We start from the raw sequence: 288,358 nt of genomic DNA, 5'->3' as shown, positions 1-288,358 counted from the left end.
TACCGCCAACCTGGAAAAGCCATGCATGCACACGTTTTCAAAATCAGTTATGCTGTGTGCAAGATCCATATGCAACATGAACAGGCACAAAAATGCCAAATATGCAAGAACATGATTGCAGTAATAACCTTACAGCATTACAAATTAAGCTAACAGCAGTTTTTAAAAATAAGAAAAGTTTGATGTAAAAAAATGAATTTTGATCTGATATTTCTTGTCATGGTCACATTGCCATGCACCAGATATGTATCTAATGAATGACATCTAAAAATGACTCAGATCTGTTTTGAAGGGATTTTTGTGTTCACACAACTCAGATCAGAGTCACATTGAGACAAAAAGGATTTGTTCTACTTCAAGCCTGTAATGTGAATATAGCCTTCATGGCAGCATCAGGACCACCATGTGATAGTACACACTGCAAATGTGAAATCATTGGAATCATTTGAAGTCAGCAGATTTGCTCTGATTGATCACAGAATCTCATTGATACCTGGACAGTCCTGCAAAGATACAGACTAGTGTTGGACAGTGAGTCACAGTGTGCAGACCCTCAGTGTTTTTTCAGACAGGAGAGGAAAAGTAATCAAGGCTAATTACCAAGTTGGAGAATTAAGAGTAATTGAATCTTGTCACCCAACTCCTAATTAGGTGAAAGGACATAACGAATTAAGGAGTGATTACGTGCTAATAAGCCACAAATTTTGCCCTACATGTGACCTCATTACCAAGAAATGTCCCATTATAGTGCCATGATTTAAACCATGAAAGTTTTTAAATTGTCTATTATTTTACTTATTATTATACTTCTTGTTCTTTGTAGTCACTCTCCCTGTTATTTATTTAGATAAAGCTTTCTGACTTTGGCTTCTGTGCCCAAGTCTCAAAAGAAGTTCCAAAGAGAAAGTCCTTGGTTGGCACACCGTACTGGATGGCACCTGAGGTCATCTCCAGATTGCCCTACGGCACAGAGGTAAGCAGAAGTACGACTGTTGGTAAAAGTGGATGTTTGTATTGTTTGTCTCGTTGTCTATGTTACATTCCACCCCAGCTTTTATGCACTGTGGTTTATGTAATGCCCCAGATTATAACAGATACCCATGACTGAAAATGAATGTCCTGAACATAAAATGAGCAGATGTTTGACATACTTTTCTAGGTGGATATTTGGTCTCTGGGGATCATGGTGATTGAAATGGTAGATGGGGAGCCACCCTACTTCAACGAGCCTCCACTGCAGGCCATGAGGAGAATACGGGACAACCTCCCCTCCTCGGCTAAAAGAATCGCACAAGGTGAGGGCTTAGTGGCTTTAAAGGGGTGCAAAGGACTGTGGAGCTTTAAGTGAATATTCATATTTACAGAACTCTCCCCATGCCCTAAATGTCGATCAGCCAAGATGTTTGGTGTCTAAAGGTTTGCTTCTTTAGTTGTAACATGCAAATTGCCTAACTAAATAGTCACACACTCAAATCAAACTACACTGAGCAGTAGCCAACATGAGGACCGAATTTTTCTGTGCTTTTTTCCGTTTCTATAGGTAAAAGTATTTTAAATAGAAATCTGTAATTTGTTAAAACGTCAAATAATTTAACACCATTAATTTTTTTTGTTGTGCTGCTAAGGCATTTTCATAGTTTGACCCTTCAGACCATCTACAGTAGGGCAGGCTGAAGCCCAGCTGCTCGTGTGATGACCCTGAAACTGTAGCTTATTCAAATACAGCTTTTAAATGGCACGTTCTGTTGACAGCTCCCCTGACTTCATTTCAAGCTACTACAGTGGTGAATTTGTTTATCAGTGATGTACAGCAAGTCTGAAGTGTCATTTACAAGCAAAACACAGCACTGATGCTGAGAATACCAGTAATTCAGCAGACTATGCTGAACAGTACTGAACAAAGAAGACTGATAAATCAACCAGAAAGAGAATGAGAGTGAGAGTGAGAGGCTGCAATCATGAAGGAGTTGGACCCTTTGACTGTATACATGATAAATATGATACATACTAGGGGTGGGAATCTCTAGGCACCTCACGATTCGATTCGATTACGATTCAGAGGGCTGCGATGCGATTATAAAACAATTATCGATGCATCTCGATGCATCTTTTTTTTCTATATAGCATTTATATTTTCTCACTGTGTGAGCTCAAGTTTCGAGTTCAAGTTTCAAGTTTATTTGCCATTTGCACAACGTCAGGACATTTATGCATTGAAATGCTTGTGGTGAGGCTCAGATCACTCTACAGAAAGTAAATAAGTAAAAATAAAAATACAAGAAAAACCAACTGAAATATATTAAATATACACAAAATATACACAGAATATACACAGAATATAGAGACAATATACATTTTAAAGTGACTAAGTAACTCGGTGTTATTGTTATTTAAAGTGACTTGGTACTTTTAAAGCAAAGTATTTGTAATGATCCATAATGAATTTACTTCCAATATCTTTTAAAATAAATCAAAAGGAAGTGATGTGGCAAGTGAACTAGAAGGCTCTCATTCAGTGCTCTTGTTTGGAGCACGAGAAGCTGCTGCTACTCATCTGCGATAAAATGCGCAGTTACGGTGAAATAAGATCCAGTGGCAGTGGACGTCCACGCAGCACATGTTACAGCTATTCTACCCGTTTTCTTTAGTGATTTTATAACTTCGGTTTTGGTCTCGTTGTAGAGACGGGGGGGGGGGGGCGCGAAACATAGTGCGAAAGCCCTGTTTCGCTACGACTGAGAACTGCAGGTCACATAGCAGCGATGCGTTATTCACATTTATAAGCAGCGCAGTTGGTTTCCTGGTACGTTAAATCTGCAATGAGAGACTGTGAAACGCTAAAAGTGGCAAAGCTGAAGTCGCTTCTCTTTTGAATTCTCCCGTTCCACCTTAAATGGTGCCACATTTACATTTGGCGCCTCAGTTAGAATTTAAGGTGGAACAGGTAAATTCGAACAAGAAGCTGGAGAATAAGAAGCGACTTCAGCCTCGTAAAACAGTCGAACGTTGAGAGACATTTAACTGATCAACTTCTGAGGAAAAGTTTTCTGGCGGAGATGGGAGGAAAGCGGCTATAGGCTAAAGCTTAAAGCAGAGCGAAGTAAATCTGCATTTTCGTTTATATTGTTTAGTCTATACTAGGACGTTAGCACATACTGAGACATACTGGACATTAAATGTTGTGGCTCCCAAGGTGGTTTGACTTTTTTGAAAGGACAAAATGTTAATATTTGTGTTGTGACTCCTGACCTGACCCGGCTTTTAATGCAGAGGGAGCCGGTCGGATTTCTCGCTCTTCCAGTTGTGTTTTTGTTATGTGCCGCCACAGACTGTCCGGGCGCTGCACTTCCGCACTTCCAAGTTCCGCCTTTTGCGTTTCGTCAACATTACGTTATAATGTAATTAAATATTTAGAAAATCAATTTTTGACATTTGTGAATTGATTCAGAATCGTTCACGTCCGCATCGCGATGCATCTAAGAATCGATTTTTTTCCACACCCCAAATACATACACTCATTGGTTGGAACATGCAATTGCTGTTACACTCACTGGAAGTCACTGATGAAAATGATTGAAGTTTAATATTGAATTTATTCTTTCTACTCCTGTAGCTGTAACAAAATTCACATTCAATTTAAATTGTTTTTAAATGTAAAAAATCTTTCGGGTCTAACTGAAGCAATTAAATCAAACGTGATTAATTGCATTAAACTGCACAAGAGAACTTGATTACTCTGGATTAATTATTGTAATCATTTGCCAGCGCTACTATATAGCTATATAACTATTTGGGGTTTAAGGTTTAAGGCAGGTGTGCAATAATTAAGCATACGGCTTGCATTATTCCAGTTAATATGGTATATGCTCCTGTTATTTGTTAGCTAAATTAGCCTCCATTGCAAAACTAAAGATGCAATATTGGAGACCAAACATGTCTTAGCTGAAAGGCTAAATTTGGGGTAATGGGGGAGTTATGTATTTTTTGGTGCCAAACTATTCTTCTAATACTGCATTTAACTTTCTATAGAAATCAAGTCTTCTTGTATGTTCAACAATTCCTGATGTTTGTTTTCACATCTGCTCTCCTTCCTCAGGTTTCATCAGTGCTCAGAGCATTTTTGGACCTGATGTTGGTGAGGGAACCTTCACAGCGCGCTACGGCACAAGAACTCCTCCAGCACCCCTTCCTCAAGCTCTCAGGCCCCCCATCCTGCATAGTGCCTCTGATGAGGCACTACCGGCACCGCTGAGCTCCAACCAGCAGGGCAGCGACAAACCTCACCTAGTGCAACATACTGAGATACCCGATCATATGTAACTTGTGGATAAAAGACACTGACACCTGTAACCGTACGTAGTTTAGATGAAACAAAAGCAAACAAGAAAGCATCTATTAATACAAAACAAATAAATAAATAAAGAAAACCACAGTGAGGTGGATATATTATGGGCCTCTAGTAGAGCCGCTGGGTGTTCGACTCTAAGTCTTTATTAGACAGCTAGTGAAAACTCTGTGGGGGTGACGTGTCTGGTGCAGTTTTTTTTCTCTCTCTAGGCTGTGCGTCCTGACTCCCTGTCTAGAGTCGTGCTGTAGTAGCCGCAGACTAGAGCTTAGGGCAGCGCGAAGCAGCGGTCAGCAGGCCAGGCTGAGGAGCTGACAGGCCGCGGGTGATCGATGGCCACAAGCCCCAGCCGGAGGAACACTAGAGATGGTGTATTCAGGAGAGATAACAGGCTGGGGGAGGAGGAGGGGAGGGCCGAGCGCCAGATTTTTACGTTCGATAGAGGACACGAGGCTGTTACACTACTGAGGGACAAACGTCTTTCTTTTTTTTCACTTTTCTCTTCTTCTCACACTAACAATGAAAATGTATTTTAGAGGAATTGTAAGTTTTTCTGTACAGTTTTGATAATCGGCAGTATTTTGTTGTGATGTAACCATTGTGATATGGGCAGTATTAAATAGAATCGAAGAGTTTCTGCGAGAGATCTTTCCTACTGTTTATAATCCATTTTTTGACTAAGAAATGAAAATATCCTCACTAAACACAACCCTTAACTGTTGGAGAAACCTGAATATATTTATTTATCCTACATTTGTAGACAGAACTTCCAGTCAGTGCAAAGAGAGGTGTTGCCAGAATTTTGTATGCTGTTTTAAAGTATTATTTATTTTTGAACTGAAGGTTTATTTTTCAGTAGTGTGGCCTTTTTTGTTTCATTATTGTTCTCGTTTTGAATAACTACAAAAAGAGCGATGTTGGCTGTATCATCCAAGCAGGCTGTATCAGACAAGCAATAATCCAACTGCTATTTATTATCGTGATATCAAACGCTTGCGCACTGGTGATGGCACAATTTTCTTGTGATTCAAGGGAAGACGCCTAAAGGTCTTTCATTTTTAAACCACTGACACATGGCTACTACCTTTAAGAATTCATACTCATTCAAGAAGCACTCACCTTAAAACCTAGCAATATTGACAATGTTTTTGACGACGCATTTTCCTTTCAGTACTGAGCTCCCTGTAAGTGGCACCACATGTGTGACTCAGCCTCTGGTCCGGTTTTTCTCCCATTAGTCACTGTGATCTGTAAATACCAACATCAACGTGTCTGCTTCTGGCAAAACCTGATGAACGGTCGGGCTCGAATGAGTATACCTAACTGTAGTGTCGCTTGTACAGTGATCTTGCATGTGTGTCATCAGTAAAACTGGTTTCAATAAAAAAAGAGGAAACAGAAATGGCTGCAGCTTTCTTTTGAGCACCATTTGAAGCGTGTTATTTAATTTGTGTGTAGGTCTAGCGTGTAAACCTCTTATGTGCACCCAGCTTGCAGGTTAAGAATAGCAGCATCATTTGCACCGTGCCAATTAGAAATATAATTAAGTAGGTGCACAGCACATGATTCACATTCAAACATTAGCATTTAGAAAAGGTGGAAATGAATGGTAACTGTACTTTTGAAACGATTTGCTGCATGACTCATTTAGCTGGTTTATTATCTCATTACATTTAACACAAAAACTATGGTAGGATTGCACTTTATATTAACTGTGTATTTTATATTACAATTTAGTTGTACAAATCGGTTTTATAAGTATTGTAGTTACTTAAGGCTGGCAGTACAGTCCAAATACAGAACTGTGCAGTCAGAGACCACCCTTCATTTATTAAATTTCTAGTCAAAACAGCTATTAACAAGTTTTTTGTTAAGATATTTCTAAGTAGAATACATTCACTTGTGTACGGAAGGAGCAAGTCAAAGGAAAATAAGTGGGGAAAAAACAGGAGTTCCCAAAACTAGAGTTATATATTATAGAGTTATAAAAATATATTAAAAGATATTAAGAAAAAGAGACCCATAACTACTATATAAGACCACCAGCACTGTCACCATCACTTAAACAGTATTTAAAGCTTTCATCTTTGAGAGGAGAAAATCAATCTCTTGCTTCAGATCTGAAAAAATCCACAGATGTGTCTGTCCATCCTTTCACTGTGAGAAGACAACTCAACACTGAGTTTGAAAGGTTGTATATAGTCAAGAAGCCCTTACTGAGAAGAGAAAAAAAAATTAATCAAACAAAGAAGCTGCTGGTGGAACAATGGACTGACCACCTCAGAGCCCAGACCTCAACATCATTAAATGTGTTTGGGATTATCTGGATCATGAAAAGAAGACTGAACTTCAGAGGTGTGGAAAAATATCCCTGCAGATGTTTTGGAAAAACATGTCTTTCGACAAGAATAAAGGCAAAAGGAGGACATACTAAACTGTAAAAAAAAAAAATTGTTGTTGAGGCTTCTGTTTAATTTTCTGGTAAATATGTTCTTTTTTTCTAATATTGAAAAATGAATAACTGGAAATGAAATAAATGGTCTTCAGCACAGTATTGTGTTTTTCAATAGCACTATTTTTGCTCCAGCCTTGAGGAGTTTTTTTTTGTTCAATGTTAATGATAATACAGGCGCTTCATGGACTTGGTATGAATGATAGTGTCATAGTTCATGATGCCAACACCAACACAGGCGTAGCAGGCCATCTACTTTCAGTTAAGCCACTTCAGCTCACATTTCCAATACAAGCTTGGAGTTGGATCGATACTCCATCTCACCCAGCCTCGGAAACAGCGCACAGCGTGTGAGCATTAATTACTCCTCTCATCCTCTACTATTGATTGTCACTTTGTTTTCCACTGTGTACTCTGTGTGATGTGCTTGGGAAATATTTAATAGTGAGTTACTTTAGTTGTTTTGCTGACAGCCCAACATTGATTTTTCATTTATTCACGTTTTTTTCTTCATTTATACCACTGTATGTGTTCAAAAGAAAGAACAAAAGAAGAAATTTAAAGAAAATCTCAACATATGAAGTAATAAAATATAGGACTTTGTGACAAGCCATTAAAACAAAACCAACAAAAACTACTGAAGTGTATGAAACGTGTCTAGACTGTAAAGGATCTGTACTAGAGAAATGGACACACATAAAATTATTTATTATTGAATATCTTTTGCACACAAAATGTTGCATGTTGTTTAACTCTTCATTGCATCAGCCATATGGCATGGTAAATCTTAAAATAGCTTCATTGTATAGCCTCTGTATCTTCATAATAGAACTGTAATATCTTTAGTTTGGCACACTTCACACTGATTGACATTGGTATGGCACACTATGAAATATTCAATCTATGTGTCAAATATAGCAATGATTTGTTTGGTACATATTTTTCATTACACATGTGCAAAACCGTAAATAAACCTACTAACAGAAACCGAGGAATGGACCCAAACGTGGGATGCAGGGATCAGAACGTCGGGCAGTAGACGTAAAAGCTGGGGAAGCTCATAAGGTCTTGGGACAGCGAGGTGTAGTGTTTGCAGGTACTGGCCCGTTCCCCTGATGGCAGGCGTGGACCACGGTGCATAGAGAGTCTTTACATGTTCTTGTAGAGGGAGCGGTCCCGGGGCAGCTGGGGCTGGTTCGCGGTCAGTTTGAGGTGGAAGTGGTAGACGGTGATGGTGATCACAATGATGAGGCCCAGGATGAGACCCAACACCAGTGGCAGAGTCTCCTCCAGCCGCTCCCGCTGGTCCGTGATGCACTTATACGCTGCATTAGGACAGGACAGGACTCGTTAATGCACTGCCATTCGTATATATGAACAGCTACAGTACTATAAACACACTAAGCTACAGTCTGAGGTTTCATTTATGTACTGCTCCAAAGGACACAAGCTTTTCCACACATCATTACTGGACATAACATACAGGCTCTTTAAGGCTTCAGAGTTGTTCCAACATTTTAGAAATGGGTCTTACAATAACCAGTAACACTTTATTTAAAGGCTACCTACATTGGGACTTCATTACATACGCATAAGCACTGAATAGCATATTTATGAAGCAATACTTAAATATTTTTGAACAGCATATGTCAATATTCACAAGATGGCAAGATATTTGATGAATTAAATGACATTATATTGGCCTCAAACTGAAGTGACATTCCATTTATAACACTGTTATTAAGCATCATTCTCAGGTAATGGAACTTTTCCTGTCAGAGGTCTAATTTATAGACCTCTGACTTGAACTGCTTTATAACAGTGTTATAAATGCAAGAGCTGTCCATCACTTTAGCTTAAACTGACATAAGCTGTTTATAAATACTCATTCTTTCTTTTTCAGTACCTCTCTCCCCTATGTTCTATCCTATGTACTCTCTCATTGTATACAAATGGCTCCAGTGTACTGGGAGCCAATGCTTTCTCAGGGCCTTTGTATCATCTGTCACACCTTCATCCTCCAGTGGAGTTCAGTAACCCACTCCTCCACACACCCTGCCATTTGAGGCCAGTTCCAGGACGTTCTCCCACTGTTAGACCACTCATACAGCTGCAGTAAGAGGATTACCTTTACAGCAGCTCTACCGATACACTCAGAGGATTAGAGCGCCACCGCTGTAAACAATTAGACGTCTAATTGAAATGCCTCATTGAGCTCAGAATTAATAATGGACGTGTGTGCTTCTGCGTGAGAGGTGTCACACTCACACGCTACTGACCTAATACAGAAATATCAAGGGAGGAGACATCAATTAGCTTTGCATTACACAACAGCCTGTCCATTCCAAACATGCACTATCAGCACTTGTTACTTTCTCACAAACAAAGAGGGTGGACGATAAGGGTCAAACGTGGCATGTTGTTTTGGTGGGCGTGGTGGAAACGAGCTTGTAAATCTCGTAGGTTTAAAGGGGACAAAGCCGACAGCCTCATTAACTGGAGGAGACAGGCCCGCCAATAAATTCATAATGACCCCACGCTGCGGCCCCTGCTCTTCACACACCGATAATCTCCCCTCGCCACTACACTGCAAGGTGAAGAGAGGCGGTTTTATTGGACTACTACAGTTCATCAGGTCACAGAGAGGCAGAGGACACAATGACTTTTAGAGAGATGTTAGGCAAATTCCTAATCTAGGTACAAGCTGTTATATATCAGGGCCATTTATTTTCTTTTTACATTTTCAAAGGAACATTCAAAAAGATTCATTTGAATTTCTTCTTAAATAAATGTATAAGATCTAAAAAAGGTCATTCAGAGTGGTTTGTTGTGAAATGTGGTTTGTTGAGAAATGCATCCAGTCAGAATTTTTCACAATGGGGGTGATAGGAACCAGACGTCTGAAGAATTACCTCTTAAAGCTCCCTCACAGACAAGAAATTGCTACAAATACATTGCTGGATGCAGGAGACATTGTTTTATGATAGTTCTGAGATAAGCTGTTGCCCTAAAATATATTTTTGAAGAGCTATTCATAGTGGAGAGTTACATGCAGGGCATTGTTAGGCAAAAATAGTCCCAAGAGATAGATTTTTTTAGGATCTATCAATATTTTAGTATTAAGAACATTACATATTTAAACTCAGAAATGTAGGTGTACTGGCCATTTTGTATAGTAAATAAAAAGGCCATTTTTGCACTGCAGTCATCGCAACCCCTGCTTCCATTGTAAAGAGATGTGAGTTGGTAAGATTCTCCGCAATGCACCATTTCACATCCAACCACTCTAACTGACAAAATTTCCCTTTAACATTACTAACACTGAAAAAACTGATGCATTGAATTTACTTTCCAATTTCCACATGAATTGAATATATTGCATCAACAGTATTATTATTGCAAATGAAAATACAATTTGTAATACATGTGTTGATGTAATTTATTTTATTGATGTATGCATTTAAAGAAGTAGTGCATGCTGAGTAGTGAATATTGGGGTCAGAGTACAAGAGAGATAAAATGACAACGTCCATTAGGCCAGGGTGTCAAAACTTATGACGTGAATACTGACGTTCAGATATTCTAGATATTTTAGTTTACCGGCCTAATATTCAACTGAGTTGACACATACCTATTTTGCATGAGTGTGTATTAGAATGCTCGACAGTGTGAGTTTTCCATGCGCATGCTCGGGGATACTGCAGTGGTGTTAGTTGGGGGGTGGGGGGGTGGGATTGCAGGGGTGCAGCTATCTCTTACGTTCACTGAAAACAAAGTCGCTTTTGATGTCAAAAGGCTGGATCTGGAGGTCAGACATGTAGACTGTAATGCCTTTCTGGTGGTCACTGGAGATGAGAGTAAGGGTCTGCTGAGCCGCGCACACATAGGACCGACCCGCTGGAGTCACCAGCGCTGAAAGACGGTGGGTGCCGGCTGTGTGTTTCCCCGCTGCAGACATAAATAAGACACACACAGGTCACCTAAAAGGAGCTACATTCATCTTTGTTATTATTTCCAAGCATTGAAGAAAGGAATGACTGATAATGAATAAAAAAAGAAACAAACAGACAATCAATGAAAACACCATGAAAAACAATGAGCTTCCTTGCTCTCTAATGATCTTGCACTGCTACACAAAGATAATGATTTAAAAACAGCGAGAGTCAAACATGACAAAGATATGAAAAAGGAGTAAAAGTAAATGCAAGTGCTGACTCTGCATGACTTCTGCAGTTCTCAGTTTTTAAAGAGGAAGAATACAGCATTAACAGTAGATCACACACTGTGCAGTGCAGTGAAGTAGAAGAGCTTATTCATTTTTTGAGAAAAGGACTGTAAATGCTCTAATTTATCCAAAGATAAAGGTGATTTTGATAAAAAATAATATTAAATATCTTGTTAGCTATAAGTTTTTGGACACGGCACTGTCTCCATTGTGATCTTTGCTTTTGTGTAAATGGCTGCACTCACCACTGCAGAGCAGCACATACAGCCCCACTAAGAACAAAAGATTTTGTGGATCAGGAGAAACAACGAGGATGGAAAGCGTTTAAACAACAACAACAATAATAACAATAATAATGTACTGCAGTGCACACAATTGCTTTGTTTGAGGTCTATCATTAATTTCCTATTTGTTAAACAGCAGCAAATCACATAGAGTCAGCAAAATTCAGCACATTTTTAGCTTTTACCTTTTTATTAATTCATATCTTAGTGTATTTAATAATAGGGATAAATGTACTGCTACTCCTTTAAGATTCTTCAGTAAAAGCAATGGTTATTTATCAAACTGTGAACATTCAAAAGAACTTCTTTGGGTGCATAAACAGTTCTTCTGTATGATGTAAGACCTGTAATATACGCCTCTTTCAAGAATCTTTATCAAAATGGTTCATTATAGCACCAACAAGGGTTATTTTATTGTTGCAAATCAAATAACCTTTTTCGGTGTTATACAAAACCCCAATTATTATTATTATTATTATTATTATTATTATTATTATAGTACTACTATCAAGGCTACTACTGCTATTATATTTTAATGAAAGATGAGTCACTGGACTATAAGTGATCAGACAGAGGGATGATGTTAAAAGTGTAGTAAAAGCAGGACTCACGGTTGTACGCGTTAATGAAGTGTGATGTGTCCGAGGTGTCGTACACCAACTGGACCTTATTGATCTTCCACACTTCAGTTTCCTTCGCCTTTCCATCACTGCCCATAGTACGCTTCTCCTAAACACACATACACACACACGCACACACACACACACACACACACACGAATCAGTAGGGAGAGTGTGTGGGCGTGTATAATCTGCTCTGTAATGTGTGGCTCGCGCCCACCTTGCTGAAGTAGATGCGGAATGTGTAGGCGCCGTTTAACCAGGAGATGTGAAGCTCGGCCTCAGTGCTGCCGCACGCGCCCTCAATGCGCGCGCCGCGGGGGAGCGCGAGAGAAGCCTGCTCCGTGATGAGCTGCGCGCGCACACACATACATATACCGTCAGTCACGAGACAAGAGTGTACGAGGATTGTAGAATAGTCAACAGAGTTTAATAGAGCTTAATAGAAAACTGTACAGAGGTTAATAGTGTAGAGTTTAATAGGAGTCTATAGAGTTTGAAATAATAGTGTAGAGTTTAATAGAAGAGTCTATAGAGTTAAATCAAAGTTTAATCGAATAGAGTTTAACAGAATAGTGTACAGACTATGATAGAGTTTAATAGAATAAAGTTCAATACAATGGAATTTATTAGAAGAATTTATAGAATTTAATAGGATAGTGTAGTTTAACAGAATAGTGTACAGAATTTAATAGAATATAGTGTATTAAGTTTAATAGAATAGTGTTTAGTTTAATAGAATACTGTAGAGCTTAATAGAAGAGTCTATAGTTTACAAGAATAGTGTAGAATTTAACGGAATAGTGTAGTTTAAAAGAATAGTGTAGAGTTTAATGGAAGAATCTACAGAGTTTGAAAGAATAGTGTAGTGTAAATAATAGTGTTTTAATTGAATAGAGTTTAACAGAAAAGTGTATAGTTTAACAGTCTACACATTTTAGTAGTGTAGTGTGTAGAGTTTAATAGAATACTGTACAGTTTAATAGTGTGTAGAGTTTAAAATGGATGTGTTTTAAAGGAGACTGTACGGGTTTTACAGCGCGTGCATTAACACTATCTGAGTCCAGGTCTTTTGATTATGCAGCAGATCAGAGTTACATACAGAGATCAGACTCTGAGCTGTGTGAGCTGTGAATGTCCTCACTGGTGCGCGGTGACAGTAAGAAGAGAGAACTCACGTCTATGCCGTTGAGCGCGAGCACGTCGTACGGGATGAGAAATTTAACGGCGAATTCGGCCATCAGGCACGTGGTTCCGTTCTCCCGCACCACGAAAATGTCTCTGTCCGGGTTCGGGGAGAGTCCGGACAGGTTCTCCACCTCCTGCTCCGCCAGCACCGCGGGGGCCAGCAGCACCCACCCTGCACCCATTTACACTGAGCTTCAGAAACTGACCGCAGACCAGCCAGCGCAGCTCTGTCCTACCTTACTGCACCTTCCTCTATCCTTCAGCACCACTCACTTTCTCACTCACTCCTCCTTTTCTTTCTTTTACTTTCATATCCCCTTTCTTTCTTCCTTTTTTCTCGTCTTTTCTTTATCTTATATCTTTCTCTCATCTTCTTTTTCCCTTTTTTGTCCTTTAACTTTCTTCGTGTTCTTTCTTTTATTCTTTCTTTCACTTTGTTTTTCGTTCTTCCTCCTTCTTTCATATCCTCTTTGTTTCTTTCTTTCTCTCATCTTTCATTTTACTTTCTACATTTCTTTCTTTCTCTTTCATTATCCGTCTTTTTCTTATCCTTTTGATTCTTTCTCGTTCGTTCTTCTTCCTTTTTCTCTTCTTTTCATTTACTATTTTTCTATATTTCTTTCCTTTTCTCATTATCCTTTTTTCTTTTTATCCATCTTTCATTCTTTCTCGTTCGCTCTTTTCTTTTTCTCATTACTTTTTCTTTCAATTCGTTCAGTTTTTCTTTTTCTTCAACGTTTTTTTCTTGCTTGCTTTATCTTTTCTTTCCTTTCTTCTTCATGTCTTTCTTTCTAGTTTCCCTTTCTTTATTCTGTCCTCTTTTTTAATCTCATTACCCTTCTTTCTTTCTCATATCCTTTCTTTAAGTTCTTTCAATTAGTCTTTCTTTTCTTTTAACATTTCTTTCTTTCCTTCCTTTCTTGCTGTCGTTTCCTCTTTATCCCTCATTTCTTTCTTTTCTTGCTTTCTTTTTTACTTTCCTTTTCTTTATTCCATCCTTTCTTTCCTGCACGCTGTCTCCTTTTCTCTTTCTTCTTTCAACAGTTCAAGTTTCAAAGCAGGCTGAAATAACGTAATAAGTTGTAATGCTGATTCGCTTTTGAAGTATTCATGCTGTATGTGTGTATGTGTGTGTGTGTGTGTGTATGTACGTGTGTGTGTGTGTGTGTGTGTGTGTGTATGTGTTTGTATGTATATGTGAAGCTGTTGACTGACTCTGTGCTGTATGCGCTCGTGCTCTACTCACCCAGCACGCAGAGGGCCACCGCGCTGTCCATGGTGCTCTCCCTCTCTCTCTCTATTTCCCTCTCTCTCTCCTTCTCACACACGCACACTCCTCACGCGCGGGGTGTGTGGAATGGGTGCGCGCGCGCTGACGGCGCCGGCGCTCTGCTGCGCTGTAAAACGAGTCACGCGCCGATCATCGCGGGCGCAGCAGGTGCAGGTGAGGCGGCATCCGGGCACTCCGCGCGCGTCAACCCCTCTACGGAGCCGCCGCTCCGCCTCCAAAGAAGGTAAAAACTATGAAAAAAGAAAACTGCGCGCGAGAGTCCGGTGGAGTGTCAGAAGGGCAGCTTCATGTCCAGTTGGCCCGGTGAGCGCGCGCAGCAAGAGTCCCGCACTGCTGCTCAGCTCATAGCCGTGCTCTGAACGGGACGATGGAGGCAAGAGCTGCACCCCCCGCCCCCCACACACACCGCCCCCCTACCACCTCCTCCTCCTCCCGCGAGGCTGCAGCTGCTCTCGCGCGCGCGTATGTGGCCTCCGTTGCAGCGCTGTAACGTGTGAGCTCAGCCGTGCGAGGACGAAGCTGCGTCCTTAATAACCCTGTTCTCTCTCTCTCTCTCTCTCTCACACACACACACACTACTCTGATAAAAACACTCCCCTCTCAAACTGAGAAGGTGCTGAAAGTCTAATGGAGTCTCACATTCACTGCATGTACACATTGTAAAGAGTAGCACAGGACTCTTCCTTTCAATCAATGACCATCCAAAACTCCCAAACAAGTGCAGTGTGTATAAAGTGCTATAACCTCACTCATGATGGCCAGAGGTGGACAGGAACTAGTTCAATTTGCTCAGTTATACATACACAAAGTTTTGATTCGTGATTTTCTCAAATATACACTATGTTCAAAAGTATAAAGGCGCCCCATCTAACCATCTAACCATTATACGTAGCTTGTATAATCTCCATAGAAAGAGGCAATCATGAGCAGCCACATGAGCCTAAGGTCACTGGACCCAATGCCAAGCATCAGCTGGAGGAGTATAAAGTGCCCACAGCACTGGGCTGTGATGAAACTCCATCCAATTTGAGATGAGCTGGAGTGGCCTTGGTGATCTAGAACTAGTCATCCAACATGAAAGGTGAGTAGTAGGCTGAAAACAATCAAATCCTCACAGCAATGTTCCAACACCTAGTGTTAAGGCTTCCCAGAAGAGTAGAGGCAGCAAAGGGGGGCAAACTCCCTACTAATACCTTTGATTTCTCACTTTTGAACTATGGCATATTATATTTGACCAATGGTCCACAGCTTCATGCACACAGCCATTTTGGTGCCTGCATGTCTTGAGTTTGTACATCATTAGGTGCCTCACCCGGTGCCATTCTAAGTAAAAGCGTGCATAGGACAAAATTCAGGGTCATTTCTGACTGCTGGGGGCACCACACCTCAACACATACTACTCATATTCTTTTGTATGTAATATAGAACAAGAATTAATAAATTTTAACAGAACAATATAAGAAACATTGGACATCTGGACACAATACACTTTTTGACAAATAACATTAGATCCTTTTTTAAAAAAACATACACATGGCCCCCTGGTGGCTTGTTGGCCTTAAAAGAGAGCTTATCGCTTATAGCTAGAAATGGCCCTGACAAAACGTATTGGCTTTGGAGTATTTTTGTTTAATATTTGGCATGATAGTTGTAGTAATTTGAAATCCCATAAATTTTTTTTCCATAAAGAAAAACAGCTTAGACTTCCACATTTGGGCCCGTCCCCAACTACAAAAACAAAACGACATCATGTCCTCAGAAGTCTATGCTTGCCATGCCTATGGAATCTAATCAAAAGTAATGTATAATCTTAATTGTACTTTTTAAAAATAAAACACAAATTAAATTAATATTCTAAATAAAAACAAATCATGGAACCCAGAAAATAACTGGATGTTGCTTGATCAGATAACATGCACATTTTACATCAGGTGTCTGGAAAGTTTTGTAGTCACATGTAAGACAAGCCTTAAGAAATCCGTTTCCACTTTGAGACTGAAGCAGAGCCAGGCTGATGCTATCCAGAAAACAGTGGTTAGGTTAGCCCGATCAGGCTAGTTATAGTAGCCTGATACATGATAGCTTTGCTAATTAAACAGTAAACATCAACACTAATGCTTAAAATAATGCAATGTTCGACATGAATATAGGCTGTAGGTAATATAAATTAATGCTAAACAAAATCGTACTCAAGAAAAGTCAAGGACTTTACACTGTATTTTGCATCTAGTGGCCCAACTTTGCTCTGTGAAGTTAAACACAGGAAAGAAAGGAACAGTACCCTTTAATTATCATTGCCACACATCATGTAACGAAACGTAAAGTGTATAAAAAATGATTTTCATGTCACTACAACGCCACAAAATGGTGGATTCAGGTATTATGGAACATCAGGTATGAGGATGTTAGGTTGTAAGTCATACTTTGTAAAAACACGTCTTTTTATATTTGTATGAATTTCACTGTAATTGCATTTACATAAGTACACATTATTCATAGTGTAGACCTTCAATGATAAAGCCATGCTTTTATATAATTACCCACTGAAAATGATGTAATTTAGTGAGACTAAATTTTGTCATTAATTAGACCTACAGCTTTTTTTTAAGCTCACTAGAAATAGAAATAAACAAGAGTTTCTTTAAGTGTCCCCGATTAACTGTTATGCAAGAATACCTAAACACTGCCTGTTCAGTCCTTCCTCTCTTGCTCCTCATCTGCAAACGGCAGCACATGCTCAGTGGCTCGAGGCAGTCTATGCCACTTTGGGCTGAAAGTCAAACTCGCACTTTACCGCACTGATGCTGTCTACGCTCGGCTTGCTGCCCACCTGGGGGTGCTTCTGCTCCAAGGGAAAAGTCTCTGACCTGGGCATCCCCCGCACACCTGTTCCACACTGTCTGTGTCCATGTGGGTCCTGTGACCCACCGACCCCACGAACAGCCTCCTTGCCACTCCTCTTCAGCTCCGGGAATGTGAAGCGCCTGAGCAGCCTGCTGCCCAGGACAGAAAAGGCAGGGAGTGCGTGCCTGCAGGGCCGTTGGGATGTCCTGGAGTTCAGTCTCATTTAGCTTCAAGCCAGTCCTGCTCTTGTGCAGTGGTTTGGGGGCATGCTCCAGGCGTGCTGGACCCAGAGCGCTTGTGGGCAGGCTGCACCGCTTCTGGTAATAGCTGTCATCAAACCGCCTCATGCTAAAATCGCAGGGGGGATTTTTTGACCCGTCTCCATCATGCTCTTCTTTGTTGGCCTTCCCGATGGGAGTCAGCAGGATACCAAGTGGACCGGACAGGGGACCATCTGGAGGAATCTGGGGTGCCAAGCTTCTGGACATGTCCTTTGCCACTCTTGGCGAATGTAACAGCGAAGGATGATGCTCCGCACCCCTGGATAATGGCGGCAGGTGCTCACTTGTGCAGGTGTCCATTCCTTGCTTTGGCAAAAGGACGACTCGGGACCTCTGAGGGGGTTTTGGGGTGAGGACCCTGGAGAATAAGAAGCCTCGTGGAGAAGGTGGTAGACTGTCAATTTCCCTCTCCAGCTCCTCAATTGAGTCCATAGACTTCATTCTGCCCTGTAAAATTAAAGATCTCTTTGGGCCCAAGCCCAGCGGGAGCTGCGTCGAATCCTTGACCAAGCTTTTGCTGCGTAGGGTCACTTGACCAGCATCCCTTCGTTCAGATGTTTCCTTGCTTTCCTCACTATCTTCACTGGTATTTTCCAATCTTTCACTCAGGGTGTTACTACGTTCATATATTTTTCTGGAGCTGCACATGAGTGCGGAAAGACACTTTGTGTGGCCAAGATATTTGGCTACCTCCACTGCTGAGTTGCCTACCTTGTTGGGCCGGTCTATTTGGAGACCTAGCCTCTTAAAAGCCCTGACCAAAAACTCCACAACGAGGGAATGGCCTGCGACGGCTGCATACATCAGGGCCGTGTTTCCCCAGGCATCCGCCATCTCAGGGTCAGCATTGTTCCTCACCAGCATCTTCACAGCATCCAGGTAGCCCTTCTCGCAAGCATAGCTGAGTGCCGTGCGCCCACTCTCGTCCTGCTGGTTCACGTTGGCACCCCTTTGCAAAAGGAGGTTCATGAACTTAGACCTGGCATGTGAGTCCGGTAGGAACACCGAGGAGATGAGAGGGGTGTGAGCACCCTCAGTCTTTGAGTCGACGATTTTTCCATCCAGAGCATCCAGGATAAATCTAGCTAGGTGGATCTTGTCCTTGGAAATGGCATCCAAAAGGATTTTCGTATCTGTCTTAGAGTCCGTCTTCTCTGAGAGCTTCAGCATAGTGCGGAAAAGGACTCACAGCTTGCTGCAAACACAGGGAAGGAGTCCAAGGAGCTGAGGAGCAGGACAGAGAAGCCTCTCTCTTCACCTGACGCTCCTGGCTTTTTATGCCGCGGCTCTGGAGTTGCCACGACAACCCAAACATGATTAGCAGACTTTGATGTTTGTAAAAGGAGTCATTAATGGGGTAATTATCAAAGGTACTTCAGAGACAACACTGTCCATGATAGGAACTGCTGAATGTGTTTATAAACTGGAAAACATTGGTATCTCAGAAAAAACAATGAAGACTTAGCTAATGCTAAAGAGGGTAGAAACAATTTTGTACTTAAATACAGTTTCGATTTTTTACTCAGTTCCATTTTAATGATTAACATCACAAGTTTTGTTTGGCACTTTGACTGGTTTGGACACCTTTTGAATTTTAACATTTTATCATAGACTAAACCAGAAAAAAGCACCTAACAAACTTCCATTTCTATGCTGATATTGTGTTAAGAATTTTGACACTGGATGTATTAAGAGGTTCCACTGCGATTCTACAGCAAGGTCAGTACTTCATATGTTTTTGGACTCTTAATTTTTTTGTTTTTACTTCTACTTGAGTCACTATTTATTTAAAGTAACAATACTTTTATATGATTGTGGCTTTTACTCAATTGTGGATTGAGGCTACTGTGCCCATAACTAAATTCATGCAGCACGAACGCATAATAGCATGCATCATTTAAATTCATGCTAAACATATTACAATTACTTGCCCTTACAAACCATAATGAGATGAATTTTTCATTTCAACATCTGCCTCTTATGAATAGAATATGTTATATGCTGTGAGGTTACACAACATACAAGAGAATCATCTGTCACAAAGGGTTTCATGTAACACCTGGATAGTTTATTGGTACACATACTATAAAACGGTATTAAAGTAGCAGGATAACAACAGTATTTTTTAGTATTTTTCTTTGCTAGAAGTTTGACAAATACAATATAAATACAAAAACACTCACAGAATGGTACATTGACTAGCTGCAGATAGCTCAGAAAACAAAAAACGATACAAACAGATGAAATTCAAAGCAACATTGTTCTGCAAAAATAATCTGCTTTTTCTGCAACCTATATAGCAAAAAAGTCTACATGAAAGTCGCGCAACATTCAACTAGTGCAAAAAGCCTCTAACTAACGAAATATAGTCTTAAACTACACACTATATTTAATAATATATGTATATTTATATATTTATATATTTATATATATATCTGTATATAAATAAACCCTTATTTTGGCATTTTCCGTTTGTAAAATAATTTAAACGTCCTACCAGACATTGAGTGGCACATTTGTAAGCAATGGATTTAAGTTAAAAGCACTTTGCTTATTATTTCGTAGTAGATATGTGGTGAAAGCATAATACAGGTACCAGTCTTGATGTCAAGGATTGGAAAAAAAATTTATAGGAAAGAAAATAACTTAGTGGATGATAGGTGGCATTCCCATTACAAACATGTACACACTATCCCAGAGCCCTTGGAGAATAAGCATACTGTTCAATCATTTGGTTAAATTAACTACATACATTCCAGTATATACAATATACTTTCTCTTTCCTATTTAGTACGTTTCAACAGGAGATATCATTTAGTAAGAGGAAAACAAAGTGGTGCCATATTTCAGTGTAATGGGCTTTCTGTACAAAATGAAAACACATGTTCTTATGTTTCTGTAAATGAAGACTGATGTGTTGTCTGCTTTAAAAAACCCACAAGAGGAGCTGCCTGTTTGACTGCCTCGTTCTCTCCAAGAAAAAAGGTCTCTGGACTACAAATGAACCTCAAGCACTCAAAGTGTGAGACTAAAGCACCTATTCCTTTACACCCCTTAACCGTTACTACACCCAGGTCATTTTAATGATTGTTTCTTCAAATCCCGATACATGGTGGTTGGGGTTAAGGGGAATTTTTTTTGATTGTTGAGTACAAGCAACCAATGGATGATTGCCAAAGGTCCTACTGAATTTCAAACAGTGCTGGAAAACCTCGCAGATGTTGTCTCACATATGTCTGAGTGGTATTTGGTTTGGGTCCATCAACATGGAATGTCAACACCATGGCTGTCGTAACATCAAAACGTGTGAACACACAAACAGCGTAACAGCAGGTACAGTACAGTGTCAGTAAATACACGCAAAAACAAAAGAAAGTGCCATTTAAAAAAGGAATTACTGAAGGAAACAAAATCTTTACCTGATGATTTAAAATGATAAATCAGGGTAAAGCAGTTCATTTATTATATCTATGTCTTTAAAAAAAATAAGTAAAAGGAAAACCAAATGCATTTTGTTTGGAAAAAGGAACAGCAGTGTGAGCACTACAATGACTACTGGTTTCATTCACACCAGACCTTTGCAAACCTCAATACAGTGTCCGGACATTCAACACATTGTACCACAGGGAAAACCAAGTGCACTGCTACAAATTTGAAAATAATCCTTTGACGGCCTACCAGGTATAAAGTGCTCAGGATATTTTACGCAACTTCTTTTGTAGCGTATCATTCACAAAGTTGTGCTCACATAAACTAAAAATCTTTTTTTCAGTTATACCTCTATTTGCCTGGTGCTGCTACTATAAACTAGGACCATCGAGACAGAAGTTAAAAGGTTTACAAAGAACACTTCGAGTTCCGTCCATCTCAGGCCACCACGATGGGAGGATTAGAGAAGTGCCGATGACCAATGTGGGCTTCCGTAAGTATGGTTTGTCCGCAGATGTTATGATGACAGAGGCAGTGGCAGAAAAACATCGCTGGGAGTGTCCGTCCCAACAGGTGCCTGGCCGTTCCAGAAGGACCTGTGGCTGCTGTCACACAGCTCTGTCTCAGCAGCGAGGCCGGGCTACAGACAGAGGTCAAAGTCAGGGGTTGGTCTGACATAGGTGAGGGGGAGGAGTTGAGTAAAAAAAGCAGGAGGGGTCAGCAAGCAGTGAGGTTTATAAAGGTCGGGGCGGGGTTATTTTTTTTTGTTCCATGCTTGATGGAGCTTTTAAGGATTCAGAAATGTTGCCTGGTGGCTCAGAGTGGTCAAAAAAGAGAAGGAGGGTTGCTTCAGGGGGTTTCTGGATTCGGAGCTGGGGTGGTGGCGTACAGGAAGAAGTCTCTCTGTTTCTTAGTTTACTGATGGGGCAGTTACACCACTGTGGCTGGTCTGCGGTCCATCTCCGCTTCCAGCTTCACCATCTGCTGCATGTCCTTGGCCTGGAGTGATCACATGGGCACACATATTCAGCTTTAAAGGTCAACTTTGACCATCCTAGGCCTCCCATGACACCTTCAAATGCCTCTTCTAACAGCTTGTTTAATTAATTTTCATTTGTAGTTCATTGAGAGAAAGAAAAATGTTTTTTACAGTTTTGCGTAATGAAAAAATATTCTTTACACTTTTGCCATTTATTGTTGATTCTTCGAACACTGATGTTTGGGTGCCTTACCACCACAATATGCAATGCCACAATCAGAAGCAACATGACTTGTTAAAGGAATTGTTTCTGAGGTGCTTTTGTTTTAATACCAGTTGCGATTAACAAATGCTGCGGGAGTACTGAGTACATGCCTCTAGTGGCATGCTGCTCATGGCAAGTGCCAAAAAAACAGACTTGAAACTTAAAACTGTATTTTGTGTGATACTGCTGCATAAAATGCCACACTAAGAACAGGGCTGGACTGCAGGCAATGTGGTGTAGAAATGACACAGTTAACATTTAAAGGTTTGCAGACAACCCTTCAAATTAGTGGATTCAGGTACTTTAAGGTGCACCTAGTTTTGTCACAGCCAGTCAAATGCATGCACACAGCTTGTACAATCTCCATAGAAAAGCACTGCCAATAAAATAGGACACTCTGCAGCCACAGCACATGAGCCTAAGGTCACCATGCCCAATGCCAAGTGTTAGCTAGAAAGGTATACAGCCCTCAGCATTGGCTCTGCGTTCTCTGGAGTGATGGAGCTTCATCCAATACCAAAATCCAATACACACTTTCACTGAGGCACTCCTCCATAATTCCTTGAACATCTCACAAGAAAATCTGAAAGAAACTACTGGGCTGTGTAGTGTGCTTTGCCCATCATCTCTGGAAGACGTTATTTTTGATGATGATGGCATTAAACATCATCTTCATGGAATCTTGTCAAAGTGAATTATTATTGTAAGCACTAAATCATATATATGTTCTGCAAAAAAGATGTCCAGTTCTGGTTGTATCCAGCAAAGTTTGCTGATTTCAGAATCACGGTGAAACATCTGTTACAAGGAAGTTATTTTCCAGCTAAAACACACGAAATAAGCTTGGCAACAAACTTAGTTGAAGCATGTTTCAGTAGTCTATTCACCAAACTGTGCTGAGTTAAGGCCTTTCAGGTCTGAAGCTGGACACCTATGGTCTACTCAGAGCTTCACACTCCCGGTGACATTTGCTAACCTCAAACAAGGTGTGTTATAGCACTGTAATATTCCACACAAATCTGCATATTAGGAAATGCAGAGGAGTTTTTTCCTATCAAATGACAGGTGCTGAAAAAACCTCTCTAGGTATTTGCTTAGTAATACTGTATGAGTCAGGGTAGTGAATGACTCACTGTTCACCAGGACTGCTGACACTCCAGTGGCTGACAATGTTGAGTCCAGTACCTGTAAAGTGTTTCATAACACTGCAGAGCGCTCCCACTCAAACAATGAAGGACCAGCTTTTGCTGTTTCCCTTTAAAACTACCGAAATGATTCCAAAGCAGTGAGGACTCTTAACAGTGACTCACAGTAGTAGTGAGTTTTGTGATTGAAATTTAAGTCATGTTCAAGCCAAACTGTATCTTAATTATTAAAGCTCAAGTCTTCAATGTTTCTTATAGAGGAGACATCTACTACAGACCTTGAGTCAAATTTCTGGTGAGGGTTAGGATACAACTGATTCTTTTTTAAACATGTTGCTTCTGTTGTGTGTAACCTTAAGCTTTAACCTACAAATGTGTTTGTTAGCTTATGTAACAGTTAGCTTATGTAGTTAGTCCAATGACCAAAAATCTGCAAACTACCAATGTTGATTGTTGTTTAACCCTTTAAATGGCCAGGGCCCACCAGCTGGCCCAAAGTTTAATTACATACTTCTATAACGTAAGAATAGCTCAGCCAGTCTGCACTGAAGTCCCTGTACTATGTAATAAGCCTGGGATTATAAAGGGTTAAATTATGCATATAAACATCAAGCTAGGCCAAATAGGCTTGTTAACCTGAGCTAATAATATGCTAAATATAAATAAGTAGAGTACATTACGTTACTGTCATGTATGTTAGGTTAGGCTATGTTTTTTCATGAGTTGTGTCTAACTAATTACAGACGGTTGTGGTCAAAAGAATTTAGCAAAATTCACATCCCTAGTTTCTACATTAAACATCAGCAAGTACTGACATGCACAACTGGTAGATCTTTATGATTTTATAACCGTACCTGGTTCTCAGTTTAAAAGTTAAGTTTACTAACGTTTATGAATTAAGATAGTTTTACTGGGCAGATCTGCTCTAGAAAAATACACTGCAGTTCAGCGGCAGCAGCAGGAATCATCTAGCGCAGTGGTTCTAATTCCCAGTCCCCAGGCGCCTCTGCATTGTACACTTTATCCTACTTCGAAATGCCTTCTTCAACTTATCAGCTAATTTTTAAGCCATTCAGAGATTCTAGACAGACAGACTAGACAGAGAAAAGACAACGAAGTGCAGCATGGCGTCCCTCAGCAAAGCTAATCTCAGTCAATTCTATCCATAAAAACGAATAAATAAATAACCTATATCCATCAGTATAGGCAACAAAATGATTTGGGTACACAGGTAAGACTGAGAAGACAGAATAAGACAAGATTGTTTTCAGCAGAATGGGGGAATGAGTGAGCCTACCTTGACACTGAGAGTTTGCATGATGTGATTTCAAAAGCTGTGCAAAAAAAAGCAAATCATATGTAAACAGATGAGCTCAGTGAATACATGTACAATGTGTGAGTAATGGAAGACAAACACAAACCAAAAGAAATGAAACAATGAGAGTTGTTAAATTCTATGTCATAGCACCCCTCCATGCCTTCCAAATCTATCTAGGTCGTCCCACTGTATTGAACTCCTGAACTTGGTGAGATCACTGCCTAAACACATACCTGCTCGTTGAATTTCTCCAGTTTTTCCAACTGCTCGCGCTGGGATTTCTGTAACTGCTCTAGCTCTTTTGATTGCTTCATAGCCAACTGTGGGGTCAGAAACAGTTTACATTTTAATGGACAGTATATTCAAAGACACAAAATACCTTCAGTTTTCTACTGACTGTTTTTTTTGTTTTATTTCATTATTTTTGCAAAGTTTTTTTCTCAACTTAGTTAAGTCAAAAGTTCTCTTTAAAAACTCACATTTTCAAGTAGTACTGAATATTTATTTCTGAATTTACTCAATATGGCCATTCTGCTGTATTAGTTCAAACTGAAGTCCTTAATTAGCATTAACTGGGATAGTAATAAGATACATACAAAATCATCACTTACAGGGTACTTTCTTCCTAAGCCTTTCAAAAAATGCTGTCCCACATTTCCATTCAACGAAACACAATGGGCCAGATTCATAAAACTTGGAGGTGACGGTGCTACACTGCTCAAAATGTGCAGCACGGTAAATAAGAGCGGTTCATAAAGTCACTGTGGCGATGATTAGCACACTAATGTCTTTTAACGTGGTGGTACTTTCACCAGTGTCCTAGGCAAGAGTCAGTCAAAATCCACATAAGAAACAAAAAAACAAAATTCTCAGCAAGAGAGCTATGAATTGTAGGAGAAGTGCTGACAAATAAATGTACACCATTTAAAAAACTTTTATCATAACATCTTAAAATTCAACTTCTAATTGTAGGAATTATATTTTAGAATGTAAGAATGAAATTTTCAATTATATAATAATAATAATAATAATAATTATAAAAATAATGATAGTCATCATCATCATCGTTGCAGCCTTTTTCCAATTCTTATTTAACATAAATTAAAGTTTAAAATTTAGAATTTGTTATTACAATTAAAAATTAACTTGACATGCTAAAATTCTAATTACTATGGCAAACTGTTTAGTTTTTCTTTTCTATTTGCTCTTGGAATTTCAACTAATACATATATAATCCTTGACAGCAGGGATTTGATTTGCACATGTGAAAATTAAAGATTTTCTTTAAAGATTTTACTTTTGAGAAATACATTTTTAGTAGTAAGTTGAATTCTTCTATAAAAACTTTTATAAACTGAACAGTAATATTAAAAGTTAAAACTGCTTGCAATAAAATTAATTCAAATATATAGTTAGCATCTCAACATGTCAAATTACTCTCCACTTATTTGCATTACAACCTACTTTCCATACATAGAGGGGATTCACACATAGAAGAGGTCGTTTTGAGCACAGTGCCAGTTAAATCTGCTGACCTGAAATCCAAAGCAAGTCTTATTTCACCTCTGTTGTCCTACAATAGTAGTTAGTTGGTTAATCATCTGAGTGTGTGTATGTGTGATTTGTTGTACGTGGGACCAAACATGTTTGGAAACATTGTAGAAAATACCTTTTCACCCACATCAGCTTCGTACCGGATGAATTAACGCCAGAGTGGTTGAGATGTTATTTTTCACATTGTGCAAGCAGTAAAACATGCTGGTAATTCTCGTTTATGTATGATCAAACGCGTTACCTGCCACAATATTTGCTCTTAATGTCACAGTAAATCTGCCGCTGCTTATTATGAATCTGACCCAAAGCTGTTTTGATGGAAACTGTCCCAAAGTCTGAAAATCACTATGTAACACCAAGAAATGTCACTGCTGAAACATATTTTCTGCAATTAAGTAAACTTTTTTATGTTTTATGTTTTAATGAAAAACACTGGCTGATGTTTTTGAGTTATGCTTAAAATTAGCTAAAATTATCACTAGTGTGATTATCATGACTGAAACATTTTGCTGTTGTCTATCTCCAAAATGATAACTTTACAGGAGGAGGAAAAAATCTTCTTTACTTTTAAAGTCAGTGGAACCAGAATTTTTTCCATGTCATTTTGGGTCATTTCTGTTGGTCCATTCATCATTTGGTCCATTCATCAATTTACAATTTAAGGCCAACAGGACTTTTCAAATTATGTAAAAATGTGGACATACAAGGTTGTGTCCCGACAGCAGCGATTTGGTGCTTTCAATAATGTTTTCATTGTTTTGTTAGTGACAAAATGGAATGTTCAATCATTTATTTGAATAAAATAAACATAATTATTGTATTGGGTCACTCAAGGCAAAAGGATTTTAGTCTAAATTTCAAGTCAGTTTAAAGTCCAAAATGGTATATGGATCAGTTTGCCTAATTGGTTCATATCTGTGTTATAACACCATTTCTGCTATACCAAAATTTTATTCATGTGTGTTGAAATCTACTTCCTCCCAAGACAGTTTTGTTTATTATTTTTAATAACTAATGTAACAAAAGAGAACTTACCCTTTTTCGCTCCTCAAGGAACTTTTTTGTGTTACTGCTGTTTAACTCCCGCACCCTCCTATAAAATAAATAACAAGCAGCTAATGTTACGCAAATGAATACAGCACTTAATGTCATAAATTCTGCAGCAGAGTCTGGAAAGTGTCCATGTACCTCTCTCTTTCGGCCTTGTTTTTGATGCTCTTATCCTGGCTGATGGCCTTGCTGTTCTCCATGGACGTCTTGGCCTGGTTAGCTTTCATTTCTTTGCTTTGCCTGTGCAAACAATTTAAAAAAAAGCCTCGATATTCTCTTCCAAACGTGGTTGAACTAATTTTTGTTCACAGAAAATGATGCATGATAAATGTCACGACTCAATTTACAACTCTCAAGTCACTTCACATAATTTGCAGCACTTGAGTGTGTTTAGTTTATAAATGATGGTAATATAATCAAGTGTCATTTTATCCTTTGAAATGTTTCAAAACAGCCACAGATACGTGGCACTGTTGGCTGTGAGGCAGGAGCATAATAAACAATGACACAGGGGTTTAAGACAGATTTCAGAAAGAGCTTTAGGAGGTTTCTCTGCAGGTATCCTCCCACAGTTAAAAGGATTCATGCAATGTTAATGGTGTACAAAGAAATGATACAGAAGCTGCCAGGGAGTTCAATGTATCACCAAAGAGAATAATAATTCTTTGTAAGAGGTAGTAAGGAGATTATGAAACTACTGATAATAACTGAAAGGAGAATTGCATTAGGCCAACAGAATCTAGTGTTCAAATACTGCTGTAAGAATAGATAAAATGGTAATCACACACGCATTCACTCACCGTTCATGCACAAGTTTGAGCTGCAGGGTCTGTTGCTCCTGGACGCTGGACAACAGTTTCTTTAGATGCTCACACTGCTGCATTACATGGGCATCCTTCATCTCCTGCTCTTCCGTACTGTGAGAGTTAATCATTTCGGACCACTCCTTTGTGTGCTGGGCTACGATATCCTTCACCTGCAGGAAGACATACTTGTTACATTGACAATCTAATTCTGCCAAAAAAGTCAGCTACCAACAAAGTCTGTATCTATAAAATGGACCGCTACTAATGGACGCTTTTGTCCAATTTTATAGATAACAATACAGTCAAAAACCACATAGCCAAATCTATGTGAGATTACTGAACAACTTGAGGCAAATGTGATGATTTAGGTATGCAATTTGAACAATGCTGGTAAGGTACAGTTGAATGCAAACAATGTAATACACCCAATCAAATGACATGTTTTGCTGTTTTTTTAGGTGAAAATAAGTTAACACATTTTATACAGAAAATAACCCAAATATGGCATTTTCTGCCAATTTCAGTGCATGATTTCTATTTATTTGCTGAATTTAACATAAAATATAAAAAAAATAAAATATAAAATGTCTCATAATTTTGTATAGGTCACATTCAGCAAATAAACTCTTAACTGTACATTCAAATGAGGACGTGTATTTATTTTCACTTAGAATATCAACAAAACATAAAATTTGACTAGAGGGTGCTGAAACTTTTGCATACAACTATAAGCTTCCATCACTTGGTAGCGATATTAGCCACGTAGTTCAAGGGAAAGTATGTGCTTAATGATGGTTAACAATGTTACCAAGCTAACAGCTCCCAGTGACGGTAAAAACTCATTTACACCAGTTTAAAAAATGTCACTCATTTATTCTTGTCAAAAGATAAAGTCTCCAAAAAACTCGATTTGAGTGCTTAGTGCTATTATTTCCCACACTGTTAGCCAAATAAGAGGATTCTCTTACTAACACAGCTAAAACTAAACAAGCAAACTTCAGACACAAACATGTCTTGGCTAATCAACTATATTTGACGTAAGAACTGTGTGGCATTTATCTAGTGTGATTTTAATCTTTAAACTTCTGACTGAAATAATTATGCTTGTCCAAATATAAGTGGAACTGTGAAGTAAATTCCAACAAGAGTAGGTGGAGGGCATTTACTTCTAACAAGAGTAACGATCCGGTGTGTTCATTTTCAAATATATAACTTTGCATGTAGAACATTTAGTGACGTCTTCTTTGAAGGTGATATATTCTTAGTATTCAGCATTTACAGTCGAACAAATCACTAAGCATCTATGTGATGGCTCAATTGCTTTGTAACACAATTTTCTATTCTGATCATTCAGCACATGTGAATAAGATTTGGGGCAGTCTACCTTTGCCTTGTGGTCTGATGTGAGGTTCTCCACTTTTACTGCAGTCTCCTTCTTTAAATCAGAACAGTTGTTTTCTCTGCATTGAAGGAAATCAGTGAAAAAGCAAATCGTTTTTATTTAAATGCATAATACTATCCATCTTTAACTTCTTTCATTTAGCAAGTTTAATTACCCCCTTTTCTTGATTGCTTTCTCTAACAGCTTCTCCAGTGTAAATTTCTCTTTGTCATGCTGAGCCACCATCTTGTCCACTTGAGTGCAATGGGACTTCTGCATGGCATTGTGGTCCTGAAAACAGATAGTCAGTACAAACTATTAGCATCTAATTTAAAGGCTAGTTGGTAGTCCTCACTTTTTGTTTTTTTAGTCAAGCATGAAAAAGAAACACTTATTTACAAGAGTTTGAAAGCAGACATCTTCTGAACACACCACTGCATCCTATTTATCAGAAAGAGATTTCTAATACCATAAAAAGGTGAACTTCTCTGAGGGATCCAGCCATCTTAGCAATTCTAATAAGCGTCTGCTGTTGGGCCCAGGATCAAAGATGAGCAAAATGGCCTTTGATAACATCAGGTGACAGGATGCACTTACTAAGAATCAGGCATCATGAAGAGGGAAGATAAAAAAAAAATCAAGAGTACAGAGTCATAGACTGTGTCTTAAAGAATACCAACCTTTGCATGCTTCTTCTTCAATGCATTCAGCTCTTTCTGCTGCTTCTTGATCAGTTTAACATATGACTAAGGAGAGAAGATGAGGATTAGTGAGTCTTTCTCTAAGTTACAACTGCCTCATTAATGAATCAGGTCAATTAAGCATGGTTTCATATTGTGATGACATATTCATATACCCTATTAAGAATGAGAAATGGATAATAAATAATAAGCAGTAAGACTTACTTTCATTTGTTTCAAGTCCTCAATCGTCACTTGGTTAACCAGTGCAGAATCTGTGAGGATGGGACATAAAGTACAGCATGTCAGGCAAAAGTCATGGAGCTAATAATTTAATCAATTCATCAATGATTTTTAATTAAGTAATCCAGTGTAATATATTAACGAAACGGAGACATATTATAGAGCAGATTTACTAAAACAATGTTGAATTATTTGAATGCTAAATTACCGACAGTCTACTGACACGTGTGACAATAGGTTTGGGCAGTTTAAATCTACTAGGAACATGCAAATGACCACAGATGGCTGGAGAGATGAGCTGAAGTTGAGTTCCATGCTGAGTGTATTTGGAAATGTGTGTGATTCTTTAAATTCCTTGTTTAAATTTTACTCAGTGCACCCTGGTCATTTAGAAACTGTTTCTGAACTTGCGATGAGCACCACATCTCAGCTACATGCAGTGCATTAAAAGCTGTGATATTTCTGGCAAACATCTGAAAAACTGTTAAATCAATATTTAGGTCAAACATTTGACATGTGTTTTATAATTATCCAAAGTATAAAGAAATAGCAGTTTAAAATATTGCTTTTCTACAACTCTTTTGGTTTCATCAAATTAAGAATAATAATAATTTTCATAGAAAATAAATAAGTGTGTTCAAAAAGTCTCTCTGCCTCTGACTCAACTCAAAGGTATTGCATGAGGCTCCATCCAATACTCCAAAGAATGTAGTTTCACTGCTCCACAGCTTTATGGCCCTCTACAGCTTTAGTGCCCTTGGGCTGACACTTCAGATTGGGCATGGTGCCCTTAAGCTCATGTGCGGCTGCTCCAGAGTGTCCTATTCTAATTGATAATGCCTTTCTATGAAGACTACACAAGCTTTGTGTGCACAATGGAACACCTGTGTCAACAATGGTTCACCTCAAAGCAGCTCAATTCACTTACAAGAAGTGTCTACAAACATCTGGACTGTATGACAATGATCTAGGAGCTGTTTTTTGGGTCAGTATGAAAGCTATACCGGTACTCACCTTTCTTGGTTTCGTTGCTGTTGTTCTGAGTGCCAGTAGAGGTCTGGGCCATGTCTGAGCTGGTCTGAGGAGTCACACTGGCCTTCACCTGATTCACCTTGCCCTTCTTATCATTTTTTGAGCTCTCGTTTGGCACGTCTGCAATGTCGCTCTACATTAAGAGAACACATTTGCTTAGCTCAGGAGGGGGCCTCAATGAATAAAGAGCAGCAATATTCACAAATAAAGACAGGGATTAGTCTTGTTAAATTTGCTTACCGTTTCAATACCAAGCGCTCTCATTTGGTCTGCTCTCTTCTCAGCTATGGAGAGGAACTTCTTTGGGTCAGAGAGAGCATCCACGATTGCTGAAAAAGGGACAGTGGCAGAGAATACACTAAAGATGGGCACCAATAGAGAAGTAACAAAAACACAGCAAATATGTATTTGAAGGAAAATGTGCCTAACCGTTGGGACCAAATTGTGGAAAAACAACAACAAAAAACATTCTAAATACAAAATGCAAATCGAAAAAAAAAACTGCATAAATTCATGAGCTAAAAACGAATAAAACAAAGGCAAGACTGTCCCCATTTGGTTCATGTTTATTGTTGTGTCCACTTCTCTCCTCAGCCAGCACCTTCATGAATAAACCGTGATCTTCATTAGAGCATCCAAGCTGGACATAGACCGGTGCTATGGACTGAGCAGTAGTACAAAAGGGGCCAGGTGAAAGAAGGACAATGACCATGGCCATACGCACTCCGCACACTCAGTCTCAACAGCCCCTTCACAACACACAGCAGCGAAAGAGGGCTCACTCACCATTCAGAGCATGCTGATCAAACCCAAATATTCATGCATGTTATTATAACCTCTGAAAGGTGAGATTATGAAACTCCATGACCCAACCTACTGCCAGCTCTGGTCTGTTAGCCAAAACAACAAAGGGTAACCTGGGTACACACAATAGTTTATAACCTCTTAGGGCTTTTAAAAAAGCTTTTTATTTCAGAATTTTGTTGTTGTAGTGTTTTTAATCAAAATTCAAATGTTAATTCAACATGTTTTTTTTACAGTGTAATGTTCTGTGCACTATGCACACAGAGCATTAGGAGCATTTATGGGTTTGGCTCAACAGTGGCACATTATTGCTTTTCCACTTGCCACATGGCTGTCAGTGGACGACACCAAAATAAAAAGTGACCTGCACCTGGCCTCCAGGGATCCTTCATTGCCTCCTTACAGCTCTTATAAAAATTAATTGTTCTTAAATGTCAAGTTTACATAAAGTTGTTGGTTACTTATTCTCTTTTCTGTGTTCAAGTTCACTACATTTCCTTGATGACAGCACCTGTTCTGCTTTGTGATTGGTCACACTTCTCACTTTTGCGTTTTTTCATTTATTTTATGAAGAATGCTCCAAAATGACACGAATGGCTCTTAACAAACAGTTCCGGTGCTGATACCCTATCAGAAAAAGGGTACACTGTAAAGGATTTCTGTAATTTCAACAATAATGCATTATGTTCAAGCCAGTATAACACTTTAAATGTGTTTTATACAGCACACAGGGTTGAATTCTGGGAAAACTTTCAGAGTACAGGCAGATTATACTGTATCAAATACCTAATTGCATGGCTACTGTAATATATTTGTAAGAATACTGTAATAATACATTAAAATGTATAGTATTATAAGTTTTACTGTAAAACTGGACACCAAAAGTACTTCTTGAAGTGGCAAGAGTCAATCATCTTCACTGAAATTTAACTTAAATGTTAAAAGTGCTTGCTGAGCTGCATTAATATCTGTGAACCTGAACCTAATGCACAAACCTTTACTTTGTAAATATCCTTTTTTCTTTATAAGCATCTTACTACTTAATGTTAAACAACTCCAGCTTAAACACTGACTTTTGAAGCTTATAAGCCATGCATGTAATATATGCAAATACTTCAATATATAATATATGTAAATACTTCAACTTGTATCGTTACTATGAGTATTATTAGAGGAGCCTGTTAGTCTGTTAGCTTTTGTGTGTTGAATGTCTTGACTCTTCTACCAGTAAGTTACTGTAAATTTACAGAGTATTTTTTTACAGTGCAAATACATGTTTGTTACCCAATGTTACCCAACAAACAATGCAAATGTACCTTCAAAGTACCTTATGCAACCGTAACTACGATTCTGGACTAATGCTTGGAAGGGCTCTATGTTCATTCCCATTCATTCTCTATACCACCTAATCATTTGAACATCCAGCCTGTTTGTCCTGTTATAACAACAAATCTCAGAGTAGGTGTTTTAAGAACAAAAGGGCAACAGAAGGTGAACAGGAGTCTGCAGAGGCCACTGGTATAGCCACACACATACACATCATCTGGACAAATCTGGGCCATAGCTGTAGGGCAGAGATGTACTCTGAATACATTGGATGACTGGGGACATGAGACGTTTCAGTGCCAGAGGTGGTCTCTAGATATAAGAGTAAAATCTTTACCTGAACCTTGAGAGACTCGTATGCAACACAGAGTTACATCCAGTGGTCTAAAAGTCTGTAAGGTGCAGTACTATTGTTGATAGCTGTAGGCTAAGAAACTGTTACCTACTCTAAAATACAAATGTGGGCATAATAAAAAAATGCAGTGTTCAAATTCATCGACTTAGCCTCACGCAGCCTGCTGTGTTAGTGAGTATTATGGTGTGTGTCTGCAGCATGTGTGTGGTTGGAAAGTGGGTGGATGCAGTCACTTTTAGGTTTTATTCAGCTCTCCAGCAGAACCCTTAACACAAGCCCACACAACCTGCCACATAAGGTTAGGACCAAAAAACCCATGAAAGCAGCCCATGCGTGAGGCAGAACTGTAAAAATTAAAAGTCAGGTCAGCTTGAAATTCAGCCTTCTGCACAGCTTTAGTTATTTTTCTTTACTTAGTCTAGTCAAAGGTTGTCCTAATTTACAGCTTTAGTACTGCATTTATGTTACCTCTACAAAATAAGATATTAGTTTACTAATGAAAAACAGAATTGTTGTTCATTTCCTCCACTCAGTTTTTTCATTGCCTGTTCCCACCCACAGGCTATGACTCCCTTTAACATTCAGTGCTCCAACCGTGCGGTGGTGGTGGTAAATTCTTCTTTGTCTCAGACTTCTGACTGTAGAGACCTAAAGCAATACTGGGATTAGAACTTATGACCTCTTGTCTCCTGATGACCAGGCAGTTATACTGCATATACTGTATGCAAATGGCCAAAACTGTAATGTTTGTTGCTTTCCAAAAGGGTTGCATCTCATCTGCCAAAGCAAAGCTCTATAATCAACAGTTTAATCAAAAACTAAAATCTCCATAAACATGCTCATTTTTCCAGCTATAGTCTATGAAATTTAATCAGATCTGAACCCATTTTCTACTTTGCATTCACTTTCAAGTTAACCTTTACAGTTCACTGGCTGAGAGAACATGACATTCTAACATAAAACAGAGAGAGTGTTGCACTTGATTTGACTTGGGCTTTTCTTTTAAAAGCTCCATCATAGCATTTTCTTCCTTTCCATTAACCTCCAGCATATCTTGATTACCTATTTTTATCTCCAAATAACTGTGTGATATAGACTACTGTCTTCTACAAATTTGCTGTTCCTATTTTTGAGAGACTGTATGTTGTGGGGGGTTTCTTCATCTGAATTGAAAATAAAATTCTTATTCTTCTTACAGACCATCACCAGGCTAAACCACTCAATGTTTCAACAGGGGGTCGCTGGATAGGTGAAAGAATGGAAGATGATTTGCTGTTGGCTCTGTTTCTAAAACGAGTCTTTATTAATAATTTAATGAGTGAATTGTTTTAATTAAGAATCTTTCAGTAAGCCTAAAAAGTACTTCCAAAAAAACAAAGACACAAGCTTTGTGGGCCTCGTCTTTTTGGGGCCCTTGAAATTGTCCTAATCTCACCCCATTACGTTGCTCCTGGTGTGTGTGTTTGTGCTCACTCACCCCCAAAGCCGTCTGGTACGTAGGTCTTAAGGACGATGTTGCAGAAGACAGTGGGGAGAGAAAGGGGCTTGTTGCCCTCGTTCCTCAGAGAGATGTGTCTGTAACCAGCCTGCAGGCCGTCCAGCGGCAGGATCCTCTGACCAATCAGCTTATTATTATCATCATAGACAGCGATCCTCAAAACAGCCAAGTCTGGCAGGATGACCTGTGTTCAGACAGATGATGAAGAAGTGTTATAACTCACACATCACTGGAAAGTATGATGCTAATTCTCATAGTTTGCAGTGTTTCTTAAACATTATTTTTAATTCTCATGATTTCAACACTATTTCTATTTCTGACACTTTGCTTTAAAAAGGACAAAGCATAACATTCTGGTCATAAAATTTCTGTCATAAAACTGTCATTCTTACTTTTCTGGTTCATTTGTAAATTTCAGTGCATCCTTATGGCAGACACAAGAATATCATTCATTTTGCTGGAAGCGAATCAAGTTTGATTATCAAAATTGCAATAAAAACATCTGCAGAAAATTATTTCTGCAAATATGTAATATGTAAAATTATAATATGTGAATGTGTAGAAGTGTAAAAATACTGCTAACAGCACTGCAAAGTATTATAAAACATTAAACCTGCTGCAGCCTCATACAGAAAAATTACATGGATTTCACATGTAAATAAACGTTTTTTGCACATTTCACGTTAAAAAATGTGTGATCACATGAAAAAATGCACTCACGTGAAAATGTGTTTACATATGAAGAAGTATAAGATAACATGAAAACGTATTCACAGTAGAAAAAACACGATTACTTGTAAACGTGGTTTTTGCTCACTTCATATAAATATTTTTTTTCTCTAAGAGGCGCTTGTCTGCAACATCTACACTTTGTCACTGTGCATTCTTCCACTTGAGAACCACAGAGCTACAGAAACATCAAGTAAAATTCCCTTCAAGAATTTCCATCACTGGAGTGAAGTGTTATGACATATGTCAGTCAGTTTAAACACTGCTAAAGATGTGCAAGAACAGCTCAGCTCAAGTTATGCAGCACCCTCAGCAAATGCAGACAGCATCTAATAGTAAAACCTTGGATTTCGCCGCATGAAAACGTTTACAGCCCTAAAATATATGCTCTGTTTGATGAGGCTTGGATATCTGTAGCTATTAAGAAGTAGCTGCAGGCAAGAACCCATATTATGGGCTCTCCAGATGCAGGGTTTTTTTCCCGTCGGGTAACTTTAAAAGGACCTGCTGACAAATCTAACTGACATAATATTGCCCTTATGAAGTCCTCAAATGTAGTTCATCAAAAAAATATATGTTTGGTGTCCAAAAATATATAGAAAAGTATATAGCATATTGAAAAACAGTAGCAGGGGCCATCTTGAAGCCTACTGTTGGCAGTAGACAGATGATGGTAAACGTGACATTCCATCATTTCTAACAGAGCTTTTTTCAATGGAGAATAGAAAACAATCAGTACCAATGGTCCACTGATCGCAGGGGTAAATGGAACGTTCTGTCAAAACTTCAATTTACCAAACTTTTGCCATTGACCATGGCAATGGAATAAACCGGATGCTGATTTTTTGGGACCCATGATTGCTGAATGTCTCCTTGTGGAACTCCAGGCAAACTTCGTATTATATAACAAAAAAGCGTCCTCCTAACTACAGAGCATCCTCTTACCTTGTTTACGTTAAATAAAAACTTGACATTGCTAAAGCTCTCCTTTGATAATAATTCACTTTCGCTGGTGTTACTGTCACCACGGCAATGTTTCCATTTCAACATCCATACGTGAACACAGCACTAATATAGTCTGTTCAACATTTTTAAACAAACAGTACATCATAGTGTCAAATCCTCACAGGCAAGTCTATCTGAGATTACTTAACAACTCGACATAGCTTGCAGCTCTCAAGATGCTAGTTAGTGACATACATGCTACTACAATATAATTATTTGATAGCTACTGCATTTGGGATGAGGGGAAAACAGAGTAATTCAGATTTTCGCCTATTACTATGATCTAGACAGTAATGTTTACAACATCATAGATCACAGACCCATATCTGAGGACGCACTGCTGAATGTACGCTCTCTACCATAACCTGTAACCTGAAGGCCAAGGACACATGCAGTGAGCCTGCCTCTGCAGATACACGCTGTACCTGAACAGCAGATAAAAGAAAGATGGGAGGAGAGTAATGAGAGGGAAAGATTAGGAGCAACAGAAAGATAGAATAAGAGAGAAAAGGGAAGACTGATTTAATCTGGAAATTGAGAAGAATGTCAAAAGGTACTTTACCAGAGCAATGGGCATAAAAAATGCAAATTGCAGTGAAACGATAAGAGAATGTAAGCCAGGGATAGAAAGAGAGAGACAAAGAGAAAGATGATGATGCCCCAAGAATGAGTTTAAGATACAGACTATGATAATGCCTGTTAGTTGTGAGTGTTTATATATCTCTGTGTACTATGCAGCGTTAATGTGATTTATGTGTTTGTTCTTCCGTTTGTATCCGCAGGTTTGGTTTTGCTGAGTATGTACGGCTGTGTTGTGGTAGTAACTGAGTAACAGCAGCACTAATGTGTGTGTGAGACAGTGAGTAGAAGAGAAAGGGTTTGTTACAGCAGCACTGGGCTTAACAGCCTTGGCGGCGATTTGAACATGCGTGTATGTCTGTGCGTGTACGTTAAAGAGAAAGCAAAGGACAGTGAGAATGATACCTGCACTATATTTAATAACATAACAATTACATAGTTATATAATGGATTACATTTACAATCAATCAAATTCTATATCTACAGGTCTGCTTCTTTTCTGTTTCTGCTACAATTAACCATTTTACATCAAACCACTGTGGATGTCTTTGTTTATATCACAATGAATTAATTGTGCTGAAACTTTGAAAAACTGGTGGCATTCCTCTTCAATATAAATAATTTAATATAATAATTTGTAGTATGGTGAATGTTTGCGGAGTGAATTCAGGTCTTTATGTCGAAAGCACAGTTTGTGTTTAACGTCTGCGTGTGTTAGTAACAGCAATGCAGGCTGTGTGAGTGTGTGTAAACGCAGTGGTAATGGCTGTGCTTGTGTGTGTGTGTGTATGTGTAAGTGATGCGGTTACAGCAGATTTGTCAGCTGTGTGTGTGCGTGGGTGTAAGCTGGGAGTGTGGGGGCTAACAGCAGTGCTGATGACTATGTGTTTGTAAAGGTGTGTGTGTGAGAGGGGGTTAACAGCAGTTAATGTGTGTGTGTGTGTGTGTGTACGTGGAGCAGGCAGCACTGCGGCAGCTGTGATTTATGGCCTGCGCCGGAGTCTCAGTGTCATGGCTGAGAGACTCCACCATTCTGCTGGCCTCAGCATAATAGCCCTGTTCTCTCTCTTTCTCTCTCTCATTCCCTGTCCCTCTCTCGGCCAGTGGAAAAGCTTAAAATACAGCCATTGAGCAAAACACTACATGAAAGTGGTAATAGTTATTCTATTGTATTATAAATATATATATAAAAAAAAAAAACACAGCAAAACTTTTAACTCAACTTAAAGGGCCCACACCCTACTTTGTCTTGCATTTATTTTTACCTCGCACGTCCACTTATCAGGTTTGTGTGTTTTTATGTACCAAAACAGTCATAATCACTTTTTTGACATTTTACAACCTCTCTTTATCCCTTTGAATTGATCCCTGTTTTTGGTACTGTGTCTCTAAGAAATGTATATGTAAGTGTGACTTTATATGTGCAAATAAACTCTGTTCTGATTGATTGGCTTGTATTGTACCTCATTCAAAAAGCACTCAGAGCTGAAATACTCCTTATAACTTCAGTGCGAATGCATGGAGCTAAACTGCTGTAGGCTGTATGTAAATGTCTTGGCGTTTGTGACATCACAGAAATAGTGAATTTAAAACAGGCTGCTTTTGCAGCTTATTGTCCATGTATGTTCTGGATGGCCTGCTGCTTTGAAACTTAAATAATACTTACATGCTACATCAAAATCTTCCTTTTTCATACAATTGAGGAAAATTCAATTTTCCACAATATGGGCCCTTTAAATGTGAGAAATATGTTTCATATTTTTCATTGTAATTATAAGAATATTATATGATTCTATTTATTTACAACTGATTTTTGTACTTTTTAAAAGTTTTATGTAGTTATATCACTTGCAGATCATTTTAAGTGTTTCAAGCATTGTTTCTTGAAAAAAGCTAAAAAGTGGTCAATTGACTATAGATTTCATTAAATAAAATTACTTGAAGCACATAAAAACAAATAAGGTAAATAACATACAGTATTCATTTAACCGTCTCAAATAGAGAGAAATTATAGATATATTTACTGTGTTTAAAATAATTTTACACACACACACACAAAAGAAAGAAGCAACACCTACAGAGCAGCCAATATACTAAATAGTATTTCTGCATAGCAGTGCAGGTTACAACACTCTCTCTCTCTGTCTCTCTTCCTCTGGTTCTCCTGCTGTTTCATTGCCTTTCTTTTCCCCGTTTCCTCTCCATTTCGGATCTTTAGTCAGCTCTCCTTTGTTCTCTGTTTTGTTCTCGCTTACAGCGCTCTGGCTCTGCTCCTCTTATGATAAATGGCAGCGTCACATTCATCTGCTTCATCTTGCTCATTGGCACTAACTCCATGAACTTCACTTTTATTTCTCATCATTTTCCTTTATCACTCCTTTGAAAGGTCCTGCTACCTCCCTCTCCCCGTTCTTCTTTAAAGCAGCCTCTCTCCTTTGCTTGTCATTGGCTTTCAATTTCTCTCTGCGGCTGTTCTCTCTTTCCTCTCATTTAGATCTTGTTTCCTTTTCCTGCAGTCCTGCTCTCCTCAAAAGCTTGTGTTGTTCCACACATCAGCTCTACTGGGACACGCCAATCCAGTCAGACAAAATAAAAATGCTTAACAGCATTGTGCAAAAGTCAGAGACCAGCCTTCATTCACTTAATTTTCCGGAAATTAAATAAACGAAGGGTGGTCTCTGTACAAACTGTACAAATGTTGACCAATACATTAAAAAAACTTAACTGTAATGCTAATAAAACAGCCACTGCTGATTACATTCACATTTTGCAAACATTTGAGAGGTCAAGCAAGTCGATTTACTCTTTAAAAAGAATGTATTGATCTGATGATGACATCTGCAAACATTTTGTGTATATGAGATTACTGTAGCACTGTAAAATGAAATGAGGCAGACATCGATTTGAAGTGTTTGTGAGTTCTGGATGAAAGAAAAATGAAGCTGTTCATCTAAACTATTTTGCTTTGCCTTGTTTTTTTAATCTTCGAATAGTTTACCTAACAGTAACAAAACTGATTACGCTTGTTAACAGACGAGGTGCATTTTCTAGGTTGAACTGACAATATTTTGTTGCACTGAGTGTGCAATACATACAGATCCTTGTCATATATGTAATTCAACTCTGAACATATGGGTGTCATATGATGCATCTGTGCTGCACACTATGAAGTATATACAGAATTGTGTAGTGTACAGCATGCAATGCTAACATGTTTGGAAGGTGAGAAGCGTGTGGTGGGACAGCAGCTGATAAGGCAGCAACAGTCCGATGTCTACTTATTCACAGCAGAGAAGGCGGTTTTAAATAAGAATAGTCCACTGTAATGAAAGTATTTAGTGAAAAAAAAAAAACAATGAATATATTATGAATACTCTTTTTTATTTGTTTAACCTTTTGTAGTAACAACTATCACCAGCAAATACTTCTCAGTCGCAGCTCATTGAACCAAGCTCTGTCTAATGTGCAAATTGTAAGCTTTCAATAAACCACGTTTGTGTTTGTAAATTGTAGGGTATATTTTATTATGATAAGAATTTAATTAAAAAAGTTGCTGTGTGTGGTGGCATTTTCTGGCCTTTTTTTCAAATTCAAATGCAAATTTTAAAACGTGAATTAAATGATGTATCTACAATTGCATTTTCCATGTGAATGTGCATTGTTTAAGACATAATTCAAATTCAAAGCAAAATGTAAAAATTCCTTCAAAGTCCTTCATTTTTATTGTCTTAGCAGTTTAACTCTGACATATTAAAATTGGAATACCAATCACCCGTTGCAATTGCACTTATTCACTGTGGCACTCCAGCCCTACCAGAATTAAAATATATCTGCAACCCTGCTTGCGATTGCATTTTCACTTTCAACTATATGCTCCTTTAAATCAAAAGCTGACATCAGGATGGACTTTTAAAGAGCAGGGTGTGATGAAAAAGTCTAAACTTTGGCGGGACTGGAGCATTAGCAACCACTGCTAATGACATTTTAACACTCACCAACTATCCTGAGGACAATTCTGTCCAAAATGACTTTCTGTTCTTTTTTGTGAAAGTGATTCTTGACCTCCTAGCAGAGTTTGTGGCTGCACAAGAATCAATGTTAGTGACACTGTCTGGTTTCAGGCAGAGGCTCATAGGACTGTTGGAGGACCTGGAGGCCAATGATGGACATTCATATTTCAGAGATGCTGAGTGAGCCCAGTGCTTCCCAACCCTGGTCCCAAAGGAACAATGCCCTGCACATTTCAATGTTTTCACTGCTCCCAACACACCTGATTCAGCTGATCAGGACTGACTTTCCTGAAAGCATCTTAGCACAAAGATTATTCTTAAATGGTAGTCCAAGCATCACAATGAACACTTTCTCTACCAGTACTGTTAAGACGATCTTAACAATACAAAGATTTTGGAAAACTGGGTCCAGCTCGTTAACAACCGCTGATTGTTTGTAGTAAGTTCGTTAAAGCAGGGAAAGCGCTAAAACGCGCAGGGCTGTGCTTCCCCAACAGTACTGCGAGCCCCCCGTCACAACGTCACATACGCTGATGCTTGACACATACACTCCACAAGCTTTCCTAGTCGGTTTGGAATTATTTCCACACAAAACATCAGCAAATGACTTGACAGAATTGTCCTCAGCCTGGTTAGTCACTAGCGGTGGCTGCTAATGCTATGTGACCAAAGTTTAGATATTTTTGTCACTTCCTCTTAAAACATGCGCTGCAATAAAAAATCCCCTCCCAACATCCCACCCACAATTGATAATTGACAGGAGTGCCTTGTTGAAAGTGAAAATGTAATTTTAAACAGGGTAATGAATACATTGTAATTTTGGCAGAGCTAGAGTGTAACGATGAGGAAATGCAACTGCAAAAGGGCGATTGTTATCCTGTTTTTAATGTCAGTCATACCACTAAGACAATTAAAATTAAATGTCAAAAGGACTTTGCTTTTCCATGCTACATCTAGCTGTTATACACAGAAATGGAAATGCAAATACACATTTTGCATTTGAATTTGAATTGTCTTAAATAATGCACAATCACATGAGAAATGCCATCATAAAAAACAATTTAATTAGCATTTTCAAAATTGCATTTAAATTTGAAAAAAGTCCAGAATATGCTGCCATACGTCTTGTTTTGTACAACGAAAATAACCAGAGGTACTGCAGAGTGATATTTTGCAGTAGCGTTGTGAAGATGGTCTTTGTGAGATCAATCTCCAACCCATTTATACAGACAAAAGAGCAGCCTAATAGGATTATGTAATGCTAACGGAACCTCAGTATTATTACTAATTACTGTACCCATCTTCTGTCTCACTGTGGTGTTTGTAAAGGCCACCCACCTTTCTGAAGACAAACGGTTCCTCATTGTAGGCTGGGTTCAGGCCATTGTTCATCACCATGCGTGTGCGGAACTCTTTGCGGATTGTGTCAGTGGGAAGGCCGTACATGTCCACCTCCACGTAAGTGCCAATCTTCTTATCTGATAAAAACTGACCTGAGAACACCTGAAGTTGGCAGACACATACAATAGTCAGCCATCTCCTTACAGAGAAGATGAAGAGGTGAACCTAACTGAGATATCATACATGTACACTACCACAAGGTGAAGACAAATCTACTCATGAAGCGTTTTCCCTCTTACTATTTTCAATGTTAGAACAACATTGAAGGCATCAAAACAGACATTATCTGTAGTGCTGACTAAACAGCCTATTGTGAATATGGAGGTGTATGTGTGTGCACCAAACAGTCTAACCTGAACACTGCAAGTGGCAGCAATGACCCCATCCACCGGCGTCTCAGAGAATGGGTCAAACATTCTGTCGGAGCGTCGCATGAAATCTGGCTTCAGCAGATACCTGCAGATGACATGTAGAGACCAAACTCTCACCTTTCTCCACACATTATGACTTTTGAACTTTGAACTAATACAAATAGTCTAGTCACTACATATATGCAAATTGTTAAATGAAACATTGTCCCTATTTCTACGTCTCCCTCTGAATACTCTAGGCTATTTTCTGCTTGAAATGGTTTACCAAAAAATGTACAATACAACCACCTGTCTTTCTAAATGCTGCTTAAACAACCAAATCCAATGTCTAGTACTAATACTGTGTGGATAACATAAGGGAATAAATCTATCATGAATATAATATTCAATCTTGATTTTAAGGACTTTCCTGAAAGCTGTTCAGAGTGGAAATCAAACCTAACGTGTTTACAGTCGCATCAGGCAGCGCTATGCCTTTAAGGCAGGTGTTAATTATTTTTCTGATTAATTGTTCGGAAGAAGATTAATGACCTGAGCTTTTCCCATTACAAAAACCCACGAATCGTCAAACACAAGAACACACACGCACTCACACACACAGCAATCAAGTTGACAGCGCCTGCTTTCTAATGACGGGCCTCTACTCCTCTGCATTTCTCCAGTGCAGAGTAAAGTTAGGCCCAGTAGAATAGCAGAGATACAACTCACAGGGGGCTGTAATCCTCAGAGAGTTTGTTCCCTCAGGCCAAGCCTTTAGATGGGTGATCTCCATGCAGCAGACAGCCGTGTGTGTGAGAGGGCCGATATTTAGTGAGTGCTCATTTGTGCTAATGCAGATCGTGGATATGGGCTGCCCCTGGCTATGTCTAATGAGATGTGACACACTTTAATTGATGAATTCTGCTATGACGAGACTCCCACACTCACCCACATGCGCCGTTATACTCAAACTTCCCCTGGTTCAGCTGCATGGCCAAGTCTGCAGATACAAAGAGATGAGAGAATCTTAATAAGCTTTCTTTTTTTCTTTTACTAATCTTAAGTACAGTTCGGACTGGATTAGTTTTACATGGTGAGGCACTGTAACTTAAGTGATTACTGACAAGATCTGTGATTTTAATCCAGTAAGAATCTGCAATGTCTTTACAAGCTTGAGAAGTAGTAATTCTTCTGTATTTCATCAAACTTGGAATTCCCTCAGTAAAAGAAGTTACTGACCTTCATGGTAAAGTTATAGCAAAACCTGCAACAGCTGTGCACATGTTGTTTTTTAAGATGCATACCACTAATGTGAGCATGAGTTTCCTTTTTTTTGTAAGAATTTAAGAGAATTTCAGGGAAAGTAAACGGATACTTTAGGACATAGAAATCAAAATCACTTACAAACTGCATTACAGGAGAGTGAAACCAGCTCAAACAGGGCTTTAGTTTACTTCAGACTAATTTTAGAACTGTCAAATCAGCTGAAACACAGTAGTCTGGAACTGTAATAAGACGTCATTGATCGCTGGTTATCTCTCTGTAAAAATGTTAAACAACGCTAAACACAATTCTGTACGGCAGATACCAATAAAACTTTGCCATATTGCCTTAAAGCTTCAGTTTTGCCTTTTTAGAATGAAGGGATACTACATTACCAACCTCTGAGTAATACAGTGATAACATTTTGAGTATTATTGTAATCATGTGAATGAGGCTGCCTGCTCTCTGGAGGTTAAACAGAGGGTGACGATCCTCTTCATCATTATACAAAGCCCCTATTTCTCCTGTTTCTTTCTTTCATTCACCCTTTCTTTGCCTGACTTTCCTGCCAGTTCACCCCTGAGTAGCTCTGCAGGAGCCATATGTTCTAAACTTAGAGCCGGGAGCCAACGGGGCGGCATCTGTTAAACAACATGCTCCTTTGTGTATGAGAGAGTGCATGAGGCCATTTGACATGCAATGGACTAACTGTGTATTTAGCCTCGTGGTGACACTCTTGGCCTATTTGAACAGCTATCCTCATAGTCGAAGGAGCATTTTTTGGAGACAGTCGGCCTATTTTATGCATGAGGTGCAACATTTGAGTGCTGGATTTTTTAGCAGTAAAACCGCCCTAAAACACTGCAAGTACTTATGCGATGCCTGTATATAAAAAATAAGATGAAGATCCAGAGAAAGAGATAGAAAAATAGACCTGTCGTAATTATTATGCAACTGTCTGCTCACGATAATATATGCTAACTGCAATTATATTCCACAACTGTTAGCTTTCACAATCATGTTATGTCGCAACAAACAGAACATGAACAGTGCGTTTTCACAGGTTGGTCTGCGGCAAATGCATTTAAATAAAAGAAGGTGATGGGTCTTATAAGAACAACCAACTTTAGACACACTTTAGAAAGCAGCATTGAGTAATTTTGCAACCAGCCTATGTATTGCTTTAACATGATGCATCTATGCAAAGATGATGATTCAACTGCATCAGTTTTAAAGATATTATAAAAATATATAATAAATTATGTGTTGATTTTTTTGTTTTTATTAAAATATAGATTTATATATCCATAAAAATTTCATATTGCACAACTGTTAACATAGGTTATCGTTTACAGTACATAGTCACTTGATCCATTTACTGGTACATGCACCACTGCATTGTCGACTGCATAGTATTTATTTTACTACTGTTTTGTACTGCACATTATATTTTTATTATTGTTCTAGTATATTTTATTACATATCTTTACTTCTTCTATTTATGCATCTGTAAATAGTGTATAGCAGTACATTTGCTCCTGGTTTGCTTTTTACTGTACTTTGTACTGCTGCAATAGAAGACTTTCTATCTATCTATCTATCTATCTATCTAGAGTTGAAATTTCAGTGCATTTCCAAAAAATTATTCTGAATTGAACCAATATAATCTAATCAAAATTCTAACGATGAGCAGGAGATAATGATTTGTGTATACTGATACTGATTTGATCTTAAAGAATCGAATCAAATCATTGAGAGAGCCAGTGATTTACATCCCTGCTTGTAAGTAAAAGGGTTTCCAGTACAGATACTAGGTTTAGTTTCTCAAACATGTACTGTGCACAGAGAATGATGCACATTCATTGGACATGCAGTCCCTTGTGTTGTGTCCATGTACGATGCACTTCATTCCGTGTCAGAAACATGTTCATTTGGTGTTTACTCAGTAGTAGGGTTGCTGGGGCTCTGACAGTGCCCCAGGGCAGAGCTGTACCTGGGGTTTGGAAGTTCAGAGACACCATCTGGCAGCCAGCGTTCCAGAAGATCTGAGGCATGTAATTACTGGAGTCCACGCGGCCTCCTTTGGGGTAGATTCGGCTCATCTGCCGCTTGTTGTAGCTGTGCGTTGGCCGATGAGGAAAAGGCACACAGGGAGGGGCATGCAAATGGACAGCGCAGTTATTTATAACTCGCAACAGCAGGGGTCCAAGCTGCATTCCCAAGAGAGGGACTGGCAGCTATGATGGAGCTAAAGAAGTCAGTTTTAAAAAAGCACACAGGCACTTATGGGTTTTAAAAGTGCGAATGAAATAGCCCTTTTGACTTTCCTCACAGGGAAAAGGACTTGCAGGACAGAAATGGCTGTAATGATTAAGAACTGATCATATAAAAAGGGGTGCAATGGATCTTACCACTTTATTGTCCACCCCCTTTTTACTTATTTCCTTGCAGTTAATTAAATTAAGTGTACTGTTCTATTGCACAACAGTGCCACCACCTGGACAAAGCCTGCATAACCTGTTTCAAGTTCTGCAGCAGAATTACACAATTTAAAAAGTGAGGCTGTTGTGAAAAGCTGCCCATAGAACCAATAACAATAATAACTGATCTAAACACATGGTGGATAAATGCAGAGTAATTTCCTTACATGTAGCATTAAACATACTTTCCATCCATGCCAAAAAGGATACTTTACAAACTCAATAGCGTTGGTTTTCAGGTAACCTAAGCCAACAGACTCATTGAAGGAGGACATGTTGTGATGGATATTTTTCTCTGAAAAGACAAAACAGCAGGGAAATTAACAAGACGGCATTAGTACAGTCATTATGTTTACAGTATTGCCTCAAACTAACCAACATTTAAAGCCTTTTTTTGTCCATTAGTAAAACAACAAGTATTAACTTGTACCCTCTGCGACTTCAAAGCTCTGAAACTTGACAGGCTGGGCGTAGTTGACCATGGCAGAGAGGTAAGGGTGGATGTTGGTGGTGGCTCCTTCATACTTATATGAAGCAATCAGCTGCTGCTCAGCATCTGCTTCCTCAGTGGCATCCACACTCTAAAGCAGGACACCAGCACAACAGCTCAGCTATTTCACCATTCAAAAGCTATTCATATTTGACAACAGTCATATGCAAAAGTTTATTTTCTGAAAATAAGGTAACACATCTAGAGAACAAACTTTTTTTTGGTTTGCAAACACTACTGCTCTCTTTCTATTCATTTGCTGATTGCAACATATTGAGAAAAAATAAAACATACAATATATTGACCAAGGGCACCCACACTTTTGCATATGAAAGTATAGTACAAACAGGCTGGACACACCTGATTCTATTGATATCATTTTTAGACATTCTGATCCAAAGTACACATGCAAATAGTAAAGTTTATGCCTATGTACAATATGAATTTATCACCAAAAAAAATTCTTTTAATTATTTCTTTGTCCCTCTCAAACAAGTAGTTTTTAGCGGCCTGCAGAATTTAAAGATCATAGTTTTGATGTGCTCACTAGCATTACAAAACGTAGATAACAGTATAAATGAGAAAAAAAAACTTCGATGAGAAGGAATGTTCAAATTTCAACTGGTCCTGTATATATAAATTTAGTCATTTAGTAAGTGTGTGGAGGAATTCATATCTTCAAATGTCTTAATATCTGAAACCAAATACATTTCTTAGCAGTGAAAATGCTGAAATACTGGACCTTCTTTTTGTTATCGAGATCTGAAGCCTCTGACACATCAGTTGTGTCTGCTTCTGTCGTCTCAGAAATCTCTGTGATCTCGTCATCAGGAATCTGAGCGGATGGCGTCAAAAGGAAAAGCAGGGTTTAAACAAGTTACATTAGCACAAGACACTTACTGGGCTGTGGTGGGATGAGGATTTTGAGAGAAAGGCCCACCTTCTCCTTCTTGACGCTGTTTTCTTGTGTGTCTTGTTCACTGGGCTCTTCTGATATGTTGCGAGGTTTCGTATCTGAGTTGACTTCCTTGCCATCAGCTGTAAACAAAGCAGTGTACAAGTTGAAAATCAAAGTACTGATCGTTAACCACTTTCATTGTGAAAGAGCTGTTTTCTTCCAGTGAAACTAGAGATACTTGGCTAACTAGAAAGCCAGAGTTTGTCAACACATATGTAAAGGTGTTTAATTTTGTGACATCACAACCATGAAATGTATGTAAGTGTAATGTGACAATAAACATGATTTGATTTGACTGATTTGATTTTGATTTGTATAGCACTGCTGACTGATATATTTCATTAACTGAGCATGTGCTGAATAGGTACAGTGCCCTCCACAAATATTGGCACCCCTGGTAAACATGAGCAAAAACAACCTGTAAAAAAATTCTTCATTGCTTATCCTCTTGATCTTTCATTCAAAATAATAACAAAAATGCAACCTTTTTTGAAGTTCAATGGTTAAAAAAAAACAAATCTGATCAGGAAATGAATATTTTTTACTCATATCTGTGTGCGCCATAACTATTGGAACTCCTTCATTTAATACTTTGTGCACCCTCCGTATGAACAGATGACAGCTCTTGAGTCTTCTCCTTCTCCTCTCCTAATGCTTAATGAGACTGCAGAACACATGGCAAAGGATCTGTGACCACTACTCCACACAGAACCTCTCCAGATCCTTCAGATTCCTCTTAAGCTCATCCCACAGGTTTTTTAAGGGGTTTAGATCAGTGGACTGGGGTAGCCATGGCAAAACCATGAATCATTTTTGTGTTGATTTTGAGGCGTGCTTTGGATCTAAACTATCTTTGTGTGTACACCAATCTTACCTCTGGTTATTGTTAACAAAAACCTCTATTTTGGTCGCATCTGACCATAAAACATGGTCCCGCAGAAAGTTAGAGTAACATCTGGCAAACTGTAGAAGCTTGGAGTTTGTTGGTCCTTGACAGCAGAGGCTTTCTTCTGGCAACCTCCCCAAACGACTTGTGATTTTATAGGTGGCATTTGATTGTAGTTTGGGAGACGTTGTGACCCCAAAACCTAACTAATGTCTGCAATTGCCCACCTGTGATTGTTGGGAGACCATCAAACCATCCTCCTCACCAAGCATGGGGTCAGTATAGACATATGTCCTCTTTCAAACAGATTCCAGAAAACGGCAGAAATGGGCATTTCAACTGTTTAACTGTTTTCTTGTAGCCAGTATTTGTGGAGGGTGCTGTATATAAAAAATGACATTATGCAAAACACATGAGTCTGCAAAAGCAGAAAGGCCTTAAAGTAAGTTAAAAAGAGTTAAAGTTAGGGCTGCACTATAAATCGCATTTTTATCATTATCATGATGTGAGTTTCCATGATAGACAGATCATTAAAGGCGGCAATAACCGAAACAGATCAAATTAAATTACACATGCAATGTAATAAGATTGCGGGGAATGTAGCATTAGGAGCTGTGTCTAATATCAGAGCAATGGTTCCCTCAGGGAGTTTGAACCTCGGTGCAAAGCCAATGACTTTAAATGTGATGATTATTCTCACTCCCAGAATGGGGTGTGAAATGTGTCAAACAGTAATTGCTAGTGTCACAACAAACTTGCATCACCATAAAAGGGCAGATTAAGGCATTAAATATATTGTATTGTATATATTGGACAAAACTTTGTATCTCCCTTCTTGTTGTCTTTTAATTTTTTACATAACTTGAAAATGGCAACTGCTATTTACAATGAGTTTAAATGTCCTAATGAATGGACCCATAGAAATACATTAACAATACTTCGGAGATGTTTTCCATTTTCAGTAAAATTACCATTTTGGAGATTCAAGGATTTGTTCCAACAGCATCAATGTATTTTATTGTTTTTGTAGACCTTTGCAGAAATAAAGATAATATTTAAAAATACTTTTCTTTGTAAAAAATGCAACATGCCTATTCACATCATGTTTTATTTTGAGTAAAAATAAGTTAACACATCTTTCACACAACAGTATGGCATTTATCTGCAAATGTTAATGCACAATTTCTATTTTAACAAGTTTCTATTTTAACGGGTTTAACATATTGGAAAGAAATAAAACATAGAATATAATAAAACATAAAACACAAAATGTGCCAGAATGTTTGCATTTTATGTTTTATTTTCCTTCCCTATATGTTAAATTATGCAATTATGCTATGTTAAACAGTAAGTAAGTATTAAAATGTGCAGTGGTTTCTGTATGTTCTCTGTAGAGGATCAAGAGCAATCAACAAAACATGTCATTTGACTAGGGGTGGCCAAATTTTTGCATTCGACTTTACACTTTATTTATTTGTTTCTGTAGGCTTCTCATGGGATGCTTACTGAAAATGGAAAACATCTCCTTTCTTCTTACAGTGCATAAAAATGTGCTTGCAGTTGCAGTTATTTTGCACTTTTTTACTTATTATTTTTGCACAATAAAGAATGGGGCTTATCTAATTGACTTCTGGTATTTGCCTAAAGGAGAGATTTGTTGGATTTGTTTTTAATGAAAAAAATGTGTCTGTACTTGTTGCACACCCAGCATAATATTATATTTTAATTATAATTTATCACTTCTCACATTGTCATTGCCTTTCCCAACAGCTTTATAGAACTTTGCATTGTGCATGTCAAACAGCTAAGCAAAGGTAAACAAAGAGTTAAATAATTCTATATTCATGAAAAGCATGAAGACAAAGCACAGAAAAAGCCCAGATTGAGCAAATACATACAGTGGCAACCTAAATTGACTATAACAGAAAAACTAGTGGATTACTTCATTCAATAAAAGCAGAGTTCAACTGTGTGATTCCCAGAATGATAGACAGCTGATTAAAGAGCAGTAGCTGACCGTTGTCCATGTCGTCTTCATTCTCATCCTCTCCTGCCTGCACACTCATCTCTCCCGCCTCCATGTGTCTCTTAAACGACTCCAGTTGCTCTGCACAAATACACACATGCACACCATACAGCAAGGTCAATCAACAAGCAACAATTTTTTTCTTTGCTGTTGGCAATAACATTAATGCATGCATATGGTAGGATTCTAAAAGTGGGAGTAGTTTCACTAGAGACATCTTGAAGTGATTCAAGTGTGTCCAAGAGCACAGATGAATAGAGTCTCCAGCCAAATCATCAGAGTTAATGCATTCAGAAGGAAAGACTAGCTTTATAAGTATCAAGATGCACAACGCGAAGACATGATGGTACGTACTCTGCTCAACTTCAGGTTTTAAGCGTTTGTTTTTTATGAGGATCTTTCTCTTGAGGTCAGTTGGAGAAGGGAGGGGACGACCAGGCTCAATCTAAAAAGAAAAAAAATATATATTACAAATATTGAAGTGTTTTAATGTGGACATGACCTCATCTTACCTTCTTACACCCTGATATCCAGATGTCAAAATTCTATTCTACAGTAAAACAGAAAATGCCTTGTGTCTATGAAGGGCAAATTCTTCCATGTAGCCTAGTATTAAAAAATGCTGATGCATCTAAATGTTCCATAAATGTTCCATGATGTATAAACATGGTCTTGCATAGATGCAGTGTGTGAAGAGTGAGTTAGAAGATCACATACGGGGAAGCCCTCCAGTGGCTGTTTGAGTAACAGATCTCCAAAGATGTCCTCACAGTACTTGGCCATCTTATACTGCTGAGGTTTACTACACATGAACAGAACACACGATAAAACAGAGAACAAAAAAGTTACAGAAATTCAATAAAAATTTTGAGGAATCGCATCATCACCCAAAAAAAGAGGGTAACCCTTAATTCTTACGGTTCACCGTAGATGCTTTGGATCAGCCATGTCAAACTGGGGACCTTCCAGGCCAAAGTTCTGCGGAGATTAGTGATTACCCTCTTCTAATCTTTTGAATTCAGCTCATGAAGGCCTTACTAATTAGGTGATGAGCTGAATCAGGTGTGTTTAATAAGGTAGTGTGCTAAAGTCTGCAGTGTTTTGGCCTGCGAGGACTGGAGCCTGACACATCTGATTTAGATGCTCAGTTTGTCTTTAACAAACATTCAACTAAATATTTATTAAATGTAACTAACTGAAGTAAAAAATGCTACTTCACAAAAAGTTGTTACACAAAATGTGCTGCCTACAAATATGCTGCCTGAGACATTATTTTACAACAGTTCTGAAACCAACTTCCACCCTAAAACTTTTTTTAAGTATATGCAGGGTGGAGAGCTACATGCAGGGCAGTGTAAGGCGAAATAGTCCCCAATAAAAATGATTACTTTATGTATTTTTTTAAATTGACCATAATTTTACCAATATCAACCCAATGAATTAAAATTTAAAAGTGATGTGTGGATCCACTGGTCATTTTAGACAGTAAATAAAATGGCTATATTTGCATTGTACACATTGTGACCAATGATTCCCATCACTACCACTGTGAATAAAATATTATTAAGTTTCTCTACAAGGCATCATTTCAGGACTGAATTAAGCAAGAATTTTGAAATTCAGTGGAAATCCCCTTCAGCTTTAATCTAAATCCTAAATCTAATTCTAAACCTAACAATGTTGATTACCAACTGTATTTCACTATATGTTAAAAAATTTGAGCATCTGTTGAAAATCTATAGGGTTATTTAAAAACAGCTTTTTCCAACAGCATGTCTGTAATGAGGATGTCAGAAAAAACAAAATCGTACTAGGAAAAAAAAAAACAGAAAATACAACAGTGTTTGTTTACTCTGTCTGCAGGCAGCTGAGCTCAGCTTACCTGCAGTGGTTTTCAAACGACAGAATAACAGGATATTCCGACGTCACAAAAGCTGTCTCTTTGATAGCTTGTATTACATCCTGTAAAAGCAAGCAGTTGATTAATTACCCAATTTTTCATTATCCTTTTTTCATTCAAGCAGAATCCGATTATTCCACCCACTGATGGCATAAAGCTTGGATAAACAGTAAGAACTCTGACACAATGCAGTATTACTACACTTCAGTATTTTCAGTTTCAATTGCTTGTATTTTATGACTCAACTGCCTCATCTCTTAATATCTGTTATCCCTAATTGTGACTGATTACTTGCAATATAGGTAAAATGGGCAATCTAGGTAGCTATTACGTTTTTGAATACGTATCAATTTCTAGAGACAGGAAACCTAATAATCACAACCTCAAAATTGTATAAATTCACTAAAAACACTATAGTATATCTTTGCTAATGCACATTAAGTATGTTACACCGCAGAAGTGACTACTGTAATACTTTTTTCACAATCAGATTGAACAACAATTTGATTATTACAGTGCAATAATCAGGATAGTGTGGCTCTGATATTTTGGCCTGTTTTTTACATGAGGTGACTGCTGTTTTGTCAATGTACAGAGTGCACACAACAAAATTTCACATAAATGAGAATACTTTTGCTTATATCTCACCACATGCAGCCTGATCACATTACTGTTTAGACTAGTAAGCCACAAAAAAAAGAAGGTGAAGAACAAATTTGAGCACAACAAAATTATTGGCAAGAGTTTAGCGGGAAACAGAGTAACAGTTTTTGTGTATCTTAGCCTCATACCTCCAAAACCATGATAACACTGTATTTTATAAGAGTAACTAACATAAAAACCTGTGGTTTTATGTGTAAAGAACTGAGTGTAAACTTAGAGTGTGTGTGCTCACTTTGAAGAGAATATCTGTGCACATGGCCTTCCCATGGGTGATAATGGGCTCCTGATCCTCACCCTTTCCGTCCCAACAGTCCAGCTCCACACACCTGAACCCACACACACACACACACACACACCACACACACACACACACACACACAAAGATTAAACAGCCATTAAAAAAATGAACAGTGAAGTGATTTGCCTACCTGCTACTACACACTACACATAGTTTTTTCTAAAACTAAATTTTTCTTATGCAAATGTTTGGTATTGTTCTCAACATGCTTATCTAATTAAATGGAAAGATCCACCAATTTTCAAAATCTCTGCATAATTCAGTCACTGTGAAATTGTTCATTATAATAAAATTACTGACTGATATTTCTTTATCTTCTTTAGTGGTGTTGAGAGGAACCAGGGATCGCAACGTCAACGAAACAAATATAGTCATTTTATTTACTAACCAATGACCAGTGAATCTACACGTCTTGTGAATTTTGTTTGTCATGTTGCTCACAGTAAAAATCTAAAAAATTTGTTTTCCTTGAGGACAATTTTTCCTTATAATGCCGTGAATGTACCACTATGAATGTATTTTAAAAATAGATTTCTCAAAACAATGTCTCAGGCTTGTGTCACGCTCAGACAATCTAACCATACTCATTTTGTGTAATAAGCTTCTGTGAAGTAGCTTTTAGAGGCATAAAACCCTTTAAAAACTTTTAGAGGCATAAAACCTTTTGTGTGTTTCTGTCAGCACCACTATGAACAATTCTGAGTCTGTTTCTCTAGAACAGATCATTTCAAATCACTTGACTATTTTAATTAGGTATTCTAATTCTTCTAACAATTGTAAGAGTGATGTACCTGCAGGTCACACCATGTAAGATTTACATCTGTCTAGGTTACATGGTGTATCATTTTAATTATTTGACAGGTTTTGTGTTGTTTATTAGTTAAGGTGGCTTTAACTTGGTTGGAGAAGAAGGTAGCATGATTATATTAAGCCTTGTTCTTTTTCTTTAACATTGTCTCTGCAGAATGATACTTGAAAACCTCTGCTGTGGTCACTTCTTTGTTCATTCCCCTGCTTCACCAGCTCATTTTTTTCTTAGGGCCACATTATTGACCTGTAAGCATCCAAGAAGTAAACCACAGTCTCACAGTTTTTCAAAATCACACACAGAGAAACAGAGCAGTGCTTACCTGCATCCAGAGAGCAACACCTGTCGGTACATTTCCACAGAGGATTTGCCTCCAAACTGTCTGCCTGTCAGGTATGTATTGTGTGATGAGCTGATGAAGTAGTGAGCCAATGACTGGTCCATGTCTTGGCACACGTCCAGGCGGTCCAGAAACACGGGTGCATTCTCATCTGACATCAAGTACCGGCAGAACCCATCACTGGACATGCGGCCTGCAGTGGGAAAGCACCAGGTGAAATGTAAGAGCATTATTACTGAGGTGTTGTATGCCTTTGTTGGGCAACAATTTGCCCAACAAAATTTCAGATTTCAGGCTGGAGCTTAGCCATTTTTTTCACATGCAAGATTGGGCTCGGTTTGTTTTCTAATGAGGGCAGTAGAACAGAACAGTTTGCAATACTTCAATTCTGCCACAAGATGGCAGTATATTATCAGTTAATCTGGTCAATGAGTGCAAGCATATCATGCTGTACGTTTTCCTATATTTCCTCTTAATCTCTCAACCTTTCTGATCTCTTTCAGGCTCCTTTAAAGAATAAGCTGAGTGTGGCTCTCTGGCTGACACTCCAAAAGAATTCACCTTTCTTCTTCAGGTCCTCATCTCTCTCGTACTTCTCAATGATCTGCATGACTCGTTTGGGATCGTAGAAAGGAAAGAGGATCTCATTCAGCCGGGGGTCCCGCTGATTCTACACACAGCAAACGGCAGTCTTATTAGCGTGGCCCTTTCAAGCATGAGGTCAAAGACAGAACATAATCATCACCTGCCTTCACGAATCATTAAGCTCCTCTATGACTTTTAAGACACTGCATGAATGGCATATATGTTCTCCATCTGAGTGGAGTGCATTTGTTAGCTGCTTTTTTAAACCAAACTGCCAGTGCAGTGCACAAAATGGGCCAATGCACAAACACACAGCTAGCTAGGTGGTGTCTGACAGGAGAAAGCAAACCCAACACTTACAGCAATAATTTGGCAAAAAATCTGATGAGTATTGAATAAAACATTACTGGAATGCAAAGTTTGCTGGAGCTATAAGGACTAATTGAAATAATGGAAGTTTGTACCTGCAATTAGCATTGTGCAAACTGCATACCTAAATAGTCACATACTTCAAACAACGTCTGAAGTTCTTAGGTAATCTTTGGTGGAATTGTTAAGTAATCCCAAATGAGGCTTGCTTTTGATATACAGTGGCCCCAAAGAATGTCTGGACATTTGCACCACACTTTGCAGTGTTTTCATTTCACTGAGTTAGAAAACAAAATGTCAAACCAAGAGGCATTTATTTTAAACAGACTCATACTATAATCTTTTTAATCTTAAAGTTTTTTAGTGAAAATTATCATTCGAATATTTTCTTTGCAGACTTCAGTAGATTTGCATCCATAATGCCATTTTATCCATCAATGAACACAAGCTCACCGTTACCAGAAAAACTTTTTTGTTTCCATTTCTATCTGTCCACTCAACAGCTATCTTGGCAACACAACTGGTCAGTTATTTCCAGTCATTCAAGACCAGGCTCCTGTCTCTTTGAGTGGGGAGAGACCTAAACCCCCAAAACTAAAATTCACACCAGTGTTTCACAAAACGGATTTGAAATAACTAGGAAAATGTGGTAAAAACAGCAAAAAGTAGTTTTATTGTTTGAATCAAACTACTGTGCGCGCATACCTCCACAATAAGAGGGAGCTTTAACATTATTCTTCAGACTGTTGAGTTTGTTTTTTCAACAAATATCACTTTGTTGAACACTTTATGAAGTAACCTAAAGAAGCAAAAGGTTACATGGTTAAAGTGTCCAAATACTTCTTGGGCCTATTATATGTTATATTATTATGGTAACATATAGTTATTTTAAAAACTGGACAAATGTACATTGTCATAGCTCAAACAGCAGCAGCAATTATCTCGTAGCAGAGGTGCGTGATATGGCAAAAATATATCATGATACTTTAAGACATTTTCATATACACAATTTGTATCACTATAAATTTTGTTTTTTTGATGTTTGATAAGACAAAAAAAGTGCCACAATTAAAAATATCATTAAAGCCTCAGTAAATTTCCTTTGGTTCAATGTTTTACATGCTGCTCTGCTGTGAATCCAATTACATCCAGTTATGTTCTCTTTGTATGAAAACATGTAGAACTGATGATATACATGATATGCTCAAAAATAACTTATCATTAAAAAAATATTATTTATCATGATAATGCAAAATATTTTAATATTGTTCACCTCCATCTTGTAGCTAAACTTTGTCTGTACTTGGGAACATTTTTAGGTAACAGAGGCAAGTGTGTGATGAATTAGACTTGCAGTTTGCATGATGCTCTCTGGTATTTGCTTCCACTATTAGTTAGCTACATTAGCCTCATAGCTCCAGTACAAAACTAAAGAAATAAACCTGGAACACCAAACACATCTTAGCCAATCAACTACATTTGTGCTAAGGAGAAAAGTTGTGTAAATTAGATTCTTGGCCAAACTGTCACTTACACAGAGAGTAAATGTAGAAAGGGAGGAAAGCAAGATGGCTGGGCTTAAAGATGTGGAGTGAAGTGGACACACGCTGCCAGTGACCCGTACCTAGGGTAACTAATTTCAGCCACATTCAGGGGTAAAAGGACTAGTGCACTTGCAGCGACACAAATGCGAAAGCACATACACACACAGCCGGAGAGAAAGCAAACACACATGCACACAATGCACAAAAAGCGAGGAGCATCTGGAACAATGGGCCAGCAAGACCCTAACAGTAGCCATGGTTACATAACATGGGACAGCGAGATTGGCTGGGAGGTAATGAAGGAGCGGGGCATGCAGACACAAGGGAAGCTGAGTAAGCAGTCACACAGAGAAGTTAATGAATGATAAAGAGCTTACTTCATTCAGAAAGCTGACTAACTGGTCTACAGTTAAATAATCAGTTTTGTCCCCATTGCTGCAAAGAAATTAATTAGGAGAAATCTGTTACATTAAAATTAACAAAATAATTAATGCTGAAGAATGACAAGCGGATTAGATATCACAAAGCATCTCCTTGTACACTGTGCACTGTGGCTGTTCAGAGTCAAAATACATGTTCTTAAACCTCTTTTTTTAATGTTAGTTGAAATATTAAAGGTTAATGTTGAACAGTTGAAGCAGGTTAGGTTCCTTCAAGGGCGTTAGCATAGCCATTTAATGCTAAATACAAAAATATGCAACTGGATTTCAACCTCGCAAGCATCAATTCAAGCTGTCACAGTAAACCAAAATAAGGCTGCTGAATGTTTAACACCACCATAGTGCATCACAGAGCAGGGAAGGAATTCTACTTGGCAGTCAAAGTGTACACAAATCACTACAAGTGCTCTGTTTTCCTCACACTTTCATTCAGACGTACATCTTTTTGAAGAGTTCTTCGATATCTGTGCGTGGGCAGATTTTCTGAGTGAGAGCATAGAAGACATCGAAGGTGAACATGGAATGATCAATTTCGTCATTCTGGAAAAAACAAAACAAAAAAAGAGGCATTAAATTTTTTCACCATCTATACAAAACTTCAAGGCTACTTAATGTTCAGACCTACAGTGTAACAGCTGAAAACCATACACTCTGAAAAATGCATTGAATTTACTTGAATTCTGAATTTTACTTTTGGTGGTCTACTAGGTCTTGAAAAGTTGTTAGGAGTCACATTTTCTCTGTATATCTTTTAATAATATTCTGAGCTTCAGTGTTGGTAGCTCCTGTTTTTTCACTTATTTTCCTTTGATGCTCCCCTCTCTTATGCAAGTGGATTATCTTATAACTAATCTCCTCAAAACTATCTCCTGAAAACTGATTAACTTAATGGGTGGAAAACAAATAAATGAAGAGTGGTCTCTGATTTTTGCACAGTATTGCATATCGAATCAACATAATTACTAACAGTAAATAAACTGAAAGACAAAATTGTGTTGATGTACTCAATTTTATCCATTTGCATAGGATGTACATACTTAAATCAAGTAAACTGAATGTATCACTTTTTGTAGCTCAACAGTAATGAAGCAGAATAACCTCTCACCTTCCCACTGGGCAGGCCGAGCTCTTTAAGGGCCTGGAATATCCCCTTCTCTGTTTTGCCAGAACCAAAAGTCCTTGTGATGCTGCAGCAAAGAACAGGAACACGTGTACCACCAGATCATCTTTAATACAGACCTGCTTCATTCAATTTGTCCAATAATTTCAGTGACCTCACTAAAGCTCTTATAACACAAGATCAGCGGAGCTGAACGAGCCGGCTCAGAATGAACAGATGTCTGTGTGGAACTCACCCTCTCACTGGGATTTTTCCATTGACATTGGTCAGAAAGGACAGTCTCATCCAACTAAAAAAAGGATTAAAAACACAATGTCACAGTTCAGCAGACATGTCTTGTGTCACTTATGCATTTAGGTCGTCATCTAAAACCTAAAAGCTTTCATTATGCTCTGCTATCTAAATAACAAAGGAATAATGGTTTTCACATTTGTCTTATATTTTAGACAAGACGATCTGATTAGAGCATGTCTGAAGGCTGAGGACAGCTGGCCTTCCTTTCCAGCACAACCATGAAAAGGTCAAAAATATATTTCTAACCAGGACTATATTAGTGAGAGGTAGACACCACAAACTACAGGGAAGACGAAGGTTATTCTTTACAGCTTCCAAGTCTATTTAATAAAAATACTGTTTGATTAAATGTTAACATTAAGCCACTCATTGCATACACGTGTTTAATGAATACTGATGTTAAATGTTAACAGAGGTGAGAGAGCAAAAATAAGTAGCCATAACAATGCAGTCTGAGTTGGACAGCCATATTTAATGATTTTTTTTTTCCTCATAAATACAAAATGCGTAAACATTGACTAAACTGGCTCTGACTGAAGATCTCCTCTACAGTGCTGTACAAAAGAACTTCAGCAGTGGTTGGGGGGGAGGGTTGTCTGCTTATATTGAACGCAGAGCTGCTCAATTTCTTCATATGTGTTTATCTCTTCTTGTCCAATTTATATGACTTGATCTTGCATTTATTTTGGCAAAATTTAATTTCATGGATAATTTCAAATAAAGATTTCATTTCAATGCAACATCTAAAACCGTTTCAATACAACATCTAAAAATAAAGGTGTGACACAGTGTATTGAAATTTAAAACTGCATGCTATAACTTTCAATCTCTTCTAAGGGGCTCTCATCTGCTGTGTTTTGTGGAAAACACTGTCATCAAAACTAGAGCTTTTTCGTTAGGTGGCGTGGCATAGCTAAACCTGAGTCAAACCGGCCAGTGTAGTATATAATTAAAGTTCTATAGAATGAAACTTAAACACATAAAATACCAAAAATCAAATCAATTTTGACCTTGATTTGTAAGGAACCTGAAAATATGTGTATTAGATGAAAAATAACAGATTCTATGACATGTTGCGATTCTGTCTTGAAACCTTCCAAATCTATAAACAAAAACACACAATCTTATTTTTAGTCAGGCTTCGCGTTTGCCATAAAATAAACTCAAGTGGACCCAAAGACATTAGATACTTTGACACAGGCCAGCTTGTAGGTAGTAAGATGCAGGATCTCATTAATGCATCCATGTTTGCAGTTAAAAAATGGTCACAAATGTCATGTATATGAAGTAAAAAGCCAGAAACCATGGTAAACATATCCTAAATCAAATGTGGCTTTATTTAACAACCAGTTCAGGAGACGCCGAACTGGCTAACAGATTAATCCAGTAACAATAAGAGTTGTACATAAGCAGTACATGATTTTAATCCAAAACACATTTTGTCAAATTTGGCAAATGTCTCCTCATAGTCCGCTAGCTCTCCATATTGTTTGTGCGCTGTACAAAAAATGAGGTGTACATACACAGTCCTTGCTCTGTCGATGGGAAACAAAGCTTCCCAAGCCGAAGGACACAACACTAAGGAGAGATGGCTCAGTAGTTGCTAGATCAGCAGTTACATTCAGGCACCTGCTGCACCATTTACAGTGGAATGGGAAAATTTGAACAAGAAGCTGGTGAAAAAGAAGCTGACTGCAGCTTCATTGAGAGTTAAAAAGGCTTAAAAACGCATGAGGAGGTTGCTCCTGCATGACAGGTGGGTTACACGTGGGTTAACTTATTTTTGCTGTTTCACAGAACAAGTAGGTCAGTTTTGTTTTGTTCTGTCTGCTAATGTTTGTGATAGCAACAGGTTAACAACGGTCAGCAGCAACTGTAGCAACAGTCTGCTACTCCACATCCTAGCTAATGTTACGTTTCCGAAAGGTTTTATGGCTGTAAAGATCTAAAAAAAGTTTACCAGACCAGTATCATTCTCTGAATTTGGGGGTGGAGCTTCTGAAGTAGCACTGCATGGGAGGGGTGTATTTGTTGATAGTTCAACTATCAACAATTGTCTTCAGAATTTTATACTACGCCTACGCTTATTTTTTTATATTTTATATTTTTTATATTTACTGAAAGATACTATAGAGCTTCCTGCTGTCCAGATGGTTCAGATGAGTTGTAAAATAATGAAAACATAATACTTGATGCTTCCCCACAGGCATCTAAAGCTGAATTCCAGAGCGACCTCACCATAACAATGCAATACACATTGTATTTTTAGGATGTAAAGCACATGGACATGGCTTGAGAACTCACTCATTTACCGAAGTTGAGCCTGTCTATAGCAGTGTGAAGCAGGGGCAGCTTATGAGCATCATTTAAAGAAACAGCCACATATGGTATTTGCAGAACTTACTTTCAAAACAAGAAGTTAAATAGTTTAAAAATAATATAATAATGTGATTTAATTAAAGAATATAATATAAACATTCAAAGTAATATAATACGATATAATACAAATAAAAGTGTTAAAAAGCATATCTATCTACAGCCTACATTAAGCTTTAAAAATCAAAATGTACGCTGTAGAAATAAAAAAACAGAAAACACAAAGATGCATCGAGAGTCGTTTTATTATCGCATCATGGCACCCTGAATTGAAAATGACTGAATTGTAAGGTGCCTAGAAATTTCCCACCCCTAATCGTTGCACCCCTGCAAGCTGTACAGTTTTCTTGCAACATAATGGGACCACAAGTGGCTACTTACTGCTTCTTAAGACATGTCATCGGACACACGTTGTTTGCCTTGAAGTTGTGAATGACTGATTTCAACCCCTCCATCCATTTCTGTGAGCAAGCAAACACAACCACAAATTAGACAAGACAGCGGCTGTCATGACATAAACACCGCTTAGCCGCTGTCAACGAAAAAACAAACACTTCAAGACGGGATATTCTGCGAGAAAGAGGGAAAATAAACTATGACCATGAGGTTGATGTTTACAGAAGCTTTCTCAGATGCCCTTGAGAAAGGTTCCTGCCTGTGGAGTAGCACAGTAACCAACAAACAGTTTTTTTGTAAGTCACTTGAAAGCAAATGATGTGGTTAATGCGTTACTCTCTCCAAATAATAGTGCTCCAAATAACAGTGCTGTTCAATATTGCGTAATACATAATATTGAACAGCACTTGTTCTCCCGATATGATCGCTGTACAAAGACGTGATGAATGACACAAGCTGCACTTGACTGTATAATTTATGATGACAAACGAATCATATTATTTTCAGCAGAGATGTGTATTCACTGTCCTTTATAGCTCGCTTATGACCTTAGGGTACATGTGTGTTTTTTGCACTGACACTATTACTGCACTTCCGAATGAAACCAATGTCACATGATCTAAAATGACTGGCCATAAACAAGAGATGTCATCTCATCATACATCTGTCAGTCTATCCCTACTATTCTTCTCCATTGTCCACCAGATGGCACTGTGCTTTGGACCCCGTCAGACATCAATCGGTGTGCCACAAACGGGTTGAGATTACACTGAAAGAGGTATTCCTCCTGTATGAGCTGTGCTAACCCCAGGCTGCCTTCGTAAAAACCCCTCTTTGCACTCACACACTGCCTGTGGCTCCAAGCCAGGCATGTCAGTGTAAGCCTGCTCCACACAGGATCTGCAGCCAGAGCACAATATAAGTGCAAAAAGCAGGAACAAAGGCTCTGCCAGAATCCTTCCATCCTGCTACTGTGCAGGTGTCTGTTTGAGTGCGACTACAAAACAGGCCACAAAATATGGAAGCAAATGATTTTTCAGAGTTTTTCAGAGAAGTGATTTTTCAGAGTTTCAAAAATAATTGACAATTTGCCAAGAAACAATGTAACACAGCATGTTTTCCCTAAGAAGTTTGTTTCCAAAATATTCCATTGGTATGCAGTGATGTGGTCTTACTCAAAGCCTTCATGATTTCTGGTGACAGCAGTACCTTATGCTGAGCACTGTTTCAATTATTTACAAACTACTGATTGTTAATCAAGGCTTCAGAAACATCTAAACTTCAGAATTAGAACTAGCACAGTTAATCATATTTTTATTATGAGTTTCCACAATGAACACATCATTAAAGGCTGCAATGATGGAACGGATCAAATTATATTACTCGCTTGCAGCGCTAGAAAGATGTAATTAGAATGCTGAGAATGTAGCGTTTGAAATCTGCACTCCCCTGAAAGGGAGGGGGGTGCTTGAACCAATCTTCCACATGTAGAGAAAGTGACTTAACCACTCTTCCATACAGCCAGTTACAAAGCGCCCCCACATACAGCTCAAAAACTACTCTTTAACACTAGCCTGCTTTAAATACAATATGTTAAAATGGCTACTGTCACAACAGACCTGTGTTACCATAAGAAGCATTTAAAGGAATTACACGTGTGTGTGTGTATATATGTATATATATATATATTTATATACAAATATAAGTATATATGTTTGTTTACAAAGCTAATGCTGTTTTAATGTTATTTCCAGACTTTTGTCCTGTAATATGTGTGTGTGTATGTGTGTATGAGAAATGGGCTTCTTGAAATGCTAGCCTAATTCAAGCTCTGGTTGTCTGTGCAGTGCATCCTGTTCGAGAATTAGGCATGGAATAAACTCAGCATCAACTTGCTGCATAAAAGGCGGTGCTTACCGCGTAGTAGACTTATCCTTCATTGTTTTATTACTTCATCTAATGCTCCTAAATCACCCTCTGTTTACACATCTGTCACGCTGGCTAGTCAAAGCATAGATTTCCATAGTGATATTCTGTGGTAACGGTTACCTTGGCAGTGTCTGCGCTGTCAGCCACCATGTACATAAAGCTGAGGTTGACCAGGTCAGGGCCACTGCACATGCAGATGATGCAGCCCTCTAGATCTGCTTCGTTCTTCCCCGCCGCCTCCAGACATGCCAGGATCTTTGGGTCCTGAGCCAACCGAGAGAGATTTAATAACAAACAAGGGACCACAGATGTTCGACACAATGCATTCAACGTTGTCTGTTATATAGGCAGCGTCTCACCATTTTCATCAAATTCACTGTACACCTCTTGAGAGGTTTAAAGCTAGCTTGAGATGACCTCAAGTTCAAAAGCAATAAAACTCATCAGCCCTCCTCCATGCCCATCTTTACTGTGCCAGACCATGTTGCCCCTCGGGCTTTTATCTCTCTAATAACAAGCCACAGGTTATTACTTAAGCAAAGAACAGAGCAGAATTCTACAGTTAACTCTTACAGTGTTCATCTGTGCCCAGCAGGTTTTAAATAAACAAAATGACTATTACAGTATGAGTTATTCATTTTTCAGCATCAGGAAAAAGCAAAAACATATTTCACAGAAAATAACAGAGAAGCTTCAGCAATTAAATATAATAACAAATGTTTCAGTATTTAGTTTGTCCACCTTTAGCATTTATTACAGCTTCCATTCTTTTTGGGAGACTTTCGGTTTTTCCACACCTGCAAAGTTCAGTCTTAGGAGCTGGTTGCATTTTCTGCTTCTTAGCTCTGTGGGGGATCTTGACTATTGAAAAACAGGGTAAAAGTGGCTAACAAATAATGCAGAGAAAAAGCTGGACTACAGCCTGTAGACATGCACCCATATAGTGTCCCAAACGCATTCAGTGATGCTGAGGTTTGGACTTTGGGGTGGTCAGTTCATTGTTCTGAGAACACCAGCAGCTCTTCTGTTTGATATGCAAATTTTCTTCTTTGTTGTCTATTTCCTTCACTCAGTAAAGGCTTCTTGGCAGCAATACATATTTTCAGACCCTTAGTGTTGAGTTGTCTTCTCACACAGTGAACAAAAACACCTGTGGATTTTTTCAGATCTGAACCAAGAATGGAGTTTGATTTTCTCCTCTCTCTCTGAGATGAAAACTTTTAAAGCTACCGTTTCTCTGATGGTGACAGTTTTGTGCACCTGCAAGGTCTCACATGGTTGCAACATTTTCTCTATATCTTTTAATAATTTTTTGAATAGTTTTGTTAAACTCCTGTATTGTCACTTATTTTCCTTTGACTTTTCTTTTACTTATGCAAGTATATGTTATACCTCATCTCCTCAGAAATCTCTCCTAAAAATGAATAACATGCACTTGATGACCGTTTTGACTGGAAATAACATACTTGACGGGTGGTCTCTGACTTTTGCACAATACTGCAGGTACTAATTTAACCCCTTAAACTCTAAAGGTCAGACAAAAACTAAGCCTAATCTTGGACTGCAACATTTTAAATGGAGACTGACCATTGAAAGGAAACTATAGTCCAAGTCTCTGTCTATGAAATTAACTCTTATAACTACACAATAACTAAGCATTAGTTTCATATGTGTTACTGAGAATTCAAGTGGGTATTAAATAACAAGTGTTAAAATTAATAACTGAACATTACTTACATTGGGAATTTCACTGTCAGAATTAATACGCACATCAGTACATTTTTAGATGCAAACTCAACATCACATTTTGTTTGATAGATCAAAATCTCTTTCACTGTAATTATACCAAGGAAACATTATGAAATCTTACACAACATAGACTAAATCATCTACTTTAAATGACCTTGTTATTTGCTCAACTGGAAATATTGCATTAAACTTGCATCAAAACCTTTGCTGAAACAGACTATTTTTACAAGGTTATCTTTAAATTCCTGCTCATGAGGCTACAGGACAACAAAGGCACACTTTTAGCTTAACATCAAAATGTCCTCACAGTTACATTTTAACAGCACATACTGCACATATTAAGCCGGTGTACTGAATCAGCAGATCAAATCAACTGCGACGCTTGTTTGTCAATTTAATACTGTAGCATCTCCTGAGACATTGCGCTCCCACAGTCTGTCACGACCAAATAATGAAATAACTTACTGGTGTCAAATTCATTTAATGACATGTTTGAAAACGTACAGGACTGAACTGCCAAGGAAACAACGTGCGTTTCCAATTTGTTGAGCGTCTGAGAATGTGACTGAAAAATTGAAGCGCTCAACTCTATTAATTCTTTTTTAACGCTTTTTGTTTGAAATAGCAAAACAAAAGAGAGCTCTATAATTGTGTAATCTACTTAGGACTACAATAGTGATGTGCCACGCACTTAAGTCACGTACAGTGACAGACAATGGCTCATGATCTGCCTTTGTTCTGTTGTTTATGGGGTGCATACTGGCAGAATGACAGCACAACAGAACGCCTCTCTCTCTGCAAACACCACAAACATCACCTCCTGATCTATTCCTGCAACCACATCCCCCCACATACAGAAATACATACAAATATACAAATATGCACCCACACACACAAAAAAATGTTTCTAAGACAGATCTACATCTGACATTATTTCAGTAGAGAGAGACTTTCCATTATTCAGGTCCTTCTAAAGAAAGGCAAATATTAGAAAGGAGCAGGAAGAGCCAGTGACTGGGATGGGTCAATATTTGATGCTCAGAGTATATACACTGACCTGCCACTTCACTAAGTACACCTCCCTGTATCTACACTCTTTGTCCATTTTATCAGCTCCACTTACCATATAGGTGTACTACAATTACAAACTGGAGTCCCTCTGTTTCTGTGCACACTTTGTTAGCCTCCTGTTCTTCACACAGACCCCCAGAGGACCATCACAGAGCAGGTATTATCTGGGTGATGTATCATTCTCAGCACTGCAGTAACACTGACATGGTGGTGGTGTATTAGTGAGTGTTGAGCTGGATGAGTGGATCAGACACAGCAGTGCTGCTGGAGTTTTTAAACACTGTGTCCACTCACTGTCCACTCTATTAGACATATCTACCCTTTTGGTCCACCTTGTAGACATAAAGTCAGAGGCAATAGCTCATCTGATGTTGACCATTAAAGAACAGGCTGAGTGAGGGCTAACAAAGTCTGCAGAGAAACAGATGGACTACAGTCTGTAATTGTAGAACTATGAAGTCCACCTACATGGTGAGTGGAGCTGATAAAATGAAGAGAAAACTTCATCTGTCCCTTCAGATGAGTTAACGCTAACACTAGAGCTAACTATTGCATCAGGAGATGGTGATGATTTTTTTGTCTTCTACAGTTTTTTTCTCCTCAGTGAATGATGTGCCAACATACTAGTTTGCTGAGGTAACATCTTTTCACTGTTAAGTACCTATGCTCATCCCTGAAGGGGATGTTTTATTATTGCACTATTGTATTGATGCTTGCAATTACGACAGTATGTTAAACATCTGAACAACTTGAAATAGAACTCCAACAGTCAAAAAATTCTTCTACATAGACTCATCATTACTCATAGTAAGTAAAAAGGAAATCCAGCGTGTGTTAAACTGCCAATTTGAGGTTACATCAAAAGGAGTTCTGATACATCTCCAGTAGTACACAACGACACATTTTAGAAAGTTCATAGGGACTCTTTGGGGAAGATCCACAGTGAAATGACTTTGTTTAGGCCTCACCTTTGGCACTGCTCCAGCACGGACACTGTTTATCAGGGAACATTCTAGAACTTGGCCCTCCTGCAAGAAAAGACAAATGAAGACAGCAATGTCCACATTGCATTTTGAGATGTGGAACAGCTAAGAGTGTGGGAGCAATTTGATTAGTGGGGAGCTATATCCTGTTACACATTAGATAGATTACTCAGATTGTAATGGTGCTACCAGTTGTGAACACAGACATTTCTCTTGGGCTACACATATTGTGTTGTTAGCAAAATAATATTTCTAATCAGTACATGCCTGAATATTCAGTGTAAATATAGTTTATAAATATTAACCCTTAGAAAATGCAATTATGAGGGCATATTGTCATTTTACATCAATTCTTCCTCACCTAGCTAGAGTTAATAGAGCAAATCCAGCTACAGTGGTTGAATGAAATTGAAGATGTGAACACTTTGTTTTTATCATGGGATTTCATGAGTGTATGTATATATGTATGTGGTGGCTGGGATGGGTGTGGGTGGAGGGTAAAAGGGGTTGTATAATATGTTTGTTGATTGCCATTTTATGTACGTTTTCCCTAAAAACTCAAATAAAAATCTGATTACAAAAACAAAATCTTGCTCACTCAGCTCTATGAAACAAGTGAAGAAATGCTGTCAAGAATGTGGATTCTAAACATTCTATTGATACAACTTTTGTGTTTGTGCGGAAAAGATTTAAATTCAAATGATATAGCAAAATGACAGTAATAACTTCAGCAATAAGTTATGAATGATATATAATAGATGGTTGTTGGCTATTAAAGGACAGAACACTTGAATGTGCAGCCTAACATCTCTTTAAATGACAGAAAAAAAGGCATGGTTTAAAAAAACACAATTGTTGTACCTTTCCGTCGCTCTTCCATGTGAGAAAGAAGCCAAACTCGTCGACTTTAAAAAGGCAGTTGGATTCAAAGACAAATGGATCCTGTGGAACAGCAGAGTTGTTTTTAATGGCTGGATGCCCATCAGTTCTAATTTACATGCCACATGCACACTGGCATAATACTTAGCACAGTGCAAAGTCGGCACACCAGAATTTCAGCTTTTCTCAATGCACACTTTATGCACCTCCAACACATTCAAAGAGGTAATCACAAAAAATGGCCTGTGGGGAACAGAACAAACACACACATGTAAAGATAATCGTGAATGTCATTAGCTCCTGGATGCAAACACAGGGTTCCTTAGTGACTACAGTCAAGCCTCCTATCACTTCATATCTGGGCATACCGCCATAACACTTCTGCAATACTCCGGGAACAAATGCTTGCCTCAAACCAGATAATAATCAGAACTAATGATTTGATTACATTGCTTGAGCCAATATGTTGTTTTCTGGAAGAAGGTCATGTCTTAATGTTATTTGTGACTGTGTAGAAGCTCAGGCTACAGTAGCAGTACTGGCACCAGTCAATTTACAGCAGCAATCCAGGTTGAATGGAGGATGGATGGTGCATTGTGGTCAGCAGAGTGAGGAAAACAAAACAAAACATGTGTCACAATACAACAAATCTGAATGAGAATTAGAAAAGGTGGTTAAAAAGATGATGTTCCTCTCCTGCTTGAGTCATCACTAATGTTCAAATAGCACCAAAAAAACTAACTTTCATCATCTTGTGGTTTTTCAATTAGGCCCTTGAAACACAGGCTTATTATCCAGAAACACTATGAATTATTCAGTAACTAATAGAAAACTAATGTGTAAGTTATGTAGCTATGAGAGTGAGGAAGAGATCCACATTTAAGAGGTTAACAAGCAAAATACAATGTGTAGTGGTGTCAAAGGTAACAGGCCAAAACGTGTTAATATATTTTTTTTTTGTTTGTTTACACATATTTTTCTAGTTTGATGCTCTGAACCATCCATAGTTCCACCCTAAAGCCCAGCTGCTCGCATGCTGTATTTTGTTATGAAGCTGTGACTGCAGCTCCCTTGGTCAAATACAGCTTTTAAATGGCACAATGTTCCATTGATGGCTTTCATGATAAAAGTTATTTCTAACCATTGCAATGCCATGAATTACACTGAGTACACTGAGTCTGAAGTAAACACGCAGCTGAAGCTGGAAATATCAGTAATGTTAGCACCAAAGGATACCTTCAGCAGACAACACCGGACAGCACTCATAGGAAAAGAATGGATAAAACAACGAGCAGCAAATTGACAAAAGCGACATCAAACTGTACAGCTACAGCTTTAATCCAATTATGTCTCACATTTTCATTCAGTCAAACTCAGTATAGTCAGTATGCGCAGACTTTGTTATCTCATCATTAAGGTTAATAGTTAATGGAGCAAAATTGAAACATTTCAGTGCAATTTTTTTGGGTTTCAATGGAATGCAATTCTCTTGTAATGATCAATGTAAACAGCTTTCATTCACTGAAATGCACTTTTATTAATTTTTGTCTAATTTACGTAACCAGTTACTCAAAGACAACACAATTTTATTTATTTTTGTTGAAATATTTTAAGTTCGTAAGTCAAGCAACCTTGTTGGTTCATTTTTTTGGTGTGTAGCGGTATGAGAGGGAGAGGGCCACAATCGTAGAGGAGTCCGACTACAGTGCATACCATTGACTGTTTATGACATACACACTCAGTTATACAAACATGTGGCCCACATGATAAAAACTAAAAACTATATTAATGTTTACTCTGCATTCATGTGATTTAAAGTTAACATTTTCTTTTTTGTTTTTTTGGGGGAGGAGATTTTTTTCCAATTTTCCAATATGAGCAAATAAGACAAATAATCATGATTAGCTAAACTCATGCGATTAATTGTGACTAATTATTTTAATTGTTTAATAGGCTTAAAAGGCACAGTTGTTTCAGTTGCATCACTAGAGGAACCCTCATTGTCCTCCGTAGGTGACGTAGCCCTTACCACCTCACACTCTCCTTTGTGCCTGTGGACTGATTCCCACAGAGCGGGCTGTCTCTGGTAGAGCTTTTGGCTGCTTGGCTGGTCCAGCAGCAGCTGAATGACTGAGTATGTGTGATGAGTGGTACTGAACAGAGCCCAGGCCATGTCGGCCCAGCGGGTGTTCCCTGCCTCCTAACAACATCCAGCCGGGTCTGACGCCACACTCCTGGCCTGTAAAAGCACAGTGCTCAAGTGCTCAGACTACTAGGGTGGTAGTGCTCATCACTGTGTGTATTTGCAGATATCGCCATTGTGACCCACTGTAGGCTGTCGCTTATCCCAGTGGCACCGTGCACATTTGGTTTTTGGGGCTGCAGAAGTGGGCCACCTTTGATTTCAGCTTGGCTAGAGTTGATAAATGTATTACTATTTTAAAGCAGTGCTACAGTGGACAAGCATGGATCTAAATGCAGCACTCGCTCCCCACTTTCAGGCTCAGAAATTAAGAACGTTCTGAACTTTTAGAAACAGGCTCCCTCTGTTCAAAACTGTTTTTAACATGCCCTCCTGACTAGTGACTTGTGTCACCACTCAGAGGACAGCGAAGGAGGTAGTTTCAGCCTCAGATGCTCCACTCACATGTAAATGGGGCATCAGACTTTTTCTGCATGCTAAGATGGCTAAAGTACTGGGCCTTTGTCAGTTCCATTCTGACTGTCTATCCACACGTCTGTGTGAATGCACTTCCACGCACCAGGTTTTGTCATGCCTGCTTTGCATGCCACGACTGAGCCTTTCAGATCAATACTGTTTCTGGATTAAAGAAAGTTTATAAGGTTCATGCCATCGTATCTGTAAAAGTGAATTAAATGAATTTCTTTAAAGAATTTACTTAGTAAATGAAATATTCTTGCAAATTTGCGACTCTGATGTATGTTTTTTTTGTCCTGTAGCACCGTTTGTAAAACCACCTGCCCATACATGTCACACAAAATTCAAATTTGATTTTGTTAAATGTCAGTTAAACAGCCCTTTCCTGTCAAAGTAGGCAGTTATTGACCACTTAAGGAATGAAAATCAGACTCTCTGATGATATGCAATTTGGCCTGTGAGACTGCGAGTAGGGGACAATGAGGAGCAGACATTTCAATCGTATTGAGCTGTCTTCGGCCAGGCTAACCTCAAAAAGCTAGTAGGCCATTTTTGATAAATCTAAGCATAATGCACATTAACTTTATGATTAATTGCAATGAGAACCGTGGTGCAGTGCTCTTTTTTATTTTTGTTGTTGTTGCTAGTGAGGTTGTCCTTAGAGTTGTAACTAGCAGGATGGCAGAATAAAGTAACCTAAATGCAGTCACATCACACTAATAAAGTCACATCAGCAGTCATGTATAACAGATAGAGTAGTTTGTTACATGAAGCCCAGTTTGATTGTAGCAAATCAAAATGCTTCAATGCATCTTAAAGTATTTTATTGATATGGCCTACAAATATTTTCATCTGTCATTTTATTTTAGGGGGGTGGGGGTTGAAAAGAAAACTGTGTCAAAACTGTAATGATTTGTGGCTATGTTTTGTTGTGGAAGTCTACTTTCATACTGTCTCAATCTTCTACCCCTCCACTACACTTATAATACAGTAATGAAACACCCCTTAAATGGAGCTGACTTTGCAAGATCAACTGAACAAGGAATGCTAAAAACAATCCTGAAATGGAGTGACCATTCTCTTCTTTTACTGAAGCGTTGTTTAGATTGAAACAGAATACCGATGCAATTCTTCAAACCTTTTAAGGTGCTAATGAAAAATAGGGTCTGTTCAGTAGTTTAATCTACAGAAAAGTAGTCGGTGAGTCGGTTAAGAAACGGCAATGACCAGTTTAATTAAATTAAATGCTAAAAAGCAAGGGCTCAATTTTCACAAGCCATTATCAAAATTAGTACTTCAATGTGCATGTAAATGCTTGCTTGTGTTACTTGACCGTACTCTCCAATCTCTGTGAAAACCTCCAGAGTTACGAGTTTCCTTTCTTATAAGAGCAGACAGGTAATGTAGGAACATAAAATGTCATGTGAAGTGAGCTCTCTGCAGATGAATGCCTAAGGCTTTAGGGCACAAATTAAAGGAGAAAGGAGAAAGTAGTCCTGGATTTGCCATTAGAGAGGGAACATTGCCCAATACAATGCTTTCTACATTCTCATACTGCACATTTAGCTCGGACAGAGCTAGAACTGCCATTTGGAAGCTGATAAGGATTTAATGCATAGTAAATTAGCATGACCCAAGAGGGCATAATCATGCAGAGGCCATTAAAATCATGAAATTTGAAGATGTAGGTCCATTTAGATCAAGCTCGAGCCTTGTCATGGACTAAATTACACAATCAGTGGTGATTCTCTGCTGAAAACTATTTCTTGTGCTAATTTGTTTCAAAAAGTACTATTTCAAAAGTAGTAACATTCCTTAAGCGTCCAAGACACGATTAAAATAGCTGGTACAGTACTACATACTATGTAGTACTTATTTAATACTTATTTAATATTACAATAAAATAGTACAAACACTTTAGACTGAATCCACATCATAAAATTCGGAATATAGCAAATTAAATTGACTGTAAGGTACTAAAAAAGTTTGCAACCATGTAGAAAACCCTTTCATTTGACAATTATTTTACTCTTTGTAACAAATAACTGTGTATGAGGTTTTGAATCCCTGAAAAAAGAAGCTAACTAGAAGCTAGAAGTCAGATTTTTTGTTGTTTTCATTAGACTCATGACGTGTCTAGATAAATGCAACAATTTCACATTTTGTTGGTTGCGATGTAAACTATGATGGTGAAAGCTAACTAAAAAACTGTGGAAAACAACTGCAGTGAGCTTAAATACTTGTGATCAGACGATTAAGTAATAAACGTGTCAGGCCAACTCACAAAACAGACATCTCTCTCTCACAAATACACACATATACACAGTTCTGTTTAAAAGTCAGAAACCACCTTTTCATTTATGCAAGTAATTCATTTTTTCAGTGTCAGAAAAAGCTGAATACATATATGTTCACATAAAACTACACAGAAGCTAAGTCAATACAGGACCCCTTAGGTTATACTTTTTACAACTCCTATTCTTTTTGGGAGACTTGCTTTCAGTTTTTCAAAGAAATCTGCAAGGATATTTTTCCATGTTTGTTGAAACCATTTCCAAAGTTCAGTCTTAGAAGTTGGTTGCTTCTCATTGTCCAAGTAATCCTAAACATATCCAACAATGCTGAGATCTATTGTTCTGAGAACACTTCTTCAAATGCTTCTTTTTTAATAAACACATCTTGGTATTGTCACCAGTGTGTTTGGGGTTGTTATCTTGCTGTAGAATGAATTTCTTCCCAGCCAAACGTTTTCCAGAGGGTATTGCATGATGCATTAAACTTTGTTTGTACTTATCAGCACTCAAAATGACTTCAATCAAAAACAAATCTCCCACTCATGTTGTTATACATTCCCAAACTTGCACTATGCTTGACTGATGATTGTAGATATTTCTTTTAGAGTCTTTCATTGCTTTGGTTGCATACGTACTGCCTATTACATCCAAAGATCTCAAATTTAGACTCATCAGTCCAGAAAACCTTACTCTACATACCAGATGTCCAGTTTTGGTATTCTAGTGCAATTTTCTTCCTATCTGTCTATTGACTTTTCTCCATTATGGCTTCTTAATGGCTCCGCATCCTTTCAGGCCCACAGAGTTGAATTGTCTTTACAGTGGAAGGATGGACAGAAACACCTGTGGATTTTTTCAGATCTAAAGCAAAAGTGGAGCTTGATTGTCTCCTCTCTCTTAAAGATGAAAGCTTTAAGTACTGTTTATCTGATATTGTCTCTGTATCTTTTCATTATTAATATTATCAGACTAGAAGGATGGAACAGTTACAGTGGCAGTGGGGTAAACAAAAGCAAAGGGCGGACAAATTAAATACTGATAGATTTGATATTACTCAGTGTTAAAGGCTTTTGTGTAATTTTCTGTTTAATATATATTTACCGCATTTTCACACTGAAAAAATGAACAGCTTGTACTTGGCTGTTTTGAATGGAAATTAAATACACAAAACCGTGGTCTCTGAGTTTTGTACAGTACTGCATACAAATGCTGTAATTCAATAAGTGAAATTTTAAGATTCCAAGTCTGTCCCAGACCGAATTTTCGCATTTTGTTCTCTTTTATGAAGTGTTTACTTTCTATTTGTCCCCATCTCCACAGACTTGCAGAAGAAAGTGGATTTTCTGAGTGTAAACAACAAAAAAGGCTTTGGAGACTGGGAAACAGACGGGGCTTAAACCAAGCGGTGTATGTGCGGTTGCACTGAACACCTCATGCTGGCAGTCCTGCAAGGGAACCCCTAAGGCTGAGTGAGAGATGGATCTGAACAGCAAGCACTTTTTTTTTCTTCTGCATGGCGCCAGTGAGAAAGGATGGATTGTGCAGCTGACAGATATTACCCTTTTAATTACTTCAGTAAAAAGAAAAGACAGAGGGAAGAGGGAGGAGGGGATGTTTCCTTTTTCTTCTCTCTAAGGTATACAGCGAGTGAGTCAGAGGAAAAAAAAAATGGATGGCCCCTGCGCCCACGCTCCGGAATACTCCTCCAGAAGTAAAGCCAATTAGATGAGCCTGCGCCAGCAGTGGTCTACTGGTGCTGGAGAGCCGGACAGAAAATGAATCCAGCGCTCCGTTCATGTCCTCTTCCTCAGTGTACAGCCACTTCACAGGCTCCGGGCCCCTTTGTAATTCCACTCCTGCTAATGCTCTCGCTGCTCTGAGGACGCCAGGCAGTCCTCTGTGTCATGGCTCTAGGTGAACCCATTTGCTTTGGAGATAAAAACAGCAGCGTGTATAACGCACAAGGATTACTTGAAAATGTTAATGGCCGAAGTGCTAATAAACTTGAGTGTCATTAATGCGAGTGGCCACCCATGAGCAGGGGTAATGAGCACGCGGCGAACGGCCTTTAAGGCAGCAGCTGGAGCCATGATGGAGTCCAGCTCCATGGTTTCACCGTCTGCTGCTCTGTGGGCACAGGATAAGCCGTAACTGTTCTCCATGAGGTCCTCTTTTTATTTACCTCCTCATTCCTGGGCTAGGCATCTGTGGCGTTAATCAAGAGATCAGTACCCTGCAGGGCAATTTAGTTACTGAGATTGCACAATGTTCATTATTCTCCTACAATTCACTCAGATTTCATTCATTTTAATAAAGGTCAAAAAAAAAAAAACTTCCCATTCTTTCTTTTTTTTGTATCATTTGGAAACACAAGCTGGTCTTTATATTGTGTAAAACATTCAGGACAAATGCACCAACACAAATTCTGAGAAGGTTTTTGATTTTATTTTGTGGGGAGCAAGCAAGAAAGCAAGGAGAGGTTAGTGACCTCTAGCCTACTTTAGTGTACCTTCCAAAACTAGAGAGAAATTTTAAACACAAAGCATGATTGATAATCTTGTATTTAACTTCCTAGTTACGGTAACACAAATACCACAGTGGGTAATGGCTAACTACCTTTCACAGCTCTAGGCACAGATGTTTTGTCACATTACTAAACTTCTTCTTTACTACGGTCACTTATTCACTTCTTTCAAAGCTTGTCATTTGAATTTTAGCTAGTTAGGTAAGTGGTAGCCTATGCTAGGAATTGGCATAGCTCAGACAAGCTCCCACAGCTGCAGAAAGAGTTGAGCAAAGTAATGCTGTGTTGTTTATATGCTTACATGTACAATACAGTAAGACCCCCTATAGCTATGTTGCTGCCGAATAGTTGCCGATCCATTCAGAAACTTAAGTATTATCCTGAATAAATTATTAAAATTTTCCATCAAAGTACTGACAAAATGTGCATGTCCATGTTTGCCATGGTAAAATGTATCAGCATGTGGAATTGGAGCTTTCTGTGTGCTACTATGTTTTCAACTAGGGCTGACCAATGTACTGAATATATAAGATATATTTTCTATGATTTTCTGTAGATTGAGAAAATTAGGCAATATTGTGAATATTTGAGTGATCTTGATGCACATTTTATGCTGACACTGTTTCTTAGTTCATGAGCATGAGTGATTTACTCCTCATTAGCAAAATTAAAATCTCAAGCAATAACTAAACACCTAAAGCAGTAGAACAGTTCAGCAGTTGGAAAAATCATCACCTTGCATACAGAAGAGGTGGATCTGATTCCTTGTTCAGGTTCATATTTGTAAAACTCATAACACTGCACTGATCTACCGTAAATGAAATTTATGGATATGCATGTATTTATTTGGATAAGAGTGTCTGCTAAAAATTCACAGATACTGAGTCAGAGGATTGGAGGGTAAAGGTTTAGTACTTAAAAACTAAACTAGAAAAGAAATGTGATTGGGAAACATTTTTCTGTATTTAGTGAAAACTAAATATTGCTAAACAAATATTTGTTACTGTACTTCATTTGTTATTGCGGTAACATTTCCAATTTGCTTGCCAAAGGTTTGGTGACTTCTACATTTGCATTTAAGGAAGGCCATGTAGTCCAAATTACAGTTCTTCTGATTGGAAAATCACTCTTTTAAGCCACAATACTGCTTATCACTAAAAGGCTGAACATATCAAAATATACATTTTTAACCATATCGCCCAGCCCCATTTTAATCTCTGTAGTGCCTTTAATGTTGGATAGACAGTAGTTATTTCACAACAGAATTCAGATCTCTAAGGGCTTATTGTTGTTTTGTTGTAAAATGTGACCTAAGTGTGAAATAAATTTACATAGCGCAGAAACAGTAGCTTTGTGCCACAGCATTAGAGAGTTAAATAATTTTTTTTCCTGCTTCTATAAAGTTATCATTTGGAGATAAGGTTTTCTTATGATATCAAAAATATTGTGCTTGTAATCTCTGTACGGCAGGGTTGCCGTTCGCCTGCATGATCACTGCAGTTGAACCGTGCACTCTCCGATCTGTGTCGGCTCTGCTCGAGGTGCCACTTAACTCAGCATGTAATTATGCACCTGTAAAAGATGGGTGTCTGAGCTTATATGCTTGCAGATCAAGCATGGAGCATGTGTGGCTGGCCTCCTGAGCAACAGAAGTGGCCTATGTTATAACGCGGCCTTGGATTTCAAAAGCATCGCACAGGGTTAATGATAGTTTTAATGCTGTACATGATTCTGAAATGAAACAACATTTCTGTTCAGCACTACACTGCCTCAGATGTAGCTAAACAAGTTTTTTTTTTTTTCACAGATATGCAACAAGAGACGCAATCTTGCTCTTGAAGCTATATCAAAAATTCACTTTGATTATGCTGCCCCAGCCAAAGGCCTGCCTGGCTGAATCACATTATTCAAGAGAGGCCTCCTCGGCTATAAAGAGGACATGAAAAGGTTGAGCTGGAACCTCTCGCCCATCAGATAAGTGTCTATCTCTGGATGTTTACACTGCTCTTGTCCTTTGGGTAGCACAAAGCACCGCCCATTCCCATTTCAGCCCATTTAAGTGGGCTGATTGAGTTAGGCGGGGAAATGAAGAAAGGCCGCAGGACGGGAGGGGAAGGGGGACACGAGCGCCACTCGTCTCCAGGGACGCTCGCCTCATGTCTGGATGCTTCTGAGAGTGACAGAGAGGTTCGCCGCCGCTGAGGCTTTTAATGCCCCAGAGTGCAAATGATCGATGCAGAGCCCTTCACTCCATAATAACTAAGAGAATGGCTTTGGCTTATGCTACAGAATAACAAGATTTGAAATAGGATTTGCAGGATGTGTGATAAAGGCAGTGATCAGCTTCAGGCAATCCAAACAAACAAACAAACTGTTTGTTTCACAGCAGCAAAGAGAAACCATTCACCTTTAGAATGGCTGTGTGAGAACTATGGGGGTTATTTTGTGTGTGCTTTCACAAAAGAAGACTAAAAGGGGAAGTCTACATTCAGTACTGTGCAAAAGTCAGAGACCATTTATTTAATTTCCAGTCAAAACAGCCAGTCAAAAAAGTATTTGCCTTTTTTCAGCATCTGAAAAAAGAAAAAAAAAACAACAGAAGAACGTACAAGCAAACATACAACAGTAGAAAACATACAATTACGTTTTCAGAAGCCTCAAAAACTAATATATCAATTTCAGTATTTACATTGTCCACTCTTGCTTTCAGTTTTTGAGAAATAAGCAGGGATATTTTTCCACACCTCCAAAGTTCAGTCTTAGAAGTTGGTTGCATTTTTTGCTTCTCATGATCCAAATAATCACACATACATTCAATGATGTTGAGGTCTGGACTTTGGGGTGGTCAGTCCATTGTTCACAGAACATCAACAGCTTCTTTGTTTGATTAACAATTTTTCTCCTTTTCTTTCTTTTTCATTTTATAGTCGACCAGGTCTTGCACAATTGTGAGAACTCCTATTTTCTCTTCAACTTTTAATATATTTTTAACTCCAGTTCAAGAGACTCTCATATTTGTACTTATTCTTATTTGACTTTTTCCTACTTTATGCAAATGGATTATCTTACAACTAATCACCTCAGAAATAATGGCAATTTTGATTGGTAATAAAATAAATGAAGGCAGTCACTGACTTTTGCACAGTGCTGTATTTCTGCATAATTCAAGTGTTGAGACAGAATGTCACTGAGTAGGTAAATGTAAATATAGCACAAATATAGCACTTTTGTTTTTTCACTGCTCATTTTGGATAGCAAATAGATATTTTATATCACAGATAAAAACCTCTAAGTTTTTTACATCTTTGAGTTTTGTAATCTTGAAAATGGTAAAATAGTGGTAAATGTTTAAAAAAATTGAGTACTAATTTGTCTTACAAAGCCCTGCATGCACCTCTCTGCCATGACTGTATTAAAAAAAATAATAATTAAATGGTGTATGCCAAAACCTTATCTCAAAACTATTGTAAACAATGTCTCAGGATTCAGAAACATACTCATAACCATTTTACGCTATAGTCTTCTGTGACTTAGCTCATAGAGGCATTGGTTTGGACATCTGGTTCCTGTCAACACCACTGTAAACAATGGGCCTCATTTGCCAATATCTTCCTAGGTTTTTTCTTAAATTTGTTTTTGAGAAAGGTCCTGAGAAAAAGTCTGTCAGATTTATGACGTGTTCTTAAACCACAGAATTATTCATACTTCTGTGCTCTTCAGTGTGTGTATATTCTGTTCAAATGCCAAAAAAAGAAAACATTGGTGAATGTCAGAGGTTTCGTGAAAACTGCATAAGTGGGTTTTAAGAAGAAATTCTTCTTAAGAATGTTTGAATGAGGCCAATTGACTCTGTAATGATTTACTTATGCATTTTCCTTTAAGCACTATGCTTAGTCACTTGAGCATGAGTGACTTACCTCATCGAATCTGTCAAAGACGGCACCTTCCTGCAAGAAATCAGGGACATGCTTCTGCCAGTTGAATTCATACGACTTCGTCATGGCTGCTCACAGACCTGCGGTACAAAAAGACAGTTAGCATTACAGATCTGAAGTTTATGCAAATCCAACTTATCTAGAATGGGCATTGATTAGTAGAGCACAATAATCAAACCATGACCTGCTAATTGAATGGACAAAGATAAAACAGAGTAAGTAAACAGATGAAAAGTGCATGAGTTTGTGAGGTTATCTACGAGCATCTTGCTCTCTCTTTCTCTGTGCACAGATCATCTGCAAGGTGTTCTCTTCAAGATTTCTGATGCACTTCTGCAGTATTTATCCACTTTTAGCATTGCTATAGCAATCAGAATGTTTTTGACTCAACCCTATCATACCTAACTAGGGCTGGCCTGAACAGCATTTTACAGATTTTACAAACACGGTATTCCGAATGAGTACTCAAATATTCATTTTCAAAATTACCATTGAAAACAATAATGACTACATTTCATAATTAACCATAATTTTAGATATGTTCATTACTACCGTTCAAAATAAATCAAGTGCACCATATACAGCTATTAAAGCCGCAATTGTAGCCCTCTCATTCCAATACAGCTTTCATGAATCACAGACACTACAGGTGTAATGAATTAGAATTTATCATCATCATGGATATTTTGTGTGGTTTGTTTGCTGAGGACCTCAATGGAAGAAGCTCAGCAGATGCAGCTCATCCTCCTAGACCTGGTATCAAGCTCACAAGACACACTGCAAGGTAACGAGACCACTAAAACTGATCATTTCCATCCCAGAAGTTCTCGGTCCATGGTCTAAAAACGTTACTGGCTAGGGTAAACCTGGCATGTGCATATCCACATTGGGCATAGTAAAATGAATCAGCATGTGGTTTCTGTGTTACATATCCAGCTAGATGTGACAATGGCTTTGAGAAGTATACTGTATGTCCAAAAGATTGCAGACCTCTACTCACCCAATATTTCATTTGAAATTAAGAATATCAATAGGTAGTTTGTCTCCATCAGTGGCAGCAACAGCTTCTACTCTTCTGGGAAGACTTTACACTAGATGTGAGGATTTGATTGCATTCAGTCATAAGAGCATTAGTGAGGTGAGGTACTGATGTTGGATGACTAGTTGTGGATCCACAAACGTCACTCCAACTCATCCTCAAAATACTGGATGATCATTCCAGACAACACAGTTCCACTGCTCCACAGCCCCATACCGGGAGGCTTTATACCCTTCTAGCTGATTCTTGGCATTATGTATGGTAACCTTAGGTTCATGTTCAGCTGCTCCAAAGCGTATCATTCCATTGGCAATGCTTTTCCATGGAGATTATACAAGTTGTGTGTGCTCAACTGAGAATCTGTCTCAGCAGTGGTTGTATCTTAAAGTAGCTAAATTTCCTAACATAAAGGAGTGTCACAATACTTACTGAATACTCTGGATACCTTTTACTTTTTTGAAAAACAGTTTCACTGACTGTAATATAGACAATTGAGGGTCCAAAATAAGAAAGACCAGAATAATTCAAATAATGAATACAGTGTGATAGAACTTGGCAGATGGTTGGCAGCCAACATTCAAAGGTTTGAAGCTAAATTATTATGCATATTTGGGTAGTGCATTTTTTACATTACATTTTTGCATGGCATCTACAGTTTCTGAGCACCTGTAGGAACCTTTTCAAGACATTTCTGCATTAACCATCACACAGAATAAACGGCTTTTCAACTCTATAGCAAGAAATCACTTTGCCCACTGCATTGCAATACCTTTTATACTGCGCCCGTGTGGAACTCAAAACTAAACACATCCTTATAAGTACTTTGCCTGAAAGCTCTGTGACTACAACATCATAAACTCATAGAAAGAAGCCAATGTTAGACCTGAACGCTTTATTTTATGGCAGCAGATGTTCTTCTGTGTTTTAAATTCCCACCTGAAAAATCTTGATTTGCTTCCTTGAGTCTCATAATCATCACTGATGGAACCAAACAGGCTCTTGGTTACTTCAACTGTTTGCCTTTGGGCATTACATGGCAACAGAGCCTTTCCTTTAATGGATGGCAAGGCAGCACAGGTAGAAGTGACGCACTGGGACGAAGGCGATACATCTCGCATCTGATTCAGGGCTTAGTAGCAGGGAGGCTGCTCTGGATCAATAGATTCTCATTGATGAGCACAAAACAGCAGTCTGAAGAGAATCCTCACAGATTTCATCCAGAGAGAGAGAGAGAGAGAAAATAGAAACAGAGTGTGAGAGAGAAAAGGAGAGACTCAGAAAGGGCGGGAGTGGGAAAGAGAGAGTGAGTGTGTGAAACCGAGAGAATAGAGAAAGGAGAGAGAAAGTGAGGCAGAGGGAGTGAGAGACAGAGAGAGCACGAGAAATAGGGTGAAGAAGAGAGAGAAGAGAGAAAGAGATAAGAAGAAAGAGACAGGAAGCGAAAGAGAGAGGGTAAAACAGAGAGAGGAGAGAGAGAGAGAGAGAGAGAGAGAGAGGGAGTTAAACAGAGACACAGAGAGAACAAATAAGAGAGAGCAAAAAAGAGAGGGAAAGAGAGAGACAGGGAGAAAGAGGGAGGAAGGGCTGCGACAATTATTTATTTATTATCGCCCACCCCTAATTCTTTGGTGATATGAAGCTGAAGCCTGTGAGGTGTCAGAATATAACTGCTGCACCATTTAAAGTAGAACAGCAAATTTAGCTAGCTAGCTTCTGTATGCTTGTTCTTAATACAATGGTTATAATAATTTAATGGAGAAAATAATTACGTTTGTGGGTTTCTTTGGTTGCTTTCACAGCAAACTTAGCATTTTTTTTCTTTTTTTCTCATAAAAACCTTTTGGAGGGACGTGTAGCCCTAACACTTCGCCTTACCCCTCTCAACAAAAATCGGGACACCCTACCCCTAGACATGAAAGCGCAAAACTGAGGGCTAAGTGGTAGAGTTGAGGGGTGAAATGGGATTGGGCCAAAAAGACAGGATGAAATAGAGTGAGAGAGGGAAAGTCAGAGAAGGAGAGATAAAGAAAGACTGGGAAAAAGAGAGACAGGGAGACAGACAGACAGAAAGAGTTAAAGAGAGAGAGTGAGTTAAATAGAGACAAGTGAAAGAGAAAGAAAATTAGAAAAGGAGAAAGAAAGAGTGAAAAAGAAACCGAGAAATACCCAAAGGCAAACTGCTGAAGTAACCAAGAGCCTGTCTGTTTCCATCAGCGATGATTATAAGACTTAAGGAAGCAAATCAAGATTTTTCAGTGACAAGAGAGTGTATGAGAGAGAAAGAGAGAGAGAAATAGAAAGTGTGAGTAAAAGAGAGACAGAGGGTGTCAGAAACAGATAGAAAGTGAGAGTGAGAGAGATAAACTGAGTGTGAAAGTGCAAGAGAGAACAGAGAGACAGAGAGAGAGAGCTAGAGAGAGCAAAAAAATGGCCTTTACCACACACTGCCATTAGTATCTGCAGCACCCCACGGGGGAACACTGGGAAAAGCTTCTTGTGGCTCTCAGAGAGACAGGCATGCAGCAATGTACCAAATGTTCCAAAGAACATACTGAATATTCCCCACAGCTGATAATATTCAGTCAAAGACACTTATTGTTATGAAGAAGCTGAACGTTTACGCTGAGAAGTTCAATACATTCTGCTTAATATTCAACAGAAAAAGGCTCAGGGGGAAGCATCCGCTACGTGAGTAATCTAATCTCTCGGCCTATGACAATAAAATGAAATAACACAAGACAATGCACATTTAGGCTGAAATCCAAGAATAGTCTACGGTTTGAGTACAACAGACTAACCTTTTCATTCTGAGGGTCCTATTTTCTTCAGTGCAGCTTGGTAAAAACAAGCAGTGTAGTCCCCTGGTACTCGCCATTTAAGAAACAGCCACTAGGGTAATAGCCATTCCTCCCTGGCTTCATCATCATATCTCTCAAACGAATGAGTGAAAGGCTCAGCTGCAGAGGGGACGCACAGGGACTTCAGACCAGATCCTAACAGGCAAAAATGCAGCTCCCCTCCACAACTAGCATGTCTGAAACACTTGAGAATTACATCCTCATATCCTGGAGGAAATGAAGCGGGTTTCTGGATCCTATTGTAGCTCAGAAGTCACACGAAATATAAATAGATGGATGACAAAAAAAGAAGCTTGGATTCCTGTAAAGCTGCATTGTGACAACGTCTGATGTAAAGCGTGCTATGAAGTTTAAGTGAATTTCATATTGTCGTTGTCCAAAGAAAAGCATAGATCTCATTTTTGTCTATTTTTATATTTCTAGATCATTTCAACACACAAGCTGTCCTTTATGTTATGTGAAAATTTCATGATGAATGGACCAACAGACATGCTCTAAAATCACTTGGAATAAAACCTCCTTACATTAACTTACATTAAAAAGTAAAAGTGTTTTTGCCTTTTCCTGTAAAGTTACTATTTCGCAGATACTTGTTTTTCTTTGGACAGTGACGATATTCAAAATGCTCTGCATGAAAGAATGAAAGAAGTAATCCAGTATAAACTGTAGACAGTATTCTGAATCAAACTTTTGTGTTTAGATGAACCAAGTAGACCTCTAGCAATCAAAAGAGGTTGAAGAGGGAGCAAAAGATACTTTTCAAACTAAAAAGAACTTGACCTGCTATTCAAGTCTATTAGTCCAACAACTAAAAGCATGACTCAGCTAGCACACATCAGCAACTCTTAAAGCTTCACATTATGGTTTTTCATAACCTTTTATTTCATTATGCAAAAAAATCCCAGTCCTTAAAGCATTTGCTTAAATGCAGTAGGGCACATCCGCCATATTATACACTCTTCAGGTAAGGGAAGAGTATAGACTATGATAAGTTGAAATGAAATGAAATGAACATTAAAAGAGGTGATCAACAGATAAACAAACAAAAGTGTTACATTATCATACCAAGAAACTACACTGTAAAACCTAATTGCACATCTTAATGAAACAACAAATTTAACACAAATACTACAGAAAGTTGGAGTAACTTCACCTAAAAAATGAATTACTGAGACAGTAACTCAGTCATTTTAAGTAAAATCATTTTTAGCATATTTTGAGTTAAGGTAACTTTATTTAAATGTATTATATTCACTATTTTTATTTACGTTGACTTCACATGCAAATACAAAGAGGCCAGTAATGGGTTATTTTTAAAGACTGTTGAAAATTTAGTGTGGCTGGATTATTTTGCCTTCTTCTAACTAAATATGCACATTTGTAATAAATAACAGACTGCACATGTTTAGTCCTAGTTTTAGCCTTATTCAGAATTACCTACGGTAAAAGTGATGGTTGCCAAGCACATGAAATAGTCTTGATGCCTATCAGGAGTAGCTGGTCACCTCAGCTCAAACTAAATATGTTCTAATGTTTTGGCTAAAACATCAATTAATTCAGTGGTTGAGCTGACATAGTGCTGTGTATCAGTGATAGACTGCATAAATGTTTATATTTAAATTATTTGGACTTTTATGCTTTTCTCCTAACTTTATTTTGACAATTTCAGACATTCAAACGGGATCTTTGAGTTGAATCAACGTGTGTGGTCAAACGCGTGACCGAAGTGTTTGGTCAAAGCAACCACCTTGAGTAAAATTCACATCATTCCGATTGGCTCTTTCCACCTTGTTTACCCTACCATCTGTGTGTTGTCATTCTCCTCAGCCTACCTTCCCTTGGGTGTCTACATGGTTTTCTAAATTATGATAACTCATCTCAGTCAGTATTGACTGAAAAACTGTGACTTACAAAGATCCCACATACTGAGTGTGGTTCTGTGGTGGCTAACTCACAATTTCAACACTCTGAGCTAAACTGAAAGCATTTGGCAAGATGGTCCAGAGTAACATTAAGTTGGTTATCAATGTACACCATTATCAAGTTTCTGCAAAACAGTATGAATTTGTTACAATGACAGCTTAGATTAGTCTAGCAGTTAATTTAATTTACAATTACTTCATTGTATTACATTAGTACAACTATTACATGTACATCCAAAATACTCAAACATTATACTATCAACAAAATGAATGGAGTTAGTACAATTTACTCAGCTTACGTAAGAGTATATAACAATAATGATGTTTTGTTGATACTCATCAGGGAATTATTTATGGTCAAATGATTTGAGTGTCTTAAACTCCTGGGCTTCTAAACCACATTTTTCTTCCTCCTCAGTGGATGACGTGACAACATGTTTGTCGAGGTGATACTGAGAACACAGAAATATCTTTGAATTGTTTTTGGTTCTGGCTAATTTCAGCTAGTAGTAGCCTAGTGACAGCTACCCAGTCTCTGTCTTCTCATGCACATTTCTAACATCTTTAACAACTAGCAACATCCATTAAGACACTCATGTTCTTAGTAGAAAGTATAACATAATATCCTTTCTTTATCGCTAGGGGTGTAATGATACATTCAGCATACAGTCTGATTTGTTTTGATTCACAATACTGGGTTTGCGATTCTGTATCGTCATGATACTTTTAACACAATTTGAATGATGAAAAATGATAACTACAATCATGTTGTTGCACAACTTACTAATGACACTAGGGCTGGGAGGCAGGAGGAGTGTTCCAGTGAGCTGTTGATTAGTGCTCATAATTTGCTAACTTTGATGTCCAAACAATGAGTTTGCATTAGATGGCATAATTAACAGAACAACCATTCTCTAGTACACATTCTGACATCTCCTTGATGCACAACATCACTACAATATCATCATGTCACGATGCATTGTCAAAGTCATATAAATCACAAAAATGAGCTGAATTTCTGCACTAAAATATCATATCTCTAGCAAAGCACTTTATTCATTTTACTGCATTTTTACACATAAATGTTACATTTGTCTGTAATGATAGTCCAGAGGATTCAGTCCCAATTCCTACATTTTATAAATATTTATATATCTGCATCAGCATCGACAGATATTACCTTAAAAATAGCAAATACTGGCTCACAATCCCTACAGTGAATCCCTAAAACTTTCCATATATAGAAATATATAAAACTCCATATATAGAACTGTTTAACTGAAAAAAGTGAGGACATTTCTGTTCTCCATGATATGCCTTTTACCATCAATATCATGTGAAATGCAAAATTTTACCCATTTGTCCAGCAAACTGAATCATTCATGACATGGATACATTGACTGGCATCAAAACTCTGCTTGACACAGACATTTTTCTGTCGATATAAACAGCCATGCACAGACACAATGGAAGCTTTTGGAGGTTTTTAGACACCCTCGCTGCAAACTTTAACATGAAAGAAGCTATTCAACACATTTGTGTTACTGTACAAGCCATTCAGCACTACTGCAATAGCACCTTAATCTTGCTGTTGAGTGTCTCCAGGCTGAGGCATGCTGTGCTTGACTCTGTGGTGTTGCTTTGGGTGGCAGAACGTGAATCAACAGTGCTAGTATTCCTCTAGCTCTTTGCTCATGAGAGGTCATTTGCTGTTACATTGACAGCTACGTGTGTGTGCGTGTGTGTGTGTTATGGGTCTCTGAACACTGCAAACAAAACACACCTCAAGCTTCCTTGTCTGCAAGGTTAAACATCCTTGCTTTTACAGCTGTAACCTGTTCTACAACACACAAACACCTAAATACACATGCACATGCCTCTTAAACCCAGATTAGGTTGATGTGAATGGTGAGAAGGTCACAGATGTGAAGAGCAAAAAGGTCTACATATGAAAATGTAATTTTATTATGGTTTACTCTACTGGTAAAACAAGCAAATCTAATTCACTTATAATCCCACTGACTTCCAAATACTAGCTAGAAGGTAATGTTATAACAAAAAAAAAATCAATCTCCAAATAACAGTATGATTGAGACCTTGTGCTGTTTTCTTTGTGGCCTTGTGATCTAAGTAGGACGTACCTGTGCACACAAAGCGCAGGCAAACACAAACCCCCCCTGTGTTTGAAGTGAAACCAAAGCAGTAATGAGTCATGCAGCAAGATGTACAGTATGATGAATTAATTCAGTTAGGCCACTGTTTGAAATTACATTGTTAAATGACATTAGAGCTAAATCGCATTAGCTTCAACCACATTAACTTAAGGTTAATGTTTTCCTACAATATCACGGTGGCGTCCCTGGGGGGAAAAAAAAAAAACAAAGCCATGATATCATGAAACCTGTGACCGGTCCAGTGGCAAAGTGCACGGCCATTAAAGCAAACCGCAACTGGAAGGCAGCACAGCAGCGTTCAAAACGTTTCACACTTCAAACTCGCTTTGTGAAACAAAAAACGGCCTTTAGCATTGCCTGCATAAATGTCTCACCAATCAATGCCCCAATTACTGGCTTCTGCTCAATGAAAGCGAGCGAGAGAGAGACTGGGAGAGCGTGCAAGAGAAAAATAGATAAAGAAAGATGGCTGCCAGCAGCATGGGGGAAGGCAGCTCCAGAGTAAACATTGTTTTGCATGGACAGAGATCCGGGCTCTACTGTATTAGCTTCAGAGCTTCCACGAACCATGTGTGTAGCAGCCATCAGCACTGGCATCGCTAAGCCAGTTTTATAGCCGCGCAAAGCATGTGAGGAAAGCCAGGAGCCGGCAAGTACACAAAACGCTTCTGCAAATCAAACAGAAGGGAAGGGAGCGGTCAAAATCCCCTCTTCAACCATTAGTCCTCATTCCAGCTGTCCACTGTTTAACTTTGTCATGTGAGGTTTCGCTCGTCCGTCTCTCAGGCTAACAGATTCCCTCATTACCTAGAGGGGGCATCTTCAGACTGAACACACTGAAGAAACGAATGGAGCGATGGGAATTATAAACGAGACAGGGCTGTGTAAACAGTGCTAACGCATGATGAACACATGGTACTTCATGTGCTATATGCTGTCTCATTCCATTGTTCAGTGGTGTCATGTCTCTTTAGTAAGAGTTTTGAAACACAAGCTTGTTCTGTGATATACTGAAGTCACTCAGGGGGCACCATACACAGGCTGAACAAACTGACAGAATGTCATACTTACACTGGCTGTCAACGGTTTGGGCTGTCAGTCTTTGTAATTTTTTTAATAGAAACAAAAATGTTTTCTGTCATAACTTACAGGGCCCACATCACTGAAGATCTTTTTTTCCTCTCAATTTGAAATAAAAGAGTTTGATGTGGTATGTAAACATTGGTAAAGTTTTAAAACTTACTGTTCACTTAGTCCATACAGTCCACATATAGAAACTAACCTGCTAAAACAGCCAGTTTAGCAGTTTAGCCCAAGTTTATTATAGTTTTGAAATTTTCTTTAGTTTCTCATTTTGGTTTTTAAGGGTGCATTAATAGTTTAAGTTTAGTTTTTATTTTCTGAAAACAAATAGTTTTAGTTTGTTTATTATTTAGTTTCAGTTTTTGATATTATGATGAACGCTGTGATAGCAGGCATTTGATAAGAGTAGAATAAAATTAGCATAACAGTAGACTGCGCTAGGCTCCAATTTTCCTTAGACACCAACTTCTAAACTCCCATTTATGCACTGAAAACACTAAAACTAAAGTTTTTTTTTCACAGTAATTCTACTTAGTTTTAGTTTGTTTGTCAGGATATTATAGTTTTGAATCAGTTTTTGTGTTTTTACAAATCTTTCTGCTTCTATTACAGTTGAGGAGCTATTTTTTTCACCACTAGTTTTTGTTCTAGTGATAGTTTTAGTTGTCTGTAATAACCTTGGTTTAGCCCTACCTACTCAACTCATTTGAAGTTATAAGGAATGTTTCAGCCTTGCTTTTGGAATGAAGCACAATACAGAGCAGCCGATCAGAACAATGATAATTTCCATACCGTCTTAACGACACAGTAACAAAAACAGCCTATGTTAATCTAAGAGATAAAAAGAGGTTGGAAAACAGTCGTGTAAAAATGGTACATAAACCTAGAAAAATGTCTTAAGGGAATGTCATGTTAAAATAAAACACAAGAAAAATATTTTCAGGTGTGAAAATATTTTGGTTCTAAGGTCAAGATCTGATCAGTTTTTAATGAGATTCCAAAGATTTTTCAAAGTTTCTGCTTAATTAAATCATTAAGATGTAAAGAAAGTCATTCAGAATGGTTTGATGTGAAATGCTCGGCCAGAACTGTTCACAGCAACAGATGTGTTGAGTTTAATGTATCTACAGCATTAAGTGCCTCATAGGAAGTTCTTACAAAAAATGGGTATTAATACACTGCTTGATTTTTGAAATAAGGTTTTGGCCTAAAATGTAGTTGTTTAATATTTTCATAGTGCAGATGTACATGCAGGCTATTGAGGCAAAATAGTCCCAAAAAAACAACATTTACAGTTTTTTTTTCAGATTTACCATATGTTTCTATTAACATCATTACCTATAAAAACTCAAAAGACGTGAAGATTCACTGGTGGTTTTGGATAGTAAATAAAATTGGCTCTATTTGTGTTGTGGACATCACAATCCTTGGTTACACAATCCTTGGATGGATCACCATCATTTCAAAGAAATTACAGCCAGTAGGCTCCAATAAACTGTTTAGATTTTTTTGCCTTTTTACGTGTATTAAAACAGCATATAAAATGTGCAAGCACCTGTGACAGTATTAGCTAGACATTTATGTCAACCCACAAGCGTATCAGCACTCACCAACATTCAAATCTTTCAGATGTTTAAACAAGCCACATGTGCTTTTAACAAAAGAAAACTGAAGAACCATTATGTAGGCAAAGACCTTCATACCAAGGAAGGGAATTTGATGAATATGTTAGGTTAGCATTGTAAAATATATTCAAAGCATTGTAAATAGCTATTTTATGTCTTTTCAGATAATAATCCAAAAAGTACTTAACAGTAACAGTGAAATATTATGTAACATCAAAAGAAGGCAAGATGTTCTCAAAATTTTGATGGGCAGTGTAGCTCCAAATGAAATGCACACATTTGGTATACAGCTGAAAACAGCTGATTAAACAATGACCTCTCAGGTCATTTCAGCTGAAAACTAGATTTGTTTTCATTCAAAGTTTTTCATCACAAGCCAAAGCATCTATCTTTGTGTATGACCCTTTGTAAGTGTTTGTTTTCGCTTGTTTGTGTGAGCGTGTGCATGGAGGAGTATGCATGAAGATCAGCTAATAGGGTTAAAGCTTCACCTTTCACACTGGGCCAGCAGGCCTGCAAGGGACTGGCTTTCTGGCTTTTCTGCCTTTTGTCCACAGTCAAGTGGAGAGAGGACAGAAAGAGAGAGTGAGGGCAGCATGAGCGGGGGTGGGTACAGCCCTGACGGCCCTATAATCTGTAGTATTTGGTAAGCACAGCAGCGAGCAGGCAGCAGGGGAGACTCCTGCTTAAGATGACACAGAGGTCAGGGCACATTTTTGAAGGCCTTTGAGGATTACTTTTGCATAACCTTTAGTAACCTCCTTATGTAACAATAACCAGGGATTGGTGAGGTTTTGAAGGACAAGACAGACTCTTTTGGTGTGTCAACAGTAGGTTGCTACAGGTGAAAACATAATAGAACATCAGAAAATGTTACATGCTCTAGAGGTTGTAACAAAACCTTCTATCACAGAAATACTAATTTCATAGAATTTCATAAGGGCAGCTGGTGTTTTGTTGTAAAAACTGAAAAAAATGGAAGTACAAGAAGATTTTAATTCAGGAAAGGCTTGTTAATACCACTATGCCTGGGCACCATGGCAACATAAACTCATTTGCTGCCGGTTAAAGACTTTATTGATTTATTGATTTATTTCATGCAAACCAAAAAAAAGACATGAGTATTCCCACTTCTAAACATGTTAGGTGATGTGAAATCCTACATTTATTACACGTTTATTATCCCATAATATAGACAACATAAACAGATACAGACACAACTTTCACTGAAGGATATTTTTATTATGTTCTTTTATTTGAGAAAGATTAAGCTTAATCTCACATGCTATCACTGTGTTTGCTCCTGTGTCCATTTTAGTGTTAGGAACTGGAAAAAAAGTGTTGCTATTATAACTAGCAGTAGTAGTATTGCAGGAAGTACATCTGCTGATGCTTCTGGACACATCAGCAGTAATGTTATTTTAGCATCACTGGATTTACTTACAGACAGCATACTTACAGAGTTGAAGCTTAATCTTAGTCACAAAAGATACAGAAAAAAAAACTCACCAAAACTCAATTTAACCATTTACCACCATTATTTTCCACACAGGTTACCTGAACACGAGGATTCTGTTACCGGTACAGACCTGCTTGTTAATTAGCTGATTAGTTGTACCAGGTGTGTCCAAGCAGGGCTCCACAATATGCAGGGCAGAGGTCGTCCATGATCAGGATTTGGAGTCGTAACGAATATCATAATGAAATTATGATTATAGCTAGTGACCTCCAGCACTAATTGGCAAGTCTGAGCAGGGCCTGAATGTGGGACTGTACTAGAAGTGCGATGTTTATTTATTGAACCAGTTGCCAGAAATATGTATTTCTGTAGATTAGCAGGGCAAAGGATCACCTCAGCCTACTTCACACACGCAACCTCGGGTTCTACCAGTCCAGGTTTGCCCAAACATGGTCAAAACTTGAAAGAGAGAGAGCAGGGACAACTGTCAGATCTCCCTACTCGCCCCCAATCTGCAGAGAAAGCTCAGCAAAATAAGAATTCCAGCTGAGGGGATTAAATATGGAAGAGATAGTCTCTGGGCCAACTACCCTTTGGCTACAACATTAGGAGACAGCAATATTGGGACTGAATATTATTGTGGCAGCTAATAATAGCATGGAATGTTACAGCCTGTTGCAGGTTTATCCCATTTCTTTCCCTCGTTTTCCGGGTTGAATGTGAGCATTCATGAAGAAGACGGGAGCTAGATGGATAGATAGAGAGATACAGAGAGAGACAGCAGAAGGGTAGGGGGGTGAGAGAGGCACAAGCGAAACTAAGGCAGAGAGAAAGCTCCACAACCCCCTGAATTATCTCTCTGCCCAAATATGTACCTATAAGAAACGCTTCACCAAATTATAGCTTCTGCCCCTCTAACCCCCTCTACAGATAAGGCAACAGGAGAATAAGGGAGCATTTTTTCCAGATTCACCGAAATAGAACACTGCCTTATACAGAGGCAGGCAGGCAGGAGAGGGCAGCAGGGGTTAAATAATTCCCCAACTGTACAGAGAGCAAGCTGACGCACAATCACATGCTTGGCCAAAACACAGCTTGAATAAAGATTACATAATGCTCTCATAAAGGTGACAACCATAGGTATCTGAGGATATTACTGCTTTGAGTTAGTCCATCAGATTTTGTATCTCAAGGGGTAAAACTTGCCTTTTCGGCATAATTAGTCAAGGTCTTTTGAGGTGAACTATTTAAAAGCGAGCCGCAATTAATATGATGTATAGCCGCACAAGTCCATGAAAGCCGTTTACAGGGGAACGAGAACGAGCAGTCATTTCCCAATACATGCAGTTGTTTCAAAAGCCTTAAAGCAAAAGAAAATTCTCCTTGATTCTTCATCAGCGTTGAGCTGTGATCCCTACCATTCGACTGCCCCTCCTACTTCGCTTTTATCTTACTAGAGGGAGAAAACCTTTCTTGACAAACAAACACCACACAGATGTTGCTCCGCTCTGACACCATACATCTCCATGGCAACCCTATTCCAGGGGACCGCCGGGCCGTAATAGCCACTGCTCTGCTGCGCTGAGGCAGGATGACTTACTGTGCATGTCTCCTGATAGCACTTTACACTCCAAATGGGATCCCAGTGTATATAGAGGCCTATTCACTTGAGAGTTTTTTCCCCAGAAGAAAAAACATATCAAAACAATGCACATCTCCCAGGAGCTACAATTATCCAATTTATCAGTGTCTGGGTAAAATACAGTAACTGATGCCTAGTAAACATGGGCAGAAAGTGTTTCATGACTACATGCAAATATAATTCTACGACAAACGTGCCACTCAATAACATCAATATCAACTTCAGCATGTTGGCACACCACGCACCCAATCGTCATCACTAACCATAAAGCAACTTTGCATATCTTTGTGAATAAATGCTTGTTCTTTGCTTATTAAACTCCTTAATATCACAGTAGTAGGTAATCCTAGAAATTCCATACACATCAGCAAACACAAGTATTTTTATAATCCTCTGTTCAACAAATATATTATTATACCAGTTTCAGTCATAAAATCATATATGCACTACTGTTCAAATGTTTGGAACCCTGTATTATATTAAAATTCCTGTTATTTTATTTAATAACAACAAACAGCATAGATTGAAATATTAATAAATATTACTGGTAAAACAGTGATTCCAAAGTTTTGAACAGCAGTGTTTGATTCACACCAAAAACTCTGCAGCTAAAGGATAGCTATATTCATAGTGGTGGGAAAATAATACACTGACTACAGACTATACTGACCAGACAACATTCTTTTAAAACTTTTTGTTAGTCACCTTATTTTCTCCACTCGCTAGCTTCCACAACCACAATGTTAAATAACCTGAAACTGTACACATTCAAACTGATTCTGGGCCTGTGGCAGCGTGTTGTAAGTACAAAGCTGTCTTTCACTTACATGATGGTAATAACTGCGATGTAATTTATTGTATTCATGTGGAAATGATGTACACATTTAAATCAAGGAAATTCAATGCACACTTTTTCAATGAACAGTATTCTGTGTAACTGGACATCTGTTTTTTTTTGCAGTTTAACTTTAATGTTCTACATGCTACATTAGTGTCAGTACTGTGATTCTACAAAACGCTGGACAGTATCTACAAAAAAGCTGAGTCTGGACGTAAGGTGACAAATCACACAGTGGACAGACACCAGCGACGCTGGACAAGTTATTTACGCTCACTATCGCAGACACTTCCTCCTAAAATCACATTGTGTTGGTGTAAGACTGTCAGTGATTGTGGGGCTCATGATTAATGCTCTATTAATTTAAATACACACTGAGTCTAACCTTATCAGACAGATGTTAGAGTTGCGTCAGGGACAGCTAGACAGCTGAGAACAGCAGTTGGATGACGTTCTGCAAACAAACACAGAAACAATAACGTTAGGAAGAAACTATTACACAGATGAAAAAAAATTCAGTGAGGGGGCCTTTATGGGTCTTTGGAAAAGAACAAAAGAAATAGAGATAAAAAAAAGGATTATAACATTAATAGTTACACTTTATTTTGATGGTCCGCTGTTCACTTTCAAATCAAAACAAAAATGATGTATAACTTTAAGTATATCATCACTGAAGACAAAGCCTTGTATCTCCAAAATGGTAACTCTACAGGAGAAAAAAATTATCAGATTTTTTAATTATAGTAAAAAAAGGAAATATTTTTTTTGTTTTTGAATCTTGGCCCATTTATCATGACATTTTCACACAATGTAAATTTAAGATGGCATTTTCCAATTATGGGGGAAAAAATTGGAGCAATGATACACAGACTTTGTTATCTCATATACAATGCAATTGCAATTAATGTAAATTTATTTTACATTTTTAAGACAAGATACTTTGTCGATGCTCACCTTGTATTTAACTTATAGTCAATTAAACCTCTTAAATTGGGCTTAACTCTGCATCTACCATTAACTGTAAGTCCAAGTAACTTCAACCTCAACCCAAAGCTTAAACCCAAGTCTCAACCTCAGACACTCTGATATGTACACGTTAAGCCGGCCACAGCTGTCAGGATTTTGTCAGCTGCATTCTGACTGTGTAGGTACTTTGGTGCCCTGCTATTAAGCTGTCTGATGGGAAACACATTTATGCAAACAGGTGCCCACACTGCATACCATGACGAGTCTATTAAAGCAAGATATAGCAGCTGGACTTTAAAAGTTTATAGTATCACATCTTTATAACTTTCCTTTTAAGAATTTATAGTTTGTAAATGAGATATAGTTGTATGCAAAACACAGCTGATCGAATTACATGTTTTGTTGAGTGTCTAAGTGAAAACAAATGAACACATCCACTATGGAGAACACGTTTTAATTATTTTAGTGCATAATATCTATTTATTTCATAATTGTAACATATTAAAACTTTTGCATATGACTGTATGCTGACATGCTCAACAAATACCACTTCATGGGTGTTTCTGTTGTGGCCAAATGTCACCTACCCCTACACAACACACAAAAACAACAGCCCTAACTCTCTGGATTATCAAGTTTCACCAGATAGATTGTAAAAATTTGAGCATTTGTTGATAAAATTGAAAATAAAAATAACGTTTGATTAAAATTAAATATTTAGAAACAAAAGTGAATGCTGTAAAATAGCAGCACCCATCCACTGAGAGGCATTCTGGCATGTCACTCATATGCTTTCTTAATATACTGGAAGGAACTGAGTCACTGAATTTACAGCATCATCTTTCAACATCAATATTATCTTGATATCTTGAATATTTTCTTTATTTTGGTAATAATTGTGCTGATGTGATTCATTCACCTGCTAATGATGTACACATTTGAATCACATGAATTCAAGACATCACCTTTTTCAGTCTATCCAGTTTCCACATTTCAGAACCTACTAAACTTGTATCAGTTTCTGACACTTATTACTACAGTAAAAACAGTAATGTGAAACTAAAAATACAGCCGTGTCAATGGAACACTCACTCTCAACAACCTGCTCTTCACCTCTTATCCCCCTCTACTTTATGGCCAACAGAAGAGACAGGCAGAGCTGCAGAAACTTCAACATATCAAGCGGTTTCATATAGTGAAGTAGTCCTCTGAAAGCTCTCCAAATACTTGAGCTTCAGGCCATAAAAGTTAACAGTCATTACTACATGATGTAGGCATGATGGGGGCCATTCATATTCTTTAGTGTCGCTGGAGGGACATCGATTTGTGTCGGTCTGGAAATGAAGATCTTGATTTTTTTTTTGTTGTTGTTGAGAATCTCAAGTGAATGCATCACCTATAATGATTTATGTTACAAATACATCCATTCTAAATATCCCAAGCAGTAAGCAGCCACAACCAGCTTTCCAATTTGTCACTGCAATCAAATAGGAAAACTGATCTCCTGTTCAAAACCCCTGTCTCTCCTTATAGTAGGTAAATCCATGTAATGAGAGGTGTATTTTTAGAAGCGAACGCTGTGATGTCAGGTAACGTCAAGTGTGGCTACAAATATTCTCTTGATTAGATCAGCCGATAAAATGGCTATAATCCCAAAACCCATGGAGAATCTCAATTGTTTACAGCATCGACAGGCTCTGTTATGGAAAAATACAACACCTTTGACTCCTAAGACTGCTGCACTGGGATTTCAGTTAGCAGAAACAGCACTGTATGTTTCTCTGACAGAGTTTGGGTATTACCACGGCTATAAAAAGGACTGCTGCGAAAAGAGGTATTGCATTCAAATATCAAACGTCACCCTTTAAAATAGTGTGGGATGCAGGAATCAGCAGGAACAAGGCAGCTTTAAGATGCTGTAATTACAGAAGGAGTGGTGGGAGTAATTAGAGAGTGAATGGCGTTTCCTGAACACAGCAGAGGTGTTGACATAGCACAGACAGCCCGCCTTCATATTCCTCACAGTTGCTTCACAGGGTTCTGGTGAGATTACGGAGAGGGCCTCATATAACTCCCTTCTCCATTCACTAGTGGAGGGGGCTGACATGCATTGCTGAAAAGTTGTGAAACCTGTGATGCGCTTACTTTGAGTTCCGCTCACATAATTCACCTCTGGAGTCCAAGAGTAATTAGCGTTTGACCTTCACACTGTCATCAAAGTGGACAAGGTGTATGTGAGGGATGAACAGCACACCTCCTCAGCCACAGGTGCGCAAGTATGTACAGTAACTTTCATGTGTTTAAAATCATTTGTTGTAAAAATCAATAATGATCAGTAGCAGAATTAACTACTATAAAGCAATACATCAGCAGGTTTTTCAAGACATTTTATTCAAAATAGCACATTTTTTGCATCTATCTTTTTGCATTCATTCCTTTGTACGTTCTCTGTCTGAAGACTTCATTACCAATTTTTTCAATACAAAGCATTCTGGATGTTAATTTTATCATTTAATTTATATTAAACAGCTTTCAAAAATTCCAAACACATTCAGTGACGCCCATGGTCAGTCCACTGTGAACGCAAGCATTTTCTTTGTTTAATGTGCAAATTTTTCTCTTCATTGTCAATTGTCTGAGTAACGGCTTCTTGAAAGCTACACATCCTTTCAGACACTGTGAGAGTTGTATTCTCACAGTGGAAGGATAGACAGAAACAGCTGGGGATTTTTTTCAGATCTGAAGCAAGAGTGGAGCTTCATGTTCTTTCTCTCCCTCAAAGATAAAAACTTAAAGTAATGTTCACGAGTTTCGGTGTTTTTTCAGGTTCGCATGGTTTTGGAGTTCCGTTGTTTCTATGAATATCTCTCAATTTCAACTCTATAATCATTTTTTGAATACAGTTTTGAAAATTTCACTTTTTTTTCACTTATTCCCATTTGACTTTCCCTTTCCTTATGCAGTGCATTATCTTATATCTTATCTTCTCAGAAATACCTACTAAAAATGAATTTATTATACTTTCAGTGAAAATTAAATAAATGAATGGTGCTCTCTAACTTTTGCACAGTAAATTATGAATCTCAAAACTTTGCAATGACAAGAAAACAAGCTCTCTAACACAGTGTCCTTGAGAGCAGCGCCTCAAGGCTAAACTTTAGCATTTGCTATAAAACAGTTGCTAGGTTAGCCTAATTAGCCATGGCAGGCAGCCTTAACCATGCTAAATAAAACAGTGCTGAATAAGAGCAACATGCCCTTTGGTCAGATAAAATAGAGAGGTTTTTTTTTTACTTTGATTATTTTTTCTCAGAAGTAGATATAAATTGTTCACTTGTAAAAATGAGAAATGTAGGCTCAATGATTACGTTTGGAAACGCTAGGGAGATCCTCTTGGCAGACATGTACAAACATTTAAAATGTAACATTAGATAAAAATAACAGACTTTAACCTATTGCAGACGATGCTAGTTAATGATAAAAAGCCTTCTGCCCATCAGCCTGTTGTAAAAATATCAAGCAGACTAATGGTATACAGTTTATCAGAGAATAAAACTGCACAATTGCCAGAGCAAGTGAAAGCATAAGAGGGTGCTCTAGCAGTGGTCCCAGTTGTGCCTCAAGGGGATGGGGGGGTCTGCGGAGACCTCCAGGAGCCGTCGTCACATTGTCCATCCTAACGGCACGCTGTCTGTCCCTCAAGCAGTAGAAATGAGACCTGTCACTCACTGTCTACTTCTATGCCAATACCTTCTCCAGTCTCACCACACCAGACCTCCATCTCCCCTCCCATTGCCTAATTAGCAAATTCCATTAGCTTGGTGGTAGCTTGGTGTCCAGGGCCTGCTTTATAGGCACCTGTTCCTGCCAGTTGCTCACACACACGACTGCCTGCTTAAACGTGACAGAGCTCCGTCAGGACCACCATCAATTACTCTGCATGTGCGTGTGGAAGGTGGGGATCTGGCGCTCTTTGTGTTGGTCTGGAGGAGGAATTATGATGAGCTGAAGTGTGCATGTGTGAGTGAAAAACTGTAAAATGTAAAGCAATTAATGTGTCTAATCCACTGCCCAGTCACAAATCTCAATTTCAGCAAAAACAATCCAATAGCAATTGCTATACAATAGGGAAAGCATGTGTGTCACAATTCTTATCATACTGAGGCCTGTAACAAATTCCTCTTGTTCAGGTAACCATGTGGAAAATAACAGTGGTAAATGGTTAAAAAGCTTTTTAAGGGCGAGTATGTTTTTCCTTTGCTTCACCTTTTATCTGACAACAGTGAAGCTCCAGCTCATATGCTCTTTCTGTGTTTGCTCCTGCGTCTGCTTCAGAGTTAAGAAGTGTCCAAAAATAACCAGAGGAAAAAGTGTTACTATTATTATTATTATCTTTGTAAGTACATCTGCTGATGCTTCCAGGAACATCACTGATGGTTTGTCCAGAAGCATTAGCAGATGCACTTACAGATATACTTTTACTACCACCACTACTACTTAGAATAACAGAAACAAAGTTTCATCTTCCAGTAATTTTCAGATTATTCGTAACTCTGAAGAAAGAAAGAATGAAATTACAAATGACACATGAACTTTACCGTCCATTGCTGTGGTGTCTGTTGCCACTTATGTTTAGCCCGATTATGTAAGAGGTGAGACATGAAAGTGTTTATCCAACATTTTTTGTATTGAACACAGATGCCTTTTTGTATAGGCATGATCCTGGCCTGCAGCTAGAGTGTGTTCAACCAGTGCAGCTCAACAGCTGCATTACTTCAACAAGCTCATTTATTCTTGACAATAATTGTAGTGTATCCCATCACACTACACGTTTGAAAGTTCAATTATGTTTAACTGTGGGAATCTCAGCGTCGTACTATGTTTCGCATTAAATAAAGCAGTAAATAATTGCAAAATAAGTCAATAAATAAATCAGCAAAACAAAAACATTTTTTTAACCTAAGGTAAATAAGCGTCACTCGGGTAAGTGAGTATGGTAACACGGTTAACCGTAAATGGGCACAAACCTGTTTTTTGGGAAACTATACTTCAAAACATCACACACTAAATTTTCTTGAATAAAATGAATACATCGACATGATTATTTCCAAAGATAAAAATGTGCTGTTGTAATAAATACTATGAGGTCAAAAGTATCCAGACATCCCTTCTAATTAGTGAATTCACCTACTACAAAGTGCACCTGTTTCTGACTCTGCATTCAACTGTACACTCACAGCATGTTTAATCTCCACAGAAAAGCACTGCCAATAGAAAGGAGCACCGGTATAAAACTACTGGACATCTAGTGTATTTTGTTCATGTGGAAATTATGAACATATTTCAATCCAGTGAATTCACCACATCACTTTTTTCACTGTGCTCTCATGAAGCCCAGAATTATTAAAAAGCGTAGTGACTGGCACGTCTGATTGGTCCTGCAGAGACTCTCTTTCCACGCCTCTTAACCAATCAAGCTGATGGAGTTCAGTAAGAGCCAATTAGCAACTACCTTGTGCAGATGCTATGGCAACCGGTTTTGCGGAAGTTGTAGGCTTAATTTGATGTCCCTTGGGCTGTGGAGAATGCAGCTTGCTGAGGCTTGTGTCTCTGCATGTCTGTGTAGTGAATTTTGATTTAATGTTTTAAAGCTTAACAGTTAGATGTCACAGTCATCACGAATGCTAACAAATCATAGTATAATTTTATATTAACAAAATTACATTCATTACATTTAAACAGTAGAGCAAAATGACAGCAGTATCTCGAGAGATCTAATAACTAGAGATGCACCGATATGAGAATTCTGGGCTGATGCCAGTAGCTGACACTTTTCATGTACGTGTCTGCTGATGTCAATGCTGATGCCGATGATGAAAATACAAACAATTGTAGAAATAAGCCCACCAGGAATAGCACTGCTGAGAAATACAACATTTATTTGTAGAGAGTTACAAATGCAGTAAAATAAATAAAATGTAGATATTTCAGAGCAGTAGCCCAGTGTGCCTAAATGTTCTGCTCTTCCAGAGTACAATAAACACATCATCACATATCTGTTTGAAGTATCATGAGGCCTGTTGCACTCAGAGGTTAACACTGCCCATTGCTCAGGGCCCATGACCAGAACATTCCATATTTTGGCCAATTAAAACGCAGAGCCTGTGGTCCGAGTTGCCATTGACTTTTTCCCCTTTGACCAGTTTCCACACATTCACAATATCCACCATTAATAACAACTTTTCATCCTCCAGCGCAGGCTGCAGTTAGTTTTGGACACAAAACTAACTGCACCAAATCAGATTTTGTCTGAATTTGCCACAAGGCAAACAATATATATATATATATATATATATATATATATATATATTATATATATATATATATATATATTTTTTTTTGCTTAAAGAAAGAATTCATAAGAAATCTGTCAAGACAAATCTAATAATAGAGTCTAATAGACTCTAAATAACTCCAGACTCCTTCAGACTTCTTTTTTCTAGAAATGTGTCACCCCACACTTACAGTCTGAGAAGGTGAGCTTCACCTAAAATATAGGTTGAATGTGAATACTGGATTCTGGGATAAGACTGTGAGGAAGCCTTCACAAACTGCTAAGTTCTCTCCTTGCCTATGTGACTGTTTATTCTAACCACACACAAAATCCTCATAACACCATGTTAATTCTAACTAAATCTTAATATTGAAATGTTGAAACAGTGGAAATGTTCCAGCCATATCAAGTCATACCATTCCCACTCTAAGTAAATGAAAGAATAAATGGTTTTAAATAGGGTTTTTATGTACAGAAATGAAGACTTGCTGTTTAAATATTGAACCAAACAGTGTTTGATAAATGTGCATTAAAAATAAAACTCAGTTATAAGACTCTATGCACGCAAGGTTAAGTTTGAAAAGCCAGTAATTTGTCTAGGCAGTAGTGATACTGACAAGGGCTTAGGTAAAGTTTATGAAAGTTTCTTTTTTCACACATGGTTGTTTGACAGGTAGGCCTTCTCTTCACACTGTAACACAGTCACAAGTGTCTTGCTCTATATTAAATAGTGTGATAGCAAACTACCAAAATAGCCTAGTCTTTGAAGTGAGCCGTGAATTTTCCAGCATTCAGCAGCAAAATTAATGAGCAGTGTGATTAGCCCACAGGTAATCTGTCACTGTCAGCTGGTCTTCTGACCGTTACGTATGCTTTCCTTATCTATAAATTTTACATTCCCCTTTGGTCTACATCTAAATCTGTAGTATCTATGACCATTACCAAAATTCGTAGTTACACTGGTGCTAATGACCAGTGCTAATGACACCAACTGCCAGAGCCTGATGATTTTTTTTTAATCAAACCACACAGTGGTCCTGCAAACATGGGTAACTCTTTTTAATAGATACTTTACACAGAATCATTACATCATGTTTTCCGCAACTAGTGTAATAACTTCAGTATTCCGATCGTTTTGGTTATGTCAGTTCCGTAGCTGATTACTGTTCTATATATTTTGGCCATTTTTGCTTTTAACCGGAGAGATCAATACGACACTGTGCTTATGGATAATTCATGTGAAAGTTAGCAAGTGTTTGTGGAATACCAGCCAAACTGTAAAATCTTCAGTGTTAAAGGGGAATTCCGGTGATTCTTTTTATAAGTTTCTTCATATTTCAATTGTTAAGATGTAAACAAAGTCATTAAGAGGGCTTTGATGTCAAATAGTACACTATAAAAAACTTCAGTGACATTATTTTATACAATTCTGGTGATAGGAACCATGGTTTGCAATGTACATAATGCAAATATAGACATTTGGAGTTTTTACATGTAACATTGATAATCATAAAATAGTGGTAAATACAAAATAAAACATTTTCTTTCGGTGTAAATGGCTTTTACTGAAAGTACATTATTCATAGTATTTGATTATGTCATTAAGAAGACCACATCATCATGTTAGTGGGTGAGCTGTAACTCTGACTGTACTCTGATAGAGCTCATCTCATCGCCGTTACTGCAGCTACAACCCTGCAGGTGGATAATATCCAAGCAAAATACACCAGAATGAGCATGAAAAAGATGAAAAGATATGTGGACACTTTAGATGCAGTCTTAAGAAAACGCTATGAGGAGAAGATTAGCTAGATTGGTGGACTGGATCTGTATAACATGCATTTCTCCAGAGTCCAGAACATTCCAGTGCATGATACTTTACAAAAAATAATAAAAGTGGCTACCAAAAGTGCCAAAGCTCTTAAGTAATAAACTCACACACATACATATCAAGCTAAAGTCAGCTTCTTATTTTCCAGCTTCACATTTGAGTTTTCTGTTCCACCTTAAATGGTGCTGCAGTTACACTGAGGTGCCTTAAACGTAGAATGAACTTCCAAAGTTGGTGGATATGAAGCCAACATCACCCCCATAAATGTATTAATTTACCTCATAAAATGCATCCTTAAACAACAAATACCCCAAACTTTCGCTTGGAGATGTTTACTGAGCAGCTAACGAGCAGCTCAGAACAGCAAAGCTATAATTCAGCCATTGGGACTGTTGAACGCGTTTCACTGGACAATCTAATGCTGCATCCCAAACCACACACTTCTTTCTTTAAGTGCACTTCTAATGGTACATCTGCTATTTTCAGACACTATTTTGTGTGCTATTATGTGGTTTGGTGCATGAAAATAATAATGAAGCAGGAAATCTCAGCCATTTAGATTTCAGCTTTCATTTGTTATCACTACAACAACAAATCAAATGAAATCAAGTCAATACACTGAAATACACTGGTTAATACGCCTTAAAAATGAGATTTAAAAAATGGTTAAAAAAAAACAAAAAAAACATTTTACTGCCTCTGCTGGATCAGTTACAGCTTTGTTGCTAAACAGCCCCAGCTCTGCTGAATGAACTTGAACTTGCCTACCAATAGGGTGGCAATAGGCTAAACCCTTATTATCTATTATCTTAACAATGTCTCGGGTATCAGGCAATATATTCACAAGCATTATATGTAATAGCTTTCTGTTAGGCAGCTTTTAGAAGCATTAACTGCTTCAGATGTCTGACTCCTAACACCACCACTGTAATTCTGACTGGTAAGTTTTGTCTAAAACAGACTGTTTCATATCAAACCACTCTCAATGACTTTATTTACATCTTACCAATGCAGGATGGTAAATATTAGCGTATAGAAAAAAATATTTCATTGTTATAGAATCTTTACATCTTTACAAAGTTTGAAAAGGTTCCTCACACTCAAAAATCTTTTTTATAAAAACAGTTTTCTCATTGAAAGGCTCTTTAGGGAGCCAGAAGTTGTCACTCCAAAGAATCCATTTTGCCACTATGATGTTTATTGGTGTGCATCCAACACTGGAGATTTTGCTGTGTTCAGAGCCATGTGAATACCTAGTTTTGCACTTTTAGTTCGGAACTAAGGGTTGGATGGATATTAAACAAAGAGCACTTTTCCTCTGGCTGAAAAGGGTGACTATGAACGCTTTATCTATGAGTGTTCAAGGGCATCATTTTCTAGAGTGGTAAGACAGTGACGGCATCTGAGGATCTCTGATAGGTAACCAACGGAACATCAGTGGAAGAAAAGCTAGTTAGCCATGTATCATGCTAATAACAACACTTGTTTTCACCATGGATTTTGGTATTTTCCGGGTGTAGTCAAATTCTCATAGTGACTTGCAGTAATTAATTATATAATACATCTATGAATCTATTTGTATTTTACCAATAGCAAGTAGCACATAGCATTTAGTGGAATTCTTACTTTTAAATAAATATTCATTCATGTATTTATTTTAATATTATTTCATCTCAGCTATTTCATCTCATCTCAACACACTGCTCACAATATAAGGTATGAGTGCACGTCCACAATTTTGTGCTTTCCTTGCCACAACACACCAGAAAATCAACTCATGAAAAGCTTGATAATTAGATGATGAATTGAATTAAGTGTGCCAGAGCACAGAAAATGTTTAACAGTATTATGGCCATGCAGTTACAGCTGAGGGTGTCACCAAAATAAAACTAGATCAGATTGCTTCTGCCTTAATCAGTAGAGCATGTTTCACTTTATGAAAAAATGAATATAAAATCTGAATTTCTTGTATTGGGTTTGTAGGCACCTGTGTTGAGATGAACCACCTTGAATACTGAAAATCTGGAGTCATGAGTAGTTAATTTCTTATTTAACAAAGCCTTTCTCAGCAATATAAGCTTGTTTATCCTACCTTTACCACAGGACTGTGACAATATCATCAGCACTGTAAAATCTCAGTATTTCACAAGGATCCGTCTTCAGCAGGCTAGGTAATAATAGATCCTGGAGTGAGGATGTTCAGTCACGTTCTGCGTTATGGAACAAAGGTCGACAGTTTAATTGGAAGTGCAAATTACGTTCACATGTAGCACTCCCACCAGTGGTTTGAGGCATGGGTTGAGTGAATGTGAACAGGGGGATGTGTTTCCAGTGGGGGGATGGAATTAGAAAGTGCAGATAATAGCTTTTGGTTTGCACTGTTCCTAAGTATTTTTAGACTCACATATGCAGTCCAGGAACGACGGGATTCGTTTAGCAGATTTCTAGGTTCCCGGCTAGAGATGCCTCGTGGCCAGCACGTGACAGTATGATGTAGAGGATATTCCAGGTCATTGTTATAAAAGAAAACGTGCTCTCAACTAACTTATCTGATTAGGTAATAGTAATGAATGAACAAATTAATGAATGAAATCTACTGCTTCTTAAGCAATTAGATATACAGACTACCATGTATCTTTAAAAATACTTGTGCTGGAGCTCAAATTATAAACAGAACCTACCACAACTACAGTATATGGCCAAAAATATGTGGACACGCCTCCTAATTATTGAGCTCGGTTGTTTCAGTAGGACAAACTGCTAACAGGTGCATACAATCAAGCACATAGCCATGCAGTCTTCCTAGACAAACACTGGCAGTAGCATTGAGCGTAGTGACTTTAAACATAGCAGTGTCATAGGATGGCACATTGCCACAAGTCAGAAATTACTGCTCTGCTAGATCTGCCCAAATCAACTGTAAGTACTATTATTGTGAAACGGAAGCATCTAGGAACAACAACAGCTTAGCCAAGAAGCAACAGACCATGCAAACGCAAAGAGCAGAAGAACCACCCACTTGAAAGTTCTGGAGCAGTGAAAACGTGTTCTCTGGAGCAGTATTTGGCAGTCTGATAGATGAATCTGGGCTTGGAGGATTTTAGAGGAACGCTACCTCCCAGAATGCACAGTGCTGACAGTAAAGTTTGATGGAGGAGGCCACAGTGTGTTACCCTTAAGTTGTTATGTTCTTAATTTCACAGAAGCACTAGGTAGACAGGGTAAAGGTAACACTGAGCTTATTGTCTTGGGTTTATCTTCTAGAAACTGCACAATTATTCTAAAGTAAATAAAAAAGGGAATAAATAAATGTGAATAAATGAATAATTATTCAGAGTACAGTGCTACATGCTGCACTTCTAAAACATTAACTCAAGCAATTATTGTGCTCACAATCATAAGGGATCTGTGGTGTCCAGAGGAAACAAAACACCAAAACTTTAAGTGGTCCACAATCTGATTCAAAAGCCTCTACAAGTGAGTTTCTATAGTAACTACAAATGATGAGTAAAAACATCCACTCTTGCCAGCCATAATGTAATACATTTGGCTTACAGAAGAGTAAGAGAAGTGGCCTTCAACTCAGCATTGCATGACTGTAAATCTCAGGCAGTAAAACATGAGCCGATTTGTCTTAGTGACTAACAAGGCCTCATACGACACAAAAGGCCATACATCACAGTCAGCATCGTTGCAGCTGACAAATTTTACGGCAGCGTTTTAAAATCAGAGAACCCGCAGACGACAGAGACCTCGCTATTGGTATGCAACACCAAGCTTTCAACAGGGCATTAGAATAGAGCTTCCGTTCAGTCCTACAGAAACAGCAGAGCAGGAGACATCTGCACACAATCTACTGCCAGCTTTTTAGTGCCACAGTCTTACCCAAATCCCAAAAAGGCTATAAATAATACCAACAATGAGCTGCTGTAAAATTAGTAAAACAGATAAAAATGAGTGTTGGACAGATTAAAAGCTGTGTCACCTTGCATAACACGGAGGATTAAATCCCTCACGCTGCTTTGACAACCACCTATGCAGGCTCTATTTTTAGTTAGTCCATATGCAACAGTGGCAGTGCTCCACACCCCTAAGGATCACAAAGTCCTCAGCCACCAGGAACATATAGGTGCAACTGCTGGATCTAAAATTACTCAGTTATACTTACTGATGAGGATGCAGGACTGTGTACTGCACACTAATAGTAGGTGCTGGTGTTTTAACTTGACAATTACAAAAACAGAATAGGATGTTTTACTTCTTAAAGGGGAATTCCATCAAAACATTTGCATAATTAAATGGTTACGCAGTAAACAAAGTCATTCAGAGTGGTTTGCTGTGAAAGGCTTTGTAGAGAAACTTACAGAGAATTGTTCACAGACGTCTGAAGCAGTTAATGCCTCTAAAAGCTTCCTCACAAGGAGCTATTACATGAAATGGTTATGCGTACATCGCCTGATGCCTGAGACATTATTTTATGATAGTTTTGAGCATAAAAAAAAATGCTATGTAGGGCATTCTAAAGCAAATTAGTCCCTTAAGAAAACATATTTTTTTTAGATTTACCCCTATTTCACCATTATTAACATTACATATACAAACAAAGATGGTACGTGAAGGTTCAGACATCGCAAACCGTCAAGTCGGGTTGGTAAGCTCCTCTACAATGCACTCCTTCACATCAAACCACTTTTAATGACTTTGTTTACATCTTGATGCAGAATGATGCAGAAATGCAAAAAAATCACTAGAACTCCCCCCTAATAAGAAGCACCAAACGACTCCACCTGATGATCACAATTTAAGTCCAATCAGCCTCGCTTTGCATGTGTTGATTACCACTCAAGATAAGCACAGGAACCTGTTGCACTCGATCTAATATGATAACAGGTAGATGCACATGGGAATCGTTTGAATAAAATTCTGAATCTTTCTCTCTGTCATAAAGCACTCTCTTTTCCTCCACAAAATCAAGCCTAAGAATGTGTCAGCCATGACTGGCATGTAATCTGAACATTACCTAAAACATTCACTGACTTATTAGAAATGACTTAAACCACCTCAGTAGATCACCTCTGTACTTTTACTCACTTCATGACCATTTCTGTCTTTTGAAGGATATAAAAACGCATGAGACCTTGGAGGAAGGACTTCAAGAGATAAGAGACCCTGAAAAGATGTAAAAAAAAATGGAGTAGCTCACTCACTCACCAGTGCTGCATCGAGTGTTTCAGAGGGAGAGCAGCATCTCTTTTTCTGTGAATAAAAAAAGAAAGCTCTGAATAAAGCAAGAATGTATTTGAAACTTAATACTGAGCAAAGTTGAAGGTCTTATCCTTTACACCGACCAGTTCCAGACTACAGCGTGTTTTAGTTGCTTTACAGCCAAGGACAACACGCATGAAATTACAGTATCAAGAGACTTTTTCATAAAAGGCAAAGTGAGCTTGTCTCGCTCAAACAATTACAGTCAGAAATGCTATGAGTCACTGTGTTTTCATCTCTCTAATGAAAAAATAATATACTTCTTCTTAGAGAGTTCATCAAGGCACTGATTCAAGGATTCGGTGCTTAGTGTTATCAGTTCTACGCCTCTCCAAAAAATAAAAACCATAAAAAATAACGTAGCTATGTTAAAAAATAACATTCCTGAGCACTGTTAATACTAGGAACATACAGCATGTTATACAGCAACACTGTTTATCATATGATCGATTTCTTTTCTCAAACGTTCTGTTGGAATAAGAAGTGCTCTCGATTTTCGTAGCAGAATCAAACTGTTACGAGGAATACTGAATCATTTTGAATCTTTCAAATATCCTGAATTACTCTGACAGAGCAAAAATCTAAATGTTCAATCAAATCGTAGGTCAGCTCAAGGACAAAAGAGCCTTGTACTATAACATAAAGAGCTGTGACTTAAAAACAACTATTACAAATCTAGCAACAAGAGATTATCTAGCTTTTAACTGCCTCTGTTCAGTAAGACTGCATGGAGCTGCAAATCTAATCATCAAATCTATATTCTTGCTGGAAATTTGCATCATCTAAATCATAGCTGCATGATCTCCTAGACTCATTTATTCCATACACTCCAAAGCAACTCTTACTTACTGTCCTTTGTTGTGAGAATATATAGCTACATCAAAGAATATCAACTAAAATGGCTGTTTATCCAAGTTTACTCACGTAAAAACACACGCTCAGTGATCACGGCTACCTGCAGGGCTACAGTCCACACAGCAGGGCAAGGAGGGAAAACGAGAAGGGCGGTTAAGCGAATAAAGTGCCACCTGTTATTTGTTTAAGCGTTTAAACGTACTGCATGCTCCTGTTCCAGCTAGCCACGTCTGCTTACTGTAGAATACAGCCAGATACTGCATAACTGTTTTTGTAGCTAAGAACTGCACATTTCTTAGCAAACAGGTGGCTCATGATCTCCAAATTCCACAACAAAATTGTCCAAATGTGCGACTACATTCAATCACACTGTACTGAAGTCCAACACAGACTTCTCAGCTAACTTATGGGAAGACTAGCAGTAGCCTAACCTACGTCCCTTACAACTGCGCTTCATTCATTTAATGCTTTGTTTCTTACGTAAGGAGCTCCAGCATCACCGCCAGCTCCATGCAGCGCCCATCCGGACACAACACTGGCAGAGTGAGGCCACAAAACAGCAGAGCCAGCGGCTACGCTAACATATTTAAAGCACAACGACTCGTTTAGTTAGATGTTAGATCTTCAGGACACATGAGATATATTTCTCACATCTGCCCCTTTTTAAATTTGCATCTGTAGAATATATACACATATTTTTTATTGTTCTCGACCTCAAATTGGACAACGTCAACCGTGTAAACAGTTACAAACAATAATATTTTAAATAATAATAATAACCAGGCCTAGTGCAACAACAGTGAGTTGTTTTGGACGTTATGCTAGCTAACCGTAACCTTTCTGTTGTCGCCGCTCTGCTCTGCTCTCTGCTCTGTCTGCTAGCGGGCTCTGCTCTGCTTACTGGCAGGGTGGTGAGTGCTAGCGAGCTAGCTGAGAGGCTAACGGTCAGTATTTTCCTCAGTAATAACAGGCTGGGTGCTAAAAGCAGTTTTAAAAATTGGAGAGGGGTGCGGGAACGTGCGAACAGCACGTGCGCGGCTCGTTCCCTCCATCTCCCCGCTGTGTGTGTGCATGCCCGGCTAACAGTCCCAGCTGCAGCCGCGGCTAGCCATCCCTAACGCTGCAAAACAACAGGAGTAAAGCGCTTTCAGCCTGACCTCTGCCGAGGATGGTGATGGGGATGGAGCTTCCTCGCCGCTTTGTCCAAGCCTCTCTCTCTAGCGCGCTCTCTCTCTCTCTCTCTCTCTCTCCGCCCCGCGTGCGTGTGCCTCGCGCGCTGCCGATTTTGTCTCTCTCTGTCCCTCTTTCAGTCTTCGGACCTCCCGAGTGAAACGCGACACACACCCCTCCTCTCCCTCCTCCTCCTCCTCCTCCTCTCCTCTGCTCTCCTCCTTCTCCTCCTCCAAAACTGCAGGGCGTCCGAGCCGAGTCGCTGAAATCACGCGCAGCAGCGACACATTACCGTCGCGCTTCGAGGGTTTTTTCTTTTCTCGGTCGTTGCAGGGCGGTGTGTGGTGGGGGAGTGGAGAAGGGGGTGACACCGGGATTTTCCCTCTTTCTCTCTCGAATGTTTTCCAGCTGCTGCTGCTGCTGCCCCCTCTCCGCTCCTCTCCTCTGCTCTCCTCTCTGCACCGATTTGCCCCGCTTCTGCGCGCCTCGCCCTCCAGTGGTGCGCACGCGGAAAGACCCGGGGCCGGCGCGCGTGTTTGTATGTGTGTGTGCGCGCCGCAACCGCGCGCTGAGTGGCTGGTGAGGGGGTGGGGGTTGGGGGGGGTCAGTGAGTCATCCAGAAGTCCACCTCCAGGAGCTTCTGGAGCTGAATGATCCAGGAGTGTGTATGGGTGTGAGGGGTTGAGGGGGGGCGTGGTGGTGGTGGATAGGCCCTGCCAATCAACAGTCCACTGTAATCTATGCAAAGTCTGACCTATGCAGCGCTTCCAGCTTCTCTTAACACCACATTACTGCTCCTGATCATCCTCTGAACCTCAGCACACCTTCTTAACTCTGTTGGCCTGAGCAAAATCGAACTCTAGACCCGAAAGTGTGAGTTTGTTTGTGTCATGTAGTTGTGTTACTATGAGTGCGAGTGTTGGAGTGTGTAATTTGTGCTTTAACAGTTCTGTGCAAAGGTCATACCTCCTAAATAACGAACTTCCAGGGATACGGGGAGTAGGGGTGCTGAGGGGGCTGCAGCACTCCCAGATTTCAGGATTGCAACTGCTAATAATAATAATAATAATAGTGAAACATTCTGAAGTTTATATTAATTTGAGTGTAGTAAAGATCAGTGTGTGCTTGTTTTAGAGTGGAGTTTGCATTTTATATTTTATGCTTATATTTTCAAAGCCCGCACTAGCTGTGCACTGCTCAAGTTAGCAATGCATTTTCATTAAAGTGAGCCAAATCACCTCCCTCTACAGCAGTTGGCCTATTTGGGGGTGTGTCGCTAAAACATAAACAGGCCATGGTGCAAAAGTCAATGCAGAGTTATAGGCTAGTTGTGAGCAGGGCTTTAAAAGTTTCTGAATTTCCATTAGTTTTTATTTTTATTTAATTTTTCATTTTTTAAGGGTGCACCTATAGTTCCAGTTTAGTTTCTATTTTCTGGAAAGTAAGTTTTGTTACTTGCGAGAAGCTTGCGAGGCCAGGAGGATCATGGAAGACGCACACTCTCGGGAAAAGGAACCTTCTGTTGTTGTTAATGTTGCTGCTTGTTAGTTTAAAATTATGCATAGGTGCTGTTTGTGTTCTGTGTTGGGGGATGGGTTTTTCAAGGGTTCTTTAGGAAAGGCAATAGTTCTATTTAGAACGATGAACACTCAAAGAACAATTTGTATGCTTATATGGTTCTTTGCATGGTGAGATCTTTCTTCAGATTAATGGAGAAAGAGTTGTATATTGTTCTAAATAGAACCTTTCTGAAAATGGTTGCACCATAAAGGGTTCTTCTGTTGTTACAAGCTTGACATCATAACAATAGTGGAACGCTTTTTGGTGCAATATATACTTACTTAAGCTTCCATTCGTTTGAGGAGACTTGCTTTCAGGTTTTAAAAGAAATCTGCAGGGATATTTTTCCACACCTCCAAAATTCAGTCTTAGAAGTTGGTGGTATTTTCTGCTTCTCACGATTCAAGTAATGACAAACATGTTCAGTGACTTGAGATCTGGACTCTGGTCTGTCTATTGTTCAGGAAACACCAGTAGCTTCTTTGTTTAATTTGCAAATTTTCTTCTTCTGTTTCCTTTTCTCAGTAACAGTTTCTTGACAGCTTCACATCCTTTCAAACTTTTTTTCAGACATGTTGAGCATCTTCTCACAGTGGAAGGATGGACAGAAACACCTGTGGATTTTTACAGATCTAAAGCAAGATTGGATTCATTGTATTTCATTCATCAAATATACATAAATTCCGATTACCCTAGTTGTAGGTGATAAGGCAAGACATTTTTGGTGTCCAAATGTCGCTTCTTTAATTTAGCACTGGAGCTGCGAGGTTAAAATTGCTAACAAATACTCAAAGTCAATAGTCACCCAATGTAAAAAACAGAATGGAAAAAAAAAGCCTCAGAACTTCATTCAACTCACTTAAACCACATCCACATCTTCATTAAAGTCATATTGACCTGTTTATGTGGTTTAGGACACAGTATGACTTAACATGAACCATAAAAATAAACAAAACTTCACTGTGTAGCTGAACGCAGTGGGTAGCCACTTTAGACAGTAGATGTTGCGCCAAATTCTGACCATAGTTCGCGTACACAAATGTCATGTAGCTATGTGGATGCTACAAATTCTGTTTACATTTTCTGTTGTTTTGTTTTAGAAATAACTGTTAATTTTTACATTTCAAATTGAAATATACAAATAGAAATCACAATTGCAAATGTGCGCGTGAAGGGGATACGGAATCCCCTTCACACGCACGTTTGCAATTGTGATTTCTATTTGTATATTTCAATATTTCTATTTGTATATTTCTATTTGTATATTTCAATTTGAAATGGTTTACATGCAATACAGCGGCAGCACTCTTTTGCATAAATTTGAAACCTGCTGAACTTTTTTGTCACACCACAACCAACCATTCACCATGTGATGCAGTTGGGATGTGGTGAGGCGAAGTTACAAGTGAATGTATATCATTAAAAAGGTGTACTCAAGCTTAGAGAATGATCAGACCTAGTAATGCATAGCATATAGTTGCAAAGATAACGTTGTTAACACCAAACGTCATCAAATGTCACCAAAGTCTTTTCTGTAAATACATATTCAAATCATATTCAAATTGTTGATAGGGTTTATGGCACAGGACGACTTACTATGCACTATACAAATGACCAAAACCTCACCATTGTTAAATGTAGCAGGCAGCTATTTTAGAATGATGTTGTGCTGAGTTGTGCATCACATGGTGAATGGTTGGTTGTGGTGTGACAAAAAAGTTCAGCAGGTTTCAAATTTATGCAAAAGAGTGCTGCTGCTGCATTGCATGTATACCATCACCTGTTGGCAGTTTTGTTGGCTGTCCTTTACATTGTGTGAAAATGTCATGATGAAAGAACCAATAAAAAAACTACTTTTGAAAAAGTAAAATCTCTTTATATTAACAACTTAAATGGCCTGATGTTTCACTACACACTTCTATAACATAAGAGCAGCTCAGCTACTTAGCATTGTAGTTACTGAATAATAAGCCTTAGTATGTATTAAGCCTATGATTTTAAGAGGTCAACTTCCATTAAAAGTTAAGAATGTCTTCACCTTTTCCTGCAAAGTTACAATTTTGGAGATACGTGTTTTTCTTTGGACAGCGACGATATAACTGTGACGATCTGGAGGGAAGATGTTTGTTTGGGTCAGGGGAGTCGAGTCATGTTTGGTTGCAGGTGGCTGCAGATTTTCATTTCAAACAAGCTGGAGAACTTTTGATTCCACTTCAAACAGCTGACCATGTGTGCTCTTGCTTCACTGGCATGAAAACCTCCAGCCACACTAGCATTTTTTGGATAAGATTGGACACCGCTGGTTTGGAAGGTCAGGATGGGAAGGCACATTTTAAATCACTCGGAACTCGTAGGTTACTTGCTAAGGTAGATAACTTGTTAGTGAGATAAACCTAGCTAACTTTCTAGTATGTGTGGATGTGCATTCTGAAAATTATAAAAGCATAAGAATGTATTTTGGTGTCTTTATAGTCTATCATATGCAAGCAGCATATTTGATTCTTTACTGCATCAGAGAGATCTGGCATGGTGGAATGTGGTGAGAACAAGTGCAAGTTGACATAAAAAAATAGCCCTAAAGGTGCACATGTGTAGTGTGTATATAGTATGTGTTCCTATATCTGACCTTGCAATTTTATCTTTAACAGCTTTACCTTTCCCAGTGAATACTAATGTTACATTGATGTTTCTCTCTGATGCATGCTCTCTTGAGTGAGAGACTGCAGCCAACAGAGCAGATGTGATTACAACATGGTGGGCGTAAAAGTGCCAATATGTAATTAGTTGTAGGCAAACTGAGAAATCAAACAAATAAAAACAAACAAAAATAAAATAGTTTTGTGCTCGTGATACTGTAAAATAATCACGGCAGTGAAATCTTTAGCCTATGTGAGCAGTGACTAAATATAGGCCTGTCAGAGCTTCCACTGTTTAAAATGTGCTTTCTAATTAATGAACTCTCGGAACCTTGCTGAGATATCTTAGAATTCAGCTGGCTATTATCAAGTAATATGGAAATTGGACCACTAGTAGATTTTGTCTTTGCAACTATTAGCACAACTTTCTCCCACCATCAACCCCCTGAAGATAGGTCTCATTAAAGTGTAGTTATCTGACACCTCCCTTGCTTTCTGAGCCAATGGAAGTCAGAGCATATTCTTTGTAGTTTAGAAGGAACCTTACTGTTTGCTTCTCCATCCTGCAGGATGATGTTAAATGCATATCTGCTCAGGCCCTGAGCTCAGCTGAGGGTTAATTAACTGCCTTCTTGTTTGCCTGAATATGACAGAAGGCTCTTGCTGAGCTCGGACATGGTCAGAGGAGACGCAGTGCTGCTGTTCATTTGCATCTCTTCATAGCTTCATCTAACTGTGACAGGGAGAGGCACTGGATTGAAAGGAAAGGATACCCATGGGGCCACAGCCTTGCATGCACGTGTACAGGCAAGATAGAAGCACACACAGACAGATACCCTCACGCACACAAACATGCGGGTCTGGACAAGGAATTAAAAATCAAAATTAACACAAAAAAGCTTCATAAGCTGTATGATCACAGTTTACTACTATGCTGCGGGGCAACTTAATCCTCACATTGAATCTTCCACTTAAAGCCCTATACTACATTTTACTTAATACTTAATGTATTTCTGCCCTAGAAGTCCACTTATGCCAAAAAAGCAGTCCTGCATTAATGAATTTCTGTCATTACTGGCACAACTAACCTGAAAAATATGTAGAACATGATATTTTTTTAGTAATGACATCAGCACAAGTGTATTATGTGACTGAGAAACCCCTCTTGGAAAATTGCCGGGCGGAGTGGAGGCCTTGTCTGTGTTTACACTGATGTCCTGTCAGCAGTTTTATAAGACAGTCCCCAACGCTAAATCACTCCTCCTCCATATCCCTCTGTTTGGCTAAGAAAACACGGTGGTTAGTGACTTGCTTTCTAGTACCATGGGGGGAAAAACACACTGTGCTGCCAAAAAAATTAACAACAAGGAAAAACACTGGGAGCGCTTTTCAGAGACATGAAAAGATTGAAGTTGGACACAATTCTAGGCAGGTATGTAAAGGCAATAATATAAATATAAAATGTTGAACTGTTTTATGGCTAAATCTACATAAAGAATCAAGTTAGATAAATCTGTCACTCAGAGAGAATGGTAAAGTAATGCTTTAGGTTGGCTTCTTAGTCAAACTTTTCGTTCCACCTTAAATGCTGGTGTAGGGGTGATATTTACCACTTTACAACTCATTACAAAGAAAAACAGGACAACAGAGACATTTGTGATTATTTCCAAGCAGCAAATTGGTATGAAATGAATGCTGAGCGTTTATATGCTTGTAATGTCATGATCCCTCTGGACAAAAGACACACTGGAGTTTGATGCTCACTCTGGCCAAATGCCACTGCTATACGAAGAAGTATTTGAGGATTACTTAGATAGCATGATGAGACGAAAAGTCTTTTTGAACGAGTGAAATGTAATAGTATAACATCATAATTTAGCAGACAGAATAAATTAACACTTTGTTGGGGGAAAAGGTGTATTGTAGCCCTCTGTTGATGCTTTTATCTTTTAGCTAGATTCTAAAAAGCAACCACAACCATCCTGAGATTTTTAGACATTCAAAGACATTTTCTGTTTTAGCCATGAAAAGGGCTCCAGTTCCATGCTATCTATATCTAACGGACACAGTAGGGCAATACCCTTAATAAAGAGCCTACCTTGAGCGAAGTCATGACCATGCCTGGTAATGCTAGCAAACTCTAAATGAACTCCGCTGGGCGTCGTTGATTCTACAGGCATGCTTCACGTTGGATGCGGAAATGGGAGGCGGATCCAAAGAATAAAAAAAGTTGTTTATGTTGCTGTAGTTCACCTATTTAACCGCTAAAGTAACCAGGTATCTCAAAGTTTGACTTTGATATGTAAATGACCTCAGGTCTGATTGGCTGACCTCTTTATAAATAAAATAAGTGCACCCTTTCTGTGGCTGTATGGAACAAAGTGTAAAATTTACACTAGAATACTGAGGGGGACTTCAGAGAAAACAAACTTTAGTCACTTTTTTCAAAAGTCTGGACACTTTTTAAGGCTGCAATCATACATTTACTCCCCAACAGCCATGAACAGAACATGCTTTAATCATTTTCCATCGCATCTTCCATTACAATGAATCAGCTACAGATTGTCTGCAGTAACAACACTCCTTATCACTTAGGTGGAATGAATGGTCATATATAAATTAGGGCTGTCAAATGATTGAAATAGTTAACTGTGATTAATTGCTTTCTTTTACAGAGTAATCACAACGAACTGCTAAATTTAATTTACTTAAATTTTGTTTCAGCTATGTGAGCTATACAATGCATCAAACAGCTGTATGATTGACGAAAGGTTCATCAGAATGAATTTACTACTTTTAATAATTCAACAACATTATTTTCATCATGCCTTGCGATAGACTGGCGACCTGTCCAGGGTGTATCCTGCCTTCTGCTCAATGACCACTGGGATAGGCTCCAGCTGTGTGTGTGTGTGTGTGTATTTTCATCATGTGAATGCAGGGTTGACATGAACTGAACATGTAAATCATGTGACTTCCACAGTGTGAAGGCAGTTTCCAGTTTTCGTCACTGACTCCTACTCCTCTGTGAACGTTGCCTCTCACTCATATCACTATGTTACATCTTGTTTTGAGGGAGCTTTTCACTTTGCTGTTGCTTTTGTTAGTTTTCTGCTTGTTGGTTTATCAATGATTCTCCTGCAAGCACTGCCCAGCGTTGAATGACTGAAATTGCCAGCATCAGTAGTGTCCTTTACTTGTAAATAATACTTTAGTCTTTTGGTGATGAATTCACAGCACGGCAGTAGCTAGAAGAAAAGTGTTGGTTTTTATCAAAAAAGGCATCAATTTAACTTTCCATTGAAAAGTTGTATTTGAATGGTTCTAAGGATCAAACTAGTAAAATGTGTTGATGGTATTTAAAAATGAGTGCCGTTAATAATTTATTGTGTTAACACATACAAATTCACATTAACTGTGATGTCACTAAAGTAAATGTGTGGATGAATTCAAAATAAGCTGTTTTTGGAGCTTGGTTGTCTAGGAACTGTATGGGCTGGGAAGTAAAAGGTCTTTTTTAAAACTTTAATAATGTTTAAATATTACAAAATTCTTTTTATCTGAAAAATAATTGATATGGGCTCTTTAAATCTCTCCCTACGCTACACCCTAAACAGAATTGTAGCGTCTTCACAGTCATTTTCCAAGAAATCATAGGTCATAATTTGCGATACTGGATTAACCATATGTAATGTCCTGTCGAAAGCATCCTGATTATTCTTACATAAAAACAGACAGGGGCAAGGGTTGCCACGGAGATGACAGGAAGTAGGCTATAGAAAATTCCCACCTAGTGGATGAGCACATGTGGTTCCTGCTTTGATAGATACCAGAGCAAAGGGCTACAGCTGTACAGCGATCACAGCGCCTTTGCTTTGAATAATTCTCTTTCATGTGCACTGTCTCTCTCCACATCCATTTGCTCTATCTCCCCATATTGGGTGATCTAGATTGTTGCTCCGCTTTCCAGCCATCATTTTTTATCTTTCTTGCTCTCTTTGTCAGCCTGCTCCTAAATCAGCAGTGTCAGGTTCTTGGATTAGGAGTTCAGGATGTGATAATTACATATTACATAAAAGCCTCAGTGCAGCCCCTGACATGTTTCTAATTGCTGGGATAAAAGTTCTTGGCCATTATATGTAAGGTGCACCCATTGCTGACCCGGACATTCAATCTCACACATGCACCCATACCTTTGGGAGGAGTTGGACTGTTTGTAAAGCTGTTTATCTGAGCAGTACTTATTTGCTAAAAAAAACACAAACATTAGAATACATACAAATAATCACAATGCAATTTGATTTGTGTCAGTGTGTTAGTTTAACAATTTCTAAACTGCAGTGTGCTTTTATAATAAGCATTCCCTTATTAAGGGTTTATGAATGGTCACAATTAGTTTATATATAGTTATAAATTAGGTCATAAACACCTTACAATCATTAATAATTATAAAACAAATAAAAAGCGGCAACAGTGACTTGTTATATTTGATAATATATGATTATTTGTATTATGTTCTAACGTTACATACATTCACTGGCCACTTTATCAGTTGACATGAGTCATGATTACATTACATAATTGCTGCATGTTCGTCAGCTGCACATTCATGCTGTGAATCTCCTGCTCCCAAAGGTGCTGTACTGGATTCGAATCTAATGACTGGGGAGGCCTTGACGTACACTGAACTCATTGTCATGTTCATGGAACCACTTTGAGATGACTTGTGTTTATGCTTTGTGACGGGCCTCATTAACATGCTGGAAGTAGCCATTAGAAATGGGCTGTCCAATCTTATCCACAAGGTTTTCATTCCAACAAATCCAACATGATCAGTTGTTTAAAGACTTGAGACCAACTGCTTTAATGAGTAGAATCATGTGTTCTCCTGCTTGTTTGGAATGAAAACCTGCAGCCACACCAGCCCTGTGCAAATGAGACTGAACACCCCCACATTAAAAATGGCTAAATTATGGCCATAAAGAAATAGCTATTGTTAGCAACAGTACTCAGATAGGCTGTGTCATTCAAACAATGCTTAGTTGGTACTGGGAGTCCAACGTGTGCTGAGAAAACATTCCCCACATCACTACAATGCTGCAACCACCAGCTTGAACTGTTGCCAGAAAGAAAAGTTGGGTCCATGAATTTATGCTGTTTACTCCACATTTAAACACTGAGATCTGCATGTTGAACAGACATAGAGATTCATCAGACCAGGTGACATATTTCGAATCTTCAACTGTCTAGTTTTGGTGAATCTGTGCCCACTGTAGACTCAGATTCCGGGCTGACAGGAGTGGAGCCCTGGCATGGTCTTCTGCTGTTGTAGCCCATCCACCTCATGTTTTGACGTGTTGTGCATACAGAGACTTTTCTGATCATCGCTGTTGTAAAGTGTTTATTTGAGTTTCTGTAGACTTCCTGGAAGCTTGAAAAAATCTGTTCATTCTCCTTTGACCTCTCTCATCAAGAAGACATTTCCACCTACAGAACTGCTGCTCACTATTTTCCCGCACCATTCTGTGTGAACTCCAGAGACTGTTGTGCACAATCCCAGATGATCAGCAGTTTCTGAAATACTCAAACCACTGGCACCAACAATTATGCCATGGTCAGAGTCATTATGATGATGTTTGCCCCCCTATTCTGATGTTGAGATATACATTACATAAAGCTATCAACTCATGTTTGCATAATTATTTGCATTGAGCTGCCACATGGCAGAGTAGGTTGACAGGTGTTCCTAATAAGGTGGCCACTGAACATTCATTATACAGCGTATGAGTAGAATCATTAAACCAAGCCACTGAAATGACTTCGGAAAATTACCTCTTCCTCTTGGAGATGTAAATATTCCAAACAAAGTTAAATAATACTTGAGATTAAAAGCAATGAGCCGTGGAGGATGTGTTTACAGGCCACACACACACACACCAGATAAGCTTTTCTCACTTTAAAGCTGACAGAGCAAAGTGAAATATGGCTGTGTTATTTACTGCTAATGGGAAGTCCTCCTCTAGCTTCACTAACCTATCAAGGTCAGTTGGTAGGGCTCCAGCACTTTCTTATTAAAACTTGGTATATATATCTGATTCCCAAACAAAGGCATTAGCTCTGGCCCATCTCATCTTCAGATTTACAGCCCACAGGACTGTCCAGCCAAGCAAAACTTTCAAAACGATCTGAGCAAACAAGGTCCTTCGGAGATACTCTAGTTGTCTTCAATATTAAACTGTGTGGTAAAGTGAAAAAGGACCTAATTAGTGATTGAAAAATAGAAAAAAGCACCAAACGTGAAATCATCTGTCTTTAGCTGTACTTACTGTCAATATTATATCCCATTTTTAAGTACAGTGCCAAAAATCACACAACCTAAGTGTGGAATCAACATTTATTTTATTCACAAGCATTTTTCCCTTTCCTCTTGGTCCATTTTTCAATATAGTATTTTTTTCTGCTCACATATTCTTTGACTTTCTCTTAAGAATGCATATATCCAGTACCCTTACACTGAAACAAGAAGCACAGGGAAAATTGTCCACTACAGAATATAGAAAACATTTTTCTGAAATACTGCTACTCACAAACTTTACTCAGTAGTGTTATTTTACTAAAAGTGCACACCATCTATTCAAGAAAATACATACAGACATACAACTAAACATACTCCTTATATTACAATGACAGTTTTACACAGTGATGCATTTCACTCACATACCACAAGGCAAACATATTGAAAGGCACAGGACTCACAGAATGGCAATAATCTCTGAAAAACTACAAATCAGTTTGTATGTAAGTTACATCCTATTTCAAGTTTATTAAACTTTACAAACTGAATTCATGGCACAAAAGCCTGTAACTGTTGGATAGCAGTCTGAGCAAATGATCTGGACTTCCATTGGGCCAATGTCATGGCAAACAGCTGTCTGCTATAATATTTGAATGGTTGACTGTCCAGCAACAGTACTGGTCTGAGTTTTTTATGAATGTTGAATGTTGAGGTTTGTAGAAACCTTAAAAAATGCAACATTGGTTCTTAGTGGTAAAGAATGGATTTGAGTTCTTTTGTTAGTATTTTAAATCAATAAAGTGACTTAAAATATCATGTACTTCTGGAATCTACAGTGAAAACCTTTTTTTTAAAATATCCAGTCTGAGTGTTCAAAAACATCCAAAAGACTTCATCATCCATTACAGAGAACTTTAAAGCAAAGTTTTTTGAAATACAAACAAAACTGACCTCTCAAAAGTTTTCACAGCTCATAGAACCGCATCCAATTTCAGATTTAAAAGTTAATGCATTATAACTGAATATTTTGTCTTTTTCACACAAAGGAATTGAGCATGAAATAGTTTTTATCTAGTAGTTTGACAGCATTCTGGCTATAAACTATAGGTTTCAGTTACCTGCGTTTCTCACCTGCGCAGAAAGCTACATATAAAACGTACAGAAATGCATCACTATCCATGACATTCAAGCAAGCGCAGCAACAAAATAGTCACAGGCACGTTTGCTTATATGCATCCTGTTCTTCCTATTCTTATAAGATGGATCAGAATCATACGATGGAAGAAATAGCATAACTGCTGGAGAATAATGTGTTGTTGCATTAATAGTATGTTGAGAGTATTCTAAAGTTTCTAATTAATCTACTATTTTTGCTTTCTAAAAGCGATATGCCCTGCAGAAGACTATGGGAGGTCAATTTGTATCTTTCTGCAAAAAGGCAAATTTAGAAAACTGAAGAAAACAAGTTTTGGGAAAAACATTAGAATATTCATTTACTCCCACTCTGTGCTATGACTCCCACTCTGTGCTATGTGGTAGGTTACTTAGGGTAGAGTCGTATACCAAATCCATCACAGATTGCATGTCCTGAGCAAAAAGATTTTGTATAAGCTTTTATTGATATGTAACTGCCATTCATAATAAAAACCATCACTGCGATAACTGCCACTGATCCACTGCTAATATGAAAAGTATTACCACCTGTGAAAGCCACTGTTGCATTTTTGTAACATGGTGAACATGGTGTCTTTGTGAGGGGTTCTCACCGGTAAACTCAGCTCCTTCTCGTGACAAGAGAGAACAGTAAATCAGATATTGGCATAATTTGTCTTTTGTAGGATATACACAGCCTTCATTTCTATGACATTAAAACAGTGATTATATTACAGCTTAAAAAGGTAAGTGGTTTTGACAACAGTGCTTTGTAAGACACTCCACTGTAGAAGAACTGCAATTCTGCAACTATGAGGCTTGACAAAAGATTGATAAATCTTTGCAGACGCACACAGACACACACATGCACTCTACAGGTGTTTATCTTTTGTTTTTTTGTTTTTTTTTTGTTTGTTTTTTTTGCTTGGCACACTACCTTATCACAAAGGGGCAGTTATTTTATTTCTGAACCGAAAATATCTTCTAGCAATCTGTCTTTGGTTACAGATAATATCTGAACCTTTGTATTCTTTATAAATAACTGAAGAGTTTTGTTCCAAAATGCATTACAGACCACATTCAAGAACTTTCTTTTTTCACTTTTTTCATTATATACATTGTTTAGGATGGGCTTTACAAATACTAGAAATATCAATGCTTTATTATGATTAATACCACCTTTATTAGTGAAACAAAAATGTGTTTTCCATTATTTGTCAGTTGTTACTCTTTTCAAAACTTGTTATATCCATTGTTACACATGGATATACAGCATTTTGGGATGAAACTCTTCATTTATTATTTGATAAATATTTTTCTTGATTATTACATTTATTATTATTATTTGGTCACAGGTCAGCCAGTGAAAGTGTTTGTGAGTCTGAAAGTGGCTGCAAGCTCTGCTCTCTAGCACAGTGCTCCTCTACTCTCATAAAAACTGCCAATCCAGACTGTTCCAGGCCAACATCGAAACATTGGCAAGGCTAGATTTGTAACCTTGGAATTAATGTTCTGCTAAAACTAAACTGTGCCATTGCTAAGAACCATTCTACTATCATGATATTCAAATAATAAAGGTCTTTCTGTTCTTTCTTTGACATAATAACATAATATTTACATTTATGAGAATGCATATGGTCATTTTTCTCCCTCTGTGCTATGTAAGTAACATTTACAAGTGTACAAAAACATGCAGTTGCATGACTCCCCTTTTCTTGGGTTACATTACTGCTAAGTGTACATTTAGTTCCATTTAGCCAAATATAAAAAATGAAAACCAACAAAGAATCTATAAAACATTACACACATTTTAAAACAAAACACAAATCTAATCTAAAAAGGACACTCCTATATCTGAAAGTGATGTAAGCCATGTGTGAACAGGACAAAGACTTCAATGCCAGTTCATGGAAAGTCCCTACTGCTTAAATATACAGCTATTTATATAGGCCTACTTTCAAATGACTTTTATAGCTTCTCTTGCCCAGGCTAAATCTGCTGTTAAACAATGATAATATAAACAATCATCTCTAGTGGTCATCTAAACAGAAGCAGCATATTCAAACTTGTTTAAAGTGAGCTCTATAAAAGCTTTATAGAGCTGTTATAACAATGTCATAGAGAAACCATCATTATTCTCACCACTGTTCAAGTACGTAATCTCTTCACAATGCATCGGCAACAAATCCTACAGACAATGTAACAAAAGGTGCACGTTAAATTAGAGACAACACCAGGAACAAGGATATTATAAAACATATGTACATACGTTAGCATAACTACAGTTAAAATGTGAAGGCTGGAGTCTAACTCAGAGCGGCGTGTCAAACACCTTCTCTGAAGAGGCCTCCTCCAGGTCCTCCTCTGATTGGGCTGATCTGTGGTTCAGCTTCTCTGCGGCCAAGCTATTTATGCAGCTCTGTTCACACTCATTGCTCGGCTTGCCCTTAGCGGTTTCCTGTACAAACTCCTGGATCTCCACTGGGAGCCGTCGGAACTTGTCCTGGTATTCCTGGTCCAGCTCGCTTTGCAGCTGCAGAAACAACCAGAACAAGATTTGACCTTGTAGTTAGCTATCAGCAACTCTTTGGCTATGATCCAACTCTCCCAGCATAGTCTGTCATGACGCAAAAGAGGTTATACATATGTGTTTAACTCAGCCCTCTCAAGAGTGTTAACCACAGCATAAAGGAAACAGTTTCAGGCTGATAAATAGTGTCTTACAGTGGCGTCTGGGTGATTCAGCGGTCCAGGGTTAAGCCACCAGAGAAGAGCCTGAGCTCTGAGCCCAGCATAGATGTGCTAAAAGACTGAGAGGGCAATAGAAATCAATTTCCACAGAAATGATAGTTGTCTCAATTCATCTCTGCTGCCTCTCTTGGCTCTCCTAATTCAGCGCTGTAGAATGTTTTTCTCCCAGGCATAGACTCCCCTAATGATTAAAGATGACGGAATTGTATTCATTCTGACCCAATAATTGCTTTAATGCTTATTTGACTAGTTAACTACCCTGCTCAGTCTTCTGGGAGCATTGTAATTAAAGAAAAGCACCAAAGACGAATTGTGTCAGAGGCAACCGTTGAGAAACACATTCACTGTTCGTTTCTGCCCAAGCTTTTAAAAACGTCTCAGATCTTCAGCGGCTGGGTTTTGGGTTTCACTGCTTTAAAGTCAGAAAACATTTAGGTTTGTTTCAGTTCATATTCAAAGCACAGCGGAGATAGGCTGTGCTTAACTCTGTTTAAATCTTTAAATCTTTTTTAACCTGATAAACCCCAGGCTTCTTGTTCTTTTAGTAATCATAACATGTACTTTTCAGAAATTATTAAGTTGTTTGATAACCACGTAGCAGGCAGCGGTGAGTTATGTTTGTTTAGTTGATGTATGTTAATACCTTTAGATGGTATTGGTACATTATGTTTGTTTATTTGATGTTTGTTAGTAACATTTTTCAAAGGCAGTGGTTTGTAATGTTTGTTTATTTGTTGTGGTTGGCATAGTAGACTGTAGATTGGTGTTTGATTCCCCACCAGAGCAAGCTCCCCTACACTATACCAATAATGGCCCTTGGGAAAAACTCCTAACATTATGTTCACCTAAAGTAAAGTGATCAAATTGTAAGTCATTCTGGATAAGAGCATCTGCCAAATGTCATAAATGTAATTTGTTAATTGCACCTTTAGAGGGCAGTGGTGAGTAATGTTTATTTATTTGATGTTTGTTGATCACACCTTCAGAGGGAAGCAGTGCGTAAGATTTGTTCATATGATGTTTGGTCATCTCTTTCTGCAGGCCCTCTAGGTTCCATTCCACCAGCACAATGGAAATTGATTAGAACATTTTAAGTCATACAGTTAAATAAATTCTCTAAAACTTAAACCCAAAACTCGGTTATCAGATGAACTAAAACACTGTTGGCTCTCTGTGTGACTGTGTTGAGCTGCTAGTGAGCAATGAGGATGAAAGAAGAGGGATAAGAACCCCCTTCTATGAAGTCACACCTCAAATTCATACCTCTCCACAAAGAAAGCTGTAAATAGACAGCACAATTGCAGCTTTCTTCATATCAAAAAATTGTGCTCAAGTGCCACAATAAAAAAAGAAAGCTTAAACACAAACCCAAAAACCCAGTTCCCCTCTGGATTTGTAAATCACACACATTTCCATCAAATTATATTCCAGTAATGTTACCAAAGAATATAAATGCATAGTTAAAAAACTGAGGGACCTCCAAAACAGGCATCCATTGAGTTTTATGGCTCTTGTGAAAAACAGGTTAATAACACCTTTAGAGGGCAGTGGGACATAATGTTGGTTTATCTGATGTTTGTTAATAACAACTTCAGAGGGCAGCGGTGAGTGATGTTTGATTAGTGCACATTCTGTTATCAGTTGGAAGCTACTGAGTATCAAGAGCTATGAAGCAAGATAGCCAGCAATTTAATCAGTTTAGCTTTGTACTTTTAAAAGTTGCATACAGTGAACAACAAAAAAAGACAATTAAATTGTTAATCATAAGCATTTATATTAGAGATTAGTAGTTATGAGAGTGAGATATTGAAGGCTTAGTGTTTAAGACCAGATGCCACAGGCTGAAATGACAAGTTTGGTCCCACCAGTCATTCTCAGATTTCTGGATGAACTGCATCTAAAACATGCCTTCTTTTAAATGACAATCATAAATATGTCCAAACACATCAAAAAGATGTTTATATATTTACATTTTCTGAATTCATCCACTCAAGTCTAAACATATTTTTCAAAAGTTAGCAACTTTGATAAAGCGTATACCCCCCACCCACACTTAGCACAATCTTGTTACGTCATGTGCCTGGTCATATTAAGCAAGATCAAATCAAATCGTTTCATATTAAAAGACAAAATGCTTGTTTTTTTCTTCCATGAAAATATAATGTAACTTTTACCCACCTCTGAAAAAAGTTCTGATTTGTGCTACATCAGCAAGGCTCAGCAGATAAATGAGTATTAAATGATTACCAGATTAACTAGGGAAGCACTGATATGGACATTTTGGGCTGATACACAGCTCTATCATTTATAATGTACATAGTGGCCCCAAAAGTATTTGGACATTAACAATTGGTAAACTTTAGTGAACTTCTTAAGGTTCAATAAAAGGCATCAACAAAATGATTTTTATTTCTAAGTTAAACCTTTTGGTTGGCTTTTTGTGTGAAGAAGACCTGGAGAAAAACTTCAACCAGACAGCAGAGTACTGTAAACAATGAGTGGGGCTGTTTTTCTTACAATGGTGTCAGTGAGCTTGTGTTCACTGATGGGATCATGATGTGTACAAAGGCATTTTGGATGCAATCCTCCAGACACCTGTGCAGAAATGTCTTAAATGATAATAATCTGAAACACACAAGCCACATTTTGAAAGGTCTTGGAATGGTCTGTTCTAAAGACCACTTGGTTTGACATTTTGTCCCCTAAAGCATTTTTAAATGTGTTACAAATGCAAAAATACTGTTTGGAGCCATTGTATCTGTTAATATTATTGCTGATGTGGACAGAACCATTTGAAAAATGTAGAAACTGGGACTGTACCGTAGATAAACATTACAAAGAAATGTAACACCTATGTGTAGTAGGTTAAACATGCATTTAAAGGAATCCAAGGCAGAATTTCTTTGCATAGTAGCCCAGCATCACTTTAAACTGCTGTTGCAGAATACAATAAACTCTTCATCAATTATTGGTTTGCATTACTGGCCAAAAGTAAGTATCGACCCAACATCAATTACTTTCTAAAAAATAAAACTGCTGATACTAATATAATTCCATCACGCAGCCCTGATATTAACCAATAATACCATGTTTTATCTTCCCCTTCCAACACCCCCACTAATCAAACACTGTACCCCTGAGGTAGCTCAGAGGCCCTCCCAGTCAGCATGGTTGACTCTGTAATATCACATGCATTATAATTTGACATTAAGGGGTTAAAGTAAGACCTGCCTGTATCATCTACAACACTACACTGCAAGGCCTCCATAGAGGTTCCACAGGCTATGTGGTAGAGGTTTGAAGCAGTGTGTGGTCTCTCCTGCCCACAGGTGCCTCTATCGCAGAGGTCACCTTGCAGCAATTCATATTTTCACGCAGCTGACAGTGACACGGAGCAGCCAGATGGCTAAAGACGCGGCCGCCCAGCACAAAGCGCGACCTACTTAGGGGAAGGACATCTGCTGTCCCCCTGCCGGCCTGGGCACAAAGGCCATCAGATTAAAAATGCCATCTTGTCTCGAATGCCCACTCCTCAGCACGTGAGTGTGTGAGAGGTGTGTGTGTGAGAGGTGTGTGTGTGTACGGCGGGTGAAGCAGCCCGAAGCAACTGTTCGCCGGAACGCCCAACTGCGTTTGACGGTAAGCCGTGCCACCCGCAGGCCTCGCTGTCTACAGCAGGGTGTGTGTGTGTGTGTGTGTGTGTGTGTATGCCACCTCTTTATCACTCGGGGGGCTGGTGTGACAGCAGAGGTAATTAAAAGTCGAGGGGAAGGCGAAAGCTGCGTGGCTCGCGTGGGTGAGAGCAGGTTATGTTCTGTGTTCGAAACGCGGCCATGGCTAGCACCTTGTCTCTCTCCATCACTCCCTCTCGGGCCCTTGTCACTCTCTCTTTCTAACACATTCAGCTCTTTAACTCCCTTTGAGCTTTTGCCAACCTTTTACATTCAAATAACATTTCACAGTTTACAAGGTTTCTTCTATTCACTGTAGTTTAAAAAAGGTCCACATTCCACGTTTTACGTGTATATTATTTTTGTCCACTTTTTTCACATTCTTTTTTGCATTTGTGTGGTTTTATGTCGCAAATAACTTGGCATTACAATAGCAAAAAAAAACAAAACAAACACAAAACAAACAAAAACAAAAGTTTTCTCATGTAACATTAACCGTAAATCACAGTAAAATAGCTACTTTATACAGTCACCTGGAGCACAACTGTGATGGAGCTGTATTCTGCTGTATACATACTGTAAAAAGCTGTAATTAAAATAGATTTAATGAATCTCCTGTATTTTTACATAACTGTAAAGGTAATGCAAGTAGGTAAAAAAAGTAGGTAGCATTAGTAGTAGTAGTAGTAGTAAAGTAGTATAAATTTCTATATAAAAAAAAACAATATCAATAAGCAAATTTATTCACCATGTTTTGCGCTGTATATGCACAGAATACACCTTTTTAACTCACTGTTGCTGTCATATCCCTTTCTGCAAGGTCAACTGCACAGTTATTTTCTGTGTTATTACAGAAAATATCTTAAGATAATTTGATTTCATGATAAAATGATAAAATGACAGTATTTTACTGTTGAAAACTGGTAATAAATATTGCGAAATCCTGGCAATAATTAAGTGAGCATAAAAAGCTGACACAGCCAAATGTTTTATTTCAGCCAGATGGAGAAATGCACTTATAAACATGATTTTGTTTATTTCAAAATAAACTGCCTCAGTCTTTCAAAGGCCAAGGGAAAGCTTGTTGCTACCATGGGTTAAATTGACAGATGAGCTGGTGCTACAGCTAACAGTGTCTGTTCGAAGAATGACAACAGCAGGGGGGGTAAGATTGAGAACAGAGAAATATCTTTTCTAAATTCAGCCTACGCTACAGACCTCTCAGTCATGCTGATGTCATATAAAAGCATTAATTTTTCATAGTAACAATGTAAAATGATATACGAAAGTAAGACACTGCACTGATTGAGAAGCAACTGCAAACAGACGTTACTGCACTGAGTTGTTAATGGCCATCTGGTAGCCGTACGTATTGCTGACTAAAATACCCAGCTGGGAAAAAAACGTAACTATAGTAACATGCAATAAACTTTTTTTTTTTAGCGTCAACATCATTTACAGTTCTACATGTGAGAACCTGACCCTGCTTGAATTGCATGCCAACTTTTGACAGCACTGTCTATTTTCGTTACACAGGGTGTCAGTGAAAAGTGGTCTGTTGCACTTGCAGCGAGGGACAACACACAGATGCTGTGTTTTGAGGTGCGACAAGCATTTTAGAGGAGTTGTGTTTCAGGCTCAGGATCAGGCGCTCTGCTCTCTGCACACTAAAACAGAGAGGACTGATGACGTTATATACAATCTGGCTAAAATTACCACAGCAGAATCTTGCCTTTCATAGAATAGCGACTGTAATCTCTGCACTCTTATGAGTCTTTAAGTGCAATATAGTCACTGGACAGAAAAAAGTTCATGCTATCCTATTTTTTAAAAAAGTTATTCAATGCTGGTATGGTTGAATAGTCTACCAACAGTTATAACTACATAACCATTTTCCAACTTCTTCTAAGACCTTTCAGCGCAGGTTGAAATCTATAGAACGCGATGTTACGTTCAGCCATTTATGGATGTCTGGATCCTTTGGAAGGCTATAGAAAATTCAGTTTTACACAATATGGCCCCTTTAACACATTACCACCCATATGTGTGGGCTGAGCTGACGACAATAACATAGCAGAGAGCTTCAAAATCACTGGGGTTCCAATAATGCTGAGAGATTTAAACCCTTAAATGGCCAGAACACCACAGCAGGTCCGAAGTCCTATTGCACATTTCTATAATTTAAGAATAAGCCACTTTGTAGTCCTGAATAATAAGCCATAGGATGTAATAAGCATAGGGCTTTAATGGGTCTCACAATGAATATATTGAACTCTAGAGGCACACCTGTATTGACTCTGTGTCTTAGAGAAAAAACACAGTACGCCTAACCAAAATACCACAGTTATCGTGGAAGATCTAGACTATAACTGACTAGAGACCATAGCCTCTAAAGAAAAAGCTCAATTATTCAATTTTAACATGCAGCAAGTCGCTAGCTAATCCACGTATCCATGCAGTCATTATATAAACTTGAAACAGACAGGCCACCTGCTCCATATTTACAGATCATCCCAAGCTGAGCCCAGGCTTTGCCTCCAGGAACGAGCTGAATAAAAACACCTTCTGACAGGCTGATGTGACATATTTGCAAAGCATTATCATATTCATAAACTAAGGAAAATGCTTACATACAGGAAAAGATAACCCCTGCACACCAGAGTACTATACTATTACTACATTACTACAACAGCAGCAGATAAATTACAGGACATGTTCAATAAAAAAGCTCATCACTGAGGCAGACTCGGTGGTATGTTGCATGGTGGCCAAGGTGAACCAAATTAACTGGCTCACCTCAAATGACCTTGAGAGATGAAAGCGTGACACAGTCTAGTTTCCAGTCCCTCTCGAGCAGGGGATGTTAAATATGTCTTCCCTCAAAAGACTTGTCATCTGTCAACAAACCAGACTGAGATCTAATCCTCAACTCTCTTAAAATACTTTGGGAGGAAAATGACCTTCTTCAACATCTGTCCTAATTCTAAGCCACCATCAAGCGAAGTGAGGCTCTTCTGGTCTGCTCTGAACTGCAAATGAATTCGCTGCTTTCGGTCGCCCCGATGCTCTAGCAGAAGTGCTTCTACTTGCACTATAACAGGAGCCTGACATGACTCCCAAATATTTTTGCCATCAAATGTGAACTCTTACGAGCCACTTCTTGAATAGTTGTTGAAGGATGCACATATTAACCCTTAGGAGTCACAGTTTTGCCATCAATAACAAAAGCAAGGTGTAATGCTACATTAATTATTTCTCATTCATAACTCATTGAATTAACTCTGTAGGAAGTACAGATTTTACAAGGCAATTAATACTGACAGATATGACATTTGTGTTTGTAAGAGATGTTTTATGATGATTTGATTATAATGAAAAGTTACTGTTGAGAGACATACTTTACATTGTTTCTTGTTTTTGTCATTTCTTGACATTGAAACAAATGGACAAAAATGGAAGTGCAGACGCAAACTTGTCGATACTGTGAATCACTGTACAGCTCATGAAATGTAGGATGTAATAAGTAATTACTTTTGAATAGCATAGCAGAACAAATGTAATAACCTGACTTTTAAGGGTTACGGTAAGCCCTGGAAACATAATTCCAAGTCCCACCACTTTGATGGCTACTGCAAGAAGCAATGATATGTATGCCTAAAAGTCCATTAATTATGTCCATCAAACATCATCTGCCTTTTTTTTTTGCTTTCTCGCACTCTCCTTGTCTCTCACCAATCCTGCAAAGCAGGTGGAAAACACTCATATAAATCCTGCAATATTGGCCTGGCACTGTCTGAGGATGTCCAAACATAAGACTTGGGGCACAGAAATGGAACGGCTCAAGACTGTGCCGAGCTGTAAGTAGGAAAGAGCTGCAGATGAACACATCATCTCCCTCTGGAGGCCTCTGTCATTTTCCCCTTTGCTTTTCAAACAAATACCACCACTTGAGCCACGACAGAAATGTCTCTCTCAAAAAGGAAGTGATCTGGTGCTGTCTTCACCAAAGCACTTCCAGCAAAGTATTTCCATAGCTGCTCACTCTACCCACTGCGAACCCGCCGAACATCTCTGCCACAGGGGGTTTGTTTGGGCTCCTCTGGTTTCTATCGAGTGACAATGGTTTCCCCTGGCGTGAAAAGGCAGGCGGCCCGCTTGCATTATTAATGCTGACCGGCCGGGCGGCTCACATCACATAGGCCAAAAGCATGGCCGGTCCAGAGCTGGGGGTTTTAGCGACAGGCCGAGGGATCTATGTAAACCTTGTGAAGCGTCTGCCAGTCTCTCGCTCTGTTTCTGGGAGCAGGACCAAAATGCAGCAGGCCTGGTCGAGTCACAAGCTGTTCTGCTTCCATGTCTGCGTACAAACACACCACTCCATCTGTCTCTCTTTTCTGCCGTCTAGCAGTGAAAAGCCATATTCTATTCTCCCCCCTCCTTTTTGGGCCTCTACTGTTTAATAATACCTCTCATTACTGTCTCGGAGCTTTCCTCTGCCTATTCTTCATCTTCCCTCTTTATTCCCTCTTCCTCTCTCTGTTGGGTATATATCTCTTTCTGTCTCATTCAGACTAGGCTCTATCTGTGTATTGCTCCATATCAGTGTGCTGGGCTATGACGGTATACTGGGTTTTATTTGTTGTTCTGTATATCTAGCAGGTTGTGGACTGTTTAGATAAGCTACATCTGCGAGTTGCTCTGCAATGCTATATGGGGTCAGTGCTGCATTTTGGACCTCGCACCTTCATTCATTTGACATCACAGACACCATATAGGTATACTTTGGTTTACAATGACTGACTGTAGTGTATTTGTTGCTGCATAGTTTATCTACCCTGTCCATCAGTGGAAAGGATGACCTCTAAGCAGATGTTATTCAGGTGTGGATCATTTTAAGCACACTTTGTAGGTGTATAGTTGGAGAGTACTGGCTAGATATACTAAGGAACACATAAAACCTGCAGCATGTGCTGAAATCTTACAAGCAGAGATGGCTTGAGTTTGCCCCTGATTAACTATGGTCTACTGCTTAAATTACGTCATATGAATGCTTCCTCAATTGAATTACAAAGGCACAATACCAGATCTACTCAGACTGAATTTCAACTACCGGATGCCAGAGGAAAACAGAAAGAGAAAGAAGAAATTGTTTCTAGAAGAGCTGAAAGTTCTGGCAGGGGAGGAAAGGTAAGGTAGGTAACAGATGCACAGAAATCACAGTGAAGAAAATAAAAAAAAACAAAAAACAGAACATCCATGGATGAACAAAAAAAGAAAAAAAAAATCTGGGTGAGTGGTGAAAAAGGTTCGTCTCGCATCTTGCACAAACAAAACAATGTGTTTCATTTCAAAGATGATAGGGAAAACTTTAAAACAGATCTAGAGGAAATGGGGAAAAGTTAAAATATTGTATGTCTACAGTATCTTTGGATTTCTTTTTATGTCTTTAGTCTGAAAATATTATCATTTATAAATATAACCTCAAGATTACATATGTAGTACCTATAATGCCTCACTCTAATGATGATATGCACTCATCATCATCATCATCATCTTAAAACACTTAATTCAGATAGGGGCGCGGTAGCAGTCAGGAGAGTAGAGAATCTCAGATGTCCAGCTCATTCCGGTGGACCCCAATCCGCTCCCAGGCCAACTAAACCTCGACCACAAAGCGGCCAACCACATCAACTGGCTCTTCTCTATGTGGAGGAATAGCGGCTCTACTTTGAGCTCCCCCTAGATGACCGAGCTTCTCACCCTATCAAGTAGAGTGTAGCCCGCCACCCTGCGAGGTAAGCTCATTTCTGCTGCTTGTATTAGCTACCTCATTCTTTCTGTCATTACCCAAAGCTCATGACTATAGGTGAGGGTTGGGATGAAGACCGACCGGTAAACAGAGCTCTGCCTTATGGCTCAGCTCCCTCTTCACCACTACAGGCCAGTGCAGCGACCGCATTACTGATGTCTGTCCCAGCCTGTGATCATTTGTACTCCTTTACTTTAAAAAAATGCTGGCAATGAGAAAACATTATTGGCTGGGGGGAAAAAGTGGAAATATTCATGAGAATTTAGATAAAAAATCCACCTCCTTCTCCTTGGCATTAAAAACACTTTTTTTTCTGATCAGTTAATGTTACTAAATTTCTCAGCGTTGTTAATTTGCATAGTCTAAAATGCTTATTCATGTAGTGCTAAAATCTGCATCTCAGCGATGACCTTGCGTGCATATGCAAAAAGGCTTCTGCAGAGACGTTGATAAATCAGCTATAAGTGCTTTTTTAAGTGCAAAATGTATCAGCACTGCTGCAAAGATTTAGTGAATCTGGCCCTATAGCTCATCTTTTTACATGCACAGTCAGTGTTCCAGCATTCCACCCTGTTGCCCTTCATCAGTGGTCAGTTTCTTACCACATGACCTCCATTGGCTGCATATTTTTAGTTGCTGGCCTATTCTCAGCCCAGCAGTGACACTGATGTGTAAAAAAACCCAGGCAACACTGCTGCGCCAGACACTCTACAGTTAGTAACTGTATATCTACAGAGTGCACCTATATGGTAACTGTATTTATTAAACTAGCAACTCACTGTACCTCTGTGCTGGGCTGTATGCATGTGTTGGTCTACAACTCTGTGCTGACCTGTATGTGTGCATTGTCTAAATCTCTGTGCTGAGCTGTGTGCATGCACTACACTCTGTGATGGCTGTATGTTTGTGTTGGTCTATATTTCTGTGCTGGGCTTTATGCTTGTGTTGGTCTACATCTCTGTGCTGGGCTGTATACATGTATTGGCCTATATCTGTGCTGGGCTGTATACATGTGTTGGTCTATATTTCTGTGCTGGGCTGTATGCATGTATTGGCCTGTATCTGTGTTGGGGTGTATGCATGTGTTGGTCTATATTTCTGTGCTGGGACGTATGCTTGTGTTGGTCTACATCTCTGTGCTCGGCTGTATGCATGTGTTGGTCTATATTTCTGTGCTGGGCTGTATGCATGTATTGGCCTATATCTGTGTTGGGATGTATGCATGTGTTGGTCTATATTTCTGTGCTGGGCTATATGCATGTATTGGCCTATATTTGTGCTGGGCTGTATGTCTGTGTTGGTCTATATCTCTGTGCTGGGCTGTGTCTCTGTGATGGTACAGATCTCTGTCCTGGGTTGTATCTCTGTCTTGGTATATATTGTCTCTCAGTAGTCGGGCTGTTGAGAGGGTGGGGTTAGGGGCCAGGATGAGCGTTGCCATGGAGACGCATACATCTCCTGTTTGTGAAGCCATACAACCATTTTCTGCCACTCTGGCCGAGCTGCTGTCTGCCTTCAGCTGTGGGCTTGCGTAATGGGGCAGAATTCACACCGCTGTCAAAGAAAAAAAAAAAACGCTTCTGACACACTCTGAGACAGGCAAAATAACACACCCGGGAGCTCTGCAACATGACAGAAAAGAAAGCCTTTCCCTGCCATCAAAGAAATCCAACCAGCAACCGACCTAGAAGATTTACTTTCTTTGTTTTGGAAAATGTTAAAATGGAAAATGTTACAGAAGACAGAATTGCACAAACAATTTCATTATATATACATATATATATATATATATATATATACATATATATATATATATATATATATATACATATATACACACATATAAAAGAACTAAATCACACACAAAAATCACATTCCACATCAGATCCACAGCATTTTGTTAGTAAATTACCCCTGTGATGTTCATTAGCAAAGCCAGGGCATATTAAATCACTTTTCAGCAAATTCAGCTGATAAAAGGAGAAATGATATCAGCTGATGTAACTAAACCCAGAGAACAGATTCATTTGGTAGCAACATGAGGTGCACCAAAGCCTCATTTTAATGAGGATCAAAATGTTCAGCTCACTGCGATGTGTGTTTGTCACATTCTCTTTTTTTCTAAAGTGCTTCTGAAAGTTGAGGCTCATTAGATTACGCCCCGTGCTGTGCAGGTGGAAGTCCTGGGGGCCGTTTTGATTGGAACATTAGCAGGACACTGACACCTGCGCGCACACACACTGAGGTGTGACAACAATCATCTCCCATTCCTACCACTCCTCACTCGCTGTCACAGTACAATGCCTGCACTCTGAAATTAACCCCTTGAATTCCAGGTTTTCTTTTCAGCAGCCGCCTTCTGCCTTCTATGAATGGTACATCTTGTTACATTAATATGCTCTGAAGTTAAGAACATTTTTTACTCCTATAGCATGTAAAGACATAAGATTTTGCTACGATAGCTATGACATGTAGATATAAGAGTGGAGGAACTAAAGTATGAACTCATACATGAGCCCTTCAGGTTTAAGGATTAAAAGGGAGGAGACGGTTCTATTTTTCGTGAATATTAAAAGAGAAATGCTGTTGGAAATGCTTTCAAAGAGGTCTTAAAGGCAAGTGCTTGTAGAAAGGACTACAATGGATATTCGTTTGGAGGGTACAATCTCTCTCTGTCTCTTCCCTTCCTTCCTCTCTTCCTCATCTGCTTTTTTGGTGAGCTCTAAGCGAGCAGAGTCCAGAGACCGTTCTCCAGCAGGTCTCCAAAGACCCAGGGATGGTTATAGCTGTCCATTAGTGGCTGCTCCGAGGCGTGAAAATAGGTCAGGACTACTTCTCTCTCTCTCTCACTCTCTCTCTCTAGCTCTCTCTCTCTCGGATATTAGCTTTGCCCTGGTTACTTCCACTCAATCCTTTTTTTCTTCCTGCTGATGTGGGGTTCAAGCACAAATAAACAGCTGAATCTGTCTGACCTGCTTTGGATCGGGGAAGATATTTTTCACTCTGAGGTATTTGCTAAAGATATCCGACTACGTGTCTATGAGAATGAGGGGTACAAGTACAGGTTCTCATGATTTTATCCATGATACCGGCACTGTTCCTGGAGTGAATGAGGTCAGGTGGATCAAGTGTGCAGCTGGACCGCTGGCCTGCACAATATGAGATCACTGACAAGAACAACGACAATATCATATTCACTAGACTGCTGCATTAATATAAAGGCATGAAACCACCTCTGGGCCTGCAAGTGTCATCTAATGAAAACTACACGCAATGAAAGCAAGTGGGTCATGGGTACCTTTGCAACAAAATATCAAGAGGTGAGATTCAGACTGGCTGTTAAAAGCAGCAGAAATGAGATCAGAAGTAAAACCTCTAGCCAAACGATGGTCATTACAGCTGAAACTCCAGCATAGATTGACCCTGCCAAGACAGTATAGTGCTGCAACACTATAAAAAAAGTGCACTCTGTGCTGTAGTGCCCTCTTGTGTTCAGTAGCAGCTGGTCTTGCTCCCTACCTTGTTTACCATCCCTACATTGAAATAAATGATGCACTGAATTTACTTGATTCAAACGTGTGTACTTTTACCACAAGATTAAATTACATCAACACAAATTGTGCTGATATAGCAGACACAAATATTATAAAATGAAAATATACTGTTAGATTTATATCACATTTATATTATTACATATTACATTCACTTACTCTCAAAGTAAGCAAACTGAAAAACTGTTGTGGTCACGTTTTATACTGTTGCTGTTGTGCAAAAACTGTGTATGCCCATTTTTATAATTTTTTACTTTTTTACTAAATTTGGACTTAATTTTTACTTCAGTCACCCTTTTCAATGTGTTAAAATTTCAAAGATTAATGGACCAAAAGAAACGGTCCAAAATTACTTGGGAAAAATACTGTTGCATTCATTTCTATTACAAGTTAAGAATGTTTATCCTTCAGTAAAATTACTCTTTTAGGTATGTAATGTTTTGTTCCAACAGCGGCCATATGTGAAGTGGTAATGATGTACATACTGGAATGGAGTAAATGCAATGCATCACTTTTTTGAATGATATTCTGCAGTGGATCAAACATGCCTGCTTATGTACCAAGACTACAGGCTACAGCAAAGCAGAACTGCGACATGAACTGCAGCTGTCTTAGAAAACATGACTGATAACTATATTCAAAAAAGCAAAAGTACAAACAGTACTAGGCAAAATTAGAGACCACCTTTCTATTATTTAACTTCCAATAAAAAAGGGCTATTAAGCGCAAGTGATTCATTACTAGGAGATACTTCTGGGGAAACTAGATATAAAATAATCCACTTGGATAAGAAAAGAGAAAGTTAAAAGAAAATAAATGACAAAACAAGTCTCCAAACCTAAAAAACCTTAAAAAAATATTAAAGATATAGAGGAAATGGAGCTCCTAACAAGCATGCATGACATGGTCGACACTTATTACATATAACTAGCAAAGATGTCCTGACTAGATCTAGCTTTCTCTGCATAGTTTATGATCAGTGGGCAGCTACACCTTGGCAAAATACAGTTAGAAGAAATGTATCTGAATCTATCAGACGATATTAAAGGAGAAGACATTAATCAAGCTTTCACCTTTGAGAGAGAGGAGAAAAATCAAGCTCCACTCTTGCTTCAGATCTGACAAAATCCACAGGTGTTTCTGTCCATCCTTTCACTGTGAGAAGACAACTCTACTCTATGGGTCTAAAGGGATGTACAGTTGTCAAGAAGCCATTACTGAGAAAAGAAAATAGACAAAAAGGAAGAAAATTTGCACTAGAATACTAAAACTGGACATCTGGGATGTGCACTTAGGTTTCATGGACTAATTCTAAACGTGTGATCTGACTCTAAATTTGTAGTTGGGATTATTTAAATTGTGAGAAAAAGCAGAAAACAATCAACAATCAACTTCTAGGACAGAACTTTGTAGGTGCGGAAAAATATCCCTGCAGATTCTTTGAAAGACCAAAAGCAAGTCTCCTGAAAAGAATAGAAGCTGTAATAAAGGCAAAACGACTCACTAAACGTTCATATATATATATATATATATATATATATATTGTTTTGACTGGGAATTAAATAAATGAGGGGTGGTCTCTGACTTTTGCACAGTACTTTTACATTACACAGTGTCCTGCATGATTTACTACCTACAAAAACTTCAGCAAAGCAATAAGGACCAGCATAACTTTCACAGTCCCTCCAAACAAGTAATGAACAAGACATTTAGTCATCAGTGCAAGCATTTGACTGCACTCACCTTGCTTACATGAGTCTGTCTTTGCACATGCGTAATAAGATTGTACAGTGACTGTACATTGTACAATCACTTGAAACATCTGAATCATATTCAAAAGCACCATTAATTTCAGTGTAAGCCAAAGACTAGTCAATAATGATGGTGTTATGCAGTGTCTTACAGGAAACATTTTGTGTTTAAGTATGATGCCATGGGATATTATTACACAGCGCATGCACCCGGTAATGACTTGGTTTTAGCTAGAACAGAAAAAAAAATGTATTAATATGTTATATTAGTGGGAATTACCACATAAATATTTAGGTATATGTGGTTGGGACTGCAGTACATTGCGTGTTATTACTAAGGGTTCTTAAGGTGCCATCGCCAAGCATTTTAAAATAGCATTCTAACAGTGCTGAGCTTACATTATGCCGGGTTAACTTGATGCTCTTTGTAGATGTTAGGTATTTGGAGTGGCATTATGATTACTTACAGCAGAAAGAACACATCTATGTATTCATTTTCTGAGCTTAGAAAGCAATGCACAGCACAATAAGACTGCTTTCAGTATTAGAGCTTAGATTTATTCAGGGCTGGGATGCAAAAATGCTTACCTTCCCCTTCTCGCAAACAGTCCTCCTAAAATAACAGTGACAATGAGGTGACACACACGGTGTGTGTTTTGGGAAACATGCAAAGTGTTTTCATGCCATGTTTAGCGTGACTTGCTTAAACAATGGTGGTAAAATGATCTGAAGCAGAACAGATTTCTCTCATACCTTCGGCTTCTCATCCAGGATTTGCTGCCGTATGAGCTTGTGGGCCTCCAGCAACTTCTCTTGCCTTTTGCTTTGAGCATCCTCCAGCTTAAAAGAGATAGACGGAAACGTAAGACGGAGATAAGATACACAGCATCTGTTTTGTATGTCTGTGCGTGGCATGTACACATTGCATAATCCAGCTTTAACCCCTAAAAGTCACAGTTATTGCCGGTGAAAACAGAGCACGATGTAATGTGTTGGTAATTATTTCTCACTTGCTGCTAACCGAAACAAGCAGAGATGCTAAATAAAAAGTCCAAAAGTCCAGATGTGAAACTTTGTCACTATCAAATTTGTGCTCATGTTTGTGGTTAAGGTCTTCACACTTCTCTGTGATGCTAATCCAGGTAGATTCAGTCCCAATTATATAAATGTGTTACGGCATCAGTATCATCATTGGAAGATACATACATGAAAAAATACCACACATCTGCATATCAGTATCTGCCAATATTATCTCATATAATATAAAATGATATAATTCCCATATCAGTGCATCCCTAGTAATCAATTATGTAATTACCAAATTATATTTTAATAGAGTATCAAAATGACTTATAAGAGTTGATGACAGAGTGATGATTTTAGACAGTGCTGACTACACAGCAATGATTTTAGACGTGCACGTTTACTTACATGGCCGCTGTTACTTACCCTTTTAATATATTGTACAACTTCATTCACATGTGATCTGTTGATCTCCAACTTCTCTCTGTAACATACACAGTGTATTAAATTCACTGCTTGTGAATGTAATCCCTTATTCTCTAGGGTATTTTTTTATTTCCACTAGTCATTGTTCAATAACTACTATGAAACTAATGTTCAAGTTATGAAACTGAAGAATTGTCACTGGAATGAAAAGGGTTAAGCTATGTGCTATGCAGCAACTACCAAACCAATGTATAATGTCATTCTAAACATCAGTTGAATATGAAAGTATTGCATCAATTTCTTACATAGTGGCTGGAAATGCTGCTCAAAATACATACCATCAGGAAAATGTAGTAAATACAGTGCAGATGTACATACAGATGTAAACGCTCCTGAATTGAAGCTGACATTCTTCACTTTACCCTCTTTGTACAGAGCTGCCTAATGTGAGGCCTTCAGACTATCTTTGACTCACCAGGATGTTCAATGCAGTAAGCAAAAAGCTGCCCTAATTCATACTTTTAGTAACAAAATATACAATTTAATCTATATAAATAGATGTAATATATGTAAATAACAATCAAGACGTCATGCTCAACAAGGAACTCTCCATACAACTAGCACAACTTCTTTGTTTGTATACTGGTTTGTTTTCTTGGTTCTTAGTCCACTACAAACTTTTCCAAACAAATAAAATTAGTCTAAATACTTATGGACTGCATGGCATTTCTTAAGGGAGCACTGTACTGATGGTGAACAAACTCAAATGTAGTGAGCATATAGCCCAAATGACTTACTCTTCTGTTAGATTCTTCTCTATTGACTTTGCATCATTTATCTTCTCTTGTCTCTTTTTGTCCATCCTCTTCTTCAGGTCTTTCTTTTCCCTGCAGATAAAAAAATTTAAAGGTGCTGGACAAAGTTAAAAATAGTTACATATTATGAAGATACCACATGTACCAACATCACAGCATAGATCCTACTCAACCTTGCATACGGTGCATACACTGAGTCTCTTAGTAATGCAGTACTTACTTCTCGCATAGTTCCTTCATCTTCTTCAGCTGGTTACTCTGACACTCCTCAGCAACTGCAGTCAGCTTCTCAACAAGCTGGAACAGTGGACATTTCAGACAGGAAAGATACACATGCACACATGTGGTTAAAAAAAACTGATTGGTTATTCAACAACATTTCGAAGTGAGACTGCAGGCAGAAGTGACAAATTCCCCATCCAAATTTTTAATAACGTCTTCTCTTACACTGTAATCAGAAAAAAGTGTCAAAACGCAACAGAAATGGGATAATTCTGCATGTTTTTTGAGCTACTGTCTAAGTGCATTTTCAAAAGGTTGGCAACTTTGCCAAAGGTTTAGTTGACTTTAGTTCACTGAAAAGCTTGTTTCCTGTAGAAACAAACTATAATATTCATATTTTTGCTGTAAAAAAAATCTGTATATTTTTATTTTTCTGCATGATTTGAATCACTTCCTTTGTAAATGACAACAACATTTCCAAAAATATTGAGCATGTGTCTTGAGATCTCATTGGCTAATGCACATTTGTGGCTGATTAAGTTTCTCATTTGTTTTTCTACATTGAGAACCTAAACCTACATTCAAAAAATGTTCACTCCTAGGACATTACAGAATACTTTTTCAATATTTTGCTAATAGCAGGATTTATGCTGTATTTTGCAGTTGAAATAGATCCTAAAAACAGTTTTTACAACATGACAGTGTTTTCTTGGCTAAAAGGAAAAAAATATATATATTTAAAAGAAATCTAACAATTTCAACAATATGTTCTGTAAAAGTCTTCTTATTCAAAGGCTACAGTTTTTGGCTTCTTAAAGTATGCAAATCCATGTTTAAGTTGATCTCATATGCATATAGAGAGTTTTGTTCCAAAATGCTATATATACTTTTTCGATATAACTTATTTTATAGTCAGAATAACTGCTCATGTATAATTGAAAAAAATATTTCTCTAATAAAGGGTGCAGGTCTTGTGTTTCATATTCTTTCATACCCTTCATATTCTTACAAAACCTTGTGTCTGCAAAGAACTCTTACATTAGGGAAGAAAAAACAAGCATTCTTAGCTCTCAATGAAAGTTAATGTAACAAGGTTTTACTGCAAGTCATTATGGATCATTTCTACTGGTCCACTCAGCATGAAATTCCAGTTTTGACACAAAGTGCAAAAAAAATCTCTCTCTCTTACTCTATCTTTCTCTCTCTCTCTTTATTTCACATTTACAGAGAATATAAAGAATATCAGAAATCACCCAGCGTATTCACTGTGATATCTACTGTTTCAAAAAGTAACTAACTTATTCGCCTGTAATGTCTTGCATTGAAGCAATGTGATACTATGAACTACATCATGATGGGCCTTCTGTTCTTCTGAGAGTGCTTTATGGCCTCACTGACACTCAGTGGACTGGAATTCTGTCAGCACTTTAGAAGCAACGTAATTGAGCTTTCTGCTTGAGTAAGTCTCAACTAATTTTCCATGATAGGTTCTGCTGTCTGTGACAACAGGTAATCAACACACACAGCCACAGACACACACAATCATGGTGAGAGATCTGGGCAGCGCTGAGTTTGTACCGTACTGATCACAGATAGAAGAGAGAGGCAATGGGAGCTGTGTCAATCATCGTGTGTTCAGGAAGGGTTGTACACAAACGTGATGATTTAACTGGGAGTTATAGGCAGATAAACGCTGCTCCACACTGTTTGGGTTTTCTCTGTGTTATTCTATGTGTTGGTTAGCAGATGTGTAGACACAGCAAGGTAAGTGACAGTAACAAATAATGGACAGCTAACTGACAATGGAAGCCACCAATCTAGCATTCTAAGAGCTGCAGGCCCAAATAACCACAAGCTTGAGTCCAACTGTGTGAAGTTAGAAAATATAGACTATATATTAATTATTTTTATTTATTTTATTAAGTTATACTATAAAACAGACTTGCTAATGGGGTTTATAACACTAATGTCAGAGAAGCACTTTGTGGTCATTAAACTAGCTTAAACATTACACCTTGAAGTACAATTATGAGAAATGGACCTATCAAGTTGCTGATTTTGCAGATGCCCAAATCAAGGCAATATTTTTGATATTATTTTATTGCTCGTTTTCTGTTATCAACAGCAGCATAATGTTATGGGCACTTGTAAAGAGGAAAACGATGTGCCAAGTGCATTAACTTTACTTTGTGTATCAGAGTAAAAACATTTTTACCAGATTAACAAGATGCAGCTCCTCCTTTTACAAACTCATGTTTTAAGAAAAGTCTCCCAGAGCGGAAATTTTCTTTTTTAAGTAATCATCCTGAACTCAATCCAATAGTGGTGAGTGGTCGCAGTACTTCAAAAAGTAATAGGTCAAATGCTCGCTCTCCTGGTGGTTCCGGAAGCCCTGAACGCATAGCATAGTAGTATGAAGTTTTGGGCACAGCTCTTGACTAGCTGACTCAGATGCATTAGTGTTAGGTAAAGGAATATTAGATGCAGGACCAAAGAGAGGTTTGGTGACCACAGCTCAGAAGACATAAATTAGGTCTGTGTAGAAAAAAAGACTTAGTGTTATTAATATTTGTATGAAATTGACACAACAACGTAGTCTTGTAAATGAAACCCTGTGGTTATTTGTAACAGCTCAGAGCAATCGCTGTTATTTGTTTATGCTTTTGGGTCTGTGTCTTCCTCTGCCCCCTGACCACCGCCCACCTCAGAAACAAAATATATTTCAAATGTGTGGAAAACACAGAGTACTGATAAAATCCCGGTGTTAAAATGGCTGCTATTACAGATTTTCTATTTCACAAAGGTCCAGTCTATTCAGGACTACTTAACAAACTGACAGAGTCTGAGGCAAATGTGATGATTTGGGCAGGAAGTTTCCACAATGCTAACATGTGATGTATATGTATACCTACATTAGCCTTATAGTTCCAGTTCAAAACTAAAGAGGGATAAAAAGGAAACTTTGGATTAAAAGGAAACTTTGGAAGCTACTGGGCTACATTTGGGCTAAGAAAGAAATGGGATTTTTTTTTTGGAGGTTTCTGGACGCAGGGTGTACCTGTTTGATGTGTTTGCCTTTGAGGTACTGCTCGCTGTAGTACTGGTCCTGCCTGAGGGTGAGGAGCTGCTGCTGCTGCTGTTCCTTCAGCTCATTCAGTCTCTGAGCACTCTCCTGCTCCAGAGCAGCCAACTCCTGTTCTGCTGTCCACAGAGCATCTGAACCTGATCTGCCACACACACACACAAACATATAATTTTACAGTTACATTAAAAAAATATTTCTGACTTCGCCCAGAAAAACTGTGGAGAGAAAAACATTCCTTACATTTCTGTCATGTTTTTGCCAGAAAAGAGTCAAAAGTGCACAATCAAACCTGCTGATACACTGTGTTAGTCTAATATAAAAGTAATTATATGTACTAACTATGTAATTAATCATGTAATTACCTTAAAAAAATAATGTATACTAAACATGTAGAAAAACAACAAAAATTACCCAAGACTTCTATGACTTTATATGGGATCTGGCCATAAACTCTAGTATTTTAGAAAGCACACATTACCTAAAAGAGTCATTACTTAATACAACTAGCAAGCAATATAAGGATCCAATGAAAAAACGCGTAAGCCAACCAGCAGAGATAATGTACCAAGCCAGATAAAGAAACTGCAAGCGATAGAAAAGCATCCCTAAACAATAAGCTATAGCAAGGCTGGGAAGTGAGAGTGTGTATTAGGGGACCTACCTTTTCTTACCGGCTTGTTTAGCGCTTCTGTTTAGGGCCGAGCAGCGGCGGAGCTGTTCGCTGTTCAGCTCGTTCTGCCGGGCCGTGTGCTCTTTAATTAAGTCTGTGGTTTTCTTATGGTGCTTCTTCACCAGCTCCTTCAGTTCTTTATACTGCTTCCTCTGCTCCCGCACAAAAGCCTTCTGCTGCTTCAGCTCTTCCAGTGTCTGAGCCTCCACCTCTATCACACACAAATGCACACCAAACATGTTCTCGCTACATCATTAACAAAATCAGAATGTTCTGCTGGTAAGTAGAAGTACTGGCAGAAATGACCAGCAGCAAACAAAAAGATGAGGCTACAGTAGATCACAAGTTGTGGAAGCTTAACAGCCAACACAGTCAGCATTGTGCAAACTGCACACCTAAACCATTATTCACTGTCCTCAAGCTGTGTGTTAAGTAGTTTAAAATAGACTTACTTTTGTGGTTTCTGATACTGATGTACTGATGTACTGTTGTCAATGAAAATACACAAAACTTTGAACAAAGTCTTCAATATGGCTGCTATGCTTTTTATCTACGCAACTTTTGTTTAATTTTCACAGTATGTTGTACAGTGTCAGACACCATATAACGTCTATTGGGGGGATCCCCTTTTGAGCCTTGGTTCCTCTTAAGATTTCATCCTTTTACTTTTAGGGTTTTTTCTTCGCCACTGTTGCCATGGCTTGGTCTTGGGGGCTTGGACCCAGATTTTTCTGTAAAGCTGCTTTCCACACTTATTTAATATATAAATAAACTTGACTTGAATTCAGCTTGACCTAGTCTTAGGCAGGTGTGCACTGACCTACCCTAGCAAAAATGTTAGAGGACCTAAAGTTAATGTGAAGTGTATTTGAGGACTAAATTGATGTAAACTATTGCTTTTATTCATCGACAGTAAAATTTCGCTTTGCTTTGTTTCATTCAAGTCAAGCAAACCCTACAAATTAGTCTGCTTAAAATACACTAAGTATTTTTTAGGTTGAACTAAATATTTTTCCAGTGTAGATAATGCATTGAATTTATATTATTCAAATGAATGCATGATCTGCACAAGAATAAAATATGACAAACACAGGTACTGCAAAAAGTAAAATGAAAAACAAGGCTGTGTTGATATATTTCATTTACCTGCAAATTATGTAAACCATGCTGTTAAGAACAGTTGCATGCAAAGGTTTGACCACCCCTGGACAAATGATAAATTTTGCTGATTTCCTAAGTGATAAATATATAATGTGTCATAACTTTTCGACAGGCCACATTTTATGTTTAATTTTTTCCCAATATGATAAATTTAGCAAATAAACAGTAATTGTGCATTAAAATGTGCACAACTACTTTAAAGCATTACTTGTGATGATTTAGGCATACAATGTGCATGATGCTAACCTGGTGGCCATACAATCCTATTCCTTGTTAGCTAAATTAGCTCCAGTGCAAACCTAAAGAAGCAAACTTAGGACATCAAATATGTCCAATCAGCTACATCTGGGTTGAGGGGTATAAATGTAATTTTTGGCTGAATCACTGCTTTAAGTGATGTAATTTGCTGTACTGAGACTAGGCTACTGTACCTGTCAAGATGCCATGAAGCACACTGTCAGGCGGCTTCACAGATCCTGAAACGAATATTACATGAATGAATGAATGTACACACATACACACACTAACTATCTATCTATCTATATATCTATATATATCTATCTATCTATATCTATATAATATTTATTTATTTATATATTTATATGGCATTGTGCTCTGTATATTACATATTGTGACTTTAACAAGGTCCAGTACAGACCAGCATGTTTACAATGGGGACGCTATGAAAAAATGTTTTCAGTTACATATTCATATCTCTTTAAAAATGTTTTTGGAGGCCCTGAAGTGGGACTCTGTGTGCTATACCTGAGGAGGGTATGTGGTGGCTGCCCACTGAGGGCGGTTTAACAGGGATAAGGGGAGCGTGACCCACTCCGTTCTCTGCTGGGGCATGTTGGGCTTCATTCTGCTGCTTTTGTATCGACTCCACGCCCGCATCTATCTGCAAGTGCAATTGTGTTTATTAGCATCCAAAACACTGATCAAATCAAATTTTTAAAATAAGAGTTAATAATTAAGAGACAATAATCATTATTATTATTATTTAATTAATAATAATAATAATAATAATAATAATAATAATTATTATTATTATTATTGTTGTTGTTGTTATTATTGAGGAATTCACCAATTTTATGAGGTGTAATATAATTAGAGGGTTAAGATGTAAACAAAGTCAGTCAGAGCGGTATGATGTGAAATTTTCCATTCTTACCGAATCTGAATTGTTCACAGTGGTGGTGAAGGGAACCAGACGTCTGAAGCATTTAATGGATATGGATATGAACACACTGTCTGATGTCTGAGACAAAGTTTTAAGAATGTTTTGAGGGAAGGTTCACTCTAGCTTCACTGGTCATTTTGCATAGTAGATGTAATGATTATCACCACCACTGTACAAACATCAGAGTGGATTAGTTCCTCTACACCATTCACATCAAAACACTAAAGGACTGTGTTTACATTTCAAACACTGAATTATGCAGATTTAAAAAAAAACAGTGGAATTCCATTTTAAATTTTAAGGCTTATTATCCACACCTGCTATGAATTATTTGGGAACTACTATTAAAATGAAATGTAAAGTGTGTAGTTATGAGAGTGTGGAACTAGACCCATCTACAGACCATTGTAGCTTAGGGGGTCCAAAGTCAGTTAATAAAAAATAAAATCATCTATAATAAAGACCCCAGAAAGTCTGACAAGCCTTTTACGCACAGCTGCTCTAAAGCAACTAAAATATTTTATCCATCTAGCTTTATATACCCTTTATTAAGCATGTAATTGCTGAAAATTGCACAATAACAATAAATATAAAGGTATTAATATCTAAACCCAGTATAGTACCTCCACTCCAGTGCAGATTCTGTAGATGTAGCGCTGGTATCCCACTCTTATCATGGCTATCGCTAATCCTGGATCACTTTTGCCTTCTCTCTATCCTTCTCTCTTCCTCAAAGCTTAACTTTGCTCTCTCAGTGCTTACTTACATTGCAGCCAACAAAACTACAACTTTCATGAGAGCAGTTACCATAACAGCAGCTCGAGGTAAGCGTTAATTGGATCTCGCACTGCTGCATCAGCTTGATTGGTTGAGAGTGAAGGTCAAAGTGGGTTCCCAGAGGACAAGCCAATCAGCTCACACACCAGTGGGCAGGCTGCCAACTGGTTCAGAGCTATTTTGTATGGCAGTTCAAACAGAAGCACATCACTAACACAGAAACACAAACAAGCACAGAGACTTAAACCACACATTACAGACCTCTTTACTGTTGTCTTCCTGTTCCCCCTCCTCCTGCGTGAGAGCTGCAAGTTGACTGGCTCTTTGCTCCATCAGGTTGATGTAGCGAATAGGATTGGACAGTGCCTCAATCACATCTGCTCACATGGAAGGTAGTAAAGTCCAATTAGAATGTATATAGTGTTTGTGTTTAAAATTGTTTTTGTCTTTAATGTGAATACGTTATATCAACCCTACTTTCTGTTTATTTACTGTAGCAAGTATTGTTTTGATGTACCATTTTATTAACATGCAATCGATTCACAGTAAAAAAAAATCTGAAAGTCAGACCAACTTGAACATAATAACTTTTTCAAATATTTCCTTGGTTTAGTTAAATTAAGTTCTTCTAATGTTTTCAGCACTGCACCTATGTTAGGTCTACAAAATACAGTTTAGGTGGAGCTTATTTTAAGTGTAGTTGCCAATTCAGCTTATATGTCAATTTCAGCTCATAAGGTGGCAACCCAGTCACTGGCATTTATTTATTTATTTTATTTATTTATTTATTTTTGAGTAAGCTCAACTTGACCTAACATGCAGTACTAAAAAATGTGTGTTTTTTGAATAACCTTTGGCTAAACTAAATTTCTTAACCTAAAAAAATGCAAAATGTAAATGCAAATGCAAATTTCTTGTTGACCTCACTTTCATTTTTTTTCACAGTACTGACACTTTAGAATGGTGTACAGTCAAAATATCACAGTTTTTCAGTGTAAAATCCAACAGTATATTAGCCCTGTTACACTTGCCATTAAAATATATCTCACTTCTGGATGTTGTCCCTATGCCACTGTGTACATAATGTACATAACTCACAGTCTTTTCTGCCTCTGTAGCCCAAAATGCCTGAAACTCTACATTGCAACTGCAAAAAAGTGTTTTATAAAGAATTAAACATAGCAGCCTGTACCAGCTCTGCCTCCTCTGCTCTGGCACAATGCTAGCCTGATGTAAAAATGTAAATATTTCCAGGGGAAATGAGATCTGATAAACATCTGGATGGAGAAGCTACATTTAAAAGGGTAAGTGTAAATATGTCCTGATTGGATCGAGATCACAGCGATCTGGTGTTAACGCCAAGTAAAAACAGGGCCGTCCCTGCCCTGGTCTTGGAGGCCTACTGCCTTGAATGTTTAAATGCTGTTCCTGCTTTAATTCAACTTTAATTCAGTAACAGCTGAATAGTTGGACCAGATGTAGGAGCAAAGAAAGAACCAAAATGTGCAGGACAGTGGGTCTCCAGGACCAGAGTTGGAAGACACTGATTTAGCCTCAACTTTTAGTTTGTACCTGCAAAAGTGTCAGGGACATAGTCTTTGACTTCAGTGTAGACAAAAATGGCAGGCAGAGTTAGTGTCTGGTTCTTCTCATTCCTCAGCCCTATGTAATGGTAACCTGAAGCAGAAAGTAAGCGTAGAGAGGAGACACACTGTTTATCATAGCTGTTCACTATTAATAACAATACTGAGCAGTCTTAGCTTGTGAAGCAGTGATATCCTGAGATTAAATGCATATGTAATATATTGCAGATACAAGAAAGTCATTGTGTGTACAGTATAGCTGTACTAGTGTGACAGGATGTATGTATTCTATGTATTTCCATTAAACAGAGCTACTTGCCAGGACGGATGGCGTACACTGGAATGATGCGATGACCAATAATCTTCCCATTGTCCTCATAAACAGCTATTCTCAAAGAAGCAAGAGTGGGAAGAACCACCTGTGAGACACAGCCATGCACAGAATGCTCAGAGCAGCAGGGGAAAGGCCATTCAGGTATGTGAGCATGTTGTTTAATGTTTTGACCTGAAATTGGTCTTTACAGCAGAAAACCTTTGAAATTTGGTTTACCTTCTTAAAGACTATGGGCTCCTCATCCCACACAGGGTTGACCGCGTTGCCTGGGGATGTCTTGGTCCGAAAAGCTTTCCTTTTTGTGTCCACTGGTAGTCCGAACATGTCCACCTCTACATACGTGCCAACCTTTTTATCGGACAGGAACTGACCTGATATAATCTGTCAGACACAGAGTAAAACACTTGAGAATCAAACAGATGCTTCACCTTCAGATAACCTGCATACATGGGAGGTGACAGAATGATTACAATATAGCTACGCTTGCAAGGCTATCTTTGGTTTGCTAGTTTGTAAGTAGTAGTAAGGCCATATGGACATGTGGAGTGATACCTGTCAATACTTTCAAACCTGATCTTTCCTTTTAAAGGTGATATATTCGACATTTTTAACATTAACATAGCAGCAAACAACTGTTTTCTATGTAAAGACATAGTGGAGTAACAGCAGCCTGAGCAGAGAATGAAGTCTCGCCGCCTCTGTGTGCGCTGTAAGCCGGGCTTCTCTGTTTTTTGTTTTCATAGCTGGGATGGCCATGTGTGCATGTTAGTCCCACCCTGTGAACACAACAGCCCTCCCCACATTTTGTTTTGCCCTCCCCAAAAAGTGACCGCCCACACAGTATGCGCAGGAAAATTTGAACAAGAAGCTGAGGCGCTATAATGTAGTCTAGCTGCTGCACCTTTTTAAGTGGAATGGGAAAATTGCAAGAAGAAGCTGTTGAAAAAGAAGATGATGGAAAGGGATGAGGAGGTTGCTCCTGCTGGACAGATGGGTAACATTAACTCATGTTTGCTGTTTCACAAAATATTGATTGATTAGTATTGATTTTGTCTTGTTTTTGCGGATGTTTGTGACAGCAACTGGTTAGCTTCACAGAAGAAAGTGTAGTTTGACAGTTTGCTAACCCACATCCTAGCTAACGTTAGCTACATTACTTGCTGTGTCATTCTTCACTCTAATATTATATCATGGTATTTGTGAGCACAAGATCTGCGAAGGGTTTTATGGCCACAAATATATAAAAAGGTGTGTTGGCCTCGATAATGTGCATCCATGAATTTGGGGGGCGAGGTTTCTGAAGAAGCACTAAAGGGAGGGGTTGCTGTTGAGTTCAAATATTAACAATCATTTTCCAGAAATCATAGAGTGCCCCTTTAAGAATCAATTCTCACATTACTGCATTATCAAATGTTTACTGTAGACATCATACACATATGCCAAAGAAGACTTCTAAAAGGTTCAGCTTCTGTGTTGGCATCAGCCTCTGTATTAGTTGGCATTACCCGTTGTCATTATTACTTGGGGTCATAATGAAAAGAAAATCAGGGGTTACTGAGAGTGAGGATCCTCTCACTCTCTCTGATTCTGAGCCTAGATCTAGCTAAGACGTTTCGATACAAGCTATGATTTAATTGCATTCAGTCACAAGAGCAATACTGAGGTCAGGTACTGATGCTGGATTATTAGTTCCGGATCACAAACACAACTCCAACTCATCCCAAAGGTATTGAATGGAGCTCCATCACTCCAGAGAACACAGTTCAACTGCTCCACAGCCCAATGCGTGGGGACTTTAGCTTTAGCTGAATTACTAAAGGAGAATACATTGGGACATATAGTGTATATGAGAAGGATTAAATGTAGACAGTCTTTGTACAGGCAAATATTCTGTCCAAAACATCAACATTAATGTAATCAAGAGGCAATCACAGATTTAGGTTCCTTGGGGCTTTAATATGACCTTCTTTAAGTATTCATGATTGCAATATCTCTTGTGCAAAGTCATTCATTAAAAATGTGCGCAACCAGGGGCAGCTAAAATTTAATTTAAATCTTATTTAAAAAGGAAGAAACAAATCTGAGGAAACCTTTTTTGCTGTATAAAGAAAAATCTTGAGCAAACAGCAAAGGATGTCCTTAGGAAACCCGAACATAGTTGCATCAAAAACACTGACATCAGCCACCGGAAACTGGTAGGAAACTTTCTGTCAGAAATCCACTCAGCACACAAACAGCATGCCTGTTACCCACAATAGCTGGCACCCTTACCTTCACTGACAACGTGTGTGCTACAATCCCATCAACTGTGCTCTCAGTGAAGGGGTCAAAGTGTTTATCAGGCCTCCTCATAAACTCAGGCTTCAGCTTATAGCCACATTTCCCATTGTACTCATACATCCCCAGATTCAGCTGCATGGGCAGATCTGTGGGTCAGACAGGACATGAGAGGAAAAAAGAGTTAGAGTGAACTTCGCCCACTCATATTTCTAAGAGATGATACAGCAGTGATGAGAATAAATAAATCTGAGAAGATCTGCAAAACATTACATTTGGAAAACGATCAGACAAATCATTTATTAAAGCTTAGCTGAGGCCTTATGGGATATCTTTTAGTTGAGGATTTTTGGCAGACATCATTCTAAGAAAGAGCCCTTACAAGGCAATTACAAGATTAGAATGATTCCCAGCTGACAGTTCAGTTCTGTGCTTTTCAGATGTTAAAAGTGCAAAACGTGCACAAATCCATGAATTCTGAGCACATATCATAGTAACAAATTAGTTAAAGGGCCCATATCCTATATTTCTCTTTTAATTTTTTTATTTTATTAAACTAAATCATAATTTGTTTGCACATGACCACTTTCTAACTTCTCTTTATCCCTTAGCATTTCTGTTACTGTGCCTTTATAATGATATAAGTGAGCTCTGCTCTGATTAGCCGTCCTGCATTTAGCCTCATTCAAGAAGAACTCAGAGCTGAAACACTCATTATAACTTAAATATGATGTAAAGTGCTGTAGGTGGAATATATGTATAGTTGGTTCTCATGACATCACAAAAAACAATGAATTCAAAACAGGCTGCAGTAAAGTTTACATATATAAACTATATGGACTGGAGGGCGAACAGTACATTTTGAAACAAACAATGTTTACATTTTACTTCAAACTCCTTAATTTCACAAAAAATAAGAGAAGTTCAGTTTTCTGTGATACAGACCCTTTAAAATGTAGTTTAAAGAATAATTAAGTATAATTATGTAATTCAACACCATTTTAAAGCTTATAAAAACTCTTAACGCAAGCTAGCTAGGCCTAAGTACAGCTTCCGCAAGGTTAGTTTTAACAAGCCTCCCACAGAAAACAATAAGACAAGTCCATATACCTGTACAGTAATCAAAAATGTACTACAGAAGTTATGTAAATTATACATATTCCAATTTTATCATGCTGATAAAATTTTTAAACTTTGGGGTCAAAAATGAATTCTTGCCTGACACACCTTTTCACTAATCACATTTAATTTGACTTTCATATTTCTATACATTTAGGTTGGAAAGCTCATTTGGTTCACACAGCATAGAAAGGTATTGCATTACTTATGTTTGCATTGATTTACCAGACTTTAAAGCGACAACTGCCCCCCCTCTGTCTGTCACAATTAACCCTCTGAAGCTGCTGTAGGTAGGTGTAGGTGTAGTGTACTGGAAACAAAGTTTATGTTTTCATTTGTAGCAGAGATGTGTTTGTTTACTTGTATAAAAATATTAATCTTAAATGATTAAAAAAAACAAATATCTCCTCTGTGTTTAAGCTGCCACATGATTTGAATAAAATATCCACTGAATGCAGTTAAAATGACTCATTACTTTTCCACAGGAACTTTGCAAATTGAATTCTAATCCATTAGCACTCACTCCCAAATCCAATCAGGAAGAGTTTAGTCTGGAACTACATTCACAGAAATATATTAACTTCTACTCAAACTGGTCCCTTTTAATGTAAGAACAATTTCCCCTAATAATAATTTCCCAAGCATTCTTTACCCCTCCTTATAACCTTCTAAACTCTAAATGGCTTGTATATGGACCCAATTTCAGTTTCTTACTCTAATAACTACATAAAGTACATCCAAGTTTCACAGCAGCTACAGAATAATTTATGCAGTTACCGATTAATAAGTTTTAAGATTAATGACTAAATAATAAGCCTGTAGTTTAAAGGGTTTATCTCACAGTATTATGATGAAACAAATCAGACTTTCATGCAAACACTTCTTGTTGCCCCACTGACCCACAGATGGCCTACTGCTCCAACCACTGTAGAAGTCAAATCACTAAACAAACAGGAAAGACTGACCGCACAGAGTCCTTGACGAGGAATGTGCAAATGTTTTGATGTGACACAGTCTGAGACAAAGGCAGAGCGGTCACTGCTTATGTACCTATCGTCTGGAAGTTCAGTGCTACAAGCTGACATCCAGCATTCCAGAAGACCTGAGGCATGTAGTTGGAGGAGTCCACCCTGGTCCCTTTGGGGTAGATTCGGCTAAGCTGGAGTTTGTTATACCTGTGTGAAATTGGTTAAGGAACATCACAGATGGACTATTTGGGATAAAAGCTCCACTGTAACCAAACTGTGTAAAATGGATACTCCACAAATTCCACTGGGGACTTGGTCAGCAGCTCCAGTGCCTTGGTCTCCACAAATGAGGACATGTGATAACTTCTATTAGTTTCTGTAAAACAAGACATTATATTTGTGTCTGTAAAATATGACTTGTAATAAAGCAATGCATTGCAGTGATTTTACAACAGTTAAGAAATGTTGATTAAAAAGTGGTGTTAAAAATAAAAAATTAAAAAACTAAAAATTAAAAGTTGGCGACAAAATACAATATGTTAAAATACATTAGTGTTCAATAAATAATTAAAACAATAATAATAATCACACTAAAATGTGGCTCAGCCAATCAGATTTTAGATCCAGAACTATCTGTTTAATAATATGTCCTATGTACACATTAAGGTGAATCCACAATCTTTCACATTACGTGATATCATCTATGCATTACACCACAACAATTAAAAATGAAAGGGTATAGCTTACTTTTCGATGTCTCGAATGAGTTGAACTTGACTGGCTGAATGTAGTTGACTAGGTTGGACATCTCCTCGGTGGCAAACGCTTCACTTCCTGCTGTCCCCTACACATGACAGATAACACATACTCACTCAGTTTACACTGAAGTTATGCCAGCAGGACTGGTGCCAACGTAATCACTGTTACCAGCAGAAAGTATGGGAACATTGATGTGATGTGCTTTACCGAGAGCCCTACTAGAGAGCTTGCAATGGGAACAGTCCTCATTTTCTAATAAACGCTACATGTACACATGTTGTTTCACCTCATCCATGGATTTCTTGCAGTCATCATCTTCATCATCCTCATCCTCGCTTTCTGCTTCAACCTCACCTGAAGAGTTAGGATATAATTGAAGCTCAAAGCAGTAGTCTTTGATCTGAATACCATATAAATCGTTACATTATGATGCCATTTACATCCAGGTTCGAAAAAGAAACTGGAGCTACTGTAACAACTATAACAAACACATGGTGTGATTCAATGTTATTTATTTTTTAATCATTGCTCACTGAAACCAGAGGAATTCTGATGAAAGTGCGGATTCAGAATTTTCTATACACATCACATTTTTATTCATGAAGTAGGAGATGGTCCATTCAAGATTTAGTAAAAAACTTTCTTTGTCTGTGTTGTCTTGTGATGCAGAAAGAAAAATAAAACAACAAATTTTCCCAAAATTTTTTATCCATTTTTGACATTGGAACAAACATAAAATTTGTTAATAAACAAATATTTACAGTAACACTTTATTTAAAGGCTACTTTCATAGGGAATACATAATGTATAAACATAGAATAACATCATCTGATCATATCATTAAAAAATCTCAACAAAGGTTGTTCTTCTTGAGATAAAAAAATATAAAGTCAGAAAAGATCTAGTGGTTAAATTTTATTCGTCCATTGTTGAGTGTTCTCACGTCAATTATTACAGTCTGGTATTGTGATTAAAACTTCAAAAATAACTGGAATATCACTTTCTTCAGTTGATTCTGTTTACATTCAGCACACCATAAAGCGAGCCAACAGAATAATTACAGATTCTCCTCTTCCAGCGAACCATCTTTTCCAAACTCTTCCTTCTAGGAGGTGCTACTTATCCATAAAACTAATGCTATGTTCACATTACAAGCCTCTGGCCCTTGTCAAAGTCACTGGTCCTCACGCTTGCCCATTTGTCCTGAGTTCAACATGTAGACTATGACAACTGACCGCTTGCTTACTGTCTAATATATTCCATGTGCCACTAATATGAAATAATCAACAATATTTGCTTCATCTGTAAGTGGTCACAATGTTTTGTCTCATTGGTGTATATATACATGTATAAATATTCATACGTAGAGGGATATATGCATGAAAATATGACTTTAATCAAAATCTTTCATAGAACTAACATGGGTGCTCTGAACTAGACCACTGCCTTAAAAGTTTCATTGTTGGTAATGATGCTTCATAAACAGAACAGATGTCTCACTACAGTTTAAGACTGCTTATATCATTACAGTCAATACAGTATCACTTACTTCATAAAACGTCTTAGGTCATCTTGCGATTACTGGCATAACCTTTTCATAAATATTAAAGTATTGGTTAATGAATATGTTATTCAATGCTTATGCATGTGTTATGAAGCCCCTATGCAGTTAAAGAAACTAACTATATATTAATCCATGAACACCTATAATACTTATTGTAAGTATAGTCGGTGTATTTCAGATGTACTGGTTGCTATAGCACATTAAATGTGTTCTCACCAATTGACTTTCTTCCTTGAGGCTTGCTGTCATTGACCTCTGAGCTGGGCTGACTGGACTCGGGTAGCTCCTGATTCATAGAGCCTGTGAAGAGGTCCAGATTCTGTCACTTCCAAATGCACAAGCCAAAACCCTGCTAGCACCTGACACCATCCTTCGACACACAATTCCAACACTTTAGGCTGTAAATTAAGAGCCACATTGAACTAGACAGAGACTCTATTTTCCTCTCGTCTCATGTTTCTTAGGAATAACAGATCTTCACTAGCAGCAAAACACTTCACGCAAGTTTGTCACACAGATGAAACGAATTCACTGCTGGCTAAATGTGGAAAATATGAGATGCTTTTAAACTGGATGGTTTGAAAGCTGGAAGTGTTAAGATAACTGATGTTATGATGTCTGAAAAGTCTGCACACAAGATGTTCCCAACTGTGTCCTCATTCAACAGCTGCAGTCATCTGCATACTGGAAACATGAACTGGCTTTTACAGTAGAAGTTCAACAGAACTCAGCACAAAACCGACATCTAATATTAGATGAAGGAAATAGAGAGATTATATAATATCATATTCCATTAGATGTGATACACAGGAATAATGGTTCTTTGAATTTGCATGATTTAAATGTATCAAACAGTTGCATACATATGCTGTCTTTCATCTTTTTGCACAAGCATTGTGTTGGTGTAACAGAGGTTTGTCAAACTCAACCAGTAAAAGGGCCATATTGAAAAATATCATCAAATCTGTGGGCCAGAGAAAAAAAATATTTTTCTTTCATTTTTAGTTAATGTTGTGCTGTAACCCAAACTGACACTGTTTATTCAAAATATGCAAAAAACGTCAACAGTATAATACAAACACTTGTAGTAGACCTCGAAATATTATATGGACACTTGAAATATTCAAAATTTAAATGTCCCCAGGTGCTCTGTCTTTTAAACCTACCTATTTGCTTGAACTAGACACCTGGTATCCTTTTTTTGCTGCAAGTTCTTTAAGACTTGGTCTCAACGTCTGAGCTGCTGAGTTAATGTTAAGTGTTTATATTGGTTGAACAGCAGCAGAAATGCATTTTGGTGATATGACTGGACTGGAATTGTGCAGAATTGTGTAGAATTGAGGTGTAACTGCTGTCCCATACACTGTTGCTGGGGTAGGAGAGTCAGAGCACATTAGATTGCAGTGCATGCTGGGGACTGTAGTGCAGTGTTTGTGAAATGGGCTAATGTTAATAGATAATTAAAATACTTTTGTGGGCCGGATAGGATTGTGTGGTGAGCCTGATCTGGCCTGTGGACCTTATGCTGGACATATGGGATGTAACACACTTCATTCATGTACAACCCTGCAAGACACGTGTGAGTCATGTAAATTCAAAGCACAGCTTTTTCAGAAAACAATCATATGCAAAAGTTTAAATAAGTCAAATGACAAGTTTTGTTGATTTTGTAGGTAAAAATAAGTTAATACTTCCTCTACAGGATTATAAAAATTAAACACACACACACATTCTCCAAGCCTCGTATCCTTCTGGGTCACGGGGGGAGCTGGAGCCTATCCCAGCGTTCATTGGGCGGACAAAAAGTAAACAGATAAATACAAATATAACTTCTGCATTGGACAAATGTGTTATTTATGTGTAACTATGTTAAATTCAGCAAATAAACAGAAATTGTGCATTAAAATGTGCATAAGTGTGTTCTCTGTAGAGGATGTGTAAACTTTTACTTAATTTGACCAAAACATTTGACCTGGAAAGCCCAAACTTTTGCATGTGACCGTATATCACTACTGTACAAACAAATCCTTGTATCTCTATCTTTATTGTCTTTTACACTGTGTCTAATCGCATGGTGGACCGATAGAAATGGTCCAGAAATGAAATAAAATGAAATAAAACTCCTCTTACATTAAATTGAAAGCTAAGAATTGAAATACAAAGTATACATGTTTTTATTCTGATATATTAAGCAACAAACAAGGCTAAAAAACCACTGATTCAAACTTTCCAAGACATTTGCCAATTTCTTTATTGCTGCTGACAGTATAAAGCTAAACTTTTCATGTGTAAGTAATCAGGCACTGACAAAAGTGATCAACTGAAATTACATGATTCAAATGTCTACATCATTTGCAGATGAACAAAACATATTACATAAACACAATTACTGCTAAAAGTGAGCAAACTGAAAGACAAAACTGTGCTGATGTCATTGTATTCAAATGGTAATGATATACACATTTAAATGAAATTCAGTGCCTCACCACATTCAATGTGCATGCTAAAATTAATGCTTAAATCCTAAAACTATTGGACACCATCATTAATGTATTATTCGACTGCTTGAGAGACTGGTGTTAATCCATCTCAATCTTATTTGATTTGGTGTTGAAGCTGACTGGCCACCAGAGGGCAGTATCATATTTGGCTATCAGGAGGTGAGTTCTAGAGGGAGCTGCTGATGCATGTCTCTGTGATTGTGTTTGAAAGCAAGTGTTAAAAGTATCAACCAAGCTGCCCGCTATCATTCAGCCCTGGGTGTCAGCGGCACAAACAGCAACTGAATGCACTGTTTCTCAGAAGTAATTGTAGACACAGTCCACTCTAAAGCTGGAATATGACTAAACTAGTAGGAAGGCTAGGATACACAACAAATCACGTGTGTTGCATTTCACTGTGGTATCTCATTTTATAACACTACTGCTATTGTTCATTTACTATTTTTACACTCTGGTGTGGTACTGCAGTCCCACAGTGGCCAGTTCCAAAACATGAAAGAACAGTGTTCTCTACTGAAACAGAGGAGAGGACGGTAGAAGTTTGGCATATTTGTTTTTCAACAGGGCACTTGGGGAAAATCCCTTGAAATCTCAAAGTGTTTACATTCATTAATAATATATAAGAACAAAAAACTGCATGCAATCGCAAAAGGCACAGCGACAAGGAGGTAGAGAAAGAAAGAGAAAAAGAGAGACTGTGTGTGTTATTGGGAGTGGACCTAAGCAATCCTTATCCTAAACCTTCTCACTGCTGTAGGCTATGTCATAATATAACTGCTAACTATAGCTGACTACTGCTTTCCATCTTGTGTATAATGCAACTGGCAGTAATAACTACAGAACAGAGAATGAATCAAACATGTGCAAATCTCATTACCTAGACATATTTTAATGTAATACTTTCACAGTCACTCTATTCATACAGCAGATACTGTGAGATGTGCTCAATGGCTGAGTATTATACAGGTGCAATAGAATCAGGAGGCAGAATACCTGCACTGGGAGAGGACGGCTCACACATGCTGGACGTGTCGCTGTAGGTATTGGAGGTTTGCTCTGAAAGCTTCTTCTTTGTGCTGCCCTCATCCTTGTGGGAGTTCTTCTTGTTCTTGATGAGGATCTTACCCATGAGGTCCATTGGACTGGGAAGAGGAACTCCTGAATCCAGCTGAGAGGGGGAGGAAGGAGATGTGCGTCAGTTTCTGAAAAAGTGTCTTAGTTAATTTAGAACGTTATTGCTGTAATACTACTACTATTACTACTACTACTACTAATACTACTAATAATAATAATACTAGCAACCATTCTTCTTAGTCTTCTTCTTATTATTATCATTATCAATAATAAAATCTTCAAATAGTTTTGAAGTCTTTATTATTGATAATAATAATTATTATTTATTATTGATAATAATAATAATGCAATTGATGCACAGGTGCAGCACAGAAGATTGCCCTCCTTGAAACAGCCCCTGTATTGTGTAAAGATCTGAACAGTGGGCAATAAGAAGACCCAAGACCCACCGAGTGAAAACAACAACAACAACAACAACAACAACAACAACAACTTCACGTGAAAGTGATCAGGCACTGAAAATTGTGATGCATTGAATCTACCTGTTGCAAACACATAAATAGTGTTTAATAATAGATAGATACATAGATACATATGTAAATAATACATAGTTTCCACATCAATAAAATATATCAACACAATTATTGTCAAAAGTAAACTAAAAGACAAAGCTATACTGACGTAAGATATTTTATTCATGTAGGAATGAGATACACTTTTCAAGTACATTCAATATATCACATTTTCACCGTGCGCACCATCCTTTATGAGTATGTTTTGCTTTTTAAAGTTGATTTATGGCTATTATTAGTTTTAACTTCATATCATATACTTGCATCCCAGTTATTAAAGTTAACAAACCAATGAAAACTGTTCCTTAAGAGTGAGTGAAGAGAAGTTCTCACAGGTTCATTATCCTGTTTTTGCCGTGACAGTGAATAGCCATCAACTGTTTTTAACTTTGTCTAATTAATGCACTGGACATTGCAGTTTAAAAGCTATGCATTTTGTCTGCCTACTGGCTCACTGGTTTTGCTCAATTCTATATAGTTTAATAGACTGTGTCTCGTATTGATTGTTGAGTTAATGCTCTGTGTACACTTTGCTGTATTATTTCTTTGGCTGTAGCCATCACTAATTATCATTTCTAATTTATTTAAGCAGTCCCTCCAGCAAAAAGGCTTCAGGTTGAAAATGTGCACTCTTCTGGTTTGTACAGCTGGAGCTGAAGATGAAGATAAGGAAAATTCCTCCCTGCTTTTTCAGAGACCCATGGCCTCCTGATTTTGAATTATTGCATTTTTTTTTTTTTTTTAAATAAGTAGCCTATTTTTATACTCTGAAGTCGTACTGGAGTCTCAGAGCAGCTAGCTGTTAAAAGCTCCCAAACATGAAAGACTTTAAGTCTTCAAGAGTTCCCTGCTAAAAGAGAGCAAAGGACAGAAGAGGTGTGGCGTGTTTGGGTAAATGCTACATGTTTTTGAAGGGGGCAGTTTACTCATGGGGAAAATTCCTTTTAATCTCACAGTGTTTACATTTATTAATAATGTATAAGAACAAGAAGCTGCATTCAAACACAGAGGAACAGCTGTAAGAAAAGAGAGGGAGTGTTTGTGTGTGTGTGTGTGTGTGTGTGTGTGTGTGTGTGTGTGTGTATGTGTGTGTGTTGGGGGGTGGCTCAAAGCAATTATCTTTATCCTAAACCCAGATCTTTCCATTCTGATTTCCAGAAGCAGACTAATCAGGTGCGAACAGTCTGTGGCAAACCAGAGCCCTGGAACTGTTTTGCTTGGTAAACAAGTGTGTTTAACTCTTTTTCTTTAAGCATTACAGTGAAAAAGTTTTTTTTTTTCCTTATTTTGAAAATGTTGCACTTTACATTGTGCACATTACATTTACATTTCATGATAAATGAACCAAAAGAAACAGCCCAAAATGGAAAAAATTCTGGTTCCATTGACTTACATTAAAAGTAAAGTATATTTTTTCCCTTAAACTGTAAAATGCTCATTTTGGAGATACAAGTTTTTGTCCTGACAGCAGCGAAATGTACTTAATTTAAATATGTACATCATTTCCACATTAACAAAATATATTACATCAACATCATAGTTGGCACAAGTAAACAGAAAGACAAAATGTATCGATGTAATATATTTTGAGGGTTGCAACAATCAAATATCTTTATTTTTAAATATCCTATTCAATATGAAGAATAAGCCTCAAAAACCTCAAGACGTTTCACTTCAACAATAAAAAAATGAAAAAAGCCTTCATTCTTATTGTTTAATTGTTTGCACTATTACTGTTACCAAAATTTCACATTTTATTTTTATTATTATTATTATTATTATTAGTAGTAGTAGTAGTAGTAGTAATACTAGAACTAGTAGTAATAGTGCAAAAACTGTACAATAACCAGAGACTGTACCCAATCTGGCAACCCTGAACAGGTTGCTGGCTCTGTTTGAATGGCAGTGAATGGTGCAGGTAAGCAGAAGAAACAGCACTAATAATGAAACGTTTTTTTTTTTTTGTTCTCTTGTCAGTGAACAGGGGGAATGATGAAGATGTTTAGGCCATTCAAAACTGTTTTATACTGGAGCACACACTAAACTTGTTGGCTTTATCTCTGTTCATCTCAGTTCACAGCTCTCATTTATTCTCTGTAATAAATGCAAATGAGAACAGGCTAACTATGTGGCAATCCGAAGCAGTAGGGAAATTATTTGCATTGCACCTGGATTTAAAACTGTTACTGTTGCCTGAAACTGCAAGAGTCTCACAAGCTCTGCCAATTCACAAACCAGTGTGCAGAACTTCAAACTTGTGCATGCAATTGGTGACTAACTTAGGATTTGGCTTGATAAACAAACGTGTTTGTTTCCCCACAGACAGTGTGGGTTCATAAAAGGAACAAACATGTTAGTTATTTGAATGTTTTTTCCCTTTTTTATGCTTTAATTATTATACAATATTTGTTGCAGCGCTATATTTTTTATTGATGTGGAAATGATAAACTAGTTTGATTTAAGCATATTCACCGCATCACTTTGTTCAGTGCAGGAAAGCGTTGTGGAGATTACTCAGATATAAAGCACAGTTGGCCTTTCACAGTTGGACAGTTGGTCTCTCTCTCAGAGATGAAGCTGAACTTCACACACAGTCTCCCACACAGAGGCTACAGTAGTGCCCTGGTCAAGATCCTGCACATAATAAATCCAATGGCACAATAAACGTATTCCCACATGTCACTCACAATGTCAAAAACACTTTCTTAATGAGTGAAAGAGTTGGGATGAAAGGAGGAGAGAGGCACAGGGAAAGTGGTTACGTGAGGACAAGTGACAGAGGCTCAGCAAGTTCCTCTACAATAGCACAAAGCATGCTTTTGACCAGTCACTATGACAACTGGGGCAGGGGGAAGGAGATAAAGGCTTGCCAAGAGCTAGCATTTAGATTAGCTGGTGGCATATTTCCATTTAATCTGCTCCGAGAGAGCGACTCGCTGCAATTTGATAAACGCAGGGCTGATAGGGCGGTCCGATACTAAGGAACATGTGATTGGAGGGAGATGAAAAGGGACCTCGAGTAAACAGCACCATTTCTTTCATAGGGCCCCTTCAAAGGCTTCATTCAGGCTCTCAGAGAGGTGCTGGTGACGCAGGAGAACGCTTGTTTATGTACTGAACATACAGAACTACGTGTTAGAGTTATTGTTTGAGCATACAGTGCAGTGGTGACAAAGTGCCTGGCATGAATTCGTGTGAATGCCTGCTTGTATTGTACTGTGTAATAGTCAGAGATCAGCCATTATAATTTTCAGTCAAAACAGCAATTAAACATTGAATAAGGCTATTATGTGATATGTAATAGAAGTATTTAGTGTGTCCACCCTTTGCCTTTATTACAGCTTCCATTTCTTCAGTTTTTTTAAAGAAAATTTCCAGTTTGGAAAGTTTAGGCCTAGAAGTTGGTTGCAAATTTTGCTTCTCATGATCCAAGTAATCCCAAACACATTGAGGGATGGTGAGGTCTGGTTCTGAGATTGCCGGCAGATTCTTTGATTGATTTGCAAATTTTCTTCTGGTGTATTTTCTTTTCTCAGTAACAGCTTCTTGACAGCTGCGCATCCTTTCTGACTCAGAGTGTGGAGTTGTCTTCTCACAGTGGAAGGATGGACAGAAATGCCTGTGGATTTTTTTCAGACCTGAAGTAAGAGTGGAGCTTGATTTTCTCCTCTCTTCCAAAGATGAAAGTTTAAGTGCTGTTTATCTGATGGTGGCAGTTCTGGAGGTTTGCACAGTTGTTAAGAGTCCCATTTTCTTAATAACTTTTAATACTTTACATTTTTCACTTCAGTTTTGGAAACTTCTGTTTCCACTTATTTTCTTCTGACATTCCTCTTCCACATCGTTGCAGTCCAATGAAAAACATGTATCTTCATTTTTTGCAATTTGCAATTTTCTACATCATTTGAGCTCAGCAACTGTCCTTACATTATGTAAACATTTCATAATGATTGGAACAATAGAAATTCTCCAAAATTGCTTAGAATAAAATCTCTTTCCATTAACTTATATTGAAAGTAAAGAATGTTTTTGCCCTCTCCTGTAAAGTTACTATTTTGGAGATACTTGTTTTTCTTTGGACAGCAATGATATGCAAGTTGATTATCTTATATCTAATTTCAACAAAAATATGTCATGAAAGTTTTGCAACTTTTACTTATTGGTCATTTGGACCAGAAGTTAAAATAAAGGGTGGTCTCTGACTTTTGCACAGTACTATAAGGCTTATGGGACTAAATTCAATCCCAAAACACTTTGCTACATCAGTATACAGTGAATAAATACAATGAAAATCAACAAAGCGTTAGATAAGGTCTGTGTATAAACTTATCGACTGCAAAAAGGCACATTTAGTGCATGTGGTCTGAACTCACTTGGTATTTCTCCAATGGCTCTGTGAGCAAAGCGTCTCCAAATATTGATCTGCAGTACTCAGCCATCTTGGCCTGCTGCTTGGGGCTGAGGAAGACAAGACAAACAGACAGACAATCAACTCCACGGCCATGACCCCACACATTTACATTAACTCACCGCTGTCTGGAGGAAAGAAAAACACTCTAATTCAATTTCACAACTGTGTCAAGGCACAACCTATTTACAAGTCTGCTTTCCAAATCTTAAAATTGCATTCTAGTAATGCACTCATCCTGTATGCTTATAGAGGCATATTTCACATAACCTTTATGTAACGCTGCTCTGATCAACATGAACAGCTTGTTTTAGCCTCATCAAGTGACTCAGACCATTATAGAGGAACCGGACAGCCTAATTGCTCAGGAAGAAAGCATCTTTCACTTACGAGTCCACGTGGTTCTCGAATGAAAGGATGACAGGGAAAGGGGACGTCTTGAACGCACTTTCCGCAATGGCCTCAATCACTTCCTGAAAAGACAGGTTGCATTGTGCAATCATCGTCAAGAAGCTTCAGAAGGCTTTCAGGCACTATCATGGCCTTCCAGCCTACTGACATGAATGCTGATGAGAGAACTGGAGATATTTCTAATACCACTCAGGCTGGAAATGGAATCTTATTAGAAGTCAATATAAGTCTCTTAACCCGTGTCATCAGAGATTATTACAGTGGGAGATTAGACTCATTCTGAAGCCATATGACCTAATGAAAGAGTGCAAATGAACTTCATGCATTTACTCTCAACTTCATTGCTTTCCTAGTATTCTGTGCCGAACCAATTATCCCATCTGTTATCACATTTTCCCCTTTGTCACTCTATCTCTTGACCATTTTTCTGTCTTTCTAGTTTATCTCATGCTCATTAAGGGGTGAATTTGTTTGAAAAACTCTCTTTTTCACACAGACAAACCCTTACAATAAAGACCTTATGGTAAAAAACCCTTATGGTTAAAAAAAAGGATTTTCACAGTCAAAGTCCTGTAAAATTTAAAGGTCAATACCTGAGATAGAAAAAGAATATAAATTCACAAAAACAACTGATCACTTTTTTTTTTTTTTACAGACATTTGAGTTTATTTTAACATTTGTTATTGTTTTCATTATGACAAAATACTGTACGTCAGAATAACTAGTTGAACTATTGAAACTGACCAATGGCAATAAAAGGCAGTATTTCCGAGTAAATGGCTGTAATTTTACAGATTTTACCATCACTGAGAAAGTATACTTTTACTGACAATTAACAGTTAATCAAAACAATCAAATTTGCTCAAGGTTTGGAGTGAATTTTGCACTGGAATTATGGGGCTAGTGTAGCTAACAAGTAATGAAAGAATACGTACAATACTACAAGCCTAAATCAACGCACACTTAACACTTTTCTTTTCATCCACATGGGCAAGTTTACCTTAAAGGAGATTTCTGAGGTCATGGTGAATCCATGTGTTATGATGGGCTCCTCCTCAGCCGTGCGGCCCTTCCAGCAGTCCAGCTCCACACAGCGGCAACCGGACAGCAGCACCTGCCTGTACATTTCCACCGAGGAGTTCCCCGCCAGCTGCCCCGCTGGAGAAATCATACAGGTATTTAGAACACAAAATTATACAGCACCATACATCATTACACAGCCATCAGTCACTAAAGGAGCATCACTTGTGTATTTACACACACGGTATGACTTTGTACTTAAAATATGAACAAAAAGCATGTAATCATAGCTTTAAAACACAAAATTGATAGGGATAAAACAGCACAATTTAACAACATTAGTACTTTTTCCAGTACCAGTTTCATTGCCCCAGTACTGTGTGCAGAGAAGCAGCCCCATATCATGATGCCCCCACCTCTGTACTTCACTGTGAGTACGGTGTTCTTGGAATCATCGACCCTTCTTCCACCAGACATGTTAAGCTGAACCTATTGCTGTGTTGAGTGACCAGAGTACATTGTTTCAAAAGAGTTCTGACGTGTCTAAATGCTCGTGTGCAAATTTTAGACAGGCACCTCTGTGCTTCTTTTTTAGAAGGTGTAGGAACAGAGGCGATTATTGTGCATTAATAATGTGATTATTGCTTAAATAATCCCTGTGTAACTGTTGTTCTTGCTGCTTTCAGGTCATCCTGTAACTCTTTTTGAGTGACAGATGGCTTCTCTCTTACCTTCTTTATCCTTTTTTGAGAGAAATCTTGCATGGTGCACCTGTTTGGGGACAATTAGTTGTGGTTCTGGAAATTTTCCAATTGCACATTATTGAATCAACTGTACTGACAGGCGTTTTTAAGGTCTTTGCTAGAGCTCTGTAACTTTTTCTATTCGAGTGTTGTTTAATAATGATGGCCCTGAGAACTTTGGGAATTTTCTTCACCTTCACCATGACTGCTACTTGTGGCATGAAGTCTTCCCAACCAATGGCAACATCTTTTATAAAGACACCAGGTGAAATCAACATTTTAAGTTTGCAGTACTAATATGTGAAACTTTATTTATTTATATTCTTAACCTTTACATATATGTATCTTTTAATAAAGTGTCTGAACACTGTTTTCCATGTCAACTTCATTTTTTAAACGTGTTGATGCTTTTGAATACGTTTTTTTAGTAAGTTTTTTTTCATATTTATAACTATAAAGTGGATATATGCACCAGAAGTATATTAAACAACAACAAATGTGCCTGACTACTTGTTTCCCCTCACTGTATAGAGGCTTGAGTTGCTGTTAAAGAAATACAATACAATTTTCAAAAAAAAAAAAGAGTTAAAAAAAGCATATTATACGCACACACCCATACCCACAAAATTCACCACATAGTTCATGTTCAAAAAGATATCCAAGGATTCTTGGAAAGAATGGGTGTGACAGACCTGACCCCAACTGTATTAGCATCATTAGCAAAGCAATTACTTCCCTATTAGCATAATAATACTACAGCACAGTAACTAGCCTCAGAGACATTTCAAAGGTCATTTTCCAGATAAAAAACCTTTCTGCTTTTCCAGTAAATGCATTTTTGTCTAATTCTGAACCCGACAACTTCCAGAGACATCTATACTGCATTATCCTCTAATTGTTTGTGGCTGCATATACTTTAAATTGATGTCTTTCTCTGAGAACAAGTCCATTAGGACAATCAGTAAATGAGAACAGGCTTGGCATCCGGTTTTGTGAATGCATACTTACCGTAATTTGTACATGACAGCAATTTGTGTACTAATTCCATTTTACATTTGACCATGCCTCATGCTGTGGTTTTAGATGCCCTGAAGAAATGGCCTGGTATTGGCAGGGCCTGTCATGTATCTCCTCAAATATGTTCCAGACAAATTCAAGACATTTCATATCACCACCTCAACTTCAGAAGATACTGAAGTTGATGTGAAACAATACAAGCCTCGGGATCAAACAGTGACACTCCTATTTGAGTTTTACTCTTATCACCGTCTACATCACAAGCCTTTGAGAAATATTTATGTGGTGCACACATTAGATAAATATTAATGAAGTTAGCATTTGAAAGAGGCTGCAGTAAAGATAATAAATGTTTCATAGGGAACTCCGCTCTCTTAGGCTCTGACAAATCCTCAATATTTAGTACATATACCTAATGCAGAAACATCTGAGTTTAATAATAATTAAGACTAAGTCCTGTAGAGCATCAATGAAGGAAAGAATATGACTATCTTATCTGCAAATACACAGACTGTATTATGAAGCATGTTCAACTTGAGGGTTCCTGACCAGGTTTCAGTGTCCTAAAGCCTAACAAATGGGTTGCAAAAGCAGTCTGGTTGGCTGACCTGTGAGGTAGGTGTTGTGGGAGGAGTTAATAAAGTAGTGAGAAAGAGGGAGTGTCATGTCTTCACTCTGGTCCAACTTCTCCGGAGGAATGATGCTGTTCTCCTCTCCACTTAGATACCTCGCAAAGCCCTCCACAGAAATCTGGCCTGCAGTGGAAAAGAACACACTTACATAAATATGAAGGGGACAAATCTCTAATTTTAAAGGACTGGTTTACAGCTGTGTTGCACAGTGGAGTCTGTAATTAAGTGGACAGTGACAAATGTATGTTGTTTTGGCTCTGCACTACAGCACACTGAATTTAAAATGAGACAAAGACCATGTTAGAGTGCAGAATGTCCTTTTTCCTTTAGGGTTTATACATATTTTAATGTAAAGTCTCCCTGTGTGCTCAGGGGACAAAAGGGACAAATTGCCATAAATAAAATTGTTAAATAGCAACCTTCTTGCAATCATTGACTGCCTGAAGTCTGTGAAAGCAGTGACCCTAGACATCACCGTGGGACTGTCCAGCCCAATGTAGCCTTTTTGGGTTCCTGCTTGACTTGGCCAGTCAAGAACATTCCATGTCTTGGTTCTAAAAACATCCATAGATGCTTTAGTAGCAATAGAGTGATTTGGTTGGATCAGAGCATTTAAGATGCTTCTATACACTTCAGAATTAACCCTGCTGGTGTGGTCATCCATCACATCATTAATAAAGACAGAAAGGCAGCCATACAGATCCATGTTATCAAGTTAAGCAGAAGAGGAGGTAATGACATGGATCATGAACAATTCTGTTTTTTCTCCACAACTTCCTCTTTCCATCACTCCATTACAAGTCAATCATACACACACACAGACTTTCTAAGCCACTTATCCTTCTGGATCGTGGGGGGAGCTGGAGCCTATCCCAGCGGTCACTGGCTGGAAGGCTACAAGTGAATCTTCAAGCTTAATTAAGAAACTGTGTTCTGGCCTTCAGTGTTTCATTTACTCCATTACATTTACCTAAACCCTTAAAAGCCCAGGACCCACTGGGGGGGTCCAAATATCTACCAAACCCATCTATCACTTCATGATAACTCAGGAAATTTGCACTGCAGTTCATGTACTCATTAAATAAGCCTTTAGATGTAAGAAGCCTGGGATTTTAAGGGGTTTTGTAACTTTTTCAATAAACTATGATTTTTTTAATAGAGGATGCTTTCAACTCCTATTTGAACAAATTAGTAAAGAAAGAATGTGCTTTTCTATGTTACATTCATCTACTTTCTTCCTGTTACATTTAAAAAAATGTAATCAAATACACACATTCTGTGTGTTTAGTTTCTCCAGAGATTCTTCATCCTGATTGGTGATTTTGAGGTCACATTTTATGTGACTATTTTGCTAGTCAAACAGTGAACTAGCAGTTGGAATTAACTCATGCTGTGAAAGGGAAGCACTGATTCTACTGCATAACAGGAAAATCACAATGGCTGAAATGGCAGGTGAATTTGCAGAGACAGATCATAGACCTTTGGGCTTAAATTTCAGATATGGTTTTTATACATGCTATCAAAACCATCCGCCACATTAGTGTTCGGGAGACAGCAAGAGCTTAGGTCTCCTAAGGAGACCTGAGCTCCCTTGAAAATAATAATATTTCACGTTTAGAGGGTCAAGAATACTGACAACTATCTTAACGTTATCTTAAAATAAACTAAATAAAATGCATTTCTGCTCTAGCTCTTTTAAAACGAGGCACAAATGTTGCCTGTTGAACATTAAATACAGGCATGTGTGATTTAAAATAAAATTAAGGACATGTAGTGTAAAGCTGTTTTGTTGCTGGGGTTTGCATGGGTGTGGTAGTTGTGCATCGTATTGTTTATTATTGCTCAGCCGTCATAAGTTTTTAAGATTTGGTAGTTACCTTTAAATTTCACTTCAGAACTATGACGCACGCTTGCACATGTGCAATTGGCTACTTGAGTGGTCTACTGTGGCTCTCCACAGTGTGCCAGGTTGTGCCAGCCCACCAGTTCTTCCTTGCTTTCAGTTAAACAGTTAACCCTTAACATGGCCAGGGCCTGCTGGCAGGGCCAAAGTTTTATTACACACTTCTATAACCTATGAATAGCTCAACCAGTTTGCACTGAAGTCCCTTTGGTAACTCATTAATAAGCCTTACTATGTAACAAGCCTGGGATTTTAAGGGGTTCATTCTGATCTCCTGTCATCACACTGAAAAGATACAGCAACATGGAAATACCAAATCTAGAATTAGCTCAAGATCTTTTTTGAATAAACTAATGATGCAAAGACACACAACTGTCCAGGAAACAGCTGAGAAGTCAATGTCCAATTCCTTTTGGTCCCCCTAAAATGGGAATTATTAAATACCCAATAAGCATCTATGTACACTGTAATTAAAGCTAAAAACCGGCATTTTACTTTCTTACTGAACTTTACATTGAGGAAATATAGAAAAGTACAAGAATGTTTTTCACTTTTCACAATTAATGGGCAGCACAAAGACAAAAGAAACCCGTGACACTTCAACTGCTGCTAGAATAAAACTAGCCCATGCCTTCTACCAATTAGTGTGATGGTCAGTGACGGCCAAAGATTGCTGAACGTTTAGATGTCTGATCTACTGACAGGTGAGTGCTGATGAGGAAGACAGCCTCCAGCTCTTCCAGGTAAAGCTCCAGTCTAGGGGAGATCCCCTCAGTCCCTCTGGCCACTTTACGCTAATTAATCCCGCCATGCCCTCGGAAGACTTTCACAACCTAATTAACAATGCTTTTTCCTCTGACATCTGAACACGGTCTCCCTAATGAGGGCATGGAGAGTGACTTTCATCTCAGCGAGACCTCACCTTTTCAGGCTTTTGAGGGAACAAAGTGGATGAAGACCACACTGAGAGCACTGCACTGGGATTGGAGACGAAGACACAGTCTGTGCAATTAACTATAGAATCTGATGTAGAGCACAATTAAGAAGTTGAGTGGAGTCCTAAAGAAGTGAAAATATCTCTCAGAATCCTGGGCTTTATCACACTCTTATTTCCAGTGATCAAATGATGGGGCTATGACTTTTTGGTGAAACTCTCCTTAAGTCCTTAAATGGCTAGAAATGTCCAAAGTTTATTAACACATTCAACACAAACAGCTCAGCTAGTTTGCATTGAAGTCCCTGTAGTTACTGAATAAAAAGCCTTAGTACGTAATACGCCCAGGGTTTTAAGGGGTTAAAGTTAGGGCTACAGAACGACATATTGCGATTATACTGCTATGCACTGCAAATGCAATCCGCTTTGCAATATATTACATACACATTGGTGAGCCCTTGTTGTGGCTGGTGAAATAATGACATCATGAACATTTGAGATTCACATGACAGAATAAAAAACATGAGTAGAAGATTTGAATTCAGTTCATACTGTCTACATTTTTTGTCATTTGCTGATATTAAAAAAAGGGGAAAAAAGTAAGAAAAAAAAATAAGTGCAGAGTTGAACCTGTCTGTACAGAATGTAAATCATATATAACTGTAATAACTTTCCTGTCTTTCTGTTAAATCTTTTAAGGAAAGTATCCTGAAAGCCTAAAGCCACCTCATATAAGGATGACTGACTGACTGAATCATGTCATTGTATAATTACATTCAACTGTATAGCAAAATGATAACCCTTGCAAATGTTCCAAGTGTTAATTGACCCTATATTCTTTCTTATTTCTAGATGTATGTTTCTTTTGTTTGTTTTGTTGGAAAATGCAGAGATGTGCATCATCTGCAGTTTTCAGTTGTGCTGTAGCTCCCGCAGTTCAGGGAGTGCCGGTGGTGCACATGGGGAATTCAGAACGATCTTTGCCTCGCTTCTCTCTGAATCATGCACAAGCCCTTTTCAGAAGTGTCAGAGTGAGGGGAAAAGAGCAAACTCATGAGTAGAGTCTACAGGATCTGCAGGAGGAGCATGAGGAGGAACTGTCAAACAGATGGTAGCAGCAGTGCCTCCTCAAGCACAATAAATGCTGCAAACAGATATGACACTCGCAGCTTCAAACTGCTCTACAGATGATGAGCAATCTGCCACTGGCCACGATGGCTCCTCTTAATCAAAATACATTTTTCTGAATGATTTAACTCAAAGAGTTTTGACTTAAAGAGTTTTTCTTGGTTCTGATTTGTGTAACATCAGCCTCAGGCTTTAGTGTCTGCTACGAACGAAGTTATACAGACACAAAACATAAATCTAAGGAGCTTCTCTGTCGGCACCACTCAATTAGTTATAATTGTTAGGAAAAAAAAACATACAGCCACTTCACAGATTCAGCTCTGCAGTTCTGTAACAGAACAGACTGTGCATGCATGTGTGTGTGTGTGCGCATGTGTGTGTGCATATGTGGGTGTCTGGGTTGTGAGCAGAAGGCAGAGTTGGCAGCGTAACAGACAGGGAGTGTGATTCAGTACTGAATCGGCCTGTGCAGCAGCTGTTTTAACAAAAACCATCCCAGTGGGGACACTACACTGTGCAGCAGACAAGAGATAATGTGATGGCGTGTGTGTGTGTGCATACCTGTTATTGTACATTTTCAGGACAAACGTTCAGACTTCGCAGAAAAAAACAGAGAAAAGAAGGCTAATAGAAAATATAACAACGAACAAAATGGTAAAAGTGTTTTTTTTTCTTTTTTTCCCAAAAGCTACATATTTAAAAAAAAATTAAAAGGCCAAAGTAATTCTTTTTTGGTTACTAGTAAAATTTATGTATAGGACTAGGCTTACAAAATTACAACCCTATTTCCAAAAAAGCTGGGACGCTGGGCAAAATGTAAATAAAAACAAAATGTAATGATATGCAGATCATTTAAACCTTATATTTCATTAAAAATAATACAAAGACAACATATCAAATGTTGAAACTGAGAAATTTTATTGTTTTTTGAAAAATATATGCCTATTTTGAATTTGATGCCAACAACATGTTCCAAAAAAGTTGGGACGGGGGGAAACAAAAGACTGGTAAACTTGTGTAATGCTAAAAAAACACCTGGTGGTTAATTGACAACAGGTCAGTAACATGACTGGGTCTAAAAAAAGCATCCCAGAGAGGCTGAGTCTTTCAGAAGTAAAGATGGGGAGGGGTTCAGCACTGTGAAAGATTGAGTGGGCAAATTCAAGAATAATGCTTCTCAACTTTTCATCATCTACAGTACATAAAAACATAAAAGATTCAAAGAATCCTGAGAAATCTCTGTATCTAAGGGACAAGGCCAAAAAATAGTATTTGCTTGCCATGACCTTTGGGCCCTCTGATGGCACTCATTAAAAACAGACATGATTCTGCAGTGGAAATCACTGCATGGGCTCAGAGAAACTTCTGAAAACCATTGTCTGTGAAAACAGTTCATCACTGCATACACCAATGCAAGTTAAAACTCTAACAAAGATGAAACCGTATATAAACAGGATCCAGAAACACTGCCACCTTGTCTGGGCCCAAGCTCATTTAAAATGGACTGAGGGGAAGTGGAAAAGTGTCCTGTGGTCCGACAAATCAATGAAATTCTTTAAAATTCTTTTTGGAAATCATGGACGCTGTGTCCTCCAGGCTATAGATCACTAAGCTTGTTATCAGTGCACAATTCCAAAGCCAGTTTTCATGATGGTATAGGACTACATTAGTGCCCACGGCATGGGTGATGTGCACATCTGTGAAGGCATCATTAATGCTGAATGATATATACAGGTTTTGGCAACATATGCTGCCATCCAGGCGATGTCTTTTTCAGGGAAGGCCTTGCGTATTTCAGCAAGACAATGTCAAACCACATTTTGCATGTAGTACAACAGCATGGCTCTGTATTAAAAGAGTCCAGGTGCTAAACTGACCTGCCTGCGGTCCAGACCTGTTGCCACTGAAAACATCTGGCGCATTATTAAATGAAAAATACAACAAAGGAGACCCCAAACTATTGATCAGCTGAAATCCTATGTTAAGCAAGTACGGGAAAACATTTCACTTTCAAAACTACAGCAGCTGGTCTCCTCGGTTCCCAAATGCTTACAGAGTGTTGTTAAAAGAAGAGGTGATGAAACACAGTGGTAAACATGCCCCTGTCCCAACTTTTTTGGAACGTGTTATTGGCATTAAATTCAAAATGGGCATATAATAAAAAAAAAAAGATACAATTTCTCAGTTTCAACATTTGTTATGTTGTCTTTGTAGTAGTTTCCTTTAAAAATATGGTTTACATGATTTGCATATCATTGCATTGTATTTTTATTTACATTCTGCAGAGCGTCCCAAGTTTTTTGGAGATAAGGTTGTATTATTACATATAGACAGAGATAGAGCCCGACCCTCTCATTTATTTAATTTCAGGTCAAAACTGTCATTTAGTACACATTATTCATTTTTCAGTGCCAGGAAAAAAGCAGGAAACACATATCTAACAGTAAAACACACAAGTCCCAACAACTAAATACAATATCAAAATTTTCAGTATTTTGTCAGTCCATTGTGCTTCCATTGTCTTTATTACAACTTCCATTCCATTCATTAAGAAGACTTGCTTTCAGTTTTTTAAAGAAATCTGCAGGGATATTTTTCCACACCTCCAAAGTTCAGTCTCAGAAGTTGGTTGCATTTTCTGCTTTTCCTGATGCAAGTAACCCCAATTACAAATTTAGACTGATCAGTGTATAAAACCCTACTCCATATTTCAGATGTCCAGTTTCAGTGTAAATTAATGGCTAAGTTTCCTTTTCTCAGTAACAGCTTCTTGACAGCTACATATCCTTTCAGACCCATAGTGTTGTCTTCTGACAGTGGAAAGAAATACCTGTGGATTTTTTCAGATCTGAATCTTTCAGAGATGAAAGCTTTAAGTGCTGTTTATCTGATGGCGACAGTTTTGGTGGTCTAGCAGCTCTTGCACAGTTATTAGGAGTCCCATTTTCTCTGTATCTTTAAATAACATTTTTGAACTCCAGTTTTGGAAACTCCTGTTCATTTTCATTACTTTCTGCTTCCTTCTACTTCTTCCTTTCTACGTCTGCTTCCTGCCTTGTGTTTCGATCCCTTGAGCTGACAGTACATGACTGAAGTGCCTTTGAGCAAGGCACCTAACCCCCAACTGCTCCCCGGGCGCTGTGGATAGGGCTGCCCACCGCTCCGGGCAAGTGTGCTTACTGCCCCCTAGTGTGTGTGCTCACTAGTGTGTATGTGGTGTTTCACTGCACAGATGGGTCAAATGCAGAGGTGGAATTTCCCAGTTGTGGGACTAATAAGGGTCACTTCAATTTAATATCAGTAACAGCTTTTGTTAAGATGACACAGCTGGTTTTAAGACTGGAAGGACAGAAAAGTTAAAGATCTGATATTAGCATTGGAAGCTATTGTGCAATTTCCTGTAAAATATTTGCTTTCTGAATAAATTTTCCTGAAAATTAAATACACAAAAATGTGGTCTCTGACTTTTGTACAGTACTGTATGAGACATGTCATTACATTTGGCACATTTGATAATATATATATATGGAACAGTTCGTCTCACATCCTGACACTGTATAAAAGCACGTGTGTGTGTTTGTGCAGAGTATGTCCTGGCAGTAACAGCCATGCATATTAAAGTGACAGCTGTGTGGGGACTATAAATTTGTAAACATGACTTTGGAGGGAGACTCTTAGCCCCCTGTGCATGCATGTGTGCATGTGCACGTTACTGTAAGAGCTCATCTCTATTGCTAACATTCCATTACAGTGTCCCACTGGGCCACCAAACTCACTGCACTCTTGTAGCACAACTGTTACTATGGCAACGACCCTGCCAAGTTCAGAGCCCTACAGAGAGCACAAGGGTAGCGCTTGATTTCGCCTTGCTTGAACACAGCTGCACTCGTTCACTCATGAAAAAGAAGTGCTGTTTATGGGCCACCGTGGTTTGATTGGCATGCGGCTTCACTCACCTCGTTGGTAGAGCATGGTGTCGGGCTCGTACTTCTCCACCAGTGCCTGCACCTGCTCAGGCTTCAGGGGCGGGTACAGAATCTCGTTCAGGCGTGGGTCTCGCTGCTTATTGTTGATGAAGTCTGTCATCTGCTCTACTGTGAGGTACGGTCTGCTCTTAGCACCACTGGAGCGAAAGCAGGAGTGAGAGAGATACAGAGAGAGAGAGAGGAAAAGTTAACTTAAGAGACAAATTGATGGAACAAATTCATCAAAATGCACTACAGTTGTCAGCATGCTACATTTTAAAAATGTTTTAAAGTGAGAGTTCAACTAAAATCATATTTACACAGTTTTACCCCAAATGCAGTTGATCAGCCATGACATGTTCGGTGTCCTATGTTTGCTTCTTTAGTTTTGCACTGGAGCTATAAGGTTAAAGGACCCATATAGTGGAAAACTGAATTTTCCTCACTTGTTTTACATAAGAGTTTAATATAGTACATGAACATTGAAAAAAAATACTGTTTACTTTGCAGCCACCACAACCCAAATATGACAACTAAGCTTCAAAATAGTCTGTTTTGAATTCACTATTTCTGTGATGTCATGAAAACCAGTGCATTTACATATATCCACCTATCCAGTCTGTGCCAGTTTAGCCCCTAAGAAGGTTGGAAGATGGTCAGTTTTGACCGTTTTGGGTATATACAAGAACACTCACATTATAAGCAGACCTCAGAGGAAAAATTAAATGCATGAAAGACAAATGGGTCCTTTAATGTAGCTTAAATGTGATGGAAGCTCATAGTCACTAATTTGCATCATGCAAACTGCATCTAAATCATCAGACATGTCTCTGTGTTGAAACTGTTAAAGGGGCTTTCCGGCCTAAAACTAACATTGAATGTTAACTGTCATGTTATGTTATACTCTGTAATGCAGCTTTAGATCCCTCAGCCTCCTTAGCTTGACAGGATTCAAAATTTTATATTACTTTTGTGTTCTCACTCATCCATGTTCTACACTACAATACTCAATATGCATTATTGGAATATGACATGCAACGTTTGAGAACTTTGTGTTTATGAAGTCGCTGACACTGTATGACACACTGTTATCTCTAAAAATTTAAGAAAATGCATTGCATAGCTAAACAAAACTAAAAGCGCACATACTGGAGCCTGAATTTCTCATATGTGGCACTGTAACTCAGTAGCAAAACTAAGGATGAAAACTGCAGACACCAAACAAGTCTTGGCTGCCTGACTGTACGGTGAAAGGGAAGGTTGTGCAAATTAGATTGTTTGCTTAACTAGTGCTTGAACTTCTTAACACAACCACTGCAACTTTCCACTGTCTTCACTGTAGATAACATAATGACTACATACTCGCAGTCATATGAATTCAAACACATTATACTTCTAATAAGCAAGACATCAAGTGGACAGGAAGACCAAATAGGTGAAGAGAAAAGGTCTATGGGGTCATTGTGTACTGAAAATGAGCTGATTGAAGACTAAATGACTATTTAAATTTGTGAGTCGACATCTAAATGATGTGTTTTAATGCACAGGATACATGAAGCACAATTAGAGCAGCTTAATATGCTTGCCCTTGCCAATTCGTCATACACTCTACCCTATGACTCAGTCTCTTATCACGTCTTGCGTCCAACACTCTATTTGATTTATGAGTTTAATTTGCAAGAATGCAGTGTCCAGAATTACAGGAGTGGCTGTGTATCCATTGCCTGTTTCTTTCTAGGACTATCTAGCTTCCCAGCATTCCTGCGGGGAGGTAACACAGCAATTTCCATCATAAAACTGGACTCAGCATGAAGCATGAAGCGGCTTACATTTCTGAGAAGATGGTATCGATGTCCTTCCGGGGACAGATGTTATTGAGAAACACTCTGTATATTTCGGGAGCGAACTGTTGCTGGGGGATTAAGTCGTTCTGCAGGGGACAATAAGAAAAGAAACAGGTTATAACTATGAAAAAAGTTTGGTTATGTTGGTTGGTAATTTAGTTATGTCAGCTTCTATGAACTGTGACTAAACATTAAGGTGTAGATTATTTCTCAATCACCTGCACAGATTCATTTGCACTTAACAGCTATTTCTAAAGTGGTGTGAGCGGTCAGCCGAATGGGCCACATATTCAAAAAGAAAAAAAGCAGAAACGTCATCCCGAAAGAAAGAGAGAATAACTCACCACGGCCAATTACATGGACCAGTGGTCATTAAAGACGAAGGCTCTACCGAGACAGGGTTTATTAAAGATAATGATCACTAAAGAATGTCAGTGAATAAGTTCTTCAATGAGGGGCGTATTCTTGGACAGCATCACAGGAGATGAGAAAAAGGAGAACGGAGTGGTCAGACAGAGGACTGGACCACCTGACAACCTGCACTGTTCAACATCTTGGACACAGCGAAACCATCTTTTACATTTTGTCATGTTTTGGTTACTGTTTGACATCAAAACAAAGAAATAAGTCAAAGTGCAGTTTACATATAAAATGTAAATCAAATATGAATGTAACTACTCATGTATCTAAATATGCCATTAATTATGCAATTATATAATTGAACTTAATAAATATTAAACACACAGTAAAACAACAATAATAACTCTAAGAACATCACTCCAGTAGACAAAGGAACAGATGCAAAGCCAAAGCGATATGCCTCTAAAACAGCTCCATTACTCACTGTGAAAACAGTTCTGGCCTTACTATAAGCACCACTGTGTTGCCCTCCTCATCCATCTGTCAGCAGCAACTGATACAGCACATCATTTAGTGCTAGCTGCCAGTGAAGAGGCCACGTTCTGTAGATTAGAACTTTCAATTGTTTTTCTTCTGTTCTTTTTGTTTAATAATTCAACACAATATACACTAATTAGTCACTTTACTAGGAACACCTGTAGACCTACATAGTCATACAATTATCCAATCTTCATGTTCACTTAAAAAATCAGAATGCAAAAAAAAGTGCTGTACATGACTGTAGTTTGGTTGTTAGTGCCAGATGAGGTGGTCTGAATATTTCAAAAACTGCTGATCTCCTGGGATTTAAAGTCAGTTACTGTGTAATAATTTTGGATATTCTGAATTTGGAGGAAAATGTATATGTCTGTCTGTCTGGCTGCCCTGTGATGGACTGGTGACCTGTCCAGGGTGTATCCTGCCTTCCACTCAATGACTGCTGGGATAGGCTCCAGCTCCCCCTGCGACCCAGAAGGATAAACGGCTTAGAAGGTGTGTGTGTGTGTGTGTGTGTGTGAATTTGGAGGATGGAGAAGACATTTTTTTTTTTTTTAAAAGTGCTTGATGTCCAGTCCAAACATGGAAACTGTGTTGCAAAAAACAGCCTTCAAATGAACTGTTTCTGTGATGTCACAAGAACCAGCTTTACATTTATCTGGCTATTTAGCCCATCTGTTCATGCTGAAGATATGGAAAGAGTGTTTCAGCCCAGACTTCTTTAATAAGCACAGTACAGAGCAGCCAATCAGAACATAAATCAGTTATAAAGGCACAGTAACAAAAAACTCCTGTTTAATTCTAAGGGCTTAAGTGGATTTGGAAAATAACTATGTAAAATGAATGACAATTTTTGGTATAGAAAACTAACAAACATAAAACATTACGAAATGTTATATGCATCAGAGGAAAGAATAAAATACAAGAAAAATGTAGGATATAGCAGAATGTACAAGGTAGGAGAGGAGTGAGGGAAGGAATGAGCCAATGCCAAAAAAATCAGGTAACACACATCTTAAAAAATCTTAAGGGAACACATTTTGAGAAACAGGGTTTAAACTTGAACATCTTATAATACTCCCTAGTTTCACAGGAACATTGAGCTATTGAGACAGTGATGACACAGTGGTTTAGGGCTTTGATCAGAGTAAAAAGAGACACGTGCACTTACAGACACAGACAGACGGCCAGCTCTGCAGGAGTCAGTGAGTCAGTGTTAAAGGCTGAGTTGAGGGATTAGCACCACCGACATTTATCTCTAATTAATTACACATCGTAACAACAACAACAAATCCCAGCCGGCCTCTAACACAGCGAAACTGCTAATTATGTAATTACAGACAGACTGCCTCTCTTTTGTGAATGAGTGTGTGTGTGTGTGTGTGTTTGTTGCTTCAGCTCCTTCCCATGAGTCTTACACGGTCAGTGCAATCCTATCTCTTAATAGTAGTGCTGTCACTTATAATTATATCAGTAATCAAGTAATCTACATAGTATTCTGACAATTCAGTGAGTAATCAGTTTTTTGAAAAAAAGAATAGAAAATTTAATGCACACATTTGTGGCAAAGTACTAAATTTCATATGATGAGGAAAAATGTCAATTATTCTGATTTGTCTAAAGTGATGAAATTTTAGTTATATAATAATAATATATAATATTACCCATCTAAAAATGCTTCTTACCTTAAGAAAGACCAGTTTAATCATACAAAATAATGTCATTTCCATTTTTCATTCCATTTATCTATGTAATCTGGACACAGCTGCTGCCCTTTGCATTGTGTGAATGTGCCATGATGTTTGGACAAATAGAAATGGTCCAAAAGTGCTCAGAGTAAAATCTTTTCAATTATATCTTTGTTTATAGAGCGCTTCTCACACCAGTGGCAGCTCAGAGTGCCTTACAGACAGGTGATAAAGCTTAACAGTAATAGAAGAAATTATGAGTAATAAATTAAAATCATATAAGACAATAACAAATCAAATTAAAAAGATAAATAAGATAATAGATCAAGGTGTAGAATTTCAATTACACACTAAAGCGATACGTTCTCAAATGTTTATTAAAAGTAAGCACTGAGTTTGACTGTCTAATAAAAGGTGGATTTGAGTCCCACAGTTTGGAAACATAATAACTGATAGTCTCTCATCGTTTTCTGTATTTTACAGAAGGTGTTTGCAGAAGGCCAGTATCAGCAGATCTAAGATCATGTGCTGAAACATAAACAGGCAGACTCCCTGTGATGTAAGCTGGTGCATTAAGGTCATTTAGAGCCTTAAAAACTGGCAGCAGAACTTTAAAATCTAACCTGAAAGATACAGGTAGCCAGTGTGGTTCTGTCAAAACGCAAGTGAGATGAGCTCTCCGTTTAGTCTTTGTTAGGATTTGTGCTGCTGCATTTTGTGTGAGTTGTAGAAGATGGATTGTTGTCTCAGTAAAAAGAGCATTATAGTAATCAATTCTGCTTGTGACAAATAAACAAGTTTCTCTGCGTTGCTCTGAGATAGAAAAGGATGAACTTTAGTGATAATTCAAGTGATAAAAAGCTACTTTAGTGACTGTTTGCATGAGGGATAAAACAGAGCTCAGAGTCTAACATTACACTCAGGTTTCATACTTCAGGTTTGGTATATTAAGCTAAAGAACCCAGCTTCTCAAAGTATATCTGTTAGAATCTTAGTACCAAGGATTTTCAGATCTTTCATTAAATTTTTTCTTGATGTAATTGTAGAAAATTTTGACTTCCATTGAGAAATAGCTGACACATAGCCTGCCAACAGTCTTGATTTTCTGAAAGAATAGTAAAGTATAATGTATGATTACATTTTTTTATTGATTTTTTTAAAATACAACCCCGTTTCCAAAAAAGTTGGAACAGAATGCAACAATGTGCAAATCACTTAAACCCCATATTTAATTTAAAACAGTACAAAGACAACATATCAAATGCTAAAACTGAGAAATATATATTTTTTTTGCCAAATATATACCCATTTTGAATTTGATGTCAGCAAAACATTCCAAAAAATGGGACAGGGTCATGTTTACCACTGTGTTGCATCACCTCTTCTTTTAACAACACTCTGTAAGTGTTTGGGAACTGAGGAGACCGCTACGGAGCCACGCTGCTGTAATACGTGTCAAGACCTTCCCTGAAAAAGATGTTGTCTGGATGGCAGCATATGCTGCTCCAAAATCTGTAAATATCATTCAGCATTAATGATGCCTTCACAGATGTGCAAGTCACCCATGCCATGTGCACTAATGCCCCAGCCCTGGATTCTCTGAGTATTTGAATGATATTATGTACCATAGATGATGAGTTCTTTGTTATTTTACAATGAGAAATGTTCTTTTTGAATTGTTGCACTATTTGCCCACACAGTCTTTCTCCCCATCTTTACTTCTGAAAGACTCAGCCTCTCTGGGATGCTCTTTTATACCCAATCTTGTTACTGACCTGTTGCCAATTTTTTGTGTAGCATTACACAACCTTTTGTTACTCCCGTCCCAACTTTTTTGGAATGTGTTGTTGGCATCAAATTCAAAATGGGCATATATTTTTCAAAAAACAATAAAATTTCTCAGTTTCAACATATGTTGTATTTGTGCTATTTTGAATGAAATATAGGGTTTAAATGATTTGCACATCATTGCGTTTTTATTTACATTTTGCACAGTATCCCAACTTTTTTTGGAAATGGGGCTGTACATGTAATTGTGACAACCTTAATTTGCACAATTTTTTTTTATTTATAAAGTCTTCTATACTGTAAAACTGGCTCTGTACACCTACATGACAGTGGTTTATAAATGTCCTTGCTTGTCTTGTGATTTTAGCCTGATTCTCGGTGGTAAAGGTCCAAGGACATTTAAACATTTGGTTGTTTTTATACCGCCGTTCCCATAATTTTTACTGACAGGAGGTATTTTTATCCATTAGGGATGATCTACCATCCTGTAATTTTAAGGCAAAATCACATTTTTCTAAACCATTTCATAAGGAACCTATCAGCAGAGTTCAACTTTGTCAGGGTCCAGAATTCAACTAAATCTATTACTTTGAGCACATAATTCTATTTTCAATGTGCTTTTATGCTTTAAATATCTAATTAAATGCAAATTACACTAATCTCTTGCTTTCAGAACTGAAGCTGAACTTTGTAACCACACAATTACAGAACCTCAATGGCAGTAAACACAGTAAAGCAACAACTAGTGACAGACACGAGCCAGAGCTTACTCTTCCAGATGGAAGGCCACAGATCTCCAGAGCATTCTCAACCCGCTTCCTGTCTGCTGAAAACACCCGGAAGATACTAGAGCAGAGCAAAGCAGACATTAACTGTTAGGACACAACAACAGACATTTCCTCAAAAGCACTTCAATAAAAAGTTGCACTGAATTTACCTGACTTAAATGTGTCCATCATGTCCACATGTATAAAATATATCAACACAGTTTTGTTTTTCAGTTTACTTACTTTTGGTAGTGACTGTGTTAATGTAAATTTAAAATGATGGACACATTTGAACTAAGTAAATTTAATGCATCACATTTGGATCCAATAAATGTAGTTGAATGCTGCAGTTAATTGTATATAAAAAAACCCTACATTTACATACATGTACACTATATGTCCAAAGGTATCCAGACACTCTCTAATTAGAAAATGTAGTTATTTTAAGGTGCATTAATTGCTGACACAGACATTCCATTGTGCACAGCTTGCATAATCTCCAAAGAAGAATTGGATGCTTGTGATCCACTTTTGCCTTTGTGGTTGACTGCAATCAAATCCTCACAGCAGTGTACCACTAGTGTAAAGCCTTCCTAAAAGAGTAAAAGCAGCTACTGCAGTAAAGGGGGACAAACTCCCTATTAATAGCTTTGATTTCAGAAGAAACCTTGGATGAGCCAGTGTCTACAAACTTTTGGACATACAGTGCATCTAGACAAACGGAGCTGTCTATGAAATGACTCTGAAATGATTTGATTTATTGCCTCCATCGTAGTGCCCATGAAGATTTTTCTTTCATTGGCTCCTTTTTTATTCATTAAGTGCTTGTTAGCGATGTAAGCTACGAGGCTTACATCGCTAACAAGCACTAGAAGTCAACAGTCTTCCAAATCTTTTCTGTAAATTCATTCTCTCAATTCACTCTAGGTCTTCTTTAAGGTTACACAGACTTGTGGTTTAGGGCACAATATAATTTACTTTGAACTACACTGTCAGAAAATACTAACTGTACAGGTACATTTTTCATTCGTCAAGGTACAGACAATGTAATCCAATGGTGTACCTTATCTTACACTTTTGTGAAGTGAACAGGTACATTTTTGTACCTAGATAAGACAGGGTGTACGGAGTCAATACAACTTAAAAATATGTAATTGCAATGGAATATAACTGATACAATTATTTTTCCTAACTAAAAGGTACTGATGACGCACCCTTAAAGCTACCACCCCAGCGACAAAAGGGGTACCACTACATTAACAGTTAAGCACCTTTTTTACCTGAAAGTGTATATGGACACAGTTACCGAGCCCAGCAAAACACCAAAAATAACCGTTTTGTGGTTTAATTCCTGCTTTGTGTTTACTGGGAATAAATGGCGTTTGGTAAAGTTACTCACAATGAGCCAGATGATCGTAACTGTTGTGTTAATTCAGCAGAGAATATAGTATTTGTGAAAAGACTGTGTCAGATATTGGATGTCTGTTCGCCTTGACAGAACTGCGCAGGTGGGAGCGGACCAAAACATTTCAGTGCAGGTGAGAGCCGGACAAATGATTCTGATTTTCTGCAGGAGCAGGACGGAAGCAGGATGAAATCTTGCGGGAGCGGATGGGCCCTCTACACTCTCAAAAAATAAAAAAAGGTATGAAAGGTCGCTGGGGCAGTACCCCTCTTGTCACTGGGGTGGTGACCTCAAGGGTACATCTCAGTACCTTTAGTCATGAACATAACTGTACCATAATCCATTGAAATTATATTTTCTAACTTGCATTGACTCTACACACCCCGTCTCGTCTCCAGGCTTATTTTATTGTTCTGTTTTAAAACATTAGGTTATGAAAAGATACAAACACATACTTTTCACCTGGAAAAAACTTAAGTAACAAGTAAGGTACACAATTGGACCTTAAAACCACTGTTGCACCAATGAGGGTACATTTATATTGTTTGTACTTTCATGAATGAGAAATGTACCTGCACAGTACATTTATTTCTAACAGTGTAGTTCAAAGTAAGTCATCCTGTCTGCTGAGAGGTTAAGGTTGAGAGAAGTTTTGGGGATGTATTTACAGAAAAGATTTGGGTGACTTCTAATGTTTGTTAGCAATGTTAGCCTCCAGCGCTTTAATGAAGAAGCAAAATGTAGAAACTAAGTAAGTCTTGACTGATCAACCACATCTGGTGTAACTATTTGGCCAAATCATTTTTTTAAACAATGATTAGGTACAGATGAATTAGCTGCAGATATATTATATGAATGTTATGAATGTCACAATTATGATTGAGCAGTTGGCGTGTTACTCACTTTTTCACAGGAATACATCCCTCAGGGGTGAGCTGCAGCAGCAGTCTGGTATATCTGTGAAGGAATGAATATGAAAACATCCTTTCAGAATCCATTACTTTTTTTGTATGAATATATTCCACCCCTTCCTCGGGACAAAAGCACGCACTGTAGATGCATTCATTAGTTCACCATTATAAATATCACTGATGTTTCGCACATTCATATGCATGAAAATGGGCCAGCATCATTTGCCTGAAATCAATAAGCCTTCTGTCAAAATTTGTTTGTGTGTGTGGCAGTGCATAGCTGTCTCAATGCATTTCTAATTATAGCGTCTGTGTGTGAGCATCTTTGGGTGTGTGTGGGGTGTGTGTTTGTATGTATTTAAATTTCATGCATTGCTCCACAATCCCAGGATGTTTTGCATTGGCAGTGGAGCATGAGGAGGTAGATACGCCACCACACTAAAAATAAGCCTGCGTGCAACTTTGGCCATCATTATGCACTCAGTGATAAGTGGCTTTTTGCAAATAATTAATGTCAATTATGCAGTTGCCCTCTACGTCATCTAAGGGCAAAGTCATCGGTAATAGTTAACCTTCGGGGGCAACGGGTTCTTATACCACTGACTCTATCTCCCACGTCCACTGATGGCCACCCACTGAGTCACCAGACAAATCTGGTCTGTGGCACAAGGACATCTAAACTGCTGCTGTCGCTATACAGCTGCTGCCCAGACTCGAGTAAACGCCCAGCCACCACGCTCCCCCCATCTAATAGCATGGAAACTGCTAAATGGATGATTACATGCTTCTGCTGCGGCTCTGTGCATTTTTCTTTGATTAGAGTTGAGCAAAGGACAGCGGGAGTGACTCGGGCAAAGTCAAGCAAAAAGTTGCTCAGAGACAAAAGGATGAATAAACCTTCATCGTCTTTCAACATCAATGTCAATCTACACCTACGACTGGACATAACTCTAAGAAGCCCAAATGTGATGTTTTCTTGGCTCTGTATGCTAATACTTTGGATCCACAGAGACACAATGGGGTGCTAAAGTGCAGCTGTCATCTAAAGGCATTTCCAGCCACGGAAGTGATTAAAAGTACATTTAAAATTGCACATATTCACCTAGGGGTGGATGATATGGCAAGAAAATGATGCAACATGTTTTTTATAAAGTTTTTTCTGAGAAGCCCACTTTTTGCTGGTAACTGCTTTCAGATGGTTCAGGCTGGTCTCTGATTGTCTATGTGGTTTACAAGCTGAACACTCAGTTGGACAAGTGAAAACATATCCTACATAGTCCAACCAGATTGTTAAATTGCTGGTTGACCAGCATAGGGGATGTTTTCGCTTGAGTTTAATTGTTTAGCTGGTCCCCCAGCATGACCAGTTTGACCAAATTCAAACAAAAACAGCTTAACCAGCTTAACCTGTGGCCTATTTCAAAAACATGACTTGCTTAGCCAGGTAATTTAAGCTTAGTTCAATCTAAATTTCATGACAGTGGACACACTTTATCAGGCTACATCACCATGGCAACATATGTTACACACACAAAACTTGGGGGCAGATTACGGTCAGGATTTCAGATCTTAGACAAATAAGTGCGAGCTTCTGACCAATCGGGGCCAGCATTCTGTCTGAGGTGGACCCTTCCAATCCTGATTCCAGTTCCAATTTCTGAATCTTCCTCATGGCATCTGTGGCATCAATCATGTGAAAAATGCTGCCTCGAAGCAGAAGAAGCATCGTACAACATAGATATCTAGAACATAATATATATTTATATATTTTACATAGTATGGTTTCTTTTTTCTTCTCTGAGAAACAAGCCACTCAACTCCTCATGCTTCACACAATGGGCTGTTTCTCATAAACATCACTGTTTCATGTGCATGTGCCCTGGCATTAACCCTAGCTAGAGTTAGCTAGGGTTAGCTAGGCTTGAGTTCTAAACTCGGAATAACAGAGAAAGTTGTAGACTGATGTCTCAAAATGAACCCGCAACTGCATTTGTTAGCTTTTGTGAAGCTGAAACCTTATTGAATTTTTTTCAGGGCTAAAAAAAAACTAACAACAACATGTAACATGTTGTAAATTAAAAAAAAAAAAAATGAATCAAATTACTTAGCATTACTTGTTAGTAAGCAGTTTTAATTTGACAAGTACTAATGCATACTGTGACATACTTTCTCACAATGATGACAGCATTGATCCATATGGCCCACACCTATATTCACCCCATTTAATGTGCCAGAGGCATTTACACGAAAAACTGAAGTGTTCAATAAGCATGTACACACTGCACAACCTTTGCATGCAATGAAATCCCAAATCCTGTGCTGTATATCAGTTCTCAGACATTGGGCATTTTCCAGGCTAACATTCTGTTCTGCAGTCGTCTCTACTTCCTGTTTATTTTGAGGGCTTTTAGCCTTTGGGTTCATCATCAGAATTTGGTCAGGTGTTTGACTTGCCATCTGAGAGTTTTCCATCTTTGGGCCAGAAAAGCTCCTTCACTGGACAGTATGTTTTATGTCACTGACCAGCTGCATGATAAAGCACCAAGCAGAAAAGATCTTCCTGGACTTGGACTAAAAGAAGTGTGTAGTTGAATTATTGTTTAACCTTATTAGATACCTTATTAAGGCTTACTACATACTAAGTCTTATTATTCAGTAACTACAGGGACCTCAATGCAAACTGGCTGAGCTATTCTCAGGTTATAGAAGTGTGTAACGAAACTTTGGGACTGCCAGTGGGCCCTGTCCATTTAAGGGGTTTACACAGGTGAGGTAATTGACAAAGCATCCCAAACCATTACTTCACATAATTCACAGATAAGGTACGTTTTGGATCATGTTCGCAACATTTTACACAACACACTGCACAACAGCATTCATAAAACATCTTAGAACTGGACTAGATCTTTCAGTTACTTTAAAACAAACTGCAACCTGTACTGTTCTGTTCTTGAAATCTACCAGTAGTTTTCCTTTTGTGGCTTTAAGGTTTTACGAGTATAGTTTTGTGCATATGTTGGTCTTTGACAGCCTGGCTGGATATCCTGCATTGCTCAGCTGAGTCATATTTTCTCCATGAAATATTCAGGAATTTCCTCAGTGGGCTCTACTAGAATGCAAACATTTTCTGGCTTATGTCTGAAAATGGGTTGCAGCAGAGTGCAGTTAATTTGAAACATGCACTGATTAATGTATGTTTTAACATCCAGCTTTGCAACTAAATAGAGTAATTAAAATGTACAGGGCATTTTTTATTGCTTTAGTGAAGAATGGCTTCTTTCTTTTTCATGTTAAAACAAAAAGTTGTTGATGTTTTTTCTTTTTCATTTAGTGACTTTTTTGTGTTATCATCATAGCCTACTTTACTTGCTATTGACACTTCTTTGGACCTTATGATTCCAAAAGCAAAAGCAATAAGCTGCTCATTTTGTGCATGCACTGAAGCTTGAAGCTGCAAATGAACACAAAAAGTCACTTCTGTCTAATAAAAGGCAGCAAAGTCATTTGTGCAGCAAACCTATTTAAAACGACACATCTGTGGCCCTGAAAAAAAAAGAGCTACATAAACCTGCAATGTCCCAACGGGTCATCCAAAATAGACAAAAAACAACTGAAAGCTCAAAGTTAGCACTGTAGCTCCCACAGCTCCTGCGGCTTCACGTGCCATTCAATTTACAATGTTCTAGAGCTTTAGAATAAAGAGCAAACAAACAAACAGAAGTCAGAACCCAAACATTTTGGGACTCTCTATACAGTATGTACAATGCCGCAACCATAAAAAGGATGGTGTGAGAATACTTCACTGCCAGAAGTGCTTTCTGTTTGGCATTGATCAAATGCTGCTTCAGTTCGTTGCAGGCTCTAAAACACTACTTGCTTTGGGGCAGCTAGTCCTGACCGTCAATCTTTACTTCTGTGGGCAAAGCATTGATTTATGAAATTTTACTGTTCAGTATGGAGGGTCCTTCTATGTGGCATTTTTATCATTATTGGGGAGTGAAGATCCACTGGGTGCACTAAAGTGGCACTGGAGGAACTGGTAGTCCAAATTCCAGTTCAAATATATATTTCAGAGGGAGTGTTACATCAGACAGCTATCAAAATGGGAAAAGAAACATGAGGAATCAGAAATACAGAGTGTACTCACACTTTTTCTAAACAGGACTCCCGGGACATGTTTTGAGCCAGGAGGTTGGAGGCCAAGCTGAAAAGCTCCTCAGCCCACTCCTACAAACAGACCCAATATCAGACATAAACACTTATGACCATAACACTCATAAAAACTCACACTTTGTCTGAAGCATGTAACAGAACCACACATAACACAGCGAACAGTTAGTCATCACAGAACTGACTCTTCATCACTATTCAGTAAGGATATTATGATTTCAGTACAGTATCGAAAAATCAAAAAAGGAAATTCAGAAACATGGCATGGAAGTATAAACCTGTGTCAGATTTATGTCCCTGTGTCTCGTCTGAGGGTCTCTCATTTAGTCAAAACATAGTCTACCCTCAAAAGTAGGTATCTGGATGCGTCCTATCAGAGTAAAGGGCTTGGGAAGAGGGAGGGGCTCTGGTCAAACAACAGGGCTTTTTTTGTGAAGGTGCTTATAAATCCTAATAGTTCTGACTTTTGGGGCTTGTTGCACCAATATGAGAATATCTGTATATTTTTAATGTAAACATCAGCTGATACAGATACTGATGCCAAAACAATAACTTATAAAATGTTGGAATGGGAACTAAATATACCTTGATTAACATTAGAGAGAAGTGTAAAACCTATGGTTAAAAGTGCAGAAAATGCAAAAAATGCAGAAAAAGTAATAAACATGCAGACATTTTGACACAGTAGCTCATCGTTGCTTAAGCTTTTTGCTCTTCCAGAGTCCAATAAATATGTCTTCAAATAATGCTTGGAAATATCAGTCAAATCTGAATTTCTGTCAGATTCCAATATTGTTTTTAACCAAATATCTTCCGATACTGATATGATTCTGATACCATCATGCATCTCTACTTATATACCACTAAATACTATCGTGGCAGGTTTAAGTTCTCTTTGAGAACTTACAGTCCACCAATAAAATGCCACTATATTACTGTACATGATTCAGAAGCCCTATATAATAGCTCATTATACAGGGCCACTGAATCATGGCCTGTGAGACCTAACAATTCCATTCTAGATCATTTTTCATTCCAGCAGTTATTACAAAAGTAATAAACGTTTCCATTCATCAGTTTCTGTCATCATCTACCACAGGTCACATCTGCTAAAGAATATTATATATACATAAAACTTTGTTAATTACCTTGGCCACTTCTTCTTGGAAGGCCATGAAGTTTAGGTAGGTGATGTTGACCATGTCTGGACCAGTCACCACTGTCAGCATTCTGTTCTCTATCTTTCCCACCATAGTGGCCACACCCAGCTGCTCTCGCACTTTAGCATCCTGAAAGAATAGCAAACACATTATATTTATATGTGTTACGCATCCAAATGCTGATGATGGTATTATAGGCACTAATTCTTGTATTTGAGCATTCTTAATACATCTAAAATAATTTTTAATAATAATGATAACACTGAAATTTAGACTTGAACAGAGAACAGAATTAGTATAAAGGGCAATCAAATAGTTTCCCAAAGAGATTTTCACCTTTCACCACCATTAGAATTATGATTTTAAAATGATTAAAAAAATAATTCTTTAGGTGCTCATAATCAATATAAACCACACTACCACCACAAATAACCACAAAAATATTAATTAGGACACCTGTAATCTGTAAAAAGACTAATTTGCATGATTTACCCTTGGTATAAATGACAGAGTTAGGAGTGGCTACTTAATTGAATGCAATGCAACGAAATTGGCAATGACATTATCTTGGGAATTTGAAGTCAACATTGCTGCATAAAATCACTTTTAGTGTGTCATTTTATTTGTTATAATGATCAGAGTCATACAGCTGAGGTAGACAATACATAGTCTTGATTGGGGCCACAGAGAATACAAAAAAAAAAAGCTCCTTTTCCACAAGATATAATGGAATATTAACTGAGATGACAGTTGGCACAGGATTAATATAACCTGGGTTTCTTTCTACAGTTCATTTTATAGAAGGTAAAAGCTGCTAGACACTTCACTGATGTGATGATGTGATGGTAGTGCGCTGTCTAAAAATTACAGACACAGTGGATTCAGATGGGACTAAAATCAGAGAGAAACACCCATTACACTTACAGTACCCCACCTTCCCATGTAACACTAATCCCGTCCAAATAGTAGTTTAGGCCTAATGTCCATGCTGTATTTATACAGCTCAGTGTGGAAAGTAATGACTACAGACAGCTGCTGCTTTGTCATGTGACCAGGTGATGAATCATTTAAGGCCACTAGACAGACTCCTCCTGACTTGTCATTTGTGGTCCATCTTTTAGACACCAGATGTACTTTAGAAAATCACTGAACATCATAAACATGAATGCTGTTTTCTGAGAATTTTAATAAGCATAATGATGAGTTTGGAATTGGGTTATATCAGACCTGTTATTTCTGGAATGAAGCGATGATTACCTTGCCTTTAATTTAAATGCTCAATTTGACAGAACAGTGGAAGCACTCAAAAATAGCAGGTTATACTTGATAGCCATAAAAATATTCATAATTTTCCTAGCACAGGCAATGCATAACAATGATATAGCTCTTTTCCCTTTCACCTTGGACTGACATCCATGTGGCATACCAAACAGTTCTTCCAGCCTAATTAACACAACAAGAAAAACCCTGCAAAGGATTCTGCAGAGGAAGCAAATTAGCTCCCACTAATTTACCCAATCAAACAAAGAGAGTCAGTGTGCTGTGTCACAGTGATAAATGTCCCCTACACGTCCTCAGCCACCCAATCACATCAGACTTTGGCTTGAAGGCTCACCGTTCTATTAGCATGCTGAACTTTCTGTGGGTGATGGGCTTTTTTTCTGCTTTTCTTTCCTGCCACCCTCGGGTTCTCCTGATTTGCCTTTAGTTAATGAGATTTAACACTTCTCAGTTTTGGGGGGAAATGCTACTCCTTAACCTCCAGACAGATCTACTCTGATCTCAGTGGGACTGCTAAGCTGAGTGAAGCTGTGAAGTACACTCAGAAGGCTAATGTCGGTGGAAGTGCTTCAGAGTTCTACAGTGAATCGACTAGTGCTTCATTGCAGGGCTTCTGATACAGAGATCCTTTCAGACCGGAGCTCCATTTGCATGCTAGGAACATTCCCAGCAGAGCACTGCTGCAAACTCGCAGCCTCTGATCAGGGCTGCATGACAGACAATAAAAACGAGGTGGACACATATGCTGTTTCAGGCCTAATCAATAAAGCCAAAACTGCTGATTTAAATGGCAATCAATCACATAAAATGACTGCACTCTAAAAGGCAAGAGAGCCATCCATCTCAGCCTGAAAAATCACAAGCAATTTGTCAGAGAGAAAGGCAATGAGTGCCCCCCTCAAATGATGTTCCTCGGCAGATAATCGTGCTTATCATGCATAATCATGCACACAAAAAAAAAAAGCATCACAAAGCTTGCTCATGGCTAAAGCCTGAAAAAATATAATTCACTGTGGTGCTGCTCAGAAATCTAGGCTATCAGGGCTCCGATAATTCATTAGCATTAGTATTTCATGCAACATCCTCCAACTGATATGGTAAAAGCGGAATAATATAAAGACACCCTTAGCAGAGCTTCATAGAGGGGCTGTGGAACCATGTTTGTAGGTTAGCCACTGGAATTTAGTATTATTATTAGCAAAATACAAACATACTGTTTAACACTCAATAAGTCGAACAAATAATTTTTGGCCAGCGAAAAATTCCGCAGTTTACATATTACATATACTCATCTTCCACCACTCTCTGTAGCCTAAACAGCCCATTGGATTAGTGCCAACCAGAATAAAACTTAATCCTATGGTTAATTCGTACTAACAGGCTATAGCTAGCTATTTGGACAATGACCTAATATTAGTGACCAAAAGAAATGGCACGTTGTTTTAATGGAGCTGATAAAGGGTCTGGTTACGTGGGAATGAGAGAAACCATGTGTGCATTAGAAGTCTGCTACCTGACCGAGCCCGATGGGTCCTATCAAAATACAGTGTAAATGTACAACAGTTATGTCTGTTAGTCTGTACAAGCGTGTTTGGGATTCAAATTTAGCAGTACGAGTTGGGCATGATGGGTCTCATAGTCGTGGGCATGGGTTGGGTTCAGGCTTCAGCTTAGCGCTGTATGTTAAACTGTAATTTTATCGTTATCGTGACGTGAGTTTTGATGATGAACACATTGTTAGAGCAGCGATGACAGAACTTATCTAAATGCCTCACAGTGCCAAACAGACGTTACGTCATTAGAAGCCTACTAAGTGTTTCACTATGCTGGGATTGAACTTCGCTTTGGAGTATGTATGAGAAACTTAACCTAAAAAGTACTCCATCTTTAACTAATAGCCTGTAAAAAAGCATTAAATATTAGGATTGTTCTCACACCCAGTACTCTACTTGCACATGTATGTATGTATGTATGTATGTATGTAATTATTTGATTTTGTAGCCTTTACAGAAAAGCTGTAATTCTGATTGTGTCTCAAACTGCAGTAGCTGCTAGTAGTTCATTTCTTTTTATTTTGCACAATAGTAAATAGTGCTTTTATAATTTTGTATTTTGCAGTTGCTTAAAGGAGAAGTTAGTTCAGTTCCTGTTTACACAGCCAAAAAATTCTGTACTTGCACTACATCCATCAGAGGCACACTATTTTAATAATAATTTATTGCTTCTTACATCCTTGTGATATCTGACAGCTTTATCGAACGCATTTTATGTCAGCATCACACAGCCTGACTTCAGTTTCACACTCATGCACTGTATCAGTGTAAGTTAAGCCAAACAAGTCATCAGCTGACATGTCTTTCACTAAAACAAGCTTTTTATATGGCTAGCATCAATTTTTTTTGCATAATTATTCCTGTACTATCACATTGCTCTCATTTACAGTGTTGTGTATGTGGTTACTGTAGACTTTATTCAGCTTCTGTATTTTGCACCAAACCCAGGTTTTTTCACTTGCACCCATAAACCAAAGTTCTACCCCTGGAAGACACAACTGCTGATGCTATACTACAGCAAGGTAACACATCCAAAAGCGCTCTTCATATTTGAGTTTCATCATTATCCAAATGGAATATCTCAGTGGTGGTCATTAGGTGCAAACATTGAAATTCTGTAGAGATGGGGCCCCTCTCTGGCTCTCTGTGCTGTTGCTGTAGCGTGAGATGATAGAGAATGGAAGAAAAAAACTCAGTGCATGTCCCAAAGCCTGCCTCGACTGCAGGAGTGAGATTTAATTAGTGTACTGGTGTATTGTGAAGCCTATTGAAGGCCTCAAAACCCTGTTGCCGTGGTAATGGAAGCACCAAGCTTGGCAGGACCCCAATGTCTTACTGTCAAGAGTTCAGAGTTACCCAGTGAAAATATGGGTTTTTTCAAGTCTTCATGTCCTGTGAGCTTACAATAAGAAGAAAGAAAGAACAAAAAAAAACATATGCAGTTCTTATAACATAAAAAGAATTTAAATCTCCCCTGCTGGCAGCGCAATAAAAATCATATTAAAGACATGTCAGTGTCCTCCAGCAGCATCAGCTAATACATCAAAATGTGAGTATATATTGAATGTGATGATCTGTGTGGTGATTTTTCATGACTGACATTGCTAAATGACTCAATTAACTACTAGACGGCAGTTTGTGGGCAGGGTTTGTATTTTAAAAGAGAACAGGTGAAGCAAGCATGGGGATACCTGTGACGGCTGACGCACCAGCAGCCTCTGGGGGAAATGTGTAAATGCACAAAATATGCGAAAGAAAATTTTTGGGAGCCCATTTTAAGTACAGTGTTAGTTAAATCTGCAAATCTGAAATCCTGCCTGAGTCTTGTTTCTCCTCTGTTCTCCTACAGCTGCAGTTAGAAGGTTTGTCATGATGCTCCATCCAAACAGATCAAAACATGTCTTTTAAACATGCCGGTTAATCAGCTGAGTGTGTATCTGCTATTTGTTGCACGTAAACAAATACGTTTGGAATCATTGTAGAAAATGTAATTTAATCAGCTTCTTTTTTTATTAGCTTCTTATCTGGAAAATTACCATCAGGGCGGTTCAGCATTTCATCTTGCAGGATGGTGCAGTGTTATGATTCAATATACACAGCAGAGCCTCTCGTGCAGTCTGTAATCCTCGTTAAACCTGCCCGTAATGCTCGTTTATGAATGAGTAAAGGTGTTATCACCATTCTATTTGCTCTTAATGATACAGTAAGTCTGGCAGTGTGTTTTATGAATTGGACAACCAACTGTAGATGCCTCACAGGTGCTTATCCTGCATTTAACTTCCTTTCAATGTCTATTCGAACACTAACCCTACCCAAAACCCTAACACAACCCTAACTAAGCCTCACCCTGAAACTTAAAACCTAAACCTCATCCTGGCCTTAAACTTAGCCCAGTTATGAATCCTAACCCTAACACTGTTGAATGTCAGCTTTCACCTGACAGTTTGCTAATAACTTGGCTTTCTATATATAATCTACTGGGGCTTATCCAAAGTAGAACCATATTTTCCTTTTGCCTTTATTATTTTTTAACCAATATACAACTCCCAAAGCAGTGCAGCTTTTCAGCCTGGTGAAAGCATAATTAACACAAACAAGTAATTTTCTTAGAAGACAAACAAATGTAAATACACAATGTGGGTGTATTTCCAATGTGTGTTAGCACCTTTGATTTTACTTTCACTGTGATTTAATTTTTAAAGCATGAAATCGATATACAGTTTACAACATGAACCCTGAGTCAAAAAACAATTTTAATATGTGTATTGTGACACCTTTCATTATTGCTAACTAATCTGAAGAAGATCCACTTCACCATGTAACCTGCTGCGCGGAACTTGTGCTCGCTCTCCCCAACACTGCAAGCAGTGACTCACTTGGTGTGTATTATTCCCAAATTCAAATCAGCTACAAGCCACTTTCAACAAGATGCATTAGGCCACAGTCCAAATGAACTAAACTGCTCATTCAGTCAAGCATCTGATAATGAGCAGATTGAGCAACGTGTATTACATGAGTAATATTGTACTAGATGTACTAGATAACTTTAAGCAATTTTTCATTTTTTTTCCTGTTAAGGGATGCTGGGCCCATATTTATGAAGTTTCACAGACTAGGAATGCTGATCTAGGATCAGACTCCTCTCTAATTCACTATAACCCTACTGACAGGTACTACTAGATCAGTACTCTGAGTAACTTCTGGATTACTGGCCAAGAATTCATGTTATTAACAAATGCTGTTCTTCCTGACTTGTAGCAGCTTCTTGCATACATTTCCATAATTTAAAGAGGGTGAAAGAGGGTGCAATGCACACAAGCAAAGAACTGCAGGATGCTATTACAAATGGAACGCAACTGATTTTGGTGAGCCCTCAAGATATGCTTTCTCATTTAGGACTCCAGCCCTCCAGCACATTACACAGCTTGGCCAGACATGTTTTATACATTAGCTTTTACTACGAAATCATTTATTAGAACCAGAGAGGAGTGAAACCCCAATCCCATTAAAGCCGATGAAGCCATGACTTCCCTCTCTTTCAGCAAATCCCTCTAATGGCGTCCTAAACGGCATGGCCAGACATGCCAGGCCTAATGAATGCAGACAAACTCTGGAGGAATAGCTTTGTAGTTTCTTGTAAACAGTCTTCAATAAATCACAATAACTGTTGCTGTCAGCACAGAGGTTTGGAACTAAGTGGGCTGAAACTTCCCCCAAAGGAACTCTGAGAACTGACAGGAAAAGCTGAAGGGGAAAGTCATATAAATCAATAAGCACTGCATAAATATGCATGTTATTATCATTTATTCATTTTTTACAAAGTTAGATCTATTCTATTAAAAGAGCACAAGTCCTCTTAATACAGTTTGCCATTGACTGACTCCATTCATTTGATAGTTGACCATCCGAAGTAACAACATCAAAGGCACCATGGGAAGGAAATCACTGCAATCCGATTGGCATTTGGCAAGTGCAGCAGCTTCCTGACGGCATCAGCTCACAAAACATGATAGAATGTCTATCGCAAATCCTGAAGTTCAAAAAACATGAAAATCTGATGATCTAGATTATGATTCGGCGTGTTAGTAAAACATCTTTATTTACTGTGATACAGTAAAATACTTCAGAGTCAAACACAGTGCAGGGAGGGTTTCTGGGTATGCTGAGCATTTCACTCTGTGATAGCTGGGTGGTGGCAGGGTGAGCTGTAACATGAAACTATGAAATATGTAATTAATGTTATTTTCCTTGCATGCTTGTGCAAAAATCATTACATTTCAGTCAAAGATTACAAAAGAACAATAATTTTGTCTTTTAAATGGTACAGAATTATGAATCATGCTTAAAATGAACAAGGATTTGAATAAATTTGAATAAAGTGAATTATAAATTAAGGTCAGTTTTGATTTCTAGAGGTTTCATTCATTTCAGAACGTTCTATCTTTCTGTGTTAGTTTCCAGAAGATAATTTTAGAAGGTAATTTTTATATCATTATAAAATGAGGCTTATATCGCACCACTGTGTCAGAGAGTTCAAGATGCCATCTTTCAAAATATCTGACCTATATTCAAAACAAACCCTTCAATTGAGTTCTAACATATGATTATACATATACACCTATATCTATCCTTGTACATACACATCAAAAAATCTGACAAAACTATTTTTGTCACTTTATCACTTACACCAACATGGACCAACAGAAACACCCCAAAATCGCTTACTTTTTACATTAACTTACATTAAAAGTTAAGAATGTCTTTGTTTTTTTGGGCAATGAGGATGTACAAGTGTACACTACAATCAAACACATTCAGGCTATTCTGAGGTGTGTAAGACAATAGATAAAAAAAAATATATATTATCAGTAGCACAAAATTGCGCAAAAGTTCCCAAAGGGGCAATGGGGCAATAATCTCTCGCAATAATTCTGCATGCTCTTGCAAATATTTAATTTTCCCTTACAATAATTTTGCTTTCCTTCCCAAACATTTTGTGTTCCCTTGCAATAATTTTGCATTTCCTTGCAAATGGTTTTGCAAAGGCAGGGCAACACATTTTTTTGTGAGAGAATGCAAAAATATTGCAAGGGAACATGATTTTTTTTTTTTTTCGCACTGCCACATTAGGAGCTCAGTATGATACAGAGTGTACAACAGAGCTGTAGTTCCAATGTTAATCATGTGCATGCTGGGTATAGCCAGAGTGCAAACTTTGAGGAAAATAAGAAAGAAAATTAGAAAGAAGGTTTTTTGGGGTGATGCCACAGAATAATCACTTTAAATTAGTGGTTCTTCATAGGGTCAAATGAGATGTGCGAGTGTGAAAAGCCTTCTTTTAAAGTACAGAATATAAGGTTCTATACCAAATCTAGCACCTTATATTCAAATCATTAATCATTTAGTTTTATTAGTAACAATGTAATAATGAAAACATACACAGTTGTCAGAGAGGAAGCTCAGCTGCAGCCACACCCAATGCAGACATCAAATCACATCAGCAACAGGCATTCAAGAGCTTAGAAAACTGAAAAACATCATTATTCATATTTGACAACTGGATCTTAGCCACAAATATATCGGCAGAGTGAGCATTAGAGTTAAATAGCAGGCAGAGGTAACCTTTCTTTGCTGAAAGCCAGAGTTGGGCATATTGAGGCAGCAGGGCCGACAGTTTGCGCTGCTCTTTGTGCATAAATCAGCTGGGCAGTGTGGTAAAACACAGCACGGCAGGCATCACAGAGCACACAGGCACAATCCTGCAGCACTGCGGAAAAGGTCAGATCTTTACTAGTCAGCCATCAGCCAATGCTTCACTGACCAAAAAGGTACTGCAGAGTCAATGATGGCTTAACGATCACTCATTCTGATCCTTCATTTAGAGAGTTTAATTAACCTGAAAGCAGCACAGAGGGAACACAGCACTTGCACAGCTGCGTCATACAACCAGACAACACACATATCAGTGTTTCAGTGGTGAAGAAAAGGTTCTAGTGATCATGTCGGCTTTTTGTGAAAATTAGAGTAACTGATGTAACATAATGCAAAATACTCTAGACTTAGATCAGTATGGTGTGCCATCTACAGGGCCAGTTTAACATAAGTCTTTACACTATTTTCTTTTTACAGCAAATGTATTCGATCAGCCAAGACATGTTTGAGACTGAGCTGTGAATCGGAAATCAGACAGTGATTTCTGTGTGAAACAGGATATTTGGGTGGAGAATGACTGTGGGCGAGATATGATTATTTCTTCAGGATTTGATTGGATCATGAAAAGTGGGTGTTCGGAAACAAACACAGAGTCAGACTGTGATAGTAAGCAGAACCAGTTTGTTTTGCAGAAAAGCCAAAGAAATATAATAATTATATTATATATTATATACTATAGAACTGAGTCGGAATTTATATATGACCAAATTTGCATTTTTCACAACGGTAATTGGTGCGGCATTAGCTTCTGTTACTCCAAAATTCGTGCATAATTTAAATGTTACAATGTAAACAAAGAAAGTCAGAACGGTTTGATGTGAAATGCTCCGTTCTAAAGAAACATTTCACAGTAGTGGCGACTGGAACCAGACATCTGACGCATTTAATGCTTCTAAAAACTCTCTCCTAGAAAGCTATTACACTAAATAGTTATGAATATGTTCCCTGATGCGCAGAACATTGTTTTGGGATAAAGTTTTGGCTTAAAACGTATTTTTTTAAAGGAGCACCACATACATTTTTTGTCAACATTGAAAGAACTAGCGTTACTGAGTCACAGGGGAAGACACCAAAAATAAGTGCCAGATTTATCTGCTCATTGGTCCCAAAGCACAACACACATTAAAAAATGTTCTTCTGGTTTCCAAATCCCTAAATCTTACATAGAGCAGCTTTAAACACATTGATGGTGGAGAGGTACATGCAAGGCGTTCCATGGTAAAACTGTCCCAGAACAAAAGCTTCTTATTTCAGATTTACCACTATTTTGCTATTATCAATATCACACACAAAAACTCAAAAGACCAGTGTAGGTGCTTTAGTCTTTTTAAATAGAAAATGAAACGGCCATATTCGCACTGTAGACACCACAACCTCTGGCTTCTATTACCACCCACTATAAAGAAAGTCAGAGCTGGTAAACTTCTCTATAATGCATGATTTCACATCAAACCACTTTGAATGACTCTGTTTACATCTTGACAATAGAATTATGCAGATACAGATCCAGATACAGGTCAAAATTTAAATGATTTTTTTTCAGAAAGTAATAATATTATGTGAAATTGACAATATTGTGACATCATTTCTTGGTGGCTAATTTCTGGCCACCAACATTAGTGCCAGCAAATAAAACCTTAATCCTTTTACTAAAACATTTGCTTTCATCTATCTGCCCCCTCTCTGACACACGCTTGATTTTGATAACATACAGATTCGTTATGCACTGTCAATTCCATATTTCTTCTCTGTGGAGCAGTTTTGTCTGAGGGTCTGCTGTAGATGCATGGCTAGTCAAACAATACAGTGTTCCAGGCCAAACTTGTGTCTGACATAAAAATCCTTGACATCTCTCTCAGTGGATAGTGACACAGAGTGAATATGTTCTCCATCTGAAACTCTGAACAGAGCTGACAGAACTTGACTGAAATGTTCGCCGTCTCTTTAAATCGCTCCGTACAACTGTCAGCGCTGTCACTACGCGTCGGGCATGAAGAATTCTGTATGTATTTTATTAAAGCCGCTTTCCCTCATCTTTTTTTAATGACGTGTCTCCGGACAATGGAACAGGGCATTTACTGATAAGTATTGCGGAGCTTTGAAAAGCATCACTGTGACATTCTCAACGCCCTGTGAATGATCAAACAGTACTTAAGGAAGATTACATAAACTGCGCTTTTCCATTTCAGCATATCTCCATGTCCGCCCAGACAGAAGACTGCAAACAGACAATTATTCTCTCATCAGCAAAAGAAATCTACGATTTGTCAAAGAAGGGAGCATGAAATGTATTCCATTTTCATCTGTGTTCTACGCACACAACTGGAGAGCTGTTCTGCTGGAAATGAGGTTCTGCAGAGCAAAGAAGCACAAGGCAGCAGTTATCTAATGACTGCAGAAACATACATATTTCCACACCTCCAATGTTCAGTCATAGAAGGTGGTTATTTTTTTGCCTCTCACATTCCAGTTAACCATAAACAGATTCTGTGATGTTGAGGTCAGAGCCCTGGGGTTGCCATTTCTCTGGTACTGAGAACACAAGCAGCTTCTTTGTTTGACAAGTATGTCTTGATCTTCAGCGTGTTTGGGGCTGTTATCTTCCTGTAGAATGAATTTCTTCCTAACCAAATGTTTTCCAGAGGTTACTGCATGTTTGTATTTATCTGCATTCATGATGCTGATCAAAAGCATCACCAAATCCACATGATGTTACACATTCACAGACTGATGTTTGATTGATGGTTGTAAACATGGTTTTGAACAGTCTTTCATTGCCTCGGCATGTACATACTGCCTTCTGTTCCTTCCAAAGATCTCAAATTTAGTCTCATCAGTCTATAAACCCTTAATCCACATCATAGATGTCCTGTTTTCAGTGTTCTATGGTAAATTTTCTTCTTTTTTGTCTATTTTCCTGTCTGTAACAGATTCTTGAGAGCTACACATCCTCATAGTGTTGAGGTGTCTTCTCACAGTGGAAGGATGGACAGAAACACCTGTGGATGTTTTCAGATCTGAAACAAGAGTGGAGCTGGATTTTCTCCTCTCTCTCAAAGATGGAAACAGAAACATATTGAGTGGACAAAAAAGTAATGAGTGGACAAATTAAATACTGAATGATTTAATATCAAACTTTTGAATTGGAGGCTTGTGCTTTTTTCTGACACTAAATAATGAAGAAACTGTACTGGCTGTTTGGACTGGAAACTGAAAAAATGAAATGCTGGTCTCTGACTTTTGCACAGTGCACTACATTTATTTTTTATTTATATTAATTGTTAGGCTTAAGATTTTGCTGTTTTTTCATGTTTAAGAAATCTGACAATTCAGAACTGTCAATCAAACTTGACAGTGGGTTATATTAGAACTAAAATGAACAAACTAACTAAAACAACTGGGATCTATTTAATTTTGGCCAATATTACTGTTTAATAATGTTTTTCTACTTAAAATAGAGGACAAAATGTTCATATTGGTCAGGCGCTACTCCATTATTAATGAAAAAATGCTTTTCCGACAAAGAAATTTTAACATTCAGTCATTATCACCAACCCTAGTGTTTAAACCAAATTCCTTATTATTCTCCTCCCTAATATGTAACGTTCTAATGGCTGATAAGAAATACAGAAGCCTCTAAGACACCTAAAGCATCCTTGCAGGTACGTCTGAATAGAAGAGCTTCACTAAGCATAATCAACAGTGAGCAGGAGGCAGGGTACCAGGCTGGACTGAGAGCAGTACATGAAAAATATGCATTTACAAGGACATAGAAGTGTAATTATGCCGTACGGCATTGTGGCCACTGCAGAATAAACTCTGCACTCGTAATGAGTCTAAGCACCAATCCTCACTAGCGAGTGAGAAAAAAATAGCCAACTTATCACTGTCATACTGTGTAAGAACACCAGAAAGGTGCTCTAAAGTAAGAATTAGCTGACCTGTGTTGGGCAGAACCAGACAAATTGTATTTCATGCGATTAAATCGAGTGAAATACAAAATGAAGCAATTACATTCCTTCAGGAACACAGTCACGGTACTGCAGATATGGACAACTGAGCACTGACCGATCATTAACCCTGCAGACTCAGCAGTGGCTAATGCTAGGCACAGTCCTCAGGGCATTGTCCAACACCAGAATAACTCCCACAGAAAGTGATATGTAATGATAATTTATGCCAAGTCATGGCCCTGTTTGTTCTGCACATTCAAAATAAACCTTCCTTTGGGACATTTATTTAGACCCCCAGAATATGTGCCATTAAAGGGCCCGTACCACGGAAAACAAAATTTACTCACTTTTTTGAAGTACAAGAGTTTGATGTCATATGTAAACACTGTTTCAAAAGGTACCATTCACTCCCCAGTCCATACAGTCCAAAAGCTTAAACTAATCTGCAAAAACAACCCCTTTAAAATGTACTGTTTTTGTGATCTCACGAAAACCATCACATTAACATATAACAGCTTATTCAGCCTACAGCAGTTTAGCCCCGCCCATTTATGCTGACGTTATAAGGAATGTTTCAGTCTGGACTGCTTTTTTAATGAGGCATAATACAGGACAGCGAATCAAAACAAGGCTCATTTATACAACAGTTGTACGGGCACCCTAACATAAACAACCTGATAAAGTCTAAGGGACAAAGTAAGGCTGGAAAACGGTCATGTAAATATTAATCATGACTGTTTTTGGTACAAAAACAGAAATAAATAAACACATATAAGTGGATCTCAGGGAAAAAAATAAAAGAAAGAAAAAAATGTAGGATACTGGCCCTTTAAATGGGTCATTTTATGACCATGATCAAGAAAGCAAATTAGATAAACCACTGAGCATATTCAAAGGAAGGTCTGTAAAAACAGCTGAGAGTCTTAAGCCTCAGAAGTCCAGCAGTACCACTTTTGTTTTGTTATACTGTTAATTGTAATTACGTAATTACATAATTACACAGTAACAGTAAGTTACACAGTGAATTACTTTTGGATTCAGTTTACATTCTGTAGGAAAGTTTCAAGTCTGCACTGCTGACTTTTCCATTTGTTTTGATGTCAAGAAATGACAAATGTGGCAAAAATGTAAAGGATTTCTTTCCATGAAACAAAACTTGTATAACTGTAACTTTTCATCCAGTTTAAATCATAATAGAACATTCGCTCTTCTGCTTACGTACAGAAATGTGGTATTGATCGAAAGCTTTGACAGAAGTTCTCTGCTTGTTTCAATGAACTGATAGAAATAATATCAAACTACACCACATTTTTGTTACTGCTGGTGATAACTGCAACTAACGGTTAAAGGGTGGTTTTATGACCAAGATCAAGGAAGCAAATTACTACTCTGTCTATGCTGGTTAAAAGAAGACTGAAGGTCTAAGTATATCTACTATTATTTCCCCGTAGAACTGAGCAGACTGAGTCTGCCTGGTTTCACCAATTACACTGATAAAGGATTATCTTTAAAGAAAATCTCACCTTCCTACAAATCTGTAGTGATTTTGTTCAAGAAAAACTTGTGCTGCACGTTCTCCAGCACAATCAGGAGGTAATATCAGCAGGAAAACGAGGCTAGTGAAAAGCACACATAGTCCCTGATTTCAATAATGACTCTGGCAAACTATGACAAAAGAAATCATGCATTTACAATGTGCATGACCAGACATTCAGTAGCTCTCTGCTTGACCAAATCGTTTCCTGAAGAAAGTCAAGTGTAACCTGAGAAATCTTTTAAGAAAGTACATCTCACAAGAGCAGCAGTAGCAGCTATCCTGGTCAGTATGCCCATACTGAAGAGGCTCAGTATGTACTGAAGGACATTTTAACTTTCATCCACAACTTTAGGCTGCTTTTGTGTGACAGTTGCAGCTTCAGAAACTACTAGCCTGCAGAGGTTTTGTGGTTGATCCAGGGTCCACTTGATGTTGAAATTCTATTTATTGTATATTATTGTTTTACAGTAACTAGAATTGGGCAATATGATGTTTTATCAATACTGTGAAATTATGTCAGGATATGCTTTTTTAAGCATATTGTGGATATCATCAGTACTTAACATTTACCAGCTGCATAGTTCATTACAAAGACAGCATAATTAGTCTTGTTTATTGGAGTAATGTAAATGTAAAGGGCAACAGGAATATTTAAATTATATATATATATATATATATATATATATATATATATATATATATATATATATATATACACACACACACACACACACACACACACACACACACATATATGCATGTAAGAAAATTTAAACTGGATATGTAAAAATTCAATTTAATTGAATTCAAAATAATTAATGAATAAAATATATCTATTTAAACATGCAGTAATTAGAATTTTAATGTTAATTTTTCTAATTTAGTTTTGAAAACTGAATTGTCACATATTGCAACTGAAGTTATACTAGTAAAAGTGTCTCTCCCATTAAAATTAAGTGGGAAAAGCCCACTAAAAAGGAGTTATTAATGATAACTTAATTTTTCCATTTTCTATTAGTAAAGGTTTTTTTTTTAAATGTTACCTGACTGTTTCCATGTTGTTTCATTTTTTGTGTATAAATGAACTTTTAGTTGTTCACACTGAATCACAATCCACCATCCAGCGGTGTTGGTTTTTTTCCCCTTTGTTTTTGCTACTACAAAGCTGGCTCACTGTGTTGCTGGATCAAACCCAAAACCTCTGCAGGCCTACAACACCTGAAGCTGCAAACATTCACACGAAATCAGCCGCAGGCTTCAGGAGACGTGCTTTGTTGTGCACTGGGTCTGCATGGGTCTGCCACTGCCAAGACGCAGGTAGATGTGGCTATTTTGCGGCTGGTTATTCCCTAACTGTACTAGGTCAATCATTTATGTGGTGGCACTTGTTGACGGCTGCAGCATGTGGCTGAAATGCTGTTTTGAACTGAAGGACACATGTTTCCCCCGGTTCCCACTCAGCAAAAAACAGATCCAAATGCTTACTGAGATGTGTTACAGACTCCAGCCTCAGGTGATAGCTTGAGCGATTTGGGACCCAGCTGAGGTTTATTCGAGGAATTCTTCCAGGAACAAATGGGTAAAAACAGGAAACAGATACAGAATCACATGCAAGAGCTGGACATTATCACAATAAAGAGAACCACTGCTGCTGCATAAACTCCATTTACTACTGAGGATACGTCTCAAATGGCCTGCCACTGTAAACAGTGACTTTTTTTTTTACAAGAGAAATAAAAATGAATTTCAAAATAAACAATGACCTTAAGTGTTACCATCTGCTTCAGACTGTGAGAAACATGCTCTCATTATAAAAAAAAGGGGGTAAAAGCTGTGGGCTGACATTTGGAAGTGTGGCTGTTTCAGTGAGAGGATTGGTGTTAATGAGAAGCGACACTTAGGACGGCTCCAAGTCATGGACATCCCATATGGCCATGCCCTAATTTTCTACATACAATAATGCAGTTATGACAATATCCATCTAATGGTGAAACAATGAAAATGAAAGTTATGAAACATCTAGCTGTACACTGGCAGAAAATAAGGTACTAAACTGTCACTGGGCTGGTACCCCTCAAGTCGCTACGGTGGTACTATAAAGGGTATGTCAGTATCTTGAGTTACGGAACATAACTGTACCATACTCTGATATGACCTTAAGACCACTGTTGTACCTTTGAGGGCACATTTACATTGTCTTCTCAGCGTTTAACAGTGATAACATTTGATAACTTCTGACTTCCAACATTTTGCTATTCATTAGCTCTCAAAATCAGCAGTCGCTTGTAGAAAGATGGGCCCGTCTGTTCTGAGCGCGTAACTGAGTGAGTCCATCTGCAAAAGTGCCGTGCCAGCTTCACACACTCGGACAGGAAACAGCCTTAATGGGACATCTGCGTATGATGCACTAGTGTTTGAGGAGAGGCTCTATCTGCTCATATGTTAGAGTGGTCTCACAGCCTCTCTGCAGGCTAGGAAAACCAAGCACAGAATTCACAGAGCTTCACACTGTCTGATCAAAATTCAAAAAGCTGTGATCTCCAATGTGAAACTCAGAGGTAGATCTGTATACAAAAAGCTGGGGAAAAGTCACATTGCTATATTTTAGAGTTTAAAAACATAAGACGCCAAAACCCAGATAAAGTATTACCATGAAGCTAATTAGCATGTGAAGTAATTAAGGTGGCATTTCAATATTCTAGTCAGGGGTGCATATGAGAGAATGCCAATCACAGTTACACTGCTATGTACTGATATCACAATATACTTTCCAATATACTAAAAACACTGATTAAGGATTAGTCTGCATTATTTTCCCTCAAATTATTTGTTAGATCATGTGAACATACTGATTCATCCCAATGCTCCAAAACATCTATGGTTAGTCAGGATGCTCACAACAAAATCTTCAGTACACAACAAAATTTTCAGCTCTGGGTTAGATGCGCATTTGCATATTGCACCCACCTGCAATGTCAGTATTGCAAAAGTCAGCTGCAAAAAGGATTAGGGGACAACATTTTGTGCAGGCCAGCATTCAGACCTAATATGTGTATGTATAAGTGTCAAGCCATTTACTGGTCAAATTCTAAGTCATAGGGTATAATAGAAGTGTATTAGTACATACAGACAGATGACAATTAAAGGAAACAACCAAAGTGGCTTAGTTATGTTCCATGAGCTTCAATGTGCCTTTGCAGAAGTTCTACATGTCTTTAAAACTGTAATGGAAGGATAGGAGACAACTCTTCCCAAAGATTTTCCCTCAATTGATGCTTTTATGATGGTGGTGCAGAATCTTATATGTTGGTTCAAAATTTAAACAGACGTTTAATTGGGTTATGATTTGATGACTGTGAACACTATAGTATAGGATGTACATCATTTTCATACTTATCAAACCATCCAGTGGATGGGGCAGTGCCATCTTAGAAGAGAACACAGAGGATGGTATGATGTCACTGCTAAATTGTATCATTTAATATACCTGTTTAAAAACTCCAGCAGCACTGCTGTGTCTGATCCACTAGCACCAGCGCAACACACACTAACACACCACCACCACGTCAGTGTTACTGCAGCGCTGAGAATATCACCACCCAAATAATACCTGCTTTGTGTGGGTCCTATTGGGGTCCTGACCACTGAAGAACAGGGTAAAAGGGGCCTATCCAAGTATGCAGAGAAGCTGTAGAACTACAAAGTGCACCTATATGGTAAGTGGACCTGATAAAAAGCACAAAAAGTGTAGAAACAGGGAGGTGTACTTAATGAAGTGGCCAGACAGTGTATATAAGGAGCTCTATTGTAAGCCCATATACACCACTGTCTATAACTTGGGATGTGTACATGTACATGCAGTAGCTAAGCATGCAGGTAAAGCAGGAAATGAATTTGGATCACTGGAGGTGACAGAATCTAATTTGCAATTTCACATTCAAGTCTACGTACAAGTTGAAGAGGCACTGGAGAAACACTGAGCTACATTTTGTGTACATCCCTGAACATTCATCTCTGACTAATACACTGTTTTCACTGTGAGGCTACTGTCTAGACAAATTTGTTCAACTTTATGCAGACAGCAGAAATGACAAACAAATGCCTTGGTGTTCTGGCCCACAGTGGTGAGCGTGATCAGCCTTTCAGTCGGCATATTTCCTGTGGAGAAAAACTACCAATCAGACTGATATGTGGGAGCAAAAATGCAGACACATGCCACTGCAACTATTGCTCACGACAAACATCCCCACAGGCTATTTTTTGAAGTCCAAAAGGATGTAGCAGAATTCAAAGATGTCTAGAGTCCCAAGAAAATATGCAACATGGCATTTTAAGTCACTGCATTCGTGTGCACAGAGCTAGAGAGATTCATTGAGATTATTCATTAACATGGAGCCCTGCAGCTCTACTGTCCACCACTCACTCACACACTTCAAATTAAAGCAGGGGCCAAGCTTAGCACTGCTCTGAAAGGCCTTTTCTGCTGCCTTGCAATTACAATACAACTAAAAGCTAACAAAAACAATCAAGTGCCTTTATTTATATCATTAGTCAATTTGTTTAATGTTAAATATGCCACAGAATTTGATTTCTAAGCCTTTCTTTCAATGTAGGGCTAGAATAAACAGTGACCAAACATTTTTAAGATGTAAACAATGTCATTCAGAGAGGTTTAATGTGAAATGCTCCATTCTGGTTTCTCTACAATGCACCACTTTGCATCAAACCACTCTGAATGACTTTGTTTACCTCTCATATCTCGGCACATGCTGATATTTGGGAAGAAAACGGCAAGATTCCTCTTTAACAATTTTATGCACAAGAGAAATATTGTCCTGACTGTGGTATATAGTAGGTGTAATACATTCTGTTCGACTATAAAGGGATTTCTGCACAGTAAAAAAAAATGGTTAGTGCTTCAAAATGGTTAATTCCCAAAGAAAAGCCATCTTAAATAAACTGAGATCAGAAAGGCCAGTGAGGGCTGGATTTGGCCCCAGATGAAATACGGGCCAGAGCCCATTCTTAACAACTTTGTGCCTTTTGATTCGTTCTGAAATGCTCCTGGGAGTGTGGCCGTTTCTAAGAGATAGAGCGCCGAGCGCCTATTCTCCTTCTCTCCCTCTGAGATTTATGACTGGAATTCAATCAAGCCAGCAGCCGGGCCTGTCCACTTCACTGAGCGTGATGGAGGAGTTAGGAAAGGTCAAAGGTCATGCCACTGCCATCATTACACCAATGTATCCCATCAGCCATCTCACAGTAAACTGCGTGTGAAATAAGGTCTGCTGAAAATGGACGGAATAATGGAGAGGTGGACTGCCTCTAATAAGCCTGCGAGCTACAGGCAAGAGAAAATGCTTTAGAGGGACAGAGAGAGGCATCATAATTTGATGTGCTACACTGAAGCCTCCATCCTTAGAAAATCACACAGTAGAACCAAGCACAAGGTTTCCTATAACCAAAACAATGCATGTTATATAGGAAATAAACATAAATATATTGCATGTGCAGTTTGTGCATTATATATGTATATGTGTGTTTTTTTTTTTTTTAATAATGTGTTTTAAAGCCTCAGGACTGATCCTTTGCACAGCTAGAAAATGGTATAGTTAGCCCAGTTCGATTAGTCTTAATTGGTTTACCTTAATCAGCCCATAAAAATGCTAATGATTATGTCTAAAAATGCCTGACAAAACATTTACAAATATTTAAAAAATACAATGTTAGTCAGAACTACTAAATCCCAGGCTGTAGGCAATATCAAATAAAGTTAAAAAAAGGCCTTTGCCTGCCAGTAAAGGATAACATCTCTGCCTGCTGTAAAAATATCATGAAGACCACCTATCCAGATCCAAGACATTTCATCTTCCTAAGAGTTTTTGTATGTATGAAGTAAAAATCATTATAGTATGGGATGTAGTGGAGGGTAAATGCACATAAACACCACTTGCATACCCTTTTTCTGTTGCTTACCATTTTTAATCATTTACCCACACACATTTTCTATAATTCACTAACTTATTCTTAGCATTTCTTCACTTACTTGCTAATTGGGATTTCTAAACAATTAAAAGATGACTTCTCATTTTGAACTGAACATGACTGCAGAGTGTTCTGTTTTGTTTAAATGTTCTCCAGGTTTCCCATTCACAAAATGTGAAAAGAGCCAAATAGTTCATAGCATGCCACTTTGCAGACAGTATGCAACACTTGCACCACTAAATAGAACAAACAGACGATACCCAACCCTAACCAGGATTAACAATGTACAAGTGTGGGGGGCTGAGGGGCACTTGTGGTGGTCAATCAAATTTCTGTGGGGGCTAGTGCCCACCCCTAATGCCACTGCACTGCGCAAGCATTAAAACCTTTATTTTATAGACATTACTAGCATATGCAGTACAGGTTCACATTAAAGCTTTTTTAATATCAGATTTTTTTTGTTAAAATTGAATGTAGCAGCATTACTGAGTCAGGAATGTAAACCCAGTAAACCCTGCAAAGCTCAAAGTAGTAATTTACAAGTCAGAGCTTATGGGTCGGATTTTGCGGGAGTTTTTCGGACCACGTTGTACGTCTTTACATATTAACGTCACATGCAGAAGCTCAAAAAGACGGTCCGGCTCGATGTTTAGTTCTCGAATTCAAAATTATATTGATGAAGATATGATGATAATTCACTTACATCCTCAGAAGACACATTCTTCACCAAGTTTCCCATGAATACTCTTTCATTATGCTCACACTCATCAGATTCATCCACTCGGGCAAGGGGTCCAAAGCACAACCGACATTAGAAAAATTTTCTTCCACACTTACACATTTCCACCAAAGAGGCCTCCAAATCCTCAAATCTTACAAAGTGCAGCTTTAAGCAATACCACTTCAGTGATTATATATATATATATATATATATATATATATATATATATATATATATATATATATTACTTATAGTATTGGACTATGTACATGTATTATTTAGAAAACAATGCCCACCCAAGTGAGCAACCATATTTTCGGTTTCACAGCATCATTCTAAACTTGTTGACCTTTAGTTAAAAGTTCAAGATGTGGAGTCACACAATCTCACATTCCATTCATTCTGAATCAAACAGTGCAGAAAAGAAACAAGTTTCGAGCAGAGGGAAAAGGGGAATTGCTCAGCTTGTCTGGTGAAGACGGCTCTGGTAGATTGAGCGTGTCGTGGGGAGGTGGATGAAAGGCGTAGTGGGGATCTACGCTCCTTGATGGGTTTGAAGTGGAGCTGCTTGACAAGGTCCACAACTGTCTCCGTCCTCTTCTTTACTCTCATTAAACCATTCTCCCCTTCTCCATCACTATAGCAACAGCCTGACAAGGCAGACCTTTCACCTGCCTGCCCCCCTCCTTCTCACCTTCCAACTGTGAGGTGCAGAATAAACCCTCTAACAAACCTTCCAGCAGTGTAAAGGCAGTTTATCATACATGCACTGGTTCAGATTCACGGCAACACCAGACTGAGTTGACTGCTAAGGCACTGACTGGCAGTGCTGAAGGAAAGCAGCACAGAGCAGATGTCCTTGGCAGGAGTGCTTGTCAAGTTCACTTTCCAAATGAACAGAGATTTGTCATAAAAAATACGGTTTGCATTTAAAGTTGTTGTCAGCTGAAAGCTTCTTTTGGACTGGTTATAAGACTCTAATAATCTGTTAAATGATTAAGAGCTTTAGTTAATGCAGAGGGATTTAATGCACTCCATTCTGCAGAGGGTTACAGGGTCTGTTAGTCTTCTGTACGGCTCTTCTGCACGGCTCACTGATCTCAGAAAGTCTGTGAACTCTCAACTCACCAACTGTAATAGTACTGTGTACAGATTTTAGGCACCTGAACATTTTTGATTTAAAAAGCATGTATCTGGTCAGTAAGTATTTGCTCAAAAAAACGTATATTAAAATAAACATAAATAATATTAATACAATAAGTAGCTCTAAGTTATACATATGTCAAATCATTTTAAAAGCCCAGTATTGATTGTAATTATAATGCAATAACTGGCTAATCAATATTTCATTATGTTAAATCAAGTGTGCTGGTGATGGAATTTAACAAATCCATGTGATGGCTGGAGGTGTCAAGGAAATATTCAGAATCAAGCTTTGTCCTAAATCTAGCTAACAAGATATAAACTACTTTATTCAGGTGATATGCATGAGGATATTAGATAAGATAATACACTTGCATAAGAAAGAGGAAAGCCAAAGGAAAAAGAGTGAAAACAGTTTCCAAAACTGGAGTGGAAAAATTACTTAAAGGTATAGAGAAAACAAGATTTCTATTAATCATGCAAGACCTGACAGACCACCAAAACTGTCACCATCAGATAAGCAGCACTCAAAGCTTTCATCTTTGAGAGAGAGGAGAAATCAAGCTGTCTCAGATCTGAAAAAATCCACAGGTGTTTCTGTCCATCCTTCCACTGAGAAGACAGCTCAACACTATAAGTCTGAAAGAATGAGTAGCTGTCAAGAAGCTGCATTTACAAATCAAAGAAAGAAGCTGCTGGTGTGCAGTGGTGTGCAGAACAGTGGACTGACCACCTCAGAGTCCAGATGTCAACATCATTGAATGTGTTTGGGATTACTTGTATCGTGAGAAGCAGAAAATACAACCAACTTCTAAGACTGAACTTTGGAGGTGTGAAAAAATATCCTTGCAGATTTCTTTGAAAAACTGAAAGCAAGTCTGCTGAAAAGAATGAAAGCTGTATTAAAGGCAATACTGACTTTTTTGAATTTGTCGAGGCTTCTGTGTCATTTTCTGTTAAATAGATTTTCTGCTTTCTGGCACTAAAAAATAAGTAACTTGTACTTAATGGCTGTTTTGACTGGAAATGGAAAAATAAAGGGTGGTCTTTGACTTTCGCAAAGTTAGGTATCTGCAAACTGTCCAATAAAACTGATTTATTGCTGATGCTAATTTCTTAAAATATCTCAGAAAGTTAGGCAAATTATTAATGTCACTGGTTTTTAAAAAACGCCAACACAATTTCATAGTTTTATTGAATTATTAAAATTATTTGAATCATCCAGTCTTCCAGGCTGAAGCCCGGATGCTTGAATTGTGCATGTTTCTATAACAGAATTTGTGACTGTAGCCCTCTCATTCAGCTTTAAAATGGCTTTTAAATCAATACTTTCAGCAGACTATGCTGAACAGTGTTTGCAGGACACCTATGGATATTTAACAAGCAAACAAAGCAGAAGAATGGAGCAAAAGAAATGGCCCAAAATTACTTGGAAAGAAGTCTGGTTCCATTGACTTACATTACAAGTAAAGTATGTTTTTTTCCTACTTCTGTAAAGTTATCATTTTGGAGATATGAAGTTTGATCCAACAACAGCGATATAATTATATATAATTTGTACACTCTGGAGCAGCCACTGCTCTCACTGAATGGCCATGAAAAAAATGTATTCACTTTATGGAAATTTTGTGGTTTTCTTGTTCAGGTTCATGCGAACTCTGCATGCACAAGATAAAAATAAACTTACTGAATTACAGGAGTAATAAATACCTTCTGATGAAGCTTATTTTTTCCATATATATTTTTCCATTTTTTCATATAGATAGAACAAAATTCACCTCTTTGTAAATAGAAATTTTGTTCAGGGTGAATTTCAAGCATTATTAAGTGCATAAAATATGGCATAAACTTAATTATTGAGCTAACATTCAAGGAGATCATGTAATACTCTACTCTAAAGACCGACTTCAATGTAAAAAAAAACAGTTTTCACTACTCAATAAGCACAAAATATGCAATCCCCAGAATGAAATCACACTGTAGGGGCTCTGAAATTCAATTTCTTCTCATGTTCAGTGCAAAGCATGAGCTCCATCCCACCCACTGCGACGAGTGAACAGGTGTGGCAGCCCAAGCTACTCCCACTTCCTATTCCACCCGCAGGAGCAGGCCTTTCTAAAGTTTCACCATCGTTGACAAGCAGGCAGAACTCAAAGAGGAGCTTAGCGACTCTAGAGAGCAGCCCCGAACAGGGGGTCTACTGTATTATGTGGAATGTGGGAGAGATCTGCATCTAGATAAGCCCAGTTAGAAGCCCTCTCCGGTGCACTGCTATATCCTCTGACACTGAGCTCCCTGTTACCTCTGCTGATAAGACATTAGCGAGAGCTCAGCCTGACTCAGATAATGTGCAATTAATCTGACTGGCTGCCTGCAGAAAATGAGACGTCCATGCAAGCATGCTAGTTGATCACATTGCTCTAGCATTTCCTTATTTTTCCCAACATTCATGATGTACACTTTAGCAGCTTTTGAAATCAGTAATTGCTCACTTTCAGTACACCAGTCTAAAGTGAAGTGTCTGTAAAACAGATTTAATGTTAATAGCAGTAAAACATTGTTAAACCAGGAAAAACACTTTTTTTTAGGAACTAATTTGCCTTCAACACCCTGCATGTAGAACAAAACATTCTCTCAAAACTATCATAAAACAATGTCTCAGGCACTGTGTAATGTATTTGATACCATTTTGTGTAATAACTTTCTGTGAGGGAGCTTTTCAGGCCATTAAACTCTTCAGATGTCTGGTTCTTATCATCACCACTACGAAACAATTCTAACTCAATAAGTTTCTCTAGAACAGAGTTTTTCAAATCAAACCACTTTGAATGATTATGTTTACACCTGAGCCATTTACTGGTGCAGGAAGTTTGGAAAGTCAGTGGAATTCAAGCACAAGTATTGGTAAAGGAATCTACTCAAGGAGGAATAATTACGTTATTTCCTTAAACAATCTACCCACGCAAGTATTCTGAGTTGATTTTTCTGATTATTCTGAGTTGGTTTTTTAAAGTAGTACCTTAAATACACTGCTACCTTAATTTCACTGTCACCTTAAATTTACTGATACCTTAAATGTACAGCTACCTTAAATGTACTGCTACCTTAAATACACTGCCATCTTAAATTCACTGCCACCATTCAACTTTTGAAATTACCTGTATAAACAAGCCAAATTAAAACTTAGCATTACTATTAAAGGAGAAAAGCTTTACACCTCAGATTAATCACAATACGTTCTGCTAATGTAAAAATCTTTCAGTGTCTAATGTGTCTAATGATGTTGGCATTGAAAAATCAACAACATTGTTTCGAGCCTCTGAGTAATCGGTGATGGTAATGATGTAAAAAACTTTTCAGATGTTGTGTTTTTGTTAAAATTTGAGTTTTGTTGTATGTTTGTCCTCACCTGTCTACTGTAATTATAACACAGCATAAGGCACAAGGTTTGACTTGTCCAAAGTCCAGCCCCCGGGCCAAATGCGGCCTGTGCACAGATTTTAATTGGCCCATGGCTTCTGCTTAGAGTGTCTCAGATTTCCCTTACACCGCATGATGGCAATACCATAAAATTACAGTGTAACGCGCTACACTGTGGTAACGAAGTTAGCTAAAGTGTAGAGCCTTTCTTCTACAATTAGACCTGCAGCTTAATTTACTGAATGCTATTTAGTCAAGATTACAGCCATAAAGCACTTAACATTGACAACAGGTGATTTTGGTGGGGCGGAAATTTGTGTCTCATATGTCAAAAGACTAATGAATTCAATATCAATAAACATAAACATGGACATTTATAATAAATACTCAGGAGTGGACAGAGACACTGAAGCAACTGCAAGCTACAGCACCACCTTCTTATCAGAGCAAATTCAGTAGTTCAGTAAATACCCATTTTACAATTGCCATTTAACTGCTAAGTTTAATGTGGCCTGTGCAACAGCTTTGGCACATTTTGTCATTTTTTCCAATATGTTAAAGTCACCAAATAAACAGAATTTGTGCCCTAAATTAACAGAAAAATGCCATATTTATGCTTGTTCCCTGTAGAAGATTTGTTAACTTACTGTCACTGGCAACAAAGCATGTAATGGGTGTTCAAACTTTTGCATACAATTGCATGCGTCAGTTTTGTCAAATCTCTGTCTCATGTTCACCTACTTTTCAAACAAATGCATTAAAACAGCCCCTAAGAAGTGCATCCTGCTCAACTGTATGTAATAAACATGGTGTGCCTCACGTTTAAAAAGGCATCAGCTGAATGGGCCCCAAATTTAGCCTATTTTTCTTTTGCTGCATTGAGGCATTCACTGGAATTCAGCAAGTTCTTGATCTCATGTCCGAAGAGACTGTAGCTGTTTTCTATGACAAGCAATGATGAGAATAATATTGACTGTTTTAACTTGAACCCACATATGGGTCAGAGTCAACTGTACGCTGACAACAGGCTTTAGCGATGCTGTCCTAAAGCCAGAAAAGGCACTGTCCATTTGGGTTATGTTTAATCGATTAAAGAAGATCAATGAGAGTTTTACACTGTAATTGTTTTATATATTTTTTTTAATATTTTATCTGAATGCTTGTGTGCATCAGAAACTGATTTACCAGGCTTAGCGTCCGATTTCTCGTTAGATAGATCCACCCTGGCTGAACTTCTTACAGTGTTACCTGCTGGTTCTTTATACCTTCAAATGTTCATGAGACAGAAAAAGAGGGAAAGGGAGAAGCAGTAGTTGTCAGTTTGTCTGTTTACGGATTAAAGAAGTATCAGATGGTCATGAACAGCCAGACCTTGACCAGCAGTGAAATAAGAGCATTTTAAGAGACACAAGTACCTTCAGGAAGAAACCCAGCACATTCTTTACACATCGCAAGAGCTACACTCAAAATAAAAATAAAAAATCCAAATGATGGCATCAGAGCTGCTCCAGGCATATTTTAATGGATTGGGTATTGGCTATATCAGGACTGGGCACATTTTAGGGGGCAGGGGCTCAAGGGGGGAAAAAGGGAAACAAACATGAGTTACACTTCATTTAATTTACTGTATGTGGTAATCACTCATGTTTCAGATAAAACCAAAAGATTTTCCAGAGGCAGCCAAAAACATTAACATTATTATCTAAGCAGGGATTTGATCCCAGTCGCCAGCATGTTACTGTGGTGTTACTCATTACTCTATTCAATCGCTTCATAGGGCAAGGATTTAAGAACTCGGTGTAGCAAGTTATTAACACCCCTTATTGCTGACATCATGTTTTGATTCTTGTTCAAAATAATCACATTATATGATGTGGCTGGGTCCGTGTTACTTGACGATTGGCGGCAATTTAAGGCAATTATGAAATACAATCATTGTACATACCAAAGAGCATTTATACAGTCACACACCTTTAATCATAAAAGGGTTCTTTGAGTGTTCATGTTTCTATATAGAACTATTTTCTTTTCTAAAGAACCTTTTGAATAACCATCAAGTATGCAGGCTGATGCCAATATACTTCATGTACATGCAGTCGTATGCAAAATTTGAACACCCCTAGTCAAATGATAGCTTTCATTGTTTTCTAAGTGAAAGTAAGTTAAAACATTCTTTACAACATTTCCTAGATAACACATTGAAATACGGCAATTTTTTGCTAATTTTAGTGGACAATTTCTATTTTTGTGATGAGTTTAACATATAAAAAACATAAAACATAAAATGTACTATAACTTTTGTACAGGTCACATTTATCCCTCCAATATGAATTCAGAAAAAAAAATATTGTGCATTAAAATGTGCAGAAGGTGTTAACTTACTCAACTGTAGCTGTGGATGCTGATAAATGAGGAAACTTAGACTAAACACACCTGGATTAGCATTAGAGAAAAGTATCATTTTTTTTCCATATACAGTAAAATGAATCTAATAGTTTTACTATCTTTAATGTACTTAAGGCAGCTGCGTTATCTTTGAAAATACAGATATCTGATTGGCCCTGATATAGGCTGATACTCAATATTATAACACTAGGATGGGGACCACAATAACTGAAACGAGGCATCTCTAGCAAGAGCCATATCACAAGGCTGCATATCTAAGAAAGAACAAATTGAAAAGCAGGGTTAGATGTGGTAACACTTAAAAAGAGACATTAACAAACACAGCCAAAGGCTCTGATCAAAACAAGCAGAGCAACTCAAAACAGACAAACACACACATGCACACGCAGCCAAAGTGGAGCCAGTCAGTCATTTTGTTCCCGTTTTGTTTACGTGACACGTACGAGGATGATTAATTGGAGGGCTACGCAGCAGCTGTTGTCTCATAAGGGCAAAAAAGCTAAATCTAATCAATGTGAAATATGAGTGGGAGGACATATGCTAATTAACCTACCTAACCGAGACAACACTCTGCATAGCAAGGACTTGTATTTTTTTGCCATTTGCTTCATTCAGTGAGTGTCTGAATACCCATTAATAAAGCACACTGGTCTGTTCTATAAGACTTTGTCCCCAGTAGGATTAACTGCTCTTTAAGAGAAACAGTCATTTAAATTGAAGCTCTTTGAGCAGCAGTACTGTAGTCCTATTTGAATTTTGATGCAGGGCTGCTCTGGTGGTTGAGTCATAATGCACGGCCGGCTCGTCTTCAGCACGAGTCATAATTTGCATAGACAGAACCATAGGCCGGTTGTGGCAAGCTAATGCAAACTCCAACCTGATTTTAATGAGGTCAAATGCACAAAAGGGAACTTTAACGTTTCCTAAAGAGATGTTGGGAGAGGTACAGGACACGGAAACGAATCACATGGGGAATCAGAGTGAAAGTAAATGTAAAGCTGATTTCAAACACAGAAGGAGAAATGTTTCTGTGTATAATTGTGTTTTGTTAAATGGATAACCATCATTACAGATGGTGTTCTGATATTGATGGTTATCATAATGTGACCAATAGTACTACTATTTTGGAAACAGATGTTTTTCTTTGGACAGTGACAATACATCAAACAGAAAATTACACAGAAGCCTCAACAATGTTTAAGTATTCAGTGTGTCCCCAATTTACCCTTATTACAACTTCCATTCATTTTAGGAGACATGCTTTCAGAGACATTTCAGGGAATCTGCAGGGATAATTTTCCACACTTCCAAAGTTCAGTCTTAGAAGTTGGTTGTATTTTCTCACGATCCAAGTAATCCCAAACACGTTCAGTGATGTTGAGGTCTGGACTCTGGGGTGGCCTGTTCAGTGTTCTGAGAACAGCAGCAGCTTGATTTACAAATTTTCTTTTCTCAGTAACAACTTCATAACACATCCTTTTCAAGCACTGAGTTGTCTTCTCACAGTGGAAGGATGGACAGAAACACCTGGGGATTTTCCAGATCTGAAGTAAGAGTGGAGCTTGATTTTCTCCTCTCTCGCAAAGATGAAAGCTTTAAGTACTGTGTATCTCACGGTGACAGTTTTGGTCTTGGACAGTTGTTAGGAGTCCCATGTTCTCTATATTTTAAAATATTTTTTTAAATAATAATTATTTTTTAAATTACTGTTTGTTTCATTTATTTGAGTTTCCTCTTCCTTATGAAACTAAATTATCTTTTATCTTATTGAATGGAAATTAAATAAATGAAGGGTGGACTTCATTTGCACGGTACTATAGCTCATTTTAAAGCTTAGTAGTTTTTATATCTGATACTCAAGTAGTTAGTATCGGTTTCAGAAAAGAAAAGTGGTATCTTGCCATCTCTACATGATATACTGTTACCTTTAAAAAAATGGACAAAAGTAAAGACAAATTTCTGCCTTCAAGATCGCTGCTACTCCTGTTCCTTAGCTCTGCGATGTACTTTTGTCTATTATTATAGACAATCAATCAAAGATCAGTGCCAAGAACCGCGTAAGTAAATGTATTCGAGATTACTTAACAACTCCATACATGATTTAGGCATGCTGTTTGCATGATGCTGAATGGCAACATCCAATACATGTTAGCTGTATCAGCCTTGTAGCTCCAGTGCAAAATTAAAGAAGCATGCCAAACCTGTGTTGGCTGATCAGTTATATTTGGGGGTAAAGAGAATTTAATTTAAATTAAAACCATTCCTTTAATTTACAAAGTTTAGAACAGAATGCTTCATGTGCTCTTCGGGTCACATGGTCATTGCTCTACAAGGCTTCTAAAAACACTCCTAGTTAAGCTGTGACTCATCTCCTGACACTATGTTTAAAACTATGTTTAGCTGAGGTTTGCTGATTTTTGTAAATGGATTAGGCTGCGTTTATGGATACTGTTAGTCATTTGGCATGTCTGCCTCTTTGGCTGTCCGAGACTGCATGCCTTTAGCAATGCAGCCTGCTGTATTCAGTCAGCACTTAGTGGAATACAGTCCTCTCTGACCATTTCAGTGAACTGCCCCGTGGCCTAAGAGATACAGCACAGCTTCTGTCAGAAATGGCCCAATAAAACCTTGCCACAGAAAGTGACGTGCTTTTTGGCACTGAGCTGGGGCTGGAACATTAGCTTCACTTATTCTGCTTGCGCCTGGGCTCACCCTGTATGTGGCACTGGCTTGTTCTTCTAATGGCCTTCAACATGAAAAGCACATCATCTCTCAGACTGCGATGCTTCCACATTGGAGTTTAATAAGTTCAGAAGTCATTTCAGTGCAGACAGCACAGTATTCAACTCTATTTGATCTGTTCTGCTTCAGGCCGAACACTGCGACTCCTCTATACCATACCATGTCACTGGCCAACGATGGAAAAGGAAAAAGAAATATTTGCTGCAGGAACAGCTATCTGATTTACTCCAAGCTGTTCTGATGATAACTATGGGTGTGCTTTCCCTCCAACAACATTCATCACACATCATATATGAGCAGTTGTTTCTTGTTTATTTTCTTAGGATTAATCTATGCAAAAAAGGGGATGTAGCTGTGTAAACCGCTAGGTCAAACATTCTTTATCATTGCTCAGCAGAACCCTGCTTTTCAGAATGAATCTGTAGATGCAGTAAAAATTTCCTGGCAAGCACAGCAGAGGAGAGCTTTGGGTTTTGTCAACACGTTCATGTCTAAATATTATTTACATGAATATTTGTTTCAATTTAGCAAAGAGGTCTGCTGACCTTCAAAGTTTTTAAGGCACTTGAGGAAAGGAAAGTAGCAATGTGTGCTCATGCAGATGTAGGAGTAATCTCTTTGGTGCACTCACTAACGCTCAGTCTTGAACCGCGAAGCAATAAAACATGAGTTTACCTTGGGTGTTCTGGAATATTTCCCTGTTCTAGCATCCTTGATAGAAGAAATGTCCAGAAGGTCTGTCTCCTGCAATTACAAAGGTAAAAGAATGTTCATATGACACAGATTCAAGACCTTTTGTCTATTGTGCACAACATAATTTGATTCCACAATTCACCATCAACCTGAAATGGAGGTGAGATTATGGTAGTTTACTTTACGAACTGCTACATAACAAGAGCAGATGTGAAATCAAAACACACTACCCATTTAAATAGTCTTTATATTAGTGCTGTCATACGAAAACCCTGTATCTCTGCAATGGTAACTTTATAACAGAAGGAAAATTAATTGATCATGATCATGTAGTCAGCATGTAGTCTTGCAGGCCATGTTTCTGCTCACAGATCTGCCTACTTTGACAGGAAAGGGTCGCCTGACTGACATTCAAAATAACAAACCACAGGCCGTTGTTTTGTGGGATGTGAGGGGTAGAACACTTTTAAACTGGGCTATCTGTATTACCTCATATATAGAATATATTGTAGTTCTATACATGTTGTAGCCCAGTTTACCCCTCACATCCCACAAAACAACGGCCTGTGGTTTGTCATTTTGGATGTCATATATACACACATACACACATCCTTCCACTGTGAGAAGACAACTCAACACTGAGTCTGAAAGGATTTGCCGCTGTCAAAAAGCTTTTACTTTGAAAAGGAAATAAAGAAAAAAGAAGAAAACCTGCAAATCAAACAAAGAAGCCGCTGTTGTTCTCAGAACAATGGACTGACCACCCCAGAGTCCAGACCTGAAATTCCTTGAATGTGTTTGGGATTGCTTAAATCGTGAGAAGCAGAAAATGCAACCAACTTCTAAGACTGAATTTTGGAGGTGTGGAAAAATATCCCTGCAGATTTCTTTGAAAAACTGAAAGCAAGTTACCTGAAAAGAAAAGAAGCTGTAATAAAGCCAAATGATAGTGGTTCTCAAATCAGTCATCAGGTAGCACCAGACAATTCATATTTTGTTAATCCCTTTGTGTTGCAAAAGTCTGGAACATGTGGGGGTCCCTGAGGACTGGATTGAGTATCACTGCACAAAATACTGAAAAACTGATATCTTTTGAGGGTTTTTGTGTATTTTTTCTGTTAAATGTATGTTTTCTGCTTTTTTCCTGACACTGAAATATGAACAACTTGCTATTATTGACCATTTTAGTTGGAAATTTAATAAACGTAGGGAATAACGTAGTGATCTCTAACTTTTGACAGTACGGCGAGTACTGGCAGAAGGACTGAAGTGTAGTTGGTCATGCTATCTGACGTTTGTGCATGCATGTGTGCACGTGTACTTCATGCAGAACTGACCTTCTGTGGGCTTGATGGGTATGTGTCCTTTGGTACCCACAAAGCTGTATGGCTGTATGACTGTAATGGAGCTAATGAAACTTCAGTCTGAGAGTGCTATGACAGGATGACATCTCAAGATGATTTAACTGAAGCTCCAGCCAGACAAGACACTCTATAACCACATCTTAAATACCACAGCGGCTCCAAATGGTGGACTAGACCATTCTGTAAGTACCTCTAAAGATCTATTATTGATGGGGTGAGAGAGAGAAAGAGCGAAAGAGAGATATGCAATGGTAACCAAGGCTTTTATGAGTTTTCCTCTGGACTTATCTTTCAGAAGTGAAATGTTAATGAACACAACTCTAACTACTTTATGAGGTTTCTCTAGCTGGAGTAATCCACTGAAAATAGCATGAAAAAGAACACGTTAGTTGATTGTTGACTTTGGTCCACATCCAACGCCAGTTTAATATCTATATATCTTCACTTTTTCCCCCACTCATAACATGAGTCTGGAGACCTGAAACTTTCACCCTGAGAGAGCGAAATAATCTGCTAGGCTCCATCTGCTGCATGGGTGACTGACTCCTGTTGTGAGCAATTAAGAACAGAGTCTGGCCAGCACTGTCTGTAAGAGCATGGCATTTTCATGGCTCATGGCTTGGATCCAGTCAGCTGTTCCACTGGGAGCCAAAGAGAAAGGTTACCTACAAAACAAATACTGCCACTGTTTTGATTCTAGAATATAATATAGAGATAAATAAGAACAGATGGAATTGCTACGGCTGCAAAAACTAAACCTAATAATAAGGTTAGAAGAGTAAATCTTTGACTTCACAATTCTATTCCATCACAGTTCTTTTGGAAACGATTCAACAAAATCTTAAATTTCACCAACATTTAACTCATTTCAGCACATTTTTTCCCTGTTACGTGAGCACATGGTTTATAGTCCCTTGACAGTCCCCTGACACAAGCTACATGCTTTTTTTAGACAATTATTGGGAAAATGTTCAAGGTTTATTTTTAATGGGAATGCTCAGTGGGAAACTAGAATGTCAAACGTTACTTCTTGATTGATAAATGTAAACTTAGAACAAAAAAAAATAAAAATTGGGGCATTTTCTCAGATGCATCTCTAAATTACACAGCTCTGGTCATGTTTACACTGCCACCATAAACATTTTCATATGAAAACAAAACAACCTACATTTTAATTTTAATGCATAGTTTACATCAAGGTCTTTTGATGTTAGTCACTGCCATCTGTGCCTAGTTTGTATTTATTTGCATTATGTATATTTTTTTTCAGCTGCTTTTGTTTTGTTGCTTTAAGTTGTTTTGTCTGCAGTTCATTGCCTATGGTATGGCTTATGTATGTGTAGCCTTTGGGTGTATGTTTACTGTAGCGCTTTGTTTATTAGAAAATTGTGTCAAAAATTAAATATTTTATTGTTATATTATTATTATTATTATTATTATTATTATTATTTTAGAACTTCGTAAAATTTCAGTGAGGGGAAAAATAATTATTTCAACTTGAGTATTTTCATACATTTTTAAATTAATTTTAAAAAGTTATATTTAAAAACACTACATTAAAACTATCCTATAAACTGTAGTCGAACACTAAATACTTCTATAGTAGTTTTTAAGAAGAAAGATCAGATCAGTATTGGAATCGGTTTCAGTATCTGTCATATCAGACAAAAAAGGTAGGAAAAGTGCCACCACGCCATCTCTATATTAGATGTTATATTTTTATGTTGATTCGTTAGAAGAAAATGACATTTAAAACCTGCTCTCCCACCCTCAAATTCCACTGCAGTATACAGACAGTATAATTGGAAATCAAGGCCTGTTCACAAATGGCAAATATATTACATTTGTCTTTGTGAAAGGACATTCAAATCAAAGCTCCAAATGCTGACACACTAGAGGTGCTCTTGAAGCAACTGTTTACATAAATATAATCTCCATTACATAAGACATCTCAGTGAAAAGGTGCGAGTAACACTACACAGTGCATAACAGATGTTTGGAGGTATTCTCATGCCTATCTGCCTGCAACTGAAAAAAGAAAAAATGACTCAATTAATAAGCATGACATTCACAACCAGCTCAACTTCTACCACGTTGTTGTAATATTCCAGACTCTGAGCGCAGTTTATTCAACAAGATTTCAAATAAGGTTTCTGCTTGTTCTCAAGTCTCTTGTGCTCCACTCACGTAGGCACACAATTAAGATGGACATTACGCAACTATCTTTGCCTTGGACCCCAAAGAATGTGGGAGATTAACCTGTCACAGCTTGCTGTTGGTTCCATGCCATCTGTATGCGCAGAGTGTGTATGTGTGTCAGAGAGAGAGAGAGAGAGAGAGCGCCCATGTCCATTACTAGACACCAAATTACACCTTTGGTGTAAAAGCAGTATACATTAGATTTTTTTGGTTAAACTATTCCTTTTATGAACATATGACAATATCAGAATCTAGTACTGACAGAAAATTGTCTTAAAAATGTATCAACATCAGATCGATGCTTAGATTTGGCTGATAATCCAAAACAATATCTGATGACGCTTTTATTGTATTCTGGAAAAACAGAATGTTTTTGCAGTGCTGGCCTGCTATAGATAGTATTTGACTGACATCACAATTGCCGCTACATTGTTGACATACCACTGGTGTAAGCTTTTATAGACAATGAACGCAGTTAACATTAGCAGGGCTCAGGAAATTTAAGCTAATGTTAAGTCAACATTGATTAATCTCATCAAACATATATACATCACTATTAATCACTTTTACAATCACGACAATGTTTGATGGTGTGGTTGATGGTAAAAACAATATTTTTGACCCCTCCACAGACTAAATAAATTATTCTAAATTATTATAAGCAAATATGTCTATTTAGTACAGACCAACGGCGCAGATCAAACTGACTTTTTCTTGATTTCTTAATTTGGAAGCCACAGCTGGCAATTACTGTTCAAACACATTATGCTGAGGGAATGTCAGCAATATGGCTGCAGGATAATTCTTCCAGGTTTTGCAAATACTATCTACACTAAAATGCCTGCATTTCATTCATCCATTCATTCAACACTACAGTACTGTAGAGTACAGTAATGGCAATATTCTGGGTATGTGATATGAATTTTCCTGCTGCTCCTTGATTAGAAACAGGATTTCTTTAACCTTTAAGCAAACAACCAAGATGAAAAAAAATATTTTTCACTTTTGTGTAAAGCGTAAAATAAAAATAATGAAAATGCTACTTACAACACAACTGTGAGTAGATTTTGTGTATTGTAAGGCTGTTAGAAAACAATCAATATCCCTGAACAGATCTTTCTAAATAAGGATAAAAACTGGGCTGAATGGTATTCCGCAAAATACCTGGAAATATTACCACAGTATACAGTATAATACCAAGTGGCTAACCGTGTTGTAACTGACGTAAAAGCATATATGTCGCTTTTGTGGTGTCTCATGCTGTGTTCCCAAACATTTGTGTTACTTCAAAAACAACGTCCCAAACATGTGAGCGCAGTGCCCAATTTCCAAGCCATCTTTCAATGAATGTCAAACCATTGTTAAACATTAAACAGTGCTGCTAACTAGGAGAAAGGAGCTTCTTAGCATTAGCTTAGCTCACATGATAACAGCTCTGCTCACCACAGAACATGCTTTAATTCTGGCTGGCTAAAGCACCGCCACAAGTTTAGATGATAATGTTTAAAATCTGGGGTGTGAAGTCGAGCAACTTCCATTGAACGGACAGAAAGGCGAAATTAAAACTGTTTTACATTGTTTGAATCTGATCAGTTAGCTTGAGCATAGGGAGCAGGCTATACACCCAAACAGTGACAAACACCACAGTACAGGTTTGATTCTGACAAACTGGTTCTCTGCTGAAACAAGTTTAGATGATAAAAAACTTGTGACTATGTTGGAGTAAGAAAAAGCCAGAACTGAATCCGTTCTGTGGTCTTTGGGACTGTGGTGGATTGGCTAAACTAGCAATAGCTTAGTTAGCAAATGTGCAACACACCTCAGCACATGCTTGATTCCAGCTAACTGATGCTAAAATGATACCCAAGGATATCTGAGAGTGCCAGGTCGTGTGAGCGGCCTTAGAGTGAAAGCCATCATGAATTGTGTTCTGTAACACATAATGCGTGTTTTGTAGGACAAAAAGTTCTTAACACAAAGTTCTCTAGTATTTCATTTGATAAAATCCACAAATTATGTTTTATTCATTCTCTTGTTTCATTTTTTATTGGATTTCATTTTTTATATCACTGTATTTTCCTAGATGCCTATTCTCTAGGCGCCACGCTGCTAATCCCTAATTGTTTTACAAATGCTAGTGTTTTGCAGCCTAATCTCTATCTGCCGCATCTATAGCATAGAGTTAATCACTGTAGTCACAAATGACCTTTATGTAGAAAATCTCTTGACTCAAGAGAACATAGTGGCAACTGCACAAGTGTCTGTGGTAATTACGTGTATGCTACATTGCAGAAGATTTAAGATTAGAAAAAAAAACCTCAGACCACAGATTTGAAACAACCACCCAGCACATTTAGCCAGCCAGTACAGAAGACACATTAATACATGCTGTGGTGGACTGATAAGACCAATGCCCAAAGCGTCCCTCTAAGCTAGGCTTTCCTCTGAACAGAATTACCTACCAGCCCCTGTCTAACTGGCAAATGCCTTCATTTGCCACCGGAAGAGAACAGAAACACAAAGTGCAGAGCATTCGTTCCTCAAATCAATTTAACAGGCCCTGTTTGCAGTGGGAGATGCTTTGAGTCAAAGGTTAGCATTTCCAGCCTCTGCTATAAAAGCTGCTCTTTGAAGTGTACGTTTGAAGAGATGCCGCACTGCGTGAAGCAGAGAACTGCATAGCCCCAGGAAAGAGCAGCCCAGTGAGGTCTGCACCCCTCAGGCACTAATCACTCACTGTGTGTGCGCATATCCCACCCTCACTCCCTCTCGTTGTCTTAGATACTGTACACTCTGCATGTAGGCCAACAACCTCACTGCTGCTGGTTCAGGCATTGATCGAGTTCAGGCGTAATTAAAACATTGTGAGCAATTTATTTTCACTACAGTGGCTCTGATGTTATTAATGAGTTCTACACAGTTTATTTTACCCAATCAAAACATAATCTATCACTGAATAGAAATGTATAATTTCATGAACATCTTTCCTCCCACTCTGTAATTCTATAGGCCTAAATCCGCACACTGTTCACTAACTGACTTCTAAATGTCTTGAAAGGCTAGAGCTTCACATCTGGCATTCTAAAATCAAAAGAAATTTATACTTCCACGATTTTTGAAAAAAAAAAAAATCTGTAAATCTGAAGAAAAATGTTCATATAAATGTATGAAAGGCTATTTTACTGAGTTGGAGGGTAACACTGATACTCTTTTGCGTTCCAAAACTATTTTAGTAAGCATAGAAACTTGGTCCTCAAACTCTGAGGATTCATGAATAAGCTAAAACTTCCATTCCTCACATTTATAACTACACAACATGCTTAGGTTTCAAAGCAGTTGATAAGTCATCCATAGTAATTAAAAAATATTAAGTTTAAACATGAATAAATTAATGATCCTAGAAGTAAGGAGCTGTACAGGTGTATGATATGGACATAAAATCTGATGTATTGTACAAAAGCACCATTCACTCTTGTGCAAAATAACAATAATGAAATACTAATAGCCACTTATCTCCAAACTGCAAGCAAAGTGTCACAGTCAGACACATAGCATCACTGATACAAAACACTGCTTTTATGAAGCATAAAAAGCCATTTGACTGCTAATGGCAGCCCCTTGTAGCAGACAATTGGTAGCCAAATAATATTTGAGTATTTGAATATTCGAAAAAATATTTGTTTATATATACATACATACATACATACATATACATATGTATATATATATATATATATATATATATATATATATATACATACATACATACATCACACACACACACACAAACAAATATTTTTTCGAATATTCAAATTCAAATATACATACATATATATATCATATATATATATATATATATATATATATATATATATATATATATATATATATATACACACGTATATTTCATTTTCAATATAGGCCTGTAAAAACAAATTAAATATATGTTTGGTGCCTTAAAAAGCTCCTTATGATGATGCAGATTTGTTGTGACAGTAGCCATTGCTGCTTCACACATTTTACTATGCATTTCACACACAAAACTGCATTGTTACAGGCTTGAGGGTTCTGAGCTGTGCATGTGTGCATTTTGTAGCTGAATCTTTAGCTGAGTGGTTAAGCTACTTCATCTTCGTGCAGGGTTCAAGGCCGGTGCAGGGTAGCACCTATCAATCTAATTATTTTCGAATTGGTGCTGCAGAGGTGAGGCCATTTGATCCATTACATCATCGCAGCCCTTAACAATGTGTTTATCATGAAAACTCATATTGTGATAATGACAAAATCATGATTTATAATTTGGAAAATTTCCCCTTTGGTGAAGCCATAAATGGATGAAAATGGACAAAACTATGTCCCAAAACTACAAACAGTAGTAGCAAACTAGAAACATGAACTATTTATTCATATTTATAGCTAATACTACATCATACAGTGCGAGATACAACAAACAACATAAAAGATTACTTGAGTAGCCTCGTAGATCCAGTGCAAAACTGAAGAAGCAAACTTCAGACACCAAACATGCCTTGGCTGACTGACTGCATTTGTAGTAAAGGGGAAAATTGCGAATATTTGATTTTTTTTTTGCCAAAATATTCCTTTTTAATGAGTACAGAGGGCAAATGAGGATGATGTGAGGACAGCACAGTGATAAGCTAGAAAAGACACACTGTACTCTTGTAACAGTCCTCCCTTGTGCCCGGGCCAGAAGTAAACCATCAGCTCTGAACACTCCAGCAGCCCTCTGCATTACTGCAAAAATCAATTCAGATTCATTATCACTGCTATCTATCATCAGCGCCAGCGCAGATACAGTCAGTAGAGTAGGCAGACTGATTCAGCAGCAGTCACAATCACAGTAGTAGTAAAATTATAATTACCTGCCTTATCAAGGTCAGAGTGTGTCTATTTAAAACCCTGTTCCCATTACACATAGATGCAGTAACCACAACACATGAAGGAAGTCACAAGGACAAACATCATCCTCAGCCCAAACATTCCAGCCTTTCTTCTAAAGCCCTGTTCCTTGGTGATAATAGCAGTAGTAAAGTCTAGAGTCTAGAATCATGATGCTCATTTTGCTGTGCTACTTTATTGTGATTGTATAATTACATAATAATTATAGAATTACTTAATAATTTACACTTACTTTCAATTTATTTTGACAGGAATAAGACTGCACTTCTGAATTGTTGCTATGTGCTTCCATGTCAACAAATGATAGGGCAAAATGTGTTATTTCTACAATACAAGACTGTACAACAACAGAGTGGTAGTGAGTAGCCTGGCCAACAATGTACGTCATGGTAAAATTAAGATTACTGACAGTTTCAGCATATATAATGTCATAGTGAAGGTATGTACATTTTTTCAAATAAAACAATGATGCTCCATTACACCTATTTTGTAGATACAAACAGCATGTTATTCTGAGACGTCCCTTCACTTTTAAGAAGAACCATATTTAACAACTGAAGTAAATCTAAAATATTTTAGATTTACTTCAATTGGAAAAAATGGTGAAAACAGAACCAATATATAGAAAGATGTTAATACTTTCTAGCCTCATCAAGATAAAGATGAGTTCCTGTAAAGCATGGTGCATAAGTTGATCTGAATGAATGAAAAGTAAAAAATGTAGACAAAATGCAAATTTGCATATCTGAAAAAGGAACTGAATGTACAAGACCCCAAAATTACTCACGTAATTCACTTTTAATACATACATACATACATACATACATCATCTAAACCGCTTATCCTTCTGGGTCGCGGTGGGGTGCTGGAGCCTATCCCAGCTGTCATTGGGCGGAAGGCAGGATACACCCTGGACAGGTCGCCGGTCCATCACTTTTAATACTAGCACTGTATTTACATTCAAAAGTTGATGTAAGCCACAATTTATGAATATGAATATGTTTTGGCTTAAACCCAACTCCATACATTTGACTCATACGCATGTCTCTTACACTCTGCAGCTGTCAGACACTGCTGGAATTTGGTAAATATTACAGTCCAGTCACGGTATCAGTATTAGTTGAGGAGCTGAGGAGCCCCCAACTTACAGATTGAGACCACAGCGTCGCCTGATGCAGCCAGCTGAGTGAGGAGAGCCGTAGATGGTGCACCTGGAAAGACGGCCAGTCTTTATGGTAGGTTAAAGGCTAATGGCTAACCCCAAAAGACCAGCTTTTCTTTCCTCTCTTTTTTTCTCCTTTAACTCACTGAATCATTACATTCTGATGAGTATTCCTTTTACAACAAACTGGACTAACTTACCTCAGACTGGAACTCATGACATGGGAGGTGTGGTAGTTAGTGTATTTAGCACTGAATGTACATTGTGTCATCTGCATTTACTTACGATTTACTCATTTACTCAGATTTGACAGAATTTATCCACGTGCTGCAATGACCTTAGTTAAAACTAATTGAACAGAAGTAAAAAAGGGCCTTACCAAGATGAATATGCCAAAGGGGACCTCTAAGAGCTGATGTAGAGGAGTTGGGGAACTGTTTTGGAATCTCTGGTTTGGTCTCAGAGGGAGGAGGCAGAAACCTCCATGTATTGGAGTCTATTTTGGTCCTGAAAGGTATGATGCGTGGCCCTGCTCCTCACCCTCAACAAGTCCAAAATAAACCTTGTCAAACAGAGTATCATGTGCTCTGGGCCCATCTCCAGAGTATGCTTAGAAAGGCAGAGAGAGAAGGCCTACTGTCTCACACCACAGTTCTCACACATCAACAAGAAGAACCAAATTGCAATGTCCATTCCCATGGCCAAATATAAACGACTGTGATATGAATACACTTGAGGGAGGCCGTTCTTCAGTTTGTTCTGCTTGTGATCGGCAAGCGTAAATGTTTGTGCTCTCCACTGGCATATTTAACAGCCAGAGAAGGATTATTTTCCGTGGATGATGTGACATCCTCCATCTGTTCCATCAGTAAATCAATGAGCTCATCTAACACACACAGTATCAACCAAACTCAGGACACTGATGACACAGTGGAACTCATGTGGGTGCAGCGAGATCCTCTAAGGAACGTTAATGACAGGACACACTCTTTTTTCCTTGGCAATGTGCTCCATTTCAGTAAATAGAGTAGCTCCGAAGATGACATTTAGGTATATCTCTCCCACTGGCTTTGTGTTCACTGTTGAAGTGGTATCAATGCACAGAATGACCTCCAGCTCTCAGGAGGAACCAGTGGAAACCACTGAATTACAGCTTTAAGCTTCACTGGGCTTGCCGGCACAGCCTCTGTGAGACAGTCATCCGTGTCAAGGTTCTTTCTTGCTGTTTATTTCAGCCACACAAGTAGGAGTCATAAAGCCATGCCTGGCCCTCTGTGGCCATCTTTCTGTGGATTCACTGTGACAGATAAGAGGCTGGTGTCAATGCCTGTGTGCCTCTATTGCTCCCTCCAGTGCAGGCAGGAGCAGTGAAGGGGCAACAAGCTAGACTCTGAGGAACTCAGCAGAGTGAACTGGTGAGCCCCCCTGATAACAGTCTATCAGCTCTGCCCACACACTCCTGCACCCTGGCCTACAAGATAACTAGCAGAAATGGCACTCTCTCAGGCTACATCAGTCTGAAGCACTGCTTTCTTTCAGTGGCTAAGGGTCCTGTGACTGGAAGATTGATTTGTGGGGTGGAACCACACAGCTGAATCACAAGGCCATCAGTCAAGTGGCCACACAGTAGCTGTAGCCATGACAAACCTTTTTGAATGAAAGATGCCCACAGGTACCCCGGCCTTTGTTCAGCAAGGAACAAATATGACGCCTCACGTCCATCTGTCAACGCCATAAGTTCCCAGGAGGTGAGAAGCTTCTAGAAGCGGCCCCCTGTCTCAGAGAAAGCATGTCCTTGTCACTCACATCCATTTGCTCTGCTTGCCTCTTCCTCGGGGACAGGTACTTCATTTTGTAGACCAATCTTCCAGCTTAAGCTTGATGCCTAGGAGAGACATCCCCTTTTACATTCCCTTACCAAGAGAGATTAGTCTACTTTTCCCTTAGGTCACAGCTTGTCCTCTTAAAGCTACATTTTTCATCTATCTGAATGATCCACATAACATAATTGCATAATTCAGGTCCGTATCTAACCATTTCACAGTTGCAGACAACAGGACTGACAAAAGTGCTTCATTTTGCTGAAAAGGGCTCTTACGGTGTCATCGGAGGGTTACCTCACCGTTTACTTTTCCAAAATACACTGCGTTTTCTTCTATTCCTGTCTGCAAGTTGTAGTTCCTTAAACCAGTGGTTGTCAGGCTATTTTTGTGGCAAACCTCTCCCTCTCAGATTACCCCAAAACAGCCTAGAGTGCCTTGCTCACCTTTCGGTACATGCAGGGAGCAATGACTTCATAACATTGCTAGTTAGAAATACTAAACATGCAGCTACTAAACGCATGGTAATCATGGCATTGCTGGCCATATACAAACCAAACAACAACTTTGCAAACATCAGACTGCTTGTTTGCAGCTTAATCATTGTGAACAAAGCAACATGCATAGCTTTTATTAACCTTTCAATGTAAGTGGCTAATATTCAAGTACTATTAATATGCAAAAGTTAGCAGAGTTAGCTGTTTGGCTCAGAGCTGCACACTGCCACCAAGACATGCCTTTGAGAGACATTGTTTTTGCTCAGTGCATGCCTTCGCTCACACTGTTTTGGGTCATAAAGAGCAGATATCATTGAGCTGGGAGATTTTTTTGGAAGGTAAATGACATATGCAAATACCCAGAGTTAACCCTATGAGGACCACCACCTTTAACAATACAGTGGTTTACAAATATCCCAGACAAAAACATGAAATAATTAAGCTTACTATTATAGCTTTTTTTTTACTATTTGTCTTATGTTCCTTTTTGTTTGTTGTTTCATACGCACACTAAAAAAGGTAAACTATCTCTTGAACACATTAAGAAACCAATCAAAATTTAATATTACCTGAACTGACCCATTTTTAAGTTGTACTCAAAACATAAGCATTAAAATAATTGTAATTATCCCAAGCGCAAAATCACCAATAAAATGAATTGTGTTTTTCCAAGTCATGGGATTTACACCTTGCATCACAAGACATACATTGTAATGAATGAAGCCTGTTGTACTTGTGTCTCCAACTATTTGCATATTGGGCATGTCTTTCCCCTTGTTTTACTTACTTATCTCTGTGTTGTCTTTCCTCCTATGCCATCTTCCCGTGGGTGTGTGCTTACATTAGATTAAGGTTAATTGCCTAGCCTCTTTATTGTTGGCGTTACCACATTATCTATTGCTGGATGTAGGTCTAAACTAACTGAGCACTACAGTGGCCACTTTCAAACCAACTCTAATAAGATTAGCTGGACCAACATAAGTTAAATCTGCACTAGTAAATCAAGTTCTACAAACTTTGTTAAGGTTGTGTTGGAAGTGTGATCGCAGATAAAGTTTATCCAATTTTAGTAAATTATGTAGGATCAACAAAAAAAAAAAGCCACGTAAATGTGTGATTTGTATGGAAATCTTTTCCATACTGCAATTAAGTTCAGCAAAATGAACCTATGATTGATTTTAGGTGATGCAGAATGGTATTTTGAATTCACCTTTTGACCCCCTCCTCACAAAAATAAAGAAAATGTTCTGTTCAGAGGGCAAAGAAATTCTTTAAAACTAATATTCAAGGACAACATGAATGCAACATGTTAAATGAAATGCATGTGCAAGTGGTGATGTTCATATCTCATAATAGGTTCCTTTCATTTTAACCCACCTTTAATGCCACAAAAACAATTTTTAATAGGTTGTAATACTGTGAAAATTGCAAACCATAACTCCACTATTGCTGAAGAAGTTTAAAAAATGTACACCGTTCTGCTTCAAGCAGACTAATCTGTGCAACAGGTTTTGCAAAATGAATGTCTGAATAGAGCAGCTAATGATATTACTGTTCAGGAGATGCAGCCCGAAGCCACAGACATCAAACATTCACCAATTACAACTATTATGCACGTTAACAAAAGTGTGCGAGTGTCCCCACATCTTCCAGATGAAAGACACTTGCAGTTGTTCCACCAAAGAAACTATTTCGACGTCAGCCCTACTGTATAGCTCCGAAATAGGATCCAGGGGTCTTTTGAAACTAGGACAATAGCAAGAGGCTAGAAAGTAATTTCCCAGCTTGTACAGGTTTTCAGAATTCCAAAGCTAGAATCAAAGCATTTCAGAAAGTCATCTGTATAAAATCAATTTGAAGAGATATGCCTCGCTCCTTGGAAAACTTCACAGATGAAAAGCTGAGAATGAAGACTGCTCCTGGGTGTGAAGACGATGACTGTGGATTATCATAGATTACCAGTTCAAACCAAAAGGGATCAATGTACAAGAAAAAGGCTCTGAAGACAAAAGTAAATAGTTTAAGAGACTAAAGAGCTTAAGTAACTTAATCTAAGTAAGAAATATAGACACAACTATGGTGTACTCATGGTAAATGGTAATCGATCCTTGGGGACCTTTCCCATATCACAACTACAGCAACTACTGTGTCGACTATATTATGGCACGCTGCCATCAAACCTTTATCCGTATTAATATCACAAAATCAGCAAATGAACCAACTTCCCCGCTAGCTCTATTCATCAGCAACATATTTGCTGACAGATTTTGTGCTTGCTATCTCTCTCTCTCTCGAGGAACAGTGACACGGGGGAGCCGGTATTTTAAGTATGGCAGGCTCCTGTGCCTCGCCTTGCCTCAAAGCACTTAGGCGCCGTTTAAATTTGATACTTTCTTATCATTTTACCAAATTGAATTGACTGAACAAAGGAAAAAAGACGAGTGACCTACATCTCTGACACACTTAAGAGTGAAGGCAGAAATGGAGCAAGGGAGAGGGGAATCCAGGCGATGGACAGCACATACTGTTCACCTCCAACCATAAGAGTAGAACATGCTGAAAAAAAAAGAGAAACTAACGACATTACATGTTACAAGAACATGCCTTCTGGACTGTTTTGACTGCCATTGAGCTTCACGCTGTACACCTTCATGACCTGACCCTCCTGATGATGCTGCTACTCAAACTATCTAATTAACCTTTGCTCCGCCTGTTTTTCCCCGTTTTGTATTCTAATATTTTATACTAATGCTGTTTGCTATCCGGCGTCAACCAAAAGGAGGATGGGTTCCCCTTTTGAGTCTTGATTCCTCTCAAGGTTTCTTCCTGTTGCTCTTAAGGAGTTTTCCTTGCCACTGTCACCATCGGCGATGCTCATGGGGGCTTGGACCCGGATTTTCCCGTAAAGCTGCTTTGTGACAACACCTGTTGTAAAAAGCACTATATAAATAAACTTTGACTTGACTGGCTGAAAAAAATCCTTCAACTACGCTGCTTGACTGCATGTAAAAGTGTGGGAAAACAAAGGCCCGGCTAGACATTTGTATCTTTACAGGGGGCAATAAATCCATTCTTTCATAGTACTCAGATAAAAATTAACATCATACATGTTTATCTAAGAGATTATCTAACGGCATCAAACCACTGAGCCACAGATAAAATTGACGGATGTTTTTTCTGCTGTGCTCTGTCTGGACATTTTATTTCTCACAAGCTAAAAAAGAAAAATTCTATGGTTAGTCATAGCATCGTGTCTATGACCACCTCTACAGTGATGAAAAAAGACCACCGTTTCAGTCAGAATATCAAATGCATTATTCTATTCATTACTGATTCATATGAAACTGAAAACGGTTTTAAATAAAGTACAGCAGATTTGAATACGTCTTCTGTAGGTGCAGCACTGGAGAGTTAACTGAAATGAGGTTTGGAATTAGACCTACTGGTTGGGAATTACAACTCATGTAATATTATATATTACAATATGTGCATTATATATCCATATATGTGTATTCGTGCATTCTAGAGGACAAGCACGAATGTCTGCTCATCAGTCATAAACATCTATTAATGTATGGACCATTGTCCACAAGAGCTTGGAGATTTAGCATAATAATGAGCTTTCAAATGCCTCCAAATGTATTCAGCATCAAGCCGCTTTACGTGGAGCAGAACGGCATAGGTTATGGTGCATCTGCATGCAGTATTTGTGTTTCTGCTGGTCTGAAGTTTAGCTAATCTGCTCTGATGATTGCAAATATTTGTATGTTCAAAGCTCAAAAGCGGCTCAAAGCGCCCTCTCAAGCCATTTTAATAAGGAATGTAAATTCAAATATTATCTAATTTGACTCTTGGTAGACATATTAACAGTATACTACAATTTTATATGAACTATTTCTCATTAGTAGCTCAACAAAACAAGCAGAGAAATTCCATCAAAAGAGCTGTTTCCAAACTTTCAATCAACACCACACTTTGTGCTTATAAGAAGGAGAGATATTGTATCATAATGAAAAGTTGCTGATGTGCATGCGCTCATGTTCTGCAGAAAGAATTTTACAAGTTCGCTCTGTTTTTATAATATCTTGACAAGCAGGGGCAACTACAGTACTGTGCAAAAGTGAGAGGCCACCCTTAATTCAATTTCTAGTGATAACAGACTTACAGTGTTGAGCTGTCTGCTCACAGTGGAAGGATGGGCAGAAACAAATGTGGACTTCAGACCTGAAGCAAAAGTGGAGCTTGATTTTCTCCTCTCTCTCAAAGATGAAAGCTTTAAATACTGTTTATCTGATAGTGACTGTTTTGGTGGTCTACCAGGTATGGCTGGACAATTAATCAAAAAGCAATCAAAACCGACATTCAGAACCTTTAACCAATGTAATCTTGCCCATGTCTGTCACTTCATTTTTTTTTAATTATGTTAATCCTTTCCCCACTCTGTGTGTTCATGTACTGCCCCCTTAAAAACGTACTACCACGTGCGCAGTCACGTGAGTCCACCACGTCTAGTCTGTGACATGGAAGCTAAGGCTATGTTCACAAAGCCGTGTGAATTCCGATCTGGCTGTTGAGACGATTTCCATTAAGATATGAAGAGCATATTTACAGTACAAACTTTGTCAGTGAACTATGAGGGCAAAAAAACAAACAAACAAAAAAACGCAAAATAATCATTAATCATTCATGAACCGTAATCGAGGGAAAAATATTCAATTAATCGTGATATTGACTTGAGGTCATATCGCCCAGCACCACTACCAGGTCTTGCAAGGTTTTTGGACACTGCTTATTTTCACTAATTTTTCATCTTTCCTTTCTTTATTCAAGTGGATTATCTTATATCTGATCTCTTCAGAAATATCTGGAAAAATTGAATAACTTGTACAGTCGGTTTAACTAGGAATTAAATAAACTAAGGGTGGTCTCTGATGTTTGTAATGTACTGTATATAATCACTTTTGCAACTAAAGAACTACAAAACTACAATGCAAACACTGTACTGTAAACAGTACAGCTAAATGACAGTAGTAACTATAAAGTTTATGAAGGTTAAATTAGGATCCAGTGGGTTGTGAGTGAGAGCGACAGTCAGGCCAAATCTGCAGTGATGCTTACTGTTGTGGCAACAGGGAGTGGGGTGTGTGAGGTGAAAGTGTGTGTCAGCGGTGGCTAAGTGATGAGTCAACTCCGTAAGAGCACATGTAAGTCGTACTCTGTTACGCCAGCGAGGAGAGAAGACCCAAACACACGCTGACAGCAACTTCCTGCTATTATATGCAGCTGCTGTTCCAGACAGGCAGAGAGAAAGAGAGCAGCCGATTTATTCACACACTTAAAATGCGCTTTAGATAGAATTTAGATACGTTACTATATCTAAAGGAGTCGCCACATGACACAGCTGGTAATGTTAATGCTGCACAAACTGCATACCTGTGTACATTAAGACACCAGCTTCAAAAATGAATGCAATCATAGGGGATATACAGCTAAGAATGTATATCAGTGAGGTGAGTTCAGCAAAAGTGGGACATCAAGTAAAGTCGAACTAATAAGCTTAATGATGTGTTGCTTTTGAGCAGGAGCCAGTCAAATTGAAAAGGTCCTTATCTTACATTCTTTGCATTTATTTCTTTCTCTGAGGTTGAAGTTTCTGTGGATTTATGTACCAAAAACAAATGTAATTCATTTTTACATGGACATTTCCGACATCTCTTCATCCCTTAGATTAAACAGGCTGTTTGGTTATGAAGTCTTTATTGTGAGGAATTATGTTGCATATAGATCTGATTAAACATAAATAGAACATTTTATCACTTTTAGCAAAATACCACCTAAACTAGAACAGTTAAGGAAAGGACAGCATAAGGGAAAGACTACGTTTAATATAAATGGAGATGGATCGGCAAAGAGAAGATGACCTTTCCAGGCTTTCTTCACTGTTGTCTGGATTTTTCTTCACACATTTTCCAATAGGGTTGCACTAGTTCTCAACGGCATTTAAATGGTGCTAAACCTGTCATCACCTCACTGTCCACCTCTTTATACCATTCTCTCACTTAACAAGCAGTGTTAGTGTAACAAATTATTGTTATGATCAAAATATATGAATAGGAAAATACATCACACTTCAGTTGGCATTAAAGAATCTAATAAATAAGCGCTTCCTTACCCATCTCAGTTCTATTCTGTATGTGTTTGTATGCTCAGAATCTATCATAGTGCATCCACCAATAAAAGACAGCATTGTGCTTCTTTTCCTTCTTAGAGCGATAAAAACACAGTAGCACCCAGAAAGCTCCAATTCCACATGCTGATCCATTTTTACTATGACCAATGTGGACATTCATGTGTTGCAACTATTCTAGGGGCAGTTTAATGAGTTAAAAGTGGACAAAAAAAAATTATCTGGATGTATTTCTATGTAGCGTGTAATCTGCTGGACCACAGAAATGCATTCATTTCCAGCAGAACTTTGCAGTGTCATCTCATCCACCACCTTCTCCCTACAGAGGGAGATAATACTCTGAATCCATCATCAGCACCCAACGTGTGAGACAGTGTAGCCTGAGACCATTCCCTCTGCTGCAGTTATTATCTTAACAAAAGTCCCTCTCCAGTAGCTGTCTGTCCCCCAGGGGCATTCAAGGACACAAAGCAAAGACACACAAAGCATCATTTTTCCTCTACAGCTGAGCGTTTAGCTGATGGTCTGAAAAAATAGAACTATTGATCCATGTTTCTGAAAGTATGAGTTTATGAATGGTGCATGGGTGAATTCGTCACATTGACAGAGACAGTGTTCTACATGCCTTAATATAACCTTCATTATCATCCACTGATGGCGCTAATGATTCTCTGTCAGTGCCTCCAGACAAAAAAAGCCCCTTTTTTGAAAGGAATAGTTAGGCCTGTCACAATAATTACATAATCACACAATTGCAATTACATGAGATGATCACAGCAGTAATTTTCATAGTCACAGTCATTAAATTTTAGTCCTTTTACACTGCCAACAACAAACAAAATATGAATTGAGTGTATTTGGTTGAGGCAAATAAATGTAAATAACAGAATGTAGTAAATTCATTCACTGAGACGTCATGGGGATGATGAAGCAAAGTTATAACTTCTGACTTAGTGCTCTAATGTGTTTAGGGCAAATCTGAGTAGTGTTTCTTTCTTTGTTAGCTATGTAGCTAATTCTAATGTTTTTTAGCCTGATCAGGCTACAGATCCAAATCATACAGAACAGGTTTTCCATTTCTTCAACAGCAGCTGCTTGACTTCATTCCCTCTGATCTGAATTATCATCTGAACTTGTATCGGTGCTTTATTTAGCCAGAACATGTTGGTAGGCAGAGCTGTTATCATGCTAGCTAAGCTAATCAGTCCCTCTCTCCTTGTTAGCAGCACTGTTTAACATTCAGCAACTGTTAGATAGAAAGCTTAACATTTATTGTATGATGGCTTTAAAATCAGGCACTGTGTTCAGATATTAGGTGTCCATGTAAGTGAATGACACTTTTTGATTATCTGAAAAAATAAAAAAAGACCATGGTCCCAGACAGTGAGCATATATCGCTCAGCTGGCTCGATAAGGTTGGCACCTCGCTGCTTGTTTGCCACTTAAGGTCCACCCTTGGACCACCCAAATTATTGTCCTGCATACAAGCTCTACCTAGTTTTTAATCTCCTCAAACAGATTATAAATGCACATAGACTTTAATTTTAGAAAATAAACCTAAACAGACAAATAATACAAACAACTAGGGGAGAAAAAAATAATGACTAGGCCTAATATAAAATGATTTTATAGAAAATGTTGTTGCTGAAACTGTGCAAGATTAAAATTATTTACTAAACTCATTTAGAAAGCACAACTAAAGAAAGGAATGAAGGTAAAATAAGTAAATTTGACTGTGAGTGGAATACACCTGTCTAATACAGTGGTGGGCCGCCCAGAAAACGCTGAGCAAACCGACAGTGGACCGCCAATTTTGGCAACCAGAGGTTGGTTCTTAAGAATTTGGGCTGCAGTTAGCTACAGTTGCCTCAAGGCACCTTTCCAAGACTGAAGCTTTTAGAGGCATTTAACTGTTCAGACGTCTGGTTACTATCACCACCACTGTGAACAATTCTGACTCTTCAAGAATGGATGAGAATGGAGCATTTTGAGCCATCCACTATGAATGACTTTGTTTACATCTTAATGACTGATCTATGCACAAATCGCTGGAATTCCCCTTTCAATAATAGAAATGCACGCTCATTTTTAAACATCATCGTATTAGCTATAAAGAGGTCACGCCCACGTTTACTACTGATATCTGATGACATATTTACTGTGAGATTCTGAACTGTACATACTAAACTAAATCCATATGAATGTGTGAACAACGGTTTCCTAAATAATCCTAACTGAACCAAACCATATTGGGGTCGTTTGAGGTTGTTGCCTCTGGTGAACAGTATGGAACTGTTAATCACCAGCAACACAAACAACCGACCTCAGAACAGCATGGAACAGTTAACAATGCGTTTTCTGTTGGCCATCACATGCAAATCTGTATTTTTTGCATGTCACAAAAAAAAAATGCATGTCATGGCCAACAGACACAGAAAACAACATTCTGATCCTTGCACATTTGAATCTATTTGAATGTGCCCCACATGTTACAAGATCATAAGAAAATGATCCTCAGAAACAAACTTAGGCCATCTTTATCCTTCATATCATAGCAGTCTATCAAATTACAAGTCACTGCCATCTAAATCTTAAGGCCCAGCTTGTATTAATATGAGAGGTACTAAACTGCTCAGACATACAGTACTGTGCAAAAGGCAGAGACCACCCTTCATTTATTTTTATTCCAGTCAAATACGCCATTAAGAGCAGGCCAACATTTACAGTATCAGGAAAAAAAGCAGAAAACATGCACTTAGCATAAAATTACATGGAAGCTTCAACAAGTAAATATAGTTTTTTCTCAGTATTTAGTGTCGCCACCCTTTACCCTTATTACAGCTTTCATTAGTTTCAGGAGACTTGCCTTCAGTTTTTCAAAGAAATCTACAGAAATATTTTCCAGTCTTAGGAGTTGGTCCAAAACACATTCAATGATGTTGAGGACTCAGGGGTGGTCAGTCCATTGTTCTAAAAACACCAGTGGCTTCTTTGTTTGATTTGCAAATTTTTCTTTTTTGTCCATTTCCTTTTCTCAGTAAGGGCTTCTTGACAGCTTAGACTTCTCACAATGGAAGGATGGACAAAAATACCTGTGGACTTTTTCAGATCTGGAGCAAGAGTGGATCTTGACTTTCTCCTCTCTAGTGACAGTTTTGGTGGTCTACTAGGTCTTACATGGCTGTTAGAAGTTCCATTTTCTCTGTATCCTGTAATAATGTTCACAATAACTCTAGTTGAATTGGAAATGAGTTATTTTGTAAGAAATATCTCCTGAAAATGAATAACTTGTACTAAACGACTAAGTTAAATAAAGGATGGTCTGTGACTTTGGCACAGTACTGTATGACTTTCTGAAGGTGCACTCAGTGTGTGAAGAACAAAAATGACAGACCTGTTGCATTAAAGCACTGAGGAGTACACTTATAGACGCACACTGACACACACATATACACACACACTTACAAACAGAGCTGCAGATGCAGGGCAGAGCATAAAGAAGCTGGCCATGCACGAGATGAGGTGATGCAGGGAGAAGGGGAGAGAGACAGAGTCTGTTTCATATAGATAAAAACTAATTTGCCTTTTCTAGCAGGAGACATCATAATGTTGTACATCAAAATTTCATCAAGCCAGGCCTTTGGCACCGGAAAAAACATTTATACATATTTCAACAAGCTCTGTGAGACGCATTAGCAGAGTATTTTTCAGCCCCACAGTACAAAACCGATGCCTTCTAAAGACTTTTGTGGAGACAATTTTGGACACAACTGTCAGCCTTCATACACTGAACATGTCTACATGCTGTATATTCCGATCTAGAAGTTAGATTAACCACATCTCTCTATTACAGAGAGATGTGGTTAAGTTCAGTAGTAGGGTGAGGTCATCTTTAAAAGGGCTTAGTGATAACACAGAAAATAATCCTGAATCTCAGGTGGGGAAAATTATGATATCACTATTGTAATAAATTACATTGCAATTCTATTTTTCCTGAGCATATTGTGGATATCGTCAGTATCTAAAAAACACTGACCAACTACATGTTTTATTACGAGGAGAACATCCTTAGGACCGAGTTTAGTGCAGTACAGTGTGTGAAATTCTGTACAAAAATCATTGTACTGTGTAGTTTTGACTATTTTTTTTTTTTAAATGTGGCACTGCCAGGGCTTTTTTTGTCTGTACCAGCTTATCAAACCGAAGAAAAAGGAAATATACAGTTATATGCAAAAGTCTGGGAGCCCCTAGTCACATGATATTTTATTGATTTTCTAAGCTCTCTAGTATTACCCACCCCTGATCTAAGAGATGTTTTAACTTCATGCCTTATCTCTTATGCCAAAACATACAAGATACCCATGTCTCCTCCTTAGTACAGCTGTACGATATAGACAAAAAACCCATATTGTGATTATACTGATATATATATATATTCTGATTGCAGTCTGCCTGGCAATACATTAAAAACACACAGATGTAACAAGCCACAAGACTGGCCTGCATTATTTTGACCTTTGAAGTTATTTACCATTGTTGGATCATGCAGACCTCTTGAATCATCAAAACACCCACAGAGACTCATCTGGAACATCTGGCATTCTTCAGAACACTCTTAGACAATGAAAAGTGGTGCGATTTATTAAGCTTAAAACATTGATTTGTACATTGCAGCCTTTTGCAAGATCAGTATTGCAAAAAAGCAATGTTGCCATGGTGATTAATAAGGATATATTATGCAGCCTTGTTTGTAGATCCTTGTCATTCTGTTATTTGCTACACTGTTTAAATGGAAGTACACAACTACATTCTATATTACGTAATTACATAATGTAATTCATTTTTTATGTACATTGTGTACTGACATGTTTGAGGCTGCATGTTCGACATTGAAACAAAGTTGGAACAATGCCAACAAATGACAAACACATGGCAAAAATGTAAAGGATTTTTCTTTCAGCAAAGCAACACTGTGCACACAATAACAGCTTTCCATTATACTCAAAATCATAAGAAGTTTAAGAATCAGAAGAAGGTTATTCTTCTAATTATGAACATGTACAGTCATATGCAAAAATGTATTTCTTCCCAGTCAAACTGCATGTTCTGATTGATTTTCTTATTAAAAATAAGTTAACACATTCTCTTCAGGGAATAATCCAGAATATGGCATTTTTCTGCTAATTTTAGTGCACAAATTGTGTTTATTTGCTGAGTTGAACATATTGGAAAAATTAAAACATAAAATACATGGAATTTGACCTGGGCACCCAAACTTTTGCCTACAACTGTATGTGTATCAATTAAAAGTTTTGAATCAACACTCAATCAATATATCAATAGAATGTCTCTTCTTGTTTTGAACAAGAAATAATTAATATCACATTATATGCTTTTGATATTACCAGCAATGACAGCAGCTTCTTAGGGTTAAATAAACACTGTAAATGGACCAAGTTTATGGCAGTCCTTCTGGTTTTGGATGGATGCTTTTTTGGCCAGGGGAGACTTCCTGGCTTGATGTAACTGTGTGTAACTCTAACTGGTGGCCCACATGCTGGCTGGCAAGGCAGTGCGTAATCTTAGTCCTATTCAGACCTCCACAGGAGCAGCGCTCACCTTCTGGCCTCCCGCTCCGCCTCCTTTTCCTTTTTCTTCGTGAATGAACCTCGGCTTCTCTTTTCAGAGCAACAGAGAACAGAGAGAGCTGTGCTCCATGGTGGCAGGGTAAGTGATCTGAATATCTAAACAGTTGAGTAAATCAAGCCGAGTGCTGCCTTTTGATTTCCAGGCAGCTTTGGATCCTGAGCACCCCTCTGGCCCTTTCGCTGCTTCACACAATAAAGCTTCAGAGGAAGCAAGTTGAGCATGCTTTGTGATTGAAGAGTATAGACCTCTAACACAAACAAGAGGGTCTCTCTGTACAGATATGGACATGATTTATAATTGAATTATTTATAATCCACTTTCACGGAACTTCCCAGGTGTCTGGTGGAAAATGAGTGCGTCTTGCATTCTAAACACACGGCCCCATTCTCATCAATGCCCCACTGAGATGGGGGCTGCCAAGTGACAGACTAAAGAACACTATTAAAAATGAAGGTGCCTAAAGGTTTCTTTGGAGCGATGCCATAGAAGAACCACTTTTGGTTCCCTAAAGAATCTTACAATAAATTAAATTAAGAATTAAATAAGAATTATTAAATAAATAAATTAAAGAATTTGTATAACACAATGTGCAATTCTTTAAAAAAAGGTTTTTTTTTTGTTTTTTGAGTGGTTTATATACCAATTAAGGTTGTATGTCCAAGCCAAGAACCATTTAGGAACTAGGGATGAGTATCTGTACTCAAGTACTCATATGAAGTTCCAGTATTTGAAAGCTGCAAATGCTATTTGGGTAAATGATGATTATATGTTTTAACAGGACTGTAAAATGAGAGAGTTTTGCTCATATTTTTGTGTAAGTATGTATATTACTCTTGGCTGCTACAGAACTTGAGCACGATGCCAAGGACATACTGTTTAGGACGTGTTGAGAAGTTAGATGTAGTGCAGCTTTACCACCAACTAGGCTCACGGGCCTAGCTGATGGTAGCTAGGTCCAGAAACAGCAAGAATATATTTCTCTGTAAAAAACATGAGGGAACATCATCCACTGAAGAGAAAAGACCACCTGTAGAAGACAATGAGTGTCCATCATCCAACACTGTACTGGTGAGATGTCAGCTCATTAGCTCATCTAAAGAGGCAGCCTCTGTTACTCATCCGACACAAAAACATGCAGATTTCCAATGGCCATTCTGCATCAACCATGTTTTCAAAAGTAACATGAATCCTCTTCATGTTGCTAATTTTTGTGCTACCAAATTTTTTTATATCTCAAACCACTGTGTTATTTTCAGCCAAAGTTTCTTTTCTGGGTTGTTGTTCTTCCTTCCTCGTGAATAACCTCATATGCATTCACTAACACTTACGGATACTCAAATATCAGATTGCACATCTCTATTAGGAAACCTTTATTTCTGAAGGTGCATTCAAAGGAGAAAAGCCTGCTAAGCTTTTCCAATGGGCCAGCGTCCAGGTGACACCAGACTGATTGATGGATTAAGAGACAAGACTTGTTTGGAACGCTGTCACAACTGATCCTTTCCAGCATGAAAGTATTCATAGCCTTCACATCTTTTTCATCTTCCACCAGACACAAAGAAGAAGCAGTTATATTGCTGACACGCTTGTTCAGTCTCAGTGTCGTTATGGAAAACAGCTGCAGCAGTCCCCTCGGCAGCAGCTGCTCTCAGCGTGTCTGTCCTCAAATCGGCCGCCGCTCTCCACTCCAGACCATTCAGTCTCTCCCACAGGGCCGCCGACGGTTCTCACAACAATCAACACTTCTATTAATGCTGACTGATAATCATAATAATTGGACATGGAGAAAGGTCAGGTTTCAGAACGCAATCAAAACAAACCACTTCTCATTCATCCGTGAGAAATATGAAATGGTTTCATTAAACAAATGACCTATGGCACATTCGACGCTTGATGCATTGCAGAGTAAATAAAAAGGCTGGCCACTGCGCAAAAACTGCCATTTACATTTTTACATTACATTTAGCAGAGGGCATTTTTACATTTGGTAGGTTTGGTTCAATTAAACTGGACCCCAGCAAGATTGCACTGTTCGATTCATTAGAGCAAGCTCTAGTGCAGCAAACTCTAGTGCAGTTCGTTTGAAGCAAGAATATAAAAAGACCAATCACAGGATAAACAGTTGGCTCCTTGCAGATTACCTTCCGTGGAACCTGGAGTGGACAAATTAGCTTCCAGTGAACACTGTTTGGATATAATATAGATGTCATCTCATCACAAGCTCTTAATAAAGCAATAAGCCACAATAGGCCTAGTGTTATTCAATTTTTTTACAGGGAAGCCTGGCCAACATAATGTATGATAAAATACACCATTTTTCAGAAAATAATTTAAGTTGTTATTAATAATAATCGACTTAAACAAGTATTCCACCAAGAAATGTAGTTCTTTTCAAGTACTGCTGAACTTTGAGAAAGAACGTTCAGTCTGCTGTCACTGTGTACTGCAGACAATTCATGATCTTTTTAACTTTTCATTGTATAATAATGAACATATCATAATATAGCACTGTTTAACAAAAACATTTAGTCACCAAATCACCACTGTGATTCCTATACAGAGCCAATCCGGTGGCACCCCTCTTATTATGCTGGGGCTGAATTTCAAATAACTCTCTGTTCCCTACATAGTGCACTACGTAGGAATTTAAATACCATGTGTTGCACCACAACAGGGCTTAATTAAAAAAAAAAAACAAAAAACAGTCAATTGTGTTGTAAGTACTTTAATTCACACCTGTGATATTAATGATGGAGTTGTTTAGCCTGTTAACTATCTTTTAGCCTGTTAGCTAGTTACCCGGCCAGGTTCTAGTTAAGTTGCCAGCCCCTCAGTTTAAACAAAAAACATCTGCACTTCATCTGTACTTCACCTGCACACTCAGTGGTCCTTAGGAGCAGCATCAGAGTAAAAAATTAATTCATTAACAGCACAAGGATAGGAATACAGAGTTCAGTTGTTGTGAGGTGGTCGCAGCTGTGCGTATATCGTGCATTTACAACGGCTTCGAATGTGGCTCAGCCAATCAGATTTTAGGACCAGAATCTTATGAAATGGATAATTCTGGTAGTAAAATGTGATTGGTTGAGCTACATTCATTTGAGAAGCACACTATATATACACACACACATATGTGACCACACCAATTAAATTCTGCATTAATGTACCAAGTCATTACAAACCACTTTGCTGTTCATGGATTAATCCTTGACTGTTAAGTTGCTTGGCAACCATATTCCTTGTTAATGAACTACACTGTTTGATAAAAATAAATTCAGCCACCAAAGATGCCAGTAGAGCACTGTAAATATACTGTATATAGTATTGGACCATACTGTGACAGCATTAAAATCACAATAAATATTGTAAACACACTGAAGTTTTTTTTTCCAAGGCTGTTTCCCCAGAGGCCGATTCGTTTGATGTCTAATAGAGACGTCTGTTTTTCTGGAGACTCAAAGTCTGAAGTCTGAAACCTGATGTTGTGGTCCTTGCAGTAAATGAGCTTTTATTGCCAGTGGGGGCTGTCACTGCATTAACTCAGTTAACCATAACCTGTCATGTATATTTAGAGTAAGACTTTTTTTTTTTTTTACAAGTTTTAAATGGCCATGTAGTTACAATGACGACAAATTATGCTATGCTATGAAACCTGTTAATTCAGTTGTCAGTGTGTTACCATACATAAATTCAGATGATGTTTACAGATGGCAGAAAACTCACTAGTGGAACTACTGCAGTGCAACTCGTGCAGGCACCCAGGCCCCTAGGGTGTACATAATTACACTTACTACAACCAACAGCAAACTACTGATTCACCAGCCTTACTGCAAGCCAAACAAATCTATTTCATGATTATTATCTCACTGTAGCATATAAATGTAAAATACACTTTTAATTTTTAATTTTAATTTTTTATTTAAATAAATATAATATTTAAATATTTCCAGAATTTCCAGTTACCCTTGGCATTGTGTTAATTTTATATTTCATATATAATATATATACAAGGTTTTGTTCCAGCAGCAACAACATCTCAGATCTTTCACACAGGTCTTGTGCATATTAAGTAGCTGTTCCTCCTCCTTCCTCTCCCTCCCTCCACCGCTGACGAAGAGTGGGCAGCAACTCCAGCTTGGCATGGAGCGCATTTCACTTTCAGGAGATTGGCTTAAGATTTACACTTTGTCTACTCCAGTAACGCACAGCGAGGGGAGGGGGACCTGTCTGGCTAATCACATAAAAGTGCAGAGCTGGGCAAGAAAGCAGCCTTTCATCTGCTGGCCGCGAGAGGAAAGAGGAGGAGGAGACACAGGCGTTAGCGCTGAGAGAAAGAGAGGAGGCTCATGGACAAGTTACAGTGATGTATAAGAGACATTAAGTGTCGAGCAGCACTTTAAGACACTTTTTCTGTTCTTCGTCCAACAGCCTGTATTAAAGCATTTAGGAGAAGCCTCCACCATATAACAGAATGATTACTCATTACACGCCATCAGACTGCTCTTACTGTAAGTGACTCCACTTCCTTATGCTTTCTAGGTGGAGCTATCACTGCATCATCACGGCAAAGGTCACCATAGGGAAAACATTCGTATCACAGTTCAGTGATTTCAGTCTCATATCAATATCGTTATCGGCCTTTTCAGTGTCAAATATGATCATGAATAAACAAACACTGTACAAATAAGAGACATTTTTCATCATCTGATATGCTTCAACGTTATTCTATCTTTTCTAAAACAGGCCACTCTCCACCTATCAGATGTGAGGTTTTGTGTGTGTAAGATGAAGGGACCTGTTGTCTGTTGTTGGTCTACTATTCACTGAAATTCAGCCATGGCTCTGCGGTTTCGGTCTCATGCAAATACTTTAGGCAAATGGCCTTCAATGACAGTGACGCAGAGTGGAACCGTTTACTGGCCACCTTTGCCCACAACGGCCCTGGGCATGCCTGTCTTATACACATATGCACTGAACCACAAACAGCCTTACCTGCTTACCATTAAAGATGACACACAATTAAGAAACAGTGTCTGTTTGAGAACTGCTAGCAGAAATTCATTAGCTAGTACTTGAAGAAAGCAGCATGAACCAGCAGAACACATTTAAAACATGAACAAAGTATTTAAAAAGTGATACGATTCCAGCTTCTGGCTGCGGTTATTTCATTTGTCAACACTACCAGAGTCCTAAAGTACCAGAGACATCATCCTGGACAAAAGAAAAACCTTTACCTTGCACTTTTTATATGCTTATAACTACAAGAGCGCTACTAAGCGCTCTAAAAGGATCCAAAACTTAGAGTGCAAGGAGGCCTGCACTTAACAAATGACTAGGCAGGACATTTAAATGAAATGATCACGAGATTCATGTGAAACTTGTTGAACATGTTAAGTAACTTGCTTGCTGTTGAGGATTTTTTCAGGACATATTCCAGGACAATTTAGATGACTTACATACACAAAAACCGCTGTTTACCAAAGGGGATCTTAAAATGCTCACATTATGAAAAAAAAATCTTTTCCTGAATTAAAAGGTTTGATGTGGTACATAAATATGGTTAAAGTTTTAAAATATAATGTTCACTCTCCAATCTAGCCCATATATAGAAACTAAGCTGCAAAAACAGCCCATTTTGAACTCATTGGGCCTCATTCAGTAGCTGTTCTTGAGAAGAAATCTCTTCGTAAAACCCACCCACTCAGTTTTCATGAAGATTCTGACATTCACCAGTGTTTTCTTATTTGGGATTTGTTCTTAGGTAAGAACAGAATCTACACACTCAAGAACACAAAGGTGTGAACAATTCCACGGATTAAGAACACGTCATGAATCTGTTGTAGACTTTTCCTTACGACCTTTCTCAAGAACAAATTTAAGAAAAAAAACTGGAAGATATTGGTGAATGAGGACCATTGTCACTCTAATATCACGAAAACCAACACATTTACATATAATCACCAATTTATTCTACATCAGTGTAGCCCTACTCACTTAGGCTGAAGCTATAAGGAGTCTCAGCCTGCATTGCTTTTGCCTCATTCAAAAAGCAATCAGAACAGAGCTCATTTACATACATCAGCCTTAAAAACACAATAACAAAAACAAACTGTTTAACTAAAAGGGATTAAGAAAGGTTAGAAAATGTAAAAATGTAAAAAAAAATGTCATGTAAAAATGAATTTTGAAGATGTTTTTGATACATTAACACAAACATCACACGTAAATATAAGAAGGATAGGATATGGGCCCTTTAAAATGATGTAAAAGTGCATTAAAGTAAACAATACAACCCCTAACGTTACCTTATTTACTGATACACTGATAATCAAAAAAACACTCCTTATCAAATCAATTCAATAAAAATTTTAGAAGTCAACATTACATGTACCAGGTGTTTCAGCACAGCATCCACATATCTGTCCACAAAATATGACAAAATATGTCAAAATAAAATGCTCAAAATGTACAATTTTGATGGCTTCTCTGGCCCAACGTTTACCTGAACCTGTCATTGCAGGAAACAAACTGAATATAATTGTAATCAACTGTAATCAATTATGTCATTACTATGCAAGTACATTTTAATAGCAAAGCAAAATGACAACTCAACTTATTTAAAGCTATGTAAGATTGAGGGATTTGGAGACCCCTCTGGTGATAATGTGGAAATGCACGCAACATGTGGAAGAACATTTTGTGATGCAAGGTAAAATGTAAGTGAATGATGTACCATTGTCATCACATCTTCATCAGTATAATGTTGATTCTACCTTTGAGATGAAACGTAAAGCCAGACCTTCTTTATAAGCCCATGTACGTGAGGTTACTACATAAAGATGTTTGACGTGGGCTTGAAAGACTCCCACAAAATCCGACCTGACATCTCTGACTTTTAAAATGTTACTTTAGGCTTTGCAGGGGATTCACAGCAGCGCAAACACACACCATATTTTAGTGTGTCTTTGGCCCAATCCCATTTCACCCCTTGCCCCTAAAACTTAGCACTTAGCCCTCCGTTTTGTGCATTCACACCTAGGGGTAGGGTCTCCCGATTTTTGTTGAGATGGAGGGGTAAGGTGAAATGTTAGGGCTACATCGCCCTCCAAACGGATGTTTTTCAGGGGCACACTCCAAACGAGTGAGTGTTATGAGAAAAAAAGAAAAACCGGCAAGATGGCTGCACAAAAAAAACCCCACAAATGTGAGAATTTTCTCAGTTAAAAACTACGATAACCAATAAAATGTTGTAGTTTAATGTTGTTTCAGCGTATTATGGTCCTTTTCTTCATAACAAACATAAAAAAAACAAGTCACTAACAGTATGCTGATTTCTCGGTAGCTAGCTAGCTAAATTTCCTATTATACCTTAAATAGACTTTATCACCAGAATGCCACAGCTGCTCCATTTAAGGTGGAACAGGAAAATTCAAATGAGAAGCTGGTGAATACGTGACGTCAGCTTCATATTTCCAAAGAATTAGGGTTAGGCGATAAATAATTGTCGCACCCCTCCTCTTTAAAAGCATATGATTCCCTAAATGTAACTAAAGCCCAGCAGCAAGGTTGCTGAACTTTACCCTCCTCTGCTATCACTGCAGACTGACAGGGTCACCTACAGAGCACCACTAGTAGCCTGTTAATGAAGTAATGTTCTTTTTATTTGAGGTTGTCCCATTTTGTAGGGGGGGATTTCAACCACTACCCCTTGTTACACAGTTCCAAGGAGCAAGGTGACACTTTAAAACAAGGGGTAGGGGTAAAAATAGGAAATGCGATTGGGCCTTTGTCCTCCTAACTCAGTAATGCTACTTCTTTCAATTTTAACAAAAAAAATCTTATATAGTGTAGCTTAAGAAATTCCACGGATTGCCACCACTGCTGACAAAAAAAACCTTGTTCAGAACCAACATCTGCACTGCCACTACAATGGCCACTGGCATTGCTTGGAAGACGTTCTAAAAGGTGTGAAGGGTGCGAGTGAGGAACGCTGTGGTTTGGCTCTCCTTCATGGCTCAGTCTGAGGAGATATTAAGGGAATACAAAACAAGACTGAAATGGGATCCTGAAGCCTCACACAAACAAACTCAAATGTCTAAAACACATGACCGCTGCTGTTTACATACCACCGCTCTGATTTTAGTGTAGTGAAAGAGAGTAAAACACAGACGCACCGTTCAAACCAGCCGCAGCTGGACACAGCAATGGGGTGACATGCCTCTTGTCCAGGCCACCTTGGACAGGAAGACTTGGCAGGAGCTTTTTTTTGTTAGCATTTCTGAACTCTGCTTTTCTGCTTCTAACATCAGTACATTACCATTTAAAAGTCTAGGACCACCTGTGATACTAAAAATGGTAGTCTATATGCAAAAATAGCATATAGAGTAGTTTTAAATATTATAAGCTAGACATTCAAGGGTATTTTCAGATGCCTTGGCTCAGAAAAAAAGTTCTCATAACAGAACTTTTTCTACAAGGGATGCATGCACAGCATACGTCTCTCCCCCTTCTCAACCGCTTTACTCTTGTAGGATGCAGATGTAAGCAGTTTCCAAGAAAGATGGCGAAGAGACTAAGCTGCACATCGCCAATGAAATAATATAAGCTTTTGATAATTACAGTATTAAGTTATCTGGCTAAACTATGATTTGATAAAAATAATTTAATTCGCAATGTTGCACAGACTTCCTTGACTTTTAACAATCTAGGAATGCATCGTAATTTCAGCCATCGAAAACTTTTGTTTGAAAATAAATAAAAATAGCAAAAAAGCCAGAACACTTTGATTAAATAAGCCTAAACCAAAGAGTTAAAACCTAAGACTCGCTAGTGATCAAAACCACTCTTTGTTATCTGGTGTCCTTTGCTGGTCAGCACAAACACGTTCAAACACTGAGCAATAGCAGAGTGAAATGCCCATGGTTTCTATGACTGACATTATACAAGCAGGTCACTGTAGTCATTGTTCATGACAAGTATCAAGAGAGGATACAATGCCCAAGAACTTTTCCATTACAGGTCTGATACCACTTGAAAACACATCCTGCTGGAAACACAGAATACAGCAAAACAACACCAGCAGAAAGGAAAGTCCCTGCTGCCTTGGATGCCCAAACACCGTCTGTTGTCGAGGACTTTGTGGCACACACTGTAGACTACATTCTGCAATAACATAGTAATTTAGTAAGTTTATTTTTTATGTAATCTGTTTTTATTTGTGGTCAGCTTTTGGGGGTTTTTGGCCCATTGTGTCCAGAATTTTGGTTTCAGTGAAGAATTTTTTTACATTTTAATGCATCACAAAATTGTCTACAGCTCAGGTTTATCATTTATATCTAAAATTTCTTATTGATTTTTAAAACTGCACAGTTCTAGCGTAATTTTAGAATAACTGTAAGCATACATTAGCATCCACCGCATTGAAAACGTTAATTGGACACTTAAGATTTCCAGAATTCTTTACCATAGTTTTTAACTGACACTAGTAAACACTATTAAAGCTAGTGTCAGTGAGGCTAGTCATTCAGTCAGGTTTAGCTGTGGAGTGTGTTAGGCTGTGACCCTTTTGACCGGATCCCAGAGCGGCGGTGTCGGACTGGCCAGGCTGGACCCTAGAGAGTGCAGAACATGGAACACAGCCCTGCTTCTGAGGAATCTCAGGAATGCAGCTGCTCGGCAGGCCATAGGACCACTCAGGCAGACACACACACACACACACACACACACACACACACACACACACACACACACACACTACACATGGAAGTAAATATAAACACATGCACTGTCACACAAGCCATCTGGGCATAAATATACACAGATGCATGAACCTCTGCACATAAATCTATCTTTATAGAATCCTGGTGTGTTTCAATGTGCTTTTGGGCTGTGTTAGGTGGCGGGCTGCAGATCAGTATAACTGCAAACAAACATTGACACCACAATTTACGATTTGGGAAAAAGATTATTGATATTTGACCTCAACAGCAAAACAAACACACCCCTCCCTACAATGTTCCTCCAGAAGTTCTGCCCCCCAAATTGTAAAGGCAAAATACACCGGGCTGGCAAACGTGTTTTTTTTTCCATCTTCGAGGCCATAAAACCCTTCGCAAATGTTGTATGGACAAATACCATCATATAATGTTAGAGCAAACAACCACACAGCAAGTAATGTAACTAACCATAGCTATGTTGTGGGTTAGCAAACTGCATATAGGAAGCCAACCTCAATCAACTTTGAGGTATATTCAGTCGAGAAAGATCTGGAAGCCTCGTCAACTTTAAGGAATATTCAAAGTTGGAAGGTGACTTTTACTGGAATATTTCCTACTATACTCCTCTATCTTGCATACACAATACTGTGTGGGCGGTCACTGTTGTTGTCTCTTGGGGAGGGCAAAACAAAACTTGGGGAAGGCCAACGTTTTCACAAGGTGGGACTAACACCCATTTGTGACCAGACCGGCCATGGAAACAAAAAACAGAGAAGCTTGGATTACAGCACACACAGAGGGGATGTGACTTCATTCCCTGTTCAGGTCACCATTAATCCACTACATCTTTATAAAGGAAACAGTTGTTTGCTGCCATATTAATGTTTAAAAAGTCATATGTGGAACCTTTAATGCAGTAAAAAGTAACAGGATTTTTTAAAGAGATACAAACACATGCTTGAAACATAAGTTTGAAAACTACCAAATCAAAAGCCCCAGGTCAATTTACATGTCTCATTGATTTTTTAAGTGAGAAATAGTTAACACCTCCTCTACAGGGAACAAACTTAAATTATGGCATTTTCTGCTAATTTAATTGATTTTTAGAGTTTTACATGTTGGAAAAAATATAAATAAAAATAAAATAAAATATAAAATGTGACATGTGACATATTTTATGTTTTATTTTCCCCCAATAAGTTAAATCCTGATAATCATTGTGCATTACAATGTGAAGAAGTGTATTCTCTATAGAGGATGTGAATGTTTTTTCACTTAAAAAAAAACCAACAAAGCATGTCTTTTGACCAAGGGCACCTAAACTTTTGTGTACTACTATATGTTTTGTCTACAAGAACAGAGCTTTGGTTCCAGACCGTGTTCTCGATGACCCCATCCACTGCATGGATTTAATACATGTCATCAGCAGCACGCCTGATTTAAACTAATGAAATACTGATTAGCCAAATCAGGGTTTGGACAATAACTACAAATAATACTGGACTTCAAGGACAGGGTTGAAAATGGTCTAACACAAACAATAACATATATAAAATCACTGAGCCTCACCCATCAATATCTTCCTAAGTTTTTTCTTAAATTTATACTTGAGAAAGGTTCTGAGAAAAAGTCTACTCAGATTCATGACGTATTCTTAAAACGCAATGTCATTTACACCTTTGTGCTCTCGAGTGTGTGTAGATTTTGTTCTTAACTAGGAACAAATCCCAAATAAGAAAACGTTTGAAAGTCAGAGTCTTGCGTAAGTGGGTTTTAACAAGAAATTTCTTCTTAAGAATGGATGGTGAATGAGGCCCAATGCTTTTTGTAATAATGTTGTTTGTATTAATTCTAATATTAATGTTTGTTGAAGCAAAACACTTACTGCCCAGTTAAAAACCTTATAGGTTTAACATAACATTTTCTCAGGTGTCTAAACCTTGGCATAGTACTTTATATGTAACTACAAATATGTAGTTAGGCTTTCAAAGTCTAACCCTGAACCTAACCCTAAACTTCACCTCAATAACCAAATACAAATTATTTTTCCCATTCAGTTTTTAAAAAATTAACCACTGAGCTTTTGTTAAAAGCTCTTTACAAAGTCAGGATCATGCTGCTGGTCCTGACTTTGAAGGTCAGTTTAGTTCTTCTCTGTTTTTCTTACAAAGTCAAACACACATGCACTCACTCAAACACACACTTTTTATAAGCGGGAGTTATTAGGTCTGGGGTCTGGAACTCCAGATGGTTCCGCCTCTTCAGGCTACACCCGTCTGGATTCCACTGGTGCCTCCCGAATCAGGCACATCCAATCGAGACACTTTATGGGTGTGTCGTCATGGCAATAGTCAATCTCATAATCTCATGAGCACAACATGCTACCATAAATAGACTGATATAAACGTATTGAATGCTGCAGACATGAAAGTACAAAAACAGATTGGAGTTGGTTTCTAGGGTTGCCTCCATGGCTTTGTGTAATTCACTAAAAATAGGTATTTGTTTTCATTACGGTGGTCAGTCCTACAGTAATCACAAGGGCCCCAAGCTGTGGTTAACAAGGTTTGGGAAAAGGTGTGCTGGCAGAGATGATGGAACGGTGCCTAATTTTTCAGAAACACACGTCCTCATCCTCTTCCCATCCCACAGGATGGAGTGATGAAGGATAAAGAGCTCACACACTTTGAGCCGTCTCAGAGGACAGCCCCACTCACTACTCATCACAGCATCAAAACCATTAGCAACCTCTTCAGTATACAAGAATGCCTCTCTCTCTTTCAATAACCATATCTCTCCTATGCATACACGCACACAGTTTCACATACGTCTGGGAAGTTAAGCATGCTCAGTTAGTATCAGAACACAACAGTGCAGTCCATAAACAACTGGTCAGTGACATAATTTTGGCACTGTACGCTATACAGGGTACTCAAAATGTAATAAAGTTACACTTCACACTGTTAAGTTTCATTTATTTACGTAACTACTGGGCAAACTGTCCCACGGCCCTTTTTATACAAAGTTCAATTGCCATTTTAGGGTAATAGGACAACTTGCTGCTTGGCTGTTTCATTAATTCATGGATCATTCTCTCTTGCACAAGAGCTAATAAAACATCTAGAGTTGCTGTAATTCTTTAATGGTTCACCCAGTATAGATATAAATGCCACTGAATTAAAGCTGACAGTCTGCACGTTCACCCCTCTGTCACTATTTCATTTAGCAACAGAACATAAGCAAAATAAGAAAAAAGTCTCATTGCACAATTACATATAAACTGCACTGTATGTGTGCAGCTAAAAACAAAATTCTGATAAGTCCCTCCAGTAGCTCAAGGCATTCCTGTTCATCTATTTAAAGTGTCTCAATGTGATGACTTCATGACTTTAGCTTACAGCTGTCAGCAATATAGTCAGCAGCATTTGTCCCAGTCAGGCTTGACTGAAATGCCCTTTGCAAAAGTGGCTTTTGGCAAGGTAAGAAACTGTCTAATAAGTAGATACAGGTTTATCTGTATGTCATTTATAGACTCATGGCTACAACACACGACATAACACTTAACAATGCAGTCTGCTGTACTCAGTAAAGACACTTTAACAAAGCTAAATTAGCTGGGGCGGCGCGCTAATGAACTAGTGTGTATCCAGCGATTATACTGAGCAGTGTTTATGTAAAGGTGGGCTGGAGGGAGGACTAATGCCGTAGATCTCTGTCAACAGAAGCCTTTTGCATTTGCAAGCCTCCTTGTGATAGAATCCTTTAGTCTTTGTTTCAGCAACCTGATCAGCCAGTGCACCAGACCCCATGGCCGTCTAAAGAGAGATGAATAGTGCGGGGAATCAAGCTGTGTCATGGGAGACAGCAAAGTGAGCTTCAGGCCTAAGAACTCTCCCGTTGTATGCTGCAATGTGATCCAGGTTAAAGAGGAAATGACTACTTTCTTCAGGTTGCTACTGGTGAAAACTGCAGAAAATTGTTTTTTATTGTCCTCCATTTATCTTAATGCTTTAAACCATTTGAAAACGTCAGCTGTCCTTTTCACTGAGTGAACATTTCATGAAAAAAACACCCTTAAAAAAAGTTCTTCAAGAGTTCTTAAACGAAGGTAATGGTTACATATAGAACCATGACAATTCAGAGAACCATATCACTTTTTCTTTTCTGATAACGATACTGAAACCATGAGTATCAATCGATACCAATACAATAATAACCTTTTAAAAAGATACTGAGCTTGATGCTACAGCCATCCGTGACCAGGAGTCCAAGAGAGCACAACTTGCCTCGCTCTCTCTGGGTGGGTAGGATAGCCCTTCCGCTCCCCATCACTAATGATGGTAGACAGCGCAGGCGTCTGTTAGCTGATGTAACAGAATTGCCGGTTAGCGTTCTCCTCCAAGTGTGTTCAGTTGTCCAATGATGTTTAGTGTTAGCAGTAGTAGTGTGGTGGGTGAGTGGTTTCACATGACTCATAGGCAGCTTGTATTTGCACTCGCCCTCCTAGAGCTGGTGGTATCGTGTGATTAGGGGAGTCCTAAATAGTAGGTGGAATTGGATATGACTAAATTGGGGAGAAAATTGGGAAATAAAAACTGAGCTAATAAACAAATTTTAACTCAAGCACTTAAGATAGTCATCTAAAAGTCGGCTACTATGTTCAAACTACTCAAACACACACGCTGGATTTGTTACAGGACTGTGTGGGATTAATTTTTTTTTTTTCCTTTGATATCCGATCTAGCATTTTCTCCTAATATCAGCCTGATACCAATACCTGATAGTGGATCTGTGCCATCTCTAGCTGAAATGGTTCTTTGCATGGTTCTCTTTATGAAAGGCAAATAGCATTAAAAAGAGCTCTGCTAGAACATTTCAAGTCATTTCTGGTACTATATATCACTGGTTCTCTAATCGGTCATCTGGGACCCCCAGATGGTCCACATTGTCGTTCTCTCTGTATACATTACAAATTAGGTTGGAGCAAAAATGTGGACCATCCGGGGGTCCCTGCAGGACCAGTGTGAGAACCACTGCTATATAGAACCTTTTGCTAAGAGTGTGGAATTACAGAAATGATCCAATATTATTCAGAATAAAAACTAAATGCATTAACACACATTACATTTAAGAACATTTTACCAGTAAGTTTTGTTAACAATGTTACCTTAACATAACAGCTTGAAAATCATTTTGATTGTACACTGACTTATAATAGGGAGAATGGCATCTCTGTCTTTGCCACTCCGGGCCCAGAACGCCTGCTATAGCACTATGTAACTTTGGAGGAGCAAGCTCGAAACCTCTCACAAGCGCTGAGTAACGCTTTACAGCACCACGTCACACACCAACCACAATGGGTCTTTTTAGCTAACTATAAGAAGAAGCTAACTCAGTATTCCCAGCATGGACATCATGGCAGAGGCTGAAGAAGACATTGTCAGAAGAAGAGAAAAAGAGAGCAACCGAGCAAAAATAAATACATCCCTGTACATCCCTGCCAATGGAATTTGTTTTTACAAACTGAAATACACTCCGTCCAAGAGCAAACTATCCTTTAACTAAATCTAGCTGCACCACAAATCTTGTCTTAATTAGTAACAACTAACTAATGCATACATCACTTTAACATGACAACAGCATGTCAGAACCAATCTATAAACCTGTTGCCATGGAAATGCAACAACAGCTTGTGCTGATTTTTTCCATGCAAAAAATATCCAGTATAGAAGTAAACAATGTTTATGAGTTGAAATTAACAAAACTGACAAAGAACTGTTCTTCTTTACAATTCTTTACAACTGTTTATTCTTTCAGCTCCAGGTGTTGAAAATCAGAGTGATGATTAGAATTGTAAGTAAAAAAAAAAATCACAGTATGTAGCGTCAAATGTTTTAGCTTAGTTAACCAGAAGAAGTCATGTTTTTAGTCTTTTTCTGTGCTTTCTATGTGGTTAATGTTTCCCCAACACTGAATGAAGTTCAAATATGTAGTAACTACTAAGTTCAATGTGGAAATTAGTTTGTGTTGAGCAACGTGGGTTGATGTAGTAACGCATAAAACACAGCTTATTTAACGCTTACATTATACTAGCCTATGTTATTCATTATAGCTAGCCTATGTGTCGCACTTACATACTGCTGGTGCAACCCACCCCAGGTTTTATTATAATTTGTTATGACAGTGGTGTCACGGACAAATCAGCAGGAATGTAGCCAAATTTTGGAAATCACTTAACAGTAACATACATGAATGGTAGTTGATGTGACAAGCACTCACCTTATTCTGATCAGTCCAGTAAAGAAAGTAGCCCTGGGGATCAACTCGTAATGTCACAGGGGTCACAGAGGTGGAGTCCTGCAGACACAAAGAGAGGACAGTTTAAGGAGAGTTGGTATATTTATAACCACATACAGAGAGACAATGGGCACTTGTGTAAAGCTTATTGGATTTTTCAATGACAAGAGAAAAATGAACCAGTTTGCGAGTGACTCACTCTGTATGTCTGAGAGAGAGAGAAGCTTGTGTTCCTGTAAAAGAAAGCACATTTTGAGCGAAACACAGTGCCGGGTATGACCTCTGTCATAAGCCGGCCCATTGAAGAGACACAGAAGAGATCTCGTGTCATGCCATACCACACAGCCTTTCCCCCTCAGGCCATCTTTACATAGCAACTGAAGATATTATTGGACACTTCTATTCAAAAACAAACCGCTTCTTTTTGTTTGTGTTCTGCAGGATGCAGGGATGTTTAGTAACAGCTAAATGACACCAGAATAAGTTACAAAAGCACAGATTAGCTACAGCATGACTGTGCTGGCTCCCAAAAGACACGGAATGACGTCAGTAAGCGGTGAGGAGAGCTGCCTGCTGGAACAAAACAGAGTCGAGATCAGAAAGCGGTTCAAAACGCTGAGCTGTTGGTGTTATAAGGGTACCGGAACAAGCATGTCAGCCATAAACAAGTACTCCAGGCTGTCTCTGGGTGCCTCTGGGTAAAAAGGGACAGCTACTTTGTGGCTAGCCTGGCGTTCCATGGGAACCCATCTTTGAGAAGAACACTGGGATACCAGTGCCAACTCTTGCAGGCGCTTTCACGTGACAAGCCTGGGTAGGAAGGCCAGTCTCAACCTTCTCCATTTCCTCTGCTGTAACTCAATCTTCCTGCACTTTGAATTCACTGTATGAAACACACATGACAACGCCCAGAGTGGCCTTCCTGCAGGGTCCAGAGAATGATTCTATTTCAGGTAATACGGCTCACTCGCACACATCCATGCTGAGACAAAAGGGAGGGAGAGATAAAGGGGGCAGAAGGAGTGAGTGCGAGTTAATTGATCCTTCTGATAGGCACAGCGAGAGAATTCAAAGCGGGTGAGCTTTTGCGAGAGGGGTCCAGCAGCGGGTGGATGACTAAAAGGGAAATCAATCGCTCTGTCTGAAAAAGGAGCGCTGGCCATTTGGAAAGCACTGCTCGTTACAGGGGAAGGCATTGAATAGCCAAAACCCCAGAGACAGTTCAGTCATAGAGCAGTGAGCAGTCGCTGTGTGAGAGCCTAAGGCCTCGTCTCAGAGATGACACAGACCAAAGGGGTTGTTTTTGTATCAAAAACATGTGGTTTTAAGACGTTTGAAGTTTCATCTTACATGACAAGTAGCTAATGCTGTTAACTTGCGTACAGCTTGCATGCAGGGTTGAGCTTGCCTTGTACTGGAAAACATCCTGAGAAAATTCAGCAAACACAGACACATTATATAACACAGATGCCGATAACATTACAGTTACCACAACTGCTGGGTTATATTTATAATGTTCAATATCGCAATACATTACATGGCCAAAAGTATGTGGACACATCCTTTTAATTTCAGATACACCCACTTCTAAAAAGGTGCATATGATGAAGTCTACAGCCATGCAATCTCCAAAGACAAACACTGGCAACAGAATGGGTCGTAATGAAGAGCTCAGTGACTTTCAACATGGCACAGTCATAAGATGCCACCTTTCTAAGACATTAGCTTGTCAAACGTCAGCCCTGCTAGGGCTACCCCAGTCAACTGTACACACTGTTACTGTCAAGTACAAATGTCCTGCCTGGACAACAGCCTAGCTGCAAAGGGGCAGGCTCACAAAATGTGACCATCAACTGCTGAAGTATGCAAAAATCATCTATTCTCAGTAACACTCATTACCAAGTTCCATACTGCCTCTGGATATTAGGTCAACACAATAACTGTTGATCAGGGAGCTTGGACAGGGTTTCCATGGTCGAGCACCCACACATAAGCCTAAGATCACTATGTACAATGCCAAGAACTGGTTGGAGTGTTGCAAAGTATACCACCACTGGACTTTGAAGCAGTGGAAACATGCTCTCAGGAATGATTAATCACATTTCACCATATCTGATGATGCCAGTAAAAACCTGCCAGCATGCACCATGCCAATTGTAAAGTTTGGTGGAGGAGAGAAAATGGTTTGCGGCAGTTTATTCAAGGTTTCGGTTGGGCTCACTGGTTACGGTGAAGGTATGAGTTTGGTGTGGAATAACATGACTGACCTGCATAAAGCCCTGACCTCAACTCCAATAAATACCTTTGAAATGAACTGGAAAGCCAATTGCAAGCCAGGCCTTAATGCCCAACATCAATGACAAGCTCTTGTAGCTGAATGGACAATTCTCGCAGTCATACTTTAAAATTTAGTAGAATGTCTTCTCAGAAGAGTGGAAGGCTATTATAAAAGCCTATTTAAACCACTGAAAATGAATGTGTTTATTTTTCTTTTGAGAAACATGCTGGCTTACTGATGTCTTGGTATGTTTTGGTAGTTCTTGATATAGTCTTAACGTTTAATAAATAATTTTGAAATTGCTTCTTGTTAAAATAATAATATGGGTATTTGTAATCGCATTTGTATTGTCCTATAGTTTTGTTATGAAAATGAATTGGTTAAATCCAAAAATTTAGATAAATAGATTAATTGTTCACAAAATGATTGTTAACATTAGCCCTAGATAGATTATTGATTCATTTCACGCAGCTATGAGGTAGCTAAATCTGCCATTAGAATTATTGTAAACATTTAGGTTATTTCATGTAAATATTTTACATCAGTTAGCAAAAGCCTTTACCCGGAGTGACAGTAGTTGTAGAATGACAGGTGAAGGCAGCATTAGAAGTCTTGTCCAAGGAATCTTATCAATATAGCTATGTGGGTATATATACTCGTAGCGATATAGAAGTGTGTGTATATTAGGGATGTCACAATATGCATGTTAATACTCTTTTTTACGATAAAGGGTTGCAATACGCATTGTGAATCAAATACAGTTAGATTTCACTTTATAAACACATGATATTGCGAATGATTTCTATAGTTCTGTCTAAAACGATCCATGATATTTCTCAAAAACCAAGAACATAAAAATACCTCAACTACACTACCTAATTTGTGAAGACATCATCCAAACGTCTCAGTTACTGGAGCGAGTACAAAATGTGAGTAATAGCTGCTACAGTGCTGTGAAAAAGTATTCGGCCCCTTTCCAATTTCTTCTATTTTTGCATATTTGTCACACTTAAATGTTTCAGATCATCAAATTACTTTTAATATTAGTCAAAGGTAACCCAAGTAAACACAAAATCTTGCTTTTAAATGATGATCTCATGATTTATTGAAGGTAAAATGCTGTCAGCCCTACCTGGCCCTATGTGAAAAAGTAAGTGTCACCTTAGCTACTACAATCAACCAGTTAATCAAATTCAAATGACTATTGGGTTCAACTTTACTAGCAACATCCAGGAACTATTAGTGCCAGACCTGTTGAATCTAAACAACACTTAAATAGAACCTGTCTGGCAATGTGAAGCAGGCTAGATGGTCTCAAAAAGCAGCATATGATGCCACCTTTTAAAGAGATTTAAATACAGATGTGAAACAAAGTCATTGAAATCTACCAGTCTGGAAAGAATTACAAAGGCTCTGGGACTTCAGCCAACCACAGTGAGAGCCTTTATCCACAAATGAAGAAAATTTCTAATAGCGGTCAACCTTCACAGGAGTGGCCAGCCTACCAAAATTTTACCAACAGTGCATGGATAATTCATCCAGGAGGTCGCAAAAGAACCCAGTGGAATTTCTAAAGAACTGCAGGCCTCACTTGCCTCAGTCAAGGTCAACGTACAGTTGCAGGACACAAGGGCTTGTCTTGTATCTGCATCTAGATGACCCCCAACACTTTTGGAATAATATTCTGTGGAGTGCTGAGTCAAAAGTGGAACTTTTTGGAGTCCTGTTATATCTGGCATTAAGCTAACACTGCATTTCACCACAAGAACATCATACCAACAGTCAAACCTGGTGGTGGTAGTGTGCTGGCCTGGGGCTGCTTTGCTTGGTTATGCAGCAGGACAATGACCTGAAGCACGTAAGCAAGTCCACCTTAGAATGGCTCAAAAGCAACAAAATTCCTGTCCTGACTTGAATCCCATTGAGATGCTGTGGCAAGACCTTAAATGTGCAGTTCATGCTCAAAAACTCTCCAATGTAGCCAAATTAAAACAATTTTGCAAAGAAGAGTGGACCAAAATTAATCCACAGTGACATAAAAGACTCATCGCAAGTTATTGCAAACTGCCAAGGGTGGCACAACCAGTTATTAGTTTTAGAGGGCGATTACTTTTCACATGGGTGAAATCTTAAATAAAAGGAATGATTGTTTAAAAGCAACACTTTGTGTTTACTCATGTTGTTTTTATCTTAAATTAAAATTACTTTGATGATCTAAAATATTTAAGAAATTGGAGGGTAAATGCTTTTTCACAGCACTGTACTTCCCCATTCAAGTAGCCGTCAAGTGCTAATTCTGAATGAGTAAAACAAATAACTCGACAGGGATGCTTATAGCTTCCGATCGCTACTCGGGTTCATGAGTCAGAAATCCCGCAGTTGGCTCAGAGTGAATGCGTCGTGTTAGAAAATCCCCTCTTGCACTCATTTCAACCAGAAGGCAGGAGCCAGGCTCTATATTCTAACACAAGATCTGACTCTAAATGAACTTGTAAAGCTCAGTTTAGTTTTGAGCCTTATAATCCACATATTTTTGGTGTATTTCTATTATTATGAGCCATGATAACACACGCCTGCCGAAAACAACGTACATCCTGCACTTCTGTTTATGTTATTTATTTATTTATTTGATATGTTTTCTAAGACAATGAAATAAATAAAACGATACCCCACTGTTTTTTGAGGAAAAAATATTTTTGGAATTATCGAAGTTAAATAAATAAATGCAAAAGTTAGCAAATCATTTGATGCAAAAATGATGCAAAAACAGCAAAATGTATCCCATCATAAAAGTTGCATAACACTGCACCCGTAGTGTATAGCAGTGGTGTTACTGCTTGGATGGGAAACTGAACCTCCAATGTCTCATGTGCGGGGCGGAGCTATTTACCACTATGTTCCATTCGACTGAACTGGAAAAAAAATAAAAATAAAAATAAATATATATATATATATATATATATATATATATATATATATATATATATATATATATATATATATATAGCACTTGTGCATTAGTGCATACCTGAGCTAAAAACAGGACACAGAATTATTGGTTGTCATCATCAGCTATAATTACTCCATTAACAATAAAGACATTTTCTAAGTTACTGCACAAAATCAGCTGACGACATATTTTGCACCCCTAGTATTAACTGATTCTGCTCACAATTCGCTGACTGGCACATCCTCAGCTCATTCTACTGAATGCTGGACAATGCAGGTCTGATAGGTGATACTGTAGGCACCACTAACAAATATAGCCATGATAGCAGGGCCATGGAACTCAGCAGAGCTTGTCTTTAATCTGCAGAGACCACACCAACAGCAAGCTGTCACGCTTGCAGCTACTGAATGTGAGAAACACTGACAAAGCTGAAAAGCTCTCCATATCTTCCATATCTAAGGCTCCCGGAGGAACGCTGCTTTGCTGCTCAACTTCACGTCACATCACAAAACACAAACACACGTATCTCCCACACCTTACATTAAACGTGGGAAAAGAAGCAGCAGAGAAATACTGACGTGAGAGAGAGAGAGAAAGAGAGAAGGAGGAAGGAAGGAGTGAACAGGACAAATATGTTTGAAAAGAGGGGGAACTTCGGAAAGGGCTGCTGGATATGAGGTCTGGAGCGGGGCCATAGGAGGGCCCACACCCATACCAGCGGCATGCTGGGAAAACAAGGGAAAGAGCCGAGGGCCAGGGCTTTAGAACAGGCCAAAACAACCCTGCCACTGCAGCCCCAAAGACTGATGGACAGGACTGCACACACGCACACATAGCAGCAAGCAGTGAGAAAGAGATCCATGAATGTATAATTTATGACTTCCCTGTGGTGTTTTGGAGCATCTCTCATGAATGACTTCTGTTTCTGTCAAAAGCTGAATCACCTCTTCACAATGGAAATGTAAAAATACAGCAGCACGGAACAACTCAGGCAGCTATGAACTCCATAACACATCTGCACTGGCCTGAGTTTCTCACTGCTCAATCTTAAAACCTAAAAAAGCTCATCTTATAACCTCAAAGCCTGACGTTTTTGCTACAGTTACATTGAGTCTTAAAGTCTTGAAGGAAAAGTTGACAAAAAAAAATTACCTAATTTACCCAATTTTCCCTTCACTCCACACACACACAATAGTGCACAACAGTCAGAGACCACCTTTCATTTAATTTCCAGTCCAAACAGCCTTTAAGTACAAGTTATTCATTTTTCAGCAACAGGAAAACAGCAGAAAATATCTATTTAACAGATATTTACACAGAAGCTTCAACAACTAAATATAATATCGATTTTTCAGTATTTAGTTTGGCCACACTGCATTTATTACAGTTTCCTTCCTTTAATAAAACTTTCTTTCAGTTTTCCAAAGAAATCTGCAGGCATATTTTTCCACACCTCCAAAGTTCAGCCTTAGAAATCGATTGTCTTTTCTTCTTCTCATGATCCAAGGAATCCCAAACACATTCAGTGATGTTGAGGCCTGAACTCTGAGGTGGTCCGGACATTGCTCTGAAACACCAGCTACTCCTTGATTGATCTGCAATTTTTCTTCTTTTTTTTCTTTGTAACAGCTTCTTTACAATTACACATCCTTTCAGGCTCATAGTACTGAGTTGTCTTCTCACAGTGGAAAGATGGACACCTGTGGCTTTTTCAGATCTGAAATAAGAGTGGAGCTTGATTTTCTCCTCTCTCTCAAAAATGAAAGCTTTAATCACTGTTTATCTCATTGTGACTGTACAAGTGTTCAGTGTCCAAGTGTGTCTGAAGTTTGCTTCTTTAGCAGCAGAATTAACACTAGTAGAAACTGGTGTTGCCCATTAGTTGTTAGCTACATTGGCTTCATAACTCCAGCACAAAACTAAATATGCAAACTTCATACGCTGATCGATTACATTTGGGATAAGGGCAAATTTGTTTAAATATAATCTTTTTAATGAATCAGAAAAGTCCAGATCTGGGCCTCCATCTCTGTTTCTCAGCAGCATTCTGAAGAAGTCTGTAGACATTAGTCTGTTTGAATAAAGGGATTCTATAAATGCCAATGTTACACCATGTGTGGTAGTTACACACAAGTGTCCTTCTTTACCAGTCCATGTGTGAGGAGCAGTACATCACCCAAAATGATCTGTATATATATTCTCAGTGGTGGTTTAGAAAAGAAAATCACATTCACCACAAAACAAACCTCTCAATGAACATGTATCCCAACTTAGTTCACCACAACCACCCCACAAGCTCCTTTTAGATCTTTTTAATATGTAGCCTAATGGGCTGACACATCTGTAAGTGATCCAGCTGCTTCCTCCTCTGATGACCTGACTCCTGATGTATAGGTTTTCTTTCATGTACAAAATTGGCCTACATGGAAAACTATTGCTCTTTAATGACCGTCACGGCAACACGAATATCAGAACAGCAAACTGATCCTCATTTAAAGGTTATAAGCTTGTGTGATGCACTAGTAACTAAGTCTCTCCCATGTACTGGATGTACCAGATACATGTCAGATGAGAGTGGAAAGTGAAGCTAGCCATTCATTTACGGGAAAAATCACTGGGAATACATAGTATCCATGTACACATGTAAAAAAATGGTTCTTTCAAGGATTTTTTTAATACAGGCAATGGTTCTATATAGAACCATGAGCTCTATACAGAACATTTCATGCTTAAATGGTCCTGCATAGTGAAACAGTTCTTCGGACTGATAGAGAATGTGTTGTATATGGTTCCAAACAAAATGAATGGTTCTATATAACACCAAAAAGGGTTTTCTTGGTGCTATATAGAAACATTTTCAAAAAGATATTATAAAGAACCATATTCTACACATTTTCAATCAATCTGAAGAATTTAAGCATTTAAATGGTTCTATATAGAACTCAAAGTTCTACGTAGAACCACTGCCTTTAATTCCATTGACCAAAACTTATGATTGCTTGTTTAGAGACTCCTATTAAGCTGCCACATTTCATTTACACAGTATCTTCCTAACTGCATGAAGGTGAATGAGTTGCCGAATACTGGAAGTGTAGCAGTGCTGCTCCAACTGCTGCTGCAACAGTTACAGTAGCCAGAGAAGCTGTTACTTACATCCTCCCATTTCATGAACTTGCTCCCCCTCTTTAGACTCTCCGGCACGGCCACAGGTTTCAGCTTCAGCGCGTGCACTCCCGGCTGTGCTCCGGCCATCTGGACAGCTGACGGCGGGCCAGAAAGAACGGACAAACTCCTGCTATCCTGCTGAAAACTTCAGCCCAAAGTGTCCCTCTTTAGAGAAAAGAGCAGTGGACGGCCGGCGCTCTGTTCCCCATCCTGCCGCAGCTCCCTTCGCTGGACTAAATGGACAGCTGCACGGACGGAGCCTCGCACACCGCGCGGACTCTGAAGGAGCTAAAGTGAGCGAGTGAGAGAACACGCGCCTCCATTTATGAAGAACCAATGCGCGTGAGGCTGCGCACTAGCGCCGCCCCCCGGTCATCTTTCACTACAACACTCCGGTTTATACAGATCATTCAAATGTGATGGTGCTCACTCAGTTCGTTCAGTTTCACATCATCCTGCGCTTCACTGCAGTGCTGAGAACGATCCACCACCCAAATAATAGCTAGTTGCTCAGTGGTGGTCCCGTGGGGGTCTTGAGCATTGATGGATGAGTTGAAAAAGGTAACACATTAGCAAAGAAAGGGAATACACTTACATTTTGTGAAGACAGTGTTCAGAATACAGTTACATTTTACATTTTTAGAACAATACCTTCAGAATATTTACCCACTACATAAAAAAATCTTTACAATATTTCAAAGAAATCCCACAAATACTTGTTTATTAACACAGGGCGTGTAAAGACAGATTTTCAAGAAGACCTTTAGAAAAACGGCTTCTTTGCAAACACTGAAGTTCCTGCTAAAGCCTGAGTGGACTGATAAACCAAACTGATGAGCCAGTTTTTAATCTCAGCATTACTCTTTTAAGGGATGATGGAACTGGACAGTCTCCTCAGTAGTGGACATGTTCACCAGTGATAAGCATAGGTGTTGTACTGGACTCATGCAGGCGTTTTGTGACAAGTTACCTCGTTAACTGAAAATATGGCAAACTATTTGCTTCATAGAGTCAAAATAATGTTGAGAATTTTGTAATTTCATTTCAATAAGTGAATTTTTTATGAAACATGTTGACAGAAGAAATACACAAAGAAAATTGCCAACCAGCAACACAGAGAGGCAGCATGAATTAAATCAAAATTACAACAGCAGAGCTTTATTGAGATGTGTTCTAAATGTGTTCTGAATATGTTGCTTTTAAGTATTGTGATGGAATTTATAACTGAAAATATTTAGGACAGTGTATTCAGTATTCAGTCATCACTACTTTTTCAAAGTATTTTGCCCAACTTCAATGGTAAGTGGACCTGGCACAATGGATAATGAGTGTAGAAAAAAAGGTAGATGTACCTAATAAAGTGACCAGTGAGACTATATGTCCAAAAGTATCCAGACACCACTTCTTATTAGTGAACTATTTTACGGTGCATTCATTGCTGCTACAAATGTTCAACTTTGCACACAAACCTTGTATAATCTCCATAGAAAAGCACTTCCAATGTAATAGAAATAATACCTCGGGGATGAGCTACAAAATCGTCTGTGGTCCAGAACTACTCATCCTACATTGGTATCTAACCTCAGTAATGCTCTTGAGATCCTCACAGCAAGTTTTGAACATCTAGTGTAAAGCCTTCTCAGAAGAGAAAAGGCTGTTACTGCAGCAATAGGGGAACAAAATTCCTATCAGTGCCCTTGATTTCAGAAGAAACGCTGGATGAGCAGGTGTCTACAAACTATTAGACAAACAGCATAAGATGAAGTGAGACTTGATGAGTTCCCATCTGAATTTCTTGAAAGCCGAAGTTTGTGGAATACTGGGGTCAAGTAACTTTCTGATTTTGTTTCCGCATAAAATTTAATGTAGCCATTCTCTGTATAGCTCTGAGGCCATGAGCGTGTTTAAGTCTGGTTTTTAGAGGGTATTTGGTATATGATCTTCACCCTCCTGTATTTCCAGAATGGAGTTGTCAATCCAGTAATGTGACCTGAACACAAGCCTAACCTTCCAATAATGAATGTTATAATGCTGAATAACATTTCTAAGAGTTCTACTGTAGCCTTTCTCTTATGTAGGCCTCTTAAGGGGTCTTTTTAACATCTTCATCTGTCAAGCATTGATGTAGACATGCTCTTGTGGCATCATCACAGCTCTCAGAATTATAGTGCCATATTTTTTCTGTTTCAAAACAGAGAGATTTGTTAGCCTGCTGTATTATTAATTGCATCTGCCAAATCTGAAGCACCCATAGGCTTTATTTGTACTCCTTTGAAAGTCAAAGAAAACAATATGCTTGACAGAAAATTCATAACATTCCAATTTATACACACCACTTATCTTTAAGGAATTCTAATGCTTAAATTTCAGGACCTGCCTTCAGTCTTTGATGGTTGATGGATCATGTAAACATGCACTGCCTGTAAATGCAAAGCATAAACTAAGGCACCATCATATTTTCACACTTTTGATACCTACATTAATAAAATTACTAACCGATGGAGCGTAATAATGAAGTGTTGCATTTTTACCTTGTGAAAACCTTCAGTGAGCTTTTAATTACAGCTCAGCTATTATAAGTGACAGGTATGCACATTAGAATGCAATCATAAAGTGTTTATAGAAATGATAGCATAAATTCTGGAGATAAATGATCACATAGTGCGAGAGGCTGAATATGGGAAGTGACATATCAGACATGTGCAGAAGTCATTTGTTCCATTATCTTGAATGCACTATGAAAGTGATAGCTGTTTCATAAGGCCTTTCTCTGCTGAGCAAGGCACACTGCATTGCTTTATAACTTTATCTGCATCGTCCCTTACATGAGCCCTTTCATGTAAAAAATAAGAAGGAAATGTATCGCCCTCTACTGTATAGCCAGTGACAATGCGGCTTGGCAGAAGGCACCTCAAACAAGTTATCAATCACTGGAGTGAATGAAGTAGATACTGCATTTCCTATGAATTCTTCACTGCAGTAGCCATTGTTGAAGTCATGACAAACCTAATACTGTAGAGTCCCATTAAGGGTCCTAAAAAAGCTTAATAGAACACAGCACTGTGATACGGGCCACTGTTTGATTACACATCACAGCTATGAAGCTTTTCTGGTCTGCTTTTGCCTACCTCAAGCGTTATGTCCACTCCTCACTGCTTGCAGGATGCTAAGGACTGATGTTTGCCCTCCAGCAGCCTTTTAACTTTGCAATTAACTTTGCAAGTGTCTTAGACTTGATCTTGAGAAGCATTTACAACTCTTTGAAAGTCTGCAGAATTCCTGCCATTTTAGATCATTATTCTTGCATGCTGGTGGGTTCTGGTTACCAAGCAATCAATGGATGCAATTTAGAGCTTTTATTCCCAAAAACATTGATACCTCAAGAATCAAGATTATATTTCAGGTTCATCCATAATCTGTTGTTTAATATCCTTGCACAAAACAAACAAACAAACAAACATCTAGCTGGGGGAAAGGACTGATAAACTGTTTAATATATATTTCAACACTACTTTGTTTAGAGTGGAATATAGCCTACAACATATCATTAACAGTACTGTTAAAAAAAAAGTAATTGCCTCTTTTTTCACGTTTGTCACACTAAATGGTTTCAGATCGGCATACAAACTGAAATATGACAAGGGGAACATAAGGAAACAGAAAACACAGTTTTTAAATGATCATTTCATTTACTGAAGACAAATAGTTATGCAATATCACCCATGTGAAAAAGTAAATGCTCCCCCCATCTTAACTATTAATTCAGCCACATTGGAGGGCTTTTGAACATGAGCTGTCAGCTGAACCTAACACAGCATCTCAATAGGGTAAAGTCAGGACTTTGACTAGGCCACTCCAAAGTCCACTGCTTATTTCACTTCTTTTGAGTCCCTTAAGAGGTGGACTTGCTCTTGTGCTTAAACTCGTTGTCTTGCTGTATTACCCAACTGAGTTTATACCACTCTTGTCCAGTTTCTTTCTAATGGTGGAAACATGAACGCCGACCTTTTCTGAGAAGAGCAAGCCTGAGTTTCTTAGAGCTTCATCTGGCTTCTTTTATGACTTCCTGTATGAGTTGTTGTTGTGTTCTTGGAGGAATTTTTGGTAGGCTAGACACTTTTGGAAAGTTTCACCACTGCTCTAAGTTTTCTCCATTTGGAGATAAAGGCTCTCAATGTGATTCACTGGAGTCTCAGAATCTTAGATGTCACTTTGCAACTCTTTCTGGACTAACACACTTCAATAGCTTTCTTTCTCAACTCTCATGGAATGTTTGTTTGTGACATAGTGTGCTACTTGTTGAGATCTTTTAGCCTATATTCTTAAAAAAGTTCTTCAAGGGTTCTTTAGTGAAGACAGCAGTTCTATATAGAACCATGAACAATCAAAGATCCATTTACATGCTTAAAGGGTTCTTTGTATGGTAAAATCGTTCTTCAGATTGATAGAGAATGTGTCGTATATGGTTCTATATAGTACCTTTTTTGAAAAGTGTTCTTTATAGCACCAAATAAGGTTCTTCTATTGTAACAACCTTGACATCGTAGCAATAGAAGAACCTTTTTTGGTGCTATAAAACACTATTTTCAAAAAGGTTCTATATAGAACATTATACAACCCGTTCTGCATCAATCAATCTCCAATTTCACCATGCAAAGAACTCTTTAAGCATACAAGTAGAACCATTGTCTTTACTAAAGCACCCTTGAAGAAACATTGATTTACCAACTGCATTTGATTTTCACATAGAGCCAGTTGTAATTGAATAAGTTTTTTTCCTTTAATTAATTAAATGATCGTTTTAAATGATCGATTTAGTTTTTACTCTTTGTCTTTGTCTGTTAAATTTAGTTTAAATATCTGAAACAAATGCATTGAGAAAAATGCACAAATAGAAGAAATCAGGAGGTAGTGAATAGGTTTTCACAGCACTGTATACACAATGGCCTCTTTATTATAAATACTCGTGAAATATGAGGTAGAACAGCCTGAATTTTTCACAGCATGGATTAAACAAGGTGCTGGAAACATTCCTCAGGGATTTTGCTCCATAAAGAGTCTAAAGACTCCCGAGAAAACATTTCCTGCTCCATTATACCACCACCAATGGCCTGTATCACTGACACAAGACAGGATGAATCTATAATTTTTTTTTGCCATCTGCTATCTGATCATGTGCCTACTACGACATATTGTCTGCTCTTAGGAGAAGAATCTGGCATGGTCTTCCACTGCAGGAGCCAATCCACTCCAGGGTTCAATGCGTTTGCATTCAGACATGTACTCTGCACACCACTGCTGTAAAAGGCTGTCATTTGTGGCCTTTCTATTAATCTAATAATTCTCATCTGGTGTTTTTATCCACATCGCTGACACTCACTAAATGTATTTTGTTTAACACAACACTCTCTGTGAACTTCACAGAGTGTAGTGAGTGAAAATCCTTGCTGGAACCAGCAAGTCTGGCGCCAACGATCATCCCAGAGTCAAAGGAGTTTATATCATGCATCACTTCTACTGTTTGGTCCAGAAATAATTGAACTGATCATGTTTACAAGCTTATATCAGCGATCAACAATCCTTCTCCTGCAGAGTGTCGAATTTATCATGCTAGACAACCCCCTCCTTCCTTCTCCCCCATTACTAGCACACCTGATCCAGCCTATCAAGTCTCTGCAGGATGGTACTATTAGGAAGGTAGATGTCCAGAAGCAAGGCTGATGACCACTACGTTATTTATTGACCTGAAGCCACATGAGTCAGTGTTTGGAGTAACAGGCTATTTGCGAAAAAGAGCAGGTGCACCTAATAAAGTGACCCCTGAGTGTCTATTAAGCTGGTTAAGGGAACTTGCCACAGCAGACTTTCATTTACAGTAGCCTATTAGATGCAGTTACTTCCTTACATGTTAAACTGTAGGTTCTATGGCTGGACAGAATGAACATGAATGCATTTCTCTTGTTGGCAGAATTATGGTCTACTGTATATAATTCTTTAGCTGGTTATGCTGTTGTTATGATATTATAGGCTTCTTTGTCTTGAAAGGGTGAACTGAGGACTGAGTGAATATGAATGGAGTGATAGCTGCTTGACTTTGTAAGTGCAACATGATGCCACCATAATTTTAGTACATTTTAAAATAAAAGTTACACAGCTCACTTCATGTAAGACAGGGATACCCAATCTTGTCCACAAAGGGACGATGTGGGTGCAGGTGTTCGGTTCATACAAGCAGAGTACACCTGACTCCACTCATTTCATCAATCAGTCTCAGTCTTCAAATAACTGACCATGTGTGCTGCTGCTTTGTTACAACAAAAACATGCAGCCACACTGGCCCCTTGTGGATAAGATTGGACTCCACTGATATAAGGTAAAGAAAAAGGTTTTGGCAGTGACCTACAAATAGTGTGACTAATGTAGCAGTCTTGGAGATTGCAATGTGAAGTGGAATTCAAAATGTTCAGAAGTTAAGGAGTGGAGAAAGTCACATGAACCATCAGGCTAAAGTTAAAAATGTCAAAATAAAAATCAATAACTTTAACCCTCCCCTCCTTGATCGGCTCCTGCATTACATCAAAACATACAGAGAGATGTGCCGAACACCAGAGCAGTGTGTTACTAGGCCTTATTGCACATGGATCAAGTTCAATGCAGAGGTGGGATCAACATGTTTATTAATAATAGTTTGAAATCATTTGGTGTCTTTTTTGTGTAGGATTGCACTTAGTTGTTACAGTGCACTTTTGTAAACCTCGTTATGGGAGAATTATGCAAATCTGAGTCTGCGTCCTGGTTTATGCCTCCCAGACAAAAAAATAATTATACCCATATATAACAGTGGTGGAATGAAAATGATAACTGCAGCATTAAATAACTTGCTTTATTGTCACTTGCTTTATTGTCAGAAGAAAGTTGAAAACCATGGTTGTTATTCATGGAGGGGAACCAGAAGATGGTGCTGTAGAGCTGTGAGTCAGACAGAACCTTCCAATGCAGATTCTGAATTGAGTTTGAGGTTGTTCTGGGCAGACGGCTGAGGCTTTAATGTTTTATAAAGCTACACAAGTTGCCCTTATGAATGCAGCTGGGAGAGTTACTGCATTGTAGTGCATCAGTTCTTTCTGATAAAATAAGGGAAGAGCACAGTAGCAGTGGGAGCGTGAATGATACTGTAGCCACTCGTAGCCAGCATATGAGCAGAGGTGGGTAGTTCAGGTCCAGAAAGTAAAAATCCTTCCCAGGATTTTGTTCCAACAACTTGGTTTTTCTAATTAGCCCAAGCCAGCAGTCAAGGAGTCCAGGCAGTTGGAGCAAAATCCTGGAGAGGATTTTTGCTTTCTGGACCTGAACTAACCACCTCTGCATAGAAGCATGTGTGTGTGTGTGTGTGTGTGTGTGTGTGTGTGTACACTCTGAGAATATGTTGATCTACTACATCTGTGTGTTTACCAAGAAAACACCTGAGGGGTTCTGTTAATGAAGATTGATGTTTGGGAAGGTTTCAGGTGCAAAGAGGGACATAACTGGCAGTAAGTACATATGCTGGGAACATCAACCTGCACTGCCAATTTGGGGAACGTGCAGAGAATACTGATGACCCATAGTAACAACACCTGCTCCTCACATTAGCAACATGCATTGCTTTACTCTTAAAAATAAAAGTGCTCATAGTTTTATTTAAAATAATGCGATAGAAACAGCACTTTTAGTTTCTGAAGAATCTTATAATCGACGGTTCTTTTGAACCTTTTTCAAGGTAGGCATAAAATACAAATATCCTCCTGTTTTGGAAGTCCCTCCGTTGAGCTATGCATTTTTTCAAGAACATTGATGGAATAAATTCATTTGTATGTTGGAAATGTGTATAGAACTGCATGGTAACTGGATTTATTGTAGGAGTTGTTTTTATTGTGTATAAACCTTTTTTATTATTATGGCCGTTTTACACAATTTTTGATATCCAGAAAGCTCTGGTTTTGCTGTCTATTTCATCTCAGCATGGACATCCATATTTAGAGGAGTGAACTGTTTTCACAGCAGGGGGTTCTTGTCCCTCTGCTTATATCCCTTGTTGCTCACTAGCAGCTCAACACAACAGAATCACACAGAGAGTCAACAGTGTGTCACTTAATCTGAAAGCAGATTTACAGGGAAACATTTTATTTGATTATATTAATTATTAACATCGTAAGTGAATTTCTACTAGGAGAGGCTGCAGAAAGAGGCCACAGAACTTTTTTGATGGAGACGATTGGGTGTAAAGTTTTTAAAGTTAAAAAACTCTCCATACAATGTAGAGCTTCTACATCAACTGATGGTTTTCCTAGAATCCTACATCCAAGCTAACAACCATTTAGCAACTTTTACATGATGTTGATTCTTTAAAAAGGTCCTTAACACTTGCATCTCACTTACCAAAAATTGTTCTCTAAAGAATTATCCTTTGAATGCTTATTTAGGGAATCCAAAGAGCTTTTTCTGTCAAAGGACCCTTTTGACGCCTTTATTTTTAAGAGTGTTGGTGCAGAACTGGTTCCATAGTAGTATTTAACAGAATTGTGACATTTTTTTGACTAATACCATTCTGAACCCTATATTCAATAAATTATAAAGGTTTCTTCAGCTTATTAGCTCATTTTGTATGCATGGTTCGAAGGTCATCCTTGCAGGAGTGTGTGTTTGTGGAAGGCAAAACCTCAGACTGACCTGGGGAACACGCTTTCACAATTAGCAGTCTGACTGCTGGATCAAGTGCAATTGAAAACAAGACTGCTGCACATCACAATGGTCCATTCATGAAAGCAGGGCTTCTGCTTTTTCCCTTTCATTTTTATGAATGCAACCAGAAGCCAGTCAGTGCAAGACCTCCTTTATGGATCAGAATGAGAGTCGAGAGCTGCAGGGTTTGAGGTTTACTACAGTCACATCCTGCACAGGTCTCCCACTTTACTTAACACCCTGTCACCCAAGCTGTTTTCATTCCTGTAGGTGATGGGGAGGCTCTACTTCTAAACAGAACAGCAAGATATGTGGCCTAACTTAGCACTGAACCTTTACAGGTGGGTCAGACTTCCTAAACAGGAAAACCTTCACAAACCGGTGTCACAAAGCAAGATATTTGGTTGAGATGTTGTGGTCGACTGCTTACAAGAGTATTACAATAATACAGGGGTGCACAGCTCTGGTCCTGGAGGGGTGGTGTACAGCACAGTTTGGTAGTTCTCCTACTCAAAACACAACCTGGCAATTAACAGATGGGTGTAATCAGGTGTGTTTGAGCAGGTAAATCACTTAACTGTGCCCTACGCAAATCTGTACCAACTGGAATCACAAGGGAAAATCCAAGTTCTTTCAGTACTTTAATTAGAAAGAAATGGCCAATCACAGTAATCTTTATTTAAAAGCAGTAAAGTAGGCATCATTTCAGCATTCACACTTTGCCTTTAAAATTCAAAGAGCTTTTAATACTACTGGGCATCATTCCCCAACCATTTCTTCTTAAAACAAACTTATGCAGTTTTCATGAAGATTCTGACATTCACCAGTGTTTTCTTATCTGGGATTTGTTCTTAGGTAAGAATAGAATCTACGTACACTCAAGAGCACAAAGGTGTGAACATTTCAGTGGTTTAAGAACACATCGTGAATCTGACGTAGACTTTTTTTGTACTTTTCTGAAGAACAAATTTAAGAAAAACCTTAGGAAGATATTGGTGAATGAGACCCACAGCTGTTTACACACTCAGATCTCTGTTTTCTCTAACACACATCAGCATAGCCATTAAATGGTTGGGAGAGAAAAGCACAATGACAAGGCCAGAACAGATCGAATGTCTTTAGAGTGAGACTCAATGTTTTAATGTCCGGTTGGTAGTACAGGGCACCAGACACCAGCATTCAAAACCAGACTCTAAGGTCAAGGACCAGACACCTCACAACCTTAGTTACACATGCATAGTAGTCACACAGACACAGAAGTACAGCTTCACATGTAGAAGCCTTTTCTAGCTTTAAGAAAGTAAGTAAACCTGCCATTAAACTAGCTAGCTAGCTACCGCTTACGAACTAGGCTACAGAATTAGTCGTTTTAAACCAGACAAGAGCTACAGCCTAAGGTACACAACAAGCTTCTTAGTTACTTTACCTCACTTTTTAAACATAGTGGCCAGACAAACTCGTGTTGCTAAAATTTCAATGTCCACAAAGTGGCTAACAGTCAGCAAGGTAAGCGTTTTTGTTCGTTGTGATGTAAACGCAACAAAGGGACATGAAAGATCCTATGTTTAAAAGGCATATCACTGTCAAGCAAGACAAGACATGAACAAGACAGTAATGGTTGATTAAAAGCAATCCAAAAGCTCCTGCCTTGAAAATGAAATAGACTACTTCCTAAGCCCTGTGATGCTTTGAGTGACTTAGAGACAAAACTCAGACAGCGTAAGCGTGAAAAGACAATATGTTAAATGTTAACGGCATTCTAACATGATAGAAATATATAAATAAATTGAAATGTAAATCATTTTTATTGTTGGGATGCTTGGAATTGTGCCAAGATATGTGATCAATCTGTCAACAGAAACATGAACCTGCATGAGACTGTTAACACTTTAGTCAGAGGATTCTATTTAAAGCCTGCACAAATTGCCTACGGCAACCTTTTCATTGTGTTTACACTGTCAGGTACAGGCGTAAAACAATGGCATGACATAGCAATGTTTAATGGGCATAGATTTTAACAATACCAGTTTGGCATTTTCAGCTCAAAACTGCTCAAAACTGCACTTTGTCCCAAAATGTTTCAATTGTGTTTAATGGGACATTAACAAGTGAGCACACCTTCCTTAACTTAGCTAAAAGAGTCACAAATGACACTTCCGTTCCCAAACTGGATATATCAGCTGTAATCGAGAAATTCAGCGATCACGTGAAAAATGAATGAGTTAAGAACTTTTTGAATGAGTATACTCCATACCAGTAGAACTTGGGTAATCTACTTAGAGTAAGACCCAGAGAACCTGAATCTGTGTTTTCTTTCTAATTAGGTTAATCTTGTTCTTACAGGCAAACAGTAAACATGTACTAAGTATACCGTTTGAACAATATTCCAATGGCAAATAATTGACCGATATATTTTGCCACATTTCTCTCCTCTTGATGTGAACTGCGTGGTCCTAATCTTGGGAAACACTTCTTTAAGCATTCCCCTGACCAATCACAAGGCTGATGTCTCTTGCCCCACCCACACAAAACAGTTTCAGAGTCAGAAAAACTTGGCGAGCTAAAGCTAATCCAGCATAACCAAAAGATAGCAAGCTTGACCTCATGTCTATAACTCCATGTCACGCGTTCATTCATTTATCCACGTACAAACTTTGTTCATTCGTCCATTTCTTCATTCAAACGTTGTTTTGTCCTTCTCCACGTCTGTTCGTCCGTGACTTTTTTCGTCCAGTTACCATCACATGATGGTGATTTGAGTTCTGTATGCATGGCCTGTTTTATCACATTTATATCTTATATTTTTCATTTCAAGCTTTGCTGATTTAATGTAACACTCCAATCATCCAAGCACGTTTTAATATTTACAGTGTGTTTACTGTGAATTTAAAACATTTTGAATTAACAAACTGTTAATCTCTGTTAATCTGTATCAGTAGAACTAGGTAGTCTACTTAGAGTATTTAAGACTTAATGGGTGTAGGCTACTCTTATGTAAAATAAGAAGAACTGCCCACATACAGATATAGCTGAGTAAGTTTTGACTGGTCCATCTCAGTGCCGGTGAAAAAACCTATCATAAATGGCTTCTCTATTTCCAGAATTAATTGTTTATTTATGCAAGTGTAACCGTCGTTCTTTCATTAAAATGGCAACCCGCGTCTCTGCTTGTGGACGTTTCCAGTGAAGCTCACGAAAATGTGACCAGGTTGAAGTCAGTACTGTGAAGAAAATAAGACACACACACATGCACACACACACTCTCTCTCTCTCACACACAGACATACACATGCAAAGTTTCATAAAAAAAACAACCATGTGTAAGAAAAAACCAAGTGCAGCATGCATTTTCAATTATCTCTGTGTTCACTCACAGATCTTAACTTTCCGTCAAAATCAGCCAAGTCCCATAGCTCTCGCTCTCATGGAAACATCTGATATAAATAAAGCATCGCAGCTTGTCAGGTTAGATGGCCATGGATACAGCTGCTGCCACATGCAACCCCCCTAGTCTTATCTTCCTCATCCTTGGAAGGGGATATCACATGTTGAAATATCATACGCGCTTTGAAGAGCAGCTACTGTATAACAGCTTCCATCACACACTAGATCTCTACATCTGAGCGGTAGTGTTTGATCGCTTTACAACCTGGAGACATAAAAGATATGGATGAATGGACTCATATGTTTTGATGAAGGTAATCTGCCAGATAGTTTGTGGTCTGTCCTCCTCTCGCAACTCTTTTTGTCTCTCTGTGGGCTACACACGTTTCCTGCAAGCTGAAAATAAATCAAATTGAAAGCATCCAACAGCCAAAGGCCGCCATGCTCAGACAGTGGCCACCTGCGTCTAAAATGTCAGTGACGTACTAAGGTGTAATCTTTGACAGCTCAAAGGGGTGTTAGTTTACCAACATGTACTGTGGAAGAAATGCCACGTAAAGTTGTAGTTCAAGTTGTGCGTAAAGATGAAGATACTATTTCAGCTGTTATATTACTTTTCTCTGAAATGTTTTAGGCAGGAGCCTTATAACAGGGTATTACAAAAATAATAGATCTTGAAAGCTTTTACTCTCATTCTCTGACTAGATTCTGACTGAATTGTAAACATTTATGCATACGAGTTAGTTAAAACTGGTCAAGAGATCTCCACCAAAAGTAGCCTTAAAAGTTAGTTGGTTGCTGTTTTTTTCTTCTAGTTCGCCTGAATTAATAATAGACCACAGCCTGTTACTGCTGGAAGGTTGATTTGTCGTAGGCTTTGTATCACTAAATAAATTCATTAGACTGATTCTGGGGCCACATTACCAAGACCATATGGGTAAAAAACAGTTTGAAGAACTTAACTAGCTACCAATGTAACAGTAAGCAGATCAGCATAAGCTAAATATGGTAAAGAAAAAGTAACAATAGGGCCCCAAAGTATCTGGAAAAGTATTTTTCTCATGTCACATTTACAATATATGACACATTTGCTGATCTTATTTTAATTCATTTAATTCAACGATTGATATGAAGTCTTTAAGCATTTTATGTAAGCAGAATGTATGGCTGCTGCCTGTTTTTTGTGATTGATTTTTTATTATTTTACATTTAAAGAAAAGTCAAACAACACCCTATTCCATCCCCAATCCACAGTCACATGGACATATGGATGCAGCATGTTGTTAACGTAATACATGCTATATTTGCTGTCTCTATATCAAAGAAATAATTCTAGAACTTAATTGTGCTACCTTTGCCAAACAATCTGAGATGTACCTCATGCTTTTATTGTTAAATAAACAAATGCTATACCTGCAGCATCAGAGCTAATCTCAAAAGCTTCAATCCTGTGGCATCAGTGCTTGTCTTAAGATTTTATAGCTAATTTCAAAACCTTAAATCCTGCAGCATCAATGGCAATTTCAGGAGCTTTGATGCTGCCACATCAATGCCAATCTCAAGAGCATTGATTCTAAACTCAAGAACATTCTAATCTCAAGAGCTTCAATGCTGCAACTTTTCTGCTAATCTCAAGAATTTCCAAAATTATTGTGGTTTCATCTTCAAATTCTGTTCCCCCTGTTTCAAGCACCATCACCAACAAAACATCCCTGTAACTCACCAGAACATCCTGCACCAAAAAAAAATAAATAAATAAAATAATGGGAGAAACTGCTATCCAAATTCTGAACTGAACCTGTGGGGGAAAATTAAGTGAAACCTTGTTCAGAATGTTTTTTCTCCACTGGGCTGTTCATAATCCACACAGAACATGCTACACGGTTTGAAAATACTTCAGCAGATATACTTCATCACTGTATTTAAGTAATATTTTGGAAGATTTGTACCTAAGGTACGTAGGTAAACTCAATGGCTGCTTGATTGTGCTTTAGGCCTGCTGCCCTGAAAGGAGTTACAGCAGGCCAGTGACTCTGATGTTTAGGCTGTAAGTGCATTGGGTGAGTAATAGGGCACTGAAGGGGAGGTGTTTGTTTCCTCCGCCGGCGAATATGCCAGCGATTCGTGAATGGATGCCATTTTGCTGCATGCAAATCGACTGCTAGTATCAGCTGAGGTATATTAGTGTTATCCTTGGCACGGGCAAAAAGGCAGTTCAGGAGAAAGACATATTGAAAATTTGAAAAGGTCGCGCAAACTCTTACGGGATTACCTTACAGACACTTTCCACGGCTGAGATCCAGTGAATGAAGCCATTGTATGTCGGGACTCAACCCAGGAAAGTAAACTTTGTCAGGACCCAGTTCATTAGCACCTAGTTTAGTGTTTGAAGCGTGTCGCTTAGACGGGGGCTTATGGGGGAAACCCCGCTCAAACATATATATGTCCTTTATGGCCCAGACCCCGCAGGGGGATTTCCACTGCAAATTGCTCAAGAGCAAATAAAACTCTCTGTGGATAAATGAAGAATTAGCAAACATGTCTAGGTGGGGCCTCACCCGCTGCTCATTGGTTTTCTTTATTCTGTAATATGTAATGATTTTCATCAATTGAGAAATATGTAATGCATCTCTTTGAACATTAACAGTGGCCAATACAAAAACATTGTATTTCCATTGAGAAATGAACAACTTTGACAACATGATTTTGAACACATTGGCTTCAGCATCCTGCATTGCTTTAGTTCCAAGCATTCGATTTGTTGTAGAATGATGTCTGATTGGAACAATGTGCTGTAATAGATGTTTCCTGTTCAACTGCAGCCAGAAAGATGCATCCTGAAAGAGGGATGGCCCTTTTTTGTGAGTGTGGTGGGGTTTGGGGGGATTTAACAGACAGAGGAAAAGAGAGACAGAGAGACAGAGATAAAGAGAGAAAAAACGCTAGCTTTGAGGAAAGGGGAGTGGAAGGAGAGATGAGTAAAGATTAGAGAGGGAAGCTCATTTGCACCTGTTTTCCGACTTCTGAAGAGCAA

At 38.3% G+C, this 288,358-nt stretch overlaps 5 protein-coding genes across 8 annotated transcripts in view; 1 reads left to right on the top strand and 4 right to left on the bottom strand.

Moving 5' to 3' along the window:
• Nucleotides 1-4,375, top strand: part of pak5 (p21 protein (Cdc42/Rac)-activated kinase 5) — a 52,560-nt gene extending 48,185 nt beyond the window's left edge. Inside the window, 4 exon segments of the mRNA XM_036581781.1 lie at nt 848-973; nt 1,160-1,267; nt 1,269-1,295; nt 4,097-4,375. Coding sequence (XP_036437674.1) covers nt 848-973; nt 1,160-1,267; nt 1,269-1,295; nt 4,097-4,252 — 417 coding nt within the window. The 3' untranslated portion in view covers nt 4,253-4,375.
• Nucleotides 4,376-7,484: 3,109 nt separating this feature from the next.
• On the bottom strand, nt 7,485-14,804 carry lamp5 (lysosomal associated membrane protein family member 5). Its single transcript, XM_036581779.1, has 6 exons — nt 14,361-14,804; nt 13,105-13,286; nt 12,147-12,278; nt 11,918-12,035; nt 10,557-10,745; nt 7,485-8,122 (listed from the first exon to the last, which is right to left on the bottom strand). Exons 1-6 carry the CDS (start codon nt 14,389-14,391, stop codon nt 7,947-7,949), a joined length of 828 nt encoding a protein of 275 aa, XP_036437672.1. The 5' UTR covers nt 14,392-14,804; the 3' UTR covers nt 7,485-7,946.
• A 2,277-nt stretch (nt 14,805-17,081) lies between these two features.
• LOC118816106 (uveal autoantigen with coiled-coil domains and ankyrin repeats-like) lies at nt 17,082-18,721 on the bottom strand. The gene is made up of 2 exons (XM_036582615.1): nt 17,502-18,721; nt 17,082-17,398 (listed from the first exon to the last, which is right to left on the bottom strand). The coding sequence occupies exons 1-2, from the start codon at nt 18,698-18,700 to the stop codon at nt 17,161-17,163; spliced, it is 1,437 nt and encodes a 478-aa protein (XP_036438508.1). The 5' UTR covers nt 18,701-18,721; the 3' UTR covers nt 17,082-17,160.
• An 855-nt stretch (nt 18,722-19,576) lies between these two features.
• Nucleotides 19,577-112,275, bottom strand: LOC118815569 (1-phosphatidylinositol 4,5-bisphosphate phosphodiesterase beta-4-like). Of its 2 annotated transcripts, none has more exons than XM_036581777.1 (40): nt 111,777-112,275; nt 109,711-109,755; nt 95,754-95,822; nt 80,711-80,808; nt 69,299-69,379; nt 68,423-68,482; nt 64,755-64,898; nt 62,691-62,770; nt 59,875-59,928; nt 59,625-59,706; nt 58,959-59,059; nt 58,457-58,514; nt 56,143-56,251; nt 55,564-55,774; nt 54,368-54,461; nt 53,455-53,534; nt 52,290-52,374; nt 51,927-52,017; nt 51,564-51,653; nt 48,643-48,740; nt 48,445-48,537; nt 47,643-47,793; nt 47,423-47,507; nt 46,726-46,850; nt 44,418-44,469; nt 43,473-43,575; nt 43,057-43,221; nt 35,375-35,579; nt 31,653-31,741; nt 31,395-31,545; nt 30,363-30,412; nt 30,138-30,203; nt 29,633-29,748; nt 29,461-29,536; nt 28,071-28,246; nt 27,409-27,510; nt 27,256-27,313; nt 24,900-24,986; nt 24,646-24,682; nt 19,577-21,958 (listed from the first exon to the last, which is right to left on the bottom strand). In XM_036581777.1, exons 4-40 carry the CDS (start codon nt 80,792-80,794, stop codon nt 21,870-21,872), a joined length of 3,678 nt encoding a protein of 1,225 aa, XP_036437670.1. In that variant the 5' UTR covers nt 80,795-80,808; nt 95,754-95,822; nt 109,711-109,755; nt 111,777-112,275; the 3' UTR covers nt 19,577-21,869. The 2 variants fall into 2 exon arrangements, with proteins under 2 accessions (XP_036437670.1, XP_036437671.1); XM_036581778.1 differs by lacking the exon at nt 111,777-112,275 and adding an exon at nt 110,689-110,782.
• Nucleotides 112,276-122,302: 10,027 nt separating this feature from the next.
• Nucleotides 122,303-273,489, bottom strand: LOC118815567 (1-phosphatidylinositol 4,5-bisphosphate phosphodiesterase beta-1). 3 transcript variants are annotated; one of them, XM_036581774.1, is made up of 34 exons: nt 273,208-273,489; nt 264,809-264,886; nt 224,998-225,066; nt 193,858-193,998; nt 192,687-192,766; nt 188,532-188,585; nt 186,227-186,302; nt 181,069-181,169; nt 179,231-179,397; nt 171,286-171,432; nt 168,898-169,055; nt 167,877-167,959; nt 167,452-167,536; nt 162,426-162,600; nt 159,148-159,231; nt 157,654-157,721; nt 157,356-157,452; nt 156,900-156,984; nt 156,691-156,815; nt 154,516-154,670; nt 152,461-152,625; nt 152,230-152,329; nt 151,900-152,004; nt 150,589-150,704; nt 149,133-149,268; nt 148,799-148,843; nt 147,198-147,417; nt 146,510-146,678; nt 143,450-143,526; nt 143,212-143,301; nt 142,415-142,472; nt 141,719-141,805; nt 125,765-125,965; nt 122,303-125,620 (listed from the first exon to the last, which is right to left on the bottom strand). In XM_036581774.1, the coding sequence occupies exons 1-34, from the start codon at nt 273,304-273,306 to the stop codon at nt 125,537-125,539; spliced, it is 3,780 nt and encodes a 1,259-aa protein (XP_036437667.1). In that variant the 5' UTR covers nt 273,307-273,489; the 3' UTR covers nt 122,303-125,536. The 3 variants fall into 3 exon arrangements, with proteins under 3 accessions (XP_036437667.1, XP_036437669.1, XP_036437668.1); XM_036581775.1 differs by lacking the exon at nt 122,303-125,620 and adding an exon at nt 141,554-141,578 and having other exon boundaries at nt 125,751-125,965; XM_036581776.1 differs by lacking the exons at nt 181,069-181,169; nt 193,858-193,998; nt 224,998-225,066; nt 264,809-264,886; nt 273,208-273,489 and having other exon boundaries at nt 192,687-192,737.
• Between the last annotated feature and the right edge of the window lie 14,869 nt (nt 273,490-288,358).

The sequence above is a fragment of the Colossoma macropomum genome, unplaced genomic scaffold, assembly GCF_904425465.1.
Source record: "Colossoma macropomum unplaced genomic scaffold, Colossoma_macropomum, whole genome shotgun sequence".
NCBI classification, from domain to species: Eukaryota; Metazoa; Chordata; class Actinopteri; order Characiformes; family Serrasalmidae; genus Colossoma; species Colossoma macropomum.
This window is presented reverse-complemented; position numbering and strand designations above follow the sequence as displayed.

What these genes read in the sequence shown, in the direction of transcription:
- lamp5 (XM_036581779.1), bottom strand. Translation starts at nt 14,391, where the DNA reads ATGGACAGCGCGGTGGCCCTCTGCGTGCTGG. An exon ending in TCCGCATCTACTTCAGCAAG is followed by an intron (nt 12,036 to 12,146) that starts GTGGGCGCGAGC and finishes ATGTGTGTTTAG; the next exon opens with GAGAAGCGTACTATGGGCAG. An exon ending in CTTCATTAACGCGTACAACC is followed by an intron (nt 10,746 to 11,917) that starts GTGAGTCCTGCT and finishes TTATGTCTGCAG; the next exon opens with CGGGGAAACACACAGCCGGC.
- LOC118816106 (XM_036582615.1), bottom strand. Translation starts at nt 18,700, where the DNA reads ATGCTGAAGCTCTCAGAGAAGACGGACTCTAAGACAGATACGAAAATC. An exon ending in GAGCATGCCCCCAAACCACT is followed by an intron (nt 17,399 to 17,501) that starts GCACAAGAGCAG and finishes CCTGGGCAGCAG; the next exon opens with GCTGCTCAGGCGCTTCACAT.
- LOC118815569 (XM_036581777.1), bottom strand. Translation starts at nt 80,794, where the DNA reads ATGACGAAGTCGTATGAATTCAACTGGCAGAAGCATGTCCCTGATTTC. An exon ending in TCGTTTGAAAACCACTGCAG is followed by an intron (nt 52,375 to 53,454) that starts GTAAGCTGAGCT and finishes GTTCATGTGTAG; the next exon opens with TAAACCTCAGCAGTATAAGA. An exon ending in TGGAGAAATTCAACGAGCAG is followed by an intron (nt 24,683 to 24,899) that starts GTATGTGTTTAG and finishes TTTTTTGCACAG; the next exon opens with CTTTTGAAATCACATCATGC.
- LOC118815567 (XM_036581774.1), bottom strand. Translation starts at nt 273,306, where the DNA reads ATGGCCGGAGCACAGCCGGGAGTGCACGCGCTGAAGCTGAAACCTGTG. An exon ending in GCCGTCCTCTCCCAGTGCAG is followed by an intron (nt 159,232 to 162,425) that starts GTATTCTGCCTC and finishes ACCTCTTCACAG; the next exon opens with GCTCTATGAATCAGGAGCTA. An exon ending in TGTCCCTGACACTTTTGCAG is followed by an intron (nt 150,705 to 151,899) that starts GTACAAACTAAA and finishes CCATGTGAGCAG; the next exon opens with ATGTGATTGAGGCACTGTCC.